This window comes from Aythya marila (genome assembly GCF_965140915.1).
Source record: "Aythya marila genome assembly, chromosome: 9".
NCBI lineage: Eukaryota > Metazoa > Chordata > Aves > Anseriformes > Anatidae > Aythya > Aythya marila.
Genome location: NC_139050.1, coordinates 8,301,882 through 8,584,826, shown reverse-complemented (window position 1 = coordinate 8,584,826; position 282,945 = coordinate 8,301,882). Strand labels below are relative to the sequence as shown.

The 282,945-nt window shown below is 47.0% G+C and overlaps 9 protein-coding genes and 1 long non-coding RNA gene across 24 annotated transcripts; 8 read left to right on the top strand and 2 right to left on the bottom strand.

The window, feature by feature from the left end:
• Positions 1 to 89,210: 89,210 nt before the first annotated feature.
• On the top strand, positions 89,211 to 91,480 carry OTOS (otospiralin; the record flags this gene model as incomplete). Its single annotated transcript, XM_082767165.1, has 3 exons — positions 89,211 to 89,262; positions 89,597 to 89,623; positions 91,296 to 91,480. The coding sequence occupies 3 exons, from the start codon at positions 89,211 to 89,213 to the stop codon at positions 91,478 to 91,480; spliced, it is 264 nt and encodes an 87-aa protein (XP_082623291.1).
• Positions 91,481 to 92,034: 554 nt separating this feature from the next.
• On the top strand, positions 92,035 to 93,383 carry COPS9 (COP9 signalosome subunit 9). The gene is made up of 3 exons (XM_082766928.1): positions 92,035 to 92,154; positions 92,229 to 92,301; positions 93,079 to 93,383. The coding sequence occupies exons 1-3, from the start codon at positions 92,092 to 92,094 to the stop codon at positions 93,114 to 93,116; spliced, it is 174 nt and encodes a 57-aa protein (XP_082623054.1). The 5' UTR covers positions 92,035 to 92,091; the 3' UTR covers positions 93,117 to 93,383.
• A 5,839-nt stretch (positions 93,384 to 99,222) lies between these two features.
• ADIPOQ (adiponectin, C1Q and collagen domain containing) lies at positions 99,223 to 103,953 on the bottom strand. The gene is made up of 3 exons (XM_082766819.1): positions 103,611 to 103,953; positions 101,270 to 101,489; positions 99,223 to 101,142 (listed from the first exon to the last, which is right to left on the bottom strand). Exons 2-3 carry the CDS (start codon positions 101,478 to 101,480, stop codon positions 100,616 to 100,618), a joined length of 738 nt encoding a protein of 245 aa, XP_082622945.1. The 5' UTR covers positions 101,481 to 101,489; positions 103,611 to 103,953; the 3' UTR covers positions 99,223 to 100,615.
• Positions 103,954 to 121,953: 18,000 nt separating this feature from the next.
• Positions 121,954 to 165,135, top strand: ST6GAL1 (ST6 beta-galactoside alpha-2,6-sialyltransferase 1). 8 transcript variants are annotated; one of them, XR_014318147.1, is made up of 9 exons: positions 121,954 to 122,089; positions 134,437 to 134,594; positions 150,578 to 150,706; positions 151,723 to 152,404; positions 155,541 to 155,638; positions 159,036 to 159,137; positions 160,204 to 160,378; positions 162,582 to 164,114; positions 164,679 to 165,135. XR_014318147.1 is itself a non-coding variant. In XM_082767648.1 (9 exons), exons 5-9 carry the CDS (start codon positions 151,774 to 151,776, stop codon positions 162,821 to 162,823), a joined length of 1,248 nt encoding a protein of 415 aa, XP_082623774.1. In that variant the 5' UTR covers positions 121,954 to 122,089; positions 134,437 to 134,594; positions 145,757 to 145,897; positions 150,578 to 150,706; positions 151,677 to 151,773; the 3' UTR covers positions 162,824 to 164,435. The 8 variants fall into 8 exon arrangements, 7 of the variants coding, with proteins under 7 accessions (XP_082623774.1, XP_082623769.1, XP_082623773.1 ...); XM_082767648.1 differs by lacking the exon at positions 164,679 to 165,135 and adding an exon at positions 145,757 to 145,897 and having other exon boundaries at positions 151,677 to 152,404; positions 162,582 to 164,435; XM_082767643.1 differs by lacking the exon at positions 164,679 to 165,135 and adding an exon at positions 145,757 to 145,897 and having other exon boundaries at positions 162,582 to 164,433.
• An 868-nt stretch (positions 165,136 to 166,003) lies between these two features.
• On the top strand, positions 166,004 to 212,473 carry LOC309881454 (G-protein coupled receptor 35-like). 2 transcript variants are annotated; one of them, XM_082767434.1, is made up of 2 exons: positions 166,004 to 166,110; positions 210,639 to 212,473. In XM_082767434.1, the coding sequence occupies exon 2, from the start codon at positions 210,651 to 210,653 to the stop codon at positions 211,593 to 211,595; it is 945 nt and encodes a 314-aa protein (XP_082623560.1). In that variant the 5' UTR covers positions 166,004 to 166,110; positions 210,639 to 210,650; the 3' UTR covers positions 211,596 to 212,473. The 2 variants fall into 2 exon arrangements, with proteins under 2 accessions (XP_082623560.1, XP_082623559.1); XM_082767433.1 differs by lacking the exon at positions 166,004 to 166,110 and adding an exon at positions 208,506 to 208,967.
• Positions 196,830 to 273,970, bottom strand: LOC309881457. 3 transcript variants are annotated; one of them, XR_014318129.1, is made up of 9 exons: positions 273,598 to 273,970; positions 272,640 to 272,675; positions 264,991 to 265,150; positions 238,403 to 238,553; positions 231,616 to 231,698; positions 226,312 to 226,381; positions 202,804 to 202,932; positions 200,973 to 201,177; positions 196,830 to 198,746 (listed from the first exon to the last, which is right to left on the bottom strand). It is a non-coding gene; the product is annotated as an uncharacterized lncRNA (long non-coding RNA). The 3 variants fall into 3 exon arrangements; XR_014318130.1 differs by having other exon boundaries at positions 200,973 to 201,174; XR_014318131.1 differs by lacking the exons at positions 272,640 to 272,675; positions 273,598 to 273,970 and adding an exon at positions 269,755 to 270,651.
• Positions 201,176 to 207,427, top strand: LOC309881455 (G-protein coupled receptor 35-like). 2 transcript variants are annotated; one of them, XM_082767436.1, is made up of 2 exons: positions 201,176 to 202,388; positions 206,075 to 207,427. In XM_082767436.1, exon 2 carries the CDS (start codon positions 206,112 to 206,114, stop codon positions 207,042 to 207,044), a length of 933 nt encoding a protein of 310 aa, XP_082623562.1. In that variant the 5' UTR covers positions 201,176 to 202,388; positions 206,075 to 206,111; the 3' UTR covers positions 207,045 to 207,427. The 2 variants fall into 2 exon arrangements, with proteins under 2 accessions (XP_082623562.1, XP_082623561.1); XM_082767435.1 differs by lacking the exon at positions 201,176 to 202,388 and adding an exon at positions 202,805 to 205,316.
• On the top strand, positions 218,207 to 221,149 carry LOC309881452 (G-protein coupled receptor 35-like). Of its 2 annotated transcripts, none has more exons than XM_082767431.1 (2): positions 218,207 to 218,777; positions 220,713 to 221,149. In XM_082767431.1, exons 1-2 carry the CDS (start codon positions 218,450 to 218,452, stop codon positions 221,063 to 221,065), a joined length of 681 nt encoding a protein of 226 aa, XP_082623557.1. In that variant the 5' UTR covers positions 218,207 to 218,449; the 3' UTR covers positions 221,066 to 221,149. The 2 variants fall into 2 exon arrangements, with proteins under 2 accessions (XP_082623557.1, XP_082623556.1); XM_082767430.1 differs by having other exon boundaries at positions 220,110 to 221,149.
• On the top strand, positions 240,939 to 248,591 carry LOC309881500 (G-protein coupled receptor 55-like). Of its 3 annotated transcripts, XM_082767555.1 has the most exons (4): positions 240,939 to 241,872; positions 242,892 to 243,125; positions 244,941 to 245,062; positions 245,699 to 248,591. In XM_082767555.1, the coding sequence occupies exon 4, from the start codon at positions 245,706 to 245,708 to the stop codon at positions 246,630 to 246,632; it is 927 nt and encodes a 308-aa protein (XP_082623681.1). In that variant the 5' UTR covers positions 240,939 to 241,872; positions 242,892 to 243,125; positions 244,941 to 245,062; positions 245,699 to 245,705; the 3' UTR covers positions 246,633 to 248,591. The 3 variants fall into 3 exon arrangements, with proteins under 3 accessions (XP_082623681.1, XP_082623682.1, XP_082623680.1); XM_082767556.1 differs by lacking the exon at positions 244,941 to 245,062 and having other exon boundaries at positions 242,895 to 243,125; XM_082767554.1 differs by lacking the exon at positions 244,941 to 245,062.
• Positions 271,879 to 275,948, top strand: LOC309881453 (G-protein coupled receptor 55-like). The gene is made up of 2 exons (XM_082767432.1): positions 271,879 to 272,596; positions 274,689 to 275,948. The coding sequence occupies exon 2, from the start codon at positions 274,690 to 274,692 to the stop codon at positions 275,659 to 275,661; it is 972 nt and encodes a 323-aa protein (XP_082623558.1). The 5' UTR covers positions 271,879 to 272,596; position 274,689; the 3' UTR covers positions 275,662 to 275,948.
• The last annotated feature ends 6,997 nt before the right edge of the window (positions 275,949 to 282,945 follow it).

The window sequence follows — 282,945 nt, the reverse complement described above, 5'->3', positions numbered from 1 at the left end:
GGGCTGCAGGGGGACAGCCTGCTGCACCAGGGGCCTCTCCACAGGCTGCAGGGGACTTGTGCTGCGTGCCTGGAGCACCTCTCCTCCTCCTTCTTCACTGACCTTGGCACCTGCAAGGCTGTTTCTCACTCCCTTCACTCTCCTGGCTGCTGTGTAGATCTGTTTGTTTTGGTTGGTTTTTGTTTTTTTCCCCTGTCTTTAATATGCTCTCACAGAGTCGTTGCTTGTTGGCTTGGCTCTGGCCAGCAGCGGGGCCCTTATTTAACATGGGGCAGCTTCTGGATTCTTCTCACAGAAGCCACCCCTATGGCCCCCTGCTCCCAAAACCTTGCCACAGAAACCCACTAGAGATGTGAGGCTGGGACATGAACTAGCAACAAGGTCACGTCCAGGCCCAGTCCTGCCCAGCCTCTTCATGAACGATCCGCAGGGCGGAGCAGGGCGTGCCCTCAGCAAGTCTGCTGCTGATCCAAGCTGGGAGGAGATAGGGATGCACCAGAGGGTGGTGCTGCCCTGCAGAGGGCCCTGGGCAGGCCGGAGAAATGGCCTGGCAGGATCCTCGTGGAGTTGACGGCAGGGAAGCTGGAAGCTGAGGCCCTGGGGAGGAAAGCTGGAGCCCCCAAGGCTTGTTGGAGTTGCCCCAGCTGGAGGACTGGGTCCAGTTGTGGGCTCCCCAGGACAGGAGAGCCATGGGCCTACTGGAGGGAGCGCAGTGAACGGCAGCCAAGCTGGTGGAAGTACTGGAGCACGTGTCCTCTGGGGAGAGCTGGAGAGAGCCGTGACTGCTCGTTGTGGGGATCTGGCTGAAGGATATCGATATGCGAAGAGAAGGTGCAAAGGAGATGGAGCCAGGCTCTTCTCAGTGGTGCCCAGTGTCCACATGGCTGCAGGTGGCCCTGCTTGAGCATGGGGGTTGGAGCAGGTGACCTGCAGAGGTGCCTTCCAACCCCGACCCCACTGTGTGTCCGGTGGTTTTGCAGGGACCTGAACCAAAGCGGGGCCATTCAGCCAGGCCCGAGCACCGGGGCAGCTGTGAAGAGGCTGCCAGGAGGCTGCCGTTCTGGATTTGCAAGGTCTTCTTGCATTGAAGCTTTTCCTCCATTTTTCTTGCTTCCTCTTTTGGTTGAGGGAAGGAGGGAGTGACTGGTTCCTGATAGACCTTTTCTGTCCTCTGCAGACATCTCTGGTTTGATGCTTCCTTAATCGCTCCACTGATCTGTCGTGTTCTTCTCCCTTCTTTGTGGGCATCCTCTGCCTCCCTGTAGCATTCTCAAGGGTTAGTAGTGGTGGGAAGAGCAAGAGCAGCCTTTTGTGCAAGGAGCTGTGCTTGCGATGGGGCTGGGCCTGGCACTTGTAGTCTTGTGAACCTGGTGTGTCTTCATGGGCACCTGGCCCTTTCCTCTGCAGCTGGGAGTGCTTGGGGGTGGTCCTGAGCAAGGAAGGGGCTGTGGCCTCCCTCCTGTGTAGGGAAAGCTCCAGGCTGGCTGGTGACTGCAAGGGAGAGCTGAGGCGAGGCAGGCCTCCAGAGCAAGCCAGGAGGTGTTGATCCGTATGGGAGGTGGGGAGGGTTCTCTTGATGAAGTACCTTCTATCTATCCTTCTATTTGCAGCCAGACCATTGCTGCAACTTGTTTTGCTTGAACTCTCTTTGCTGGAGCCCCTTCACAGGACACCGGATTTCAATCCCTAATGCTGAAACGAGAATCTCGCTGTCTCTGGGTGGTAACTCTGCATAGACCCTTCTTCCAAAGCGGAGGCTGAGCATCAGCTTCTGGTAGGAGAAGGTAGTTCGAGGCCACAACCACTTTTAAGTTATTCTTTAATAAATATATTCACTTAATAATAGTAAAAAAAAAAAAAAAAAGTGTGTGTTGGGCTAAATGTTTGTGCTCCGGTCCTGATTTGGTTGGTCTGTCTCTGCCTTGACTCTTCTCAGAGTTGTTCAAGTGCACACGTGCTGAGGCTCTGCTTCTGCTCAGCACAGCACTGGGGGTCCCCTTCGTGCTTGGTGGTCAGGTCTGTTTTGTTAAATAGCAGTGCCTCCTTTCTTCTTTTTTCTTTTTTGAGGGGTGGGTGTTTTGCGTGGATTTAGGTCTTAGTCGGAGTGTTCAAGAAGTGATACTCATATAGACAAAAAAGCAAAACCACTTTATTTGTACAGGAAAATGCACAGGAAAATGCAAGCGAGCTGCAGCACACTGTGCTGAGTGGCTGAGGGAAAGAGCAGGATGGGAAACAACGGAGTTGTTTTCTGCTTTTGGTCAGCTTTGTGCGCTGTTTTTGTTCTTCCTGGTAAGCATTGTTCTCAGGCTCTGGGTTAGGCTAACTACCTGCCTCTGCGCTGTAGGGACAGTTTCCAAAGCTAGGAGAACACTGGTGGGTCCCTTCCAGCTTGAGGGATCGTCTCCTGCCCAAGCTCTCTCCCTAGCAGCATGACTCTGGAGCCATCCCAATTCCATCTCCGTCCTGGCTCCATCAGCCAGGCCCATTTCTGTCCCGGAGACCCAGCTCCATCTCCCCATCCAGTTCCAGGCTTGGTCTCGCCTCCATCTCTTCTCCTGGCTCCGTCGCTCTTCCTCCTCAGCAAGTCCCAGCTCCTTCGCCGTGTCTCAGCTCCATCCCCTCATCTCGGCAGGAGCTGAGTGCCACCCCTCGCCTGCCTTTGGGTGCGAGCGTTCCCCCACTGAGCACCTCCTTGAGGTCCTCTCCGTGAAGGCCGCCCGCAAGTGCACAGCCCGACCCTGTCTGGCGGCGGGACACCACGATGGATCTTCTGTCCCCAGGCCGGGCTCAGGGCTGTGGCCGGCTGTAGGGGCTGTGGCGCTGGGGCAGCACCCTGCCACGGCCGGCTCTCCTGTGCGGTGGTGAGGGTGAGGAGCTGGGAGCTGCAAGGGGAGGCAGGAAGGTCAGCGGATCTGCCCACCCTGCCTGGCCTGCAGAGGGCACGGAGGGCTCTGCCGCCCCGAGCCTGAGCACGCCGTGCCCCTTACCAGTGGCCGGGCCAGCGCAGCCAGCGCACTCCCACTGCTGCGTGGTGTCCCCAGGGCGGGAGCATCGGCGGTGGGTCCCGCTGGCGGCACAGGAGAAGCAGAGCAAGTGCCCGAAGCGCCTGTCCCTGTGGAAGAGAGACTCCCCGTGTGAGCAGGACGCCGCTCCGGGCGCATGGTGTCCCTGCGGGCTGGCAGAGGGAGGGAAGGGCCTCCTACCTGGATGCAGCCCCGGTGGAACCAGGCGTGCTTGCAGGAGGGGCACACCATGGTGGTGTAGGAGAGGCTGTCCTCCACCACCTCCATGCAGATGATGCACGTGGTGTGCCCCTCCTGCAGCGTCTCCACGGTCTGCTGCGGGCGGTGCTCCCAGCAGAAGGAGCTGGGTGAGGACGGAAGAGTTGAGTGAGGCCAGGGAGCGCCAGAGGCCCTGCACAGCTCTGGCCAGAGCCTGGAGAGGACAGCAGCTCCCCAGGGGCATACGAGCCCCCCCTGTCAGCCCTCTCCTCCCCAAACGAGGCCCCCAGCCACCATTTCCCCACATGTCCTGGCTGGGGCTCTGCCCTTCCCTGCTGGGCCCCAGGGCACTCGTGCTACACTGGGGACTCTGCCTGCAGGGCGGAGGCAGAGGGGGCTGCAGCCCAAGCTAGGGCAGCTCGTACCTGTACTCCCCAAAGAACTGTTTCCTGCTGAAGCTCTATCCCTACCAGCGTGACTCTGTCCCTCCGTCCCAATTGCATCTCTTCTCCTGGCTCCGTCGCTCTTCCTCCTCAGCAAGTCCCAGCTCCTTCGCCCTGTCTCAGCTCCATCCCCTCATCTCGGCAGGAGCTGAGTGCCACCCCTCGCCTGCCTTTAGGTGCAAGAGTTCCCCCACTGCTCACCTCTTGGAGGTCCTCTCCATGAAGGCCGCCCGCAAGTGCACAGCCCGACCCTGTCTGGCGGCGGGACACCACGATGGATCTTCTGTCCCCAGGCCGGGCTCAGGGCTGTGGCCGGCTGTAGGGGCTGTGGCGCTGGGGCAGCACCCTGCCACGGCCGGCTCTCCTGTGCGGTGGTGAGGGTGAGGAGCTGGGAGCTGCAAGGGGAGGCAGGAAGGTCAGCGGATCTGCCCACCCTGCCTGGCCTGCAGAGGGCACGGAGGGCTCTGCCGCCCCGAGCCTGAGCACGCCGTGCCCCTTACCAGTGGCCGGGCCAGCGCAGCCAGCGCACTCCCACTGCTGCGTGGTGTCCCCAAGGCCGGAGCATCGGCGGTGGGTCCCGCTGGCGGCACAGGAGGAGCAGAGCAGCAGCTGCCAGGGCCTGGGGAAGAAGTTGTGCTGGTGAGCACGCAGAGCCCAGCAGGCAGTGGCGCCACAAAGGCCCCCAAGGCTCCAGAAGCATTGCTCGTGGCGCCCCAGCAGAGGGGAAGGTGCCTGGGCAGAGCCCCAGCAGCCACTGCACGGCTTGGTGGAGATCTGGCTCACAGCCCCCAGCAGCCGGGGAGCTGCTGCTGTGGATGCTCACCCTTCCTCTTCCCACTGCTCCCGGCCTCCCCTGTACAGGCACTGCCTGGCATCGCAGCGGCCATGCAGCTGTGGCAGTGCCAGCTCCTCCTCCTCGTCCTGCTCGCAAGCCGGCTTTCTTCAAGAGAAAGTAGGAAAGGTCACGAGCTCATGGGGCACTCAGCAAGTGTCAGTGCTGATGCTGGGACAGGGCTCAGGGGCATCCCTGGCAGCAGGCCAGCATCATCCTGTCCCCCAGGCAGCCCCTTTTGTTGGGGACAGTCTGCCTGGAGGGCTTAGGGCCTGGGGCTGTGCCCTCTCCTGCCTTGAGTGGGTGGGAAGGAAGAAAGGAACGCACATGTGCGGCACGCGGATTCCCATCTGCTCCATCTCAGGGACAAAGCGCTCCTGGTCCCGGCAGTGAGGACACGCAAAGTGCCTGAGGCACGCCCGAAGCGCCTGTCCCTGTGGAAGAGAGACTCCCCGTGTGAGCAGGACGCCGCTCCGGGCGCATGGTGTCCCTGCGGGCTGGCAGAGGGAGGGAAGGGCCTCCTACCTGGATGCAGCCCCGGTGGAACCAGGCGTGCTTGCAGGAGGGGCACACCATGGTGGTGTAGGAGAGGCTGTCCTCCACCACCTCCATGCAGATGATGCACGTGGTGTGCCCCTCCTGCAGCGTCTCCACGGTCTGCTGCGGGCGGTGCTCCCAGCAGAAGGAGCTGGGTGAGGACGGAAGAGTTGAGTGAGGCCAGGGAGCGCCAGAGGCCCTGCACAGCTCTGGCCAGAGCCTGGAGAGGACAGCAGCTCCCCAGGGGCATACGAGCCCCCCCTGTCAGCCCTCTCCTCCCCAAAGGAGCCCCCCAGCCACCATTTCCCTGCTGGGCCCCGGGGCACGCGTGCCACACCGGGGACTCTGCCTGCAGGGCGCAGGCTGAGGGGGCTGCAGCCCAAGCTAGGGCAGCTCGTACCTGTACTCCCCAAAGAACTGCGAGATGCAGCCCCGCTGGGAGCTGCAGGGCAGGTGGAACCGGCGCGAGCACCGCTTCTGCCGGCAGGCGAGGGTGGCCCCCTTCTTGCGGCAGATGCAGCAGCGCTGCAAAGAGCACAGCAGCCCCGTCAGTGACGTGGCCGGGGCCACTGGGACTTGCCCGGAGCTTGTCCAGAGCCTCGAGGATTTCTTTGCCAGGGCTTGGGCTCAGCTGCCACAAGTCTCGTCTGCTCCAAAAAAGCCCTCACCTTGCGAGCTGCCCGAGCCGCTACCCGCCTGATATCCGCGGAGAGGAATCCGAAGATTCCTTCCCCTTCAGCGCCTCGCTGGTACAGGCCCTGGGCTGGATACTGGAAGACAAAAAAGCCCCGCAGCTGCTCAGGGCAAGGAGATAGGGACCATGGTGGGGAGGCTGTGCTGGGAGCGCAGCAGGAGGAGGTGACAGCCAGCGAGCAGCGCGCTGGGGATGACACAGTCCTGTGGGCTCCAGGTGCCAGTCAAGGGGTTGGGGAAAGGCGCGGGCAGCCGCGGGGAGCTCACCAGGCAGTTCACGTGGGCGCAGACCCCGTCCACCTGCTGCATCGGCCCGCAGCCATCCAAGCTGGTGTCCGAGCGGTGGCACAGCACGCACTCTGGGGGAGGCAGGGCGGCAGCCATGGATGAGAGCATCCCCCCACTGAGCACCCGGCAGGTGTCCCCGAGGGACGCCCGCAAGGGCAAGGGCAAGGGCAAGGGCAAGGGCAAGGGCAAGGGCAAGGGCAAGGGCAAGGGCAAGGGCAAGGGCCTGGTCGGGGGCTCCTGGCAGGGCGTCCCCGGGTGTCCACAGCCCAAGCGGCTCTGCACAGCCCCAGGGGGTGCTCAGGGCCCTCCACCTCCAGGGAGCTGCTGGGGCATCTGCTCTCACCGTCCTCCTGTGCCTCAGGGGCCTTCTCCTCCTCTACGGCAGCCATGCTGCGCAGCAACTCCTCGCCTCGCCTGGCCTCGCCTCGCTGCCAGGAGCTGCTGCCTCCACGCCTGGCGCTCACTAGAGACGCAAAGTCCCTCCCAGACTCGCCTGTGTCACTGGTGTCAATGTTGTCCCTCAGCGTCGCTAGGAGACCATGGAATGGTGGATGATGCGGCAGGGCCCAGGAGCTCCCCCAGCCTCACAGACACCCCCTGGGCTTCCAAGCCCACGGTGCAGCCTCTTCATCCCCGTGAATGGCCGTGGTGGCTTGGCCTAGGCTGGCGGCCAGGCGCCCACCCAGCTGCTGTCTCGTTCCCTCCTCAGCGTGACAGGGAGAGAAAAGACGAGGGAGAAACCCTCGTGGGTTGTGACGAGGGCACAGGGAGATGGCTCGCGGGCTGCTGGAGAAGCAGAGAAGTGAGAAACAAAGAAACAAAATGAAACAACAACCACAACACCACCTTTCCCCCAGCCATCCTCTTCCACCTCTTCCCCCCGAGTGGCGTAGGAGAACGGGGGAATGGTGGCTGCGGTCAGTCTCTAGCACTTCGTCTCTGCCGCTCCTTCTCGCTCACTCTTGTCCCCTGCTCCAACGTGGGGTCCCTCCCACAGCTGCCGTCCTTCCCAAACTGATCCGGCGTGGGCTTCCCACAGGCAGCAGCTCCTCGAGAACTGTTCCAGTATGGGTCCGTCCCACAGGGTCCATCCCTCAGGAGCACACTGCTCCAGCCTGGGTCCCCCCCGGGCAGCAGCTCCCCCTACATCCCCTGCTCTTGCATGGGCTCCTCTCCACGGGCTACAGGTCTGGCCCCGAATCTGCTCCGGCAGGGGTCTTCCACAGGCCACAGCCTCTGTCACTGCAGGGCCACCTGCTCCAGCGTGGGCTCCTCCACGGGCTGCAGCGTGGACCCCTGCTCCACTGTGGTACTCCATGGGCTGCAGGGGGACAGCCTGCTGCACCAGGGGCCTCTCCACAGGCTGCAGGGGAACTTCTGCTCTGGCGCCTGGAGCACCTTCTTCTTCACCCCTCCTTCTTCACTGACCTTGGCACCTGCAAGGCTGTTTCTCACTCCCTTCACTCTCCCGGCTGCTGTGTGGCGCAGCGTTTTTTTCCCTGTCTTAAATCTGCTCTCACAGAGGCGCAAAACAACATCGCTTATTGGCTCAGCTCTGGAAAACAATGGGGCCCTTCCCAAACATGAGGCAGCTTCTAGATCTTTCTCACAGAAACCACCCCTATGGCCCCCTGCTCCCAAAAGCTTGCCACGTAAACCCACTACTAGCGATAAGGATTTGTTATGATCACAGTAGTAATTTCAGCGTTTGCAACGGGAGGGAGAGCAAGCCAGCAAACAACACACTTCCGTAGTGTTGCATGTACATCTGGGCAGAGGTCGCATTCATCACAGCAAGCAGTCCTGCGATTTACTCCCAGATGCTGAGCCTATGAAAAAGAGAAGATTCATAGGGAAGGAAAGGGTAATAGCCAAGGGGGAGCTGGGAGTAGGTCTAAAGTAAAAGCTGGTTAGGCAGACTTGGCTGCTTTAATAAAGAGAAATGGAAGAGAAGAATAAAAGCGATAGAAGATAATGGGAGAGTATAATAGACTGGTGGGTGGGAAGCAAGGGCAGAGCGCCCAGTGTTTTTGTGGGCTTACAGAGAGCTTACCACAGTCACCACGGGAAGATCTATAGTAGGGTCACTAAAACTAGAGTAAGAATTATAAAATGACTGGGGAAGGATGAATATTGCTGGTGGTTATTTGAGGACTGTTTTCTTGTTGCTTTTTCTTAAGTAATCAGTAAGAAGAGCAGCAGTACTAGTTGGAAGTGAACAGTAAGTAACAAAAGATAGAGCCTTTGTCTGAGGGAACACGGTCATTATGCCATCAGGTTTGTTTGAGGTGCTTGCGAAGAAACAGTCAAAGGCAGCAGCACGGAAGTACTAGATTTTAGAAAGGTAGATGTGAGGGATTATGTAAAGACTGGGATAAAGTAATTGAAAGAGAACTATTGTCCAAAAATTCTGCTCAGGAGCAGCCAGAGCTAGGGTCTGTGCAGAGGAACCTCTTCCCTTTCAGCATCCTTGCTGTTAATGGTGGTAGAGGAAGCCACCTTTGTTTAGCAAGAAAAGTGGTGTTCAGTCAGGGCTGGGTTAGAAGGGTAGGAACTGAATGAAGAGAAGGTACACATATTTCACCACAGAGTACCATCAGCGACACTGGGGCTTGTCCTTACTCATTCCCACTGGGAAAGCAGGGATTGCAGCCTGTGTGGATTCTCCCGTACGGATGAGAACTCTCCCAGAGCCCAGGATCAGTAACGCTAATGTGCTCCCTGTGCCTCCGCTCCCCTCAGGGCACTGCGGGCTGCGACTGCCACCGCCTGCTCCCATGTCCCCCTGATTGGAAATTTTGTGGTCTTCAGGGCACAGCCTTGGGCTTCACTTTTGAGCAGATTGTCACCCATCTGCAGCCCTCTGCCTGCCTTTACTGCTGTCTCCCAGCACAAACCTCTGGGACTGGCTGTTTTATGCCCACAAGGAGAGCAGGAAGGACAACAACTCCCCCAGCGAGCCTGTGCCCAACGTGCTGCGCCACATCCTGCTTCTCACCGCGGGCCAGGAGGGGAGGAGGACATAGCCAAACATTTCTCAATGTGCAGAGAGGTGGGGAAAAATAGATAATGTCCCTTTTATTGAAATAAGTGGCGGTTAAAAAATCAAAGTGAAAATCAAGTGTACATACTTGAAGAAATATTAAGTTCCTTTTAATACTTATTTGGGAGTAAGCTATACTAACTCATTAGCCAAAATGCCTTGTCTGCAGCTTCCACCTGCAGGGGCTGGCAGCATGCTGGAGAATGGGCTGTGTGCATCTGGGCGCCCTGCAGCCCCTCCGCCACTCCTGCTGCTCACAGTTTGCTGTCAAATAGAAAAAGTGTGCAAAAAGGTGTCCATGGGTAAAGCTTACTTTCTAATCATCTCTCCTCACAGGACTGGCTCCCAAAGGGATAGGAAGAGGGAAAGAGATTGCTTCACTTCCTCGTTCAGTTTAGAATGGCTCTTGTTCCTCCAGTGTGTGTTCTCTGCTGTCCTGAGAGGTGTCTGCATCGGGCCACATGTTCTCTTCACAGCTGCCTTCATATTTTCTCAGGGCCCCAAACGTGTCCCCACCCCCAGGACTTGGGCTGCTTGCGGGAAGGCCAGCCCTGATGGGGTGCAGCTGTAAGCTGCGGGAGGCTGAGATGGGGTGTGCCTCTCTGGGGCTTAGGAGCTGCATTTAAGTTCAGGCTCTCACCTTTGGGTCTTGCCTGTGCTGTGCTCCCCCTACACCCTGTGGGTCCTGGCCTCTTCTTGCTAAGTGGACTTCCTAGCTTGGCCTTGGAGCTGCCCTCTCCCCGCAGACCGATAGCTGCTGGCTGCTCTGCTCCGCTCTGCTCACGTGGGTGCCGTGCAGTGCCTCCTGCACCGAGGGGGTACTGCCCTGTGGCTGCCTCGCTGTCGCCTTGGCTCCTGGCTCCCTCCCCTTGCTGGACAGCCCACCTGTGCTGCCTCTGGGGATGCTACAGGTGGGAAAAATCCATAGATTTCTAGTTCTACTTCTATAACCTTGGCTGTTTTCTTTGGTTTGTGATAAGATGCTGGGGAACGCAGAGGGCCACTCTTGTGTTTTCTTGATCATATTTTGAGCTGCCTTTGTGGTATGGGATGACTTTTCCTCCTGTTCGGATCTTCAGTGATTCTCGTTTTTCAAAAGATTGCCGTCTGCAGACCTGTGCCTTGAATTGTTCTGAATTTTGTTTCCTTCTTTTCCTGAGGAGAACATAGATATTTTTTGACTAGTCTTGTAGAACAAAGAGCCTTGTGTGCCAGCAGGCAGACCCACCATCTGGCCAGCAGTAGCTCCTCTCACTTCAGCAAATCTGCACTGTGCTCTCCAGGAAGGGACACAGGCTCAGCTCTTTGAGGGCACCTGGCTGTGTAACACTGCTCACTGCTTTGCATCCCTGGTCTCCAGCAGGATCCTGCTCTTTACAGGCTGGCGTTCCTCAGCTGCTGATGGAGGCCAGCTCCAGACCCAAGGCAGCACTTTCCAAGCTTGGGTAGCAGGCTCGGTGCAAGAGAAAGTCCCCTGCTTTTCCCTGGGAGTTGCTGTAAGGTTAGCTAAAGCAGAGGAGCCCTGAAGAGATGCTCGGGGCCAGCTGGGGTCACTTAAAATGGTGGTGGGAAGGAAGGGCAGAGACAGACAGCTTCACAGCCTCTTGCCTGTGTCACAGCAGGCTGTATGTACACAAAGAGGAGGGACTACGGGTGGGTGGAGTGGCAATGCCATCTGCCCTTGGCCTTTGCTGGCCCCCCCTCATCTGCCAGTCTCCACAGCTTTCCGCATGGAAAGTTCTGTGGACAAATCTGTGTTTCCTTGTTGGCATTATGTGAAAACAAGTCAAGCACCACTGGTGCTGTTTTGGAAAAGGGACTTAATGGTTAAGCAGATTTTAAGGAAAGAGATCTCTCCAAAACAGCTCATGTGATTTAGAGTCTCATGAGTGATTGTAGGCAGGTAATTAATTAATCTTTGGCCTTGGAAAGCCATGTGGGTTTGTTCGTTTTAAATATATAGCAGGAGCAGTTTTTTTAACATGTGAAATGAAACTGTAGCTTGCCAAAGTAAATCCCTATTTATGTAGCCCTTACGTTGTTTTATTTATTTATTATTGTTGATGATATAGGATGTAAACTTGAATGGCCTCATACTAATAATGGTCTTTTAACCCCTGTAATCTTCCATAGTAAATTTCTTCTTGTCCCAAATATTTCCCTGAGACCAATTCTAAGCTTAATGTGCCAAAGACTTGTAAAATAACAAGAGTTGTTAAGAGCATCTTTAGCAGATTTAGGATAGCAGGGAATACTTGTTTGGAGTCTAGCAGTTTCATAGCACAGCAGTTTGCGACATGACGTTTTAGATGAAGGATGGTATAAGTAGAAAAGCAGTAATGGTTTTCTGAATACAGTAATGGATTGGTTCTCCAAGAGGAGGAAGCTTTACCTGTATACTGCCAACTCTTTCAGTCCTCAGAGAGGAAAGAACAGACAGATTTTCAAGTGGCAGCAGTCACTATGGCTTCATGGAAGTCAGTTTGCACAATCTGGCTCATATATTCCACCTGTTTGGGCAGCAGAGATGGACAATAACGTTTGAAAGTCTCACTTCAAAACTTGTTCTCTATTTCACTGCAGTGTCATCACGGGAAATGAGTCTCTGTGCCAGCATGGGAAGTGAAATCATGACCTGGCTTACAAACAAAAACACTTCCCAAAAGAATCTGGTCAAAATCATGGAGTGTGACTTAATGCAAAAAAGAGAGAGGTATTGAAAGGTCAGCATGATGATGGATTATACTTCACTCTGCTTATACTTCTGCAGTTGTTTGCTGGTGCAGGAAGGCAATGGGAGGAGGGCAAATCCCAGCAGCAGTGTATCAAGAGCCTGTGTTGGTATGTTATGTGGCAGTGCTTGCTTTTGGGGCTTCCAGCCTGGCACCTAGCGATGCTTGCAGGAATCCTTCCACTGGCTCTGCAGCCATGGGACCTGCATGACTTCGTGCTCTCCCAAACTGCACGTACTGCAGCCTGGGTTTACAAAGAGGTGGGGAAGTCGAAAACAAGCTAAAATCAGTCCTCATTCTTTACCATTATGTGCCATAAGGGGTACCAAGCATCCAGTGCTGGCTGGTGGTGTAAGTAAGCCTCTGTCATGCTTTAGGAGAAATTGGTATCGTTCCCTCTAGGTCAGGGAGCCATGCCTACAGCACCCGGGTTATGCCTTGAGGACTAGCTGTGACCCAGCATGGTGCTGAGGGGTTTCAGAGGCCTGGGAATGAAAAACAATTGTTCCTGACAGTGTCTCTATTCCAGTTTTACACATAGATGGCTTGACATCTTTTTTCTTAGCATAGAACAGAAAACTGCATTAGGGTGGCACTGCACAAGTGATTCTTTTTGCAATTATCAGTGTCTGTCTTAGTCAGCAAATGTTGATTATCACCCTCACAGAAACAAATGGCATCCTTTTTGGACAAATTAGTCTCTTGGCATAAGTTAGCAGAAGCTGTGCGATTATGAGGAAATCCAACACGCTTACAAGCTGACATACTGACCACGGGGCAAAAGGAAATCAGACAACGGAATAACTTGGTGTACTGATTGTGAACAGAGATCAGACTGGCTCAAGTAATAGAGGCCTTGAGCTGCTGGTGTGGTCACCTGCCTGCTGCAGGCACCTGCATGTCCTGCGGTCTCGTGTCAGCTGTGTAGGCGCGTAGGGCCGTGGGATGCCCTGGGAAGGGGCCGTGTCCGTTCTCTCTCCTCTATACTGACATTTCATGTTCTTCAGGCTGCGGGAAGGGCTAAGACAGAGATTGCCCCCGTGGTCTAGTGTTCAGACTTGGTATGGAGAAGTTACCTGTGTAATACCTGCTCTGCTCGGTGTGGGAAAGGACAGGCAGAACTGATGTGTTTGTGAGGTGAGGTCAGGTAACACAGCTCCCTGCATGTGAGACTGCAGAAACTGGTCCTCTCCTTCCAGGTGTGTTTTGATGTGCACCTGCTGTCTGCACTGCTGTGGGAGTGAGACCCTCTCCAGCAGGGTCAGTGTCAGAAAAGCATAAGGGAAGAGGTGCCAGCCCCATGTCTGACAGGCCTTAGGGCTGGCGCTGAACTGCTTGGGCTGTCAGGAGTGAACAGGCAACTGGTCAAGACCAAAGCAAAAATCTGTTAGGGTATGGGGAAAGCAAGGATCTTAAACACACCCAGATATAGCCAATGTGAACCAAAGGCTCTCAGAATTGCAATTTTGGACAGCCCTTCCCTGTTTTGTTTGTTTGATTACTTCTTTATTTAGCTTTGTCACTGCTAGGTTGAGGTGCCTGTTTAGAAAGGCACATTCCTTTGTTCTGACACGTGTTCCTCTAAGGAAAGTCTTACATCTGAGTGGAAAAAAATATATATTTGAAATAGCTATATTTGTGCATATAAGAGCACTTAAACTATAGCTCAGAGTGCTAAAACTCATCTTCCCACATGCATCAGTGATCCTAAATAAGTAACGAAGCAAAAGTAGCTAAGATGCAAACGTGAAGTATCTTATCTTCAGCTTGGCTTGCATTAGGCTGTTAATTTCCATTAGCATTAATGAGAAAACACACCCAAAGGTTTTCCCAAGGCAAGAGTTCTGATCTTCCTAACAATAATTTCCCTTTTACAGTGCCTTTCAATCAAGGATATTTGTATTTTGCAAACTTAATTAAGAATTAATTAATTAACAATATTCCTGGAAGGAATAGCAAATGGCATTTTCCTCATTTTATCAGTGTGTGAATGGAGGTTCCTAGTGGGATGTGGGAATCCTGGCTCTGGTGTTGAAATCTGAACCACTGATGCCACCATCCCAGCTTGCAGGGGACTTCAGTTTTACTCAGGTGAGCAGCTGAGCACCACAGCCACTGTCTCACTCCCCCTGCTCAAAGGAAAAGGGGGAGAAAATACAGTGAAAAGGGCTCAGGGGTTGAGATTAGGACGGGGCCGAACAATTATCGAGATGGACAAAACAGTCTCAGAGTAGGGAGATTAGTAAGATTTGTTTCTTATTAGTAACAAGCTAGAGAAGTGAGAAACAAAGGAAAGAAACCAAAAGCACCTTCCCCCCCCCATCTGCCCTCTTCCACCTCCTCCCCCCAAGTGGGGTAAGGGAACAGGGCAATGGAGGCTGTGGTCAGTCTACAGCGCTTCATCTCCACCGCTCCTTCGTGGTCACTCTCATCCCCTGTGCTGTGGGGTCCCTCCCACAGGTGCCGTCCTTCCCGAGCTGATCCTGTGTGGGCTGCCCACAGGCAGCAGCTCTTCAGGAACTGCTCCCACACAGCTCCGTCCCCTCAGGAGCACACTGCTCCAACCTGGGTCCCCCATGGGCAGCAGCTTCCCCTATACCCCCTGTTCCTGGGCTCCTCTCCACGGGCTGCAGCTCCAGCCCAGGGCCTGCTCCTGCGGGGGCTCTCCATGGGCTGCAGCCTCCTCCAGGCCACATCCACCTGCTCCACCAGGGGCTCCTCCACCCATGGGGGGGCTGCAGCGTGGAGATCTGCTCCATGTGGGACCCATGGGCTGCAGGGGGACAGCCTGCTCCACCAGGGGCTTCTCCATGGGCTGCAGGGGAACTTCTGCTCTGGTTCCTGGAGCACCTCTCCCCCTCCTCCTTCACTGAACTTGGTGTCTGCAAGCCCGTTTTTCACTCCTCATCCTCCAGCTGCTGTTGTCCAGCAGTTTTTTTTTTTCCCCCGTTCCTTAAATCTGCTCTCACAGAGGCACAACCAACATCACTTACTGGCTCAGCTCTGGGCAGAGGCAGATTCTTTTGGAGCTGGCTGAGACTGCCCCTTATCTAACATGGGCAGTTGTTGAATTTTTCTCACAGAAAGCAGTCCTGCAGCCCCCTGCTAACAAAACCTTTCCACATAAACCCACTACAGACTTTCACAAGTGTGCCCCCATGTAATCCCTATTTACCATTTAATGTAACACTTCTTTGATACTCATTTAATAAATTGGTGTTTATGAAAGCTGTTCTTCTTACCCAGACCTTACTTGTGATCATAAATAATCTCACTTGCATGCAGCAGTTCTGTTTCTTATTGGTTATGATTGCAGTTTCTGCTAAATACTTGACATATCTGTTACAACTTCCATGTTTTCATTTGCGGAAAAAGCAGACTATTTTATTAGTTATCTGTAGAAACAAATTACGTCTTGGTTGTAAAACATGGCTGACATTATTAAATGGCACACCAAGTTGTCTACCCTATGATTTCCTATCGGATGTTCTCAATCTGTATGAACAGCCTTAGTGTTGTGCTTAGTGGCTAGCTAATTTCTACATATTCATTTTATGTAATATTTATTCCTATCACTCAATCAGATTTGTAAACCAAATTCACAAATGATGAGGAGTACGTTCTTCTTTGCAATTAGGATGATTCACCAGTGGCATAACTAATAGGGGAAACAGGAAACTAAGAAATTACACCCTTCTTGAGATGGGAGTGCAGCTTGTGAACAGAGACAGTAGGAAATGGAATGACAGAATAAGAAAGTAGGAGAGAAGATCAAAATACTGAAAGATGTCCAGGAGATGGGAAGATGAGACAGTACACCGAAACGAGAAGTAATGACAGCGCCCAAGACAGAGTGAGAGAGCTCTTTCTATAAAGGAAGATAAAATAATGAAGAAAAAATAATCCTGGCAAAATCTGATGAATGTGGTATTCCCTTTAAATATGGAGAAGAAAAGATCCCATGCATAGGAATCTGTACCTAGAAGCTATGGGGACTGAGGAAATGGTAGAAGAGTATTTCTCTTTCATAGAGGGCAATAATGAACAAAATGTTTTAGGACAGTTTAATCCTGAATGCTGCAGGAAGTAATAGATGATGGAGAGTGCTAGCAGAGATGGGCACATCTGTGGGGACAAGGTGAGGGGGGTGTCTGTGGAGAAATTTTGCTACCACTTGGGAAGACTGGAAGTCCAATCTGAGCCCTGAGTATGCCAAAACTTCAGAAAATGGATGGACACTACATACTGACGTACTACTGCCGCAGTGTCTTCCTGAGATTCCTCTGGCTTGCTGCAAAGATGGTATAACACAGGGTGACTTTGAGTATCCTGTCAGTAGGTTCTCCACAGGAAAGCCTAAGGTACTGCAAATTCCTAAGGAAACTATTCCCAGATAGTTAATCTGTATTATCTCCACCAAAGGCAATAGGGAGAGCTGGTATGATAGGAAACTTTACTGTAATCAACCTTTCTTGTAATTAAGTCTAAACATAGTAGCTGAGGCTTATTGGGGCAGTTCTTGATGTTAAGAGCTTATCCTTTTAGTCTCACAGAAGGCCAAAAGCTGTGGATGCCTCCTGTTTTGAAATGAAGTCTCTGTGGAGACTAACTTTTTTTTTCAGACTGCTTGTCTACAAAAAAACTACTTGTCACAGAACGGTGTCGCTGTCCCTGTGTGCAGAAGGAGCCGCCTGTTGGAAAACAGATGTTTGGGCCACCTTACTCTTCTGAGGCTCCTTACCTTGTGCATTGACTCCAGGTATGTCTGAACAATGGGCCTTGATGGTACTCCATACTACTGAAAGTTGCTGTTGGATTTTTCTCTTTCTCCCTGGAAAACTAGCAGAGAATTGGTTTATTGAGTGTCCGGAACAACCTCTTTGCTGCTGGTGACTGCCTGTTAACTCAGAGTTGGCTTCAGATAAAGGTGTGCTGAGGACAGAAATCCGAGAAGGAAAATCCTTAGTAGATGAAAGCTGTCCTAGAAACAGAGGGCATGCTGGGGTCCTTGTGCAGATAATCAATTCCTATGGTTTGGTTTGAAAGCGACAATGCAGAGTCCTGTTTTTCCCATTAATAGCAAATTCAAAAGCATTAATCTGCTTTGTTAGTCTCTGATCTCCTTGTAGGCTGCTTCTTCATTGCTCTGCAACCTACACGTTGGGCAATAGCATCACTTCAATCGCATTTTGATCACTTTTTCCTTAGAGTCCCCACTCACAGAATCGTACTGATCACACGAGTCTCAGTTCTTGTTTTTTAAAGTCTGATTGTCTTTGCATAGTTGGGAACTTGAAACATGGACCCTAAAGACTTAAACATGGTGGGAGAAGGAAGAAGTACTTAAATTGTTCAGTGTAAGTAATTAAATAATCCTTTGTTAAGGCAGTCATGTACCTTTTCTGGGATCTTATACTTTCTGTTGCTCTGGATTAACACTCTTAAATTAAATTTTTAATTTGCATCTTAAATCTACATTTTCAAAATAATAGAAGAAATAAGAACACCCCCATTTTCCATCTATATCGCTTAGACTCACTTCAAAATTTTAAAATTTTAGAAAAGAAACAATTCCGAATTGTCATAGACCTATCTCTGTACAATTTGTCCTGGCTTGGAGTCTCTAGTCCTTTTATGTCATCCTTTCTGAGGATGATCCTTGTCTAGTCCTATATATTTATTGAAATCAGGGTGGTGATCAGCGACGCGGAGTGAGGCTGGAGACCTGTGACTAGCGGTGTTCCCCAGGGGTTGGTGCTGGGTCCGGTCCTGTTCAACCTCGATGAGGGAATAGTGTCCGCCCTCAGCAAGTACACCGATGACAAAGCTGGGAGGAGTGGCTGACATGCCAGAAGGCTGTGCTGCCATTCAGCGAGACCTGGACTGGCTGGAGAGATGGGCAGGAAGAAACCAAATGAGGTTTAACAAGAGCAAGTGTCAAGTCCTGCACGTGTCAGTACAGGCTGAGGGCGACCTGCTGGAGAGGAGCTCTGACGAGAAGGACCTGGGGGTCCTGGTGGATGACAGGTTGGCCATGAGCCAGCAGTGTGCCCTGACGGCCAAGAGGGCCAATGGGATCCTGGTGTGCATTAAAAGGAGCGTGGCCAGCAGGTCAAGGGAGGTGATCCTCTCCCTCTACTCTGCCCTGGTCAGTTCTGGGCTCCCCGGTACAAAACAGACAGGGATCTGCTGGAAAGAGTCCAGCGGAGGGCCACAAAGATGATCCGGGGCCTGGAGCATCTCCCCTGTGAGGAGAGGCTGAGAGACCTGGGTCTGTTCAGCCTGGAGAAGAGAAGACTGAGGGGGGATCTTATCAATATTTGTAAATACATGACGTGTGGGAGACAGAGGGACTTGGCCAACCTCTTTTCAGCGGTTTATGGGGAAAGGACAAGGGGCAATGGCCACAAAATGGAGCCCAGGAAGCTCCACACCAACATGCGAAAGAACTTTATGGTGAGGGTGACGGAGCACTGGGACAGGCTGCCCAGGGAGGTTGTGGAGTCTCCTTCTCTGGAGATACTCAAGGCCTGTCTGGATGCCTACCTGGGCAGCCTGCTGTAGGGAACCTGCTTTGGCAGGGGGGTTGGACCTGATGAGCTCTGGAGGTCCCTTCCAACCCCTACAATTCTGTGATTGCTCATGGACCTTCCCAGGCTACCACTTAATTGCAATTACTTTGGGTACAAGGTTAGGCAATAAACTCTCATTTGGTCTTTCAGTCAGTCAGATTTTTCATTAATAATCTCTGGGCAAAGCCCAGCCAGCTGATGTGCTTAAAAACCAATTAGATTGTGCCAGGTCTTACTAAGCCTCTCTTTGGTCTTGAGGGTATGATAGTGAAGTTGGAAGGAATCAGATCTGCAGTCAGTCCTTTGGGGCCTTGGGCTGCTTTTTTTTCCTGCTTCAGAGTGAATGCAGGATTCCCTCTGCCATAGATCTGACTCATGAAGTTCTTCAGTGTGGTTAGTCTAAGCATCTGCTGACAAAATTGATTTCAAAATGGCTTGTTTTTTTGATGTGACAGTGCTTTTTTTTTTTTTTTTAATTTTTCATGTTGTCTTCTTATAAAAACATAGATTTTTCACTGAAAATCCAGACTCTGAAACTTCAGTTCTTTCTCTCCCTTCCTACTTTTTTTTTTTGTAGCAAAAATGGTAAAAGGTTGTATAATTACTAATCTTCTTACTAATTTCTAAACCAAAAACTTTGTAAGTCAATTTTTCCTTCAAAAGTATTGATTTAAAAAAAAAAAAAATTCTCATCTGAGTCCTAGTCTGCCCCTTCCTTTGGCACAAGGAGAGGTGGGAAAGGTCCAGCACTTCCAGGTTAGTAACCACTAATATTCTCTCTTCTCCTCAAAGGACTGTCTATTTGCAGTGTCACTTCTGTTACTGATGTAGCTCTCTAGCTTAATGGATTTTCTTCATGTGAATTTTGCCATCTGAATAGCATTTGTAAAATACGTAAAGCCACCCAATGCTAAAATCATCCTGCTGTATTACCAGGTAGATCAGCCTCCAGCTGGTCAGAATTGCTGCATGTCTGCTTGTGGTAATGGTTAGCTCATATCCCATGACTGCGAGAATCAAGTAATTTTGTAAGGAAACCAAAAGTAAAATGACATTTTGCAATTTTCCAAGTGAACTGACACTTAAAAGTAATTTTAGCATAATAACATAAAGCAAAATGGCAGCTAATTCCCTAAAGCAATGTAGCAACCTCAGATTATGCATGCTGTTCAACTAAAACATGACAATGCTGCTTTTTAAAAAGTAGCTTGTGAGATACTAGATGAGAAGGCACACGATGCGAATTAGGAGCTGGGAAGGGCAGAGAACTGGCACTGCCCTGCCTTGGCTACAGTGTCACCCCAAGAGGAGCATTCATACTGCAGGTCTTCAGTCGAGCTCTGAAAGTGTATTTAACCAGGGAGAGCAAAAGGCTGTTTTCATAGACCAATTGCTAATCTTTAGAGGGACTGCCTGTGAAGTGTAACAGCGAGATCTTGGTCTTCAGCATTTAACTGCATTTCTAAGTGAAAGTAAGTGGAAGGGACGAGCAGCAGGACACAGTTCCTGACAGCACATCCTGAGGCACCTGCGCAGCAAATACTGAGCAGTCTGAAAACAACACTTTTAATCCCCAATATCCCCTAAAAAGGAGTCTCTCCCTGACTGCATTTATTGTCCATCTGTGCTTTAAACACTGCATTTATTTATTTATTTATTCAAGTCCTATGAGGAGCAGCTGAGGGAACTGGGGGTGTTTGGTCTGGAGAAAAGGAGGCTCTGGGCAGACCTCATTGCTCTCTACAGCAACCTGAAAGGAAGCTGTGGGGAGCTGGGGGTCAGCCTCTTCTTACAGGTCACCAGTAATAGGACTAGAGGGAATGGCCTCAAGTTGTGCCGGGGGTTTCAGATTGGGAGTTAGGAGACATTTCTTCTCAGAAAGAGCAGCCAGGCATTGGGACGGGTTACCCAGGGAGGTGGTGGAGTCACCGTCCCTGGGGGTGTTCAAGGAAAGGTTGGACCTGGCGTTTAGGGACATGGTTTAGTGGGTGACATTGGTAGTAAGGGGATGGTTGGACCAGATGATCCCGGAGGTCTCTTCCAACCTTACTGATTCTATGATTCTGTGATTTGTTTCTTTTTCATTCTTGCTTGGGAGTCAGTCAGAGCTCATTTCCTAAAGCCTTGGGTTCTCTTCACCTGGTACTTCCCAGATGAATCTGTCGTTTTGGCTGGCAGACTCGGAGGCAGAACCAACTCCTTTGCTTTTTCTCTGGACGACAGTACTGAAATTATTTTGCTGTCTCTTATGTTATGAAGTTCCTCATGTTTCTTTCAGGTGCTCCCTTGCTGCTGTTACTGCCAGAAGCACGAGTATATTGCCTGTGCCCTGAGGGACCCCCTCACCTCTCCTCTGGGGCTCTCTCTGCATTAACGAGCAGTAGGCACAGGAGGAACAGGTCTGTGCTGTGAAGCAGCTGGAGCTGAGTACCAGCCATCCGCGTTGTGCTCTGGGGGTAGAGGAAGTTCCTGTGGATTTTTGTGGAATTTGAATGGGCCAAGTGCTCACCGGAGGGCAGAGCACATTGAAAGCACGCCTGGAGTACAACTTCCAGGTCAGTGCAACCAAAAGTGCTTCTGTTTGTGCAGCCAGAGGTGTCTGTGTGGTGCAAGCCAAAGCAGAGTGAGCAGGGATGCCTGAAAGGTTTGCTTCAAAAGCTTTCGTCTCATCCAAACCAAAACACTGATGTAGACTTACTCCTCCTGCTCCTCCGCAGAGAGAAGTGCCTGTTTTCCCTTTCTCTCTCCTTGCAGCAGGCAGGTTGCTGCTCTGACACAGCTCACGTTGGTGGCACGGGCAGGCTGCTGTGCCTTAGCAGCGTGTGTGGAGGCTGGGGAGTTTGTGGCAGGTACAGGAAGGCTTGGGAGGAAGCACTGGGAGATTTGACTTTAATTCAATCGCAACGCTTATTAAGTGGTTCTTTTAATGAAGTCAGATGCAGAAATTCCTCAGGTGATTATCAGGAATGACATATTAAAGTTGGGTAGTAGACAGGAAAGCATTTTGGTCTCTTACCAGCTGCAGACTTTAAGAGAAGCCTAAGAGGATTTTTCCATAATTTCTTGCTATGGCAGTCAGCACATGGGAGGAATTCTGGCTCCCTCGAGTCAGAACACAAAACTTGTACATAAAACAAAAATTCTGCCAAAATTCTGTTCACAAATATAGAAAGACTTCATTTAATTTGTCTAAACAAAATATTTATATTTTATTGAAGTAATAGGAGAGAGTCAAACTGCTGTATTTTAACAGTTCCATGGTGCAAATGCATGCAAAACAATTTTATTTCTAAACTATATTTTTTGATAGGAAAAAATAGTAGTTTGATCCACTGCTGTCAGCTCTATCCAGATGTTCTGACAGGACGCGCGGTAGCTTTTGCTCTGGGGTTGATCAGAAGCTCAAGGCAGGGAAGCGAGACCGGGCAGCTCTGTCCCCATGAGCTGTGAGCAAGGCCTACTGCAGCTGGATGTAGTTGGACCTTTTTCTTCTTCTGCAATGCCAGTGCTAAGCAGAGGAGAATACTCGTTAGATACTATAGGTCTTATTCTGTTCTGCAAGGAAAAGTGATTTGTAGAACAAATTTATGAATGGGACTTCCCCAAAGCCTTTAGATTGAGGCTGTCAGGCCTCTGTTGAATGAATGGGAAGATGCGATAGAAAAGGAGCTTCAGTGCAAGTATTTTCCCAAAAGAAAGGCTAGTCACAGTTTTGATCGCTGCCTCTCCTACAGGCTGAGGCTCTTAACTTTATGGCATCTCATGAAAAATGACCCTGAAGGATGCACAAGGAAGTGTTTTTACTTCCTTTTCTGCTCTTACTGGCTGTCTTCCCAAAACTTCATGGTGCTATGACTTTAATCTGCTTCTTATTCTCTTTAACAGCACATTTGTGCTTTTAATATTCTGGATTTACACCATTTGCTGGTGTGAGTTAAAAGCCCATTTACCACTACTGGTGTTTTAAATGGGCTCAGAGCTGCCTTCTGCATGAGTTTCTTTGCTGCAAGCCAGACATCTGTTGTACAATATACATGGGAGACTGCAATTACCCTGTGATTGTATATTCAGCCATTAGGTCAGGTGAAGGCTTGAGGTCTAAAGGCGCAGTTATCTCATGGCATCTGCATTGAAAAATGACAACTTTAATAAGGCTGGAAAGATGGAGAGAAAATGCTGCTGCAGGAGAGTCAGCTGTGAGGAGCTGGGGAGCTGCCAGCCCCCACTGGTGAATGCAGAGGAGCGATTTTTGTACAGGACTGGAGTGTGCTGTGGTTCTGCAAACACGAGTCCTGCACAGACAGACACAAACGCTGTGTGGAAAAGCACTGTGCTGCAAGCATGCTTTATTTCACCATAACTTTTGCTGTTGGTGTTCACTCATTACATTTTGGGCATGTGAGTGCCTCTGGTGCTTTACAGGAACAGCCAGAGAGCAGAGTGTTTGAAACCACAAGTAATTCAGCATGGACAGTGCTGGATCAGGCCACTCTTGATTATCTGTATACGTTTACAGGGTTAATTCAGCAGTACAGTGTGAGGAAATGCAGCTGGGGATGGAGAGCAAGGAAAGCTCTTGGTAGATGCTTTTCTGTGGGTGGTGCTTACACGTCAGGGAGAAAAAAAAGGAGAGAAAAAGAAACAGAGAAGCACTGCCGTGTATTTCAGCAGCTTTTCAGCGTGATTAAGAATATTCAATATTGTGAATTACATCAGTGCATTGTTATGGTTAGGAGAACTTGTGGTAACACACAAAACATGCCTCTTGTCTAAGTGAACAAGGCTGAAGCCCAGACAATGAAAACTTACTGCCCAGGCAGCTGGGAGAAGCTTTTTTGTACTGTGGGCTGAGTCTGGAGCCTGGGAGGCAGGGGAACCCCTGGCTCCAGCCCAGGATTTCAGAAATACCTGAAACACACAACTATGCCTTACTGCACCCTTAGTTTAAAGAAAGCTCATTTGGAAATTAAGTATTGCTCTTAATGCTTATGATTTGGATATGTTGGTTTACAGAAGGGAGGCATATATTAAAAATAATGAAGTAGCACTGGCATTTCAATGTCGTTCAATTACAGCATGCGTCTCTCTTGAGGATGACAGTTATCAGACTGCAGGTGTGTCTATAGCACATTTCTCTGGAGATGACTTTTTTGTTTGTGTCTGAAAAAATGTCATAAACCTTGTTGCCTTTGTCTTCCATTTCTTAGCTTTTATTTTTATGGAAGGGAGGAGGATAAGGGAAAAGCCGGGGGGAGAAGAATGTTGGCTGCTATTGCAAGAAAGTAAAGAACAACGAAGTCCATGCCAGGCAGCATCCCAAAGAGGTGCTGCTTGACACCTCTGAGAGGTGACAGTGGCAGTGGTGCCATTCTCCTGGGTGCGTTGCTTCTCTTCCAAAGCAGCCCCTGAGCCTGCTTTGAGAGCTTGCCTTGGCAAGTTACTTCAAGGATGTTTTTTATCCAAGACCTACTCAGGGCCGCACATCAGACACTATATACATTAACACTCTCATTAGGGCCCATGAACAGCTCCAGTTTGTCTCTTTAGTGTCACCTGAAAACATCCCAATTTAAACATAAATGTAGCCATCCTACTCTGTTGCAGGGATTTCTCCTGCACAAAAGAAAGGGGCAATTGAGAGGCAGCTCTTTTGCAGACCAGACCTGAAAGATAAGGTCTTATTTTCCTTTCAGGTACAATTTGATACTTGTGCACATTTATGGTTTGTGTTGAGTCAGTGAAACTAAACTCAGAAGCAAAGCAGGTGTTGGGGGCCAGTCAGGTAAAACTATTTCTCCGGTTCCAGAGAAGTCCTTTCTCAGCAGTGATTGCAGTGCCTGTTCTGATGCTGTATTACCTCTAAAAGGAAAGACAGGCTTCCAGAAACAGAGCATCTCTGTAAGAACAGACTCAAAATCCTTGTGTCTGATGGCCAGGAAACATGATAAGAAGTTTAATACTGTCAGATTTGGGACATGCCTTCCTGTCTGCTGGCCCACTCAGGTTTGCACACTGCTGTGCTTCCCTCATAGCAGCAGGCAAAGCTTGCCCTGCTGCCTGGCTCGCAACAAGAACCTCTGGTTCCTTGGCACGTGTTTGGCCAGTTACTCCCAAACCAGAGACTTTTTATGTGAATTTTGTAGACGACATGCCCAAACTGTGGCTGGGCAAGCAGGATGGAACTGAGGCAGTTCTGTCAGAAAGTGTGCGGGAGGCTGCACCATGAAAAGGACTCACGTGCAGAAAAGTAGCTGCATGAGGCAATGTGCACTGCACAGAATTCAAACTTCTGTTTTCTGGTTAGTTACTGAGCAGTTGGTGTTGTAAGCTTTGGAAAAAGCAAATCCAGAGCTCTCTTTGAATAAACTAAACCCACGGCATCATTGTGCTGAAGGCACAGCCTGAGCTAAGAATTAGTTGGAGCAGAATTAGCTGTGTTGGTTGTTCAGCTACCAAGCTAGGTAAATTTGACATAAATGCTGTGTTTTGTGTGCTTCTGTGGAGTGGTTCTTTCTGATATAAATTAAAGTAAGTAAAGCTCTTCAACATCCTTTCCAACTTCTTTCTAAGCCTGGGGAACTGAGAAATATTTTGAAACCCATTCTTGTCATGGATACTTGGCTGTTTCTTCCAGGATTTCAGAGTCATGTATAACAGGCAGCCCCTGGGAGTGTTGGGGCTCTTCTTCCCTGTCCTCAGCATCTTTATGACCTTGAGCAACTCATATATATTGCAAGGGCTTGATCCAAAGCCTGTTCATTGCTTTCCAGGGGTTTTAGTTTGTACTCCTCAGTTGGGACTTGAGGATTTCCTTATTCTGTTAGAACATCTACAAAGGGTTGTAAGCCCGCTGACAGTTGTCACAGCTGTTTGGCTGTTCACAGACTGTGGCCCTCCGTGGAGCTAAAAGCCATAGATTATGAACCACTGAACTAAATTTGATTGAAATAATGCCTCAGGCACTAATAGATGCTTTTATTTGCTATACCCTCGTCCACCTCTGATCAAATCCAGCCCTTTCTACCTTTAAAGGCAGAAATCAGTTCAAGCAGTGCTCTGACGAATGTATGACTAGGAAAGCAGGATTGCTTAGAGGGAGTTACCCTTCACGTGAGCTGTTTAAGGAAAAACCAACAATTGTTTCTCATAAACATGTATATACCCCACAGTTTATTGGCTAATCTAGGAAAGAGTAGTAAAACAGTAGAGAGTTGGAAAATTTTAATTAAACTCAAGCCTGTTGACTTAAAGTTTGTTTATGAATTCTAGTGAAGGCTACTTTACAGTAGCAAACCAAACAATTTATTACTGTAGAGCTTGTCATGTAATTTGTATGACTGAGGAAAAGAGAGATTATTACATCCAAACAAATTTATTGTTGTGTAGCTTGGGGATTTTCTTTTGATTCTTTTGGTTGTTGGGTGTTCGCTTTTGTTTCATGAAGTAAGGATAAAGGAGTACTGAAGCTACACTTGGCAGTTCCCCAAAGGAGGATCAGGAGACTTGTGCAGGCTTCAGACCAGCAGCTGTAGCCTGTATTGATCAATGCGGGAGGCTTGGGTTTCCCCAAAGCCATGGTCATCTGTTGCTATAGATGTACAACAGAAGTACATAAATCGTTGGTATCATCTTTATAATAGTCTTTTATACTGGGAGGAGAGGGGGATCTGTGCTCGATAGCATATACAACCTTATGAGGACATGTAACTTTATTGGGCTGGGGGTCTCAAAACCCATGCAAGAGGGTCAGCTACACAACTCCTCGCAGGAAACAGTTATAAGTGTAAGAAAAGAATCCATATTGCTGACTTCATTTTCTCTAACGAGTTAGCTACAACCACCTCATTAAGGCGACTGTTCCTGATCAAACTTTTCTGACAGTTTTTCTTAACGACCAAATTGAATTTAACCTCTCTCAACCTGAGAACAATTATTCTTCACCTTAGTGACAGGATTTGATTTAAACTATTCTTTTTATTCACTGCATTATTACAGTAAGTATTAAAATTTAAAAAAAAAATCTAAAACCTTAGTACATGAAAAAAGGAATCTTAATTTCTCTAAAATTAAATGACTCAAAAACCCTCCAGGGTGTGGTTGTATGAACAACCTCTCACCTCATCTCCAAGCTGTTTACACGTGTCCTGCAGGAACAGAAGGGGCAGCATGAGGTAGGAGTGAGGAGGAGTGGGAGCAGGATGAAGAACCTCTCACCCTGACATCGGCACAGCTGCCTGTGGCCGTGGTGCTGCACGTGCAGAGTGCTCTCCTGGTGCAGTGCCTGAGGTTGTCCCCGATCTGCCACAGCCTTGCTGCAGGATGTGCTGAGTGGCATGCAGTGGTCCGACCAGGTTTTTAGGCTGCAAGCTGAACTAGTAACTAGTTTGTAGTAAATGATGGATAACTTGTTGGGGAATGATTCTACCCTTCTCACAGAGCATCAGGAAAGGCTGAATGAAGTTGGATACCCCTATGGAGAAGTCAGGCTGACGCTAGCTATAGAGTGTTTTAGAATTGTAGCATATTTATTTCACCAGATATAAATATTTTCATCTTCATTTATATTGGTATCTTTCTTCTTTGAAGGGGAGAAATGAAAAAGAAAAAAAGCTGAAGTTAGCCTGAGAGCTTCTTATTTGAAAGGTAATGGCCATCCGTGCCAAACAGAAGCTCTGGGCTGAGTGCTGCTCTTGAAATCTAAAATTATGGACATTCAGAGCTGTCTTCAAAATATTTATGCTACAAGACCCTGCCTTTATTAGGACATGATGCAATACTAGAAAGAGGACTTCATGAGGCAATGAATATAATCTTTTGTGTGCATTGTAGTTTATTGTTTCTTCCTCTCTTTGTTATAAAGCAGAGTAATGCTCAGAGTGTTGAAGGACGCATGCACAATAAACAGCTTGGTGGTTCTCAGACACCTCAGCATTGCTTTGGTGCGTACTCACACAGAGTAATTGTTTATTGCCACACACAGTACTCTGCTGTGAGTGTTATCCTTGTAATTATAAAATGTAGCACTGTACAACACAAACAGCACAGTATACTGAATAAACTTTGGTATCTGTATCTCCGGAAGGAAGAATTCCATGGTGGGATTTTTTCCTTTCCCTTCCCTTTCTTTCCTTTCCCCTTTGTTCTGCTTATCTTGGCTTGACATAATAGGATCTAACCTATTTTCTCTGGCTCCAGTGAGCCTTGGGCTGGCATCCTCTTTTTAAATGTGGGGTCTTCCTGCGGAAGCTAAGCTCATCTCCCTCTTTGGGGTCAAGGCCTGAAAGAATAATTTTGCAAGGGCCAGATATTGCTGCCTTATGCAGTGAAGAAAAGGGAATGTTTGCCAAGCAAGTGACAATAAAAGCCTGACCAAATCAGACTTTGTCACTACTATAGCCAGAAATAACCCATGCTCAAAACCATCCTTTCCTTTGACTTGCTGAGTACTCCTGTCTTGTTGAACTGTTGTCTTTTATGGTGGGGAAAACAAACAAACAAACAGAAATTAAAGAATAAGCTTGACTTAAGAGGCTGTTGCAGTAAGTATTTTATAGATTCTCTGTGTCAGGGGACAATAGCCTGCCGTGTCTTTCCTCCTTCACATGGATTCAGAGCAGCAGCCCAGCAGTGCCACAGAGCCCAGCATCTCCCCTGGCTTCCTGGGAGCCGGAGCCTGACCCATCACTTGCCCCCCTGCAGTAGTTCAGCTGCTTTTTCACAGACTGAGCGCTGAGGAGCATGCTGTGGGAAGGTAATTCAGCACTTCCCTCATACCTCCCTCCTCCAGGGCCTGCTCGGGGTTGAAGGTACATCTGTAGGTGCTGGATGTACATCTTGTACCTACCCGGCCCAACAGACTGCAGTATAACCCCCAGCTGTCCGATCTTTTCACAGTCAAATCTGGAACACAGGTGCTGTTTTCTGTGCAATTACAGGGATCTGACCAAACAAGACACAACTATAGCCCAGAGAGGCTTCTTTAGGTGTCTCTATTTTAAAGCAAAAGTGAACAACTACTGTCATTCTGTCCCTATACAGATCCCAGAGCAGTATACCAAAGCTCTGCATCACATGTTCCTCCCTGCTGTGCTCTGAGTGCACAGAAGCAGGATGCTGTGTATTTTCTTTAACCTGCATGGTCGTTTTACCCTGCTGGGCAGCTAAATTCTGCCACAAGCACTCTTACTCCCCCTCCTCTAAAGAAGAGGAGTACGATGGAAGGAAAAAGATTTGCTGGTTAAGATAAGGATAATTTAATTAAAGGGAGGGAAAAAAAAATAAAGAACGGGGGAAAAAAAAGGCTGCGGAGAAGCAAATAAAAAAAAAGTATTCTGTACTTCCCATCAATGAGAGTTGTTCAGCCATGTCTGGGGAAGCAGGGCCTCTACACATAGCAGTTGTTTGGGAGGACAGATGTCCTGGTAACGAGAGCCCTCCCTCTCCTTCCCATTTCTCACCTTTTGTTGCTGAGCATGACACCGTATGGCATGGAGCATCCAGGCACCAGTACAAGCTGTGGACTGCCCTCTGGAGAGCAGTGAAGGGGAAAGGGACCTGGGGTCCTGGTGGACAGCAGGGTGACCGTGAGCCAGCACTGTGCCCTTGTGGCCAAGAAGGCCGATGGCATCCTGGAGTGTATCAGAGTATCATAAGGGGGTGGTTATGGTTGGTAGGTCGAGAGAGGTTCTCCTCCCCCTCTACTGTGCCCTGGTGAGACTGCATCCGGAATATTGCATCCAGTTCTGGGCCCCTCAGCTCACGGACAGGGAACTGCTTGAGAGAGCCAGCACAGAGCCACAAGGATGATGAAGGGAGTGGGGCATCTCCCTTACGAGGAAAGGCTGAGGGAGCTGGGTCTCTTTAGCTTGGAGAAAAGGAGACTGAGGGGTGGCTTTATAAATGTTTATAAGTACGTGAAGGGTGGGTGTCAGGAGGACGGAGCCAGGCTCTTCTTGGTGACATCCAATGACAGGACAATGGGTGCAAGCTGGAACACAGGAGGTTCTGCTTAAATGTGAGATGAAACTTCTTCACGGTGAGGTGACAGAGCACTGGAACAGGCTGCCCAGGGGGCTGTGGTGTCCTTCTGCGGAGACATTCAAAACCCACATGGATGCGTTCCTGTGTGACCTGATCTGGGTGTTCATGCTCCAGCAGGGGGACTGGACTAGATGATCTGTCACGGTCCCTTCCACTCCCTAACCTCTGCGATTCTGTGATCCCTTTGGTCAGTTTATGTCAGCTGCCCGGGTGATGTCCCCTCCCCACCTCTTGCCCACCCCCAGCCTGACTTTGGGGGATTTGGAGGGAGTCTGGGTGCTGTGCCAGCACTGCTCAGCAGTAGGCAAAGCACTGCTGGGATCCCACTGCTGTTCTAGCTATGGGTGCAGAGCACAGTGCTGTGTGGGCTGCTGTGGGGAAAGCTAGCTCCATCCCAGCCAGACCCAGGCCATCCTGTTCTGTGCCTTCTTGGGCTGCGAGCTCCCCAGCAAGTGGTAGGAAGTCGTGCCTGATGCAAAGTCCTGTTGTTGTTCAGTTCCTTGAGAGCCAGGCCTTCGTGGCTCCCCCGGCAGAGGGCAAGCCCTGGCCATGTGCCATGGTTTGTACACCACGCGGCTCTGCTGTGAGCCCCTGGGGCCCTTGGGCAGGGCAGGTGCTGAGGCAGTGCAGTGACAACCTGGGAGATGCTGGAGTTGTACTGGGCTGCTGCTGCTGCCCCCAGTGCCACACCCAACCGGAGAGAGCTGGAGCTGACAGCTTTCCAAATGGCCCAAGCAGCCTTCAGCTGCCATTTCCTGGATTCCTTCTTCTGTCCCCTCCTCTCCTCTGCGAAGAGGGTTATGGAGCAAACAGGATTTTTCAAGAGCCACGTTTCCTTTAGTGGAAGATCCTCCTGTTCTTTTCTGAAGCTCTGAGCATGACTCAGTGCTGCTACTCCTTGTGCTCATCCTGCACTCCTTTGGCCTAGGGCACTCTCCTCGAAATGAGCAGCTCTCTCCTCAGCTTTGTGTCTCCAGCTCTATTTCATGTAGCCAGTGGAGTAATAGGACCTCAACATCCTTGGAGTCCTCCCTCCTTTCAATTGTCCTAACAGAGGGGAGATTTTTATATAACGTTGTGGATCCTGAAGCAGAAAGGAGCCGTTGGTACAGGGTGAGAAACAATTAATCTATAGGAGTGGAACAGAACTTCAGTGAGCATCCAAAACCATCTTGGATGCTGAATAGGAAAATAGAAATGTTTCAAATTACTATTGTCCTTTAGTGACTGGAGTCAGCTGTACTGCTGTCATTTTGTGATAGCCCTTCTGGAAAGCACCCAGCGTGTGTTACTCAGCACCGTAACTTTGTCTGATGTGCCTCTGTTTTATGTACAGGTAGTAGAACAGCTACAGACAGCTTTTTATATTTAGCAGCAGGTTTATAAGGATGAAGAAAAATGCCTTCATACCTGTATTGTTCCCATGGCACTTGAGCACTTAAATGTCTTTTTCTGTTTGACATCCTTTGTATTTTAATAATGCACAGAGGCATCAACAGAGATTGGAACTCTATTATGTGAGGCACTAAATGAGCATGGAGAAAGGCAGCACCTGCCCCAAGTAGCTGACTGCAATAGACAGAACAGGCACTGGAAGTCCTATTATCTCCAATTATAGGTAGGGCCATGGGATAAATCAAGATTCCTGTGGTTGTACAGAAAGTCTGTAATAGTTCCAGTTGTTGAACCCCTATCTGTGGAGTCACTGACTAGCATTTTTTAAGCAGATTAACTGCTGCTTTCTTGGAAACAATATAACTCCATTAATAATCAAGATGTAGAATGAAGCAATGCAGGTATTGAGACAAAAGTTAATATGGTCGGATATTACTTCATGGGGATATTGACATTTTATTTCTATAGGAACAGGCCATTAAAAGGCAAATTAAGACTTTTTATTTTTAAACAAGTAGGAAAGCGCGACTGTCCTGGTTTCAGTTAGGACAGAGTTAATTTTCTTCCTAGTAGCTGGCAGAATGCTATGTTTTGGCTTAGGATGAGAAGAGTGCTGATAACACCCCGATGTTTTAATTGTTGCAGAGCAGTGCTTACACCAGGCCAAGGACGTCTCAGCTTCTTGCTCTGTCCTGCCAACAGGCAGGCTGGGGGTGCAGCAAGAGCTGGGAGGGGACAGACCCAGGACAGGTGACCCAAACTGGCCAAAGGGGTATTCCATCCCATCTGGGGTCATGCTGAACAATATATAGGGGTGGCTAGCTGGGGGAGGGGCGCTGGACTGCTCGGGGTTAGGCTGGGCATCGGTCAGCGGGTGGTGAGCAATTGCACTGTGCATCACTTGTCTGTACATATTATTAGCAGTAGTACTATTATCATCATCATTGTTATTATTATTGTTATTATTATTTTCCTGTCTTATTAAACTGTCTTTGTCTCAACTCACGGGCTTCACTTTCCCGTTTCTCTCCCCCATCCCAGAGAGGGAGGGAGGAGGGTGAGAGAACGGCTGTGTGGTGTTTAGCTGCCGGCTGGGTTAAACCACGACAGCGACATAAAATTAAAACAGAAAGAGGATCAATTGTCCTTTCCCTGGTTTTATACCTCTGGTGTTCCCTGGCTTGACTGGAGTTATTTCAGTTTTAGACTAAACTAAACTAAGGGAAAGAAGCATCTTGCCCGAATGGTCCATCCCAGAGGCCCGTTCATTTAGGGGTCAGGTCTCGAGGCAGAGTTCAATGATGGATTGCTGGGAGCCCAGCAACAAGACTCCCAGATTTAAAAGAAATTCTCCAGTTCATAAATAAATGTATTGACAATAGACAAAAGAGGAGAAAATAGTTAGCCTCTCTATTTCAGCTTGAAATGCTAAACTTGATAAACCTACTATTTCTTCGGGGAAGGGAGAACGACTTTTGAGATGATCAGATCCTCTGCCCGCTATTTTTAAGTCTGTGTTGCAGTTCTGTAATTTTATTCTCTGCAGTGGATGAGTAACTGAATGTGGCAGATTTATGGAAAAAAAAATCCTCACCTTCAGTGATACTTAAAGAGAGCATTGGTACCATCTGTGCTTATCCCATTACAGCCATCTTATGGACAGCTGGGATGTCTAGGCATCCACTCTCCTCATTAATGCCCCATTCTACTCCGATAAACTTCTGCAGAGATGGCAACACATTGCAGATGGAATTAATCCACCATGGCAGGAGCTAATTAAGAGAACAAATCTGAAGCTGTGCCTTATGGCTCCAATTCCCTTTTTATACCTGCAGGGCAAGGACTGTTAAAAATGAAAAGAAGTTAAGCATAAGCCAATGCTGGCATTAACTGTGTCTGCAATCTGAAATACTACTGCTTGTGCTCATTTCAGCAAAGCCTTGAATCAAAAAAAAAAAAATAATTAAAGAATTGAAAAAACCTATAAAATATTAAGAGAACAGAGGGGAAAACAAACAAGCAGATTTCATTAAGAATGTTAATAAATCAACCTGGCCACTTTCCTAAGCAGGCAGATACAATTAATCTCAGCATCAAAGCAGAGCTCTGTGTGGTGGCACATATTCCTAGGAAACAGATAACAAAGATCTTTTCAGGAACAAGCGGAAGGATAAATTATGTGAGATTGTATCATTTCTAACAAGTAATAATCTCCTACAAGGTGTTGATATGTCAGGGTAAAAACAACCATCTTTGCTTCTGTTTTCCAACGGAGAGCTCTCTATTCACGTGTGTTGGAGCGCATGGTCTTGAACCACATCTAAAAAAACAACTCCTGAGGTCTTTCATTAGCCATCAGCTCAACTCTCTGATGAGGTCCCTGTCTAAAGCTGAAAATAAGGGAAGGTGAAAGTGTCTGCACTGCTGATATTTCAGAGATAGAGATGTTAGTGCAGGAGTTGGCTGCAGCTCAGAAGCATTTTTTAAAGACCAAGGTTTTGGCTTGAGCGTATGCCAATACATGAGGCTTGGTCTCCTAAAGCCTTTTATAGATGTGGGCAGTGGTTCTTGCTGGGGAGGCTTGTGAGAATGAACAGGGTTCTGGAACTAGGAAACAGCATCAATACTTCATTGCAGAAATTAGATTTGTAGTTAGAAAGGCAATTGAGAAACCAAAAGCGGACAGCCTGCAGGGAAGTTGGCAAGATGCTGTACTGGGGAGAAGGGCAATTGCAGCATCATTGAGCAAAGCACTATGCAAATTGACCCCCCCAGAGGCATCTAGATAGGTTTGGGCAGAGATGCGCTTCCCTAATTAGGCTTTGTGGGGTCTGGGGTGCTGAAATCAGTAGGACCTCTGTCTCCTCTCCAAGTTCAGGGTTGTTCTTAAGCACACATTAATGAGTTTGGTAGCAAGACCTTTGCTGAGCTAGAGCCTGGCAGCCCTAATGTTGCACATGCAGAGCATCTCATCAAAAGAACGTCTGACCCAGAAAAATAGCGGTTTGGGAGCAGAATGCAACATTCGGTCTTGGTAGGGTATTTGTCACCTGCTGTGTGTCTGTTACTTGCAATAAATTAGAATGATATATTCCTAAATCTAATTGATAGCTGGTTCTGGTTCTGGACAATTAAGATTGATTTAATGTATGGATCCCTGGAGTCTAATATGTTATACAGAAACAGATTATATAGGCCTCATTATTTTCTAAACTATGCAAATGTCTCAGATTTTGCTGCTAATTTATTAATGTCCAGTTCTTTGCATATGAACAGACAGAGTCTGGATAAATTTTTAAAAATGTGCTTCTGAGCATTGGTGCTACAAAAACATCAGAGTAGCTTCAAAACCTTGAGACAGACAGGGCTCCTAGAGTTTTGGATTGTCTCAAAGCGAGCAATTAAGCTTGAACTGCTAGATTGAATTTTTAGAAGAATTGCTGTGGGGAAGAGGGGGAAAAATAAATAACAAAGACTTTTTGGCCTGTGCTCTTTTGTTGTAGCTCAAGGAGGACTGAGAGGTTTATTGATTTGGGTTTTCAGTTTCAAATTGCAAAAGAAGATTGAAGACTTAATTTTACTTGTGGCAGGAGAACATCAAACTCCTGCTTCTGTATCAGTGCAGTCAGGCAGGCTGCTGTGCCAGGCACAGCTTCATCCACCTCCTTCAGACTCAAGAAATTGCAGAACAATTTATCAAAAGATCAGTGCTGAAAGAGCACCAGGCATTTGAATATGTACCGGAACTTTACAGAGAGGAATGAATGTGTTCACCATGATGGTCTGAATTTCGTGGAAATTTTGTGGAGCCAGGAATTGGACTCAATGATCCTAATGGGCCCCTTCCAACTCAGGATATTCTGTGATTCTGTGATACAGAATTAGTTTCTTTTTCTAGACCAGCAAAGTTCCTTCTTCTCCTCAGACACACCGTATTTTTGCTGGTTTTCCATTTTGAAACTGTGAGCTCCAGAGATGTATGCAGGTGAGCCAGAGGAGGTGAAGGGGGCTATGTGAGCTCGTTCAATTTGAGATTAAGTTTTAATCCTTAGATTAGATGCAGTATGTTCTTGCCTTACCTGCTAATGAGAGTTTGCTCGACAGCTCTGTATGATCATCAAGAAGAGTCTAAATCAATTAGACATAATTTAGGAAAGTTTTAAACAGTTTGCTGTTGTAAACAGTTACTCAGTTTATATAAGCACCTTTGAATAAGAAATGTCAAGGGACATTTTTTTCCTATTTTCCACTTTCTTTGAAACAGACCCCTCTGTCACGGAGTTACCGACTCCCTTTTCACTGACGGGCAGTAAGGGGGCACAGCACTCTGAAGGGAAATTATGTGAAAATCCAAAATTGGCAAGTGTTATAAATGAAGTCTCAACTCACTCTGAATTTAGTAACATAAAAGAATATTTATAAAAGGCAGGGTGTATAATAATTGTACTTTTCCCAATTAGCCCTCCTTCATTAGTAGCTCTTACCTCTATCCACCATTGATAGGGGACCTCTTTCGGCTCATAACCGGTTATCTTATTGCTTTCATTACATCGAGCATACTCTGGTTTCCATAGCATAGGTTTAACAGGCATAGTAGTGTTTGTTCCTGAATTCTTCCCCTCCGGGTGTTAACAATACATTCACTACAATTCTGAGACCAATAGCATGTAACTAGGAGAGGTCCAGTAAAGGCCATGTTACCCGGCGGTTATTACCCTAAGGGGTTGCAGCCCTTGGTAAACCTTCTGGAGCCGCAGTACTGGTCCCTTCTCTGGTCTTGCCCTCTCCCTGATGCTTCTTAGGAAATGGTCCAGACTTACACACCCGATGGTTCTTCTATTTGTCAACTTTTCCACGAGTTAGTGGGGGCTCAATTCAAAGCAGATAATCAATCATCTAGGTAAATTTTCCCACCTATTATTTTAAATTTTCAGGTAATTCAAGATGTTGCGGGTATCTCTACTGGAGGTGGCACTCCCCCTATGGGATTTTGGGGTCCCCAAATCCTTCTATTAGGGCCTTTATATGAGTTTCCAATGATTGCTAATATTCTAATCAAACAAGATTTAATATACATACAATTAGCATCCAAAGGGTAGCTATGCCCTGATATACTTCAAGTTCATTTAAGCTTAACTTTCAGATCTCCAGGAGTAGACTCAACCTTCCAGGTTCCTGTTACGGGTCCCTTTACTCATGATGCATGTGTCCACCCCTATTCCACTGTTCTTATAGCCGTCTCTTTGGTAGTTCAGTAAAGTTCACCTGTATTCTTTCAAACGGTCGATACGCAATCCTTCTTCCTCCAGCAGGTGCTTGCCTAATCACCTTCTTATTTACCTTTTGACACGTTAAGCATCCTTGGACGGTTTGTTTGGCTATCTCATATATTCCTACACACCCATAAAATTTTAGAAACTGATCACTCAGTGCTTTTGTTCCCCAGTGGATTTGTAGGTGTAGCCGTAAAAGTAGACGCCTAGTTTGTTCCTTTGGCAGTATTTCTCTTCCATCAGGCAGAATCCATTTTCCTTCTTTCAGTTCTGCTCCTATGGTCTTTATAATTTTTATTTCTGCTTCTGTATACTTTTTCTCTTGTGTCCCTTTTCCGTTATCCGTTTCTTGTAGGGTAAGGACTACATCATGCTTCCTAAGAGCTGCTTCCCTAGCTTCTCTATCTGCTAGGTTATTCCCTCTTATGTGGAAGCCAGTTCCCTTTTGATGTCCTCTGACATGTACTACATCAATCTCCCTAGGTCTTCTCAATGCCTGCAATATTTGAGTAACTAAAGTTTGGTGAATCAGCCCTTTTCCCTGTGTGCCTATGAGTCCCCTTTCTTCCCAAATTTTCCCAAATGTGTGGACTATTCCATAAGCATATTTAGAGTCTGTATAAATAGTGCCACTTTTTCCTTTCAACAGCTCTAGGGCTCGTAATAATGCATAAAGTTCACACGCTTGAGCGGACCAGGCAGCGCTGAGTGGTCCCGATTCTATTAGGACCCATACCCCATTTACGATGGCATACCCTGATCTTCTTTTTACATCTACTACTTTGGATGATCCATCAATAAATAATTTTCCTCCTGTCTATAATTCTGTCTCCTCGAGATCAGGTTGGATTTTGGTTTGCAATTCAATCACTTCCACGCAGTTATGTTGTAGTTCTGTTAGGGGTTCCCCATATAGAAATTGTGCAGGGCTCTGTGCAGCAGTTACTTTTAGTTCTAAATCAGGGGAGTTGATCAGGATGGCCTCATACTTCAGCATCCTACCATCAGTTAACCATTTTTCATCCTTTTGCTGGAGTACTCCCCTAACATTATGTGGAGTATATATCTTCAGAGGTGCCCTAAAAGTGACTTTTCCAGCTTCCTCAATCAGTAAGGCAGTAGCCACAATTGCCTGTAAGCACACTGGCCACCCCGTACTCACAGGGTCTAATAGTTTGGAACAATATCCCACAGGTTTCTTGATTCCTGCCCATCCTTGAGTTACTACTCCATATGCAGTTTGGTTAGAAACATTTACAAATAAATAAAAGGGTCTTTCTAAATCTGGGAGGCTCAGCACTGGAGCTTCTATGAATGTTTTCTTGATCAACCTCAACTTTTCCTCATCTTCCTCGTTCCACTTCCCTCAATAATTCTTCAAATCCTTTTTCATGCCAATCATCAAAGTTTCTCCAATTTCTTTCGGATGTCTTCCCAGGATTTTGCTACAAACTGGGTTCTGAACAGTGCCCCTCCTGCAGGGGAATTGGGATCTATACCCGAGTACATCTGAAGGCTTTTTCTCAGCCTAACCATTCAGTTGGAGATTTGTCTCTACACTGACACTCGTTAAAAGCTTTATTTATATTTTGTCCCCTTGGAACCGATTCCTTTATCCCTTGTATCATTATGGTCCTAAGATCCCTCATATTTTGCCTTCCCTTAGCAGCCTGATGATCCCAGTTAGGGTTGGTATTTGACCATTTCACATCCCCTGGAGGACCGCCCTGATTTTGTCTTTCCCACAGTCTCATTCCTGCTTGCCTGATCATTCCTCTTTCTTCTGTAGTGAAGAGGGTTCCTGATACAGACTGCATTTCTTCCCAGGTATGTGTGTTTGGACCTAGGAACTGGTCCAATCTTTTGGCAACTCCTAAAGGGTCATCTAAAAGGCTTCCCATTTCCTTCTTAAAATTTCTTACATCTGACATGTTCAAAGGAACCACTACAAACGCTATTTCCCCCTGGTTCCCCCCAAGGGGTACCTCCCTCAAAGGGTAAAGGCCTCCTAAATCGTCAGTCCGGCCTCGTGTTTCACTTTCCTCCCTTTCTGTGGCTCTTATCTTACTTCTAGTCCTTTGTGCAGGAGGAGAGGAGTAGAGAACAGGGGCCGTGGGCAATCGACTTTCAAAACGTGGTGGTTCTGGTTGCCATGAATAGGGAGGGGGTATATTATCCAGAGGTTCCCATTCTTCCTTTCCCCTGTCAGTTCTTGTATTCAAAGCAAATATTTGTGTTGGGGAAAATGAGGCTCCTACCCACGGAACCGCGTAATCTCTTTCTTCTTGGTTAACAGGCTCTTCAGAGTTAACATAGTGGTTTAATGCCTGACATACCCAATCCTCAAAGGATCCAAAAACTGGCCAAAAAACCCGTGGCCTTAAAGGTTCCTTTGGCCATTTTACCATACAAAATTGAGCCATTTTCTCTTTATTTTTTCCTTTCCTCGATTCCCAAACATCCCAACATTTTAACGTTATCCCTAATGGGCTTTCTGGTGGAATGTCTGGGCTCTCTGAGTCTCCCAGGTCAGAGAATCTACTTTCCCCCAGACCCATCCTGGAACCCTTAAACAGGTTCCGAATCCCTGGCTGAATCCCTGGAAGCTTAAAATAAGTTCTGAATCCCTGGAAACCTTAAAGAGGTCCCGAATCCCTGGCTATGTTTGTGTAGAGGTGTCTTACAAGTGGTTAACTCACCCACGAATTTCTAGACCAATCACTTCGGTCCTTCACCGGCCGAGTCCCTCACGGGAGATGGGAGCCGCGGTTAGCAGACCTCCGCACTCTCTTCGGAACTCCATTCCATCTCAGTCACACCCTTACACAGTCACACAGCCCAATCCCACCCAACCGAACACTATACTCACAAATCCTCTTCGTTTGGGTCTTCGCGTGCAAGATTACAGGTCACTGACGGAGAGCTCTTTTTTTTTTTTCTTTTTTCTTTTTTACTTGCCTCTTATGTTCGAAATCTTGTTGAACTCTAGCAAGGGCCACTATGTGGGGCGCCTCCCTTTACCGGTCACAGATCCAAAGTCCAAGAAGATCCTGTCAGGGTCACCAATTTGTTATAAATGAAGTCTCAACTCTGAATTTAGTAACATAAAAGAATATTTATAAAAGGCAAGTAAACAGCGCTGGGTGCGTGGGGAGTCTATGCTCTACCAACATGCACACCCAACCGTCCAACTTTCCAAATATATATAGGACATTGCTGTTACATATTTACAAGAAACCCGAGTACACCTGTACATATGGATATCCTATCCCCGCTTCATATTATAATTCTCGTTGTGGTGGTCTTTGTGGGTGAAAGGTTCATGGTTTCCCCATCACCATGAGCAACCTTTTTTTCCAGACTGCAGGAGCGGCTTCGACTGTCTTCCTCTTCTGCACATGCTCTGCCCACCACAAGGTTCCCGAAAGCAACAAAATGTGATTGCTTTTCCTGCGTTTTGTTAACCCTTGAAACCACACTAATAATATTATTATCATATAACATTAAACTATAAATGTTAACAGTTCTAACCAGCAAACCCCCAGCAACTTCCGTGCCTTAACAGAGGGGAAAACAAGCAACCCCAGAGGGCAGGGCTGCCTCAATCACCCTTCTTTATTTCCTCTGAACTCTTTACATTCCTGATGACCTCATCGTTAAGAGTGATGTTATCACCAACCACAAGGCTTTCCGACCCCCATCGCCACACTCCCACATCTCCCCCTTCTTTATTAATACCAACCATTTTTCTCGACACGAATTACCTCTCCATATATAACAGCAGGCATCTGTCTCAGAGAAGTCATGGCATACTACATCCTCCTAAACCATCTTCTGGGTAATAGCGTAAGTGCAAGACCAGTGCATGTGGAATCAGATGCATGCAGTGTTTCCCACTGAGAAGCAGAGCAGAGGGGCAAATACACCCTCCTAATGCCAAATAAATTGATTGATTCACGTGCAGGAGGAACTGGACTCTCAAATCCGAGCGATCGAGTACTGTGTTGAAGAGAGAGCAGTCTTGGAAGATGTCTTGAGGCAGAAGACTCACTTATTTGTAGATGAAAAACAATATTTCTATGGCATTTTGCAATTCATGCAAAGGCTTTCAACCTTTTTTTTTTTTTTTTTCTCTAAAGCTTTTTTACCCACAAGTTCAGATGGCAGGTTACTCTTCTGTGTTTCCCAAGCAGGTGTGTCTTGAGCTTCAAACACTTATCAGAACTGTTTCAGCTGAATGACCCTAGCCTTCTGCAGAGAGGCATGGTGAGTTTCAGGAGCTGCCTTGTTCTAATCAATTTTGTTTTTCAGAGCCTGATGTTTATAAGTCCCTTGATATGTAAATGTGTTATTTCATTTTTTGCCCTTGGCAGTTAGGAGATCTTGAGATTTTATTTTGTAAATGAAAAGGCATTTTTGTATCTTGAGTAGAGCAAGTATGCACTATTTGTGATGGCGTGGATAAATAACAGGCCTGATTCAGAACAATACACAGCAAAGAGGGGGGAAAAGGATGGGGAGGTGTCCCGTGTGCCCTTTCACCCTCAGGTGAAAGAGGAAAATTGGAGAGGGCTGCATTTATCTTCCTTTTTGCTCTCATATACTCTGCCTGCTCTGTCCCTCCACGTCCCCTCTCAGAAGTGAGCTTCTCATGTAAAACACAAGGCTGTTTGAGCTTCCTTCAGGTGGCAGGAGATGACAGGAACTGGCACAGGGGCCGTGGCAGCCCCCATGGCAGGTTGGTGGTGGCAGGGCTGGGCTGGTAGCTGTTTGCTCTCTCCATGCTCTGGAAGCTTGGTGTCCTCATGGCCTGCAGCAGAGCCATGGGCTCCTGGGGCACAGGCCTTTGTCCCAGACACCAAAATGCCTGGCTGCTGCACAGAGTAAACTTTAGAAAGAGCATAGGCTTTGAACAGACAATTAGGAGTTAAGCTATCTGTCAAAAACCTGTAAAAAGCACCCTGGGGAGTTGCGTTCATACTAGAATCGGGGGTGGAGATGTTCTAGTTGATTCTTTCTTTTGATGTGTCAAGAATGTTTAAGAAGAATTTAAATACTTTCTTAAAATAAAGTCTTCAGTTGTGTGGGTGGAAGTAACAAATCTTTCAGCTCATAAAGCTGATGCTTCATATAATTTCCTGATGTTCACTTACCTTGGCTGTTAATGGAGGCTTGTATTCCAACATCAGCGCTAATCATCCCACTGCAAGCAGCTGGGAAGATTTATCCCTGGTGCCAACCAAGGGCCATTAATGCACTGCACACCGTGGATATGCTCTCCCCTTCTGTTCATGCCCTTTAAAGCTATCGGGAGCAGCACAGTGCTAACTCTTCCGAAATGTCTAGCAGAGCTGGAGCAGTGTGCGCCTTGCCTCAGAGAGGCGACCCCGTCTCCAAGTTAAAACAAATTGCCGTGGAGGCCTTGCCTTCTCCTGCAGTATTTGTGTCAGGACATATCCCAGATCATCCTGAAATGTGCCAGTAGAGTTCAGCACAAAGAGAACACCCTACTTGCTGAGCTCACCAGTGCTGAGGGCTGCCATGCATACAGATTTTCCCAGATTCCATCTTTCTGTTCCAGAAGTATTTCCGGAAACAGTTTTGTGCATTTTATATATTTGCCTAGGATTTAGGGATGTCTGGTAGATCTAACAGGTCACACAGGATCTGGCCCAAACCACTGGCATGAATGCTGAGTTACAGACATGCTCAACAACTTTATGGTTTGGGAGAAGAGTGAATTTATGGAGCACAAGTTTGCAGTGCTGCGAGTCCCTCTCGGAGACGTGGTACCTCTGGGTAGGTGGTCTTGCCTCTGCATGTGCTGTACAGCTGGTCTGCATTGGCACCAGGACTGCTTCGCTCCAAAACCTACTGCACGTGCTTCACTTGATGTCTGGCTAGCAATTCTAGTGCAAAATTTGGTATTCTGAGGCTCGTGTGATGCTGAACAGTTTGCTGGTGGAGGAGTCTCCTAGCGCTGGGGGTTAGCCAGGGCGTTGAGCTGGCTGCAGCCCTCGAGGAGGGCACGAGCAGAGCTGAGCTGGCTGTGCGCTGAGCTGCCAGGTGGCACAGATAGCAGGGACACTGAAAGGCCAGCGAGTGAGCACAGCAGTGTGTCAGGAGAAAAGCTGGGTCCTCATCAGCGGTGGGGAAGGCCGAAGGAATGTGTTAGTTAAAGAATTTGGTAAGCCCTAAATTCAGCTGTCCAGGGCGGGGTGGGGGATGTAGTAGCTGGCTGTTAGGGAGGAACTTGGGATTGCTATTTCAGCTGTAACATAGGGTCAGAGGTTGTACGTATAGATATATAGATATATAGATATGCAAGTGTGTGTGTGTCGGGGGAGCAGGACACATACATGTACCTGCTAAAATCCAAGGCAGGGTTTGTGCACAAAAGGCTGAAATTTTTGGTTGTGATTGTGCTGTAGTGGCCTAAGTCCAGAAATTCTCCCTGTAAACTTCTTCCAGGAGTGAAACATTGCTCTGTTTCCTTTCTCAGAGGCAATAAATTAAAGAGAAGATCAGAGTTACTGAAGCCCTTTAGCCACTTGTTTCCAAGATTTAAAATTTATTTTGCAAACTTTTATCCTGTACAGGTTGATTGTAAGAGGTTGGAAGTGGCACAGACAGTCTCGCTCCCTACCAGAGCAGTACAGTACAGTGGATGGTTGCACCAGGAATTGTTCCGTTATTAAACAGCAGCAAGGAGACTAGAAAGAAGCACACTTACAGCCTTTATATCTCACAAGGCCATATACTTTTTCTAAGATGAGGGAAAATTAATATGGCATCTTTATTGGATGGAAAAGGCTTTTCAATTTAACCTTGAGCCATTTCCCCTTCCAAAGAAATTGCATAAAAGCAACAATGAAAAAATTTAATCTCCTTACAGGAGATAATAGGAGAGAGATCATCTGGAGTTTATAAAGCATCTTAGTTAATGGATTCATTTTAGTAATGACAGGTTTATCCACCCACATTGGCAAATCTTGATTTTTTTTTTCTTTTTTTTTTTTTTTTTTTTTTGAGTGCATGCATCCAGATTACTAATGTTAAAGCCCAGAAAGGAAGTGTCATACTGAGCATAATAAAAGCACTTTCCTGTCTCTTCTTTGGCAGTTAAGATGGAAAGTGCCAGCACTCTCCCTGACACTTGGGTCCCTAATTTGGGCACCATCTCTGCCCATCTTTTCCCTAAATCATAATGTCTAAGCTACAGCTGATGCACGCTCCAGTCTGAAGTGTATCTTCTTTCCACCACATCTCGCATTCTCCTCGGGCTTTCACCAGCTGGACAGCATTGTCATCTCTGACTTTTACAGAGGTTCCTTCTTGCAGCCAGCTGAAGTGCTTCCTTCAGTACTTCCTCCTCTGTCATCTGCAGGCTGCTTCAGCCATGCAAGATTTCTCTGCATCTTTCTGGTGGTTCCTTTTTGTTTGCTAATTTGTTTTCATTTTTTTACCCCCAGTAGCATTAAGTCATTAAGTGCTTGCCTTTACTTTAAAGGCCCTACCTGCTTTCTTCATGGACATAGGTACATGAAGACTGACACTGTCAATGCTCCTCCTTCCATGCAGCCAGGGATGCAGTTTTGTGATCTTACACCCACAGCTTTGCTCTCTAGCTAGGAGGCGCTTCACATGCGGAAGGGCCTTCCTGCAGGCCATGCCGCTCTCCGTTCTGCTATACTCTGCTTAAAGCCTCTTGCTAAAACCTGTGTGAAATCTCTGTAGCGCTGCTTGGGTTTATTGCGCCCCAGGTGCAGGACCCGGCACTTGGCCTTGTTGAACTTCATGCAGTTGACCTCAGCCCATCGGTGCAGCCTATCCAGATCCTCCTGCAGAGCTTTCCTACCCTCAAGCAGATCGACACACGCACCTAACTTGGTGTCATCTGCGAACTTACTGAGGGTGCACCCTTGATCCCCTCACACAGATCATCAATAGAGATATTGAAGATAACTGTTTTTTGTTGTTTTGTTTTGTTTTGTTTTGTTTTTAAGAGAAATTTACTTTCCAGCTTGCCTGAATACCTTTGAATTCTTTATAAATAGGGCCTAACTTCCCCTCAGCAGACAGCTCAAACCTTGTGAAATTCCTGCCCAGCCCAGGTGCACGTGTTTCTCAAGGCTTTGGGACTCTCTCTCATTCTGCTGCTCGCTTTCCCTAATCAAGAGGCATCCTGAGATGCTTGCTGGATTAATTGAGAAGTTGCCAGCTGGGAAGCAAGTCTGTGCTCATTTCTGATCAGTTGGTTGGATCTAATGAGAAAGGGAAAAACTTCTCTTTCTCTTTTGGGAAAACTCCTTGCAAAGGCTTGCTCAGGCTCTGTGAGGATGTCTCCTTCACTCTGCAGGACCTGCACAGGTGTTGGGAGGTTTCTGGAAAGATCCCTAATGCCTCCTTCAGGACTTTAGGAGACTTTAATACCTCAGAACAGGATAAGCCCTGATGCTGCTTCAGCTCTGCCTTTCCCCAGCCCTGCAGGTCTGAAGAAAATAGGAGATAGACTGAAAGAGCAGCTGTCACTAAATAAAATTTCTGATCACGTTCCCAAACCTCATATAATGCAGATTTCTCAGGAGAAAACTCTCACATTGAGAAAACTGCAACCAGTAATTCCAACAGAGTAAAATGAGGATTTTGAAGGTAAATCCTATGCTAAGAATAGTGCTCTGAACTAACAAGAACGGGATGAGAGATCTCAGATGTGCTACCCTTATTTTTGCAATTCTTTTGCCTCAGTTTATTTTTTTTCTCCTTTGCATGGACTGAATTGAGGAGTTCTCCTTAATAGCTTTGTGTTGGTTTTGTTTGTTTGTTTGTTTTTCTCAAAACTACTTAGTAAATGCAGTGCAAAAAAAAAGTGGCAACAACCTTTGCAATACCAAAGGCTTGTTTAATTAATGGTCAGTTTATTAATATTACCTTGATCCATTGCGATAAAGTGGTATCTTCCAAACCAGAATAGTAGAAGGAGAAAATCTTAACCCTGTTGTCTTCCTCCTGGGTAGCAAAAATGTGCTAACTTTGACAGAAGTCTCCTCTTTTTTTTGTGACAAATTAGGAAGGTGTTAGGGTATCGATTGGAGGGCTGTAAGTGGTTTTGTAGCAGTTCCAGATCCCCGTGAATCTGCAGCAGATAGCACAAGAATTGCTTCTATTTAATCCCAGATGGGTATATGGGAGCTTAAAAGAGTCGTCAGGGATCCCATGGTGCTCACTTGTTCAAAGCAGGAGCTGTGTTTTCAGTGGTCTCTGTCACATTAAGTGATTCCCACAGGTTTGACAACTGAATGTCCCTTGTGTGTAAAGGTACGCAGCTTCAAACCCATGTACAAAATGCTGCAAGCCCTAGGTGTGGAGACTGATGTGACTTTATTCTCTCATGATAAATTAGATCCCATTTTAAAAGTAGGAAGTTCAGTTTATTATGGAAGGAACAGCAGGTTCTCCCCTGTCCGTTGCGTATCTGCTCAAATACTTATGTGCCCAAGTGCCAAACCCTGCAGTGCAGACACCTGTGAGCACCCTCACTTCATTTGTTCTCCCCTTCCCTGAAGGCAATGACAGATCTCAAAGAGTCCTGGCTCAGAAACACAAAGCATGACAGGGCTGGGAAGACTCGTTCCTGCATTCCCAATGCAGCTTGTGGCATTCCGTAACTACCTGCAAACACTGACCAAATGGGTTATTTTATATTCATTTTTCAGGGTTACACTATTAAGATGAAGCGTGTAGTAACACCCTGTTAAAGTAGGAGGCTGTTGTACTTCATGTGCTGTTATTAAATACCCACTGGGCTGGAGGCTGCTGCATGCATGCTCTGGATGACAACCCCCGGCTCCATCACAGAAGCATTCTCATTTTCTCTTCTTTTCTCATCCAATAACTGTACAATTACTCAGTAGGAAATTAAATGCCACCAGTAAAGAAACGAGGAACTTGTCCACCATGGATATTCTGTGGCCTGATGATTAAGACTTCATTCTCGATGCTGAATGAGGGGATAAATCTGAAGCCAGATTCTCAGTGTCCCCAGGCAGTTCTGAATGCCAGGCTGCTCGGTAGCAGGCAGGGCTCTGTTTCAGGAGCCCCCTGTATCCATTGCTTTGGTTAAAATCTCCAGCACAGGCAGGTGAGAACTGCTGTTGGATCAGCAGTATTTACCTTTGAGTTTATCTGATGAGTTTTCTTGATTGTAAGCTTTAGGGAGGGGCACATGTTTCTGCCACCAAACGGATCCTTTCTGTATGCAATTCTGTTTTTTCTTACTTTTCTGACAGTTTTAATTTATGTAGAGAAAGAAAAAAAGCCTAATATATGTAAAGTAAATAGATTTCATTTTTTCCCAATCATATTCATTAGTCAAAATTAGTCACTGAATAATTTACATGGATGATTCTTAGTTCACCAGTTGTCTGTGAGCAGTTCATTACCCATACTCAAATTACAGATGTTTTGATTAGGTACATGAGATGCATCACAGCTGTGATCTTTCTTTCCGTGTGGTTCCTCAGATGTCAGCGGAGGCTCACCCTGTTTATACCAGTAGGAGATCTGACTCAGACCCAGTACATATCTCTCTTGAATTGAGAACTTCAGTAGCGCTTCCTGGAACCGATGCGATTGTTGGGTTAATGTCTGTCAGCTTTGGGCTGCGATCGGTTTTCCAGCCATTTTGGTTTGTGAACCCACACTATTTTTCCACATAAAATCCTAATCCTGCACAGCAAATACGAGCCAACAGCCTGTCTTTTCTAAGTAACCTTTCACAGTTTCTTTATGAGTGTCCCATAGAGCCTTGATAGATCACGGGCTGAAGATCTGAGGATTAAACCTTCAACTAGGTGTCTTACAGCCAGCCTCTGAATGGTGAAGCCGAGTGCTCTAAATTTGCTTTGGTCAGGGCTGCTCATATCATTGTGTATACACAGTTTGTAGAACGTGTTTTCAGTTCTTTAGTCTTTCCTCTCTGCAAACAAGCAAATGGAGATTTCCTTGCAGCCTTTGCTTTCCACCGTGTCCCTTGGTTCACTTCGAAAGAAACGGAGCTTCAAAGACAGCTTGGTTGCCGTTCCCTTAAACCCTCATGGGATGCAGCCGTAGTTCACCGCTGCCATGGACAAACAGCATTGTTACTGCATTTATTAAGCCAAGGAAAAGGTGAAATCATTATTGTTAGTCTACAAACAAGGCTTAAATACCTATCATCAAATGTAAAAAGGAGTAAATATGGTATAAATTATTCTAATAGGTTTGCACAAAAAAGAGCAATTAAACTAATGCAGTTTGACTTCTTTTCAATTAATAACATACCCAATCACTTCTGCATTGTTTGGAAAGACTATGTGCAGATAATATTGTCTTATGGCCTATTTTTTTTCATGCAATTAGTTGCATACATTTGCTGACAGGCTAATTTATGGGCAATTGCTTTAAAAGCAGAACTATTTTGCATTTAATTACATTGGGTTGTAATCCATCTGTTGACAAATTTGTGTGTTTTGCTATTTATTTGCTAATGCGTTCCACTACTCCAACGTGATCAGTCATACAAGTTGAATATTTTTTTGATTATATAAATACCATAGGGTAATTAAGGGCCAGATGCATGCCTGGTGGGAACGACTAGTTGCGGTATTCCTACCCCCCCCAAGTTGAACCTTTTATTACTGCTCTGTGGAGAGTGAACAAAACTATGATTAAAACTGTGATGCTGTGGCTGGTTGTCTGCTTCTCAGCAGCTGCAGTAGGGAAGGTGATGAGAAGTTTATCAGACGGGGCCCTCCCGTGCTCTGTGCCCAGGGCCTGTTTGCTTCTTGTACAGGTCATCCCCGACACGCTGTGAGCGGGAGCAAATCGCTGCTGCTGGAGCAGGAGGCACGGGGTGACCGGGGACATGGGGCCAAGCAAGGGCTGTGTTCAGTGCTCACTCCAGGGAGAGGGGAAGGCGCCCCAGACGGCACAGCCTCTCAGCGGCAGGCTGCCTTTGGGCAGCGGGTGCCAGGTGTCCAAAGCTGGGGCACTTCGTTTGGGTTGGGCTTCTCGCTCAGTTGTTTGGCTGGGGGTGACTGAGCTGCATGTGCAGTGTGATGTTCCTCTCGACGGTTACTGCTGGGACACGCTGAAGAGCAGTGTTTGTTGGATGTAAGAAATGTGTTTTTCTAGTACACTTGAAATAAAACAGAAGTATTGAGCCGAGGAGTCCCAAGACAGGTATGAGGCTTGGACTTTGTACCGTCTTTGGGGGAAGAAGCAGGAGGGCTCAGAAGTTTATGGGCTCGGTAAGAGATAGGTGTGTAGTGCCCTGTGGGTGTAGAAGTGTGCTTGCTCCTTTACTAGGGAGCTCCTTGAAGAGCCATTAAGTTTAGGCTGGTCTCACGAAGAGGACAACAGCACTGAAGAAATCTTAGGTGCCAGAGACAAAGTCCTGGAAAAGTGAGTTGCATCTGGGCACTGCATAGCACCTGAGAACACGCAGTGGCACAAGGCCTTTCCTGTTAAAACAGCTGCCCCAAAGCGCAGCATTGTATTCCCTCTGTAGGCCAAGCACAGTCATTCGTTCCTATTTGATTATTCCATCAATTCCTATGTAATCATTTCTGTTTGCACAGTGATTTGAGGTCAGCTCTACTATCCAGGAAAGTGAAGGGCAGCATAATCTGGCTCCTGATACAGCCTCTAAGATTACTTGGTACGTCCCATCAAAACAGCTCTAGAGGGTACCATGTGGAAGGGACGGTACAAGTGGCACTTTCTTGTATACCTGCTATGGTGACAGGGGCTGTATAGATGTGCATTCACATACATATGCTCTGCCTGCTTCATTTGCACTGTTGTGATAGAAGCACAGGCTATTGATTCTTTTACCAAAACAAAGGCCATCACCAGGCTTGTTATGGTACAGATCTGTATACTGGTTTCATCTGTACTTGGGTTCAGATACACATCTGCTTTCTTGGCCACCAAGTGGGATTGAATTGAGTCTGCAATTACCTTATTTTCAGACAAATAGTTTCTGACTTTGGATTAAAGACCAAGGTCAAATTAAAATTCTCTTTGTATGCTTTGTAGGTTGGATTTTTGTTTTCATTTCTTTTTGGTTTTAAATAACTGATTTCCTATTTCTCCTGAGTATTAACAGCTGGCAACTGTACAGGTTCTGAGAGTTCAAACATCTATAAAAATATCAGTTCCTTTTGAAGTGCTTTAAAGCATAAATTATAGTTAGATAATATCCTCAGATGAAAATACCAGTCTGTGAAAAAAGATTTTCTTTCCCCACCTCCTTCTGCTTTAAATCCAGAAATTAAAGACAATAAGGACTGCAATTATCAAAGATGCCGAAGAATATTCCCTCTTGGAGGTTTCGCCTAGGAGTTCCAGTTTCTGCTTGGTGTACATTGGGAAGCACGGTTTGTTGTTAGCACTCTTTTGTAGAGCTGTCTAACAGTCTCCAGAAAGCAAAGTGAAAAGAGAGCTTAAAGGAATGGGTGGACAGTTTGTGAGAGTCAGACAAATAAATTGCACGCTTTTGATTCTCCAAAGCCCAAATGCCTAGAATTGTAACTGACTGAGTAATTTGTAGTGATTAATTTGAAGAGATTTTCCCGGTTTTCAGTTCCCCTTGAAAGTCTGTACATTTAAGTAGAAGTATGATTTATTTAAATATAGCGAGTATGATTGTTTGGTCTTGAGACTGCTAGCAGACAACTGTCATTTGAAGTATTTTGTGTGTGGACAAATCCCTTAAATTCTGTGGTATTTTTGTCTTGCATGATAAGAAGTTACATGGAGGTTTATTGCTCACATGACAGGGCATAACTTTGCTGATAACATTTGCCATTCTTTCCATGTTGGCTAACCATATAGGATGGTCAGGAGGATGGGATGGCATCATACAGTTCATAAAAGTACCAGGCTGAAATGTGAATTTTGGAATTGAATGGATTATTGCTGTTCTGATGGTAGTGGTGTCTAGTTACTGTTCCTGACAGGGTGAGTGGCTCTATGGGTGTTCCAGGCAGCTGACGTCCTAGACTGTCTCCCTACCACTACCTCAAATCACACTTTTCCTACCATTATCATCTTAACTTCTCTTTAGGAGCAATTTGCTCATTGAAATTAATAAATGCTTTGGATATTTTGTCCTTGAAAGCTGAGATGATTAGGGAGGAAAGGGAGACAAAGACTGTAAGAAAACAGCAACCCTAACCTGTGCTTCTGGGTGGGGAAAAAAAAAAAAAAAAAAAAAAAGTAATATATGAGCATAAGCCTTGTGAAGAAACAGCGACCTGCTCGTTTCCCTGTGTTCTCCACGTTTATTTGGGATCAGGAGTTGAACTAATATGTTGTGAAGTGCAGGGGAAGGGAAAAGCAATGCAGAGGGACTGGCTGTGAGACTCAGCACATCAGCCTGTGTCCACACTCCTGCTATTCCAGCTGAGGGGGTAGTACGTCTTAAGTATTTAACAGATAGCAGAAAATACTGTGGTTTTATGTTTCATATTCAGTTTTAGGGCTGCAGATAAGCATTTTCTCCGGAGATCTCTGTGCCGGTTTCCCAGCTGAAGAGATCTAGAGAGAGTTAATGGAAGTGGAAGAAGGGGAATTCTGAAGCATGATGAGGCTCATCTGAAACTTAATCACTGTTGGCCCTGATTTTACATTCAAAATCTGAGTAGCTGCAAATATGAGTGTGGGAAACAGCAGCAATTCTATCCCATGACTTTCATTGTGATATCCTAGTGCCCCCCAGAGTCTGACTAATAAAATCACTGAGACCAAGATCCAACAGCTGGGCTGTCTTCCCTGAGATAGATGGAAATTCTTCATGACATAGAGCTTTGTCCTTGATGTCTCTTGCTAAATTTAATTCTAAATTGGGCCTTGGCCTTCCTCATTGCATCCCTGCACCCTCTGTCAATGTTCTGTGTTCCACCCAAGTGCTCTGTCCATTCGTCCACATCACGTACGCTTTCTTCTTCTGTTAAAGTTTTCCCAAGAGTTCCTTGCCCATCCACGCAGGTCTCCTGTTCAACTTATTTCTCGAAGGCATGCACCAACCCTGAGTTTGGAGGAAGTTGTGCCTGAATATTAGCCAACTCTCCTGGGCTCCGTTTCCCTCTGGAGCCCTGGCCCAGGGGATTCCTCCAATTAGGTCCTTAAAGAGGTGAAATGAGCACTATTGAAATCCCTGTTGTGGTCTTACTTTTTGCCCTGCTTCCTCCTTGCAGGATCTTGAACTCCAACATCTCTTGGTCACTGCAGCCGAGACTGCCCTCAACCTTCACGTTTCCAACTAGACCACCTCTGTGTGTACTGGGTCCAGCAGCACCCCTCTCCTTGTTGGCTCACCTACTACCTGCTTCAAGAAGTTATCCGCAATGTTCTGCAGTAACCTCTTGGACCACGTGTTCTGAGCTGTGCTGTCTCCCCAGCGAATCTTGGGGTGGTTAAAGTCCCCCATAAGAACCAGGGCTTGCAAACGTGAGGCAACCTGCAGCTGCCTGTGGAAGGCATCGTCCAGTTCCTCTTCCTGATCCAGGGGCCTGTAGGAAACACCCACCACAATGTCACCCCTGTTGGCCTGCCCTTTAATCCTCACCCACAGGCTCTCGACTCGCACTGCATCTCCCCCTCTGCAGAGCTGCACAGATTCCAGTTGCTCACTCACATAAAGAGCAACTGCACCACCTCACCTTCCTGGCCTGTCCTTCCTGAAAAGCACAAAGCCGTCCATGGCCACATTCCAGTCATGAGAGCTGTCCCACCGTGTCTCAGTGATTGCAACGAGATCATAACCTTGCAGCCACACGCACACCTCCAGTTCCCCTTGGTTATTCCCCATGCTGCATGTGTTTACATAGAGGCATTTGAGTTGGGCTCCCAGTGCAGCTGCCTTTCTGGATGGGGCAACTATAACTTGTCCATGTGGGCCTATGGTAGCTCTCCTGTTAAGCTCTGTTCCCTCTCTAGGCTCTGGAAACCTTTGTCAGCAGGTGTGAGGGGGATGGCATGTCATCCTGTACCTTATCGCCAGCATCCCTGCTGGGATCCCCTTCCCCATCGAACCTAGTTTAAAGCCCGATCAATGAGCCCTGCCAGCTCATGACCAACGACCCTCTTCCCTCTTTAGGAAAGATGAATCCTGTCCAATGCCAGCAAGCCTGGTGCCAGGTAAGGCTTCCTGTCACCAGAGAACCCAAAATATCGGCAGCGACACCAGCCATGGAGCCACGGGTTAATGTACAGTGTCCTTCTGTTCCTGGCAGTGCTGAGGAGAATGGAGGAGATGACTTGCGCACCTGAGTTCCTAATCATCCGTCCCAGTTCCTTGAAGTCCCTTTTGATTGCTCTCAGGCTACGTGTTGCCACTTCTCCTGCCACATTTCTGCTTGGTGAGGGGCCCCTTGCTGCCCACTTGCTCTGTGTTTGCCTCTGAGTGCTCCTGGCATTGGCGAGCAGCACCACGGGCTGGGACTGCGCCCCCAGGCTTGCTGCACAGGCCAAGGGGCTGCACAGCAAAGGGATTGCTGCTTTGCTTCCCTGAATCCCAAGGCTCTATTCCCATGCACCTGCTTCCCCTCAGTTACTGCGGCTTTACCTGCCCAGCAGCTGTTTAACAAGGAAGGTTGCCTGCTGCTCAGAATGTATTTTATGAACATGAGGACACTTCCCCTGCTACATCCAGCTAACTTTCTCATTACGCTTTATAGCAAACATTATTGTCTAGAAAAAAGAAAAGAAGTCTTTATCTGTTCCCAAGATAGAACATAAAACAAACATCCAAGGCTCTGTAATGCCAAGGCATTTATAGGATGCTTTTCAGAAACTATACTTGACTTCAATCATCTCAAATCTTTTTTGTAATTACAAAGCCGTTTTATGTTACTTTGAAACAGATTCTAAAGCTATTCTGTGGCCATGCTGAAAATGTGTGAAATTTACACAAACACTGATTTCAGTCCTATCTTTTTTTTTTTTTTTTTTTTTTTTTTACTGCATTGATAATCTTTAGGTAGGAAAAGGGGTCTTTCCAGAACCCAAGTTACTCTTGAACATCTCGTCATGACTGCTATAAAAGGCATTAAAAATCCACCAAATGTGAAGTTTTAATACCAGATGGAGCCATTATCATTTAGTTTTGACTTTCCCTGTGGCACAGGCAATACTGTTTCACAGAGGACTCCTTTGTCAAGGTGAGCAGCAGAGATTTACTAGACCATGAAGTTTTTTTTACTGGGTCTGAGCTTTAGGCAGCTGTCTGCAGGGCATGACAGGGTGCTTCTCTTGCTGAATAGGAGAAAGGTCCTTTCTCTTTTGTCAGATAGAGATAATGGTGAAAGAAAAATTGAAAACCACCAAACACACCACACACTTTAAGAATATCTTTGGGGCTTGGATCAGCACGCTTGTCTTTTGCTATGACATTACTTTCTCCATGCTGACGTGTGAGGAACATGATCAGCTTTATAAAAGTATTCACTGCCCAACTTTAATGTAACACTAATAATAAGTAGGTTCTGTTTGACTGCAAAATAAAATTGGCAAAGCGCCAATCCTTTACCTACCAGATACTGCCTATTGCAGGCGAGTCAAAGCTGTGCTTGGAGACAGCCACATTAAGCACAAACCCATCGCAGTGCGTAGGGACAGCAGGGAGCAATGTGCAGGCATTGAAAGAGAGACAGCATCAGTCTGTATGCTGCCAGAGAGGAAAAGCACGTAACAGAGGGGAAAGCAGAGATCTGCTTCTGCATGTGCTGTGGTCACAGTGCAAGGCACAACGTGAAGCTGGCATTTAACAAATTGTCAAATGTTATTACGTAGTGTAGTTGGAAATAAAGCTGACTTCTTATAACCAGTGATATGATGCAGTAATCATTCAAAAGCAGATGAATGGACTGTAAACCACTGCGATCTGGTTCTAATTTGAAGTTGGTGGAATTTACATCCCCCAAGCATCTTTTCTGGCCCACAAGGAAATGAGCAGGCTTTGTGCTCTCTGTGTTCATGGGAATAGCAGCTGCCTAGCTGTTTCCTCACCCCAGTCTCATCAACACTGGCTTTCATGTTATTAGTTCTCAAGATTGCTCTCACAATGATTCAGCCTTTAATATGTAGTTATTGTGCTTTTTATAAGTGAATGGAAAAAAAAATGAGAGAGGTTAGGTATTCTTCTTCTAAATGAATTCCTTAGCAGAAGGAAACATTCAATGATGCCCCTTTCTGTGAATGTGGTCTGACAGATCAATGCATTTTCTGGGTTCTGTTACCCTGCTGAGAATTTTTAACAGATTTTGAGGCCAGACCACATCTCCCTTTATAGCCAAGGATAAGTCAATTAGATAAACACGACCGCAGAACCTCACATTTCTGGATGTCATCTCACTGCACGGAGAGAGGGGTGTGTTGTCCCCTGTCCCATGGGAGAATCAGTCCTGGGGCTGCTAAACATCTATGCTGACCCAAGAGGGGTACAAAATGCCAAGGAGAATATTGATGAATGATAAATGGACTTTTAAAATTATTATTATTATTTTACTACAAGTCTGTTATTCTCATATTTTTAATTTCTTTTATACCAAAAGAAGATATGATTTTGCTGATGGTATCTGCCTACTGACATAACTAATTACTTAATCAAGGGCTTCTGGCTTCTGTTTGTAGATAACTGAGATATTAGGAGATCGGATTAATGCCCTTAGAAACACAGCAAGACCTGAGAAATCCATAAAGATATATTTAGTAGTAAACATTATTCCATAATAACTTGTCAATTACAATGTTCTTTCAGGTATCTAATACTTGAGTTGAAATCGGCTCCAGCTGGGGGAAGGATCCATTTTCTGTGCTTGCATACGTGGCTGGAAAGAAAATGTCTTTTCTAAACAATTTTTCTCATGCTTGCTACGTTTCTTGGGTTTGAATTGTATTTAGTTAGCATCAAGGTGGCTTTGCACAGGGCTAGCAGGTTTTTGATGGATGTTACCAGCATTGCTATAGGCATAAATGGATGTTTTCTGGATTGGTAAGGGATGTCATAGGAAATATTAGTAAGTAAACCTCTGATACTGGTTCAGAGAGTCATGGAGTAATTTAGGCTGGCTGGGACCCATGAAGGTCCTCTGGTCCACCTGCCTCCTGCCCGAAAGCAGGGCTAAATCACATCAAAACTTCATAAATATAGGTGTTATGGTCTGGTCAGCCTTGAGACAAGAAGGCTGAGAGGGGATCTTATCAGTGTTTCCAAGTATCTTAAGTGTGGGAAAAAGAAGGATGTGGCCAACCTCTTTTCAGTGGTTTGTGGGGACCGGACAAGGGGCAATGGCCACAAGATGGAGCCCAGGAAGTTCTGCACCAACATGTGAAAGGACTTCTTCATGGTGAGGGTGAGAGAGCACTGGGACAGGCTGCCCAGGGAGACTGTGAAGTCTCCTCTGGAGATATTCAAGGCCTATCTGGATGCCTACCTGAGCAGCCTGCTGTAGGGAACCTGCTTTGGCAGGGGGATTGGACCCGATGAGCTCTGGAGGTCCCTTCCAACCCCTACAATTCTGTGATTCTGTGATAATAGAAAGTGACTTACAAGCCCCTCACAGTTCTACATAATGTTTAATTTCCGTGTAATTTCTGTGTACTTCAATGCTCTGTTTAATTATGGAAAACTGCACATATGCAGATATTCTAGATTGTTCCTGCCATTGAGATACTGAACCTTCTGTCCTGGTTTCAGTTAGGACAGAGTTAATTTTCTTCCTAGTAGCTGGCAGAATGCTATGTTTTGGCTTAGGATGAGAAGAGTGCTGATAACACCCCGATGTTTTAATTGTTGCAGAGCAGTGCTTACACCAGGCCAAGGACGTCTCAGCTTCTTGCTCTGTCCTGCCAACAGGCAGGCTGGGGGTGCAGTAAGAGCTGGGAGGGGACAGACCCAGGACAGGTGACCCAAACTGGCCAAAGGGGTATTCCATCCCATCTGGGGTCATGCTGAACAATATATAGGGGTGGCTAGCTGGGGGAGGGCGCCGGACTGCTCGGGGTTAGGCTGGGCATTGGTCAGCGGGTGGTGAGCAATTGCACTGTGCATCACTTGTTTGTACACATTAGTAGTAGTACTATTATCATCATCATTGCGATTGTTGTTGTTGTTATTATTATTATTATTATTATTTTCCTGTCTTATTAAACTGTCTTTATCTCAACTCACGGGCTTCACTTTCCATTTCTCTCCCCCGTCGCAGAGAGGGAGGGGGGAAGGTGGGTGAACGGCTGTGTGGTGTTTAGCTGCCGGCCAGGTTAAACCACAACACCTTCCCACCATTGTTGCTGTTTTAAACAGTGTTGATCCTTTAACAGAGGGGTATTTACCCATGTTCACAGCACATTTCGCTCATTTCTGCATCTGAGAACCAGATCCTTGATTTCTTGTATAACGGCATCCCCAGGAGCTAAGGCCCAGCTCCTCCTCCTGTGAGAGACTTAGGCCAGGGTGGCTGCCCCTCCAGGTAGGAATCCATAGTGTTAACCCCACAGAAATGAACTGGGGCCTCGTCCATCTAAGACCTCCACAGAAAGCAGTTGGCAGAATATGCTAGCAGGTCACCATCAGCATCTGTTATAAATGAAGCTCGTTGTCTGCTGTGTCTCATGTGTACATCCAGGGCAGTGTATTGATTTGCTTTATTATCAGTTCTATCATTCTGTTGTATCTTACCAGTCAGCAATACAAAGCCATAGTTTCAGCGACAGAGAACCTCCCGGTCTGCCTTGTCTCTTGTTTCAGTGGGAAGCTTGCTCAAGGAGGACTAATGAAAATTATACCTATTTATCCACCAAAGCTATGAGAGGATACATTATGATTCCCAAAGTGCCGGGTTACTGTACTGTGACAAATAGAATAGTTTCCTAAGTACCCTTGAGTGAGAACAAGTATGCATAAAAGGAAACTAATATTGGAGATTTTTTTTTTTTCAGCCACTTCGTTGCCAATCGAAGGAGTTATAAGTAAAGCTCAAATATCTGTCTGATGGGGGGAGGGGAGGAGGTAAAAGCTGATAAAGCAAGGGGGGCTAGATCCTATTGGGTTTGAAGTGAGCAGAGAAATTAATGAGATTTGAACACAGTGAATGGCTTTTAAGACTTATTTCTACAGCTGCTCTTCTTGGCTTTGTACAGCTGTGGAGCCCTCAGGAGGAATGTGTGCTGCTGCTTGGGCCTATCATGACCACCAGAGCCCTGCCACGGCTCACACTCGCCAGGTCTGGGTTACCTTATGTGCTAGGGGTGGCGGCAGCAGCCTGGTGCCGCAGCACACGGCAGGGCTGCTCCCTGCCATAGGGCAGGGACAGCGCAAGGCCAGCTGTACCACTGGGGTGCCAGAGGTTTCCCAGAAGAAAGGCACTGTAATATTTACACAGCATTCGTAACTATTCCTAGTGTCATTTACCACTAGGCTTAGAGGCAGGAGGCTTGCAAGTACCAATGCATGAGGAGATTTCGGAAAGAAGGCTCTTTGTTCCACCTCTACAAAACCCAGTAGCTGGACATAGAAGTACAGTGAGGGACGTTACTCGCACACTTTCACAGTGAGAGAAATTAGTGATTTATGTAGGGCTGAAGTACTCCAGACACTTCAGATCAAGATGCACTAGATGTTCAGCTAGATCAAGATCACAGAACCACAGAATTGTAGGGGTTGGAAGGGACCTCCAGAGAGCATTGGGTCCAACCCCCCTGCCAAAGCAGGTTGCCTAGAGCTGGCTGCCCAGGGAGGCGTCCAGACGGGCCTTGAATATCTCCAGAGACTCCACAGCCTCCCTGGGCAGCCTGTCCCAGTGCTCCCTCACCCTCACTGTCAAGAAGTTCTTTCCACTGGAATTGTGTCTATTGCTGAGGATTGTGTTTCAAGTAACAAACACACCAAGCAGAAAGCATCCAAAAAATACAGTAAGTCTGATGCTAAGAATGATCCTTCCTAGGATCAGACTTAGAGAAAACGTGGTCCCTAAGGAAAGATGAAACATTGGATTAATGGACTAAATGTCAAGAGAAGGTAGAACCAAAGGTCAGAGGAGTGCCCCTGCTGAAGAAATATCCCTGCTTTTTTACTCCGTGAATCTGCAAAGCATTCACCTATATGAGAAGAGACAAAAAGCCTGGGAACAAGGTCTCTGTTAGGTGAGATCTCCTTTCCCTGCCTTTCACCTGCATGGAACTCGGTTGATGAGTGACTCTGACATGTGGCTTGTTGTTTTTTTCCTTGGTAACAAAGAGAAATTAGGCCTCGGTTCCTTTGGTGATGACTGTACAGTTTTGAAATGAAACCAACAGTTTGTGGCTGAACCTCACTGATAAGAAGTTATTAAAAATAGTAATGATGTCCTCATCACAGCAATGAGAAGATAAATTGTATGTTGAATGGCAAAGCATGGTATTGCATATTTCATGTTCTAATGACTCAAGAGTTCATTGTGATAAATGTTATTAAAATAAGCACCAAAGGAATTAAATGTGATGCTCTGCTACCTGTGTTGAGATCTCTTCAACTCACCTAAACCTTGCTGCACTGCCCTTTTTGCAGAGGCACACTTCAGAACCACTTTTAAAGAAAAAGGCAAAAAAAGTAAATAATTTGTGATGAAAGGCTGCACAATTAGCAAAGGGAAAAGAGAAGTTGCCTTGAAGCTTTCCCAGTGCCTGTAAAAAATGAGCTTTAGGTTTTACAGAGGTGGCATTATTTTTAAATGTCAAACCTGGACTTCATTTCCCCTTTTAATATAAATGTCAGTGGCATTTTGCTGGGAAATCTTTTTTGTTTCACCTTCTGCTTTGATAAATTCAGACTGGCTTTCAATCTTGCCATCTACCTTTGTATATTAATAACTCTGTTGACCAGAGTTCTGCATCAGGCTTTTTCCAGAAGCCATGAATAAAACACAAGGGGCAGCCCAGGCGTATTCTAGATCAGCAGTAAGGCTTACCAGGAAGCAGAGAAGTGGTGCAGTGACAGGGAGGAAACAAAATGCAACGAAAACAGACATCCATAACAAGGGCAGAGATTTTGATTAGCAGTTGGGCCACTGGTTGAATTTATGAAAAGTGAGTGTATTACTTGCTGGGGAGGTAAAACCGAAGGAAGAGCACTTGTGGACTTAGTAGGGAAAGAAGCTATGAGTGACAGAGTACCCCAGGGAAAAGAAATAATCAGAAACTGGTGAATACTCTACGCTGCTCTTAAGTGAGCTAGTTCTTAGAAAGCTACATAAGCTTTGAAAGAAATTCATGATGGTGTAAGAAGGCTATCGCAGATTTTCAGTGTATTCAGACACTTCAAGGTGTTCCACTGTATGCTGTCAGGACCTTTTGGACATATAAAATCTCTATTTTTGTATCTTATAGTCTCCTGGGTATTTGTCTCTCCTGAGAAGTCATCATGAATCCAGCTGCATAAAGACACTGCAGGGTCTGCCTTGCAACATAAGCAGAACAGCCCTGACCTTTATTCTGTCACACAGATGTAAGTGCACGTGGTATTCCTAGGGCTATGGTGTCAATAGCTGTCTGGTGCAGAAATCACTATTGATGATGACAGGGTCTTCAAGACAGACACAATGAAATACCTCCTTTTTTCTATTGTCTGAATTAAAATTACTTTACAAACTGCTAATGCGCTTAGTTGTTCAGTGTCCACTTTCAACCTAAAGGTTCCGTTGGCATGTTCCCTGTCCTCATATTATGTTTATTGCAATTTCACCTCCTTGAAGATGAAGCAAAGGCTTTATGCTCCTTTGGGGAAATAGGAGCCAAAGGCAGACTGCCAATGCTTGCTGAACAAAGTGTGCCTGAGGGGGCAGGCTCAGCTCTAGGGCTACAGCTGAGCTGCCTTTCAGGCAGGCCTAAGTGCATGGGCAAACTGAAATTCATCTTGTGTCCTCACTGAGTAGATGTTTGCATTTGTTCAGACAAGTGAAAAGACAGGCCTGCGACATGTTGGTGTGGGTTAAGGGGAATAACCTCTCTCTTCTATCCCATCTCTTCCTCTGTACATCCTTTCCTGTTTTTGTAGCAGCATCATGTTAGGCCAACAAGTCTACCGTGCATTTTTTTCTGGAAGGTTCCTGTGTATCAAAACAACTAGGATTTATACATAGCAAATCTACCCTGGTGCTCTTGGATTCCCGGAACTGAGTCAAGACATGCACCAGGTTTGGTTTTCAGCCTGCCTTCTGTTTAGTATCCTAAGGAAAGGACATGTATGGCGAGTAGCATTGCCATTGCGATCTGAACCAGGACAGTTAGCAACAAAAAGCATGTGCTGTGTCTTCAGGCAGCCTTTAATTCAGCTCCTGCAGGCCCCTGAATGGACTGTGACACCAGAACACCTCACTGTGTTCAGAGTGCACGTCACATCAGGTGCCAGTGAGTTTAGTGAGCTGTATGCTGAGCTTTACAAACAAGTGTAAAGACTGGATGGAAGGTGACAAGCAAAGACACATCCCACAGAGCAGATTGACACTCATGGTCATTTTGACTTGGCACAAATAGATAAGGAACAAATTAGTATGGCTGTAATACTCCTAATTATGAAAACTCACTTTTTAGTGGAGCAGTTAAGACATGAGAATAACTCAGGTTTTAAAGCACAATTCATTAAAATAAATTAAGACAGTGATGGCTACAATTTGTATGTTGTGATGTGCAGTTGTTTGTTTTAGGACCAGATTCTGATACTTGCATTAAGTAAAATAATTCCTGGAAGATGTCCAGTGTGAGGTTCAGTGGGATACTTTCGTATTAAGCTACCAACAAATGAGAGAGACAAAGTTTGTTCATCAAGGCATGTTCTTGATGGGAAGTACTGGTGTTTGCTGATAAGGGTAGTTAAACTTCAGAACTTTTGTAGCAGTGATAAAAGCTAAAAACAGTACACAAGCAGGGATTTTATTCTCAGATTCATGTGATAGGGCCAGTTGCCAAACTCCTTGCAAGAGTGGTGCTGGCAAGGTGTGCTCTCTTCTGTGACAGAAAGGCCAGGTCTGAGCTGGCAGAAATCCCAATGCACGTGCAGTCTCTGAATGTGTTGAATAAAGAGCAGCTAAAAGAAATTGCTTGCTGTAATCCAAACCCAACTGAAAGGCTGCTCAGATTGAAATGTAACTACTTCCTAGAGCCAGGTTTTGAAAATGTCTGTTGCTGTTAATTCATTGTCTTTAAATATTTATTTAATAACTGTATTCATTGCCTTTGAAAAAAACTTTGATCTCATGAGATGAGAATATAACTGGCAACATAAAAATAGAAAAGCTTATGATGTTTTTATTAATACAAGTTTACTCAATAACTCTGAAGGCTTTTCTTCAGTCCAGGAAGCAAATGCAATGCCAGTGCAGCTGTCTCCCATTTCTCCATTGATACTTTTTCCTCTCTGTATCACTGTATTTTCCACAATTGCTAAAAACTGCAATTACTGTCTGTCCCACGTCCATCTCCTCTCCCTGCATCTCCTTTCAGTGGAGATTGGGACAGTCTGCACTGGGTCCCCTGCAGTGGAGCCCAGCAGAGCCTCTTGCCAGGTCAGAGCTGAGTGTTTTGGGCGTGAGGGAGCAGAGGTTGTGCCAGCCCTGGCCTCATTTCACGATCCCACTGTGCCACCTGGAGCCACCTCCCCGTGCAGGAACAGGGCTCCTGCTGCAGTGGGCCTGACACTGCCACAGGGTGGGATGTAAATTTGTTAGATACGGTGGGTGAGGTTGTCATGTTGCATAGAGTTTGGCAAAGAAACTTCTGGTAAAGGTTAAAAGGGAGAGTGAGGGATATAGAGACAAGAGGAAGGTGTTGAGCAGGTCATTGGTGGACTTGAGCCCCAGATATACGTGGGGAAACACCAACAGCAAGTTGGGGATGAATCTCAGACACTGCCCAGGCCTGTCCCTGCTATAAATACATAAAACTAACAGGAAGAGTCCAGGCAATAGTAATTTGTTCACACCCTTCCAAACACAGCAGCCGCATGGCCATAGCCCCATCCCTGGGAACAGGGACCAAAGGTGTTGATGATGCTGGTGAGGCGTTGCATGCCACGCTGCAAGCTCCCTGTTTGGGCTGCCTGTGGCTGTGTGTCACTGCCTGACATGTTCCAGGGTTAACTGAGCCGTATTTTATTTCCCTTTTGAAAGGAAAGCTCTGCTTCCCTTCCCTTTCTTTGCATCTATCCCCATATCCAGGCCTGGGTCAGGTCCTGAGGTACAAGGAGCCTTCTGCTGCTCCGTGACTTTCATTTTGAAAGGGGGAAGGAGAGGGGCAGAAAAGGAAGAACCTTACCTCAGAGGAGGAAATTTGCCTCCAAGGATCTTCCATGCTAAGGCTGAATACTTTATAAAATTTAACTTTCCAGTCGGTTTTCTGGGAGGCAGTGAGTGAATCACAATTAGCTCTGCCGCAGGCTACGAGGGCTCAGCGGCTGAGTCACAACAGACCAAAGGGAGTGATACATCAGGAAGAAAATCAGTGCTGGTCAGCCCTGAGTGCTACGGCTGAGGAGCTCCATTAAACAGCTGCCAAGGACCATTCCCTCTCCATGACGTTCTTCCATTTTGCTACATTAGTTATGGTTTCTGCCAATGACCTCTCTTGACTCAAGGGATTCTTTTGTGAGAAATTTCTTTAAGTTTCACATTGTGATTCTACTCATATTCTGTCAGAGGTTAGCTCTACATTTGACTGAATTGCTTTAAATAAAAGTCGGTCTGGAAAATTAAGCCCTCGTTTGCTAAGCTTCTGTCAGCGAATAAATTGGTAAGTGATGCTAGGAAAGGGACAAACCTTTTTGTGGGAGCCATGATGCTGGGAGAGAGATGTCAGGGCTCACACATGATTCAAAAAAGTTAATGGCTGTAAATAGAAAGGATAGTCAATCTCTAAAAAAGCTGAGGATATCTTAATGCACACTGTGTTTAAATTCCTTAGAAAAAGAAGCTTCTACACAGCAGTAAGGAGTGGTAGAAAATCTGGGGAGAGGCATTTACTAAAAGTACTGGGACAGCTCAGAAATTCGTTAAAAATGAAGTAACTATTGGTGTTAGTGGATCAACTAGAGATGTGCATTGAATGAACTTGCTTACTCATTTCCCATGTATGCTTCCCTGTTCTGGAGTTAGGGAGAGGTGCAGTGTGTTGGCTTCTGTGGTGTCCAGTTAACGATGCCCATTACCTTCAATAAACTGCAGTTTTAGTTTTACAAGAACAGCCTTGCATGCAGTTCCACTATCCCATGGATATGCGAACAATAGCTCCAGTTCCATGTCACTCCCTACATTTTACTTGGATAGCTTGGCAAGAAGTGATCTTATATTAGTATGTAACAGTTTGGGATTGCTCAAGGACACAAGGAAGAGGCCAAAAATCAGTGACATTCATAATCCATTCCTCTTTCGGCTCAACAAGCAGTTTGGTTTTGTTTGCTCCTACATCTAACAGACTGTGAAACTACTGCCTCATTGTTTATAGGGCAAATACAGAAGTTAATATTATTGGGCTGTGTTGAAATACCTGCACTACAAAAGAAGATTGGGTTTTCAAGTGTTTCCCATGGAAATGTCTCTGAAGCAGTTTATACATCTCTTCACAGAATCATCTAGGTTGGAAGAGCCCTCCAAGATCACCGAGTCCAACCTCTGACCTATGCTTTCCCTTCCTTTGGTTTTACATGTGAACAAGAAACAGGAGCTTGTGTTTCTTGTGTCTCTTCTTCCTGTAAACGCCAGTCATCCTGACTGAAAAAAAAAAAGACGTTGAAGGTGTTGTAATATTAATTTAGTGATGTTTTTAGGAAGGACTGTTGTTTAGAAAGGAAAGGAAAACATAAGTTCATACAGATTTTATTTTTTTTATTTTTTTCAGAAGGCCAAGCATTTCTGCTGCAGTACATACTATGGATGCCACCTGAAGGTTGAAATATGGAAAGCACCAACATTCTCACCATCCTGAGAAAAGGCATCTGAAAGCCTTTACTGTCCATATGTCGTGTTGCAAATAGACACTGTCTATAGGCCCTGAGTATTCCACCAGGCTCTGCAGCATCTTTGTCTCCCTGGGATTTTGCTTGCCCATGTGCAAGATCAGCACTGGTGTGGTGCAGGTGAGTTTGGACGTGCTACATCACTATGGACTTGTCTCATGTCCAGGGAACTGTAGGCTGACACTTTCCATTGTCACCCAACTCACTCTGCCCTTCTTGCTTGGGTACAATGGGACAGCACCAGGTTGGGAAGTCACTGCCCTGCTGTCTTGGTGATGGCCTGGGACTCCCAGCTTGTCTTTGCAGATCAACCCACTGAAACATGGTAAGACTGTAATTATACTAAAATAGACCAGTATTTTCTCAAGAAATTTACTAGTCTTTTCAAATGTTGCTCTGTGCATCAAATCCGTATATAAAAGAAGAGGTAAATCAATTATTTCAACCTAGAAAACTAGAGCAGGAAATAGTCCTTTTAGTTCTACATACAAAGGCTCCTATTAACGTGGCTTCTGAATTGGATCTGAAGTAAAGCTAATCCTCCCCTTGACATTTACAGAGTTGATTACTTCTCTTCTGAGCCATCCATATGGAGCATTGCAGGTTTTCATAAATTCTTTCCTGCATGTTCTTAATATTATGAAGTTTTTCTGATGCCTGTTTTAAGCTCTGCACATTAATAATTCAAAGTTTACAAAGTAAAGCAAAGCAAATGACAGATCAAACCTGGAAGAGCACACTGGGAGAAGAAAATATCACTGAGACAAAAACGTTTTAACTGCAGTGGCCAGAACCCTCTTGACCATAATAAAACCACTTTCTGACATCAGATGAAGGCTGATGTGGCAAGGTGGCAAGCTTGAGGCTAGTGTTGCAGCTGGTATTCGTGCAGGGCTATATCTGACTTAAATGCAATACTTACACGTAGAGGTAGAACTGAAGGAAGCGATCCGCTGTGTATTCTCTGCTCAGGAAAACCTTATGATTTCTCCTAGTACCGACACAATTTATTTGAATTTACTTAACTGTGTTGGAAGTACTCCCCCATGACAGGAGAAAGGGAAAGGGTTATCCGTATATATAGTAGAATGCAAATACAGAAATGTTTTATATTAGAACTGTGGTGGTAGCCAACAGGCCCATCAGATGTCAAAGTCCCACTGTATGCAGACACTCGAGTGAGCAGGAAGTAGTCACTGTATCACAGAGCTGACAACTCTATGGAGACAGGCAAAGGAGTAATTTTTGTCCCTATTTTTAGGAAATTGAAGTAAAGCAAACTTAAGGACTCAAATATATGTATGGGACAGATCTTTATAGGCTTTGAAAAGGTATTGATTTTTGAATCAGTTCTGTCCTTTTGAAAATGCAGGCCTAAGTGCTGTACTGCAGGTGCTAAATTTAAAGGTTTTCTTTAAATTCTGACCCATATCCAAGGACAGCCAAGGAAAGGCTGTCTCTAAGGAAAATAAAACAAGCAGAATTCCATCAAAGAGCTTACCTCTAAAATCTCTCTGGTGGTGCTGCTGTGACTCAGAAACAGGCATCTACAGCTGATCTTCACAGCCATCACATCCAGTCTTCTGCTACTACTATCAATCCCCTCTAATCCTATCTATAAGTTCATCAGGCTTCTTATTAAAACTAAATAGGTTCTTACTTGAAGTGCTGTTACCATTGCCTCCTTATTCTATCATCTCAGAGGAGGTGGTTAAAAAAAAATCTTGTTTCAAGCTTGAATTTATTTTTGACGCATTCATACTTATTTATTCCTTGTCAATGTTATCTTTTTCCATTTACATAACATAGCAATTCTTCTAGCGTAAGTAGCTCTTCTTGTCTTCTTGGTTTAACCTCCTTTTTTTCTCTACGCTCCATGTTGACTTTACTGACAGCAAGTTTAACCTTGGTTTTGCAAGGTTAAATGTGCCCTAATTGATCTCTTAATTGAGCTCTTTAATTGTGCCTCTCTGATCAGCTGACCTCTCCACATCCTGTTATTCTAAAAGCTCTTCTCCACATCTGTTGCAGTTTTGATAAGTTTATCTTTAGATGGGGTGATCAGGCCCAGAATTCTTCTTCCAGGTGACTTCTTGCTCAGGCAATGCCTTCAGAAATGAGAGCACCAAGTTAAGTTCCCTTCTCTGAATGAGTGAGTATGGACTATTTCACACATACTAGAGGCCTATTCAAAAGGTGGTGTGGCCTAGTTATATTTCAGTCACTTGTAGGTACTATTTTTCATTCACTAGAAGAAATTAAATGTTAAAGTCTAGCAACGCTATCCCATAACACTGTTGAGAGCCTTAAGCATCAGGCTAGAAAGCCATTTTCTTTCTTTACCTGTGTCAGTGCTGTTGTAAATGAGGAGAGTTGCCTGGAAGACACAGATCCTGGAATTCTCTGGAGGGCTTCCTGGTAGATGTGTTCTCCCCTGCTTTTGGGCAGGGGCATAAATTAAACCTGGCTCTCCCAAGTCCAAGGATGGCAGATGCTACGTTGAAATAATTTAATGCCTTTTCTAGGTTTAATGCCATCAAGAATAACTGAGAATTTTAAACTTCAGATCAGTCTGGACTGTTTTTTGCTTAACTTGTGTTAGATCTGTTGCGTTGGGGAGAAAAAAAGGGGAAAAGAAGAATGATGAATGACCAGTGTCACTTCTCTAGTAGCTTAAGTAGGAAATTTAGTAGCTTCCCCTAACAGCCAGTGAGGAAAATCGACACTTTGTTTATTTGCAGGCTACTTGATTCCATGAAGGACAAAAAAAACAAGTGTGTGAACAAGGAAGAAACCCAGCTTCAATGTTTGTGCAGTAGAACAGTGCGGCCATTTGTTAGGAGGGCTCATAGCTCATAAACACAAATGGCTGGAGTAACCCCGTGTGCTTCATAGTCTTTTATTATGCAGACACATTGCAGTAAACACAACTTGTTTTCACACTAATTGGTTCCCTGATGATGACCTAGAGACATTGTTCACTTTGATCAGTGAGAAGTCCAGAAGATTTCAGAAGATTTTGAAATGGTATTGTGTTCCTTCTTTTTTTTTATTATTATTATTATTTTTAGGTTTTATAAGCAATACATTCCCCTACAAAGTTAGCAATAGAGGAGTAATAGTACAAGGTTGGTGTTAAACTTATTATATGAAAATTACACTTGGTAATGATCTGAACTTTAAAAAATATCTGCTTCTTATTTCAGAAATGAAAGAGCTCAATTCCTTCCTACGTTTCATTTGTTTTAAGGCAGAGAAGGAAAATGGTATCAATTTTTCTGCCAGCATATTAAAATATGTTTTTATTAACAAGTAATTGCATTGAATCTTGGAAAGAATCAGCAGCAGCGGAAAATACTTCTGGAAAGCTGAAAGATGTATTTCAGATTCCTTTGAACAAAAATGTAAAACTGTTCCAGGAGGGTATTTCCCTTCCTTGAGTATAGGATGGGAGAATTTTATGTAAGTTCTACTGCTGAGAGCTATTTTAAATCTCCTTTGTACTCAAGTAATCTGTGAAGTAAATGCATGTCTGGGTGAAAAGGCACCCTGTGCCTTGTTAGAGACAAAACAAGTACAAAATTTCTGAAAGCTTAACAAATCCAAGTGAGATTCAGAGGGAACCGTGTTTTAGCTGTTTGTAGGTTTTATTTCCAGTTCTGGTCTAGTACGGATCAGAAGAGAAGAGGCATGGTGGATCTATCCTATGGCAATCTTTCCAGGACAGCCTCCCATGTAGATGTAGCTGTAGCAGTGTAAAGGTGCCAGAGGATTAGAAAAAGATCATTGCTGCATGCGACTGAAATCTGCCACTTCATTTAGCTTGTCTTAAAGAAAATTGAGAAGCAACACCACATAACACGGTGGACTTCGGTCTTGCAGAGGAGGGCAAACCAAAAATAATGACTGGAAGGTAAAGTCAATAAAAATCAATTAGATTTTTTTTTCCAAGTGAGAGTGACTGGGGCTATCTGTCAGGGTATGTGGTGGGTGCTGGGGCTGTAATGGAGACTGCACATCTGACTCTTGGTTGCCGTTGTGAAACATGCAAGGTACAGAACTCAGAACAGGGTGAGTGTAAGTGTAATAGCCTGAAAATAAATGGGATGCTGACTGAACAATGTGACAGGCCCACTTGGTCTTAAACACTCAGAGGGAATCTTACTTTAATCAAGCACATAGCTGCTGTTCCTGCAGCTCTGAGTTCAAGACGTAGCTGTGGCAAACGTTACTAAAATGCAGCAGCAGGCCTGTGTCTGTAAGCAGATGGAGAATGGTTCTTTGAAGAAGGTGTTGGAAGTAATGTGTGGGATTTTCAGAAGGCCCATTTGAATCATGTGGCAGGATATCAAACAATGTTCTGAAGACTTTCTTGGGTAGATGGGTCTCTCCAGATTGCCTCTGGGAGTCAAAAATCCTGAGAAGGTTGATTTATTGGCATTAGTGACCATATGACATGCAGTAGCTTGGAGGAGTTGGTTTAATCATGCAAAGGTCAGATGAGGTACATACTGCTGGCAGGCCTGGAGAAGCGTCCTGGAGCTTGTGTTTGAAGGGTGCTCAACACAGCACTGAAAGTTCCCTTCAGGGAAAAGTGAACAAGGGACAGGGATGGAGGAAAGGCTGAGTGTGTGCAAGGGTTGTCAGAGAGGCCTTTACCTTCCAGCTAAGTTCACCAAACCAAGGAACTCAGTGAAGTCAAGTCATTTGGAGGTATCGCTTCCAGCCAGAAGCCACTGCACAATGCCTGTGAAGGGAACCTAAAGAGAATGGTGCTCTGAAGCCTGTCCTCTTTGCTGCTGTTCATACTGCTGTTGAGACAGTAGGCACTGTACAGGCTTCCCATTTCCTTGAGAATGTTTTAAAATGCCTTGGAAGAAAACAAACCACCTGTCCTTTGATTTTCCCTCGTGTAATCAAACTTCATTTAGTGATCTCTTAGAGGAGAAAAGGTCTGGTGACTGGTTGAGCCCGAGCCCTTCTGAATCCTAAGGGTAAGTCACTCACCGAAGATTTACCAAGGACCATTTCATCCTTGCTTTATAAAAGAAAAGGCTGATGTCCCAGTCTAACCAAAACAGGCAACAAGAGTATAAATCCAAGATACCCCATAGAAAGTTTCCTCCTGTATCTTGTCCTTTTCCAAACAAGGGTACAATTGTTTTTTCAAAGCCTCTGAGGGCTTCTGCAGCAATATTGTAATTTGAGGCTAAAAGGAAGATGGAGTTTTTTTCTCAAGGAATAAAGAAGCAGTTTGATTAGAGTATGGCAAACCTCCCAGCAACCCTTCTGTATTTTTGGGGGAGTGCTTGACCTGACAGCACAGCTGAGACCTTGTGGCTCCAGATAACTACTACTTTAGCCCTGGATTTGGTGTTGGTGGAATTTAATGAAATTTCATCCACGGCATGGCTGAATGTTTGTGGGTCACAAGTCGGCGTGTGGGTCCCCATTTGACCACCCAGCTGGAGTGCCTGGATTTGGCAAGTGGACATGTCATCAGGATCACTGCTGAACAGACTGTGTCTTTCGAGGAATGTACTTCATGCACATTCATTGCTGCAGCATGTGTTCCTTGGCCACCAAATGCTGGCAGGAAATTTGTGAAGGATACAAAGTAAGGTGGTTGGAAGGAAAAAAGACGCCACTTGCAGGAAAATGTTCATATATTGGAGAAGGACGTCTGTTTTGTAGTAAACAGGCTGTTAGGTATGTTTGTTATTTTTAGCCAATAATGCAGTTGATGAAAGAGTGCTCTTGATAAGGAACAGCCTCTGATGTGAGGGAGATGTACAGCGGCAGGTTGTTATTAAGGCTACCTTGATTGGCAGCTGTAAAAGTAAATAGTGATGCTGCTCTTGGTTAGCAAGCAGCGAATGGGGGGATTGAACAAATTTTCAGATCATTAAACAAATGGAAAGCTTGCTCAACATCAAAGTGTGGTTTGGTGTTCTATTTATAGCAAAAAAAAAAAAAGTCTGGACTTGGCATTTCTGCAGTCCTTGTGTAGCCTCCATCTGCTCTGCCCTGCCTGGGAGCAGGGCTAATGCCATGGAGAGGAAGGGGGATTTTAACTCCTCGTTTGTATGGGTAGCTTTACAGTGACGTTTGTTTCCTCAGACATCATTTCTCCACCCAGGTTCTGCCTCTTTTGTTAAATCCTGTCCTTCAGGGAGACAGGAACACAAATCTATTGCTGAGACCAAGGGCTGCAGCCATTAGGTGCGTCAGCCAGGCCCCGTGGCCCCATATCCAGCCTCCTTCTGTTCGAAGGCAATGCAAGGACCACTGTCAGTCACATCGCCTAATTAGTGGAACTAAGATAGAGCTAGTGGAAAGTTACTGGAACTAGGCTGATGATAGAAAATAAAGGAAAATTTTAAAAATAAAAGATTGAAACAAATACACCTCACATAGGGCTGTTTTTTGCTTGTAGATGATTCAAATGTCGCCCATCCCTTTAAACCTGGGCTCACGGGGATCCCAGACTGTGTGCTCTTCTCCTCTGCTCGGGGTTGAGTTTGAGCTTATAGTTTTCAAATTTACCCATTCTAACTGTGAGCATAAATTCTGTACCATTTTTTATTGCAACCTAAAATGGAAGATAGCTCATTATTTAAATGCAGCATTAGACTTCCCCTTGATGTTATCCGGTAGTCTTTGTGCTCTTTCAATGCTACTAAAGTCTCTAACTGAGCTACCACCCTCTAATGCAACTCAGAGACTAACAAAGGGGGAAAATGGTAAAAATGTTGTTTATCTTAGAGAAAGGCTGCTGACTGAAAGTTTGGTATAAAGATGCTCTAATACTTCTGGGGAAAAATAAATCATTTTTTTTTTAATAGCTCTTTGTAATGCAAATGTTCTGTAGCAGAGCCTGTGGAACCTTGTGTTATTAATCACCTTGAGTATCCAAACATTATTTCTAGGACTGTGCCTTTTAGCTAGTGGGAAAAACTATAAGCATACATTTAAGATTTTTTTTTAAAAAAAAAAAAAAAAGGAACTCATAAAATACACAACAAAGGAAAAACCCCTACAAATCAAAAAGAAAAAAGAAACATGAAGACATTTGATTTCTCCTCACTTACCACACCTGTACAGGAAGATAGCCATCTGATTACTTATTGCTTTGAGATGACTGCATCAGCCTGGGATGGTTTTTCTATTATTATTGTTATCATCATTTTTGCCTCTCTTCTCCCATGCCTCTTGTCCATAACAGAGATGAGGGAAATCGTTTGAATAGCAATCCTAGCAGTAGTAATAATCAAAGAACTGTTCTGTTCTTATTTCAGATTCAAAGAAAAAAAAAATTATTGTTCTTTTTCCCTGGTCTCTGCTCTTAACGTAATACATTATGGCCGCTTTTTATGTTCTCGTTCATCCTGGGGCAGATCATGATTTAGGTGATTGATTGCAGAGGGGAGTAGGAGCTCCTGCTCAGATGTGCACTGAGGACAGGAGTTTCACAGCCAGTTCAAGCCAGAAGTGATTTTTTTTTTGTCTTCTTCTTCCAGCAGTGGAGAAGGGACATGGGCGTATTGTGAGGGTGTTCTGCTGGACATGGCTGGGGTGTTGTCACTCACCTTACCAAGGCCGCCTGCCATGTGGTTTGTTGTTTCTTCTGTTCCTCAGCCAGCTTTTTTGCCATAATCAGTCCCATTTCTCACACCCAAAATCACATTGCTTAGTGGTTTTTAATTGGAATGTCCCACCTAATTTTTTCTTTTCTAAAATTTTTCTTTGTAAGGTAGTCTAAAATATTTATTGCTTTCTGTGATAAACAGAAGCCAAATAGGAGTTGCATCACATTTTCCACTAACTGAGCAGCAGCTTTTTGGGAGGATTGGGACAGGGACACCAGTATATTCTGGTGGGGGAAAAAAAAAAAAAGCTGTGCCCCAGCTTTTCCTACAGGATAGGCATAAGGAAAATAGTGGCAGCTTCTGTGGTTTTCAAGGAAATAGAAAATATATTTGTGCAAATTCTGGCAGCTAGGTTTATTCTGCTAGATTTGAGGCCATTTCCTCCCAATTGCATTCCCGTCTCTGGTTCAGGGCTGTGTTCTCTGTCTTTCAGCAGCTGCGCAGCAGTGGGCCCTGAGGACTGAAGACTGTGCTTTGATCCTCAGCTCCTTTTCAGAGCTAATAAATAAGTTAGCTGCTGGTTTATATAACAGTTTGGAAGTCCACACCACTCAAAGGTGTATTTCATTGGTGTGGGGAATTAGCAAACAGTACCACAGCACTATCATTGCTGCTAGTTTTCCCTCTAAAGCAAATAGATATAGATTGTCTAGAAGGGCAAACCTGTGCAAGAGAAAAGCATCCAGACACCCAAACACCAGCTTACAGCAATTAGGGATGTATTATTGGCATCAATAGGATTATTGTCATTTTTAAACTGTGCAGCTGCTTGTGATAACAGTGCTCTCCCAGAAAGGCAGTGGATCACCAGTATGTCGGGCCAGCAGTCACTGGGCGGGCTGGGAGCTGCCCACTGCTCTGCTGAGGTTGTTTATCTTGGAGGTCCAAGGCCACGTTTCTCTTTCAGTGCCTCATTATCACTGCTGGTATTCTCAAGGCAGCCTGTATGCCTCAGCCAAACTTGAAGCCTGCCAGCCTGCGTGGTGCAGTGGGAATAGGTGGATGGGAACTGTCTGATCAAACAGCTTTTTAAACAGAAAGCACCTGAAATTTTTTTTTACTCCTTTCTAGGAGACGGCTCAGCTTGTGACAGACCAGTCCCCCCACGCCAGCCTGGCCCCGGGTGCTCCTCAAGTCTGTGGCACCCCTGGCAGCAGAGCAGGACTGCCCTGGCTCCCCTGGTGGAACTTGCCAGGTGGCACTGACTGCTCCCCCCCATGCTGCCCAGCACTGAATAAACATACCTACTGTCAAATGAGTCAAATAAGTGTCAAATAAGTCTCGAGAAGCAATTTCATTTTCAAATATGAAAAAAAAAGAGAAGTGATTTTTAAGTGAAATTTATTTCTGTTTCTCTGCTGTGGAAGACATGGAAACTTATGTTTTCCTCTCAAAGAGAATCATTTCTGTACTTTTAAAGCAGTTTTGGATTTCACACTGAACAGACATGCCTTCTTTCAGCCAGCTGTCTGGTACTCCTTGGAGCTGCCGTGGGGTCACTGCACGTGCTCTGAGGCTGCCCTGAAGTTCTGCTCCTTGGTACAGAGGGGCAGAGCCCCTTTGCTGCTGTGGGTGCTTCTCGCTTCCTTTTGTACTTCACAAAACAAAGGCAGGTCACCTCAAGCTTCTCTGCCTCTGTCTGCTTTGTCGTCAGGAGCCCCACTGTACAGACTTGTATTAAAGAAGCAGGCTCTGACTGCATCTTTTAAAAAAGACACACGAGGGCACCATGGAGGCGTAAGCCTCATCTCCCTCTCCAAATTCATCCTTTCCAGTAAACCTGGGCACTGCAGCAAAACAACATATTCTTCCCCATAAGGAACCCAGGAGCAGCAAGCAGCCTTACCCCCAAAGCTGTGTCTGCTGCCCACTAGCAAGGCAGGCCTTTGGCCTCATTCTTCCCTCAGCTGCCTTCTGTGCTGAGAATTGCCATAAATGGAGTTTCTAAGTGGCTTTCTTAAACCCAAGCACAGGCATGGCCACACAAGGCAGGTACCCTGCTCAGTGAAGTCAACACAGATCTGCACTTCCTGAATTTCAGATCACTCAGCCAGAAGATGACTGCAATGACCAAACCCAAGACACATCCACTCTGATGGTGTCTTTGACAGGCACCAGGGGTTCATCTTCGGCAGCTTTCAGAGGCACCAGCCATCAAGATCCTTGTGCGCACCGCAAGAACGAGGTAGGACCCAATGTTCTCACCCCACCCTGCTCCACTAGAGAAAGCCTCAGACTGGCAGTTACGTGGCTTCCTCTTAACCCACGCAGAAAAGTAAAGTTGCTTTTCCTGCTTCTTTCTGTAGTGTTTGTGGCCGCACCAAAATTCAGTGTTTTGTCCAGAGCTTGTACAGAGTGACTAAGCAGATGTAGTGCAGCAGAGCTACCCACATGAAAGATTGTCACGATTGTTTATGCAGCTGTAGCTGAACTGAGAAAGAGACAATAAAAGAGTCTCCAGTCTCATTTGTAATTACCCGTTGGGAAGGAAATTAAAATGACCGTATTTAAGTTTTCACTATCTCCTGGTGACATTTAGAGATGGGGTCACACTTGGCAAAGGCAAAGTAATCAGCCAAGTACAAAACCTCACACAGCCCCATTTCTTGTTGCAAGTGGGCCATTCAGTCTCTCTTCTCCCTTATGCAGGTATGCCATTCATTTTATTAGTCCCTTGTGAATTACATTGCAGACAATGACATAATTGAATTTAAACAAACTAGACTAGACTCTCCTATGGTCTGCTGAACATTTATGTCACTCAAACATCAGGAGACCTCCGGAGAGCTTTGGGTTTTTGTCCTTTTATCCTTTTCTTAAGTACTTCAGAAAAATCAAATGTCAATGACATTTTCTAGAATAAATAGTTCCAGTGAAGCTGCACAGAGATTTGGGTGGTCATTTGTGTACAACAATGAAACGGGATTAGTTTTACCTTAAAGACAGAGTTGTGAAGCTCCCCACAGGCATCTCAGGAAATGCTAATTCTTCCTGACTCAGGTGGATAAAAGATTATGACTCAAACGGGTATATTTAAGGGAAATATCTTCTCTATGGTGGTTCTTTTTGACTGTGAGCCAGCAGTGTGCCCTGATGGCCAAGAGGGCCAATGGGATCCTGGTGTGCATTAAAAGGAGCGTGGCCAGCAGGTCAAGGGAGGTGATCCTCTCCCTCTACTCTGCCCTGGTCAGTTCTGGGCTCCCCGGTACAAAACAGACAGGGATCTGCTGGAAAGAGTCCAGTGGAGGGCCACAAAGATGATCCGGGGCCTGGAGCATCTCCCCTGTGAGGAGAGGCTGAGAGACCTGGGTCTGTTCAGCCTGGAGAAGAGAAGACTGAGGGGGGATCCTATCAATGTTTGTAAATACATGACGTGTGGGAGACAGAGGGACTTGGCCAACCTCTTTTCAGTGGTTTGTGGGGACAGGACAAGGGGCAATGGCCACAAATTGGAGCCCAGGAAGTTCCACCCCAACATGCGAAAGAACTTCATGGTGAGGGTGACGGAGCACTGGGACAGGCTGCCCAGGGAGGTTTTGGAGTCTCCTTCTCTGGAGATACTCAAGGCCTGTCTGGATGCCTACCTGGGCAGCCTGCTGTAGGGAACCTGCTTTGGCAGAGGGGTTGGACCCAATGAGCTCTGGAGGTCCCTTCCAACCCCTACAATTCTGTGATTCTTATATAGAGTTTAGTACCAACAGATAAAGAATATGAGACTTAGCTGGAGAGATCTGTATGTTTGTCATGTTATATGTTGCTTAGAGGAGCAGGGGATGCTGTGGCTTTTACATGTTGTGTGGAACATTGCCTAGGCTGCTAATGAAGTAGGGTCAGATTCTTGGCTGCATAACTTTGTGTGGTTACAGCTTAGAGTAGAATAAATATGGCTGCATGTAGTTTGCCTTGAATTGAAATTTGTGATCTGAACAATCATTTTATGGAACATAATGTAAATAGTCTGGGATTTGTTTTGCTGGGGCTTCTCTTCTGCATACTGTTCTCATTGCTATCTGCAGTACCCAAAGTGCTTCTTTTTTATCCACAGAAACATGAAGACTCAGATGAGTTTGCTCAAAATGATTTTGACCCTGGGCATGGAGAATCAATTCCAAACTGACTTCAGCCCAGAGCTTAAGTGAGATACTAGCAACCTGCATGCCCTGGGACCTTGACTTCCATGTAACTTCGGGATTCTTCCTAGAGAGCACTTAAGCTTGTACTGAAACCCCATTGTAGGCAGGTGCTAGCTGTAGCAGGCTCCAAAGAGATGTTAATCTTAAATCTAACTAGGTAGAAGAATTAGCACTTAAGAGGGTTTTGTGCTTTTTTCTTTCTTTTTCCTAATTTCATGGCAGTAAACATGATTAAATGGCTAATACCAGGCATGAGAATCACCTCCCTGTGTTCTCATTAGCTGAGTTGTTCTCGCTCTGCATTAAACATTTATGATATTTATAATAAATAGTGCATGCATTGTTGTGTTGAAACAACAAACTTCCTTAGTGAAGTAATTAGGATGTGGGTCAGAGGTTTTTATATAACAAATCAGACATTATTTAACTTTGAAGAAATCCTGTGCTAGGCCTTTTATCAATAAAGTCCATTTGTTTTTAAAAAACCTTAATCAATAAATCCTAATTAAAATCACCTGTCAGATAAGTAGTAGTCCTTAAGATTTTGGTTTTATACCCAGGAGGGTTCTAGCTTACTGATGACATAAGTGACTAGGCTAGCCTACTGACTAGATCAATAACCTGCTCAATAATTGTTTTTTGCTACGGTTAGAGGCATTTGGCTGGAAATAATTAGAACTGTTTGTGATGATGGATTTTTCTGAAACTTGCTGTAATACCTGAAGAAACTCTTGCCTGGATGCCTTGAGGCATGGGCAAACCTGCATTTAGTTCAATGTGCTGCACAATCTTCCTAGCCCTCTCTAAAAAAAGATTCTGTTTAATTTTCTATAATCTGACTTCCAAAACTCGGTGTCCACAGTATGTGCTCTACAGCTGATATGTAGAATCGTACCACATTTACAGCATTTCCAGCTTCAAATGTGGTGATACTTGTCTACAGTTCTCTGTGGGAAGCACTGACATTTGGTAGTGGTCTTTGACCCCGGAGATTTTGGATCTTCAAACTTAAGCGTGACTTGTGTTACATGGCATTGCAAGGACTTTCCTCCTTTCATGTATAATCTGTTAGTTTCCCTGTGTGTGTCTTAGTAAGGGATAGTTACACTATTCCCCTAAGCCAGCGTATAGAAGATGACAAGAGTGATTAAAAAGTAGAGAAGTAGATACTGCTATGAAGCACTACATACTTTTGTCAAGGTAAGTATCAGTTTACATAGTGAGAGTGGCTGGTAGATCCTCGCAGTTCTGTCAGGATAAGGCTAGCTACAGCAGTGGTCTCAACTCTCCAAGAATTTGGAAAAAATTGAAAGTGTAGATAGCAGCCAGTATTTATTTATTTATTTATTTATTTATTTATTTTTATGATAAAGAGGCTCTAATAAGGATTAGAAGCTTCTCTAAAAAAAGCCTCTTTTAACCAGCAAAGGGACTAAGAACATACTTGATTTAACCTTAAGCACATGAGTAGCACATGAGTACTTCTCTTTATTCTTTTGGGGCTAACTAATGCTCTTTATTCTTTTGGGGCTGACTAATGTGCACTGGGTAAGGTTTCTTCGTTGTTAATTCCAAAGTATGTTGTCACTCAGTGCGACTCACATGTAGACCTCCTTCTGTTGCCCTTGCAATGTGTGTTGCAAGGGTCAGCCAGGTGGCCCTTCTCTTCACAGATTGCTGTGCAATGAATCTCCACTAGTCAACATCACAGCCTATGCTAGCACATGCCTTTGTCGTGTTGCACAGCTCAGTAATAAATACATCTGACTTCTGCAACACCTCCTTTTCCCGGGATGTCTGTTTGCCTTTGTGCACAGAAGCTAGCCATACATATTTATTACTGGGACGGAACAATAATTAGGAAATTTTTCACTTGAATTCTGCTTTTTACGCTGTTACTTGGTGTTGTGCAGAAATGTGTTGGGGAGTAAACACAACTTGATTGTAATGACAAGAAAGAGAAGAAATATTTATCTTCAGTAGGAGTATAGTCTCAAAAATGATTATAGGGGTAGCTTTTGTCACACTCTTTCTTCATCCCATTTCCTGTAGGTTAAGACTCAAGTCACTGATGCAATATCCCAGAAATAACATTTCAGTGTATTCCCAGACGCCATCCTCAGCTGGATATTTGTAGCCACTTGCACATAAATTACAGGGAAAGCTTGTAGGACCATAAAATATTTTCAGTAAAACCTAAAACCTTTGACTTCTTAGCTTGCTCATGACAAACATCCCGGCTATCTAAAAACCAGAGCATGTCCTCAGAGAATAGAGACTTTCAGTCTTCATAATCATTTAAAAAGAGAAAGATATCACAGATGGAATGGCTAGAAATGAGAATCCTCCTGAATGTGAATTTATCAAGGTATCCAACCAAGTAGCTGACCTTCACAGACTTAACCCTGCCTTTTACTGAATCGTTAGTTAAATCTGAAGGGTAAAACAGATTTTATACCTACAACGTATAAATACGTATCTGCACATATATACACACATTTGTCTACAGGAATTTACATGAAAATGTGTTTTCCTAGGGAACAAATATTGTGAACAGGAAACGACATCAGGTTCTTGTATTGATAGGATGAATTATCTTTCCTTGACAATAACAAAAAATGAAAGAGCTACTTAGATAATCTAAGTGCCTGCTTTTACAGTACTATATTTAGGTAGGATGATTCACTCTTAATTTAAGAGGCAATTTACATAACAGGGCAATGTCACTTAAGTGTCTAAATGTCTAGATCAGATTTTCCAGCTTCCATGAAGTGCAAAGCTGTAATTGATCTCTGTGTGAAGTGAACTCTAGGAAATCAAACTACAAAGCATATTGCAGGGACATGGCCGTACAGTTCAGTTTAATTCATCAGAACTACCATGTAGCATCAGACTGATATTCTAAGTCTGAAAATGGCCAATCACATATACTTAGGCAAAGAGTGTAAGAAGCAAGGAACATGGTGTGATCCTTCCCATGGCATAACCTCCTAGCTTGCTGCTAGGGATTTTTCATACTCAAGGTTGCACCTAGAGCATTATGTTTAATAGCTACTTAATGAGTCGACCTGCCATGAACTTTTCAGCCCGTTTGTGAACCTCGCTCATTTTGAAACCATTTGCACTTTTGGTTGCTAAATATTCAAACTATGCATCCGCTGCCTGATGCTCCTTGCTTTCAAAGACTCTTGGACATCCTCATGGGAACATGTCAACTTACAGTGACACTTTCTCCAGTTAACCAGAAAATAGAAAACCAAGGACAACCCTTCCAAATCAGCAGCAATTTTGCAGGATGACAACTTATGTATTTGGAAGGCATTGTTTTTTGTGTATCTGTAGGACTGATAAAGTCAAACTAATAAATAATCATAAATGATCTATACAGTTTTTCATCTTTGAAAACCTTTTACGGGTTTTTCATCTTTTCATCCTCTGTAATCCTCTGTAACTGCTGACTCGGTGGCAAACAACTAAGCTTTGATACAGTCATAAGATCCTGTGCTTTTCAGCTTCCCAGGGACTAGCCAGTGTGCAAGCAGTCTTGATTTTCAAACAGCTTATCAGTTGGCCCCCTTTCCCTCTTAAGCCATTGATCTATTTTCAGATGATGTGTTCAAGAATTCATCATTGTGAAGCAAGTGGTCCACAGTCTGAGCAGAACATATCTAAATCAATCCCTCTATTTTAAACAATGCAAGAGCTATACATGAATCCTTGTCTCATTTCCTTTCTCGTTCAGAGGCTTCTAGGAGTTGATCCTAAACCTCTAAGTAGACCAGGACGATTCCTCTCTTCCCCCATCTTTTCCTGTGCAGCTTTGGGTTTGGGTCCAGGTTTCTGTAATAGTAATAAACCCTTTTGTAAAGATGTCTGGTTTGCTCTGTCACAAGATTTTGCGCTCACTTTTAAATCTCAGGCTAGTAATTAGGTTTTCTGTCAGGAGATTAGTTGCTCATTTGTCCACCTGAGATTTGCTCTGGGCAGTAGCCAGCTCTTTGAACAAAAATGTTTTGTTGTGATTATAAGCTTATCAGGAGTTTACAGCCCTCCAGCGCTAGCCTTGTGCAGAGGTGGGGTCTCTTCTGGCACTGCCAGGGATCTCAGGCCAAATGGGTTTCCAGAGAGTCTTGTGGAGATGTGGGGTAGTTTTTGCGCTCAGGGACAGCCAGGACAGGGCAAAGTACTGAACAAAATCCTGTGGCAGATGGAGAAGATTGTGTGTGATTCTGAGAACAATAAATACGTATCATGTGTAATCACTGTTCACACCCTAATTAGCATTCATTCCTTAAAAAAGAGGTAGCAGCAATTTCCTGCGTTAACAGTGCTGAGCATTTTGGTGTCAACTCATATTCCAACACTTAACCATGCACCATTCCATGAAATGGAATGGGAGAGTTCCTGTGAGCACACAACACTGGCAAAGGCTGGGCTAAAGCAGGGAGAGGGGAGGAGGAGGAAGGAAATAGCAAAATTGAGTACACAATGTATAGAAAACAACAAACAAATTCACTCACTACAAAAAGCAAAATGTGAAGACCTTCTGTTGAGCAGGTATAAGAGAGCATTTAGCACCTAGTGCTTTGGAAGAGAGGCTGTGGATGCCCCATCCCTGGAGGTTTTCAAGGCTAGGTTAGATGAGGCCTTAAGCAACCTGATCTAGTGGGTTGCATCCCTGCTTATGGCAGAAGGGTTGGAACTAGATGACTTTAGAGGTCCCTTCCAACCCAGGCCAGTCTATGATTCTGTGATTATTACTGGTTTAGATCATTTCCAAAGAAATATATAGATGATGGCACTAAAACTGTAGGAGTTTGTACCTGGCACAGAATAGGTGTTGTCCCAGTGAATTATCAGTTGTAGACACTGGAAGGATGTGAACAAACCTTAAGGCATCTCTGAAATAACAAAGGTTATGCAGCCTGTGTCCTTTGTAACCTACTGTAGGGAGTTCAGTTACTGCTGCTTAATACTGAATATTCATGAAGTCAGTAAATGAATAATTGGGACACATTTACATTTTATTACTGATATGGGATAGCCTGGGTATCTTACAAAGATGCTGATGATTCATTTTGGCATGACGGTAAGAGGGTGCAGAGGGAATCTGTCAGTATGACTTGCTAATGCAAAAATAATTGTTCCATTTTCTAATTTAAATACCAAGAAAGACACTGATCTTTAAGAGTGAATCTGCCTAGTAGTGCCTTTCACTATGTATTAGAGATCTGTACAGAGCCAGCGTGCTGCAGCTTTATCTTTCTATTTCTGCAGTAGCTGAAGAAGTGAGGAAGAGGAGGCAGAAATAAACCTCCCCAGAAACACAGAAGAGCTCCTGTAAGCTGCAGATCAATCCTGATGCACTTGATAAATGAGGAGGATTAGGTAAGTGATTTGAGTAGAAAGTAATAGCAATGGAAGGAGCTTTCCATTACACTGAGACCCTAACTCTCAAAATATAATGAAGCTTTTATGGGTCAATTTAATTATAGTTGAGCTATACAAATATTTACCATGGCTACATAAGAAAAAGTTGCATTCCTCTATCTAAGCGCGCTCCATAAATACAGCTGCTATAAAGATATGTAAAGAAGGTAGAATTGAAAATTTCAAAGAAAGCTAAATTTACAACTTGCTTCAATTCAGCCCAGTGTGCTTGTGATTTTGAATCATGGTCTTCTCCTACACGGTGCCTTTCCATTGATATCCTCATTGCCGTATTGTATACCAGCCTGTACTGCAGGGGTCACGTTGTGCAGTGTGTTGAAAAACTTGGGCTGGGGCTGACCAGACCTGCTGGTCCTCTGCACAGGGCCACTGTTTGCCCCCATTAGTGTGTGCTGGGTCTGTGTCCTGATTGTGGAGGGGAAGAAAGATGGCACGGGAAGATGGTGGCTTTGGCAGTGCACATGTATGCGAGCAGTTTACCTGAGATCTGCCAGTTGTCGGAAAGAGGTGAACATAGCAGACACAAGAGTAAAGGCAGGTGCAAGCCTTCAGGCAGCTCGTATACAAGAATTTCCAGACCATGTACTCTACATCTGTCAGACAGCTCACATTATATGTCTTTGATAAATAGTTCTTATTAAAGAGATAGAAATTTCTCATTCCCCAGAGAAGTTGTTTCATACATTTTTCAATCTTTAAGCAAAATGAAAAAGTTTAATGAAAAAGCTTCTATTCAGCCGCCCTCACTGAGCCTCCAGTCAAGATTTTCCTGAAGTAAATAAATTCTTAATTTGCTATAGATAATGTCTATCAGATGATAGTACCAGAAGCACAATTGAAAATGAAAGAACAGCAGACTTGGAAAAGACATTATTACCCACTTTTCCATGAACAGAACCGTCAGCATGTTGACTTAAGGCAAGGCTGTCAAGGCAGAAGGAGCCAACGGAGGTCATGCAGAAAGGTTTTAGGTGGCCTCTTTCCAGAGCAGATCAGCCATGCAGACGTGTACGGGATGCAGTACAAATCTCCAGTTCACTCGGTCCAAACTGCCGTAAGGTTGGGGTTGGGGTTTGGAGGGAGAGAAAGTGCAGAGTCCTGTTGTGAGTGGGGTTGTGTAAAGACTCCCAAAGGGAGTTCAGGTCTACCCAAAGGCTTCTGTTCGGAGCACTTCGGAGAATTTGTTGAAATGTCTGGGGCAGGGCCAGCAGCATGGGGCAGGCTCTGGGAGGATGTGCAGCATCCAGTGGCTCGTTCCCTTCCTTTGTGCGGGCTGGCACTGAGAGGGACCGAGAGGTCCCTTTGTCCTGCCACAGTTGTCTGGCAAACCTCTGACAAGTTGCCTGCCTGGAAGAGTACTGTCAAAATGACTTCCATTAGTGGGAACTGAATAGAGGGTCTTCTGAACAGACCCTGTGCAAGGCTCAGATGGGTAATTCTGGTCGCAGCATTGCTAAGCACGGTACTTCCCTTTTCATGTGGGTCACCAAAGCCAGGGACAGGGAATTCCCTGCCACACCTTCTGCTTTTCTGGGGCCTTTTGTTGCACCCGGGGCAGCTGCTCGACAGCGTGGCACCAGCAGTGGCAAGCAGACCCCTTCAGCCAGCGGGCTCATCAGCCTCATACGCCGACGTTGCTGGATACGTCAGTAGACTTTTAATCAGCCTGTTCCCTGACCCATCTCATCCTTCCAGTTCTTCTCTAGGAAAACCTAAGAGTGGGTCCACAGAAGAAACAGGTGGAAGCTACACCGATCGGAACCAAGCTTGGCTGCCCCGTGTTGACACTCGCACAGCTCCTGTTCTCACATGTTTAGGGGACATTGGCTCTTCAGACAGGCTTTTCTGAGGATTAGAGAACTCTTCTTTGTTCTCGAAATTAACTCCTTGCTCATAACACGAAATGGTTTGGCCGAGCGCTTCCTGAATGGCAGCTCTGACGAGCGATCATCTTCCAGACTGTACCAAGAACATGGGAAAAAAAAAAAAAGAGCGGTGGCTGCAAGGCACCTACAATCTGCGCAACCCGTAGCTCCACCCACATCACTGAGCACTTTTAAATAAATAAATAAATAAGGCAAAAAAAAACAACAACCGAACCCAGCCGAACCCAGCCGCTGCGGCGCTGCCCGCCGCGGTTGGCAGGCGCAGTGCAGCCGCCCCCTGCCGGCCGGAGGCGGTACTGCAGCCCCGCCCGCACTGCCGCTGCCCGCGGCCAGGTGGCGCCGCCCCGATCCGGAGTCGCTCCGGAGTGGCTCCGGGCGCGGTGTCGCGATGGGGCCGAGGGTCGGGGCGCGGCGAGCGTTCTTGTTGCCTCTGGTGTGTGCAGAGTCCAGGAGGTGCGGGCTGCCGCCCCGCATGGTGTGCAGCACCTCCTGGGCCAGCAGCTTGGGTTTCTTGTACTGCCCTGCCAGCAAGGGAATGCATGGGAAACTGCGAGGGGACAGAGCCAGGACAGCTGACCCAGACTGACCGGAGGGATGTTCCTCAGCATCCCATGTGGCATCGTGCTGAACAGCTCATACGGGGTGGCTGGGGGGGGACAGGATGGGGAGGACTGCTGCCTGGGGACGGGCTGGGCATTGGTCAGCGGGTGGTGAGCAATTGCACTGCGCATCGCTTGCTTTGGGATATTCCATCAGCAGCAGCGTTATTGTTACTGCCCTGCCTTTTCTGTCCTATTAAGCTGTCTTTATCCTAGCCCACGAGCTTTGACTATTTTTTCTTCCAGAGCCTCCCACAGTGCCGTTTGCTGTAGCCACCCGCCAGGTTAAGCCAGAACAAGAACACAGATGGGAAAGGGTTGGATGCGCACCTCCTCGTTTGGCTTTCAAAAGGACACAGACCAACAAGTTACTCTAGTGAATGGTGTGATCGGGCAAGTTCTCCTGATTAGGGAACTTGTCGAGACAACTGATCTTCTTTTCCTGATGTTATTTTTTCATAATACTCACCGCAAACACTTGCTGAATTTGAAAAAATTACAGAGAGGTCACCTGTGACATTTTGGGTTTCGGGTCTGGGGTTTGGGTCCAGGGCTAGGGGTCCAGGGCTACGGTTTGGGGTTGGGGGTCCAGGGTCAAGGGCCAGGTCTCGGGCTCCAGGATTGAGGGTCCGGGGTCAAGGGTCTGCAGTCGAGGGTCCAGGGCTGGGTCTGGGGTCAAGGGTCCGGGCTTGAGGGTCTGGCGTTGAGGGCTCGGGGCTAGGGTTTGTGTTTTGAACTTGGGGTGAAGGGTCAGGGGTCAAGGGTCCAGGCTCAAGGGTTCGGGGTTGGGGCAGGGGGTTAGCTCCAGGTCTGGGGTCTGTTCCAGGGTTCAGGGGTCAGGGTTAGCTCTGGGGTTGAGGCTTGGAGTGAGCTCTGGTTTGGGGTTCAGGATCAGCCGTGGGGTCAGGGCTCTGGGTCAGCTCTGGGATCTGGGGCTCAGGGTTAGCTCTGGGGTGGGGGCTCCAGGGTTCTGGGTTCAAGGGCCTGGGGTTGAGGGTCTGGGGTTGGGGCTCCGGGTTCAAGGGTTCAGGTTCGGGGCTCAGGGTTGGGGACTCGGGATCAGCTCCAGGTCAGGGGCTAAAGGTCAGCTCTGGGGTCAGGGCTTAGGGTCAGCTCCAGGGAGGGGGCTCCGGGGTTGAGGGTCCAGGATCAAGGGCCTGGAGTTGAGGGTCCGAGGCTCAGGGCTGGGGCTCGGGTTTGGTTCCTGGGGCTGGGGCTTAGGGTTATCTGCAGGTCCTGGGGGAGCTGTGGGGTCGTGGGCTCTGTAGTTAATAGCACATCATGGGTTAACTGTATCAACCCCACTGCCACTCTGTTTTGATCAAGCTATTGCCAGGCTAATGTGATGTTTCTTGATACAGACCAAGATTTCTTTGTCCCTTTGCCAGGCTGGAGAGAGCTGCTCTGCTTCCACTGGTCGTGACCCAGCCCCTTCCCTTACGTCTTTTCTCATACTACAATGTCCCCTGGCATGGTGAAACCTAAAGACACATGCAATATCCAAACTGGGAGCGACCATGGACTTGCATGATGGCATGATGATGCCTCCTAGTTTTGTTTTTTATGGCCTATTTGATTTGTCTTTCTGCGTGTGGCTCAGCAGCAAACAGCAGTTTGCTGTAACTAATCTGGGGGTTGAAATGTTCAGCTGCCCTGGGCCTTTAAAGTGAAGCGGGAGATATTTCCCCGGGTTCCTGATTTTGACCTTACTTTAGTTGGCCGTTTTGTTGTTCACTTGTTTGGTACTGCAAGTTCCTCTCTTGATTCTTCCTCATCTGCCCTTGGCTTTGCCATCTTGGGCAACCTGACACTGTCAGAAAACTTGGATCCTCTGTATTCAGAAAAAGGAAAGAAAATGAATCTAGGAACACCTGAAAGCTGAGTCCAGTTCAGATCTAAGGAAAGCATATTTTGGTCACATGAATCTCCTTTTGACCTGTGCTATTTGGACCAAGTTGCTGGGGGAAATAATCAAGCACTTGTTTTCCAGAGATGTTCTGCAAGTCACAGCTGTTGGTTGTCTCTGATGTGCAGAAGTGTTGCAGCCTTACAGAGAACATTTTGTCTGCTCAAACCAGGGACAAAGCACTTGAGATGCAACTGTAAGTGTCATTTGGTTTTCAAATAAGTTCTTACAGAGCTCTGCACACATGTACTTTTGCCTATTAAGTAAAAAGTATTCAGTTCATTAAAGCAATGTACAACTCCTTTCAGTGCCTGCAGGACTACACAAATTTTTGTGTAACACCCATCTAATATTGCTACGGTGGAAACAGTCACTTTGTCGTATTAATTTTTTTTCCTAGTTAATCTTAACAAGTAGAGCTGACTTGATCCACAGAAACTGTCTCAGTAACGCAGCCCCTTGGAAGTGAGGTGACCAGGAGGCAGGGTTGTGGCACTTGCAGGACTGTTCCCCACCAGGGAGCAAGTCACACAAACAACTGCTCGGCCCATTCTGCATTACCCCGTTCCAAAGGGGATGTCCTCAATGCTCCTATTGATTTCTGCCTCTGACAGAGCTGACCGATGTGTGTGGGATTTTCTGGCTTTGAGAGCCATCTACAGAAAGTCCTTATTGATTGGATCCTCTTAGGGCAGCTTGGTGGGATGTGCTCACTAACGTCAGCCCCCTCTATAATGTAATGAAGCTTGCATGAGTCAGAGGCCTCACCTGAAAACATTATTGAGAACTTGCTCCCTGAAGAAGTCAGGGAGCACAACTGCTCCCTGAGAAGCAGTCCTGTAGAGCAGAAGTCTTGATAGAAAGAATTAACATTTAAAACAACTGTATCTCTTGTCTGTATACCCTGATACGACTGTTTTAAATGCTAATTCTGATCCTCTTTATTATTTCCTAGGCTTCCTTTAGCATGGAAACCCTGAGAATTTATTTCCATCTCCAGTTGGTGCTTTAACAAATGAAAACTTTTAATAAAAGTTAAATTGAAAGCCTGTAATTGCTGGAAGACTGTCACACTACGTCAGGTCTGTGGTTTTCTTAGCTCTGGAAGTGGGTAACTTCAAGCTTCACAAGACAGAATAAGAAACTGTAGAGAAGGTGGAGGTGGGGCACTCTGCATGTCAGTGGGTGCCTGGGTAAGGGAATCCTCTGATCAATGGGTGTTGTTGGAGACCCTGCTGCAAGCCGAGCGATGCTGGACCTGAAAACCTCTGTGACTTTGTCATCCTCCCACAGCACGTCATTAAATCCTCCAGGGGAGAGCTGCAGCATGTCGCTGTGTCACATTGCTGTTTTCCTTTGTCACCCCCCAAAGCTCGTTGTCTCACCTCCCACTTGGAACTACACCTCCCTTATCGTCTGCCAGAATACAAAGGTGCCAATGGACGAGTACAGAAGTAGCTGTATGCTTCTTAATTACAGACAATTAATTTTTTGTGCGCGTATTAGCATATGGAAGTGCTTCTCATTGCAAAGCCAAGTTTATAAATCGTATTCATACTGTGCTGGAGTGTGGACCTGGGCACGCAGCTCCCCAGAGGACTCCACCAAGCAGGGGCCATACCTCCTCTCACCAGCAGTTGCTGCATCCCAGGCAAGTGGGGCAGAGCTGCTGCCTGTCTGTGGGGGATGTAGGGACACATCCTGCAAGCCTCAGAAATACTAAACAGGAGGATTAAAGCTTTTTAAGGATGGAATAGGTTCTGCTTTCATAATATTTTTCTTCTCAGCCTCCGCATGAGTTGGCACAGCTTGGTGTGCTACAAAGCACTCTTTTTTTCCCTTGCTCAGAACATCCTTAATTAATTCTTGGCAGGTCTGTCTAGCTCTGTGCGTAGATAGGAAGAAACTCCAGCAAAGCTGGGGCCTCCTGCAAGGCCACTTGCCTGGGCTGCCCCACTCCACTCCAGGCCTTTGCTTGAGTAGGGAGGCTTCCACTGTGTGAAGCTCGTGTGGCAGACAAGTGGACATGGTAGAGCAAAGGCACCAGCGTCAGATCCCACAGATGCAGTAGGGGAATGCAGCGGTAGGAGTTACCTGGAATTGTGATGGGTACATGATTTTGCAGATTTAAAGTAAAGGCAACTGAAAGTTTCCAGCTGAACGTAAGCAGTGAGCTCTGCAGTGGCATTTCAGCAGCACCTTTCCATAGTGGAGCGTTCTAGAAACAGCTGCCAGGTTTGACAGCACAACCTTGAGCTGGCCACATCTTCTAGAAGTGCAGAAATCTGCACATGGCCATGAGATGACAGAGCTCTTCCTGCTGCATCTTAGTCTCTGCCTACACCTGCTGGCATCAGGAGTTTTGTGCTAAAAGAAAACCAAGATGTGCACATTGATGGAATATTCTCCAAACTGCTTCTCCCTTCCAGACTTTGGAAGTGCTCGATCTGTTCAGCAACCTCAGCGTGATGGAGCCCAAAGCACCTGTTTGGCACCAGGAGAGAAATCTTTACTGCAAATCAACATGATACGAAAATACATGTCAGTGCGCCTTATCGACCCTGTTCGAAGGTTGCAGTACTCTCCTCATCACCATGGCAGATGTCATCAGGGACCTGCTTTTATGTTTTATGCAAGCTAATTGATTCCAGTTGGCACCCGATGCACATCTACATTTTAAGGATCCCAAGTAAAAGCACAAAAAGTCAGGCATTTGAAGTTCTTGCCTCTCAGCTGGAGAGGGAACTCAATATCCTCTCAGCAATTTGCTCAAAGAATGTTTCTAAAAATCTACTTTTCTGGAGAGGGGGAAAGAAAGGAAATAAGGTGGGTAGCAAAAGTAACAATAATCTCTGAATTTGCTTCTGGATTTTCTTCCTCTGTTAGAAGTGTTATTGCTGAAGTTGATTCTGAGGTCTCTTCCGTAGGCAGTGTTGAAATATAATGCAAATATGAGCAGTTAAAATTCCTCTATGTGAAGATGACAAAATCAGATTGGTGTGCTAACTCAGTGACGTTTCTCTCCTTTGTCCTCCACCCTTCTTTGAACAGTGCTGATATTTTATGGCAATAGCAATCCTTTTGGAATTTTGTGGCTGACTTGGAGCTGCAGACCTTTACTATTGCAAGTAGGAGAAAAGGGAAGAGAAAGAGAGGTAATTTCTAAAGTGAAATTAAATTAACCACAAAATAAAACATTTCTGAAGAAAATTTCATGTCAGTTTAGAGAAGCCTTTTGGATTTATGCTACCTTAAAATAAATTATCATTTAAAACTTCAGTACTGTATTTTTTAATACTCTGATACAGTTCTGAAAATGTAAGGAAATATAATTGAATCTTCTCATGCCTAGATTAATAAGTAAATCTATTTGGAACAGAATCTTCTAATACTAGAAGAAATAATATACTTTGCATAATTCTTAATATCTTCTAATAATCCCCAGTTGTACAGAGTAATTTTTCAGAAACAGCAGCTTGCAGGAAAAATGAAATTTATTGGCTTCCTTTTCTTCTGTATGCTGATGAACATGCTAACAGGTAAGATTACTGATATATTTATTCTTCTTTATTTTTCAAGCAGTCTGAAATCTTTCGTTACCAAACAAGTCTCTTCTATTTAGTATCAGCTATTGCTTGTGTATTAATTGTAACTGCTTCCTGGTGTATTTGGCTTGTAGCACTCAGTGACCACACACACGGGCAATTCTTTACTCATCTGTTTGAGAAAGAAAAACATTTGGCTGTACGGAGGGCACTGTGTGTGTCTCTAACAGCTTGTCGGTTTCTGGCTACACAGCAAACCTTTTTTTTTATTAACTGAAAGCCCTTCAGTGCAAGAACTGATATTGATAAGTTTTCTGTTTCTTTACAGATGCCCGGTCAATTCAGGAAGGAGATGGTAATTCTTGTATCTTTTTCTTTCCTATGTATCATTAACAATTCAGAGAGTCAATTGTAACTCCCTGGCCTGATCCCTAGCATCAGTTTTGGCAGGAACACTTAAGTCAACTCAGTGGGTTGGGATTCAGGCTCTCAGAATCGTGTTTGTCTAGTTCTGGTGGAGAAAGAAGGGGGAGTTTTAAGTTTTAATGAAAATTTAAGCTAATGTATTTGCAATCTTAACATGAAAAAAACATCTGTAACAAATATTGCGACTCCTTAAAGGTGAATCCTCCACAGGGTTAAGGTCAATTAATGAATGATCTGTTTTATAAAAACGTAACTGGAAAGCACCGGGCTTATAAATGTATGAGAGACATCTGAGAATTCTGGCAGTCCCAATAAGTAATGCTAGATGTCTGTCTACTTATTGGCAAGAAATACTCAGTTCCACAGCAAAAAGATTAAAATTTACAAATTGCCACAAATCCAATTAAAGAAATATTTTAACAACCCCCTTAGCACAGCCACCCTGTGGTGTGTGACACTTCGGGTGATTAGCCCATTGGATTGGTGTTTGCCTTTGATTTAAAAAAAAAAAAAAAAAAAAATCAGCATCTTAATGATGTTTACACCGGCTTACTGATATAATAAATTCATTTTGAAAAAGGAGGTAGCACAGAAATATCTGTCATAACAAGGTACTGTTATTGCTGGCATAAATCTAACCCACAGGACAGGCAGCAGCATCCAGAGTGCACAGGCACAGATATGCAGAGGGAATGCTGTAACAGATATGGAAAACAGAAACATATATACAGAATAAGAGCTGATGTGATTATTTCTAATTAAAAGTATTTTTCCCCATGCTGCATCTTTCCTTATGGCTCTAGCATCTTTTGAATGTATCATCTGTTTTCACAAGTTTAAGGTTTAAGTGCACCTAAGTTTTATGTGTGTACAGCAAATGTTTCTTTGGCAACCTCTAAATGAACGTGTGCTATCTAAAAGCAAAAACTGTTTGTGCAACATCCTGTTGTTCTCATTATCAAAAATTATGGTTTTCTTTCATTGGCCAAGCAGCAGACGGCAAAGTGAATCTAAGTTCAGCAGATACCATCAGTGTGTTCTCTGCCACAGGCAGCATTTGGCTGATTTGTTTGGTTTGTTATGAGCCATCTGTGCCTGCACGCACCAAAAAATACGAAATTAAGGTCTGATTATAGGGTTGTTGAAGGTTCTTAATTCCCACTGAAGACCCTGGTATGAAGCTGAGTCTAGTGAATGAAATGGCTCTCTTTTACTTAAAAGGGCTTTAAATAGAGCCAAAATTTGGGGTTTAGCTTTGCTGCACAGAAAGCCACTTCTGTCTGTGTGGTTGCAGGAAGTGTTCACATAGTACACGATTCTGTGTTTGCCTGGGGTTAGGCTGAAGGCTGGTCAGCTCCTGGTATTTACAAAACTTTTGTTTCCATTTTATATTTGGCTTTTATATTTTTATGTGGCAGAGGAAATGTACTAGAGGAGCAACGGGGAAATATCTTTTTTTTAGGGAGCTAAAATATCTTTCAGGAGCTAGTGGCTCCCTCTTGCACACTGTGCCCAGCAGCAGGGAACCCCAAACCACACTGGCACAAGCTTTCAACAGAAATGCTTCGTACACTAATTGCCATTTGTCTTTATTATTTGAGATCTTTATCGGGAGCCTGTAGCCATGCCCTACTGGCCCTTCTCCTCCAGCGACTTCTGGTCCTACGTGGAGTATTTCCGGGCGCTGGGCGCCTATGACAGGATCGACGAAATGGCCAGAGCCTTGTTCGCCCAGCTGCCCGCGGGCAGCCACCTGGGCTACCAGCTGCCTGGCCACGAGCACTGAGGCAGCACGTCCCTGCGGGCGGCTGGCGGGAGGCCTGCCCGTTGGGCTCCTTGCAGCAGGTGCGTGCAGTGCTGCCTGCACTGGGAGGACAGCGAGGAACAGCAGCCTTTTCTTTCCATCATTCTCTACTTCTTTACCGAAAGGGTTGTGAGGCATTGGAACAGGCTGCCCAGGGAAGTGGTGGAGTCACCATCCCTGGAGGTCTTTAAAAGACGTTTAGATGTAGAGCTTAGGGATATGGTTTAGTGGGGACTGTTAGTGTTAGGTCAGAGGTTGGACTCGATGATCTTGAGGTCTCTTCCAACCTAGAAATTCTGTGAAATTCTGTGAAATTTCTGCTTTTGTGCTAAGTCAATAAACTCCTCGCTTGTGTCAGGATTTGTGTTTTTGTGTTTTTTTTTGTGTGTGTGTTTTTTTTTTTTTTTTTTAACGTGTCACGCTCGAGGCCTTGCCTCAGGAAGGCCGCAGGCCCCGCCACCAGGCCAGGCCGCGTCGCCATGGCAACAGCGGGGCCGCGCGGGGAGCGCGCGTAGGGCAGGCGCGCGGGGCGGCGGGGCCGGAAGCGGAAGCGGAAGCGGGCGCGGCCGGAAGCGGCGGGGCAGGGCAGCGCCATGAAGCCGGCGGTGGACGAGATGTTCCCTGAGGGCGCCGGGCCCTACGTGGACCTCGACGAGGTGAGCGGGGGGCGGGCGGTGGGGTGTGGGGGCTGTGCCCGGCCGTGCCCGGCGCTCACCGGCTGTCGTTGCAGGCAGGGGGGAGCACGGGGCTGCTGATGGACCTGGCGGCCAACGAGAAGGCGGTGCACGCGGACTTCTTCAACGGTGAGCGCCTGCGGGGCGAGGCGGGGACGGGGGGCTGCGGGGCGCGGGGAGAGGCCGGGTCCGTGTGCGGCAGCTGGGGGGGGGTCGCTGCCGGAGCGGGCTTGTTAAGGGGTGGGCTTTGCCGCGGAGCTCCGCCAGCAGGCTGTGCTGTTGTATCGCCTTGACAGCGCTTATAAACGAGGGCAGTTGTTTATTGCGTGGCGATTGTAGGCTGCTTGCTGAGGGAAATGTTAGAAGCTGCTTCACAGCAATCAGACTTTATTCAGGAAGGGATTTTTAGCAGTAAATCACAGATATGAATGTAAACCTGCTAAATGTATAAAAGCGTGTCTGAATACTGTGACAGCAGCCAGAACTCAGCACGAATTTCTTCATCTTGATGCATGCTTGAAGCTAATACTTGTTCGGCTTTGTACTCTCTGGGTCACTGTTTATCCATTCTGGATGTGATGGCTACTTAACGCATCTTTAAAAGTCCCTTCTTTCAACCTTTACTTTGCTTTCATGAGTCTAATTGCAAAGCTTGTATTGTGCAAGTGAAGCGGTTAAATTCACGCATGGTAGTGAGCATGTTCCTCAGGTCTGCCTTTTTTTCATTTCTGTCTTCTGTGCTGATGTTAGACATCTAGTAACTGGCAGTGCAGTAACTCTCATGTACCTAATTCACCTTTATTATTTCTTTAATTCCGATGACAATGAACTGCTTGTGTGGTGTGTGCATGTGTAACAGTTGAGACTTCAAAGGTTAACTTTACTTTGCCTTGTTTTTCTGACTAGATTTTGAAGATCTCTTTGATGATGATGACATCCAGTGAACTTAGTTGTCCTGCTGTGCAGTGCTGGGATGTGGAGTTTTCTCTAGGATCGCCTGTGGTGTCCGTTATTTATTAAAATAATTCAAACGGGAAAATCCTGCGGATGGGTGGAACCTGTGTAAGCTGCCAGATGGTGAAAGATACCGAAGGAGAGAATTGTGGACTGTTACTTCTAGGAAGCTGTACGTAGGCTTTTCTTAAAATTGCACTTGCTGATGTCTTCATTCAATAAAATACTAACAAAAGCTCTGGGATATACTTTGAAAGTAGATGCTGCCGTGTTCTGAGTGTTGTTTTTTTTCCTTCTTTTAAATGCAATAATTTGCTCTTACTTTGGATATTATATAAAGATACATGGCAAGATGTATTACTGCCTGGAGAAGGTCTGTTCATCTTGTAGTTTAGGATTATCTAGGGCTAAGGTGACTTTTTTCAGAATAGTCTTTGACTCTCACGTGTAGCAGTAGTGCTAGGAAGAGTGGGGGTCTTCTCCAGTTCCAAGACAGATATGTGATTCCTGTCAGTACTTTGTTTTAATCCAAGTAGCGCGGGAACAAAAAGCAGTAATCTGATCATAGCATTTTTTTATTCAGGTTTTTACTTTTATAAAAATGAGTGTATGGTATTGTGCCTTTCAGTGACCACAATGAATCTCAGAATGAGAGGAGCCAGAGTTTTTAATGCATTATTTCAAAGTCAAGAGTTTAATCCTGTCCTCTGATCTTATGTTAATCCTTGAAGATCAAAGTGAAATCTCTATTACAGAACCATAGAATACCCCGAGTTGGAAGGGACCCACGAGGATCATCGAGTCCAACTCTGGGCACTGCACAGGTCTACCCAAAGTTCAGACCGTGTGACTAAGTGCACAGTTCAAAAACTTCTTAAACTCCCACAGGCTTGGTGCAGTGACTACGTCCCTGGGGAGCCTGTTCCTGTGTGCAACCACCCTCTTGGTGAAGAACCTCTTCCTGATGTCCAGCCTGACCCTCCCCTGCCTCAGCTTGACACCATTCCTCGGGTTCTATCACTGGTGATTAAGAAGAATAGATCGGCGGTGATCCCATTATTTATCACAGAAATAATCCTGTGACTGATCTTTCTGAAAGAGACTTAAATTTTCATTGGGAAAGTTGATAGCTGTAAATGCTAAACTGTATGGAAAAACCCAAAGTGAAACACTCCTTCCATACCTCTTGCATAGGTTTTTGCATATTTTTAAATTTAAAAAGGTTCTGCACGAGAACAGTAGAACTAAGTGGTTTTTATTGTGTTCTTGTGGATTTCTCAACATCCTCCGTTTTGTCATCCAGAGTACCTTCAAGCAGCGTTCTGACATGCACTCTGCTCTGTCTGATATTACGATGTGTCCCTCAAGGAACACAAGCTCCCTTGGGCTCACTGAAGCAGTCTGCTTTTCCATTTTAGCTCTTGCTTCGGTTGAAGAGGGAGGGATTTCATGTGTCCTTCATTGATACCAATGTAAACATTGACTGTTGGGTGTTAGAAACAATCCAAACAAAGTTGCCGTCTTCGGTGCTGTGCTTTCTCAGCTAGGTTTTGGGAAGTGAGCTGTTACCAAGCAGAGGGTGCGTTCTGAGCACGTGCACTTAAAAAAGCTTTCAGAAGTAACTGTTCCTTCTGCTGTTTTGGTTGCTTTTGCTGATGCTTGAATTCTTCAAGGTAGTCATCTTGCTTTTGGAACACTTCATTGTCATTGTTTTATATAGGTTTGTCCTTTTGGTTTTCACTTGCGTTCCCTAACCTTTAAGAAACACAAGTCTTAAGTTTGATCACAGCAGCGAGAATGTGTTCTATGAAATAAATTCTTGAATTAGTTGATCTTCATTATGAACACTTCCTCAGTCCCTTCCACCTTTTTTGAGGGGTTTAGCCACCTGCTCAAGGTAGGTATAGCTAACTCCTTTTTGTGAAGCTTTCCAGAGTCTCAGTGTTTCGTGTTAAAAAGTAGTGTAAGCAGACTCTAGACATGTGGAAAGCATGTCCGTAGGGGAGGAGCTGACTAATCCCAACATTTTCTCACGGTATAAAATTTGTTGTGAAGAAAGCTCCTTGATTTGATGCACTGTCTTGGTGTGCAGCTGATACCCATGTGTTCATAGCTCCTGTGAACACTACTCTGATATTACTTCCCAGGCACTGAGCTTGCATTGAGATCTGGCACCTGGCTCGGGTTTTTTCTCTCAGGGCACAGTGAAACGAACAGGTATGTTCTTCAGAAGGGGGTGGCACTGAGGGCGTGTGTTGTGTTGTCAGTTGTCTGGAGCATGAAGCTGCCTCTACACACTCCCCATCCAGTCTCATTGTGTATAACTTCTTTTTTTCTGAGAAGGCTTCAAATAAGAATTTTCATCAGGGACTTTAATTTGTTTGGGTCTCTTTTAGGACAGTGTTAAAATGGAAAGGCTAATTTGAAGAACAAAACACCCTTGAGCTTCAAATTGTTTCTACATTAGCATTTGTCAAGTCTTTCGGTCTAATTAGTCTGCAGGCAATCAGCCTGTCATCAGGAAATAATTACAAGATGTCAAAATTTCTAATACGAATTGGTGTAAAGGGCATTTTCCTGACACTTCATTTACAGAGGTTTGATTCCTGTACCTCTTGTGGATTTTGACACCATTCTTAGCAGGCGTTTCGAAGTTAAAATATGAGCCTCTCGCAGCAGTATTTCACACGCGCTATGGCTGATGACTTTGTAATCAGCTGGGTACTACTTGGTGTCTTAGTGCCCGAATAAATGCTGTGGGCTGAGGAGCTTTATGGAGGTGCTGAGCCCAGTGCCATGAATTGTCCCATTGATCTCAGTGAGGCAGGACGCAGCACGGGAGGCTAGCCATCTGCCTCTGCCCTGGCAGCTCGAGGCCCTAAGTGCCGAAACGCTTTGGAATGGGTGCAGCCCAGATGAAAAGCACGGGCTGCAGAATGCTTAAATGTCAGCCCTTTCCCGCTGGGAGTCTCACAGGGCCGATTCTCTGTTAGCAGGAAATTTCCAGCTGCTACAATACATTAGGAATGTGCAAGCTATTTTCAGCTGAAAAAAGTCATTGTGTGGGAGAGAAAGTTCCAGGGCTGAAGGAGGCTGGCTTTAATCTGTGCGTGGTATTTCTGCTGTGCCATTTCTGAGTTGGGCAGCAGGAGAACCCAGAGCTCTGTTGCTCTTCATGCAGGCAGGAATGAAGCTCAGACCTGGCATAGCAGCGGCTGTGGCTTGATTATTTGGTTTGGTTTGAAGTTAACTCCTAGAGAATGAAAATCGGGTTTTGTTTTACTTCAATAATGGAAGTAGAAGGTATTTTTCTCAATAAAGGAATTGATTTAGATGAATAAATGGAGCTCTTCCCGCTTCCCTGGGGAGTTGGGAAGCTGGCAGGCATCTAGCTCTGAATATGCAGTTGTTGAGCACATGGAAACACGCTCAGCAGATGACAGTGTAGCCCTTTTTCTCAAGCAGCTCAGAACAGAGGGACACAGGAACACTGCCTTTTTAAAGCTTTTAAAGTTGGCAGATAGGACCTTTGAATGTTTTCTCCCTTCTTTATGGAAAATTCAGTTTGCTTGTAGTGAATTTCCAGTCGGCTACCCCTTCAGCTGTGTTCAGCTGTGTTGCCTGCAGTTTTGGTGTGTATGTGTGAGCCTTTACGGTCCTGTTAAATGAACTTGTAACCTCCTCACGGGGCTGGGAAGGACCCTCCTTGTAGTCACCTAAAAGGCACTGCTTTGGGTTGTTTTGGGTTGTTTTTGGTCTTGGCTTCCTTGGGGTAGCACTGAAAGTGCTGAGCTGGGTCTGCATGTGGTTTGCTGCTGATTTGAGGTGGCTTCAGTGTTGCTGGGATATGGGCACTGTGCTGTGGGAATCCCATTTCTGTTCGCACTGCCTCCAAGGTGACAGATACACCTTGGCCTTAAAACATTCACTGGAATGTGTTATAGAAATAAAACGGCTTTTCTAAAAATCCCTGCCAGGACAGTGGAGAAAGCTGTGCCTGACCCTGCTGAGAAGAGCACTCTGCTTCAGAGTCAGCCACGGGATCAGAGGGACCTGGCTGTCAAAAAGTGTCTTGCTTCATACCCCCTGCTCCTCCCTGTCCCAATTCTGTAGGGGATGTGGCTTCAGGTGGGATCGTCTCCTCCCCCTCTGCTGTCCTACAGCTTTATGGGAGGGCTTCCACAGGTTTCTTTGTGGGTTGAAATTGGCTGATAGGGCCGCAGGAGGAAACAGTTGAAGTTTCACGTTCCTGTTTCAGTCGGAGTCAGGGGAGGTTAACACACTGAGCCTGCACACGAGGACAACACATCGCTGTCCTCGAAGAGCGGTGGAGTTAAGCAGTACGGGTGTCCGGGGATGAGTCTGTGGAAGATGAGCTGTGGATGGGGTTTGCTGATTTACTGCCCTGCCTTTGGCACGCTGAGTCTCTTCATCTTGTACAAACAAGTCAAAGGCACCCAACAGCCTTGTTCCTGGTTGGGGTGTGCTCAGGATGGGTTTTGTCCAAAGCATTGAAATGGGAAAACTAAATCTGGGAGCCGTTCTGTGGGAAGGCACTGCGCAGGTTGGCTAGAGGCAGCATTTATCCGGTGCCACCTTCCCTGCCAAAAAGCCTCTGGCAACTTTATACTAGGCAAGTAAATATGATGCAAGTCCTGCAGGAAGAGCATTGCTCTCTTCCTTGTAGCTCTTCATGGTTTAGTGGGACTGCTATTCATAGCCTGGTTAATTACTGACACAAGTGATTACAGGGGGCTGAGGCACAGTTAGGAGCAGCTGATGTTGCCTCAGCTGCTGCCCCTGATGCTACCTGGTGTGTTTGTGGTGTGGGTGTCTCCTCGGGAGCCTGCATGCAGACACCTGTGTGTCAGACACCGCCAGGAGGCCAACGGTGGTGACCCCGGGCCTCTCCTGGGAGGCTGCCCATCAGCCACGAGGCCTGACAGCACCTGGGAGCATCCCGAGTGGGCTGAATGCATGTGAGGGGTGATGTGGGTGGCAGGAAAATGTGGGATTCATTGAGCCCTTCCCAGCAGGGCCAGCGTAGCCCTGGTCTCCAGGTTTCTAACACTTCCCACAGCTGTGGCAGCTTGGGGCAGGAGGTGCTGCGTTGGCAGGGGTGATGCTGCTGCTGGGGCCTCGCGTGGGCTGGGCGAGGAGCCCCGGGCTCTGCCCTGGCTGCAGGCACGTGGCACCAGGTCTGTGTGGCTGGCAGGGTGAAGAGCTGGGCCCAAGCCTCTCAGACCTGGGGCATGGGATATCACTAAGATTATTTGTTCCTGCTGTGTGGCAGCAAGGAAAGGAATAATTTATTTTGGGAGCCAGTCTGTAAATCAGTATCTTCTCCTACTGCCTGTTCCAGATGTCTTGTAGCACTTTGGTAGTTTCCATTTTCCCTGCCTTTAGAAAATCCATTTGAAAATGTTTGAGGGGCCACGAAAAAAAGCCGCAATGCTGCAAAGCTTTGATTTGCTCCTTTTGATTTAAGCTTCTTATATAATTTGATCCAGCAATTGCTTCATTTTTAAATCTCCTTTTGTTTATGGATTAGTTTCGTTCCCTCGCTCCTCCCGTTCCCTTCCCATTAACTCACACAGTAGGAGCAGGCTTTTTTTTCCAGCTGTCTGAACTCAACATTATCGACCTGAGCGCCACTTCAGGACTTGCTGGGTCTGGTGTATTTGAAGTTGCCTGGGCTAGAGGAGCCTCTCCAGCTCCTGGCTGCTCAGGAACCATTCGGCTAGTTCCTGGCGGGTGGATCTGCGGACTTACTCTGGAAAACCGAGCTGATCTTCCCTGAGAAGGAGGGAGTGCAGTGCGAGGTGGTGTGATGCTGAAGCCTTGACGACAGCTAAACAGGAGGTTTTTGAGAAAGCACCAGGTGGGTGACCCTGTGTGTGCTGGCACAGGTGCCCCTGCCTTCCTGGCTCAGAGCGAGCCACACTGGGATCTGCTCAGTGTGTGTAGATAATATTTAAGTATAATCTCCATATACTTTTTTTTTTTTTTTTTCCTGGACTGCCTGGTAGGGCTGCAAGAATGTCCCATTTCTTTAAACCCTTCCCAACAATGCATACAAAAACACGAGAGCATCCTTTACTGAGACAGTATTTTATTGTTGTTATTTGTAGTGTGGTTGTTGACTGTAGTGTAGAAAATGCAGCTGCTGGAAATATTTTCAGCTGAAGCTTTTTGTGCTGTCTCGTGCTGGTAGTGATGCATTAGCTCTGTGTGCTGGCTTGCTCTTGAGCTCAGTGGGAGTCTTCTTTAATGTATCTGAGAAGCTATCAAATGCTCTTCACTGAAAGGCAGGTTCCTCGGAGAGCAGCTTGGCAGGATTGTCACCAAGCTCAGCCCTAACGCCCTTCCCTCCATCGAGCTGATGTTGCTGAGAGCTGGGCCAGGTCTCGGGGGTGTTCGTGCCAGGAGCCTCCCTCAGTGGGGGAGGCTGCACCACCTGAGCTCTGCCTGGCTGGTGCCCGAGCCCTTGCCAGTGGCACTCTCGTAGGGTGGAGAACCAGCAAAATGGCTGTGCTGGCTCTCAGCCTGCGGCTGAGCTTGGGAACTATTCGGAGGGGAGCCGGGACAGGATCCTGCCAGTCTGCAGGTGGAAACCAGGGCACCTTACATGCTGCAGCCTCTGGGCTGAATGAACACTCCTGCCATCGCTTCTAGTGCCAGGTCAGTGAATTTGGGAAGGGCCACCTCCACCTCAGGAGCTGCGAGGACCTTCTGCTCTTCTGTGCCCACCCCAGGACCCATGAAGCCATGCAGGCAATGGGCTGCTGCTGCTGTGTAGCCTCACAGGTGCCCCGAAGTCTTTTCAGGTAAATCGAAAGAGAAGATCCCTGACCTAAATGAGCACGTCGTCTGAATTAGAGGTAATGATAGGGGATAAACATAAAAGGAAAATCATAGGATTGAAGTTAATGAAAGTGAGTAATCTGAATATATTCAAAGGTCTGGGCTAAAATAGGGAGACGACAAACCATGGGTGGACGTTGAAGGCCCTAATGAGACTGGGAGATGTAATGGCAAAACCGCAGCCATCGGTTCCAGCTGCAGGCAAGCACAACAATGGCTTTCAAATTTTAAAATGCTGGCTAAAATATGTACCTTTGGTGTAAATGAATCCAAGTGGTTAAAAAAGGGAAATGTAGAATGTGATATTTAAAAATAACCATTGTTTTGGTCAGCTTTATATTTAAGAAAGGCCAGCTGATCTTTAGAGTTACTGTTTCACAACGTGGTGGCTGCCTTTGGGCCCAGGTCTCTACAAAGAGAGCAAGAGCAGAGGTAGGAGCGAACTCTTGGCCCCACACAAGTCATTTTGTATATAACCTCACTGATCTTACAGGAGGTAGGGTCTACCCTTGGCAGTCGTTGCCCCCACAGAAGGGAATTTTCTGGTGAATATAGTATAGCTATAGTGCCAGAGCTCTGTCTGGGGTTAAGCTGCTGTGCCTTCTCCCGTGCAGCACACCCTGCTCTAATGGAAATCCATGTCTGGGTACAGGAGGAAGCCCATGAAAGTGGAATCGTTGATGTTGTCAGCATAGACACCGTTGTTGTCCCCCTCCCCGTAGATCTGGAGCCAGACCTCATCCCCTGAGCTGAGGTGCAGCAAGACAGAGCCGCTCGCCTGGTCGATGTTGTTGGTCTGGAACTGGTCGTAGGTGAAGATGACAGCCTTGTCCTTCTTATAGAGGCTGACCTTGACGTCTGACATGTACACCGTCAGGTGGTAGGCGAAGTAGTAGGTGCCGGGGATGCTGCAGAGGAACTTGCCGGTGCTGGCGTCATAGTGGTTCTGCTCATTGTAGAAGATCTTGCTGAAGCGGATGGGGACGTTGGGGTGGGGGGCTCGCTCCGTCAGCCCCACGCTGAAGGCGGAGCGGTAAACATAGGCCCCTTCGCCCTTGTCTCCCTTCAGCCCTGGCTGTCCTGGAAAGCCTCTTGGCCCCTCTGGCCCTGCGCTTCCCATGGCGCCTTGGTCGCCTTTGGAGCCTTGCAAACCTGGGGGACAGAGTTGGGGTTGGGAGCTGTTGGTACTGAGCTCAACACCCGTGGTGTGAGGCACCGTGTCCACCCCAACCCCGAGCAGAGCTCCTCTGGTGCCACCGTACCGCACGCTCACACCAACCTTGCTCTCCTTTCTCTCCCTTTAGTCCATCTTTTCCATCTTTCCCGTCCCTGCCGGGGAGCCCGTTGTGACCGGGGTAGCCGGGTGCTCCTCCCATCCAGTTGGCACACGGTGTTTTGGGGTCGGGCTGGGGTTCCTGGGCGGCCACCTCCGTGCAATGGGGGGCCACCAGCAGCAGTGAGCAAAGGAGGAAGCCTGCTGAGTCCCTCATGGTCGGTTCCTGAAGTGGATAAGGGCTTTGTTAACTTCAGAGGTTAAAAGGGAAAAATAAAAATAAAGTGAACAAAAACCCCACTCTTGAATAACAAAGCACAGGTGGTTAAAACTTGAATCAACATATATGAAGGAAAGTGATTCTGCTTGGCCTGATGGCCCCTCTCCATCCCGTGGGGCGCTGGCATCGAGTCCAGCCTGCTGAGCCAGGGGAGGGCCCCCAGCAGAAGCGAGGACCTCAGCCCTGGAGCAAACCCAGCATGGAGAGGGGCAGGCTGCGGGGCTGTGCTTCTGCACTGGGGCAGCTGGAGCTTGGGACTGAGCCCGGCAGATGTTGAGATGAGATGTTAATGAGATGTTGATGATGAGATGTTAATCTCATCAGAGCAATTGGTGTGGCTACCCCGAACCAGGTGTGTGGTAACACACTATGGCCAGCCGGGTACGCGTTCCTGAGGCTCACAGAAATGGGTGGGTCCTTAGCAGGTTTGGATCAGGCTTTTAGGAAACACATTTCTAAATGCCCATTGTATAATGCAGCTCCCCAAGCAGAGATTATACCCTGGAACAAAAGGGTTATCCTGTTACGAGGATTGTAAGTGGCATACAGGACAACAAATGTGGATAACAGGGTGGCCTCTACAGTCCCTTAACTCTGTAATTTCCAAAAATATATATATTTCACAGCAACTTCCTTGCAGGGTTGATTTTTTTTCTTAAGTGAGTTATTAAAATATCATATTTCCAATAGTGTCTTGTTAGCTCTGGCATAACAGCTTCAATGGAAGCTAAATAGCAACGAGGTTACCGTGATTGTGTTTTTTTGTGGGATGTGGAAGGGTTTTAAAGAAAACTTCAGCGCTCTGCACAGTGAGTCCAGCAGGCAGCACCCAACGTGTAGGATTAAGGAACTCTTCAAGCCATTGGGATCCAGCACCCTGTGGTGGGAACATAGCCCCCCCAGCTGTGTTTTGATGGTTTTGCTGGGGTTAGTTCTGCTTTCTCATACACTGCCTACAAGTGAAGTAGCATTAAAACTTCAGTGTCGTGTGCTCAGTGCTGAGAGCTGGAGCCAGACCTGCTGGTGCCACAAAGCAGCCCTCCTGTAAGCTCAGGGTGGGAAGGGCAGCCCCCCGGCCATCATCCTCCTGCCTTGTTCTGTGGGGCCAGGAGAGGTGTGCATCCTGCAGCACCCTGGTTATGTTTTGCAGCCTAATTTTCTCCTTTTTAATGAGAAAAGTGCTGCGATAAGCAAATAGAAAATGATTTCTAGTAGATGTTGCTACATTTTGACTCTGATCACAAGCGATTTGCTTGTTGGAAAAACCGAGCAATTCTCTGGCATTTGCATGTCAGTGGTACCTTTTCGGGTGAGGACCTGAGTACTCCTGGTAGCTTTCAGATAATACAGGAGCTCTTGAGGAGATAGAAGCTCCTGTGCCTTATACAAAGTCTATGCTGATGAATGAATGTGACCCATAAGAACTACGCCATTCAGCATTGCAGTGCCACATAGCTATGCGTGTGTGTATTTGTGTGTGTATATATACATACGCACACAAATTTTGCACAAAACAGAAAAAAATGCTATGTTTTCCAGCTCCCATATTTTCTTCAAAGGCTGTTAGCTGGGGGCCTGGGTTACGCTGATCTCTTTTCTTTTTTTTTTATGCTAACTACAGGCAGTGTACTTCTTGCTGCAGTTCCAGCAGTGACTTGCTGCTGGGGCTCACCCCGTAAATGCGAGTGGCACAAGTTTCCAGTAAGGAGCATGTACAGCTCAGGGAGATTGGAGCCAAAGCAGCCTTCTTGGGGCTCTTTGTGGAAAGAAGGGAATCCAGAGGTACCCTTACAACGCTCCCTGAAAGAGCCATGTGGTTTTTTTACTGTCGTTCCTGACTACTTTTGATTTAGGAGTTTTGGTCTCTAAATAGCGTTTCCAAAAACAGGAGTGTGAATCTAAGGGAGATCGGCTATTTTGGGTTTAAAATAATCACTAGCTAGTCCAAGAGTAAGCCTAATAAAGGAAACTTCTGTGAACAGAGAAGCCTGTCTGTGATTTAGCCCAAAAGAAGAGAAAATCCAGAATTTAGGAAGAGGGGAAAAAAAAAAAAAAAATCAAGCTTACCAGCTCTTTGAGTCCTAGTTGGCTTGCTGCTGTCTCCTTAGAAGTGAAGTCCGGCTAGCATGTCACTGTCCCTAAGGGCACAAGCAGCTGTCAGCAAAGATGCTGTGTTTTCCATTTGCTATTGCGCATGCTGGCTTAAAATTTGGCTTTTCCCATTATTTTTTCCTGGTCATTGCTTGGTTTTGGGGCCACTTATATAATCCAGTTGCAAGTAATAGCTTGTGAAGATATCCGTACCAGGGGAAAGGCTGGTTTGGGAGTTTCAAATGAACCCAAACAGAAATGTTTGGGGGGGGAGTCAGTGCCTGAAAGCTCGCTTGTCAGGGGCTCAGCTCTTGCAAGCCCCCATGAACAGCAGCTGCTCTGGGTCAGCTGGGAGCCCTTGTTAGCAGCTGGTGGAGAAAGTGTGTCTACAGGCTTGTGTTAACACCTTTGAATGTTTTCTTCTTTCTTTTTTTTTTTTTTTTTTTTTTTCCCCCCAGTGTGCTAGTAAATTGTATGAGAAATGTTTGCTTCTCCTTGGAGCTGCGGCTGCCGCACCAAAGAAGGGAATGGCCCAGGACGGGGCAGTGCTGGGGAGAGCAGAGCAGTATTTCCAGCAGAGCTGGGCTGACAGGCCGGCCTCTGAGCAGCTGGCACACGTCAGAGCCGGTGGAAATCCACGGAGCAAGCTCAGCCCTGTGGATTGTTTTCAGTCCATCACAGGTTTCAGCCTTAGGCCAAACCAAAGTTGTCTTTTCCTGCACTTCTCTCCTTCCGAAGTGGGTGCTGCATCTCAGAGGGGAGGCTTTGAGCCCTGGTCACTGCTGGGCAGCTCAGGGTTAACTGGGTGTAACCTCAGCAAACCCTGCCTGCAAAATTGGGCCGGGAAAAACCAAAGCTAGGTGTTGTCCCAAGCAAGCACGGGGAAGCGGTGTTGGGGAGCTGGAGTCCCTGGGGATGGGGAAAGCTCGTCCAAGGGGGTGTCAGCAGAGAGGTGTCCTGAATTTCTGCTGCTCTAAAGAGATGGCTATCTAGGGGGGAATAAGAGGATGTGTAAATGGATTAATTTCTTTTATGTAGAGCTGGGAGTCGGCAAGGGTAAGTTCTGAAGTAGTGAGGAGAAGGCCAAAGAAGGGAGCAGCTGTTGGATTGCTGCTTGCTTGCTTTCTTATTTTGGTCGAGTTGTCGGTCCAGCATTTGAAGAATTTGGATTTTATTTTTTTTTCTTGACAATAATTTTTTTTCCAGGCAGGGTTGAGACTTAAGTCAATCATCCCTCATGCAGTCCCAGTAACACAGGACGGAGAACTGCTTGGAGAACTCAGTGGAGATGAGAGGTGCCAGGAGCCAGGCAGATTGTTGTCTCTGCCAACTCTCGGCTTGACCCCCGAAATGCATGGCTGGAGAAGTTCTGTAGGCTGATGGTGTCTGAGGATCAGACGTGATGTGTTTAATAGGTAGTGCTGTAATTGTGGCGTGGCATTTTGGTTCAGCTGTATGGAAAATGCCGCAGGCATAAATGACCCGTGGTCCATCAGCAGCCTTCCAGACAGTATCTCTGCTTCCCCCAGGAGGGCAGGAAGTCTGCCACTGCCCTGTGCTTGTGCCCAGGTGCTCCTACCCGCCCGCTCTGGGCATTGGGGCCAGCTCCCATTCCCACTGCGGGGTGAGCTGCTCCCGCCTGTGGGATGTGAAACACCCCAAACGCCTTTGCTCTGCCCGGTGTCACACCAAGCCTGCCGCCCAGTGAGGGTTGCTGGCAGGCAGCAGCTCCCCCGGGTGCTCTGGGTGTTTTCGGCTCCCCATGAGCATTGGCCACCGGCCTTGTGTGGAGCCTGACCTTATTTACTCTGCTGGGCCCGATCCCAGCCTGTGAATGTGAGAAATGCAGAACTGACGGATTGCAGACTGCAGGCTGCCCAGAGAATTAAAAATAAGCCCAAAGTTATATTTAGAGTCTATAAAGCATAGCGGGAGGCTGATTATCAGCTGCGCTCCCTCAGGCATGGTCCCTGCTGCTGTGGGATGAGGGCTGAGGGCCGTGCCCCCCAGGGACGCCCGCCCTGCCCCGTCCCCTCGCCTTCCCCTCCGCCCTGGATACTGCACGTAGGAAGGGCAGCACAGTCTCCACTTCACTAAAAACAGCGAGAAGTGTTTATGCCGTTCAGCGGGCAGGCTGCCAGGCTGTGAAATGCTCTTTCCGTGCAGCCCCAGGCTGTGCGCTGTGGATGGCCAGCGCCCCACACCACAGGGGTGTGAGGGGAGCCTGGCGGTGCTTGTGCTGAGGGTGCTGGTCTTGGGGAGCCCTCACCCCCTGCTCTGCCCTCACTGGGTGACTCAGGGCTTCCAATTTCTCGTCCTGTTTCACTCACACAGATGGGCTCTGCTCGTCCCTGCAGCTGGCAGCTCAGGCAGGGTGGCTCCTGCCAGGCTGGAGCACGCTGGTGTCCCTCTGCTCGGTGACCGTGGGTGATCTTCCTGGCCCCAGGGAGCGCTGCTTAGCTCCCAGCAAGGGATCTTGGCACGTCAGTGTTTCTCATGCCGAAGGAACAGGACATCCAGACGTGTTTGTTCGGGCCTTGGGGCTGTGTCAGTCCTGCCAGGTCCTGCCCTCTCTCATGCAGGCTGGCAGCTGAGCCAGGCATTGCTCCTCTTACAGGCCAGTCTGGGCTGGGGCTTGCTCTGGGGTGGGCAGGGTTGGGGCAGGGATCAGAAGAAAAGCATTGGTGACCCGGTGTGCAGCGTGCCCCCTGAGCCATCCCCTGTCCAAGCACCCCACCAGGCCGTGTTCCCAGCAGTGATGGTGTGCTCCCAGTGAGGCACCTGGGCACGTCTCTGCCCAGCTCTCCCCTGCCTTCACCCAGCTGACAGCAGGTAATCCTGCAGCCACCCAAAATCTGTGTGCATCCGTCGAATCACGATGTTATCATCAGGTGAATTGTTTATCCGGAGAGTATTTCTCAATACCTGATCAAAACCTGATCTCCTTCTATGACAAAGTGACGCGCTGGGTGGATGAGGGAAAGGCTGTGGATGTGGTCTACCTTGACTTCAGCAAGGCTTTTGACACCGTCTCCCACAGCATTCTCCTCAAGAAACTGGCTGCTCTTGGCTTGGACTGGCGCACGCTGCGTTGGGTTAGAAACTGGCTGGATAGCCGGGCCCAAAGAGTCGTGGTGAATGGAGCCAAGTCCAGTTGGAGGCCAGTCACTAGTGGCGTCCCCCAGGGCTCGGTGCTGGGGCCAGTCCTCTTTAATATCTTCATCGATGATCTGGATGAGGGCATTGAGTGCACCCTCAGTAAGTTCACAGATGACACCAAGTTAGGTGCGTGTGTCGATCTGCTTGAGGGTAGGAAAGCTCTGCAGGAGGATCTGGATAGGCTGCACCGATGGGCTGAGGTCAACTGCATGAAGTTCAACAAGGCCAAGTGCCGGGTCCTGCACCTGGGGCGCAATAACCCCAAGCAGAGCTACAGACTGGGAGAGGAGTGGTTGGAGAGCTGCCAGGCAGAGAAGGACCTGGGAGTGATGGTGGATAGTCGGCTGAATATGAGCCAGCAGTGTGCTCAGGTGGCCAAGAAGGCCAACGGCATCCTGGCTTGTATCAGGAACAGTGTGGCCAGCAGGGCTAGGGAGGTGATTGTCCCCCTGTACTCAGCTCTGGTGAGGCCGCACCTCGAGTACTGTGTTCAGTTTTGGGCCCCTCGCTACAAGAAGGACATCAAGGTGCTTGAGCGGGTGCAGAGAAGGGCGACGAAGCTGGTGAGGGGCCTGGAGAACAAGTCCTACGAGGAGCGGCTGAGGGAGCTGGGCTTGTTCAGCCTGGAGAAGAGGAGGCTCAGGGGCGACCTTATCGCTCTCTACAGGTACCTCAAGGGAGGCTGTAGCGAGGTGGGGGTTGGCCTGTTCTCCCACGTGCCTGGTGACAGGACAAGGGGAAAAGGGCTTAAGTTGAGCCAGGGGAGTTTTAGGTTGGATGTTAGGAAGAACTTCTTTACCGAAAGGGTTTGTTGGACACTGGAACAGGCTGCCCAGGGAAGTGGTGGAGTCACCATCCCTGGAGGTCTTTAAAAGACGTTTAGATGTAGAGCTTAGGGGTATGGTTTAGTGGGGACTGTTAGTGTTAGGTCAGAGGTTGGACTCGATGATCTTGAGGTCTCTTCCAACCTAGAAATTCTGTGATTCTGTAATAACTTAAACATGGAGAAGAGCAGCTTTCTGTGCAGATGTGGATTTCTGCATCACTCAAGTCAGCTGTGAGGTTTGGACAATAGATGGTGCTAAGAGCCCTGGCAGACCAGCTGCTGTCACGCCGAGCCTCCTGCAGTGGCTGCGGGGCTCTGCCTGGGCACTGTGCAGGGCCGGCAGGGAAGGTGAGCAGGCGCAGGGGCCCCACAGCCCCAAGAGCTTTGGTGGGAAGGCAGCCCTGATAGGGGTGCTGGGTGGCTGCTGGGGTATTGGGATGAGCCTGGTGGCAGCCTAGCACCATCCTCGTGCACATCCCCCTGCGGGATCGTGTCCGCCCATCGCTTTTCTTCCCGTTGTGTAAATGCACGAGGATCACGTTTGGCCACAGCCTGTTTTTCCATTCACTCTGGTATCGACCTGGGGCTGCTGGCTCCGGTGACCCCAGCTGCCTCCCTTCTCTTTGTGGCCTGGGCTCGTGTGGGGACTGTTTCTGTGTTGTGCTTCTGGCACAGCTTTTGGCTCATTTTGCAGCAGTTCCGTGACTTTTCCCACTTAAAAGACAACTCCAGGACTCTCTTGGGTAACACTGAATGTAGAGGATAAATCCTTTTGTCCCCTCTGCTCCCGTTTCTCTGACACTTCTGCCCCTCACTGTGCCACCCCTCGCTTGCTCACCGACATGCTGTGACTGCAGGGCGGTAGAGCAGGCGGGCTGGATGCTGGCTGGTTGGATTTGGGAACTGCTTTCCCAGGGCAGGAACCTCCTGGGCTGGCATCCAGCTGCCTGGCACATGCCCTGGTCCTTTTGCAGAGAAGCTCGTCCCCACACGCCTGGCTGTGCTGTGGGCAGCGGGGGCACCACAGCATGGGGAGCTGTGCGAACAGGTTCCTCATGGGCTAAACCCAATAAGCTTTGCTTCAAAACAGCAGGGAGGTGCTAGGCGACAGCACTTCGTGTGTTTCTCCCATCGTTCATAAAACCTAATGACCTAGACACGAGGACGGGGTTAATTAAAGGCAGTGTAAGTCTTACGTTGTCCATAAAATAAAATATTATTGTGGACTATGAATGATGCATATTTCATTGAGAAGCTGTAAATCTGATCAAAACTGACTGCTGTGTGTTTTGACTTTGGGCATTTCGTGGTGTGAATTAGCACAGAGTGTTCCTGGGGAAGTTGCACAGGCTGCTTCACCCGTGATGCTTTCGATGGGGAATTTCTTTATGCTCGGGAGAAAGCGTTTATGGTTGCTGTAGGGCTAATGCAAGGCTTATGATGTCTTTAATTATTCATTTTTCTGAGTGCTTGTTCTCCTGCCTCGAACAGCCAAAACCACGCTATGACTGGCTTCGGCAGTAAATTGTGTTTTTTTTTTTTCTGGAATCAAATTACTTTGCCTCTGCTGCAGACTTTGCCTCCCTTTGCTTCGGAAGACGACTGAAGCGGCAATGCGTGCGGCGACTTGCTCCCGGCTCTCACGGTGTGGGACATCCTCCTGCCTGTGGTGAGCACCTGGCAGCCTGCGGGCAGCCCTCTGCAGACCACGGGCGCTGTGTTTGGAGCCCCGCGGGCTCTGCTCAGGAACAGAGGTTCATTTCCAGGGCGTTTTCCTCCACAGCATGGCACGGTGCTGGGCCGTGTGGCTGCGGGGAGGTGGGCGCCAACATTGTGGCTGTGGGGCCAGTGCCCAGCACCGAGCCCCCCGATGTAGTGCTGCCCACCCGGGCCTTAAAAAGCCCAGGGTCTGTGCTCACACGGGGACCCTGCAGGGCTGCAGATGCTTCTGTGGTGAGGCACACTGCCTTCCTGCGCCTCTATAGGGTTTTAGCAGGGTTTTCATGTTGGCGCCTGGCCTGCTGCCTGCAGCCAGGCGCTCCTCTTCCTCCCGCTCCCTGCTGTGCTGTCTTCTGCAGATGACATAAATTCTCAGTGGCATAAATTCGTCTCCTTTTATACTTATAGCCCTTCTGAGGGTGGTGTCTAATAGGGACTGTCCTTTCTCAGTGCTTTGGCAAGGCAAGTACCGGCATCCTGCTTTGTCTCTTCTCAAATGACACAGAGGTTCTCTGAATAGCAAGGAGGAAAAAAACAAACAAAAAAAAGATTTGAGTTATTTCTTTTTTTTTCAGACAGCTTCACACATCTGAAAAACACTCTAAATACTTCCTTCTCTGCCGTTCGGTACTCTTGTTTCCTCGGGGCCTTGCCACTGGTGTCGGGGCAGAACCCAGCCAGGTCGGGCCGATGCTCCTTCAAGGCAGAAGCGCCCTGCCCATGGCCGTGTGCGAGCTGTCACTGCAAATATTGTCATTAGGCTGAAACATAAATAATCACTTACAGCTTTGCCACTTCAGTTTGTGATGAGCCTGCAAATGTCAACAGATGTTTGTCAGAGATGATCAGGCCACTTCAGTGTTTAGTGGCTTTGTCATGCCTTGTGTCTGGGGGCTTTGTTTGTCCCCCACCTCCCCCTCAGTGTGTGGTGTTTTTTCCAATACCTCTGAAAATAATTGGCTTCTTGTCCTGGTCATTTTTTTTACGTTTGTTTCCAAAAGGCACGGGAACAGCCCCTCACCACGGTGACGGCCACGTGTGCGGCAGTCACTTTTCAATGCAGCTCCCAGCTCCCTGAGCGGGGCGGCTGGGGCCTGGTCTCCTGGTGCCCATGGCAGCTTGAGCATCTGCAAGGAGATTGCAAAGAGAAGCACTGACCTGGTTGCATCGTGTTTGTTACTCTTCTTGCTCTCCCGTGCTGTTCACCCGATGATTTATTATTTTTTTCCTCACCTCCTTCATATTCATTTGCAGCCGGTCTTGAGCAGAACAGGAACCCAGACACATCTGAGTCGTGTTTTCCACTGATGGTGCCGTGTGCCAGAATAAATGATCTCTTACAGGGCCGTGGTAGGGACCTTGTGTAAGGTGAGAATTTAACAACAGGCGGGTTAGGAAACACAGGGGGGGCAGAGGTAGCCAAGGAACTTGGGTAGAAGTGGTCTCAGCTACAGCTCATCTGTGTCCGTGCACCCTGAGGTAGCTTTTACAAACCTCTTGAGGTTTGGTTACATCCCCCCATGGCTTACCATCACCCCAGGCTGCCTCTCAGAGCAGCTTTTGGGCTCTCAGTGTCCCCTGGGGCTGCCGTAGGGCTGCAGGTGCAGGGAGCGGTACAGCCGCCTGGTGTCTGAGCACCACCTGCCCGAGAGCATGCAGGGCTGAACCCGGGCTGGGATGCTTGCTGTGCCCCTCGAGGAAGCCAGCTGAAGCCTCTGTCCTGGAAACCCCCCCCCGGCATTTGCCCTGTTACCACCAACATGCCATATGCTGAGCGTGGGGAAGTGTTTCTGGTTTGCATAGTGCTTAGCTCTGAACGCAGGAAGAGGTCACCATCCTTCCCCTTTCCATGGGAAAGGAACCTGGCGTGTCGTCTCCCTGATGTTTCTTCGAGCTGTGTGCGTTGACCCTTCCTTCAGGCTCTGTCTAGGCACTGGGGGTGTTTCTCGGGGCTCTGTGTGCCGGGCCTGGGCGTTCAGCATCTCTCTGTCCTGAAGGGGCACCCTGCAGAGCTCCCTGGCTCCGGGCCCCAGCACAGCTGTTGCAGGAGGTGTCAGGAGGACTGGTCTGCCACCTGCCTGGCCCCCAGCTTGGAGAGCGGTGCCCGGTGCCCCCGCTGTCACCTCCTTCCCCTTCCTTCACAGCTAAATGCTTTGTTTATTCTCATACTTCTGCAAACCAGCCTTGCTTCTTGCAGATCCCGCAGCCTGCAGGTAGGACTCTGTTTTGGTCTGTGCCTGTTCTCACCGTCTGCGTGCCTCCTCTCACCGTTCCCTGCTCCTTGACTCAGTTCTGGTTTTGTGAGCATTTCCTCGGAGCTCTGATTCCTGCCCTGTTTCAGCACATTCCTGTGGCCTAGGGCTGCTGTGCCACTGGTGTGGTGCCTCCGTGGTCACCCACCCAGCATCTCACCCACTCCTGTGGCTTCTACCCAAGCCAAGCTGTGTATTTCCGTGCTGAGGAAGGAATATTCTGGCAGTTTCTTCCTCCCTTCTACACTTCTGAACCCATAACAGCATAGTGAGGGGTTCCCTGTCCTCGAGGAGAGCTTGTTCACTTAGTGCAGCCTCCTCACAAGTCCCCTGCTCATCTCATTTCTCCTGTAAATAGGGTATTTTTCAAGGTTTAACTCCATCCACGAATACAACAGCTGTAAAATCTGCAGAAGCACACGACAACTGGCTTACTGTTCCCCAGTTAACGTTTGAGCAGTCCCGCTGCCTTAGAATCAGAGGTATTAAATCAGAAATGTTGCTTTTATTCATCCTTCCTTTCAGGTTCCTTCTGCCTCCTTGAGAAGCTGACTTTCTTGCTGGAGTCTTTTCCAGCTGGCTGAGGCATTTTGGAGAGTCTGAGGAAAAACAGGGACTTTGGAGGCAGCCTTCTGCACTGGGAACCTGCCCGTGAGTTGGGAACAGCGTGGGGCAAGCCTGGGGTGTTTCTCTCAGGTTGCTGCCACTGAAATACCATCGGCTGCGGTCGGTTCCTTGCTGCAGGCAGCAGCACAGCGGCAGCCCCAGTGCTCCCCGTTCCCTGGTGGTGGCCGCGGCTGCTGCCCTGGCACCTTGTGCCAGCGGCTTTTGGCTTCACCACCCTGTGCTGTGAGAGCCGGAGAGGCAGTGGTGTGGGGAAAACAGGAAGCGGTGAGGGGCTGATCTTTTTATACTTCAGTTGGTCGGTGATAAAATGAGAAGTTATCTGCTGCTCTTATCTAATAGTGAGATTTTTACTTCCTGTGTTGCTGCAGTTAATATAGAAACCCTCTTTCCTCATGAACTTCATTTCCTTGAGGTTGTTTTTTTTTCTAAATTTGCAGCGTGCCCTCTGCACGCCCTGATGCGGGCAGCTTTCGGGTCGCATCCTGCCCTGAAGCTACGCCTTGGAAAAGAGGTGGTGCAGGAGCTGCGGGCTGGGAATAACGCCTGCCGTGGTCCTGTGCTTGCAGTTGGCATCTGTCCAGCAGAAGGCAAAATACTTCAAAAAGGAGGAGGGTGGAGAGAAGAGGTGCCGTGAACGGAGGCTCCCATGCAAAGGGGCAGAGCTGGGGCCGGGGCCAGCCTGCTCTGGGGGCATGCAGAGAGCGTGGCTCTGGACCAGTGCTTCCAGCTGGTGGCCCCCCACGCCAGCCCTGGAAGGTCTCATGAGTGTGCACAGGGCTCCTCACAGTCCCATGGGAACCTTGGTCTTGAGAAGAGAGGATTTGGCCAGAAGCACGCCTGTACCTCTGCGTACGGGTACAGGAGGTGGGAGGCGAGGGAGAGCTTGGGCTGTGCTGGCTTCTGCTTGTACCAGCACCCTGCCCATGCTGCTGTGCTGGCAGAATAACTGGGGGGTTTTCCTTCTCCACCCCAACAGTGATTGGAAAGTTGTACTTGAGTGTCTGGAGCATTGTGCACAAAACCCAGTGGGCGTGAGGGGCTCCCAGCTAGGAAGGTGCTGGGTGAATGCGTGGGAGGCATCCAGCGACTCTCGTTTGGACAATTCCAAAGCAAACTGGAGCAAATGGCAGGGGCCTTCAGAAGGAGGGAGAGCTGCATCCCAAATGCTTTGCTTGCAACTGTATTTCTGCACTGGCAAATACACCGGTGTCAGTGTAAATCATTGCCTGGAAATTCCTGTGCATATATTACCAGCTGGTGACATCTTTATTTGCTCCTTGTTTATCTGGGATTGCAATGCCAGATAAAAATCCCCTATATGTTTCCTTCAGCTGCATAAACATTACTTGTCAGTGACCTCAGCTGTTTGCCAGTGGGCTATGTGTCCCCAGAGCTCCTCCAAAGCTTTTAGGGCTGTTGTGCTACCCAGTAAGTGCTTGGTGCTTGGGCTGGTCCTGCAGAGCATGGTTTGCCTTGGACTTGAGCCTGGAGAGCACTCTGTGTCTGGCTGCAGAGCATCCCTCTCCTTGTCCCTTGCTGCCTCCTGGAAGGAACAGGGGCTGGGGATGTGCAAGGGGAGAGCTTTGCAACACTCAAATCACCTGTGCATGCTGCAGGGTTGGACTGGTGTTGAGGCCAAGGCTGGACTTGATGCTGCTGCTAGGGGAGAATGGAAAGCAGCCGCTCTTGGCCTGGGGGAGGCTGTGACCTCGCAGAAATTATCCTCTTGGATTGTTTGAGAAATCAGCTTCCAAACAGCACATATTGATGGTGAATTATAGCCATGGGCCAGCGAGCTGCCCTGACGACCTCCACGCTGTGTTTCTAGTGGATGCTCTCCTAGGGGTTTCATTACTTCGAGAGGCTGTAGGGCTCTGTGTGAGTGTGGTTTCGCTCCCAGTCCCAGCGTGTTGCTCCAGGGCTCACTTGGAGCAACTTCTGGGGGTGTGCTGCACGTGCAGCCCGGGGCCATGTGCTGCCTGAGCGCTCCTTAATCCTGTCTTGAGTGCAGATCAAAAAGCCAGTGTGCCACCTGGCCAGTGCTGCTGGCTGCCTCACCTTCCCCACTGGGCTGTCTGGAAAGAGGGTGCAAAGCACCTGCCGGCTGCTGTGGCACAGGATGTGCTGTAATCACCATTCCAGCACCATTACAACGAGCTCTTCTTGCAGTTCTTTAGGAAATAGGCACTGAGACTGAGCATAAAATAATATGTTGCTTTAAGAGTTCGCTAAATAGCAGGCTCCAGAATTAATATGGAGGACTTAAATTTTGAGTTTCGAATGAACCATCCGGAAAATGAGAGTGTGAAGACCTCTCACCACCCCACCGGCTCTCTGGAAATCCTAAAAAGGCAGAATCTGTTTTACTGTGTTGAGCAACACCTCACTGTGACTGTGGCAGAACTACTCCTACAAATTAGCACTGATCAAACAGAGTGAGAGTTGTAAAATCTGTCCCTGAACTTCCATGTTTGCAACCTGAAAATGCAGGTAATCAGTCTGCAGATCAGTTCAGGATCCTCCCGGTGTAAAGGTGAAAGTACTCACATGATAATTAAATCACACCTAGGAGGAGTAAGGAGGAATTGATAACTCTCAATATAGAGAGCACATGGTGAGAACACCCTGCAGCTACCCTTCTTCAGCACAACACAGCACAACGTCAAGTAGCTGGTTAATACAGAAAGAAACTTTACACTTCCTTAAATTCAAAGCCCGGTTCTTGATTTAAAGGAAAGAAGTGGTTGCAGAGCACTGTGATGTCCTGGTGTGCCACCGGTATTTCTGCTGTACAGCTGTGGTTGCAGCAGAGCTGGTTCAGCTGGAGTAAGGCTGGTCATCAGTGCCTGGGGACTTGGTTCCAAGTGTCTGGTCCCACCAGCTTCAGCTAGCGCCGTAAACAGAAGGAAAAGCTGCAAAGCACACCCAGAAAAATTGTATTTTGTTGAAGCACAGAGGAATGGCATACATTTCAACCCTTTGAAGTCACTAGGCTATTCGTAAATTCACTAAAAAAGCAGGTAAGTAATGACTTGCTTTCTTAAAGCCTGCCTCACACGTCCTCTAATTTCAGCCCTGTTGCAGTGGGTCAGATGGCTTGATGGATCTGCAGAACACCCCGCACGAGGATGCCAGGGGTGCACAGCTCCTCATCAGCACTCTCTGTGCTGTGGACCACAAGCTGGGAGAAGCTGACACCTCCTGGTAAGCAGCACCAAGCATCGCTCCGTGCACTGTGATCAGATGCTGGGTCCCAAACCACCTTAGGGCCCAGGCGGGGCTGGGGGTGCAGTGTCTGCCTTGTCTCCGTTCCCTGTGCGCAGCCTGCTTGGGGTGTTAGGAGACCTGACTGAGCATGGGGGATGCGCTGGGCTTCCCCAGGTGGTAACAATGGGGCAGGGTGGGCAGCTGGCCAAAAACTCTGTGCTTAAAACAGCACCCAGTCCTAATTCCCTGTAGGGCAAATCCAGGCAAGCATAATGCAGGTGCTGACAGCCCCGTGGGGGTGACCACGACAGCCCTTGGGGGCTGGCGGCTGGGCCAACCTCCCTGTTGGCCTGTGCAGCAGCAAGCTTGCCTTTGTCCTGCAGAGCCATCACGTTATGGACCTACTTACGATGTCTTGAAAGGTTTCTCAGGGTTACTGTACACAGTTAGCTCAGATAAGCTCCTACTTCTTCATCGCTGAGCAGATGTGCACAAGGTGGGGTGTGAAGTAATCACACTGGATCCACTGCTCCTTAACTCTGCATTGGGCTGGAACATCTCTGCAGGAGGAGGCTCACAGATCCCCTGCCTCTTGTCCCAGACTCTGGGGAGCAATGAGGAGTAGTATATCTCCATGAGCACTACTTGGAAATGTTTTGTTGAAATTATTTTTCAGTTGAAGTGATGTGTTGTGTTTTTTTTTCTAACAAACTGAAAATTATTTTTTTAATCAAGAAAACATTTCAAACAGAGTACTTTCTATGTTGAAATTTGTGGTTTTCATGAAAATATTACATCACTGCTTTCAATTTGTGCTTACGGGATTTCCTGGTAAGTCGGGCAATGCTGAGAACGCCGCTAATCCTTCTGTGAATTTATGTCGTGGGGCAGTGCGGTGCGAGTAGCTCTGTCCTTTTGCTGTTTTCCCATCAGTGATGTCAGGTGCCAACAGCACCATCCCTTCGTGCCACAGCACAGCCCCTTTTCCTTTCCCGGGGAAGCCGTGTCCCCCCAGAAAGCAGCCCTGCGCAGTCAGGTGGTCTGGCTGCTGAAGGGGCACCTCTTGCACTGCCAGGAAATCTTCAAAGGATGGCCTCCAACTTCGTTGTCCCAAAGGAATGAATACTGGGGTTGCTCTCCTGGCTAGCCTGAAAAAGCACCGATGTGTGTGGAATAAAGCACAGCCCTGCAAGGAACCACTTCTTGCCGCGAGCCTGTACCGGGGAATGCTGCTCTCGTCCAAGGAAATTCCTCCTGCTCATCCTTGACCTCCCAGGCTGCTGGCTGTGACCCAAGGAAGATCTCCTCCTCCAGCAGCGTGGCTGCGGTACGCCTGACGTGCAGGAAGAGACCTTGTGAAGAGTTACAGGTCCACATCAGGAGTTACAGGTCCACCCTGTCCCTGCCTGCTTCTGCCAGCTGTGCCCGGGAGAACCCACGGTGCTGCTCACTGTCACCTCAGCAGCTGGGTGGCTTGGAGCGTAGCCAGGGCTGGGCTTTTCTTCCAGAAATGTGCTGCTGCTATGGATATCCAAGACATGATTTAAAGGTGTTTCAGTTGCACTTAACCACTCTACGAAGTGTTTTTCAGCTAATGGCAGATTCTGTAGCAGTACCTTCGAGTTCCCCCTGTGATGTGGTGCAGCCTGAGGGTCTCCAGGATCCCTTTCCTTCTCAGCAGGAGAAGATTCCTCCTGTGTTGCCATAATCAAGATGATTGGAAGGGGATGGGGGAGAAAAGTTGTTCATACACTCTGGTTCTGTTAGGCTCTAAAATATATGAATTCCTCTCTCCCTAAACAATAGGAAGTGACATTTTATTCCCTAATTTAAACTTCCAAGGAGCCAAGGCACGAGCAGCATCCTGCTGGGACGCTGATTGCAGAAATCGATCTAGGTGTTAATTGTCTGGACTTGAACCCTCTCCTGTGTGAAGACAACAAAGAGAACGAGAGCTGCACTTGGATGTTCGTTATTTTTACATACATGGCACGGGAGGGAGGGCTACGGCTTCCCTCTGCTGTGTGCTGCCACGCAGCATGGTGTGCAGGTAGGGGATGGAAACTGAGCTGATAGCATTGATGCTACACCGTTCTTCAGCCTGGCCTGAAGGGAGATTTTACCTCCTTGTGTTGCAACCCAGTGACATAGGATTTTCCAAGAAAAAAACGACCCACCTTTTTATTATTTTTATTTTGTTTCCAGCTGGGGCTGTGTGTGGACTTGCATTTGTTACCGTGTCTGCAAGTGCAATCTGAGACAATTGAACCTTACTAAATTGTTGCTGAGTCTATATGCTGTGTGCCAGCAACAATTATAAATCCTGTTGCTGTTGTTGCCTGGGGTCTGCCATTTCTCTCCCAGTTAAATGTGTCATATTTTTGTTGAATGCCAACAGCACAACACTGAGAAGAGATAAATACACCATGGGCACAATGAATCACAAGCTCTGGTAGCCTCGCCCCAGTCCCAAGAGACTGTCTGGAGCTGGCCAAAGGAGAAAACACCATGGCCTGTTTTTCTTTTACTTCCCTTTTGCTTGGAGAGTGCACCCGTGGGAATGCAGGAAGCAGGAGGCATCGTGCCCATGCAAGAATCCCGGATGCCAAGAGGAGCAGGAGCGCCCAGCAGGGAGGAGGCTGGCACCGCACTGCATTGTCAGGGGGCGCAGGCTGCTCCTGCTGCCCAGGGCAGGCTGCCCAGCTTCTGACACCAGGGTGATGGAAAGAGCCGTGGCCAGCACAGTGAGTGCCAGGGTGACACCACGAGTCGGTGACAGCAGCCTCCCATGAAGGCAGCTCGTGAGTTGGAGACTATGGGCAGAAGCGTGCCCGTGTGGTGCTGTGCAACCCCTGCACTCTGCTCAGGGCAGGCCGGGCTTCAGAACAGCCGTCTGCGGCCAGGCTGGGGCAATAAAAATTTAACCTCTGGCTGGGGAGGAACTGGAGGTAAGCAGCAAGAAGGACGGCAGAGTTCGGCAACATGACCCGTGGGGACAGGCTGAACGAACTGGCGTTGTTCTACCCAGAACAAGACAAGGGAGATGAGTTAACCTCTAAATATATAACAGCATACCGCAGGGTACGTCAGTAAACTGTTCTCTGTGCCCACTGGGGACAAGGGAAAAATTACAACAGCAGAGATTTTGAAAAGACGGTGAGAGAAAGCTTCCAACTGCAGGATAATTAAACCCTGGCAGAGATACAGCTTGCGACATCTCCATCAGTGGATGTTTTTAAGACCAGGTTAGACAAACCTTTGTCAAGAACCATGCTTTGGGGCAAGGAGGATGGACAGTGTGGATTTGGGGGACCTTCTGAACTCTCATTCCAATTGTTTCCAGCTGTTTCTGTACTGACATCAGACACGTCAGGAGAAGTTTTTTGCTGTAGCTCAGAGTAAGGCCATTCGTGCAGGTTCCTGCGTGCTTCAAGGAAAGCCAGGCTGAGCAACAGAGATAGGGGCAACTTTTTGTCATGAAGCTATTAAAGCTTTAATCAAAGAGCTAAGAAACTGAAGATAGGACTGAATATATTTATTTTTTTCACATAAAAACCACTCAAAGCTACCCTTACATGCCTCTCAATAAAGGAGTCCTGTTCTTCCCAAACTTCTAACATTAGCAGGCACAGATCACAAACGCTCCTCGCTGGAGAGCTGACTGCTTGTCTGCAATGTTTCTAGCAAGAACTGCTACGCTGTGCCCTTCCTCCTCTGACCAGACAGCTGTACCTTGGTGTGTGCACGTAGCCAGGGGGCAAAGCTGTGCCAGCCACCACCCTGAGGCCTGTTCCTTTCCTTGCAGCCACCCAGGGGCCTGGCGGCTGAGCCTGGAGGAGGATCCGTAACGCCAGGACGTGCTTCTTTGTGTGCTGCAGCAGCTACTGGTGCTGGCAGTGGGATGAGAGCCTCTGAACTGGCTGGGACACGTGCTGGGACAAAAGCCTTCTTTTTGTGATGTTCGTCTTTCAGGCTGCACGGCCTTTTAGAGCGGCAGAAAAAGAGGAGAGCCTGTGACTGCAAAGGTCACCCTGCAACCGCTTGTTCTTCTGCAGTGTGGGGAAAAGCATCTCAGACAAAGAAGCTGGAGACAGCGTTGCTCCCTGGAAAGAAGCACGGCCAGAAGGCAGGAGTCAAGAGTGAGATGAGGCAGCATGCTCGGTGTGTCCCTCTGGAATTTGGCTGCTCTCCCTTGCTCCCCCTGTGGTCCCTGCTGCCTGCCCCAGGGCATGGCAAGGCAGGTGGGTGAGGTTCATCCCGCAGGGCCACGGGAAGGATTGCTTTCGTTTATCTTCATGTTTTGTAACTGCTTCCAAAGCCAGGGAAGGTTTCCCTCCTCGATGGGTGGTCCCTTCCCTGGCAGCATCAGGGTTTGAAGCCTCAGTGCAGCAAGAGGGGAGGATGAGTGGTGCCATGAGGAGGAGAGGTGCTTGCTGTACCAGCTGGGGGATTTGAGCAGTTATGCTCCCTCCTGCAAGCTGTGGGGGGATCCGAGGTGCAGCTGAGGAGCCGTGAGAGGGGACTGCACAGTGGGAGACATGGGGGCAAGCAGGTGCGTTACCCACCTGGGCCTCCAGGGGAGGGCAGGGGGCTTCCATCTGGCTGCTGCTGGGGACGGTGGCTATGTTCCTGCGTGGTCTGGCTGCAAAAGGACCAGCGAGATGCTCAGTGAAGGATCTTACCCCCAGGCCAAGACCTTTCAGAGCAACCATCCGCATAAACAAATGTGATTAGTGGTAAGTGTGGGCTGGCCAGCTGCCTTTCGTGCTTGTGATCCTGCTCAAAGGAGCCTCACAAACTCAGCTTAGCTTCAGCGTGTAGGTTTAACCACCTTGTAAGTGCTGGGAAGTGTCCGAAACCATTTTGCCCATGCAGCAAAGCGCCTCTGTCCTGTGATACCTGTTATAAATGAAGTCTCAACTCAATCTGAATTTAGTAATACATGTATTTATACTTATAAAAGGTATAAAAGGCAAGTAAACAGCGCTGGGTGTGTGGGGAGTCTACACTCCACCAACACGCACACACGAACATCAAACATTCTAAATATACAGAACATTGCTTTACATACTAAACAATTAGAAAAGGTAACAAACAATCCTCTAAGTTCCACGAGTTAACAGTCTCCATTTTCCATTCCTTTTGAACAATATGTCTCGCTTTAAGTTGTTAAGCAACTCAGTCTTTGGGCCTTATGTATCCCGTTCTTCCTGCATCAAAGAAAAGCATATTCATCTCCTTTTCAAGATCAATAGGGCCTGGGTCAAAAGGCACGTCCAGGTCAGCAGGGGGCGTAACAGCAAAGGCCTTCGATGGCTGTAGCAGCAGAGGGGCCGATGGCGTAGCAGTCGGATCAGTAAAGGAGCCCGCAGCTCCCTCACTGTCTGGCAAACCACACGTGTTGGACTGTGGTCCCACATGGCTCTTTGAGGCCTCAGAGGCTGCTCGCCAGGTGCTGAGCAATCCCACTGCAACCTTGTCGTCTTTAGTTGCAGAGTCCCACACCTTGACCTCAGTTTGGTCCCATATTTCAGGCTCATAAACTGTCCGATTGTTAATAAGGAGAATAATCTGTAAGGTTACCAGGACAGTCTTTGTTCCTAATGACATATGATTCCCCACAATGCGCAGCTGTTGACCAGCGATGGCCAGCTGTGTGTGCGGCTCCGCTTCTCTCAGCTTGAGCTTCTCTCCAGCTCCGGTGTGCCCATTTCCAGCGACTTTCAGTACGAGCTTCTCTGAGCAGTTCGCTGAGTCTGGCCGAACCGATCTCCATGAGGCGATCAATGTGCCTGTTCCTGTCCTGGTCTCCGTTCTGCCAGCCTGTTCCTCTTCACTCCTTTTTCCTGCTTCTTTATTGATAACATAACTTTATCGTGTTGCCTTCCTTTTTTTTTTTTTTTTTTTTTTTTTAATCCCTGAGGGCAGGCTCCCCTCTTGCACCCTTCTCCCCACAGCAGTTCTTTTCAAAACAACTTTTCATTGGGCAAACAACTTTGAATGGAACAACAACAGCAAACACCCAGAAACATCCACGCCTTAACGGCTGGGGAACAAGAAACCGGAGACTGCATGGAGTCTCCTGAGTCACCCTTCTTTGTTCCCTCTAAACTCTTTTATACTCCTGATGGCCTCATCCTTAAGAGTCTAATGTTATCTCAACCACGGGGCTTTCCAACGCCCATGGCCACACTCCCAAATCTCCCCCTTCTTTATTAATATCAACCATTCTCTCGACAGGCATTACCACTCCATATATAACACCCCAAAGCTCCGGGGCTTGTGCCCCAAAGAGGAGCGTTGTGGGGCGGTGGGGCCATGCAGCCGGGGCCCTGCCTGCATCCCCGTGCGGCCCCAGGAGGGCCACGGAGCCTGCGGAGCATCCCCGGAGCGGGACGGGCACGGAGCGGGGGGGCCCCGGGGGTCCCGGCAGCACCGCCCGGCCCCGGCCGCGGCGGCAACAAAGGCGGGCGGCGGCGGCGCAGGTGGGAAGGGAGAAGGGGAGGAGAGGAGAGGAAGGAGGGGCTCGGCTCGGCTCGGCCCGGGCCGGCCGCCCCCTTCCCCGGGTGCCGCCGAGGAGTGCCGCCCCCGCGGCGGTGCTGCCGGAGCGCCCGGAGGCCGGCGGTGGAGCCCCCGCGGTGTCCCCCGGCGGCGGGGCGCAGCCCGTGAGTACGGCCGGGGGCTGGGGGCTGCGCAGCGTGGCAGGAGAGGGGCTGGGGGCTGGGGGCTGCTGCCCTGGCGGTGTGCGAGCAGCGAGCCCCGCGGGGATGGTGCCGGGAGGGCGGCGGGGCGCGGGCTGTGCGGGTCCCGCTGCCAGCAGGGAGCGCGGCTGGCGGGGCGCTGCCTCGGGCTCTCGCTGGCCTAGCGGGAGCCAAACCCCCCTGCAGGGCTGTCGGGGGGTTACCGCTGCCGAGCTGTGCTGCCTGAAGGCAGGGGAGCACCGCGATGCGCTCCCGGTCTCCGCACAGGGGAGGACAGCGGCCGCCCGGGGTGCTGGTGTGAAGGGTGCAGCCCTGGGGTTTGCTGCAGGAGCTGCTGGCTGTAGCAGCGTGTATCTGTATCTCACAGAGCCAGCCTCCTCACCTGCTGCCCGGGGAAGGGCAGGTTTGGAGTGTGCAGCCCTCCTGCCCGGGTCACGGCATCGGCGAAGGTTTCAGCAAAGCTCGGGGTAATGGTGGGGCTTGTGTAGAGGTGAGCAATGCTGGACGTGCCCTAGGAAGAAGAGTATTCCTGGCAAAACCCTTCCCCAGAAGGCCCCTGGGACTCGGGCCAGGAGTGCTGCATGAGGCCAACTTTCCCCCTTCGTTTCTGCAAGGGCTGCAGGAGCTCATGGGGACCCGGCGCTCCCCTCCTGCAGGCAGCGCGGCTCCTCTCCGCCACGTTGGAGGCACCACGGGCACAGGGTCCGGCAGGATGGAGCGTGTGTCACCGCCTGGCTTGGCTCCTGGGGCTGTTTGCTGCTGCCAGAAGTGGCCGTGGTGCGGGGAGCAGTGAGCAGAGCTGCGTGTGCTCGGGAGAGCCAGGGGGCCTGGGTGCCAGGGACGGGATGGCACCACGGCCTGCAGCTGCCCCACGCTGTGCTCTCGCTCCTTTTCAGTCATTTTGTGGATGCTTCCTCTAGGTGGACAAAGTGCCGTGCCATGGCCTTGTTTGTGGTAAGCAGTGGCAGTGGTTCAGGCTCTGCGGGTGTGCTGTGCTGTGCTGTGCCTGCACCTCTCTGCAAAAGCGGTGGCTGGGCTGAAAAGCCTGCTTCAGAGAGCTGGGCAGTGAACCACCAGCTGGGACCAGCAGCATGCCTGCCTTGCTGACAGCAAGCATAAGGTTATGTGTCATGATTCAGAAAGCGAGAGGAATACATGAGTGTCTCCTCCACCGTATCCTGTGCAAGCAAGCATGTGTTTGCAAGGCTTTGATAACAGGGCTGCTTGCTCGGCTAACTGCTGGTTGTTTGGAAGTAGCTGATACTTGGTTGAAACCAAGCTGTGGACGTGGAGGTGCATCGTCATTGGCCAAGACCTAATTTTTCTGGGACAAAGCAGGCAAGTACTTGAATCGTAATTTGTAACGGTTGCTGACAGAGTTCCCTCTTGCAGGAGCTGGAAATGCATGGGAGGAAATTAAAAGTCCCACAATGAGATGGCCGAGGGTACTTTAATTAATGGCAAAGTGGATGCAGCCAGTGATGTTTCATATCTTTAAGTCTGATCTTGTGGCTGTGGTTCAAGAGGAACTTGATTGCAGAAACGGGATTACTGCGTGCTCAGAGGCTTATTTCCCTGTCTGTGCGAGAGGATAGGTGGCCTGCTGAAGGGCAGAGCTTTCCCAAAGGCAGTGCACAGGTGACAGCGCCCTTGCAGGCAGCGAGCACGCAGCTGGTAGTGAAGCACAAGTCCCTCCTGGCTTCCACGCTGCTCCAGGCTGGAGGGAGTGGAGGATGGTAATTGGTGCTAGCCAAAATCCACCTTGGGTTGTCCTACCTGGGGCTCTGAGGCTGGCCCAGCTGGCTGGCACTGAGGACGATGTTTGAACTCAAGGTCTGTCACCTCCCTCTGCTTCTCCTGACCCACTTGAGCCATTGCACCGGCAGCTTTTGGAGGGGCAGGAATGGTGCAGTAGGGCCGCAGTCCTCTGTCATGTTCATGGGAAGGTCAAAGCAGCCCTTGCAGCCCTAGGGCAAAACATCATTTTCCTGTTCTCAACTCAGCATTTATAAAGATGGCAATAAAAGATCTGACAGTATTATTTTGATGATGTTTTATGAAACATACTGGCCTTTACTGTAGCCCTTGTCTTTGCTGGAGTAATGTAAAACCCAATTCTGTAAAGGATTTAGCAATCAAAGAGCATTATGAATCAGTCTGATACTTCATCCCAACCACAGCCCTTCTTAGGTTGCTGACCTACATACAGCTTTTGGCATAGCTGCTTCAGGGAGGCCGGGCTCCATCTCTGAACGTGAGGTGGCCCGCGTGCTGCCGAGCTGTGAGATGTCTGTGTACTGGGAACGTTTTCACCGAGGTTACGAGCAGGTCTGCTGAAATCCCTTATCGCTTCAGCCGTGCTTGAAGCTGGTGCTGCTTGGCTGGGAACTTGTCTGTGACGTGCGAGCCATGGTAGTTCCTCTGAAAGCTCTTTCAGTTGTAACTGTGCTGATTAAAAAACTTGAATATGAAAGGAGGTGTTTTCGCTGTAAAGAGCTCCTAGATACCTGGCCAGCAAAACTCCTTGTTATCAGATGCTTTAATTACTTGTGTAATTAAAAAACTTGGGAAAACTTCCATACTTTGGGCATCTGCTTATAGATAAAACCCAGGCTTGTTGCCTTTTTTAAAACACACGTGGCAGTTCAACCCCTAGTGACATGTGAACCCAAAGCGTCCTTCCTGAAACCACCCCGGAGGCTCGCTGTGCCCCTGCACATCTCATCGCTGCCGTGATGCGGGCAGTAAGGAGGTGAGCAGGTACGAGGAGGGGCTGGAGGGGGGTCTGTGAAGCAGCAGCTCCACGGGGAGCTCAGTCTGCTCCCTGCTGGCTTGCCCATCAGCCGAAGGACACCGGTGCTGTTCTCGCTGAGGTGGTGGCAGTGAAAACAGACAAAGCTGATGTGAGCTTGCTTTCTGCTACAGCTTGGGAAGGTGAGGAGCAGGATGACACGCTGTAGCTGATGGCACGCAGAGCAAAGAGAGTCTTTGGGGCCAGTGTTCAGCTTTGCAACAGAGCAGGGCTGTTCCCGGCTCCGAGCAGTGTGGGGTCTGGCAGTGTTGGCTCCCTCCCTGGGTAAGGGAAAACACTGGTGTAAACTTTTTCTTCTTTCTTTTTTTTTTTTTTTTGTGTACCCTGTTGTGGACATCTCCGGTTGTGTGGGCACATCTGTTTGTGTTTGTTAAACACCACGTTGAGCAATGGTGCTGCACTGGTTAGTGCTTTAAGGCGGCACTTAAGCCTGTTCGTATCTGTCATGATTTCAGCTCTGCAAGACAGAGCCCGTGGTGTGCAGGACAGCTGGAAGCGAGGAGAGGGGCGTGTGTGCTTCCCACCACGTGCCAGCAGCCCACACACCTGCCTTTTGGTGTCGTCGCGGGTGCCAGCTCTGGTGAAGGACCTTTGAAGCGGGGTGTATATATGCCGGTGTTTTCATCTGCAGGTCTGGGGTATTCAATCTAAGCTGGTCCTGAGAGCTCCTAGGAGCTCATTTGGGGAAGAAACAGGGCAGAGTGACAGCATCTCTGTGAAGTCTGTCCCCGCTGTGGCTGTGTGCTGTCCCCGCTGCGTGCTGTCTGCTAGGTTTTTGTCTCTGCAGGTCCCGAGTAGTGCGTTTGCTTCACTTGGGTTTGTTGGTCCCTTGGCAGCCTCTGGAAGCTGCCTGCTGAGTTTCTGCCTTGTGTTGGGTGTCTTCAGAGACTTGAGAGTTGCAGCTCTGCCAGAAAGATGTCAGATGATCTTAAATATTTGCTCATGATCTGTTCCTCACAAGATACCATAACCTCTGTTCTCAAACAAAGGTTGCAGAGACAGCTGCAGTGCAGCATCTTGCTTATTCCTCTGTCTTCGTAAAAACAAGTCTGCTTGTGATAGCTTAATTTAGAATAGAAACACTGCACAGGATATCACCCCTTGTACCAATGGGGTGCTGCAGGGCAGGGAGGCCTCCACTTTTTCCCTTTTTACCCTTGTGCCCTGGATACCTGGAACAGCACCTCTGTGAATGCAGGAGAAGAGAGCTCTGCCAGGCTGAGCTAAAATGTCTGTGCGCTCTTGATGTGTGTTTCCTCTGGGAACTGGCAGCTTCCGAAAATGAACGGAGCGGAGCTGCCTTCCTTCTGCTGCCTGGTGTGTGCTCCGGTGCTGCTGGAGCAAGCCAGCGACCCCCAGCCAGCTAGCCCAGGCGTGCTGCTGGTTCTGATTATCGCCGTCCCTTTCCCAAGGCACCTGGAAATATTTAGGAACTTCACTCAAATGCACGGCGCAACTTCTAAGTACACGTTGAGTGTTAATACGTCTAGCATCTACGAGGTCCTTTGCTGGTGCCTGCTCCCTCCTGCCTAGGTTGGTAGAGAGGGCTGTCAGCAGGAGCAGGGGAGGGGGTGGGTGTTGTGCTGTACGTGGTCGCTCACTTGGGGCACAGAGATCAGCAGAATTACGAAGCTGTTGGAATGAAGCATGGAGCTGGAGCCAGGCCTGTCACATGCACCGTGCACACAGATCTGCATTTCACAGCCCTTACCATGCTGGTGCTGGAGCCCTGCCTTGTGGCTGAGATCCCTGACTCTGAGAGAAGCTGAGAGCAAGATAGCACTCCTGGTGTAACTGGTGCAACCCTTCCTCCTCTGGGGAGTGAAGCAGTTTGCATTTATAACTGTAAAACTTTGCGGAAAGGTAGAAGTATGCCTTACAGCCTGTCTCTCGTACCACTACAGCATTCGCTGATTAGAAAATCACAGGGATTGAAATCGGTTTGCCACGGTTCCTGCAAGTGCCCTGTGTGCATTAATGGAGGTCACAGTCCGTAGGAAGTGTGCCAGTGGTGTAAGTGAGATGGAGAGACAATAGGACTTGTCATGGCAGTCTTGCAGCAAAGGTAGCTGCTTACTGAAACGGTTCTCCCAGAGGCTAAAAGTGATCCGTGGTCATAGTTGTCCCCTGCAGAGCACAAATCTCAAGGAGCTGTTTTTATCTTGAAATAACATTTAACTTGCAACGCAAGGGTGGAAAGGTTTTGTGTTTTTCTAGATTCATTTGTAGGACTGAGCGTTCAGGAAGTGCTGCTGGCAGAAAGGTCATGCAGACCACCACATGCCTTCTGAACAGAGTAGCTCACGCACTGAGCATCCTAAAAACAACTGTGTAGTAAAAATTAAATAAATAAGAATTTTAAACACAAATCACAAGGATTTTCTGTTTCCTTGACTTTGTTTCCTATCTTCATGACCCAACTGGAATCCTGAAATCCTTTGTGCTTGCTAGGGGTCTTAAGGAAATTGGAGATTTGAATGTACGAGATCATAGATGTTACAATCAAACTATATTTTATTGTTTTCATTTTAATGTAAGCCTATATAATTAACGTTAATACACAACCCAGTGTTTGTTTCCTCAGCAGAGATTCGGTATAAAGAATTGTCAGGGTGCTGGGCGCTTCCTAAGTGAGATTCATCAGCGGAAACCAAAACCTTGTTCTCTGCCAGCTCTGTGCTGATTTGTCTGCGTGAGTTTGGTTGAAATATGATTTATGTTTATGTGGCCCCCGGTAAAATTCCGCAACCTGGGCAGAATCCAGAGGAGAAAGTCAAGGTGCAGAAAAAGAATACAGGTCAAATTAAAACCCTTTTTTGATTCTGCAGGATTTTATGACCCAGCACTGTGTATCATTACTCTTTGGCTCTTTCAAAGGGAGCTTTTCCACTTTTGAGGAGTTCTGCTGGTATGTTCACATAGCAGCACGGAGCATAAAGGCCTCCAGCTACTAACTTCTCAGCATCACTGAGGTGATGTCTGCAGGTGTGTGAGGAGGTGGAGAGGTGGGTCTGGTATTAACCAGTGCAAAGGCAGCAATCTGTTGGAGGTGGGCAGATTTGCTGGGAATAGTGCAACAGTGGAGGAAGAGAGAACTTCTCCTTCTTCCTGGTGCCAGGCTCTTGGCACCCTTTGGGGCGAAAGGTGGCCAGCAGCGCTCTGGGAGGAGTGCTTGTGACAAGGACCAGGAAAGCACGGACTCCTGGAAATAAGCAAAAAAGGAAAGATGCTCCAGAGTGTAATGAAGGAGAAGACATGGCAATGGTGGGTACTAGAAAGGCACTCGGGTCTGGTGGCAGAGAGGAGGAAGGGAAGGCAGGGTGAGGATGGTACCAGAGGGTGTCCTTCCTTGGGGGGGTTCCTGCTGTGTGGAGAGAAGTGTCGGAGAGTGGAGCTGCTTTTGGGGAGAAATAAAACAAAGAAAAACACGCTGTAGGAAGGAGTGGTTAAGTGGATTTAAGATGGAAAGGAAAACAAAAACCAGAAGAGGCCAGGCTTGAGGGTAAGTGGAACAGAGATGGTGTTGGGCTTGTAGGAATGAGGAGCAGAGATATAGGAATAGTCCCAAGGATGTGTTTTGTTGTTGGAGGCAGTGGAATTCCTGCAGGCCAAGCTCCCGTCATTGATATAACTGAATCACTGATATAAATGTAATTGGGAAGGGGTGGTTTGGAGAGATGTGAGAGTGCCAAGCTAGAAAAGCAGAAAGAGCATTACTGGAAGAACGCTTCAATTGAAGGATGGCTTGCATGATGAGTTAGCCAGACTATCTGCTCATAATATAGATTGGGGACTGAGATCACTGGAATTTTCTGGCTCTTCAAATTAAATTTTACATATTTTTAAAGAATAGCTTTCCTGATGTCTGGCCAAATGACTCCTCAGACTCCTCAGTTCACCTGTGGACTGAGGAGTCTGAAAACATGCCCAAGGCTTTGCTTTGAGTAGTGGCCCTGTGTGCGTGGACATCTGTGTCGTGTGCGTGGTCATCTGTGCTGAGCCTGCTGCAAGGTGTGGACTTCAGAAAGTGCCACAAGTCCTCAGGGGAAGAGAGGTGGGAGAGGTGCATGGAAGGAATCTCATTGTCTTTAGATTTATCTGCTACTTTTCACAGCAGTCGCTACTTGCTGTCTTTCATTTCATTCTTCTGTAACCCAGCGTGGGTGTTGGTTGGGAACATTTTAGGCACTGTGGATGCGGCTCATCAATTTGAGTTGTGGTTAGGAGCGTGTTCTTGAAAATCTGTGGGAATTCCTTCACATCTGTACCTGAGGTAAAAATCAAGTTCACTTTCAAGTGTGGCAAAGCCCCTTTCTGCCTTCCCTTTCTCCGTTTTGGAAACCTGTTAGCGTTCTGCGTTTGCTCTGGGCAGGTGAGGGTGGTATGGCAACCCTGCAACTCTGCTCCTGATGCGGTTTTGATCTCTCAGGATAAAACCAGGGAGAAATCCCACAGAAGTGTTCCCCAGGAAACCGTGGGCAAGTTTCTTGTTCAAGGTTCACGTGTGTAACCAGTCTGTCTGTGGTTCAGCAGCCTCTGGTTTTGGCTGAACCCCAGGGAAAGAGTTCTCGACTGGGATTTCGGAGGTGAGTTCAGCTCTGCACTTTGTCGTCATCTCTGGGCAGACGGCTTTGCAAAGCACCAGTCTTCTTCAGACGGACAGCACTGGTGTGTTGCAATGAAATGCGTGCTTTAGGGTTGAGAAGTTCCCCTAGTTATTATGGGAGCGTAATCAGATACATATTTCATTAGATATTTATGGATTGTTTAATTAGATGGATAGATAATCACGTACTTGCCATCTAGGTAGGGAAAAAAAATCAAAACAATTAAGGATTAGCTGTAAAATTTGATGTCAGAAATGGTGTTAAGTTTCTGCTTGGACACTCTTTAATTATATTTTGTTTAGTCCATGCTGGAATTGAATGAAAATGAATGAAACCCACGCTTACCTGAGCTAGAAATGAGAGGTCTCACCAGGGTCATTAATGCATATTAACTCATACTTTTAAAATTCCTGCCTGCCATTAATTTGGCTTAACTCTTCCCATCTGTCTCCATGTAGACAAGACTCCAAAGCCTAACTTGCTTTGAGGTGTTGCGGAAAGGCCAAGGTTTCAGCGCTCTGCGTGCCATGCCCTGCCACACGTGCAGTGCAGCAGGTAGGTGCTGTGGTGGGGTGGTCACATCCCTGTTGCGGCAGTGCCAGCTGGAGAGCCGGGGCTGTAGCACAGCTCTTCCTGCTCACAGCACGGCCTCAGGGCACATACCTGTCCTCAGCAGAGTTTTACACTGGGTCTTAAGCTGCTGATGTGCCAGAGCCATTTTTGGGCAGCGCTCATCCTCTCCAGCACCTTGTCTGATGGGCAGCTGAGCTGATAAAAGTCTCACTTCTTTCTTCATAGCTTCTACCAATTTCTTGTGGCTTTCTGCACCGGTTTTGGGAGGAGGACGAAGGAAGTGGAGTTCAGACAGGCTGGAAGCTGCAATATGCTGCTTGTTTGCAGCGCCTTGTCTGGGGAAAACAGCGAGGGGCTCCTGGAGAGCTGGCAGGCACGGAAAAGGGATGCGGCTGGGGTCGTACCTGGAGGAGACTGCTTCTGGGTGCCAGAACCCCCTCAGCTCTGGTTTGCATGGATTGCCTTTCTTCCTGGCCACGCTGCAGCTCCTGCTTGGGCCACGGTTGCGCTGGAGGATGTGGTGTGGGCTGGCTGCCTTCCTGCTGCTGCCTTGTGTCCTGTCTGAGGGAAGTGTGGAGAGCAGAAAGTGGTGCCCAAGCCTGCCTCGTGGCAGGCAGGTTTCCAGTTCTGTCACTGGGAAGGTGGTGGCAAGAGCGGGAGATTTCTTCTCTCCTCTATCCTAGCAATGCTCCTCCAAAGGCATGTGTTTCCCCTGGCGTATGGCCAAGGCAGTAATCCGTAACTTGATTTTCTGTAGTTTCCCTGCAAGTTGCTGGCTTCTGCTTCTCTGTTTCCAGCAGTGGTCAGTGTGTGAAGTCTTTCCCCTGTAGCGTTCATGAAGCAATTGAAGGTGAACAAGGGCTGCTGCAGCTGAAGGTGTCAAACCCAAGCAAAGGTACCTCCCTTCAGACACTGCGGGCTGTGGCGATGGAGCTCCGGTAGTCAAGCCTATGGCCATGTCTTTGGCTTCATTTTGTATTATAATTTATTTGTAAGAAGGTTCCACTTCATAGCACAGGTAGTACTCTAGTAGCATCAGCCATGTAAAAAAATAAATAAAAACCTGACAGCGTACCTTGTAGTAACAGGGGTTTTGTCAAGCGTAATTTTGTCTTTTTGGAGTTGTTAAGCGGGCAGCCCGGGCTGACAAGAAAAGGGACAAGAAAACAGACAAGGAAAGGGTTGTAAAGCCAAGCTCAGAAGGCAGGATAGTGTTTAAGTTACACAGCCCTAATGCAACTTGCATCTGTGCTGCAGTTTCTGACTGCATGGTTCCAAGGCTGCTGCTCAGCTTGGTGCTTGTCCAGGTCCCTCTGGATGGCATCCCTTCCTAAGGTAGGATCAACGGCACCGCTCGGCTTGGTGTCACCTGCAAACATGCAGGGGGTGCTCTTCTGTCACTGCCAGATGGTTGGTTGACAGCTGTAGCTGTGCGTATTCTGAGCATTACCAAAGAAACGTGTATTTGCTTGGAGTATTCAGACCCTTAGAAAGGGTCCAAAACAAGGCTGCTGGTCTTGGAGTCTGCCCCCGCCGCTTTCTCTGGTTTGGGGCAGGTTGCTTGGTTTCCCCGTACCTCACTGTAACGTTGAGGCAGCTTCTCTGCCCTGCTGGCCCTGCGAGTTGCCGGGGCTCCGCGCCCTGCGGGAGCCACAAGCAGCTCTCAGAGGGCTGTGAGCTTGGAGCTCGCCTGGGGCTCTGTTGGCTGTGGTGCCAGCCTCGTGTCCAGGCAAGAGCACGGCTGGACGGTGCTGAGCTTCACACACGGTGCCTCCATGGCTCAGCCTGCGGGTCGGGGTGTAAGCAGGAGCCAAGGGCACGAGGCCGGGCCGGGTGAGCGTCCACGCCTGCACCGCGTGGCTGCCGGCGGGAGGGAGCCGCTGCTTTCCTGGTAATGGCTTAATGGTTCTCTTTTTAACCGTAATTAACCCAGCAGGCAGGGGTTTGATTATTATGTTTTAGAAGAGTTGTGGTGGCAAGGATTGTAATTTGGGGATGAATCAGCAGTACCAATTAAGCAATAAACAAACATGATTTCTTTTACCAGAACGCAGCAGAGTGCTTTCCTCTGCCAAAGCAGCCAGCGGGCACTTGTTCATGTTGCAGCTGGGGAGGAGAAATAATTTCTCACCTGTGAAAAGAAGGGAAGAAGAATTAATGATAAATTTATTTACTGCTATCACTTCCTTTTTCTTATTTATTTTTTTTTTTACCTTGTTTGGGTTGGGGGCTCCTTTGGCTTTTGTTTTTGTTGTGGTTTGTTTTTGTTTTTTTTTTCCTCTTAAGGATGGGATTTTTTTTCTACACTGTTGTGGGGGGGGGTTAATATTGAAGTTCTTGCTTAACCTTGGCATTTGCAAAGGTGACTTCCCATCAGATAACTGCTGGTATTTCTTGCGGTGCTAATACTTGATCTGTAGATAGGCACGCGCACATTTGGGGGGTAAAACTTGGTAAAACTCTCTTTCCCCCACCCACATGTTCTGGCAGCATTGAAAAACAAAATGCAGGACCAAGGGGTGATGTCCTATCTCCATCCTATTTGCAGGAGCCCCGTGTGCCTGGGTCGGGGGACAGCTGTCTTCTGCTTTCTGCCCAGCAAAATACTGCAGCCTTATTAGAGAATTAACATCTGGCTGGGACACAATTTGCTCTATTTAAAATAAAAATAAAAATGTAGCTGGCCTGTTTTCTTCTGCCTGCGACTCGTGTGATAAGAGTGTGGTCTGCACTGTTTCCTGGTGGTGTGCTGGTGACCCTGCTCTGCAGACAGGTTGGTCCTGGCAGCACGGTGGGAAAGAAGCGTGCTGCTCAGAGGGGGAAAGCACAGCCCTGATGAATTGGGCTGAGGCTTCTCTGCTGTGTGTACCAGGCTCAGGCTGTGAGGCTGACCGCTTCGTTGCTGCACATCAATTTTTACAGCTGGAGTGGAGAGAGGGTAGCCTCCTGACCCAGCTTTATATTGTTCTTCTTGTACTTTGTAATCCAACAAAGCAGCATAGAGAGAGCTGGTATGTGAAGCTGCTCACCTCGCTGGCTGCTGGGGCGGAGGAGCAGGAGGTTTGCTGATGTTGCCTGTTCTGTTAAGCTTAGCCTGGGCGGTTGAGCGAATCTGCAATCTTTTTCATGAGAGGTGTCAAAGAAGGTGGAGAGGGCTCTGACCCCCCTGTATGCTCTCCAGATTAATTACGCCTTTTCGTTTTCCCTGTGGTGGCAGACTGGGCGGACTCCCTGGGCAGCCCCTTCCAATGCACGACCACCCTCTCCATGACAAAATTCTTCCTGATACCCAATCTTAGCCTCCCTGGTGCAACCTGAGGCCATTTCCTTGCAGTCCCTATGTTGCCACGGGGATGGCCATACCAGGCCACGATCAGAAGGCGAGGTGGCCAGATCCCTCTCATGCCTACAGCTTGTGGGACAGAGCCCGGTGTGCTTACTGCATGGTGTGAAGTAGCGCGTGGACCAGCGATCCTAGTGACTGCTGTGGCTGCTGCTGGGGCTTCCTAGCCTGGCATGCACATGCAGCCACCCAAAAGCACTGCCGGTTGCCAGAAGAAGCACAAAACTTTGCTTTCAAGTTTAGCAGCCCATTCTTCCTGCCTTCCCTTCCTGCCTTTCCCTGGCCTGATGTAACCCTCAAAGATCTCTTTGGTTTCGTTATTTCTCATGCAGCCTCAGCCCTCGCCAGCCCTGGGGAGAGCTGGGCGCTGGCGGCCTAGCACCAAACATCGCCCTCAGCCCTCTGGCCTGCTTGCAAGGACGTGCAGCACCACGCTGCCTCTTGCAGCCCCCTCTGCTGAGCTTTCTGCTCCTGGCAGGGCTGGGTGCCGCGGGCCTGGGGTCCTTGGGGTTAGAGGTGGCTGTGGTGCAGGATATCAGCGTGTCGGGATCTCTGTAACCTGTGGGTACTTGGGTTCCCGACAGCAGGGAGCAGAGCTGCAGGACATGTGGGGCAGACCCGTGCCATGCCATGCACACAGGCTGGAAACTTGCCTGGGGCAGGGTAATTATGGGAGGCGGTGCTTTTTGTGCGGGTTGTGTGCACCGACTTGCTAAGCAGTCTTGTGATGAATATCTTATTTAAGAGGATTTTAGGACACGTGTTGTAGTTACTCCTAGTTTCTTGTAGAAATAGGGGAGAGGTTAGAGAAATGAACTCTGAAAAGGCTTTTTTGTATTTCTGGCCAAGGCTCCGCATGGTCGCTTGTTGCTGCAGGTGTGCCTTGTGTGTCCTGGCTGCCCACTGTGGTCCCAGGGCCAGCAGTCTGTATGACCGATACGGCTGTCTCACATTGCATCCTTCATTTCTTTCCTAGGCCAGAAAACTCAACTCGAGGTGAGATGTGGGCATGAAGAACTGCATGCACAGCTTGGATGTGGCAGCAGCTCGCCTGGACCTCACCTGGCCACCCCGCTGTGACTGGAAGGGTTTTGCAAAAGCTGCTGTGGACAGTGAAGGAACCTGGAGATGAAGGTAACAGCCGTGCCTCTCTTCCCTTCCCTGTGCCTCTTTTTGCTTTTGCAGGCCTGGCAGCAAGAGCATGGCTGCTGTCAGCATGGTAAAGGCACGTATATATGAAGGCATTGCTGTCTGTGGAGGGGCTGTCTTGAGTTGCATGCGAAGTTGAGAGGGGTGTGAAGAGAACTGGGAGGGCTCTCTGCTCTTCCTCTTGCACCTCCCCTATACTTTCTGTAAAGCAAAAAATGTTTGTTCTGCTTCTGGGGGGAGCTCTTGTAAATGTTGATACGTACTGGCTAAGCTCCAGAGATAAATGCCTGAGATGCGGTTGCATTCTGACTTGCATAAAACTAAAATGAGATGTGTGCTGGGGCTCGCTTTGGTTTCTTTCCCCAGAAACCCCTTGGGGATATTGCTGGTGGCACTGGGTTAGAGTAATTAGCTGGATGGGTTCACAGACAACCTCTGCTCAACATCCCTGGAGATTTCCATGCTTTCACTGGTGGTGCCCCTACTTTTTTGCCCTCTTCATCGCTCTTCCCTGACATCCTGTCCCTTATCACAGCACTGCAAGCATTCATTAGCTGTCTCCCTGGATGATTAGCTGTGCTGCCTATGGAATGTTCCCAGTGCTTTGTGCTTTAGTGTGGGGCCAGATTAGTCTAATAAGTGTGTGAATGGGCTACTCTTTGGTGCCCAGTTCAGTGTTTCGGTTGGGCACAGCAAGGTTTTGGGTAACCTGACTGGGAAGGTGGTGGTACCAGGAGCCCCAAGGTGAATGCAGACCTCTGCTTTGTCACGTTCCCCGTTTAACACCGCCTTCTGCACATGGGAGACCAGAGGAAAGCAAACTCAGCAGGGGAGATTTTTAGCAGTGATTGCAAGTATGGGTTTTGGACTTAGGCCCATTTTCATGTGTGAAGAGGGTTTGAGAGGATTTCATTGTACAGTTGCTTTTTTTAATCCTTAGCTTCCTGGCATCAGGAATGCCAGGCAGCAGTGGCCTCTGTCCCTTCCCCATTTCCTCCACCGCTGGAAACGTGGTAGTCGTCCCTCCGCTGCTTAAAACCTGAATCTTTAATATGGAAAACGCACCCCCCTCTCTTCCCTTCTGGCCAGGGAACACTTCCCAGTGTTGTATTACCTTTAGCATTGCAAACTGGAGAGCCCCAGCCGTGGCGGAGCGGCTCAGCAACCTCCTGCCTGTGGGCTGAGGGCAGGGAGCGGCTGCTGCTGTAGTGCCTCGAGACCCAGGGGTACTGGACCCTGCCAGCACCAGCAGGAGTGGGAATGCGCTGCTGGAGACAGGTGAGTGGAAGAGAGAAGAGGCACGGCACGTTGCCCTGGACATCCTTGGCAGCTGTTGTTTTCCTGGGGAAAGAAGGAAACTGAGCCACAAACAGCTTCTGGTGAGAGGATTTCAGTATAGAATAGAGGATCAAGCAGGTCAGCCATGGAGTGTTGCCTATGTAAAAACTTTTATTTTTGTGTGTGTGTGTGTGGAAACAAGGGGTTTTGTTTGTTTTTCTCCCATGTTCCTTGATGAGAATCCTCTGCTCATCAGGCAAAGAAGTGACTCACAGTGTGACCTTGGGCTTGCTGCTGAGATAACAGGATCTCGGAGCGCTGTGTATCTTGCAGGAGTGGGACTCGTACTCCCTGGGAAGGTGTGGCAGCACGGAGCAGCTCTGTGAGCCCATGTGAAGTGTAAGTTTGCACCAGCCAGTGTTACTTTAGCCTCGGCTGGATGCCAGTCTTTAAGACAGCAGAAATCTAAGGCCAAGCTGACCTCTCAAGCACAATTTTTGCTTTTAATCCAGAGATATTCATTCTCTTAACCTACCTTGGTAGGACAAAGTCTTTATCTCCTTTTGAAGCGCTGAGAAGTTGGTCTGTTGGACAGTCACACCCAAACCTTTTACTAAATGGGGTTTTGGGAACCGTGTCCCCCTGGTACTTGGGGCCTGGGTGACAGATGGGAGGAGCACGGCCACGCACAAGGACGACGGGAGGCTCATTGTGCTGCCTCTTCAGCAGCAGCAGTTCTGCAGCGTGGGTGTCCAGGCTGGTTGAGCACACTCAGCACTGTCTTGGACCCGGTACTAAAATAGTTTCCTCTAAAGGGGATGCGTGAAGTATTGTGCAAGATAGCAGAGTAATTAAGCATTGTGTAAGATAACGGAGTAATTAATTCTATTAATTATGAACACTTGATTCTGAAGCACAGTGCCAGCCCACCTGGGTGGTTTTCCTTTAGGGTGGCTCCACGGTTGCTATCGGTTTTGGGCAGCTTTCTGGATTGGGAGCTGGTCATTTGTGCTTGTGGCTCTGTGTCTCCTGGTGCCAGCCTTCTTCTGCCTGTTCAGGGCTTCTGCTGGCTTATGTTTATGAGGTCCGTGCTGCAGTCCCCGGCTTATTCACTTCTGTGTATATTATTCTGGAGTAATTGCTGTTGGTTAGCACTATGCAATATCAGGGTTTAAAAGAATGCTTGTACACATACCTACGTGTAAATATACCTGGGGGTGTTTATATTTGATTTTACAGGGGTGTGTGTGTGAATATTTGCGCTCTTAACGACAAGTGGTTGTGAAGCTGTACATATGTAAGCAGGATGGTGCTCTTGGCTTGGGTTAGGGTTGTACTCTGTTCCAGTCAAGGCAAGCAGGTGTCTTGCTCACCTTCTGTTCAGGTTTGCGGGTGCAGTTGCTGGAGCTACTTCTGTTGCCAGCTCCTGGTGCAGAAGATGACCAGCTCAGGCATTGCTTCTGATGTGAAGCTTCCACAGGAGTCGTATGTGGGCTCTGAAACTCACAGCATCTTGGTGAGCAGAGGACAGGAGCCCAGAACAGTCACTGCACACTGGGGGTCTGGGAGAGATGGGAGGAAAGCTGACAAAAACAAACAAAAAGCAGATAAGAGAAGGACTTTCAAGAAGGAAGGTTCATGGAGGGGAGGAGGAGCTCTGGAGACGGACATGAGGGTCCCACTGAGGCAGGAGGTGACTGCACACTGCTTCACCCTGGGGAAAGGCCACAGAAATTTGAGCATCCCCTCATGCAGAGCCAGTGCTGAAAGGAGAGTGAAGGGCCTTAGGAAAGGTTTCCCAGGAAGAAGAGGAGTGCTGGAGATGCAGTTATGGTAGGAAAGCTGCTGGTTCCACACAGGTCACGTATGGCAGAAGCAGCTGTGTGGTGGGAGCTCCTTCAGCAGCACTGCACTGGTTTGGGGAGGGCCTCCCGGCTGCTGTCAGGAGCAGCTCTGGCAGGGGTTGTGCATCCTCGGTCTCTTTAAAAATAGCTCTCTTAAAAACAGCGGCAGTCAGAGAAGTGGTTTCGTTAAGCGTAAACCACCAGCGCCTCTGTGCTTGTTGCTCGAGCAAGTGTTTGGTTAGATTGTGCTGAACGCCGTACTTCCATCTCCTCAAAACAGCAGAGCCCTCGCAGAGTCAAAGGGTTCAGGTGACCCAGCGCCTTGAGGTGAGCGTGTGGGGAACTCCGTCCCGCTTCCTTTCTCTTACCTACATCGTCGCCTCTTTTGGCTGCAAACCTGCAGAGATCTCCATGAGTGCTTGTCTTCTCACCTCTTGCTCAGGTGGTCTGCTGTGAGCGAGCCAGCTGAGGACAGGTATGAGAATCCAGAAGCAGCTGTGGTCTGAGGAAAGCCAGCTTGGTCTGCCGAAGGTTGCTGTGCAGCTCGTGTGTGTGAGTACTGCGTGGTCTCCAAGCAGAACCCCAGGGATGTGAGGTTTTGGAGCAGTGGAGGAAGGAGCACCACAGTGTGTTGGCTTTGCCTGTTGTGCTGGTGTTGGGGTAGTTGGGGAGCTTTTAAAGCCCCCTCAGAAAGGGCATGTGAGGTTAGCCCCGAGTATTCTCATTGCTGCAGCACGGGTGCTCCACTGTTTGATATCTGCTACAGGTAAAGCCTTACAGAGGCGTAGGCTTTTTTAGGGGTGCAGTTTAGGCTTTATATGTGACCCAGGGTGAGAGGAATGTAAAAGCTGAAGCAGGCTTATCATCTTAACAGACTTCAGACAGTATTCTTAAAAGTATTGCTTTTGTTTCACTAGTGATTTCTATGTTTAACACTTAAGGAGGAGGAAGAATTTAGAAAAGATGACTTGCAGAAGTACTTACATGACTTACTTACATAAAACCGTGGCCTCTCTGCATGTTGGACAGCTTTCTGAAAAGCTTTTATTTCAGCTACATCAATTTCTTACTGCGTCCTGAATACATTATTTCCTAATTCAAAAATAGGAGGGGAATATAAGAACAGAAGTATGTGAGTATATATATTTGTGATACATCCTGTTCAGGTGGACAAATGGCTTGAGACAAGCCAGCAGCATGCACTGTGAGCCCAGAAGGGCACCTGTGTCCTGGGCTGCAGCAAAAGTAGCCAGCGGGTGGAGGGAAGGGATTGTCCCCCTCTGCTCTGCCCTGGTGAGGCACCACCTGGAGCACTGCATCCAGGTCTGGGGCCCCCAGCAGAAGGAGGATGTGGGGCTGTTAGAGCGGGTCCAGAGGAGGGCCACAAAGATGATCAAGGGCTGGAGCACCTCTCCTACAAAGATAGGCTGAGAGAGCTGGGGGTGTTCAGCCTCCAGAAGAAAAGACTCTGCGGTGACCTCATTGTGCCCTTTCAGTACTTAGAGGGGACTTACAGAAAGGATGGAGAAGGACTCTTTACCCGGGTAGATAATGATAGGACAAAGGGGAATAGTCTTAAACTAAAAGAAAATAGATTTAGAGATTAGGAGGAAATTCTTCACTGTAAAGGTGGTGAGGCACTGACACAGGCTGCCCAGAGAAGCTGTAGATGCCCCATCCCTGGAGGCGTCCAAGGCCAGTCTGGATGCGGTCTTGGCCAACCTGATCTAGTGGGTGGTGTCCCTGCCTATGGCAGGGGGTTGGAACTGGGCGATCTTTGGGGTCCCTTCCAACTCAGGCCATTCTGTGATTGTATGATATCAGTGGAAGCAGAAGGAAATTAGCTGAATTGACCTTGTTCTTGGAGAGGGGAAAAAAAAGACTACTGAAATGCAAATTAAGAATCCCAAGATAGTTTGAGAGGACATTGCTAGGCTTTTTTCTGGCTCTTCTTTGCTCTCATATTGGAGTGATGCACAGCCTTCTAAATGAGAGGGGATGAACTAACTAGGGTACCTGGTTTTGGGGATTCACAGCCAGTTTTGCTGAGGGTCTGCTGCTGTGATTGCCTGAGGATGGGAAAGGCATCTGTGTGCTCGCAGGGGAGTGGGATGATAAAGAGATGGACTCAAGTAATGGATATGGCACAGGCAGATCTGTGCATCTGTATGTTCAGATTACTGTTGTGCTTGTGCCCAAACTGCAGCAGACTGTGATTAGAGTCAACATTTGGTTCTCCATGTGTTGAAAACCAGTCGTGCACCCAGAGATTTGCCAGGAGACCCCAGAATGGCCACTGTGTACTTCCAGATCCCTTTGCAAGCTTGGACGTGTTGTGGTAGAAGCCTGGATCATGTTCTGAGGAACTGGAGGAGGGAAAATCGTGGGAAGGAGAGGGGGATACACCACTGGGGAGGATTCCCTTACCTGGAGGACTGAGGATAGTGGAGATGAAGGGTCACCTCTAGTTCTGGTCTAGAATTCCTGCTTTTTCCATGCCTGGTGACTGCCTGTCCTCAACAGGTAAATGGGGATACTGGTTGTCCCTTAAAACTGAGTAAAAGCAGGCAGGTTTGTTTAAATAAAATAAATGAGTAACTTTAACCTAAAGCTTGATCTGAGCTAGATCAAAAGTCAGCCTTGTTTAAAGTTTTATGAACTTTAAGCCCAGTGCTTTCCACTTGGGAGGTTAGGTCTGATGTTAAGCAACAAGAAGGACTTGCCATGTCTCAAATGAATCAGGCAGGTGCTGGAGGTGGTGTAAGATCACCCTTCCAGGCTCTAGCCCCGTGTGGGATGTTGTTGTGTGTGAGATGACAGCCGTGTGAAAACAGCAGTTCTTGCTTGAAAGCAGCCAGGCGCGGTGTCAAACGCTGCAGACTTCCTGTGAGTCACCTGCCTGCTGCTGGCTGTAGGAGCCTGTCACATACCACAGCTCAACTGGATTTTGCTTGCGGGTGAAGGAAATCTGAGTTCCTCGTCTGCACATAAGCGGAGAAGTCTGCTTCAGAGATAGAGATCATTTTGGCACGTCTGCTTATCTGTGCAGCCCATCTAGACGTTTTGCTGCAAGAGGTAACTGTATGTAGCGTATGCCGCACGATCTAATCTAAGAGATAAGTTTTGCAGTATTCTGCACATTCTCTGTGGTTTGTGAAAGTTTGGTTCAGCTGAATGTTGAGCATTTGATGCTGACGTTCAGACTCTTTTCTTAAGGATGGTGGAAGCCTCATTGATGCATTTTGGCCTCCTCTGTTTGGGTTATTGACATACTTCTTTAAATAATTGCATGGATTTTGTGATTAGGGTTCCTGAACGAGTGTTGCATCATGGATTGGATTCGCAGTGAGGTCTGGGGCATCTGCTGCAGTGTGCTCCTTTGGATTGTGAATACACCACTGAAGGTCATCTGCTGATCACCTCATACTTGCTGTGCTCCCATTCGTTTTGGGAAACAGTTTTGGATTAGGCAGGGCTCGAGTCAAGTGGAACCCAATGAGAAGAAGATTTCCAGGAACAGTCTAACTCCCTGCAGATACACCGGTTGCTTGGCTTACTGCAGTTCATGGCCGCAGGACTCCAGCAGGACTCACAAGGTACACCCTCTCCTATATGCCTCACAGGTGATGTTGTGAGCTTCCCTTCAGGATTCACTCAGCAAAGATGAAGTCAGTCTTGGCAGTGCTGTGAAATGGCTGACCTGAGGACAGAACTGACTGATGCAGCGAGATGTTAACGCAGTATTGAAACAGAACCAATTCGTGATGTTACAAAAGGAAAAAATGCAGTACAGATAAGTGTGGCTTTCCCTTGGGGCACAAATTGTGAATTAATGCTGTCAGGTGTGTGCTCATCTCAGGGCAAACAACATTCAGAATCCTCCAGCTGCTATGACTAGGAAATTGCTCAATTTTTAGCAGTTACGTTCAGAAAGCATGGTGAGGGTGAGGAGCGAAGTGAGTGTTGTAACTGGAGATGGCAATGCTTGGTGCTTACTTCAGTCCGGGTTCCTTGCGTTCCAGTTGAGGTTGGCCTTTCCTGAAGCCACTTCCTTCGCAGAAGAAGAAATCTGGCTTCTTCATGGCCAGGTGGCAACAAGGGGAAGGGAGGAGAGCTGCGTGCTCGTGGAGCCTGCTTCCAGGAGCTATATGACCTTGTTTAGCTGTGCTGGAGTCACATTTTTGGCTACATCTTCCCTCAGTACCTCATCCTTCCTCCCAATGAAGAAGGTGAGCACCTTCCATTTTTCTTTAGGTCATAGAAGAGCTTACAGCCTGCTGAAATGTGTTGTGCTATAGCCAGTGCCAGAACCAATGCTGCGCAGAGGAGATAAAATGTCTGCGGCCTCCTTTACCGCTTCAGGGAGCAACCCGTGTTTCTGTTGGATTTAGCTGTCTAAAACGCTTCCTCCATGCCTGCAAGCCACCACCTGGCTGTGATGAAAAACACATTTGTGCTGAGATTTGTTGTTGTTTCGCTTTTGTTTCTGTTTGTTCAGCAGCCCCGGTCTCCATTTCGTGCAGCTGGCTCGGCGGCATGCCCTGCGCTCAGCCTGTCTCCGGCCCATGGCTGCCACGCCGCCTGCCCTCAGGGTCTGCTGCCCACTGCCTGAGTGCCTGCATCTGTCCCCTGGGGCCACGTGGACCCTGGGGAGATGGGCCACCACTTGCCAGGGCATGGGGAAGCAGAATGACACCTGGCAGAGCTTGGGAACCACTGCTGCTGGGGCAGTGACCAAGTCGTTCGTGTCCACAGGCCCTATGGCGGCAGCTGTGGGGTGGCATGGGGCCTGGTGGAGGCTGGAGGTTTCTCTGAGTTTTCTGGACTTTGTACCTGTTTTTTCTGCTAGGAAAAAGCAGGCTGATAACAGTTGGAACAGTAGGTGTTATTAAATAGGCTTGAGAGACACTACAACAGTCTTTATTGCCCTTTTGGCCTCAGTAAACTTTAATTAAACACACTTCAGTATCACAAGGGTAGTGTTTTTTTCCCTCCAGCAACTGTGTTAATCCTCTGTAATTAACATACTGCACTTAGATCACTTTATACCCTGCCCATAGGCACAGCAGTCCTTCACTGGGATGCTGTCATGGTATACTGTGAGGAAATAAAAAGGGGAAATCTCCAGCTAGGTGGTATCCATCGAGTGCTCTCTGCTCGCCACGTGGTGCCGGGCCCCACATCCCAAGGAGGAGCAGTAATGGCACATAGGGCCAGGAGGCATCTGTATGCTCCTACAGAGCCTTTGTGGTGCTGGATCCTTCAGCTGGGGGCATGGCCGTTGGTTTTTGGGTGGACGGTACCCTTGTATGTGTCTGTTTGGGGGGGGGTTGAGGAAAGCAAACTGTGAGGAGATTTTAAGTTAAGTGTTCATCAGGGAAGTTTCAGTAATATTTTCTGTTCTTATAAATACATATGTGAAACTTTGAGCAGGAGGAGTGTTTTAAGTTCCTTAAATGCCTTTAAACATACCTAGATGCCCAGATTTATGCTAAATGTTTATATTTCATGAGATTTATAAAATTGAGTCTCAATCAGGCAAGGTCACTTCCCCGGTGACTTTCCTATGGGCTTACTGAAGGTAGATACATTTTAAACAATGTACCAGGAGGTCTATTGACCAGTTACCAGTAACTCAGACTGGATTTTAACAAACAAGTCCTTGAAGTTTGTTCTTTTTCGCACGTGGACCAGCTTTCTCTTCTGCGTGTCTGCTCTGCTTTGTGAAAGCTGCAAGAAATGCTCAAGCGTTTATTAAATCTCACAAACACAGTTTTAAAGCTGGGTCCATCACAACACTATCAGCCTGTAATTTGTTTTTGAAATAGTAGCTGGGGGTCAAAACCAAGGTAGAGCTGTGCTTGCTGCTGTTCACATCTGAAGCCCGGATAGGCCATGAGCTCGCTGCGAGGGGACGTGACTCGTGGATGTGCCTTGGCAAAACACGTTTGCTATCTTCTACTGCAAATATTTTGGCTTCAGAGATCCTGGCTGCTGCTTCAACAGTGAACAATATTCAGGATGTTTTGATATATAGATTCCTACATATCTGTTATGTGGGCTTCTCTCTTACAGCATGACTCTTAACCTGGACATGGGTTTCCCCAGTAGCTTGTGCTTGGTGATAACCACTTGACCAGGGCACTTTCAGCCCTCATGGCCTGCTGATACGTGACTGGAAGAGGTATCAGCTTAGCTTGCTTAACACTGGTTGGGGGGAACAAAAGCAAGCGTTATGGGGTTATGGAAAAACATTTGACTATTGTAATGTGGTTTTCTCCTCTTCTGATTTTGTCAGGGACAGAAGAATTAGTTGTCTGTAATTTTGATCTTCCTCTTTATATTCCATTATTCAGTTTCCTTGCATGGGAAAGAACTACTTTGATTTTGAGAATTAATTGAAACTCTTGTTAAATAATTTCTTTTTACAAATTCTCTGAAAATCGCATGTTCTGATGGGCTGTAATGGGTGTCCATTCTAGTATTGTTTGCTGTGGTCGTGGTGTGCCTTTTGTTCTCAGCGCCTGATACTTCTTGAGGAATGCTCTTGCCACCTTTATGTCTCTATTACATTATAGAATTATGGGTTTTGTAGTGATAAAAAATGATTTATTTTAAACATTGCGAGAAATCTTTTGCTTGCCATGCAGGGACTTTTGATAAGTGCTTTCTGAAACCAGTGGCTTCAGAATTGCCATTTCAGTTCTGTGCTCCGGTGAGGTTGGTGTGATGGAGCGCTGTGGTGGGTGCCAGCTCTGTGTATGAAAAGAAGAACCAAAGCTGAGTATTGCTGCTGGGCCAAACAGCAGGCAGTGGATGTGCAGTTGTGCAAGTTGATTCCAATCTCTTAGTTGGCATTGAACTAGGTTCTTTTCTGAGCAAGTTCTAAAGAGTGATTGCATTGTCCTTGAAGAGATGGAAAGATATCATGCCCACCTGGAAAAGGCTGGCGTCACAGAAGTATTATCCTGAGGGGCTCTGGCTGACACAAAATGTGTTTGTTGTCCTGGGGCCATGGAATACCGGTTAGGTGTCTTGGTGTGCGAAGATATTTGCAGAGGCATTAAGTGTTGACCTGCCACATGCTGCTAATTTAAAATAAAGAATTGCTGCCCTCTCATTTTGAAAGATAAACACCCTGGAGAAACACATTACTGGAGAAGAGAGGAGAAAATGAGGAAGTAATTTGTTTGATCTGAAGTCATAATATAAAGTAAATAGTCCTAAATGAGTGCTCACACCCTAGCTTTTATAGCTCAGGAATTTTTACTGTTGGCTTCAGTGTGGCAATTGTTATGATAAAGCTTAAATAAATAAATAAAATAATTTAATTAGAATAAATTTAATTAATTAAAAATAATTTTAGATGATGAAAACCTCACTAGTAAAGTCATGATACTAGTGGGGCACAGGTATGAGACAAGCACTGCTTTTGGGAATCAGTACTGTACATGCATGGTATAATGTGTTTTCTCTTTTGTTCTTCAGTTTGAACATGAAACAGGCAATTTTAGAAATTGAAAAGCTTGTTACCAGCAATGTTCTCCAGATCTCTTACTACAGAGTGAGGCTTTTCTGCAGGAGAAGTCTTAAAGGGCAGTGCTGCTTGCAATAAACTCTCATGGGAATGTGCCCATCATGAGATGACTTCTGTTTTACACTGACCTCTAAAAACTTCCCCCCCTCCACCCCCCCCGGAGCAAGTATTGCCAGTGCTTCCAGGTCCTTGGAAGTGATTCCCCATCAGGAGAGCAGGGGAGCTCTGGCAGTATGCCCCCCCATCTGAGCAGGACATGCTGCCAGAGCCTCCTGGGCTGATAATAACCCTGTGGCTGAGCCATTTTGAGTATTATTCTCCTATACACAGCAGGCGCTTGTCAGCTGAAGATCCTCCCTCTGCACGTGCTGAGGTCTCAGAAGGGGCAAGGGGTCAGGACTGTCCCTGGTACTGTCACTAGCCATTATGTTGGCGTAGCCGTACTGTACAGCTGTGCTAACTCCTTCCTTCCTCTCTTGGTACTTCAGGACTGAAGATAGCCCCTGTACACACATGCTCTGGAAGCGTGATAGCAGCAGGGCTCCCATCTCTGGAAGCTGCACCCCAGTGCTGCGGGGCACACCGCTCCTGTTATGAGGAAAAAAAAAACAGCAAGGAACTGCTGAGAAGTAAGTCTTCTCTGTTCGTCGAATTGAAATCCATGCAGCTGGATTAACAGGCCAGGCTACACAGAGTGTTAGAGAGTTTCTGAAACCCAGCTCTGCAGGGGCAGACCTTTAGCTTTAACTTTAGCTTTAATAAACGTGTTATCGGCTCTCACCCTGATGTACTGAGTCTGTGAAAAGTACAGTTTCTTCCACTGCAAAATGGCACAGTCATAGTTTGTTTACAGCTATAAAGATTCTTGATAATTCTTCCTTTTTTTTTTTTTTTTTTTTTTTTTAATTCCCCAGGACAGTAATAGGATTTTTTTTTCCCTCTGTTTCCCTGGGAATATCACTTTAATTTGAATGGAGGGATTCGTGCCCTGCAGCTCTGTGTCTTCCCCCTTCAGGTATCCTCTTCTTTTTACACACTTCGATGTGAGCTCATGCTGCTGGGCACTGTTCCTTCACAGGCTCCTTGCAGAGGCTGCTGGTGGAGGGAAGGCACAGCACTGAGAATTTACAGAAAATGAACACAAGCTAAAAGGTGTAGTTGCAGTGTAAAATATTCTTGTGGGGGGCAAGAAAACACTCAAAAATCATCTAGCAAGATCTGGGAAGTAAAGCTTTACTGCCTTGTATTCAGTCATGGTAGAGTTGTGGGTACAGATGGAAATAAGCCACGCATAAGTGAAGGAAATCTGGAAAGAAATTTAAATGTTGTATATCCAAAAAAGACTGAGGAACAACTTGCTAAAGTATAAGGTTTTTGCAGGTACATCAGAGGCAAGAAAACTACTGGCAAATGATACTGGTATATAAATGGAGGTAGCAAAGAGAAGCATGGTAGGGCAGGTGATGTTCCCTGCTTGTCCCATCCCCAGAGGCCACACCTCTGGAGCTGTCTTTTAAATTGAAGGTGTTATTGACATGGCTGCTGAATACTTTGAAACAACTTGTCTGCACCAGCATTTCTAAGGGGCTGAAATGTGGAAATCCTGAGTTGCAGCAGCCTGTTCACTGGGTCCCTGACCCGGAAAAATGGGAGGTAACAAACAGGATGAGACATTTCAAAGGGACTGTGGTGAGATCCATTGTTTCAGACCAGTAAACAAATTAAAAAAAAAAAAATAACGACAGTTGGCAGCTCTAGTATATGTAAGAATATGTAATGGAGAAGTCTCATCCTCGGTTTGCAGAAGAGGACGTTTCAAATCTATTTGCCTCTTTCCTCTTTTTTCATTTTAAGTTTGCAAGCCTGTAGAGAGGGAAGGGAACTTGAGTTTTCAAGTTTCTGATGAGATTGCTCACCAAGAGCCTCAGAAAAAAACCTAAGCTGTCAAGGGATAAGAAAGTTCCTGTCCTGGATTAGTAACTGCTTGGTTGGTAGGAAGCCAAGCGGTCAGATTTCACAGCACCACAGGACTCCTGCAAGGATTCACTCCCAGATCTCTGCAGTTCAGCAGCAATAAATGATCTGAAGAGGAGAGGAACAGCAAGGTTGTAAGCACGGCTTGCTTTGTCCACAGGGGACTGCTAAGACTAGAGGAAAAACCGGGAAGCTGCAGAGCGAGCTGGAGATCCCAGGTGACAGGGCAAGGGATGTTTGTGGTAGCAGAGGTGCAATAGAGCTCCTTGGGTTTATTCTGTTCCTGACCTCTGTGTGATGGGGGCAGCTCTCTGAGTTATGCTTGCAACACACTGTGAACTTCTCGCAGACAGCGCAGAGCTTGGGGCTTAGAGACCAGCCATAAAGGAAATAGAAGCAGAGGAAGTTGTGGAAGGAGAGCAAAGCAGCCTGGCTGTGGGGCCACACGGCCTGAGCTGAGCGTGCCAGTGCCCTGGGCCTGTGCCCAAGGACATTGGTGACATGCAGGGGGTGCTGAGGGAGTCGGCTGGGATGGCCAGAGGTGTGGAGAGGCAGTGCAAGGGGAGAGTGAGTCAAGCAGGGTGCAGCTTGGAAGAACACCAAGCAGAAAAAGGAGGGAGTTGAGAGGCACGCAGCCATGGGTGAAGGCAGGAGGTGTGCTGGGGAGCAGTTGGGTTGGCTGCTCTGAGCCGGAGAGAGGAGGGGATGTCCCTGCACAGAGCAGCACTGCAGGCTGCATCACCCCCAGCTGTTCTGCACGCGGGAGGGGGCTCAAGATCAGGCAAACAAATCTGTGTAGGGTGGGCGTTAGTATGGCCGATGATACAGCTGCAACCCTAAACATTTCTGGAAGCTGGGTGTATATCTGGGAGAGAAGCATATTCACATGTTTGCCCATAGTTGCATGGTTTCCATATATATCTGCTTCTGGTCGCTGTAAAAAACAGGTGAGAGCTTGCCAGGCTTTTTGTCTTAACACAGCGAAGCCACCATCATAAGCACTTCTAGGGCAGATCTGCTGTAGGTCGTGGAAGTGTGGATTGCCAGCTGTTCTTTGCCCGACTAAGGCAGCTGTTCTTTCCTACCACTCGGCAGACAAAACCACCGTGACCTCGGCTGGTGGGCTGCATCAGGACGTGAGCCTCCAGGCTGAGAGAACGCAGGAGGCAGCGTTCTGACACTTCATGTGTTAAGACCTGAGTTCAGTAAGGTACTTGAACATAAAAGTTAAATAAAGGAGTGCAGGTTATGATGTAATTCCCTGCCTGCCTTGACGATGCAGCATTGCTTATTTGCTCTCTGCAGAGGGCTAAAATTTAGCCCTCAAGAGCTGGCTGCGTGGAGCTCGCCTGTCCGCTGATAGCGGAGCTGATGCAGAGCCAGACTGTCACCTCCAACGAAGCACACTTGTGCAAAGCACACTGACACAGAAGTGCTCACAAATGACTTACCTGCAGGTCTTGGAGGAGAGCACCACTCGGGTGCTATCCCAGCCTGCCCAGAAAATAAGTTGTCTTCCCTCTTGGCAAAAAAGACTCTGCCAGCTTACAAATCAAAGCAGAGTAACTGTTTCCATTGCACTTATCGAGGTGGGGTTGCACCCTATGAAGTGCTGAACTGAGTTTTCCACGTTCCTTTGTGTGGCCTGGGAAGAAGAGGTGCTGCGACTTGTTCAGCATCTCCTGCTGCAGGGCATCAGGAGAGGCATCCCAGCAGGAACTTGCACTGAGCTTGGACTTCCCATAAGATCACTCGTCGAGATGAACTTGCTGCTCCTCTGGGTGATCCTAGCCATGGGAAACAAAAGCTGACAGTACTGAAACATGCCTGCTGTGGCTGCGATCTGGAAGCCTGAAGTTTCGTGGAAGTCAGCCCCTCATCATGTGTAAAGACGTAGAACAGAGTCAGGGTGTGGGGCTGTGTGACGTGTGTTCAGAGGGAGGCGTCTTGGAGCTTCGCGCTGAACTGAGACAAGACGGCTCTATTTTGGTGTTTCTGTTTCTCTATATATAGATTTTGAAAGCACTGCTGTCTACATTAGGGCTGCTCGCAGAGCCCGGGGCAGGCTGGAGGCTGACTCAGCGGTGCAGTGCCTCGTGCAGCACCCTGCCTCTGCCGCGCTGCCAGCCCCTGCCCGCACCCGCTCCGAAGCACTGCAGGTCAGTGCAGAGCAGCAAAGAGGGGGCGAAGCATCCTGCAGTGACCACGACAGAAAAGGAGCTGCGAGCAGCATGGGGAACCTTTTATAAGCCGCTTGTAAGAGAGGCTGCAGTGAGGTTTCTTATCTCCTCCCTGCACACACGCTCCTTCCCTATTTGCTGGAGCTCTGCCTCCAAAATGCTGCCGACCAAAAAGACCTCAGCGTGCCTTTCTAGCGCTTGCTTCTCAGGCAAATGAAAAACCAGGTGGTCTGTCAGGGTAGAGGAAATTATGGCAATGAAAACTAGAATTACTTGTGCTTCTTGATTTATTTACCTGTTTGTTTATTTGTTTCATGGTTTACGAAGTGGGGGTAGAAGAATGCCTTTTAATTGTGGGCTGCACTGTGACAAGTCAGGATGATTAATAGACTTAAAAGTAGTCAGCACTGAGATACATGACTAATTTAGGACCTAATCCTATGAACTGGAGCATTTGTAATTTAGCTTACAGGGTATTCTACTGACTCAGTGTTCCTGCAGAAGCAATTTACTTCTTGAAATGCATCACACTGTGTGAAATCTTCTCTTGCTGTGTTTCCTCAGTGGAGTGAAGCTGTGAAGTCTAAAATACATTCTTCTGGACAGTGTTCTGTGAGGACCTGTGGATAAAGTATTATGCAGTAAAGTAATCTTTCACACTACTTGCTCTTACTTGCTTTGAAAAAGCAGGGAGTCTTCTATGCCATTGCTTTTGAGGAGTGCATGAATCACAGCAGGCAGCAAGATATTTCCCCAGGAAAAGTTACCTTTTTCTTTTTTTTTTTTTTTTAATATTATTTCTTTGTCCCTGTGCAATGTTCATTGCGTATCCACACCTGGAAGCAGCATCCGTCGAGAAGGCTGTCAGTCTGGTGGGAGCAGATAGCCTATGAGCAGGCTCCCACTTTGGCTGAGGCTAGATTTCCGACTAATAGGGAAGATGAGTGGTGAGCAAAGTTTGAACCACTCATTCTGAGTGGGTGTTTAAGCTTTTAAAAAGCCAGTGTGTTAGTAATATTTTCTCCGCTGAGCATTCCATGCTTGGCTAACAGTTTTTATGGGACTGCTGTGCTTAGCTGAGGAATTTGTGTTGATCTCCAGAGCCATGAGGTTCTTCCATAATAGTTTTTTTCTTTTTTTTTTTCTTTCTTTCAGGTGTTTCTTGAACTCTTCCATGTGTCACACAACCGTTGTGTTTTGGTATATCCTGCTTTGACTCCTGGCCGAAAATCTGCCAACAGCCAACAATGACCTGAGCTGAAGACCTACTGTTTTGTCCAACAGGTAGTATTCGGTAGTTGGTAGCTTCTAATAAGTCACAGCTTAGCATGGCTTGCTTTCAGCAACTTGTCCAAGGAGGGAGTTGGCACTAGTGCCTTGACTTGAGGCATGGTCTGCATGCATGCCTGCCTCCCTGGGTGTGCCGGGAGGCAGTTTGTGTGAAATGGTTTCACTGGAAAATGTGGCTTTGTAGAAGAGGCATGAAGGCAGAAACACAAGAAGGCAGAAACACCCGAAGGCCATCTGACATGTTTTCTGTTGGCAGTGTTTTTCCATGCCAGAAATTTTCTGTTGGACGTGTGTAACTCTCAAGGTGTTTGTGCCTCAGCACGGTTCCTACACTGGCCCTTTGTGCTACCTGGGCTAAGTTCTCCTGCCACTGACGTGCCCCCTTTTATTACATAGGATGGGAGCTGGAGGTGGCTGCTTAGATGAGGTAACACATAAGAGGACAGGTAGTGCTGTATAACAGGGTTTGGCTTTACTTTCCGTAGGGCTGACATAGATAGAATAATGTCTATCAGAGGACATTTATAAACCCAAACGTGCTGTGGATTAATTGGTTCCCTGCAGCTGTTTAGTGAGGTCTCGCACTGAGAGTACACTCAGCCCACTGCAGATTTGCAGAAGTTTCCTATGTAGTCACCAGATGTGTCAGTGTTGGGCTGGTGAAACTGCTGGTGTTCGTGAACTCGCAGGTTTTTTCCACTGTGATGTGTCTCCTTATATATGTTTTGTTAGTGTTCGGGCCTGTGGTCAAGTGGAAGCTCAGTTTTGGAAATGCTCCTGGTGGGATTTGGATATTGACTGACTGGGATGGGAAGGGAAGCCAATGCAAGTCCGTTCATTTGATTTTTGAGGTGGTGGACTTTGAAATGAGAGCTTTACAGAGACTGAAATGTTAAAATTGCCCCTCTGTTCTCTCTCTCCCCTCTTATTGCCTGCACACTTCTGCTTATAACTTTACACATAGGCATGCGTGTGCACGCCCCCTGACCGAGGTGTGTTCCTCTCTCCAGGACCAGCTTCCTGCCCTGTGGTAGTTGTCCCACTTGGATGCAACGTACACTATGGTTCACATCAATGTGTTGAAAAAAGTTATGTGTGGTCTTGTGGTGATACTGATAGCTCTGACAGTTTGCCTTTGGAAAGAGACAAGACGAAGCTACTATGTTCCTTTCAAGACTGAGAACGATGATTCACAGATTCACAGGACTTCAGAAAAGTGGAACCTACTTAAATCACAGGACCTTGTCCATGAAGCAGCTGGCGGAATGGGTCAGATGCCTAAAGCTTTGCTCAGTAACGAAAATAAAGTAAAAGGCGGCATCTCTGGAATGGTGGAAAAGTCCAAGAAAGCATCAGACTATATGAAGGTATGGGATAAGGACAGCTCATCGCAAAATCTTATACCCAGGCTGCAGAAGGTCAGAAAAAACTACCTGTCCATGAACAAGTACAACGTGACCTACAGTGGGAAGAGGAACGCCGTTAAACTCAGCCCAGAGCAGCTGCTGTGCCAGCTACGGGACAGGGTGAATGTGTCCATGATACATGGATCAGACAGTCCATTTAACACATCCGAATGGCTGCGATACCTGCCGGAGAAAAGCCTCAATGAAACGGTGGGCCGTCTGGGTCGCTGTGCTGTTGTGTCCTCAGCAGGGTCTCTGAAATCATCTCATTTGGGACCAGAGATAGGTTGGTATTTTTCTACAAGGATAAAGTCATCAATACTGTTCTATAACTTGCATTGAACAGACGGGACCTAGTGGCGTGTTCTTACTCTGCTGTAGTCAAAGGGGTATTTAAAATAAATTGAAATATTTTCCTTACAGTTCTGCTATAGTCAGTGAACATTACAGCATAGGAGAAGATGGGAATGATGATGAGAGATGCTTCTCTGAGTGTTTACACTGCACAGTATAGGCTGCATTACGACGCTAGCTGATGGTGCCTGTGAGCATTAGACCTGGGACAAGCCTTGGCCATATCTGCTGGCATGAGCAACCACTGATGGCAGCAGCCACCTCTCAGTGGTAGAAATAGAAACGATTTTAATACAAAACAGATGCAGTCTCAACTCTGGAATCTTGTGAAGATTTGATTATGGTGTAATACTGCTTCTTCAGAAGGAAAGCAGTAAGTAGAAACATTTCCCCAAATGGATAAGCCGCAAGGGGCTGGGTTTTGTTGAGAGGACATGACTTATGTGCAGGCAGTTCCGTTCTGGCTAGGCCTTTTAATTTTCATGATCATGTCAACATCACCAGAGGGCAGAACTACTATGGATACCAGGAAGTCTTGGCACCTCAAGTGTTTGTTTCTTGAGGGAGTGTGGGATGTGTTGAGTAATGCCAGTGTGCTCATTTCACACTCAACAGTCAGGAGCTTTTTTATTCAGAAAGACATCTGCGGAGAAGGAAGTAAAAAAAGAAAAAGAAACAACACAAAAGGGGGAAATAAAGACACAGCCCTGATCAATCTGCTCTAGTTGACCTAGTGTTGGGCAGAGAGGCTGGATATAGGCAGTCTTCAGAGGTCCCTTCCAACCTCAGTGACTGATTGTTGTTCGTGGCTTTTGAGGAGTGATGCTGCCTCACTGAGCCACGAGGCAGTGGCTGCGTTTGGGTGGCCTGCCAGATGATGGTCTGTGCTGTGCTGTCTTCTTGATACGTTAGGAAGTAGGAGGGCATGTTTATCTGAAGTTAATACAATAATTCATAAATGCTGAAGCATCAGTCTTATAGCGTGGATTACAAAGAGGTGTGTTTTGATGCTAAAGCTTACAGAAAGCAGCATGCAGGGAAACCAGCTCTCCAGCCTTCAGCTCTGGGTTTTGTGCTCGACAGAAAATTCGTCTGTGCCTGCAGGTCACTCAGCTTTCTTCACTCCTTATTGTTTGAGGGTCAGTTGAGATTCACACTGTGCTAAACTGACTGCAGGAGTTTTAAAGCCTGTGGTTGTCTCTCCTGTAGAGATTGTTTGCAAGCATCAGTGTGTTCATAGGCTATCAGCTGGATCGGGTCCCCTTGGCCTGTACTAAGCTGGAAGTAGCCTTCATCCTTTGAAAGAAGGAGACGGATAGCCCTTTGATGCATTATTGATGAACAGCATAGGAAAAGCCTTCAGAATTGTGGTCCCAAGCTGCTAGGAAGGGGCCGAACAGTCTGAAGTGTGTTAAAATGTGCTGAAGGAAGCAATGAAAAAGGCATTGTCAGTGTTAACCAAGGTAGCGTTGCCTCCTGATACAAATCGTGGTTGACAGGTGGTTGATGGAATTGTTTCCACCTAATAAAGAACATTTGAGGCCAGGTAGGTCAATGCCTGGGAAGTCAGACATGGCTTTTTCTTTGAGCACCTCCCTGGGCTTGTTTAGGTTCCTCCTGAAGTTCAGTCCCTGAACGTTTCTACAGAAGTGACCTGATCTCTTGTTTAACACTCTCCTCTGACCCAGCTGGCTTGTTTCCAGTGGTGTCCATGTTAGGCTCCTGCATGTCAATACAACAGCTCCTTTCTCCCTAACGAGACCCCTCGGGAGCCGAGGGCATTGCAGCGGCATGTTGTACCTCGGTCGCAGTGCTGCGAGCGTGCTGGATGTGGAAAGCAGTGTCACTGTGCCTGCAGTCAGTCTCCTCCTCTGCCCCTGAACTGCAGCACCAGGCTGTTCCAAGTCACCAGGGATGAATTCTGGAGAGGCCACTGTAATGTGCCATTAGCCCCGCTGGTGCCCCAGGCGAGTGTGCCTCCTGCTTCAGTCCCAGACCTGACCCCTTTCGCTTAGGTGATCATCTCTGCTAATGGTTCTGCACAGTTTTGGGTGCTCGGAGCCTGCTCTCACTGCAGCCCCTTCAGCTGGGCAGTGTGAGTAGTGAAGGATGCAGGAGTGTGTGTGTAGTTTTCCCTGACACGTGTTGGTGTAGGAAAAGCCATGCTTTGATTGGAGGAAGGTGCCAAAAAGAAACTAAATCTGACCTACTTAAAATGAGGCATTTTCCTAGATGTTTGGAGAAGCACAGGAGGCTGATCAGGTATCATTCCTACAGTGACCAGGAAACGCCTGCTCTGTGCAATCACATTAGGACAGCAAATGAGCAGTAGTTGGTGTAGGGAGGTCTGGTGGATGGGAACAGGAGATCCTGGTAGACGGGCAGCTCTTGCCTTACTGGCTTCTTGGTGCAGGCAAAGGTTACGAATTGCCAGGTTGCAGTGGTTGAGTGCCTGCAGCCAGGGCACCGTGCTGCCCCAGGGGGTGATGCCAGCAGAGGAGAATGCAGTGAATCCCAAAGCGTTTAGCAAGCCGGGCCTGTTAAATACACAATGATGGTTTTATTTCTGCAACGTGGGAGGTACCCTGGCCGACTGAAGCCAGCTTCATTTGCCTCTGTGATCATTAGACACATTTTTCAGGCGGGTAAACCTCCAGGCTGCGAGAGAGGACAGTGCCTCACAGTTATTTCCTAAGTCTTTATTTTGCAGCCAGCCACATGGTAAATCAGTTGTGCATCGGTCTGTGTCCCCGTAGTGTTAGAAAGAAAGAAGAGGGGAATGGAGAGACACCCTACACTGTCCTGTGCAGTGCAAATACTGCGGCTGCTCTCTGAACCTGCGAGTGAATTGTGCTTTGAAAAAGGGGATTTCTAAAAGTGCATTGATCATGGAGCTAGGCTAGCACTTCTTTCACAGCATCTGGGCTGGTACTTGCAGTATTACAGGGAAACTCTCCAGCAACTAGCCAAATTGCATGAGAAGTGTGGGTGAACAACCTACTGCGTATCTCCCCTGTAGCTGCAGGAGCAGCTGCTGGCTCACTGGCTTCACTCTGTTTTCCTTTCAGACAGCCATGATGCCGTCTTGCGGTTTAATGGGGCTCCTGTCAAAGGATTTCAAGAAGACGTGGGGCAAAAGACAACGATTCGTCTCGTTAACTCCCAGGTGGGTCTGATGAACGTGCCCAGATGGACCGAGAGTGCCACGACTGTGTGCTTCTCTGCTTGGGAGCTGCATGGCAGGGAGCGGCTTTCCTTCTAACAGGGGACGCTGGCAAGTCCTCTCCGCATTGCTCAGATACCTTCTGAGGTTACTGCAGTTAAATTACCAGGTGCTAGAAAATGCCTGCTTGCATTCTACTGTAAGACCAAGGTAATTTGGTTTTCAGCTTGGCTCTTCCAAAGCCCAGCTGCACCCTTGCTGTTGGGAAGTGGGAATGTGAGGCACAAGTGTCACTGTAGCTAAGAAAAGACCAACCTGCATGAAGCCACAGTTGTGCATGCCCCAGAGACGGGTATGAAGAACAAGGGGAGTCTGTATGGTTTAAAACAAAACAACAACAACAACAAAAAAAAACTTTTCTGCCCAGAGATAATGCAATTAATGCATTAGTGATGTTGTTAAATGGCTGAAGATACGTGGCAAAGGACATACCTTTAAAGCTGTAGCTGCACACAGCCTGGTGTGAGCTGGGGTCCCAGGACTTCATGGTAGAGCACAACAGAAGGTGCCTTGTAATGCAGGGCATCCCTGATGGAGTGCAGTTCTCCGTGATGCTTTGAGAGCTGTTCAATATGAGGCTGTCTCTGCAAATCTTTCTTTGGACTTCAGAAGACTTTGAAGCAGATGCCCAGTGTTTAAGAGCCATGTTTAGTGATGCAGCAGGGTATGTAAGCCCCCTGTTGAGGAGCAGAACGAGACCCATAGCAGAGGCTGTTGTTGCTCTGGGTGCCCTTAGGAGTGTTTGCACTGTGCTTCCATGGAACTGCTGCACCTAATGTTTGTCCACTTCTTTTGGGGAGAAATTTTCAAGAGTAGGCGTGCAGAGAGAAGAGGAAATCACAGTGTGCTGGTGAGAGAAATAAACACACAATTGTGCCCAGGGACCTGGTGCAGCATAGCAGTGTGGTGGGGGCACTGCCTGACCCAGGAGCGGGGACAGAGGTGATGGGGACCTGAGGGGCTGAGCGGGGCAGAGGGGAGAGGCTGGCACTTGGCGCGCCAGGACCAAAGAGGCATCTTGCTGCTCTCGTCCCAGCACTCAGCTCTGCAGCCAGCCAATGGTGCCCTGGTTCATTTTAGGTGTCTTCAAATATATTCTTGCTTCTTGCGCAAATGCTGGGTCACCGTCTGCCCGGGTGGCTGTGCTCTGTCCTGCTGCTTGCTGCCTCTCGGTTCCCCTGTGCTAAAACAGGTCTCAGACGTGGGGCATGTCCTTGCTCAGCCAGTCTTTTTTTTAGCAGACACATCTGGCTGCTGACATCCTTCCTCAACTCTGTGTGACCTCTGGGTGTTTTATCGTTTCCTTTGGGTGTATGTTTTACAATATCAGATAGCGTTATTGGTTAAGAAGACTCTTTCTGGAGAATGTGACCATTGCCTCATGGTGATAAGAAGTCATTAATCAGTGAAAACCTGTGCATGACCTGGGTGATCCCAGGCTTAGCTGCACAGGGAGGAGGGCGGCAGCCTGCCTGTAGAGGTGTGTAATATATAGGTGTAGCCACATCATTACACTCCATGGAGATGTGCCTGCAGCCATGGTTGGCATTTTTCAGCTGCCACCATTCCCTCTAAACGGAGATACCAGCTTAGAAAACTTCAATTACGGGGCAAGCAAAACTGTTGCAATTTCTGGAGGCTGAAGTTACCTCGAAGTGTACTGTGGGTCTAGCTGCTGCCCAGGGCAAAAGATGCAAGTCCCTCCGTGGGAGGCATCTCCCTTCAGGAGTTTCTAAGGTTGTTTAATAACTGTGTTAATATATTTTCTACAGTAACCAAAATCAAATTGATTGGGGAACAGTACCCTCTCGGTAGTTTGCTCACTAGTCTCTAGGACATATCAGGGGCTGGGTGGTTTTAAAAGCAGGGTCGGGTATCTTGTACTGAACATCTGTTAAAAAGGGGAAGATTAATGGATTGATGTCAGTGGTGGGGGAGAAATTTGGGATCTTCAGATCTGGGGATAGGCTTGTAGGTCAACAAGCTTCGTGGATGTTCTAAATAAAGAAGTCCTTTAATATTACCTTGCTTATTTTCTCAGACCTTCGCTGTTTCATCAGTACTGCTTCCTTTAATGGCATGTTTTCCTGCAGTCTTATGCAAAGCATCAATTTGTGCTGGGAAAGGACTTGCATCTTACAAAAATAAGGGCTGAGGACGCTGGGGGGGGGAATGCCAATGTCATTATGTAGGACACGATTCCTTTCTGCAGAGATGGCCAGGGAGCAGAGCACCTCGCTCCTCCCAGCCCTTGTTTACAGCTCGTGGCTGGCTTCTCATTGCAAGGGAGAGCACTGCCTTGGCTGCGTTTGCTGTCATTGGCACTAACGAGTCTGCAGGGAGGAGAAGGAAGGAGATAGCACATCAGTGAAATGAAGTAAGGTGGTGATGGGAAAGAGGGAGCATGCTTAGATTGTGGGGCAGTGGCTGCAATAGCTGGAGGGAAGGAGCTTGTTTTGATATGGTCGATTGTACCAGGAAGACAGGTGCTGTATTAACAAGTTACTTGCTAAACAAGCTGGCTAAATAACAAATCTAGCTAGGAAATAAATAGATAGAACCACTGAAATGAAAATGAACCACCCAGGTGCCTTGCCCTGTTTCTGCCCTGCGTGGGGCTGCATCCCACCCTTGCTAGGAGGAAGGGCAGCAGGCGCCTGCCGCCGCACTCACCCTGCCAACCCTGCTGCTGCCAGGGCGCCCGCAGCCCTGCGCTGCGGTGTCAAGGCGTGCTGCTGCCCAGTGACCCAGATCCTGCTGCTGCTGCAAGGAAAGGAGGCCGTGCAGCACACGTGGTCGAGGACAAAGCCTAATCCACCAGAGCTGAGACCAGATGGAAGGCAGCCCTTGTTGCTTTTCGAGTAACAGACGGGCTGGCTGCAGCATCCACATGTGCTGGTTAATGGGGATGGTCAGGGAAACGCTCTGCTGCTGGAGGCAGCCTGGATGCTTAAGGATAAATTGAGTAGACCTTAACAAGATCCTTGGAGAACATGGAGACAGATAGGAGCTGATTTTTATGACATAGCTTCTCTGGGATGTAAAGATCTGCGGATGTGTGTTATGCTTGCATGTAGGGAGGGCAGCAGGTCAGCCCCTGTCCTCAGACACCGCTTGCTTTTTGCTGCAAACCTGTGCTAGCGCTGGCTGTCGGGGGCTGTGCTGGTCGTGTCTGAGCTCTCAAGGGAGATGTGTCCTCACCTCCGTCCCGTGGGGCTCGCTCAGTAACTGGTGGTGGGGTGGCTGTGGCTCTGCTCGAGGAAGCCTCGCTGCTTAGCCACCTGCAGATGCTGGCAGCGGTCTGTTTGTCACCGTGGTGTGTTTGTTGTTGTCGTTCAAGCTTGTCACCGTCGAGCAGCAGCAGTTCCTGAGGGATGCGCTGTATAACACTGGGATCTTAATTATCTGGGATCCAGCACCATATCATGCAGAAATTCATGAGGTAAGGCTGAGTTTTCTCTAAATAAAATCAGATGCAAATCTGTTGAAGTGCAACTGTTAACTCGCTTCCCCCTAATGTGGGCAACCACTCATTTTAAGGCCATTCTTGTTCCCCCCCCTTCATTGTCATGGCTGTATCCATACCTACAAGAGCATCCCATGCAGCTCTGGTCTGAGGGGAGCATTTGCCTGTTCCTGGTACCTGTGCAGGGCTTCAGGCTGGGTGTAACAGGTCACTACATTGACTTTCTCATGGGCTGGTGCCAGCAGCAGGAGCCCACCAGTGGCTACAGCTGTTGCAGCCCCCCTGTGGAGGGATGATCTCTCTCTGTTGGCTGCTGTAAGGTTTGCTGCTGAGAGATGCTTGGGTATTTAGAGGCACCAGTCAGACATAAGAGGTACTTGATGCAGTATGATTGGATTTGAAAACCCTCTGAAGATCTTAGCAAATGTCACCTCTCTGTGTTTGCTAGATTTTCAGTTCTGGGTGTTGCAATCCCTTTAGCATTCGCTTTGCTTTTTGAGCACAAAAGGGGGCTGTTTGATAAGCGATGAGCTGTGGAGGCTCCAGGTGAAGCAGATAGGAGTGAATAATCCATTTTTTACTTTTGTTTTAAGCCCTGTCTGTAGCTGAGAGTTTTTTTGCCCCTCTTTGCTCTGGACTGCATTTCTTATTTTCTCACCAATGTTTATTTTTTTGCCTAGCCCCACCTCTCGAGGAGATGTAAGGGTGTATGTACAGCCTGGTTATGAGTCAGTGAAAGCAGGATGGGATATTTTTAGCGTAAAAAAATCTATCAAAATGACTGTAAGAAAGCAGAGTATTCCTAAATATTTGTATTGAAAGTGGAAGTATCAAGATGCAAATCGGTTCATACTGTTTGAGACAGCTGTGCTGAGGACACTTGCCTGCAGCATGGGGTGCTTTGTACTCCAGTGTGGAGAGGGGCAGGGGGTCTGTATCGCTTCAGGCAGATTTCTCAACCTCATCAGCTACTGGGGTTTTCCATCCGTTATGTGAAAGAGTGTGCTAGTAATAAATCTGACTTCTTGCTTCTGTTTTCCAGTGGTACAGAAAACCAGACTACAAGTTTTTTGAAACCTACAAGTTGTATCGTGTTAGACATCCAGAGCAGCCCTTCTATATCCTGAATCCAAAAATGCAGTGGCAACTCTGGGATATTATTCAGGAGAATTCTCTGGAGCATATTCAGCCTAACCCCCCATCTTCGGGAACGCTTGGTGAGATAACTGGCTTCTAAACTTCATGTTCAGTTTGCAGAAACTCTTCAGCATACCCTTTTCAAAGACAGTTCTGGATTTATGTTGTTCAAAGGCTTATCAGGCTCAAAGGCCTGATTGTTTTATGCCAGAATTTAAGCATCCTATCTTGAAAGTATCAGCTTGGTTGTGTTAAAATAAGCAGTTTGCAGCACACTTCTGGAACAGCAGCTCTAAGCGTGGCCTGGTTCCATGTGGAAACAGGAGAGTAGATAGCAACATCGAGATGTTCTCTAAGATTTCTAGCTCCTAAAGTCAAAGCAGTGCAACTGCACGGCGGGCTGAGAGGAAGGATGTGGCTCATGCAGGCTCAGATCTTGTCAAAGTAATGTATTTATCTAGATGAAGCCTAAGTGGTTACCTATTTTATTTGTGGAAAAAAAAAAATTATATATATATAGCTAAAGGCTTAATGGGGTCCTGGGGATGGTCAGGCTGAATTGTTGCCCTGAAAAGGTCAGTGATGCTTCCCCCTTATCCAGCATGCTAAGATCTTGTTTGTTAGCATGCTAAATCCAGCCTTCCATTGAAGAGGCTCGCTTTACATTCTGCTGTTGCAAAGCTTTTCCTTCTTATCAGAGAGCAAATCTCACGACCATTTGAATAAAAAGAAGTGAACTTCTCAGGATCCCACAGCTATGTTGAAGTCACAGCACAGAAGCGTGGTCTTGTTCCCCACGTGGACATCAACTTGCTGCACTTCAGCCACTCCTGCCTCTACTCCTGTCTTTGCCGAGGAGCAGGCACGCTTGAAATCCATGTAAACACGAGTCACTCTTATTTCTGCCAGTTAAAGCCTATTTTTCTTCCACAACCTTGCCCTTGTCCTGTACCTATTACATCATTATCGGGATATGCGCAAAACAGTTGCGTAAGAATACAGTCAGTGGCTTCAGGGGCAAAAACATTTTAACGTTAGGTGCTGTCCCACTTCAGACAGCAAATTCCTCTGTGGCTTAGCTGTGGCCAGGTTGTCTGCTTGGTAAAACAAGTAACTTCACCGGGCACAAGGGAGCACAGACATGCTCCAGTTTGCAGTTCCAGGTTTCTTGGAAGGGTCAGAGTAACTGAAAATTGTCATTTGGAAAGGTGGATGAAAATATTTCTAAAATGTAACTTAATAAGTGCTTTCACAGATGGGTTCTCGTAATGTCTTGTAAACTCCTTGTTCCTCTCATCATTGCTCCCAATGTCTCAAGTCTCAGCTACTGCATGGCTTTCATGTGCTAGTACACATGGCTGCTATTTCCCTAGTATACTTGTGCTATTTCTTGCACTTCTTCAGCTCAGAAAAGTAGCCAGTCACAGGATGGCTGAGGTTGGAAGGGACTTCCAGAGATCACCTAGTCCAACCCCCCTGCTCAAGCAGGGTCACCCAGAGCGTGTTACACAGGATGGCATCCAGGCAGGGTTTGAATATCTCCAAAGAGGGAGACTCCACAACCTCTCTGGGCAGCCCGTTCCACTGCTCTGTCCCTGAACCATAAAGAAGTTCTTCCTTATACGGTGATGAGAGCTCCTATGGTTCAGTTTATATCCCTTATCCTATCATTGGTAAATATGGCTTATATGGCCTCGGGTAAATATGGCTTATTTCAGCCAGATCATGTCTGCGCCTAGCACTGGCATCAGTGGGCTCAAGTCATTCGTGTGTCTGTCAGAAGACACAGGAGGGCAGCACTGCTCTGTTCCGAGGAAGCATTGTGAGCCTGTTCCATGCCTGTGCATTTATACCAGGAGCCATCTCCAAGCAGGGTCACTTCTGGATTCTCTGCGTTAAAAAGAGGCAGATGGGAGAAGGTGAAGGAATTCTCTCTGCTTACCCAAGCAGGTTTGAGATGGGCTGTTTGGTTCAGCTGAGCAAAGCACACAGCTGGCAGACACCCACGGTTCCGTGAATATCTTGGTAAATGGCAGCACTCTTAAAAAAATGTCCTTGTGGCATGACTGTCATCCTAATAAGCAGTCTGCTCTAATCAGGTCCATCGGATGGGGCAGAAAACAGCTCTGTCTGGCTAGATTTTTCTCCCTCTCACCTGAACCCCCGAGAAAGGAAACCCTTCCCATTGGAGTGGGATCCTTCATGCCTGGCCATCAGTCTCACCAAAGCGGTTTGTGAGTTTTCTGCTTTGAAACGGGGACGTTTGTTTCTTTCCCTCCGCAGGCATTCTGATCATGATGACGCTGTGTGACGAAGTGGACGTGTATGAATTTCTCCCTTCCAAGCGGCAGACTGACATTTGCCACTACTACCAGAAGTTTCACGACCGTGCCTGTACCATGGGAGCTTACCACCCTCTCTTGTTTGAGAAAAACTTGGTGAAGCATATAAACCGGGGCACAGACGAGGACATTTATACGCATGGGAAAGTTACTTTGCCTGGCTTCCGAAACGTGCATTGCTAGCAAATCAATTTTTAGTGCGTTTAGAACTTTATCCTGACTGTTAAAGCACTTTTTAAATCTGGGTTGTGAGATTTGTTAAGTCTAAGCACTGGTGTGTTTTGACAGCTCTTCCATGTTGCAATACTTGCTCTTGGGACTTCGTTGCATAACTTTTCCAAACCGTAAGGCAGTGCAATACGTTGTGGTACGTCCACACGGTATCTGCATGAGCCACTGCAATAAATTTACTCCTTGTGGAGCAAGGCTCATGCGGCCGGTGGAGATCCCTGTCTTCATCTCAACTGCTGATGGTGTGTGGGAAACAGAGGAGATGCTTTCTAAGCAGAGATTGCACAAGCCTGGATAAATGCTGATAAAGTTCAGGTTGCTTAAAGGGATTATGACAGCTGGAAACCTGGTCCATTGAGAAAGAAGGAACTTACCATAAAACTCATTCCCATCATCCTAGAGCTCCTGGGAGCAGGGCTGATTTATGGAAACACTGTCAAAGCTGGGTATTGATAAGCTAAAATCTTGGTTCAAAATATTTGATTTTACAAACAGTTAAATAACCATGGCAACTTCCTTTCAAACTGTAAGACTTTTGAAATCATTCAGGTGGCATTTTTGGCAAATCAGGAGGGAGGCGACTCACGATTCAGTGATTTGTGCAAGATATATTTAGACTTTTTAGTTGTTGATTTTTTTTAATAATTTTAAACATATTTTTTTAACATTTACTTCTCCAATATAGTTTTGTGCTTGGTACAAAAGAACCCTTATTTGAAAATATTTTGGGGTTGATGTTCAAAGGCACAAATGGGGAAACTCATTGGAAGCTGGTACTTCTTTCCAACTCTGCTGGTCTACCTTTGTAATTATTGGCAAATTATTTTCTGGCATGTTTTCAGTAACAAAAATGCCACATAGCTGCTGGCCAGATGATATCCAGTTCTCTGCAAACTAACCAAGGTAATCTCACAGCGTTTTTGTGCTTTCTGAATACATAGGGAGCAGATGCATTGCCTCCATTCTTCATCAACACTGGGGACGGGGAGAGTGTGCTCTGCTTGTCATGCTAAATCCCAGGCAGAGCTGAGGAGGGCACCTTTTCCCTCCTCTTTATGAGACAACTCTCCTGTGGCGTCATGGTGGAAGTAGCAGCTCCACAATCTCTGTACTTCAGTGAGAACACCTTCTGTGTCCTTTTCCATACCAATGTATTTCATGATGTCTGTAAAGAAAGCCTTTTCTTCTGTTTTGAATAAATCCTGTGAAGTCGCTGGCCCATTCTTACCTTGGTGAAATCAGTGTAAGTATTGTTGTTCCTGGGACTTGGGGACTTGGACCGGTCTTGCAGCAGAGCAGGCAGAGCTGGAATGGGCACTGCTGACATGCTCGTTTCAGGGAGCCCATAGCTCTTGTCCAGCTCTTGGTGAGAGTGCTGCCGTGGAGCCAGTGCTCTGGGGTTGAGAAGAAGCTCTAAGGCTGGCTTTCTGCATGTTGGCCTTTTGGGATGGATTGGATCTGTCACTGCTTGTGCGTTGTATGTCATGAACATATATTTGTCCATTTGTTTGTTTTATATTATAATCCTTACACTGTTGCCCACAGCCACTAAGGACAAGAATGTAGTGAAGCCCCTGTGCAGTTCTCTCTTGTGAAGGATTCATTTTCTTCCTTTATGTTGAACTGCCAGGGAAAGGAGAGAGCCAGCAGGCTTTTCCCAAAGTGGCTGTCTGCTCTTGCCATCTCAACTTGTAGCATGTAACAGTCCTACCTCTGGCCCTTGGTTTAAGGGACTATCTGTCACAGTGGTTTGCCTTCTTAGTTTGTGTTTAGTTGGGATTCAACCTGCTTCTTCCTTTTTTCTTAGGTGGTTTCATTTGTTATTTCACACAACCTCATTTTCCCTCATCTTCCCTGTTGGGATGACCTTGGGCTGCGTGATAGATGGATGTTCCAGTGCTGTGGAGGAGCAGCTGTGCCTGAACATGGCTCTGCGAAGTCCTTCTGGTGTTCTCGTGGGGGTCTCCTGAACCAGCTTCTTCTCCTGCAAGAGAAAAAATGCCACACAGGCTCCCTGGGGTCTTTCAGAGCCCTCAGTTACTTACTGGCAATAGTGTTGCACTCAGCATGAAATTTCAAACATGCTAACAATTTTAGCTAGATCCAACATATAATTCACTTATGCAGTAAACATTTTTTACGGGAATTATGACGGAGCCTAAAATAGGCCAGTGTTAACCCTCTTTTTTTTTTTTTTGGCTGTATAGATACAAATCTGATATAAATTGCAAGTGATGACGAGTCTGGTATTTAGAAGAGCCAAGTTTACATGAGTGGGCAATAAAAGCTAGGCTGTAACAAAAGCCTTATGCCTCCTACGGTGTCTTTCTAAAGGTTTCCAGACTTTGAACAGCTTACTTCCTACCCATGTGCAAAGCAGGAGGAGAGCAACGCTGGTCTGACAAAACTGCACGTTTTTGTTGCTCTTGTCATTTTGCTTTTACTAAAGGAAAAGGGGAGAAAAATCCCAGAAATTCAGATTCTATGTAGCTGAGTCAACACATACATCCTCCTCACCTGCCCCAGATGAGTATAGTGGTTGATTTGCAGCTAGATCTGACAAGGCTTATCTGTTTTATCAAAAAACATGGTTAAAAAAAACACTCCCTGGAAAGAAACACAATCCCCCTCAGCCAAATATTCCTTTTGTTTGCTGTGTGTACACTCAAGTAAAGGTACAGCCACAGCTGAGAAGGGTTATTCTTCTCTCTCGCATAACGTGAAGGTGACTCTTTCCAGCCCTTTTGATGTTTGTTTTCACTTGCAAATTTTACCAATCTAACAGGGAAACATCTTCACTTGTTTCAGGTGATGATACAAGGCACAGCATAGGAAAATCAGATACTGTTTTGGAGCAGATTACATGTACGTGTGCATGGCTATGGAGGTGTTAGATCGTAGCAAACACACCAGAAACAGTATGCCACAGAGATGGAAATGCCCTGGTGCATTTGCAGGGCAGATGAACATAGGAAAGAGCCTGTGGATGGCTGTGTAAATGTTAACTGGTGTCCCGAGAAGGGAACTGCCCCAGCCCCATGGGTAGCATGCTGACACCTGGAGCTAACGAGCTAACTGGGTTGTAGCAGGAGCAAGCTGTGCCTCAGCTGCTCTGGGGCTCACTCCAGGTGAGGAGCAGCCTCTTTTCTCAGGGTCTGCACGTGAGGGCTGCTCTCTGAAGAGGGAGTTTACAAGGAGGAGGACATGCCTGTTTGTAAAATGTAGATGAAGGAAAACTGGTAAGTGGTCCTCTTAGCTCTGTTCTTGTATGCAAATATATTTTTTAAACTCAACAAGCTGCTTAGCAGCGTAAACCTGAAACTTTGTGCGTGAGAAGGGCGAAATTTCATAAGGAACGCTTCGTTTAACAGTCAGGTCAGTCTTGGAGCTTCTCCTACACATAGCACTCTGCTACTAAACTCTGTTCAAGGTGCAGGGAACAACACTAATTTGGGGAGAAAACTTAAGCAGTGTGTATTTGAAAAAAAACTTCTATTCAGAGTACATTCTGGGAGGACTATATCTAATGCATTTTTTTTCCAAATAATTCTCCAAAAGCCAGAGAAGATGCAATCTTTAAGGGCATAATGCTAAATTAACCTCTCACCTCATTTATTTTCTGTATGAAGTTGACCATGTTAGCTAACATAAGGGGACACACAGTTGTGTGTCTTCTTATTGCAGCTGTTCTTAAATTCAGAAGCCCAGAAGGAGAGGGGAGGCTGTGCCATGTGGCTAATGTGACACCGAAAATGGTTTTCGGTGTGATACAAAAATAGATGGTGAGAGAGAAGGGGAGGAGCAGAGGGAGTTGACTGAAAGTGCTTTAGTTTGTTGCAAGTAACTTCTGGCAGGAGCTGGATCTCTTTAAACAGAAACAGAGATTTCCCAAAATGCAGCAAACTTGTTCTGCGGTCTGCATGCCAGTGCTGAGCGTGCTGCCTGTTTTGAAGGTCAGTGTGGACTGAAAGCTGTATTTCTGGGAATAAACTCAGCTCGAAATGACTGTGTGCCCGTTCATGCAGAAATCCTGCGGTGCCCTTTTCCTGCCTGGCCCTGGAGTCCTCTACAACAACAATAGTATGGCACTTCCATGAGCCCACTCGATTTTAAACCCATGACAAAACACTCTCAGTAGATGACAATGGCTGTTCTTCAGGTCAGAGAAAGTTAGACTCTTAGCCTGGGCAGTTGTGGTTTGCAGTTTAAAAGAGCTCTAAGATCTCCAATGGGTTTGTGATGACCCTGGGGTGGAAAGCAGTTTGCTGTAGGGGACCAGCAGGAGCTTACAAAATCCCTGTTGCAGACGGGCACCGTGTAAGCACAGCAGAAACTGTCTGTGGAGGGCTGAGCTTCTGTCCCCTTCAGCATGAAGAAATGGTCTGCGGTGTATTAGTCCTTCTTGTCAGTGCATGGGAGCCTCAGAAGGAGGCCTGTTACACCAGGGGGATTGAACCGAGTTGAGCCCTTGACAGGTTCAGCCTGTAGGCCATCTTTACAACTAATCTGCTTCAGTCTAAAATACTGAATATCTGAGTCCTTCTCTGGTACTGAATGAGTAAAAGGAAACTCAGGGCTGTAGGTGGTGAAAATAATACTAGTGTTTGTAGCATTTGTTTTAATTCACTAAACAGAATAACAGAACTGGTGTGCGTGAGAGTAGGTTGTACTTTGTTAAAAGCCGGTTTCAGCTACATCCAGCAAGATAAAAATAGGAAAACTGAACTGCATGCCCTAACTTGTGGTTTATATATTACCAAATAGGTGTTATTTACAGTGTATGCACCATTACTTAAACATTAATCTTAACGAGAGTATGGAGGGGGAACTTAGCTTTTTCTTGCTCGCCTAAGTATTCCCCGCCTCTTCATACATGCTGAAGACCGGCATTACTGTTTTAAAACACTTCTCAAAAATGTAGCCAGATCTTTAACTGGGATAAATCAAGGAAGTTATAAATCATTTTCACAAGCTGAGAATCCATTTCCCTGAGTTGATTTTTTTTCCTCAGTTATCTTGATGAGTGTTATGCTATTTGATTTTCTCTCAGCTTACCAAGGTACGTGTATATTAAAGGTCAGGCCATGTTTCCTAAGAATACGTGGGTGAGGGGGGCATTTACACTTGAATTTAGGAAAACAGGTGGAGCAAATGGTTAAAGCTGGGCCTTGTGTGGCTAGAACAGCTGCAAAGCAATCTGCTATTAGGGCAGTGGAGTTTTCCAGGTAATTTAGAGGCTGCTGGCTCATCCCAACTACCAACCAGAAAGTGCATTTTAAAACTCAGTTTCATGGCAGAAGAAAAGCCGCTTCCCCTTCAATTATAATTATACAGGCTCTGTGAATGGGGAAGGTCCTAGCTGAAGAATTAAGGGGAAGTGATAAAACTCCTCTTGTTAGAACTGAGATGCTCTAAGCATTTGTAACAGGAAGCAACCTAACCTTGTTCGCTAGCACTGTCACGGCAGATAACTTGAGTCTGACCAGATGTAACCATAACTGGTTGTCTATAGACACTCTTTCCTTCTTTATAATGATTAACAGATCTAACTTGCATGAATAAGGTAAGTATGGTGGTCTCCTATCTGTATTTTTGCTACTTTAAATTCTAGGCATTGTTTGCATCCGTGAGCAACTTGGCAGTGCAATAGTCATTTGGGATTCTTGCTTTTGAGTGGTGTGAGGTAATGGTACGGCTAAGCTGTGTATCCTGGCAGCAGGTGTGAGCTCTGTTTCAGATGGCCTCCAGTTCTGCAGGTCTGCAGTGGGTACAGGGATGCCAGGTGTGTGAGTGCCTCTTCTGTGGCATCACTCTCTAATGTGACACCCATCTATAAGAAGGGTTGTAAGGAGGACCTGGGGATCTACAGGCTTTGGAAGTGCAGAACAGGCTCATAGCAGAACCATGAGAAGATGCAGACTGCACAGAGAGAGTAGGGTGGGTCATTTGCTCATCGGGCTCCTCGCATGCTTATTGAGGGATGCTCTGGACTGCTGTGAAGAAAAGCAATGACAACAGAGCTGTATGCTTATTGCTGTTTTCTCAGTCAGAATATTTTTTTTTTTTTTTTGGGGAATTGAAACAGTATTTTCTGGTTTTGAGATGAAGCAAGTCCCCTTCACTCCTTGTCTTCATCAGTATGTGACATTCTGGTTAAAGCCTATTTCTTGCAGAAAGCTGGCCCTCCTAGTTTCCAAGCTGAGGTCTCAAATGATAGCCGTGGCTGAGTTGGTGTTAGCTGCCTTCAAACAGCACAGATGGGATACCAGACCTGTCCCTCGCAGCACCTCACAGTCATTTCCATGATCGGTTTGTGCACAGGTCTGTGCTGTCCCTGTGGCCTGAGGGGTGGACACAGCACCTCTTGATCTGACCTGGCTTGGTTCTCTCACCAAGTGTGGGTGGCACAGCTGTGACAATGGCAATTCTGGGCTTTTCATCTCTTGCTGAGGCTTGGTATGCCTGTCCTGCAGTCGTGTATCAGTAGGATGGTCAGCAAAACCCGAATGCCAACCATGGCAACTCTGCTTGCCTCGAACTGAACTGTGACAATTTGGGCAGGAATGAGGTGTGAGGGGCTGCTTCGCATCTGACTGCAGATGTTGGTGAGGGAAGCTGATAGAAAGCCTCAACATTGATCTGTATTCATAGGTGAAGTTCACACAGTCCTTGCTGGATTAGCTTCTCGTTGATCCTACCCAAGATCTGCTGGGACGTGAGCATTGCACTGGGTGGGGTGGGCTGCTTACCTGCTGCTCTCTGTCATCTGGTTCACGGCAGTGCCAACCTTGGGTTTCTCTTCCTAGGAGTGTGAAACTCAGAACAGTCCCCCTGTGCCAGAACAATCAAAGAGCGTCTTGCAAGCAGGAGGGGGGGAAGTTCTCTTCAGATTTCTGTTTTCAAGACGTGCAAGGCAAACAAAGGCAGAATGAGTCAATGTGGATGGGGCTGGGGTACACAACACCTCCAGCTGGGGACTGGGCTTTGGTGTGGGTGTGTTGCTCCAGATTTCGCGGTGAAAAGTTCATCCAGCTCTGCAGGTCAGTCGCTCACCCAGACTGTTGCCCTGCGTGTAATACAGTAATGGTATATGTGGTAGAAAATGTATTTTTTTTTTTTTTAACTGCAGTGGAAAAAAATAACAAATACACAGCCTTGGTGATACACATTAATAAGGAAGTGGCATATCAAGAAGTTAGATATTTTTATCACTGTTTTCCATGAAAGGGACAATACAGACAACTTCAAATTCAATCACTTTTTCAGTTCTAGGGCCCTGCTATTGGTATTAAACCTAAGCTTGTGTTATCCCTTGCTCCCTCCTGCCTCCTTGACCAACTCCTGTCACCTGAAGCTTGTTCACATCCACTGTGAGAGGGTAGAAAGGCTTCCTGTGACTCAGTGGGTTGTGGATCAGGCCCTTAAGCTCATGTGATGGCCGAGATTTGGGAGTTTGAGAATAAATTAATTGCTAGCATGTGGAGAGCATCTAGCTGTATTTTTGTTTCCTTCTGTACTAGTTCAGACAGTTCTTATCTAACTTGATTGCAAGAGTCTTTGTTTTCAGGAGACTTCAAGATTTGGCCACATGATACAGTTTTGGGAGAAGATGTGAATGCACAGAGAGAAAATGTGACTCACAGCTGATGGCAAACAGCATCTTCTAGCCTGCCATTGAATTCCCATGTCACAGCCCTCATAGTGGGGTGCTCTTAGACCTCATCTTGTTATGTGACTGGGGCTTATTTTCTGTGCAGTCGAAAATTTGTGTGTCCAAAAGCTGATTAGCTTTTCAAGCTATGTTGCTAACAATGCCTCTAGCCTGGTGCTCTGGAAACAAACATCTCCACTGTGTGTTAGGCGATAATATAGAAATATAAATGATTTTTTTTTTTTCAGCTCAGTGTCTTGAAACCCTGAAGGTTTGTTGCAGTTGGATCTGTGTCGAGAACAAAAGAGCCTTCAGAGACTGGAAGCTGATAGACAGTTTTATTCTTTTATTTTATTTTTTTAAATTTTAACTTGAGAAATCGATGTCCATCAAACTGCATGCTTCTATGCAGTTCCTAAAGTTAATTGTGAGGGCGTAACACCTTGGGAACCTTTTAGAATAGGTCGGTAGGAGATCTCTAGAGATGGGCCATGTCCTACTTCTACGTGCAGAGAAGTAATGCGCAGAGTGCCTGCTGTTCACTCGTAGAATTGGAGGTTTCATTTTGGCAAAGGCCACAGCAGTACCCTGTTCCTGTTAGACTCAAGCAAACAGCTTTGAGCAGGAATGCGTTTGGTGTGTAGACGTGATGCAGGTACTGCTCACTCAGGTGATCCTTTGTCTCCTATCCAAAGCGTGCATGCCGTGAGCTGCAGCTCACCTTTCCCATTGCCCTACGGTCGTTTCCTATTTTCCTGTTTGAGGCAAAACTGGGACTGCAGTTGTGTGAGTGTGGCACAACTCTGGGCAGGCAGCAACCAGTGAGCGCTTTGCATTTCCCAGTCCCTGCAGTCCCCAGGGACTCCTGTAAGGCTAGGGGACATGGTGTATGTTACAGTTCTCTGTGAATCAGCATTTTCCCCAAAGCTAGACACAGTGGCCTAATTCCATCATCACTCGTTATCCTTCCCACGTTGTGAGCAGGTGGTTTCTGTAGGTCTGCGTTTGGCATTTCCCTAGGTTAAGCCATATGAAAATGCTTTGTTCAGTAATCTTCCAGCATAAGCAAAAAAGCATCCTTGGAAAAGATGATACAGAAATTAATAAGAGCTGAGCTGATGCCATCACCTGAGGTCACACTTGCTTTTTGCAAAGTGTGCTTTGCTAGCATACCCCCGCTGTGCCCAGCTGCAGCTGTGTGGTCACAAGAGAGCTGAATAAATAAATAAATACAGGAAAGTTTCAAAACTGGGCCTGCAAAACCATCTGCTGCAGAACCACCACTAACTCAGTCGCTGAATTCAAAAGCAGCTGGGAATGCCTGAGCATCTACTTCTGAGGTTTCTGGTGGCGATGAGGCTGCATTTCAAAGCTCCTCTGTGGATCAGCAAAAATACAAACATTTTGCTTTTTGTTTCCAAGGTGAGCTGAAGCTGCAGGGGCTCTGTTACAACACCGCGTATCGCAGTGCTTCGGTGGGCATCAGCCATGGGTGACTGCAGTGTGACCACTGCACCAGTGCCTCCTCGGGAGTCACTTTGAGCTTGCTCTCTCAAAGCGTGCTCTGCACAGTCCCATGCCACTGCTTGCTTAACTTTGAGTTAAAAATTTGCTCTCTGTTTACCTAATAACGTACCTCTGGCTTGAAGAGTGAAGCCCCTGATGTGGAGGTTTCCAGGAACCAGCAGCTCTTCCTTTGAAGTTGGAAGGTGTGCGCTCCACCAATGGCAGGGTTTGGCTTGTGTTTGCTTGTCAAACAGAAAAAAAAAATAAAAAAAAAAAAACAACAACAAGAATGGGAGAGCTGTAAAATAAGTTTCAGGAAATTATATTCAAACAAGTGAGTAAATAAAGAATCAGTCAGATACCTAATGACCAAAGTGCCTGCTGTGCCAGCTTGGAACTCCAAGTCCTGATTGGTGGTCATGAATGTCCCATGTCAGTGCAATTTTGCTGCAGTATAAATATTTTAAAGCCATTTTATTGAACTGAATACACTTCAGAAATCCTGTAGTGCTACAGAAGTTGTTTCCACTTACAAACCTGAGTAACCCTGTGCCCGATGTGTAAACCTAAGAGGTTCCTCTCTGTGCCAGATGTGAGGATGCAGCACTCCACCAGGAGACTGCAAGAAGCGATTTTGTGCTGCTTTGCCAGTGTGATTCTCACTTATCAGATTTACAACGTTCAGCATGATTTAAGAAGTTTGTTCCTGTTCTGCTGGGACTCCACTGGTTTTTATTGCCATATGCTGTACGCTTGCACAAGGGGAAGAAGCAAAAAGCTGCACAGTGCTGCAGTGATGCTTATAGCTGCTGCCTCTGGGGGTAACTTTACAGGGCTCTGCTGTGTGCTCTTCCCACAGCACACACTTTCCCCTAATAGTGCGGTATGTGAGCAAATTGCATGCTATATTGTGCTGCTGATGTTTGTAAGTCTGATGCATGTATAATTTGAAGTCTGAGAAAGCTCATCATTTTTTATTGGTAATAGATCAGAGTATGTTGTCAATGCATAAGAATTTACTGTTTTGCTGGTTTATGTAGTTTTTCTTTCTTGTCTTTTGGAAGATGATGAAGTCTCTGGATACTTCCCTCATACCTGTGGATTCAGAACTTCTACCAGCACAGCAATCTCCCCTCTGAGGATGGGGCACAGACTGCAGCTTGGACACAGGAAATGTTTGCATGCGCTTAAAAATACAGCGGCCTGTACCCGGGCAGCAGGGGCTCTCGGAGCAAGGGCTTCCCCTTGCAGGAGATGAGATAGGTACAGGGCTAGGAGCCTGCTGTTCCAGTCTGCTTGTCGTAACCTGGGGGAAAAAAGCATTTTTTTATTCATCTCAGCCATTTAAATATGTACATGTGTCTGTCCCCCTTTTGCACGTTATTTTTTTTTTTTCTAATTGTAATTTTCTGGCATGCTTTCTTCCTGGAAGCTGGCGCTATTACCATTTATTCTCTCAGGACTCAATGCCTCTGTTGATCTCTGAGTCACTTTCCAATTACAAGTTAATTTTTCCAGTATTGTTCCTTGCTGCTATGAGCAGTAATGAGAAACACTCCTCTCTCAGACTGAAATTTCCCGAAGGGAAGAAGAGACGTGGCCTTGGTGTGTCTTTGGGCTGTGACTTCCTTTGCAGGGCTGCTAGACCTGGGTATTTATTGAAACATGCTGGTTGTTTCAAAAGGCGTCTGGGGGGAGTGCTGGGGCTCATTTACCACAGGTAACTGCAGTGGGAGGGTGCTAAACCCTCGGGGTTGGGGTGTTTTGGTGTGCATCTTTCTCCCCTTGCCTTCCCCAGACTCCTGGCACACCAGCTTTCACGCTGGCCCTGGTGCTGGCTCTGCAGGCACAAGGTCAGCCTGCTCAGGAGAAGGTCAGAGCTGCCCGATGGGTCCAGAGCTCAACTACAAACCCACAAAAGAAATGGCTTGCTGTCTGGGTAGCCTGAGATCGCTCCTTCTGGTTATTGAAAAATGCAGATAGTTATCTGTTTGTTATTCAGAACAGGAAGTGCTGTTAAAAGTGTTCTTAAAAGGTGTTTTTACCACAGTGAAATCTGCAGCGTGTGGCCCAGCCCTTGCACTGAATACACTGGTGTGGGTCTCTGGTGGGGCAGCTGAGTCTGTTGTCCTTAAAAAGTCTGCAGGGAAATCACACACCTGAAAAATGGGGAAATGGTATTTGCTTCGGGGTTGCTCACCAATGTGGAGAAATGTCGTGAGTCAGTAAGTCAATATCTAAAGGGCATCAGAATGTGACCCAGCTGTGCCGCCGGGTTTTCAGGGAAGAGAGAAAAGCAGCAAGCTCGTCCGAGCTGCTGGAGCTGCAGTGAGGACAGCCCTGGGCAGGAGCAGGGGGATGGCAGGTCACCCCAAAGCAGAGCTGACGTCTGACCCAGGGAGCTGCTGCTTCAAGGCTGGCCGTTAGCAAGTTGTGGTGTCGCTTGCCTGGATCTCATGCCCGTCCCATAAATAAACCTCTGCCTTGATGGATGGCCAGTGGTTGGTTCTGCCTTGGAGCCGAAAGGGTCAGACCCGAGCCCCTTGTTTGGGGGACCAAGTCTCTTCATTGGGGTGCGCCCGTTCAAGAGGCGGCAGCCCCGTGGCCCACGGGGGTTTCTGTACCCAGCTCCCTCCCCGGTGCCTCCCAGCAGGGCTGGCTGGAATTTTGTGCCCCGTGCTGTGATTACCTCACCCTTATCTGGAAGCGAGTTTGGAGAAGTACCGCTAAAATAAACACCACATCTCTCTTCTCAGAAACACAGACGTCTGTCTGGCAGAGATGCCTGCAGCCTTCCAGGTTAATGAGCAGCCCTGGTGTGGCGTGGGGCAGCAGCGCTTCTCAGCCTGGCACTGGGGGGAAGCTCGGTGTGTGGAGACCTCCCCAGCGGGGGAGCCTCCACAGCCTGCACGGCCATGAGCAGCCGTGGTACAGATGCCTGCCTCAGGGAGCATCTTTTCAAAAGATTGAATGAAGCTCCTATTTTTGCTTCTGATTGTTCTTCTGTTGTTCCACAGGATATTTTTATTCCATCGTCTTCTGTGTTTTTTTCTTTTGCAAAGTGAAATTGTTTTGTGATAAAGTACTATGCTGTGTTAAATAATTCTGGTAATCAAGAAATCTTGGATGTTGCGTCCTCCTAGCTGCATGCTCTCAAGGGTTCACATATCTTCCCCAGAGCTTGTATATCTTATGGTACTCCTTTGATACATATCTTACATCTGGTAGAATAGCTAGCTAGTTGTAATTCTTTTTTCTTTTACTGCATTTGTAAATCCAGCCATCAGATGTGAAGAGGGGCTGATGTGGGCAGGCTTGCCCTTTCTCATGCCTTGCAGCAGAAGAATCAGGGCTTTAATTTCATATAGGCAGAGGTGGTAGACTAAAAGTTGTTCATATGGAAAGATTTTTCCACAAAGAATGAACAGGACTGAACGAAAGGCTGGCAAATGCTGTGGATACCAAGAGTTCCTCCTGGAATGAGTGGGCAGGCGTGGGGCAGTCTGTGCAGACCTTCTCCTTCCACCTTCAAAGCCCAAGCCCAACAATACGTTTTAGAATAAGCTTTGATAAATAAATCCTTCCTATCTTCCCCTTCAGGAAGGGTCAATCAAGTGAGCCAACATTTCCCATCAACGTGTTACGTAGTAGATTAACCTTGTGGGTTTTTTCTGGTATTTACACTGCATGTTTGTCGATACCTGGATTAAACAGCCCAGGCAGTGGGCTTTATCTGAGTATGCCACAGTTGATTCTGGCAAGTAGAGTGGATTTGGCTTGTGACTGCTTTAATACAGCAGTCCTACTCCTCGTTTTGTTTGTGCTCTGAAGAGAGTTGTTCCTACCAGGCTGAAGGAAATCAACAATTCTGACACGTTGGTTAATCAAACGATTGTTAACATCCAGGGGACTTTCCTAGTAGCAGTCAAGCACTGTTTATATTTTAATAATCACTATGGTTGTTAGCAAGGGTAAAGAAAATTGAGTCCTTCAGCAAGCGGTGCTCCATTCTCACCATGCTGCAAGTAAGCGTTGATGAAATTTATTATTTCCATGCTTTTCCTGGTGGCCCATAGACAGCCACCATTAATTTTCCTTTAAGCACAGCTAATGTGGAGGTGTTGGAAACACTTAAGACCTTGTTCTCAAAGATGATATGAGAAGAAAAGCATTAAGACTTTTTTCCCTTCCTGCCTTTGAGCCTGGGATGGGTTTCCATGGTGTCTGAAATCCTGCTGTAAGAGTTTGTGCCAGTCTGAAGTATAATGAAACTGCTTCTTAGCTGCCCCCTGGGGTGTTTGGGTGGAGCTTTAACAGCAGCCCCGAAGACTTTAATTGCACTGGGGATGATTTTACCAACTCATGAACAAACATGGGCTTATATAGTAAGTCATAAAAGCCTCTTAAACACGATTGTTCTCTTGTAAGGAAAAACTAAAACCTCAATTTTGAAAGAAAAAAAATCACACCACCCCTCATCTCTATTTATACTAAAAATAAACATAATGTTACAAGACCTTCTCTTCTTTTGGGATTGAAAAGAGAAAATCTTGTCAATTACCATATTTGAGTGAGTTCTCTTGGCTTTTTTCCCATTTTCCTCCACCTTGTTTGTATTTCAGTTGTCAGATGGCCATTTCAAGGTTTAAAAAAAAAATGTATTTTTTTTTTTTCCAATAGAAGCCACGACTAGAAAGTACTTGTTGCTCCTGTATCATGTACAGAGACATCACTTGGGCCCTGGTGCACCGTCCCTGCGCAGAGCTGGCACCCTGCTGCAGCCCACTGGGGGGTTGTGAGGGGTTGCTGGAGGTCTGCCTGACTGTGGAAAAGCCCTGGGGAACCTTCTTCTCAGACATTTGAGACCTCAGTGTTTTTCGTGCTAATTTTAAACTCAGAGATGTTTCTCATGGAATATTTATAGACTCGTTGGCTCTTAAAAGGCCCAGAGGGCCCCTCCGTAGAGCAGGCCAGAGATGTCACCCGGGGACACTGGCCAGGATAGCAAATCTTTATTTTTTTCCTACTCACGTGCAGGATCCAGCCTCCCTAGTTAGCTGCACAAACTTACTGCAGCTTCCTACCTGGGCGCATTTGGATGGAGCGGCTGGCAAGTGTTTGGGAGGAGGTGCGTACGTGTGTGGGATGGGGGCTAGAGATGCTCCAGGCAGTCCTGCCATTGCAGAAGGCCTTACACAGGGATACCCTAATTTTCTGACTGTATTTGAGTTACGTACGTGTGCAAGGTGGGATCTTTCCTCTGTGCAAAAGTCGCTCCAGTCTGATGCAAATAAATGACTGCACCCTGACAGTTTTCCAAAGCAAGGGGCCAACCTGAGGTGTTCTGAAAGAACCACAACAGATGTGCTTAAAAACAACACACAAGCAAAACCAAATGCAGACTGGGGTTGAAGGAAGGGTGAGGACATACCAGGAGGAGGACTACCCTTGGAGGAGAAGGGTTTGTGACAGCAGAGCATTGGTTTCAGGCTGGAGCCCACAGTCACTCAACTGTCACCAGCCTGCTGCATCCCTTCGTTCCCCCATTGCTCCAGTGGTGTGAACAGACCTTAAACTGGCGTAGCAAAGCCATCAGTCTTTGTACCGCCAATGTGGTGTACAGGCATGGCAGAACCAGCCACGGGGTTTAGAAAGTATTAGAAATACTTGTTTGGGACACTTTGTGCTGTTATCTATGACTGCTTGGCTAAATCTGTTTCCTGTGTTTATGATAAAACAGGATTGTTTTCTCTTTGACTTAAGCCTCTTGTACCTTGTGTTTTGTACCTTTCTTTTCATAGCTGCTGAAATTCACGCTTCAGCCACTTCAGGCTGCATAAGTACATTGGCAGGCAATTTGGAATGAGCAAAATCAGGTCTTCTGCATTCATCCCTCCTGTGTTTCCTTTCAAAGTATGTTTTTCTCTTTGGCTCACGGTGCCTGTTGCTAGAGCTGTTTGTGGCTGGTACCAAGTGCATTTTAGTGTATTTGGATCGCTACTGTTTCACTTGAACCCTAATTAGTGAACCTGTTCTCAATTTCTTTGCCTTTAGAAGCACTTCAGGCTTTTAAATCTCATATTTGAGAGGTATTTTGCAGGGGCTCATTAGTTGTGAGTATCAGGCTTTGATTTACTGGATGAAAACATGGTTATAGGGTCTAATGCTGGCTGCTGCGTGGCTGGAAGCACTGGGAAGTCTCTCCTTAGCAGCATCAAACGTGACATGGCAAATGCATTGCCATCAGGATGTAGCAGCAGGCATCCCTTGAGCTCATTAAGATCTTTGGCTTCATTTTCGTCTTTAATTATAGCTGTAGCTTAGGGTGCTGTGGGAATGTAGCTGGGCCAAACTGCCTTGTGCAGAAGCCACCAGCTTCTCGTTGGGGCGCCTCATTAAAGAGGCGGCTGTTTAGGTCCAGGGCAGCTCCACCAGCTGGGGGAGCCAGGCCTGGGGCAGAGGCTCTCTTCACACCTGTGTGCCCCTGTGTCAGCATGTGGGACCATGCCAAAAAGGTGAACTTGGTTTTATCTGACCCATTTTTTGTGATTCTGGGCCCAATTATCAGTTCCTGGATCAGGGCAGAGCTGCTGTCCCACTGGCCTGTCCCAGTGCTGAAGCTGGAGATCAGCTGTCAACCATCTTGGCATGAATTTTTCCTTTTATTTCACTCTCCCATTCCTGAAAGCACTTCTGGTTAATGAGAAGAGCACTTAAGCAGCCTGGGTCAGGAATTCTGCCAGTCCTGCACGCATTTGGGTCAATGCAAGTTTGGAGAGGCTGTGCTAGTGCAGGTTGTTTAATTAGGACACTAAAATCCAGGCTGTGTTTATGCTGCAGATGCTATACAGATGCTGTTAATTTCCTTTTGTACTGGTTTAGCTTAACCATACATCTGATCCTTTGATTTACACCCAAATATTTATGCAGTCTCCCTTGGGACTTTCCAGGGGTTGGTTCTGCATGCAGTGAAACGTCTGCTTTAAAACTAGACAACATTTCCTTGGCACACAAAAATGGGATGCAAAACAGTTCCAGGAGCAAATTTTCAGTCATTTGGCTATTTTTCAGACATGAAAGGTTCTGAAGAGCAGATAAGAGATGGCTGAATGCTTGCCTGCTTGTTGCCCATCCCACAATACCGCTTGTAACACTGATAGGGAATACTAATAGCAATTTGGGATTGTGTTCTCAGTAATTAAACCTGCTTCCAGGAAACCACTGCTGCGTGTTCCTTTAGAGAAGTTACTAATTGCCATCTGTTAAGCTATTCTTTCCCTGAAACAGTGATGGCAAGGGATTTGGGGCTGCCTTTCCAGCCCCTCCTGTGAAAGGGGAGCACAGCGCAGGCACTGAGTGAGCACCCCAGCCCCTAAGCTCCGTGTAACTCTCTGCCTTGGAAGAAAGCTGAGCAGTCCCTGGCACCTCAGCGATGCCATGAGCCCCTCCGGGCCTGACAGTCCACTCTGGTCGCCTCCTTGTGCAGTCTTGGTCGTGGTTTTTTTTGCTTCCAGGATCCTCTGTGGTGTGACCTCCTGGCAGAGCTCAGGTGAGGTTCTTTCCAGCCGTCTTTCTGCTGTTGCCTGGCAGACAGGGAATTTCTCCTTCCAGCGCAAAATGCTCTCCTGTCCCCTAAATTCTGCTTACCCCTTGCCTGGAGGCTCTCATTCAATGCCAGTATTGTTTTGTCCAGCCTGTTCTCTGGATCAGAGGTTTCTGAACATTGACAGAAGGGGACAGCAGGGTGCTAACACAGGCACAGAAATAATTTCAGAAATGCTGTGAAATGGGAGGAAAACGAAAGCTGCATCACTTACTGAGAGATCCCCCCTAGGTCTCCACAGCGCCAGGCACTGATGTGCTGGAACCCTGGTGCTGGACTCTCCAACATGTCCTGTTTGCAGGGCACATCCCTGTTTCTGGCTGTGATGGGGCTTTTTCTCCTTTCCTTGCTCAGCCCCCAGCCCTGCCTCACAAAGCCACCCCCCAGGGATGCTGCAGGAGGAAAACTGCTCAATTTGGGTATAACAACACAGGATTACCTCTGATAGAGGCATTGCCCTGGGCTGTCACTCCAGGGGTGCTGCCAGCAGACGTGTTTTCCTGTAGGAGTTTTCCCTGCTGGGACTTTAGCTGTCCCAGGTTAGCCTGGACGCATCCTGCCATGGCTTGAGCTGTGCTTCTCAGCGTATCTTGCTGCTGTCTCAGGGGCTGCTGGAGTTTTCTGAAAGGGCCAAGAAAACCACAGTCAGATTAAGCACGTACCCAACCCTAGCAATAAAACTTTGTGGTGGGCCTAAGGGCCATGTTTAGCATGGATAAATCCAGTTGAATTTGTCTATCTGCTGCATTGTAATGCTGTATGTGATAAGAAGTGAATTCAACGAGCACCTGCGGAGAAGATAACTCCTCCACGGGGTCTGCGTTGTTTCATGCAGTGATCCTGAACAATAACCTGCAGTTTCTAAGCAGCCCCAGCTGATGTAACTGGGGCCACACATGTTTGAGGTGATGCTTGATCGTCTTTGCAGGATAGAGACTGCAGCCTTCGAAGTTTGCCACGTGTGTGGAGGTCTAGCCAGACATCCTCACGTCTCTGCAGCGTGACTTGGCCTTGGTTTGTGATAGCTTTCTGTAAGCAATGCCAGCTCCCACAGCTAGCCGAGGGCTCCCATCCTTCCCCTGGGTAGCGGGGTCAGTGGGTCGCAGTTATGAGTTTGGAAAGTTTGGATGGGGCTGGTGCCGCCTGGCGTGGGAGCAGCGCTTGTTTTGCTCGGATGCTTTCCCATGCTAGGCAATGGGAACGTCTCTTTGACGTTCCAGGCAGTTCCATGGGAGAACTTGCAATAAAAAATAAATAATGAGGAAATGAAAGTGTTGCTCATACCGCAGTGAAAAAGTCAGGGAATTCTCCCCGAGGCTGAACGCGGGCACAGAAGGGAGCATGTCCTCCTCCAAGATGTGAACAGGGCTGGGGGACAGGCCTGCAGCAACGTTGTACTTGCTGGGGATTTCTTGTGCCCTGGTAAGAACACCCCCAGTTACTGCCAGACCTAAAACCGGACGTTTCTGTGAACGTTTATAAAAGTTAATGCTTCTGTTCTAAACGTTTCCGTAAGTTTAAATCATCAAAGACAACCTAAAAGTGCTACAAGGTTAATTTCAAATAATTCCAGCTCTTCAGGACTTCCAAAATTAAAATTATCAGAGATGAACAGGCGTGGGGACTGCACCAGGAGAAGTAGCAAACGTTGCTCCTCACATGAGCAAAGCAGCACAGTGCTGCAGGTGGTATTGGAGCCCCTAAGTGCCCGCTTTTGATCAGTGTTTTGCCATCTCTGAAATGACTTTTTTTTTTTTTCTCCCAAATTCTGTTCTTTGCAGAATTTTGATGTTTGAACTTTGCTGGTCCAGAGCAGACATTGCAATGTGTGACTTCCCTGCACAAGGGGAGCTCTGGCTTTTGCTGAGCCCTGTTTTTCAAGATGAGCCCAAAGCAGGTAGTCATGCAAGCCTGTCTGCACAGTGCCCCAAGAAGCACCAAAAGTGCTTACGGGAAGCTTTATGGAGAAGCCAGCAGGGGTATTTGTGAGCTGAGTCACCTTGAGACTAATTAAAAACTGTTCAAAAAGCAGCACGTGGCTGTAATTGCCCACCCAGGGAATTCTAATACCAACTACTTCATAAGCATCCTGTGAATGTGCATGTTCAATCTTTTATGACACTTGTCTGTGAGTTGAAAAAGAAAAGTGTTATTTGCCACAAGGCAAATAATGTTGTTAATCTCAATATTTCCATCAGTGGGAGGTGAGTATTTTGCTCATACACCCACAGGCATCAGGAGCTTAGATGTATGCACAGACGTCTCGGAGAGAGAGCTCACGTTTATCTTTTCCTACTGTATTTAGTGCAGGTGATTTTGTATGATATTTTCCTATTGTTCAGATCTTATTTTGTTTTCAATTTGCCACAAATTGGTGTAAAATTTTACAGGATGATCAGGCTGTGTGGTGAAGCAGAAGCAGCTGGATTTGGGCAAAGGGCTGTGGCATGTGTCTGTGAGATTCTAAAGGAGGGAGAAGAGTGGCATTTTGCATTGTAAGCACTTGACTTTGGGGCTCTGGTGGAGAGGCACTGAATTGATTTTGTTTGTTTGTTTTCATTTTACTATTATTTGTATTTAATTATTCAAAGGAAGCCCATACAACCCTTTCCTCTTGTTTCAGGTTAAGGTCAGAGAAGACAGACAAACCTGTATCACCTTAATGCTCTTTTTAAGTATTTACTCCCTTCCTAAAAAATACCTTGCACTTTTCAAACTGATTCTGCCAGAGAATGGCTTCACAGGTAAGAAGGAAAAGTTTTAGTTCATTTGCCAGCAGTAGGAAATGATTATTTTCACCCTACAATTTGGGCAGAAATGCTTCCAACACAGTGTTTATGTGGTGAAGAAGTGGGTGTCACAGGCAGGAGAAGGATATGGAGGAGACACTGATGCAGCAAAAAGCAAGGCCATGTTTTAAATAGAGGTTACTGTGGACACAGCAAATTCCTGGCTGATATTGCTGATACATACTGCACAGAAATAACAGAGTCATCACATTGCTGTGAAAATAGAATGAGTTTTCAGCAATGGCTATGGTAATTGCTTGGTGATGTCCAGAACCAGAGAACTCAAATTCTTCAGACAGATCAAGGTGAACACCGCTTGTGTTAGAAGTTACCCTCAGAAACAGTTTCTGTGGCTTAATGAGCATTTCCTTGAAGCTCTGAAACAATGGGCAGTGGTATAGTGGCAAGTTTAGCAGTAGCTCACTGTCTCTCATATTTAAAAGAAAATTTTCTTGGGGAGGATATACTGACATTCTTCAAGGCAAGTAAGTTGCTGATACTACCATTCAGAAGCAGGATCAGTTCAGAGTTTATTTTTAGGGATGCTTTTGCATCCCATCAGAGTCTTTGCATTATGTATAAAAGCTTACCACTGCCTGTGAAAAACCTGGGAACATGCTACCTGCATTTCTAGCCGAAGTACTTTGACTAAAGTACTTTGATTAAACATGAAGTTGGCATTAATTTTGGGAGCAGAAAGTGCAATTATTCCCCAGGCTGGGAAACCCTGCTTTCTGGAGGAAGCAAGGATGCCTGTGGATTGTGGGTCAGGGGGCTGTACAGGCTCCAGCAATAGCAGCTGCACACAGAAATCCCTGAACACAGAAATCTTTGTGCTAGGTTTCTTGCCTGGGACAAAGCGTGATTTTACGGGTAGTAGAACACCTTACATGCAGGAAGAAATAAAACATCTGTAAGAAATTGCTTTTGCCACAGACTGCTAACTAATTTCAACCAGAACTCCATCTTTTTCAGCAGAGATGTAGCCTGCAGGGAGTTGAGCCCTCATGCTTGGAAATCCACACAAGCTTCCTATCTCTTCGCAGATGCTGGAGATCCACCTGCAGCATCCCCGTATTCACTTCTTGCCCAAGCAGAGGCTTCAGAGTGAATGTTTTTGGGTTTGGCAGGTAAGAAAGGGCACCCTCTCTTCTAAGGGCTTGTGAAGATGCAAGGAAATCATAGGTTGGACAAGACCCTTAAGATCATCAGGTCCACCATCACCTAACACTACCAAGTCCACCTGTAATGGGCCATAGAAGGCTCTGTAGCTGTAAGGAGAGTTTTTTTTTTTTAATAAACAAAAGAGGTTAAGTAACCATCTTAAATATCAGAATATTAAAGTAATTCCCAGCAACTGCTGTTTGCAAAAGTTTGGGTAACCATGGTTGAAAGGTTTCTGGACTCTGCATGCTGCCTTCCCCTCCTTCTGCATCTTTGATACTTTGCTGGGTAATGGCTGACTGTGGCACGTTCTTCTTGAGAGTGTTTTTTTTTTTTTTGGACACCATGTGATTTCTATGTCTAAAGTCCAGTGTTAGCAGAACAGGAGCCCCAAGACATGTGCATCCAAGGCTGTGCAGTGTGCTTGAGCTTGGGGTGTCCGAGCATGAACAGGGGCAGTCCTGGCAGGTGGCAAAGCCCAGGCCTTGCTGCCAGCCAAGGGTCTCCTGGTGCCTCCCTTCCTGGGGCAGCAGGGGCCCTGTGCTGGTCTCCCAGTAGCTGTGCTCCTGGCTGGGCACCTGCTGCTGTGATGGCAAACCCGTGCTTTTGCTGTCATGCTCCACTGCTTCACCTTACCTAATCAAAAAAGCAGCCATTTACCACAAAAAGGCTTTTTTTTTTTTTTTTTTTTTTTTTTTTGCTGTACCCTAGAGCAGGATAATGGTGCTGATGCTGTCACTGCTGTCTTCTAATTTGTCTTTCTTTTTGCCCACAGCCACCCGGGCTTGGGCAGTGTCTGTGAGTCCATCTAGGTGCAGAATTACAGTCAGTGCCTGCGGGGCTGGGCCCAGCCCTGCTGGAAGGGCAAGGCCTTGCTCCTGGATTTGAGTTGTTGGGATATTTTTCATTGTTTGCCAGGCCTGGAAGACCAAGAACTAATGGGCAAGAGGGTGTTCTCTATAAGTGACTGCTGGTGAGAGGCAATTTTACATCTGACCTGCTGATGTGGGGGGATTTAAACCCATGCTTCGAGGACTGCTGCAAGGGGAGCTTCTGGAGGAAAATATAGGTGGAATTTGCTCACATGCTATGCTTCCTTGTTGCTTTTTTTTTTTTTTTTTTTTTTTTTTTTTTCCTTTTTTCCTCCTGCCTCATGCTGAAATGGCTTTGCATTCCCTATGCTGTGGGGCTGGGGAGACGTTCCTTGGTGCCGTCCCAGAGCAGGGCGCATCTGGGCTGGTTGCAGACCCAAGCCCTCTGCTCCACTTTCCCTTCTCCCACAGCAGTACTGCTGCTGTCCCATCCCCACTGCTGTAAGGTGAAGTGGTTTTCACCTAAATCCAGAAGATTTCAGGTAATGTGGCTGCAGGGGGCCCCCATTTGCTAGGTTTGCAGAAGGGGCTTGGGTGAAGCTGCTGTGACTGCCCACTGGCTTCCAGCAGGCATGCTGCTGCTCCTACAGGTGTCCTGAAGTCACACACCTCACCTGGGCCTACGAGGCACTTTTTATGTGATGGATGTGTCAGTGGAAAGCATGTTAAATGTTTTTTTACTCGCACCCTTCTGTGTCCCCACCCGAGAGCAGCCCCAACAGAAGCAGAGGCTCCTGCTTGCCCTGGCCAGGGGCAGAGATGGGGTTAACTCATGTTTTTCTCCTGATTTGATTCTGCCCAAAGCCCCAGAGCAATAGTAAGCTTAAGTTAAATGTTTATGTCTGCAAAAGTGGATCGTAAAGTGATTCTTATCTAATTCCCTTTTATCTTCCGGATGCTCACTGCTGGACCTGAGACAAGATCCAGACCCATGGCACTGCCAGTGCTTGTGCCCAGCACTGCTGTGTTCATCTCTGGGAGCCGTGGCCAAACACAGATGCTATTCACAGCAAAGCAAAATCTTCTGCGTCAACCAGGGGAGCAGATATCGGGCATGTCAGTAGGTGGCTTGTGAGGAGTCAGTGTGACTGCAGCGGTGTCAGTGTCCCTTCCTGATGGCTGGGGTTTCTTGCTTCCCCAGTGGCTTCAGCCCTGCTTGAGAATGACTTCAGTACTGCCTGAAGTTGTCCCACAGACCCACGTTGTTCATTGCAGTGACGGCATCGGAGCACTTCTAACGCTGAGCTCCATGTGGACTCATGCAAGGAAGGGACCTGTTCATCCTATAAGCAGCACAAAAGCACGTGAGTACCAGTGAGCCCAGCAGATAGATTATTTGCTCATTAATACTTTGTGCTTCCTGGCAAAGCCAGCTCTGCATCACAGAATAATTTTTTTCTTTTCTTTCTGTTCTTCTCAGCACCACAGCTGGTGCACATTCTGTAGGGATTTTGTGCAAAGATGCCCAAAAGAGAGCAAGAGAGAGGAACTGTTGCAGAAATGTTGATCCCTTCATACTGCAGAAGACTTCTTGCCCATACTGCTTTGTGCTCTGGCAGTAACACAGAGCATGAAAACCCACCTTTTTGTTAGGTCCCAGGATGCTGAGGATAAAGCTTGGCTGTTGAAGGCACCTTCACATGTGTGTTACCTTGCTGTGTTCCTCCTTTATGGGGTGGTGGCATTCTGGGGCAATACTTGTGGGATCACAGTCCAGAGTGGTGCTCAATGAGATGCTTCTCCTGTGCCTGATGATCCAAACGCATGACTTGGTAACCCCACCTCATTCTCTCTGCACTGGGTGGATTAGTACAACTAAAAGCAAATATCCCTTGGGGATAAATTAATGGCTTGTGGTCACTTACGGATTGGCTTTGGCTTGCTTTCAAGGGCTAAGCTTCATGCTGGGGGACTGCCTTCGGTTTGCTTTTGCTAAAATCCACCCCCTTGCCTTGCCTGGACCCTGCCAGCAGCTGGATCTGGGTCATACGTGACACTGCTTTTTAGCACTTTTTTTTTTTTTTTTTTTTTTCCAGGGTTCACTCTCACACTTTTGGAGAAGTGAATCAGATTTCTGATCTTCAGAAACCAAAGCAGCAAAATCTCAGCTCAGCTGGGAGCTGTTTATGGGGAGGCAGGGGAGGAACCTAGAAACTGAAGTTCACCATCTGTGTTTTCTGTGAGAGAAACTGCAGACAGCAGATCACACCTGGAAGGATCTGAAGGGGGAGAGGTCTCTGCCAACCTCAGGAGCAGCGTTGGCTGTGCAACAGAAGTGATGCATGAAGCCTGAGCACTCCCCTGTAGGCTCTTACGTTGCAGCCCTTGCAGTGAGATGAGCTGCCTTTCTCCCTGCGCCCTGTGCGAGGACTGTCTCTTTGCTTGTTTTTTGTGTTTCTTTGAATTGGTTGCAAATGGTACGGACAGATAACAGCTGAACAGTCCCAATGTGGCAGTGAAGGCGGGATAGGGGGAGAGGGTGACAACAGGACTAGTTTGCTGTGAATAAGCCTTCTGACCTCCCTGCAGCTGGCTTAGAGCTAAAACTAAAACTCCAGCTGGCTGAGACCTGAGTGACTCTGTCAAAGTCCAGCACAACCAGAAAAAGCACAGTGCTCGGTGCCGTTCTTTTGCAAAGCGGGGAGGAAGCGGCTCCTCCCTCACCTGGGTGCATCCCTTCTTTTCCTTTCTTTATCCATTCATTGTATCTTTAGCATCAGCTTGGAACGACGTCCTCTTGGCAGCCCGCGGCTGCTCTGCCAGAACCTGCCGACCTTCTGGAGGGCAGCTACTGCAAAGTGCAGCTGAAAGGCACTTTTTCGCCTTAAATTCTTCCATTTTATGGCTCGGCTCGGCTGCCTGCCTCTGCCCGGCCCCGGTTTGCGGCCGCGGAGCTCCCCCGCGCGGCCGGCCCCGCACCGGGGGGATCGGGGGAGCTCGAGGGGGTCCGGGGCACCTCCGGCACCGAGGGCTCAGCCCCGAGGACCCTGCAGCTTGAAATTGGCTGTGCTAGAGGAGAGAGGGTGATAACATCCTGCAGGCTTGCTTGGGAGGGCTTTCAGCAGCTGTTGCTGATAGCTCTGCTGCTGGGGGGGCCATAGGAAAGTTTGTCTGCTCACAGAAATAAAGGCTGCTGCACATCAGGGTTCGCAGGCCCCGTCGGTGTAGATAAGATGAAGCTGCCTACATGTGGCACTGCCTGTGCAGGCAGGCGAAGGGCTGTGCAAGCAGAAACGGGGGGAATGGGGTTCACTTGGGGCTTGGCTGCTGGGCACTCAGGAACAGGAGAATCTGGGTGGCATGCTCAGAAGCTCTGATGTAGTTACAAATATGTGGTCATACAAGTAGCACTTGGGACCAGCTTGTTTGAAGAGTAATGGAGACAAAAAGAGACTGCTGCCTCCAGTGGCAACAAAGCTGAAAAGATCATTCCCACAGGCTTGAGATGGTTTAGGCCATTCGTTGAAAATATGTAAAATAATCATTTTGATAACGCTCTGAACTGACCGTTTTGTCTTGTGATAAGACTTTCAGTTGAATATTGTGGAGCACTTCTCACTCCCTACTAAAAAGAAACACAGCACTTACCTTAAAGAGAACACACTTGATGTGAAATTGTGTTCTGAAAAGTAAATCTATGAAAAACATCTGTTGCGATTTTGCATTTATTTGTACCCATTTTTCAAAGTTTACCCAGCATCTGTGCAAATTCAGCCAAGTTACCAGATGATCAGATAAACTGATGTGCTGCTGCGCAGCACTTTGGTTGCAGATCAGATGCCAAATCCCTTTGCTGTGTTAAATAATGAGTGAGTGACAGAGCAAGAGAATGAGAGATTTAGGCAGGGCAGAAATAGCAAAGAAGCGGGGTGCTTTGCACAGGTGGCGAGCTCTGTCCCTGCAGCACCTGTGTCTGAGCACCTCGGTCACTCTCCTTTTGGGGATGTGGTCTGCATCTTGGATTTTCTGATGCTCTGGTCACGTCTGGCTGTGACACAGCCCGGGGGACCTATCTTCCTGAAGTCTTTTCTTGTCATTGACTTGGGTACTTAATGGTTTAAAAGTTTAGAAATCTGCTTAGGGGTACCCCTTAAGAGCCTGCAGCTTATTGATTTGCAATTGGATGAAAATATCGAGGTGTTTAAGTTCCTTTGGAGAGCAGGACCTGGGCTTTGAGGGCAGAAGAAAGGAACTGACAGTGGTGGATGTTTTTGTCTCAGTGGCAGCTCTCTGAGGATTTTTCAAAGAAGAATTCTAGTCTTAAAAAAATGCAATTTGTTCACATACAAAACAAACAAACAAACAAAAAACCAGCTTCTGTTTCTGTCTTAACAGCGGAGTTTCATCCATTGAGACAAAGAGGATGGACTAGACATCCCCTGCTGATGATTTTGAAGGCAGGTGATGGCCATGGTACTTGCTTATGGATACACAGGTAGTTTTCACTCTCTCTCTTCTCTCCCTTTCTGCTTGCTTGCATTTACCCCTATTTTACCAGCAGCCACAAGATGGCACAGGGCCTTTCCCAGTAAGATCTGAATGTGATCACAGGACAAATGGGTTTTTCAAGTAACCTGAATTCAGGCTGAGCCATGGTACCCCAAACTAAAGCACAGGCAGACGATGCTCATGGCTGCTGCAGCCAGTGCGCTGCAAGAAAGGAAGTAGTTTCCAGATCAGCATCTTATGGGTTGGGTTTTTTGGTTTATTTATTTTATTTATTTATTTTTTTGTTAAGCCCCATAATTATTATACATATTGATTATACATATTGGTTATACATATGGATGCGTAAATCCTTCATGAGGCTTGGCTCTGTGCTGGCACCATGAATGTGGGTGCTGGGTTGCTGTCACCACAGCTGTGGTGACAACTTTTTTTTTTCCCCAAAGCACATTTCCTATACAAAAATTTTGATAATGTCTGGAAAGGGGCAGGAAAAGGATTCAGCCAATTCCTACTGTGTTTCCTGACTCTATGCTGTATAGCTCCCATTGGTGCCTGTCCTGTAAATGCATTGTTCTGTGGTGGAAATGCAGCGTAACTCCTGGTGTGGGCCCTGGGCTGTTAGTTTTGGTTCATTACGTATTTTGGGGACATAGAAAGGGTTCCCCCTGGAGTGTTATCAGCTGTCAGGGTGCTGTGCTGGTGGGACATGGGTTGCTGTGTGAGAGCTGGGGCTGTTTTTCAGGAGGTGCATGGCATTGAATGGGTTTTGGCAGGAGGACACCATGAGCACACCTCCTACTGGACTAAATATAGCCGATAAAATTATGGTAATGAAAATAACTCCCGTTGACAGTATTTGGAGAGTTAACTTTTACATGGAAAAGAGGCTTTTATGAGTAGCAATTATTATTTTCTACATGTCTCTCTCTATTCTGACCTCAGTAAATCTCAGCATAGGTAATCACTGAGGATTAAATGCTGCAAGGAAAAGAGTGGGAAATGATGTAAAAGCAAAACTCTGGTTGGTTTTGACTTACAATAAACTTGAGTTACCTGTCTCAAAGAACATAACACCTAGCCTGCTTCCTACTGAATAAATCTGCCCTGTTGCATTCATTTCCATAAGAATTGGGCAGACAGGGAAGAGCAGACCAGGGTTGCTCCTCTGGATATTCAAGAGGCAAAAAAAATGCAAGCAGGTGCCTAGGAACTGTCACAGGTCCCTAGGGATGTGCAAACAGACAGGATAGAGTTTGGATGCTCACCTTTACAGGTGAAAAGCAGACTTATGGTAAGAAGCTGTCCAGTCCTTCCCACTGCCATCAGAACGGAATGAAAGTTCCCCAGATGTCTGTTGGTCTGACTGCTTTCTGGGTGTCTCCCTGGCATTGCATGGCTGCTTTTGTGTGGCTTCAGAGACAGCTCCCCAGCTATTTGGGACAAGTGTTGGGAAGAACGGGGGGAGGCTGGGGGACTCTCCTGCCTTGTCTGTCCTTGCCTGCAAAGCACTGGCAAGGGACGAGGAGCCAGATGCGTGTTATGTCAGGGAATCTGCTGCGAGGTCATCACAGTGGTCGGACATCCTAACACTTACCAGGATTTCACTTGCCAGAACTGCAGGTGGTTGGCTGCCAGTGACATGTGTGATAAACTTATCTTACCATTAATTTATCTGGACTCTGGTAAATTAACTTGCCAGGATTGAAATTCTCATTAATTTGTCTGGACTCTGTAGTTACAATTACTGTGACAAAATCTAGCATTTTCTACCCTACATCCTTTGGGTTTGGCCAGAGGCGGCAATGAAGTCATATTTTTCCTGGCTTAAGTTCCCTCCAAAACCACCCATCTAACCACTCATGGTTGAACATTTAGCATACGGGTGAAGCTTTTTCCTCTTGCTTTTGGGAATAAAGATAAGATGGCATCAGGGACTGCAAGCATGTTATCTGATGAGTTTACAAATGATTGTGTAATCCCTGTGTAAGTGCTGTTCTTTGCTATACGGAGGCAGCCTTGGAACAGACTTTTCTATTTGGTACTTAGTCTCATTTGCAATTTGGGGTTTCTATTTTTTTCTTTCTTACAGATTTCCTTAAAAAAAAAAAAAAAAAAAAAAAAAAAAAAGAAGACAGGGCTTTGTGGAAACAGTGAGCACAGAGCTACTGCTCCAGCTGAGCCTGGAGATTGTCCTCCTCCAGGCACGGCCTGGGCAGGGGGGCGTGACTCGGGGAGACTGAAAATTAAAACTGAGCTGTATCAAACTGCAAAGAAGGTGTTAATTTAGCCCTGAGGGCTATTAGACACCAAAAAGACAAAGAAAAGTAAGTTTTTGTGTGTGTATATATGTGTTTGTGTGTATATATATATATGTATTATAATAACAGTAGTAGAAAAGTCAAGGTCCTTTACAAAATTTCTGGTCTACAACCAACCTTTGTGCCAAGAGAGCCCCATGTGCTTTAGGACACAGAGCAGGTCCCTGCTCCAGATCCCAGCCCACCGAGCTAAGCTCGCTCCCACACAGCCCCGCCAGGACAGCAAGCAGTGCAGAAGGTGACAGTCCTCTGAGAAAGTTCATTGCATTAGTTTCCCTGTGATAGGTCACCACACAGAGCATCAAAGTGGGTAGATAATAGGCTGTGAAAATAAAGAAAAAAAGCTAATGGCTTTTTCTTCTCTTTCTCAAAGCCTATTAAGGCTTCTCTAAGTGTGCTAAAAGCCAGAGCGGCCGGTGCACTCGGGGCTGCAGCCATTTACAGAAATGATTCCTCCAGAACTGGGAAGGGATGAGTATGTGGGGAGCTTCTGCCCACCAGCTGCCCAGGGAGTGGGGTACTCCCTAGGCAAGCTCGGTCGAACAGAAGGGGATGCTGTGTGCAGGAACCACAAAAGCAGGTTCCCAAAGAGTGTCCCATCCCCAGAACCTGTGTCTTGTCTTCCAGGATGCTCCACCTCACTGCAGCACCCCGGCAGCTTGTCCTCTGTGCCCAGGGCTGGCTGAGGTCTTTACAGATGGACTTGCCTGGAGCATAGGCACCCCCTGAGCTGGTAGCTGTGGGACAGGGGTGCTTGAAACTTGGAAACCAGCAGGGTGTGGGAGTCAAGTCAGCAGAGCCAAGGCTCTGGACACACACCAACATGACTGCGTGCACCTTTTTTATGGTATTTTCTAAAATTAAGGGGTTGGATACGTAGCCTCTCTTGAGAGTCACCCCCGGGGCTACCAGAAGAGGATGTGGGTGAGGTGCAGTGGTTTCTCCCCCGAGTTGTGAAGCTAGGGGGAGTGTGTTGCAACTGCGAGCCTCTGAGTTTGTATTTTCAGCAGTTCCCAATCACAACCAATATCTCTTTTGCTTGTGTAAACAGCACAGTGTCATACAGTAAACGTGGCATCCCCTTTGGAAAGGCATTTTATGGAAGGCCAGCCCTGAACACAGCTTCCGAAGCTGGAAGGCATTGGGTGTTTAAGCTTTGATTTTTCTATAGTGCCTTCTCAGGAGCATGGAGATCATGTTCTTGCCATATAGCAGCTCCAAGTCACATCCCACCAGCTCCCCCCATGCATCCAGCACTTGGGGGCTGCAGGGTTAGGAAACACCCAAGGACTTACATGGATTCCCATGTAAATCCTGCCCTCAGTTTGAGCAGGAGCTGCTGCTGCAGGGCTCAGGGAAGAGCTGAGGCTGGAGCTGTGCTGTGACCCAGGCACTCGGGGCTCTTGTGACAGGGCTCTCTCTCCCTATCTTCTCCTGGCACCATTTTACACCCACATAGATCTCTGCGCAGATCTGATGTTAAAAGCTCCTGACTATGTGAGCAGGTTCAGCGGGTATCAAGCACTGACACTGAATTGTACTTATTTATTCATTTTTTACAAAGCAAGAGGTTTTCTGTATGTGCTGGTGGCTTGTGGTGTTATCCAGAGCACAAGGGCTGGCTCACTAGTTGTGTACTCCCGGTGTGAGGAGGGTGCAGCAAGGACTCAGCCTTGCATAAATACACACTTTAACAAATGCACATGCTCCAGAGCTTTTGAAATGATGGTTCCTGAGAGTTTTAATTAGTATCTCAAATGAGCTAGTCTTCCCACTTTGCCTGCATTAAAAATAATTTGAACTACTGCTTCCCCAAATGAATTAAACCTTCATGGCAGCAAGGTACTTTAGCTCAAGGTACAAGATATGACCTGGCCTCCTGGATCCAGGGCTCTGAACTCCAGCATTTCAATGACCTAGCCTGAAATACCAAAGCAATCAAGCAGAAGATGTGTTCGGGATGCTGGTGTGTTGGTGGGACTGCGGGCACAGCTAGGGTCAGCTCATCGCTTTCCTTTTCCATAGGCACAGGGACAAAGCCATGTGCTCCTTGTGGTGGGGAGGCTCCGCTGGCCATGCTCTGGGTAGCTCTGCTGGAATGCCACCACGACAATCCCTGCATGTGGCTCAGATGTGTGGTCTCTGACCCAGCTGTGGTGGTTAAGGTGAGAAGCTTCTGAGACATTGCCTCTTCAGTGAGGACCTGGTGCTCTCATTTAGCATGGGAAGCTCAGCAGCAAGTCCATCAGCAGGCTGAGGAACCCAGTTGTTGAGCTGGGGAAAAAGTTCCTCAAATGAGCCATGTTTTTCCTCTTCTGTTACGAAATCCAGCAACCCTAGAGGCAGTATTTTTCTTGTGGTACAAGGTGGCTGTATGTTTGTAATCCTCTGAAAGCCCACGGCTGCAGCAAGGGCTGGTTCTGCTTCTTGTGCCAGGTTTTGCCTGACAGCAGTGATGCCAATGAGTCTGCTTTGAGAACTGGGAGGTTTTGACCCTCAAATTGTTTCAGGCAGGAATGACTTTGTACCTGTAGGTCCCTTAAGTGCCCCCTGACCTGGTTTAAGACTTGCAGTCCTCCTGCATTGGTAGGGTCAATCTTACCCTCCCAAGGATGTGGCTGAACCTTGCCCTGAGCAGGGGCTTGAGGCCAGGGGAGCAGCAAGCATCCAAATGTCAAAAAGAAATGTCACACCTATGAGCATCTGTCCACACACTGTGGAGTTAATCCAAGTTTTGGAGAGGGTGCAGGCCCTCACAGAAAAACTCTAAGCTGCTGGTAATGCTATTTTCCTCTGAATGGAGCTTCCTCATTGTTACAGCATCCAACAGAATGATTAGAAAGATAGTAGTGTTGATTGGGAATTAGCTGGTCCAAACCAGACTAAAAGCAAAGTTAAGAGTCAAGCAGAGACTTCTTGTGACAAAAGGTTTGTGATGAAATGCAGCTGAGTGGAAGGGAAAGGAAAGGAGGAACCATATTTTTTTGAATTAAGCATGCAACTAGGTTGAGCAAATCACTTCCCTGTGTAAGCATGTGATGTTGGTTTTGGTTGGATTTGCTGGCACCAATTACTTCTTCATGAGATGTAAGCCTGTCTGACTGTGACAGTGTCACTGGGGATTTAGATTGGTGCAAGAGGGAACAAACTGCAGCCTGCACTTGGTGCAGCTGCGTGAATTCTGAATGGTGAAAGGAAAAAAGATGCTTGGAGTAGCCCTGGTGAGAAGGGCAGTGAACGCTCAGGACAGCAGTGCCATGCTGCTCAAAGGCAGCTCAGTGCCCTGTATCGGGGCCTTAGCCCACTTGCTAAGCATTTGCATTGAAGCCTTTTGGTGCTTAGGCGTAATTAAGAGCTGACACAAGAAACCTCCCTCACAGCCTCCCTCCGAGCCTGGCCCCTACTGTCCTTTCAGACAATAATTCTCCTTTGGCCTTCCCCAGCTAGTATGTGTTTGGAGACCGGTGCCCTCATGGTACACCCTGCCGTGGTGTCACTGCTGAGAGAGGGCAAGCAATTAAACCGAGCAATTAGGGGCGATGCAAAGCTGAGCAACCTGGCATCCATAGATGCCACAGCACTGATGGGAGCTGCTCTATGGGGCTTCTGCAAAAGGCCTGAAAGAGGGGGCAGGCGCTCCCAGCATGCTGGAAGGCAGCGTGAGGGGAACTGAACTCCGACTCTTGCACTGCTTTCATTAAAGGTGGCCTTGGGGCAGGCCGCGGCGGAGGTGTGGTGGGCAGACAGCCGCCGAGGGCAGGGGAGCAGGCCGCGAGAGACAGTGGCAGCACAGGGGGCTCGCTGCCCCTGAGGAGCAGTGCCCGGCCCTGCAGTCCTGCCCTGGGCTGCCTCTCGGTGCAGGCTGGGCTCTTCCCAGGTGAATCTGGTGCTGGGGCCCTCACTGTCCCCTCAGCTCCTGGTGGCAGCCAGCGAGGTCCTCCCCAGAGCAGGGGGGAAGGCTGTGCCCACAGGGCCACCCTCCTCTGGCTGCTGCCACGTGTCTGTGGGCATCTTCCATCGACACTCTTCTGGTGCATGCTTCTGATGTGTGCGAACAGCAGTTTATTTGCACATGTTGCCCTCCCAGCCACCAAATGCTCTGAGCTAGGGCAATAGGAAGTGCTGAGGTGCTGGGAGGTGAAGGACGGAGGCATGTGGCACCTGGGCTCCTTCTCTCAGCTCAGTTTGCCCCCATACTCCTCGGCACTGCGCTGCCCACGGCCAAGGTTGGTTCAGGCAGGGACACAGCCCCATGGTCACTCCCGTTAGCCCGCTGGCTTCAGCCTCTCACAGGAGATTTCCTTCCCCCAGGCCACCAATACTGCAATGGACACTTTAAAATTATTTTAAACTATTAACACTGAGGTAAAGGAGCAGGGAACCTGAATATCAGGCTGTTGTGGCTATCGTAACCACGAAACTTGGGCTGGTTTAGATGTCACTTGACTAACCCCAAATAAAACCCTGCCCCGACTAGGCAGAAGATAGCACTTCTAGAAGAGATGTCATAGGAAGGTGTTTATTTATCTGTCAGCTTGGGGTCCGTATCACCAGCATCTGGAAAATGTGCTGTGGTCAGATGTTTGCAGAAGGGAGTTGTGGGGAAACTTGCTACTCTCCTGAGTAGGAAGTTGTGGTCAAAGGCTCTCACACAGATGAAATATCACAGAGAGAAGCAGGCAAAGCCCCAGCCACCAAATGAAGTTCCTTGTTCATTGGGACCCAGCTCAGTGTTATGTTTTTTTTGTTCTCCCGCAGCCGCTACAAGCGGGATGGCGTCTTCGGGGTCAAATCTCCTGCCTGAACTTTGTTTCTTCTGTCTAGAATTCACAAAGTTCTTCCTGTGAGAGGCCCGTGGAGGGTATTTTGACAAAACCATCACGTTTTTAGGGCATGCAGGAGCAGGGAGAGCAGACCACCTGTGGCGTGAGGTCAGCAGTTTTTGTAACCACTGACAACTGGTGGGATGGTGCAGAGAAGCCAGTGACTGGGTGAGAGTGAAAACCCCTCGCTGTCGACCTGTGCACACTCTGTGGGAGCTCTGCTAGTGGCTCCGCTCCCTCACCTGGGTTTTAGCAGTGGGGTGCTGGAAGTCAAAACGTCCGAGTTCAACCTAAACTTACATTGGCAGAGCCTGGAGCTGAACTTTCCAAATCACATTTTCCTCACTTCCAGTCCATTCAAGGGAGAAGTGTACCTGTCTCCCAGAGTCTGCTGTTCTGCCAGGTTCATGCTCTTTGCTATTCTGCATTACTCGCTGAGTGCAGTATGTCCACACAGCTCCGGAAGAGGGAACGGTTGATATTTATATACACGCTCATGTGTTTTCCTGTGCTGAAAAGCAGAGAAAACATGAACTTGATCTTTGAATCTAAAAGGCAGTCCTGCAAAGGTTAGCAGGCAATCCAATCTCTGACATACTGCACTTTACACCAATGCATGCACAGATCTTAATCTCATACCACCCAGCAGGCTCGGGGTAGTGCCTGTTTGCTTTCAGGTTGTTCCCATTGCACAGTTTGTTTTTACTGAATGTTAAGTAGCATGCACAGGAAGGAAATAACCATTTGCCATCACTGGCTGGTGTCATTCAGACCTACCTGGTAGCTGTGTAACGTTATTGACGTAGTTGATGTATCTCTGGTAGAAATCAAGTATTTGGCCATGTAATCCTCAATGAAACAGGGATCTTCACCATAGCTGGGACAGGTGCTTGCAGCGCTCGTGTGCTGTGACATTATCTGTGTGTTAATAGAGAAGGGATAACAGCGTGCCAAAGACCCTCAGCACAATCCTGTCACATCCACCCTGCTGCCAGCTCCCTTGTTGTGCTGGGCACAGCTCATGCATATGGTTTAGAAACCCCTGGCATGCTTGAGCCCAGATGGGACTTTAGGTGCTGGGTATTGTAGTGACACCAGCACAGGTCACCCATGGCATTTGGGGAACCAGGTGAGAATCACCTCCTCCATGGTCTACCCTGGTGGCACTTGCCTCATTGTCCCTGGCTGCCTGGGGACACTCACCAAAAGGCACCCTTGCCCTGTCCCCACTGGTGTTTGGTGCAGCCTGTCAAGGGCACCAGCACCAGCTGTGGCTTGGTGTGCAGGCAGCGCTCTGCGTGACAGCAGCTCGGACGTCACCACCCTATTGCTAACATGGGCACCCTCATTACCTTTTTTTTCATGTACTTCCACAATTTTTAGCTTATCTGCTACCTTCCTGTGCGAGGCTCACTTCTCCAGCAGAAATGTTTCTTTTCTGGTTAACAGTAATGGAAAAGAGAGTAAAACATAACTTGGCACTAACAAACTTTGCTCTCCATGGTCACTTAGTTCACTGGGCCTTCTGAAAATATTGAATCAAAGCATGAGTGAGTTATTCCTAAAATTTCCTTTATTAAACTAATATTAAACTATATTCCTTTTTTTTTTTTTTTCATTTCAGGATGGTTGTTGTCAGATGAAATGTTTGTTCACAAATCCTTTTAGGGCTTTGCAATGTAGAGCAGCTTTTTGGTACTGAAGCATCATTACCTTTCATGAATGCTGTGTGATGGATTTGAATCCAGTCTGTCACCTCTCCTTTGCTGTTGTATTGCTAGTTCTTAATTGATGTAGTAACTTGCTTTCTAAAAAACGTGCATGTTTATGAAAAACAGAACAAAGTGACTGAAGTGGAGAAGGTGTCAATTCTTCAGATTATTTTTTTAATTAAAATTTTAAATAAAATTCAGCTGCCATTTCTGGTAGTTGTGTGGTCTTGGGGGCTATGCTGGCACATCTTCCCCCCAGCCTCTGTGAACCTGGCTGCTTTCCTGCAGCTGGCCTCCCATGGCAATGAGTTGTGCAGTTTAACAATGCACTACATGAATAATACGCGCACCTGTACGCAGGGTAGGGTCATTTGTCTGTGAAGACAGGACCACTGTAGGACATGGGGACCCTACGTGGTGACTTTGAGAATGAGAAAGTGGCCCTACATCATTAACTTTAGATATATTTTCCTGCACTGCCTCTCTCTGTTCTGTTCTGCTTGCGGGTGGGCCCGCTGCCTCGGGGCCCGATGCGCGAGCAGAGCCATGTTTGTGATGGCAGGGGAACCTCACAGCTCAGCTGCATGGGTTCACCCGTCAAACCACGGTGTCATGTAGTCTGGAACACAAGTGGAAAAAATGGTCATAGGATGATGAGGGCAATGAATCCAGAGGGCACTGAGCTTTAAGGACACCTTTGTTTTTAAGTCTATCTGTCTTTCAGTGTATTCCATTCCAGTCATGCTCAGAAGACAGCAACCATAAGCAAAGTCCAAAAATATAAGCAGAAGCCTCTAGTCCTCACATGGGCTGTATTGTAGGAGTGATTGCTCCTCCGAGGCTGAGGAGAAATCAGCTTAGGAGGAGCTGATTTTTAGTATTTTATGTATTTATTTATTTATTTTTGTCATGCAATTGAGAGAAAGAGGAAGAAAAATCTGCTGGATCTCTTGAGCTCATCAGCTGTCACCAGCCTGGAACAGGGCACCTGGAAGCAAAATGAGTCAGAAGTGTTTTTAGTGGGTGACACACAGATGTAAGGAGATCCCTGTTTGTAAACCCAGCTATGCTTTGTTCAGGGGGCAGCTGCAGCCATACCCCACCTGTCTAATGCTGTAACAATGCATCACTCAAGTGCCTCCATCCTGAATTACTGTTAGGTGTGACTTCCACGCATATGAGGACAGATCATCAGTGCCCTTCAGGCTGAAGTCCCTCCACAACTAAATGACTACACTGCAAAGTGACCTTTCAGGTTATAAACACATGGTTGAGGAGTGGAGAGGGAAAAATAACAATTAAAAACAAAACAAAACAAAAACACTAAGAGTATGTTAGTTCTTAAATGGTGCCCTCAAAGGTCACCCAATTTGTTACAAGAAGGTTTGCATCATCCCATATAGGCGTTCCTCCCATTTAACACCACAGCTAAAACCACACAGTCTAGTCCCGTTCAGAGCATTGTATTTTAGCAACACACAAACAGATCTAATCTGTTAGTTTAGCAATTTCCTGTGCTGGGATTTGGTAGGAAACTGATGAAAAATGCCAAGAAAATGTACAGATGAACTGAGGAGCTCCCCTCACCCCCCAGAGAAAACAAGAGGTGGATTTTCCTGGTTTTATTTCATGCACTGAAGTTCCCTGTATGCTGGAGCAGGCAAACTGCTCCTGGTGAAGCTTGCCTGAGCCTTGTCCTGTGGCACCATGCCGAGCGCTGGCAGGACTTGCTGAAAGTGCTGCCCTGCTTGGTGTGGGCAGGAGGCGACCCATCCTCCAGACTACCGGGAGAGCTTTCACAGGTAGCTGGCATAGAGCAGAGCAGTCCAGCCACTGCAAAGTCAGTATCAAAGACCCTGCTCTCTGCTCTCCTCCTCAGCCCAAAGCTGTTCTTCCCAACACCCAAAGCTGCCATGTGGCCCAGACAGGTTGCTCACACAGGGGTGCGTCGTCCCCTGGCCCTGAACAGCACCATGTCTCACTAGGGACTGCGTTTCTGCCCCCACCTGCCCCAAACTGCCTTCAGAGCCCCACAGGGGAACTCGTGACTAGGCCAGGCACCCACCATGTGGGCGGCCCCATTACACAGCAGCTTCGAGGCCACCGCCATGCGGTGAGACATGTAGGTGGGTGGCAGCCCTGTGACTCGTGAGTCACCGCTCCCCCCATCCTGCCTCGCACGGCAGGGCCACAAACAAGCACGCATGTCGGAATGAGCATGGGCACCATCGGCATGGGGAGGGCTGAGGCTGACGGCTTCAATTTCCCCACAAACACAGGGAGCAGGAGAAACCAGAGCACTTGTGCCCACCTGTCTGGGGAGGGGACCTCTGTGGGAGTGACAGACGGTGGGCACGGCTGGGGCAAGCTGCTCGCTGCAGCCCGGTTCTGTCAGTCGAGTTGAAGCGACAGGACGTGGTTGAGGATGCGTATGTGGGGCAAGCTGGCTGTTTCTTGGTCCCACTCAGGCTTTTTGGCAGAACAACTTGCTGTGCTGCCGAATGCTGCCCGGGAGGCCCTGTGTCCTCATCCTGGCAGTGCTGAGACAGAGGTGTCCTCACACACATAACTGGCAGGCAGGCCGGGAAGGTGAGCTGAGCAGAACTGAAGAGGAGCTCCAGGGGTGATTTTGGCCCTGTCCACCACAGCAGCGCCCCTTTGTGCCCCCCGAAGTGTCTCCACGACAGGGCTATGGGTGTGACCCCCCCAGGCAGGGGCAGCCTGGCTCCCTGGAGCGGCAGCCGGGATTCTGCAGAGCCAGCACTGATGGGACTCATCTCCACACCATCTTATCACCCTGTGGACACCAACACGCTTATCTGCAAGTTTCCCCTGGAAGGGAAACACCCTGCTGTGATGGTTTCCACTGCAGCCTTTCCATTATGACGTTGAAGGCCACTGTTACCCTGAAGCATCACTTCTCACAAAGCCGTGGGGAGCTGTTACTTGTCCGCTTCCCCACCAGCCTGTGGCTTTTTTCCTCTCAGCAGTTCAGAGCTCACAACCTTATCTACCAGTGTCACCTCCTTTCTGCTTCCCCTCTGTCACCGCAAATACTCCACAGCGTCAAGAGGCTGCAGCACGCAGACACTAAGGTGCAGCATTTCTGTTTGTAGCTGCTCCTGTCCCAGGCACAAAGTACTGCACCATACCCAGATTTTTGGGAACAGCAGCATGTAGAGGTGGAGTTGGCATTTTCCACAGGAAAGCTTACCCTGTTCCTTTCTTCTTCCCTGCCCAAAGGTATTTTATTCTGCTGCTCTTCTCCTCTCCTTTTCCATCCAGGTGTGCATGTGAGCAGGCAGTCCTGGTGTGCTCTTCCCTCTGGCACTGCTGGCTTACTCAAATGCTCTCCCTCTCTCCAGGAAAGGCAGGAAACAGCATCCGGAGAACCACAGTCCATCTCACCCTAATCTCTGCTAAGCAGACAGAGGAAATCATCTTGTAAATAATTTCAAAACCTACTGAGGACAAGAAGGTGATTGGTTTTACAAAACTATGCCTGATAACCACATAGATAGCCACATCTGAGTAGGTGACATGCTATTGGACGTGAGGAGCCAGCAGTGGCAGTGCTTGCTCTGAACTTCAGTGTTGAAAGCCTTTCTGTCTCCTGTGATGGCCTCGTAAGCAGAATGGCAAAGTGTGGTCTAGAGAAATGGGCCGTGAGCTGGACTGAAAACTGCCTGGGCTGCTGAGCTCCAAGCACTGCGGTGAGCAGCACAGAGACCAGCTGGAGGCCAGTCCACAGGGAGGTCCCTTGGAGGTCAAAGCTGGGCCAAGTTATGAAGATGCCAAACCATAGCAGCCTGGCTGCTGGGACAAAGCGCACCCTCAGCAGGTCTGCAGATGGCACAAAACCAAGAGGAGCAGCTGATACACAGGAGGGATGTGCCAGCATTCAGAGGTATCCGGACAGGCTGGAGGAACAGGCCAGCAGGAACCTCATGGGACTCAACATGGGGAAGTGCCAGGTCCTGCACTTGGGGAGGAACAACCCCAGACACCAGGCTGGGGACTGACCACATATAAAGCAGCTTGTAAGGCATTACAGCGGGCAGTGATCAACTCCTTACCAGCTCTACTACACACTGATTATGGGTGAGACAGCTCCCTGCCAGCTCTATTGCACAGTGATTATCCACACCAGCTAAATAGCCTATTAGCGAGCCCTTTGGGGCTTACAGCCCTCTCTCCCTCCTCCAATTCAGTGCACATCCAGCTGCACAAGCGAGCTAGCTATAGCTCGCTGTAGCTTCCTGGTTTTGTCTAGCTAAGGTTTGATCACAGCATTTCAGCTCTGCACTCACCCAGTATCCCCGCTAGCCAGTGAGCACAGCATTTTAGGCAGCGCAGAATGAGCATGGAGCCCACACTGGAAAGCCTTGCAGACCTTTGGTCAGCAGGTTGTCTGATGTTCAGGACCAAGCTGACATAAGATCCTCTCCCACGCAGCAGGAGGAGGTGCTATAGAAGCCTTCAAGTAGTTGTGAGCCCTTGGTGCAGGCACCTGCCCTTGTGCAGCCTGTGCCTGGCCTCCTACGCTGCTCCTCCAGGCAGGGATGCGCACACCCCACATGCCCTGCTGCCAGCGGGACCTGCGGCTGATTTTGTGGCATTAAACCCACAGGTAACATCACTTTTTGCTTCTTTCTCTCTTGCTCTGCATGAACTGCTGCTCAGGAGCCTGCTGTGGCTGGGAGGATGTGGAGGAGGCACCCTTTGGAGGATGCATTTTGCCACCCTAGTGCAGTCCCTCCTGTGGGGACCTGTTCAGGTTGCTGTTGCTGAGACTTCTCTGTTCTTACTCTGGGGTGTTCAGGAAGATCACAGCACGTTACTTTCCAACAGCATCTGGCAGCTGGAAACTAAATTCTTCCCACCATGGGAGATAAGTGATTCCAGAAGTGTTGTTTTTGTTGTTGTTTGTTTGTTTGTTTGTTTGTTTTCCTGTCTAAATGAACCCTTGCATCCCCTTCCAGGGTCTTTTGAAGCAGTTCTGTGTTTAGGATGACCACCTTGCTGTTTTCCTTGGTTTGACTTACCTCCCAGCATCCTTTTCATGGACCAGTTTGGGCACTTCACAACCAGTTGGTGAAGTCACAGAGGATGAGGAGGTGGGGAGGAAAGGACTATTAGTTTCTCCATCTTGGGCAGGAGGCATCAGAACTAGTCTAAATGTCAAAAAAAAAATGACTTCCAGAGTTAAATAACAACTACAGGTGGCCGTCCTCAAGACCATTCTTGCAGAGCAAAGCACAGGTTTTGATGTGCTTTTCTACTGCTGCAGAAGAAGGCAGTCACATGCCCAGCCCTTCAGGTCAAGGGATGTGCTGAGAGATAAGCCTGAAAGAATACGGGTTTCGTAAGAGTTTTGTGCCTCAGCTTATCGTGTTTGAGAGAGCTCTGAACAACAGGGTTAGTTCAGGCAGTGCCCAGGTTTCTTTACGCTATTTGAAACAGAGAGGAAAATCCCTGCACCTCAGTGCTGGGCAGGACCCTCAACTAGGGCTCTTCCATTCCTTCTGGCCACTCTTCCCTCCCTGCAGTGCCCAGGTTACATCAGCACCCTTCTGAAGTGCTGTCCAGGCCAAGTCTAGCCTCCTGCCCATGTAGCATATTTCTTAAATCTTTGCTGACAGCTACTCATCCCATTTATCAGGAGACTTGGTCCTATTCAGGGCAGCTGCTGCAGATGTGGACAGTTCTGCTTTCAGTTGTGTTTATCATCCATTCTCCCACGAAGGCAGAGGTGTAGCAGAGGTTGAGCTGCACCCTACCCTTCCCATCCCATTTTCCTTCTTTCTCTCCTTCTGCCCGGTCCCAGGTCCCTTCCTCACCCACCCCAGCAGACCCCCCCTCAGCCCCTGTGCTGTCTTTACTCATTTCATCCACCACATTTACCCTTTGCTCCTGTGCTACCCACTTACTTCTGAGCACCCCCTGCAAGAAGGAAGGAGGATTTTACATGCAAGGGTGCATGCTCCAGTGCTGCTGCTTCTCTGCAGGCATTCCGCTGGGTGCTGGCCACTCCAGTGTTGCTGTGACACCCACTGGGTCTCCAGCCTCCGACTCACTTCTCTTCCTCCAAGCTCCCTGTTTGAGGTCTGGAAGGAGCTGGAGAAAAATTAGGCCAGCTCTGGCCTTCTTCCCCAGGCAGCCACCAGTTCCCATGGTGGGGGACAGAGGCTGACCAGCTCTTTGCAAACCTTGGAGGACATGCTACACTGTACCGGTGGCTTTGTCCTTCCAGCCCCATCCTGCTCCTGGTCCTCCAGCAGCACTGAGCTGCTGTTTTACAGCTCTCTCTGTCCTTTTCTCACAACTGCAGGTTGCTCTGTTACTGCAGCCATCTCCTCTGGCCTCACTTAAGCATTTGCACCAGCCACAGGATATGCTAGCTTATCAAACAGCATCTCCTTGAAGACACAAAATGTTCAACCATATCCTATCTGTGCTGCCTGACCTGCTTTAAAACCCTCTGCTTGTTTCCTCCCTCTTCCCCGCCAGCCTTCGAGTTCCTCCTGGCAGGGAGCACTTGCAAGCCCTGAGCTGCAGGGCAGATAGCAGATGCTGGGAACTGCAATTGGGCCACACCTTGAGCACCAAAGCCGATGTCTGCCAGAGCCCTTTCACACTGCAGAGCACACCAGCAGTTTGCCTACATCATACTTCAGCTGCTGCTAGTGGTGTGGCAGCACCAGGGTCAGTGCAAAGCAACCTGGGCATCAGCCACACCAGCAAAGCCACTTACTGCTCGTGCAGGTAGTGAGCTTAGGGGCGTGGCAGCTTTATCCCTGGATGAAGGTGTTTCCCTGCTGCTACTTGATGTGGTTCAGAGAGGTTTTCCTTGGGTGACACCTAGCAGTTTGCTCCCAGGGCGCAGGCTGCAAGCAGCGAGGTGTGTTGGGACACCCAGACCTCAGCATGCAGCAATTAGCTGAGAGCTCTCTGCAGGAGTCACATTAATGTCTGCTGGTGTCCATCACACTTGTCTGACCCCCCAGCATCTGTGTTATTTGTGAGTCAATCAGATACAGCAGAGCTGAAGCCTGACCTTGGAGGCAGTGTCCTTACCATCTGACCACAAGGTCTGCATGGCTTGCACAGGCAACTAACTGCTTAACCAGGTGTCTTCATCGTGGTGTCCCCCTGCTTCTCTGAGAGCTGCAGGATTCCACCAGATTCCTCACCCCTCCACTCTCCCATTAGAGTGGGAAATACTTGAAATCAAAAAGTTGCATTCTTTCCAGTGTACATCAAGATGCAAGCAGAAATTCAGTGACATGCCCAGAATCACCAATTCAGAGAATAGGTGCACATTGCACAGAGCTACTCTGAACAGGATGGAGCGTGATAAAAACTGATTTTTATCAGCCCCTGATACTCTTCACACAACCAATGCTCTTGTGAAGCATCTAGTAGCTGGTGTGACAGAGGCTCAGGACCTACTGCTTACAAGTTTCACAAGGCAGCCTGGATGCTTACCTTGAGAAGGAACCATCTATAAAGCCCTTATTTGCAGCTCCTTGTTCTGCACCAGTGCTTCCTCTTTTGGGTAAGTCTTTCTGCTTTATATCTGTAGACTCGTACTCTCTCCTGGAATGAATGGGCCTAAAATTATGTTAATCTTTCCCTCCTTGCCAAGGAGGTGGAGAGCAGCGTGTCTCACTCATGCCTGTAGGGTTTTGAGCATGCCTCTGGGATGAAGGACTCAGATTCAGCTCTGTTTTCCTCAGCTTGGAGCAGGAGCACCAGGTTTGCAAGGCAACCCAAAGGCACAGAAACCTGCCCAATAAGGGCCAGAACATGATGGTGCCCACCAAGTCTACCCCTTGCCTCCGAAGCCAGCAGACCTGTTAGAAGAGGTGTTGCTCATGGATTATGCTAGACTTTAGCACTGGTTGCTGCAGTCCCTGCCTAGCTCAAAACCAAGTTGAGTCTTTTTGCCTCATCTGCACAGACTGGCTTAAAGAATTAGTGCTCACATTGTCACAGCATGCCCCCGCTATCCATGGGTTCTAGTCTGAGTGCTATTCCCCTCTCCTACTTGAGAGTCCACTATTTAATAGGGGCTGCCTGCCATGTCCTATTGGAAGTGCATCCTGAGATATTTACTCATAAACTGAGTAAGCATAAACAGAGCCTGACGCAAGGATGCATCCCAGTTACAGGCTGTCTGAGACAGCTGTGTATGTAGACTCAAATTCACATTCATAACAGTGTAAATATTTAAATAAATACCTTTTGTTTATAGAAGCCATGCATCTGTTAAGAGGTAGGAGAAAAGTCTTAACCATTTTTTCCCCATTTCAGGTCTCATAACATCACATGCCATCCACACACCAGGACAATGAATGAGTCCAACAACTGCAGTGTAACAGATATAGAAGTGAATCGCCACGTCCGTCTCACTGAATTTGCTCTGTATATCATCATTTTCTCTTTTGGATCAATATTTAATGCCCTTGCTCTGTGGGTGTTCTTCTGCAAAATAAAGAAGTGGACGGAAACCAGGGTGTACACAATCAATTTAATTTTTGCTGACTGCTTCATCATCTGCATCTTGCCTTTCATGGCTTATTTGATCTGGAATAAGTCAGTCCGAGATGAACTCTGCCAGTTTATAGAGGCAATGTATTTTATCAACATGGTAGTGAGCATCTATGTCGTTTCATTTATCTCCATTGATCGATACATTGCCATAAAGTACCCCCTGAAAGCTAGGACCTGCAGGTCTCCATCAAAAGCTGCCCTTCTCTGTGGGCTTCTGTGGGTCTCTGTTATCATCGGTGCAACCTTAAGATTTCAAAAGAGACATGCTACTTTCTGTTTTCAGAAAGATGCCACCATACCCATTGCTCAGACCCTGCTGTCCACTTTCTTCGTTTTCTCTCTTCCATTAGCAACCTTGACCTTTTGTTCCATAGAAATCATCAGGAAGCTTAAGAGACAGCTGAAGACAAATTCAATGGAAGAGAAATTAATCCAGAAAGCTCTTTACATTATTTATACAAATCTGATTGTGTTTCTAATATGTTTTCTGCCAGCCTACCTTGGGGTACTTTTCAGGTTCATAATGGAGTATGTTGGAACTAGCTGTTTCCTGAGGCAGGTCATGATGGACTTCTTTGCCCTGACGAGGTGCATTGCCACGTCCAACTGCTGCCTGGACAGCGTCTGCTACTACTTCGTGACCAAGGAATTCCAAGAAGCCATTCTGCTGCCTAAATCCAGCACTGACAAAACAAATCAAACCCAATCCTTGCAGATAAATACTTGCTAAAGGAAAGGAAGAAGAATACAAACCAAACCACCACCACCACCAAAAAAAATGCAATGCCAAGAGAACGTACAGCTTCAGTGTTACTGGGATAAGCATTGCCCTTTCGTTCCAGGGACAGCTTTGTTATGTCTATCATTACCAAGTTATTTGTAATTTTTAATTCTACGTGGCTATTAAACAAATAAGTTGTTTCATACAGAGGTGTAAAAGCAAGTATGTGACAGCTGTTCGGTAACACGGCTTCCTTCTAGCACCTATCTGTTACTCTTACAGGGAGACAGGTGACCAAGTGTGTCACCCTATTTTATTTCATTTTGCAGCTAAAGACAACTTAACCTTATTGCCGGCACAATATAATGCATAGTGCTTTACCCCACTGTGCATTTCAGATTGTTTACCTTATTAGAATAGGCCAATTTATTTTTACCACATTGGGGTGAGGGCATTCAGGTGGTACCACTGTATGCCTAAGTGCATGCACCTACAAAACAGCCCAGACTCCGCTGATTGCTCACCCCCTCCAAGCTGGCCGGTCAGACAGATGTGCAGCAGCACTTTAAGGATGAAAACAAGCCATGGCCACTGCCATAAAGGCACAGAGCACAGATCTCAGACTGGGGTTCTCCTGCTGGCTCCCCTCCTGAGCCCCAGCCTTACAGTAGCTGTCCCTGGGGGGATGCTGCTCCCCACCTCTGGGGAGAAAGGGGCCCTTTGAGCCCTGCCTGGACCCTCACCACCCAGGCACCGCTTTTCCCTGGGTCTGTGTTGTGGTACCAGGCTGGTCCCCAGGTCCCTGGCAGCAGCAGAGGGGTCCCAGCTGTGTCCAGGTTTCTGCAGCCTACCCACGCTGCCACCTCTGAAGTTCCTGTGGGTGAAATGTGGTTGTCCTATGAGTCGGCAGCATAGAAAAGTCAGTGGGGAGGACAGGGAGGGGGATGATCCCCAGCATGTTGCTTAAATGCTGCTTAGGACTGGGCTTTTTTCTCTCTAAATACTTAAATCCCTAACCCTGCTGCCACGGGCTGCCCAGGCAGTGCCTTATGAGAGCTAGGCACACGCGGCGGTGTAGGTGACTGGATTTGAGAGTCAGACCTCCCCTGCAGGACTGACGGATGCTAAAGGCCCATGAAGTCATCACAAAGACTGTAAAAATACCCCGAGGATGTTGTTAAACAAGCTTCCAAAGGTCGTGACACGTTCCTCACACCTACAGTTCACTTTCCTCTCTCTTGTCCGAGTCTTGGTGGAGACTGTCACTACTGGCAGGGGCTTTCCCATGACACCAATAAGCAGCATTTAGAGGGCAGAGGCCTGTCACACCTGCCCCCCATCATGCAAAGAAACCAAAGAGAAGCACGCTTGGACCCTCACCCTCGGCCCACCACCACGGGGGTGCAGGAACCAACGTGCCTCCCCCCCCCGAAAAGCTGCTGCCCCCCGTGCCACCTGCCCAGGGCTCGCTCCATGGCCGCACTAGAGGCTGCACGGGATGCTGGGCTCCCGGGGGGTCCTTTTGCTGCCAGAAGGGCAATTTGCAACCATTACGGGTTTGATTTTAGAAAGGATTTGTTTTCCCACAACTGAAAATATTAAATTTTAATTGCTTGTTTGGGTGGGGTGGGAGGGTGGGACGGAGGGCACGTAGGCTGGGTGCAGAAACCAATGGTGAAGCATTGAGCAGATGCAAGAGGAACAACAGAGGGCACCAGAGATTTGACTGTCCCAAAGAGGAGGTAATAAATTAAGCACTTTTGGAGAACAAGAGTTCATTGCTGTGCTTCAGCTCTTCTGAGCTGTTGTCAGCAGCCTCCTGGGTGGCCGTGCCCTGCACAGAGCATCATCCTGCACCCACAGCCTCGGCAGATCTCTGCCACTGCGACCTTCCCAAGGACCAAACCCAGCAGGCAGCCCCACAAGAAGCAGGTAACTTTTCATTCTTCCTGCACAGGTGTGTGGCAGTGTGCTCTGTTTCCTCAGCTCGGGAATGAAGCGCTACCCAGCGCTGTCCTTGATATCATACATTGGCACGCAGTTGCCTTGGCTTCCTCCTGCCTTCACAGATGTTGTGCTTTGCTGTTTGGCACCCACATGTGCTATTCAGGGAGGTTTCCATCCCTTGCTGTGGGCTTGTACCAGTGCCTCTCACTGTGCACCTGCTGCAAGCATAGGGACACTGCTCCAGGCATGCCAAAGCAGGAGACCTGGGAGATCATTGCAGGCTCAGCAGGCTCGTGAGGGATTTGAGGGGTTCAGCTGCTACTTGGGGCAGCTCTGTGCATGCAGAGAGTGGCTTTGCCACTGCAGGGTGGTCGCAGTAGGCTGGCAGGGAACAGCTGGAGGGGATGTGGTAGGACCTGGGAAGCTGGCAGCTCAGGAAAAACAGGACACTGGTTGCATGGTAGTCCTTTCATTAATTCCACCCTGAAAATTGCAATGTCCTGGTATTTCTGTAATGCTACACCAGCTCTGGTGCTCAGGCAGGTGCTGAACTTTCTTCTGACATTGCTGGATCCGGCTCCCAGTCACAGGTACTAAAAACATTTCACTTAGTTCATGCAGTCATACGCTTGCTCTGCAGTTTAGATATTAAGACTCAGAAAGCGCTGACTTATAAGGCAATGTATTTACAAGAGATGACAGGAATCTGTGTGTTTTCTTTCTCTGCCTCACTGTATACTCTTTCTTGCAAGCTGCATACTGAGTCTGATTCATCCTCCACGGTATCTTTGCTGCTAGCAGCTGCCCTGCACTATTTAAAGGAATACCAGGAGATAGGCTAAAGTCTTGGATTTGTGTCTTTTGCTCTGGTAGCATTTTGGCTTCCTGTTTCGAAGGTTGAGATCAGACAGGTGTGCTCATTTTCCCTTCTGTCTTTTGAGACCAGCTGGCAGTGCCCGTGAGGGGCCATTCCTCCCTGCTGCCCCCAGGAGGAGCAGGTGGGTGCTGGGGGCCACCCCCAGGAGCAAAGCCACCAGGGCTACACCACAGCCAGAGGGGCTTGAGTCCTGTGTGGGTCCATGGGCCTGACAAGACCCACCGAGGCCATGGGGTGGCTTTGACAGCAAGGCAAGGGTCTTGGAAAGCGAAAGGGGAATGCTGCCCAGCTCTGCTGTGAGCTGCCTTAATGCAAGAGAGACAGTATCTCTCCAATAGGGACTATGAAATTGTCAGCCTGTTTTGGAGACTCTCTGCTGTTGCCAAAACCCTGAAAGAAGGCTGGAGGGAGGGCAAGCCAGGCCTGAGGTCAGAGGGAGGCTGCCACCCCGCAGCAGCTGCAGGAGGGGTTTGACTCTGCAGTTTCGGGTCAGCTGGCAGAGAACAGTGCTGCTTTGGTGGCCGAGGGACATGGCGTGCCGGCGAGCCACTGAGCTCGTCAGCCCTGCGGGTCTGCCCGTGCGCCCTCCCCAGACACCCCTGTGCTGTATGTGCAGAGCTCTGGGGAGTGCTGTGTGGCACCTCGTCCTGCCAACAGCCCCCGCGCGTGGTGCAGGGGGGCGAGGAGCCGCAGGGCCATGAGCGAGGGCACTGCAGCAGGACCCGTCCCAGGGGACCCGTCCCTGAGCTCGGTCTCTCACCTGCACCATTCTCTTGCAGGGACAGCCTGCCATGGAGAACTGCACTGATATCAACAGCGTGCTGCAGAACGGTATTTTGCTCTTTCAGCTGATCGTCTACATCCCAGTCCTCTCCTTTGGGTTTGTGCTGAACACAGTCGCCTTCTGGGTCTTCTGCTGCAAACTCAAGAGCTGGACTGAGACCAGGGTGTACATGCTCAACCTCATGGTCACAGATTGTTTCCTGCTCTTTGCCCTGCCTTTCATGATATATTTTACCAACAACAAACATCCCAAAGACGAGTTGTGTTTTGCTGTACAGATGATATATTTTACAAACAGGCCTATGAGCATCTACATCATCATGCTGATTGCAATCGATCGATACATTGCAATCATATTCCCTCTAAAAGCAAAAACTCTTCGATCCCCACGGAAATCAGCTTCTGTCTGTGGGTGTCTTTGGATAATACAGATGATTTATTCCTACTACCAGCAAAAATTTCAAAGTAAAGAAAATTATTGCATTCAGAGACTTTCTACTGAACCTAAGTATTTAACATTAGTCTCCATTTCCTTTGGATTTTTTATTCCTCTAACGATTATAATTTTTTGTTCAGTAAAAGTCATCAAATGTCTCAAAAAGAAGATGGCCAGCAGCTTTCATGAGACAAAGTTAATCCAGAAAGCACTCCACATTGTTTCTGTGAATCTGTGTGTGTTCACCATATGTTTTTCACCTATCTACATCACACTGCTCCTGCGGTTCATAGCAGAGGTTGCTAAAGCTTGTTCTCCGCTCTCAAAAATTAGAATCTCTATTCAGATTTTTTCATGCTTAGCTAATATCAACTGCTGCTTGGATGCATTTTGCTATTACTTTGCAGCCAAGGAATTTCAGGAATTTTCCTCTCTGCTCCCCACTTTTATATTGAAGAGGTCTAAGGTGAATCAAAGCCAAGAGTTACAGCAACCCACTGAGGAAGTGATGTTATAAAAAAAGGTTTAGTGCACTATAGATGTCAAGAGCCACAGTGCTGCTGAAGTTTTGAGGGAATGGGGCTACCTACAGTATTTGCAATCCTAGGTATAGGCATACCTGCAAAAAGGGGTCTCCTAGTCAAGAGGGAGCTCCACATGGTATGGAGAACAGCTGATAAGGCCATTGTTTTGGCCACGTGCTTATTTGTACATATCATGCAGCTAAACATAAGAAACTTAGCACCTTTACAGCAATGAAAGAAACCACTTCTACTACTGTAACTTTTGGTCATTGAGGAAAAAGAAAAAAAAAAAAAAAAAAAAGGTAAAACCACTGTAATACAATGTCAAGCCTAGTATGCCTGTGTCACTCACATCAAAGAAGTAACCTGTGCAGTGGTAGTTTCCCACCTAGCTATAAAGTGTCAATGCCTACAGCTATGACCAGGATGCAACTATCACTGTGCATGGGGTAAACCACAGGAGTCAGGTAGTGGCATGACACCATTCTCCTATTCCCGCCATGTAACACGTTTATTAGCTTACAGCAACACCTCGACATTTGTAAGACAAAAATCATTGTGGATGTAAATAAAGCTATTACTGCAAAGTATTGTGGGCCACATAACAGACCCTTAGGAGCACAACATAGCATGTGTGTATCAAGTATAAAGCTGTGAAGACCTCACATCACTTAAATTACTTCCATAAGCCCTGGTGAAGGCTTTCTGCTATATTTCAACAGGGTCAAATCTTTAATGAGTGTCCTGTCTGGTTAGAGGGGAGCATAGAATCATAGGATAATTTACACAGTGAACAGGGAAAAGACCATTAGGACCATCAAGTCCAACCATTGTGTTACACTACCAAGTCCACCATTAAACCATATCGGTAAGTGCCACATCCAAGTGTCTCTTATATACCTCCAGGGACAGCATCTCCCTGGACAGCCCGTTCCAATGCTTAACCACCATTTCCATGAAGAAATCTTCCTTACACCCAATCTAAACCTCTCCTGGTACAACTTGAGGCCGTTTTCCTCACATACCATCACCTGTCACCTGAGAAAGAGCCTGGTGGCCTGAAAGAGCACACCTCGCTGCAACTTCCTTTGAGGTAGTTACAGAATGTGATGAAGTCTCCCTTCAGCCTCCTCTTCACCAGCCTAAACAACCCAAGTTCCCCCAGTCACTCCTTCTATGTCTTGTCTTCTAGTCCCTTCAACAGCTTCACTGCTCCTCTCTGAACATGTTCCGGGAGCTCCTTCTTGTCATGAGGGGCCCAGAACTGAACATAGTTCTCGAGGTCCAAGCTCACCAGTGCCAAGTGCTTTTCTGAACTTTTTGTAAAATCTAAAGTGCTCCAAGGCTTAGAAACAGTAAATATTCTTTCGCTAGAAGAAAAACAAAATAGAAGTAGTGGAAAAAGTGTGCAAACTGCTCTTACTGTGTAAGTGATGTCTGTTAAAGTCAGCAAGAGCCCTTTGCCTCACAGGGAAAGGTCTCCTGGCTTCAGTTGTGGATTTTCTACTTGTTATCATAGTTTCACATGTTGCTTTTGTAAGTGAGTTGGACCCAGCAAGACCACACAGCCTTTAAACAAATTTTAAAATCTCTTTGAAAAACACAGGGGTCCACATGCATTCCTGCATTACTGTCTCATTCCTAAAAAGTTACCACACTAGCACTGCCTAGGAAAGGGGCCAAAGCTGGAAGTGAAGGGCCTGGTGGATCCAGCTGGAGGCAGTGCTGAGGGAAGAATAGGTGCATGCAGCTGGGAAATCTGGGCTGGCTCTGATCCTGCTGTGTACAGGTCCATCCAGGACTGTCCTCACCTCCTGTCTGCACAACTGATGGCTCTCAATTCACCCAGACCCTCCTATTCGTAGCCACTAACTCTGACACCTGTGCACTGCACCTGAGTCCCGCTCACTCAGGATCCTGAGGTTTTACAGGTTACAGTACCTGCAAGGCTTTTTTTTTTTTTTTTTTTTTCCATAATCAACCCTCCTTAAACATCCATGGGACAAGGTATTTGAAGGTAAAGGGGCCCTGGATAGTTGGTTAGTATTCAAGGACTGCTTTTTCCAAGCTCAAGATTAGAGCATCCCAACACATAGGAAGTGAAGAAAGAGAACCAGAAGACCTGCACGATTAAACAGGAATCTGCTGGGCAAACTCAAGTCGAAGAGGAGAGTCTACAGATCATGCTGGCCACTTGGGAGGAATGTAACACCATTGTCAGAGGATGTAGGGAGGAAACTAGGAAAGCTAAGGCCTCCCTAGAATTAAACCTTGCGAGAGGGGTCAAGGACAACAGAAAGGGCTTCTTTAAATACACTGCCGATAAAACTAACACTAGAGGCAATGTAGGCCCACTGATGAACAAGGTGGGTGCCCTGGTGACAGAAGAGAAGGCGGAGTTACTGAATGCCTTCTTTCATAGAATCATAGAATCATAGAATATCCTGAGTTGGAAGGGACCCTTAAGGATCATCAAGTCCAACTCTTGACACCGCACAGGTCTACCCAAAAGTTCAGACCATGTGCCTAAGTGCACAGTCCAATCTCTTCTTAAATTCAGACAGGCTCGGTGCAGTGACCACTTCCCTGGGGAGCCTGTTCCAGTGTGCAACCACCCTCTCTGTGAAGAACCCCCTCCTGACGTCCAGCCTAAATTTCCCCTGCCTCAGCTTAACCCCGTTCCTGCGGGTCCTGTCACTAGTGTTAATGGAGAAAAGGTCTCCTGCCTCTCGACACCCCCTTACGAGGAAGTTGTAGACTGTGATGAGGTCTCCCCTCAGCCTCCTCTTCTCCAGGCTGAACAGGCCCAGTGACCTCAGCCGTTCCTCGTACGTCTTCCCCTCAAGGCCTTTCACCATCTTCGTAGCCCTCCTCTGGACACTTTCCAACAGTTTCATGTCCTTTTTATACTGTGGTGCCCAGAACTGCACACAGTACTCGAGGTGAGGCCGCACCACTGCAGAAACAGCGCAGAAACAGCGCTTTGTTTCTGTGTATACTGCTGGAGGCTCTCCTGAGGAGCCCCGTACCCTTGAGGCCCTGGAGGAACTTGGAATAAAGGAGGAATTTACCTCAGTGGATGAGGACTGGGTTAAGGACTGGTTAAGCAAGCAGGACATCCATAAATCCATGAGTTCTGATGGGACACACCTGTGGGTGCTGAGGGAGCTGGTGGAAGTAATTGCTAGGCTGCTCTCCATCATCTTTGGTAAGCTGTGGGGAATGGGAGAGGTGTCTGAGGACTGGAGGAAAGCAAATGTCACTCCAGTCTCCAAAAAGGGCAAGAAGGAGGACCCAGGTAACTACAGACCAGTCAGCCTCACCTTCGTCCCTGGTAAGGTGATGGAACAACTTATCCTTGGTGCTGTCTCTAGGTGTATCAAGGATAAAAAGGTCATTAGGGGCAGTCAACATGGCTTCACTAAGGGGAAGTCGTGCTTGACCAGCCTGATAACCTTTTATGAAGACAGAACCAGGTGGATAGATGATGGAAAAGCAGTGGACGTGGCCTATCCTGATTTCAGTAAAGCCTTTGACACCGTCTCCCACAGCATCCTCGCAGCTAAACTGAGGAAGTGTGGTCTGGTCGATCAGGTAGTGAGGCAGACTGTAAACTGGCTGAAGGGAAGGAGCCAGAGGGTTGTGGTCAGTGGGACAGAGTCAAGTTGGAGGCCTGTATCTAGTGGAGACCCTCAAGGGTCAGTACTGGGACCAGTATTGTTCAATATATTATATTCATCAATGAATTGGAGGAGGGAACAGAGTGTGCTGTCAGCAAGTTTGCTGATGACACGAAACTGGGAGGAGTGGGTGACAGGCCAGAAGGTTGTGCTGCCATCCAGCAGGATCTCGACAGGTTGGAGAGTTGGGCAGGGAGACATGTAATGATATATAACAAGGACAAATGTAGAGTCCTGCATCTGGGCAAGAACAACCCCAGACACCAGTACAAGCTGGGGACTGCCTGGCCGGAGAGCAGCGAAGGGGAAAGGGACCTGGTGGACAGCAGGGTGACCGTGAGCCAGCACTGTGCCCTTGTGGCCAAGAAAGCCGATGGCATCCTGGGGTGTATCATAAGGGGGTGGTTATGGTTGGTAGGTCGAGAGGGTTCTCCTCCCCCTCTACTGTGCCCTGGTGAGACTGCATCCGGAATATTGCATCCAGTTCTGGGCCCCTCAGCTCACGGACAGGGAACTGCTTGAGAGAGCCAGCACAGAGCCACAAGGATGATGAAGGGAGTGGGGCATTTCCCTTACGAGGAAAGGCTGAGGGAGCTGGGTCTCTTTAGCTTGGAGAAGAGGAGACTGAGGGGTGGCTTTATAAATGTTTATAAATATGTGAAGGGTGGGTGTCAGGAGGACGGAACCAGGCTCTTCTTGGTGACATCCAATGACAGGACAATGGGTGCAAGCTGGAACACAGGAGGTTCTGCTTAAATGTGAGATGAAACTTCTTCACGGTGAGGTGACAGAGCACTGGAACAGGCTGCCCAGGGGGCTGTGGTGTCCTTCTGCGGAGACATTCAAAACCCACATGGATGCGTTCCTGTGTGACCTGATCTGGGTGTTCCTGCTCCAGCAGGGGGACTGGACTAGATGATCTGTCACGGTCCCTTCCAATCCCTAACATTCTGCGATTCTGCAAATTCTTGTATCCTCTGCAGGTGCATGAACCAAGATACACAGACTTTGCTATTTCAGGCCAAAAGCTACTGCCTTCTGCTTACATTTAAACCTTCAAAAAATGCAAGCAGCCTCCAAGGGACCCCTGCAAGCACCAAGTCAGCCAGGAAGCACCAGATCTGCTGTGCCCTCCCCGTAGCATCTGCACAGAGATGCACAGGCTGAGCCCTTGGGTGCTGATGCTGCAGGAGGGGCCACAGCACAGAGCCCCCCGAGCACACTATCTGCCATGGCTCAGTTCCTGTGTGGCTCTAAGAAAGAGGAAAGGGGAAACAGGCTCAACAGCCAGGGTCAGTCACACCGTGGGGCCGATGCTGTTAACCTAATGCTGCTATTTCACAGGCTTTCCATGCTAAAAATAGGACCCATGTGCTCTGCTCCCAGACCCATAGTTTCATCGTGGTCAAGATCTGCTGTTGCAACACTGCATCTTCCTGTGAGAAAACGAGGGAAGAAAACACACCAGATGAGGCTCTGCGGGACAGGGTGAGGCAGTGCCCTGTGTCTCTCTGCCCATGAGGAGGGCACACCAGTACCTCCCTCACCTCTCCTGAGGCCCTGTCCCGTCACCACGTGCCAGCAGTGGGAGGCAGAGGACACCAAGACCCTGGTAGGCTGGTGTCAGTAAACATCCCTGGGGAGCACCGTGTGTGCTGCAATGCATTTCATCCTGGCACTGCTACTCAGCGATGCCGTAAGCACCCAGACCTCACTGCTGGAGAGCTGCCAGAGAGGAAGTGAGAAAACAGCACGAGCGTCATCGGTGCCGTGCCATGTAGTAGCAGCTCGCGGGGCTGATGCAGGCTGAGAGCTGCGGAGGCAGGAGAAAATGCCAGGCGAGCACATTGGGTTGTGGTAGAAGTGGTAACACCTGCAGGGGGACGCAGGAAGGGTTCTGGGAGCGGCCACGTGTGCCATGGAGCAGCTGATGGGCAGCCAGAAAACTGCAGGGATCCTGACCCGGTGGTGTTCAGGAACCTCCAGGAGCCATGCGAGGTCTCTGCAGATTGCACTTTGTCGTAGCTTTGCCTACCTGTAGCTGATGCTGAGTTGCTCTGCCATATCCTGGTGAACCAGCACGTCACAGCCACCTGCTTTGTGCCTGCTGACAGTCCCTGCCTTGAAGCCTCTCAGGGCTGACGACAGAAGTAGCTGCCATCGCCTGGTGTAGGGTGACTGCAGCACTGAGCTGTGAATGGGAAGCGTGGTGCTGGAGGGATGCTACCAACTGAGTGGCCTCCAGGGTTGATTTTGACTGCCTGTGGTTAATACTGGTAGTGATTGCCTTGCCATGGACCAGAGGAGTGTGCATCATCCTCAAACGCTGTCCAAAAAAAATAAGTGGTTTCTGTAGATTGCTGAAACTATCAAAACTCAGGAACTGGATCACTTTGAAAATGACAGCACTAACAAGGGTCATGACATGGAGATGATGGTGGTTAGGGATCAAAGAGCTGGGTGTACTAATAGGTCAGCAACTACCTATAAGCATTCTCCAAAGGGCAGCCACAAGAAAGGCAAGAGAAGCCTTAGGAGAGGTATTTAGCCAAGTCCTATGCTGCCTGTACATCGGCAAGGAGTTAATCTCAAAGGTTGGGTTGTAACGTGCAGACTGACAGTGCGCAAATACCCCCAGAAGCTGCTCTTAGACCTGGAAGCAGATCCTAAGATCTTAGAACCAGAAAGCTGGAAGCGTTTGCCCAAGACAGCTGGTAGCAAGAGCAGGGCCTTTGAACTTGCTGAACAAGAGCTCAGATGAGCTTTCCTTGCAGGTGGGGTTGCAATAGGATGGCCACCAAGGAGCCCCTGGCCAGCAGGCATCTGCACCCCAGAGCAGACACAAATTCGGCAGGTCACAAGGTCACGGTGCCACGTTCTCTCAGAATTGCTGGCTGAGGAGGACTATGGGAGATGAGACTTACCGTGATTCAGACTGAAACTGAGTTATGAAAAACTGTCTGCAAACCACAGCACTCACCTCTCCAACAGCTCTGAGAATGGGACCAGGGGCCAGCCGAGGCTGCTCTGTCCCGGGGCTCAGCACAGTGATGGCGTGTGGCAGTCCCGATGGCAGAGAGAGGACCTCAGGGATCCTCCAGGATATTTCCCCTCCAAGTGGGTGAGGAAGGCCGACGGGCATCGCCCAGTGAGGCGTTGGGTGCTGAATGAACCCAAGAAGAACCCAAAGCCACTCCATCACCAGAAGAACTGCTGTGGTGCCACATGGCAGGCAGGCTCCTCAATCAACAGGGGGTGGTACAAGCCATGGCAGTGGCAACAGAGGAAGCTCAGCCCTGGGGAAATGCGTTGAAGACGGGCGGGGGTGCTTCCTCCACCAGCCTTGCTGCTGCCACAGCCACCAGCGAGTGGTCATCGCAGAGCACCTTGCTAGTCCCATGCCAGGAGCAGCGCTGCAAGGGATCATCGCACCTGCAGGCCACCCTGCAATGGGTCGAGGAGCAGCCAACCTCTCCGAGGACAGCGAGCAAGCAGGTAATTCCTCCTGGCTATTTGCTGACATGGTTATTCGAGCGTTGCAAAAGGCATTGCCTACCCCTATCCATGGTGGGACACCTAAATGGTGGCAGAGAAACGGAAAGAGGGCTGGAGACTGTATTTTCAAAGGCTCCTTTTGATATTGGCCACAGTAGACGTGCATTGGATGCTTAAGGGCAGTCTTAGCCTTTGCTCAAAACTCATTCCTTGCATCCAGAACACAGGGCTGCTGCAGGTATCAGCTACAGCCCATTCCCTCCCCTCTGAAGAGGAGGTCTCACAGCAATATCACTCGGCAGCATTGATTTTGAAAGCTGGTGAAGAGATGCAGCTCTTGTAGATGCTGCGGCACTGCCCTGGAGATTTTTAACCCAGAATATTTTTGAGCCCCAAGAATCCGCACACATGGATCCAGGTTTCCTTTGCAGGAAACTCCACAGACATCACAGAACTCCCATATTTTTTCTGACCGTGAAGGGTCACACCTAGATTATACTCTTGCATTAACTCCTCCGCAGCAGGCGGGTCAACAGCCCTTACACGCTGGGTGAAGAAAACACCCAGCAGACCAGATATGTACAGCTCACTACTTTATTTCGCATGGCTGCTGATCACAACTCTTGCTGTGTCTTTTTTTTTCCCCCCCTTAGAATTTGGCAGATTGCTCTAACATGAGATTAAGACCGATTTGCAGAGTCCTTAGAAGGCAGCATGCAGCCCATGGTACTCTGCTTCTTCCTGCAGACTACTAAATGTTACCGCTGAATAAAGGATGCAGTGGCAGCCGAAGTAATAAGAGATGTACTAATAATTGCTCTTACCACTAATAAGAAGTGATGACAGCTCAGGACTGAAGGAGAGGACAGTTGTCCCTTTGCAGCATCTCTCCCACAGCATTTTGAGTGGTGAGGAAGCCAGCTGGCTTCTCATGAGCACCACGATAAAGGGAGAGATGAGACCTGGGTTTAAGCATACCCTTCTCATTAAAAACAGGCTGTAACAGCCCACAGAACTCCCAGCTGCAGGATCCCCCTTTTCTGGCTGTTCTGAGCCTGGCAAAAACAGAGGCAGAAGCATTTTCCAGCGTTGCCCTCTGCAACCAGTTTGTCCTGCACAGGATGCAGTGAGTCTGCTTTTCTCTCCTCCGTGGCCGAGGTCCCTCTCCTTCTTTATCCCACTGGGTACCTGCAGACAATTGTGCTCCGCAGCAGCATCTCCACAGTCTAGTTTTCACTGCGGTAAAGTTCTGAGGCTCATGAAATGCTCCCCAAATTAATCACCAAGTTAGTCAAGAGTCTAGCATCTAAGAGGTTTAATCCACTTTTCCAGGAACTGTGCCTCTGAATATCACCACAATGAACCAGAACAGCTGCAGTATCACAGTCTATGAAAACTTCCCGCTTGTCCAGCTGGGTGTTTACATTCCAGTTTTGATTTTGGGCATTTTTCTGAACGTGTTGGCACTCTGGGTGTTCTGCTGCAAGCTCAAAAAATGGACAGAAACCAAAGTATACATGGTCAACTTGGCTGTGGCCGACTGCTTGCTGCTCTTCACTTTGCCTTTTAAAACATTATCCAATTTCCAACACATGAAGGCAGGTAGATGGTGTATGATTCTGGAAAGTGGCTATTTCATAAACCGCTTAATGAGCACCAGTATCATCACTGTCGTGGCAGCCGACCGGTACCTTGCCATCAAGTATCCTTTGAAAGCCAAAGTGCTGAGGTCACCAGTGCAGGCATCTTTTGCATGTGGATTTCTTTGGATAGTCATCATCTCTGTGATGTCCCTTATTAAAATGATAGAGAATCGAGAGCAAGATGAACTTTGTTTCGAAAAATCCTCTGTTAAGCCCTCAGTAACTGGTCTGTGTGTTATCATTGGAGGGTTTTTCATACCACTGATCATTGTGATTTATTGCTCCGTACAAGTCATTGCAGAACTCTTGAAAAAGAAGAATGAAAACTGTCACGAGAAAAAGCTCATCAGGAAGGCTGCCTACATTGTGACTGCAAACATGGCAGTGTTCACCATATGCTTTTTGCCTCTTTACCTTGGACATCTCCTTCGCTTTATAATGGACTCCATCAGCTCCAGCTGCCCTGCCATACAGAGGGTTAACAACTTTGTTCACCTTGCCTCGGTCCTTGCAAATACAAACTGCTGCCTCGATGCTATTTGTTACTACTTTGTAAACAAGGAATTTAAGGAAGCATCTCCCAAGCTAGTGAAGTCCAAATCTGAATCCACTGAAGATGCTGAAATTCATCTTCCCACGTATTAGAATAAAATGCATGCGGCACACATTTTTGGTGTCTCCATATGCAACTGGTACTCAATAAAAGGCTCAATATTAACACTGAAAGTGTTGAAACTTTTTTTTTTTTTTTTTTTTTTTTTTTTTTTTTTTTATGTGAGTGTGATGGAGGAACTTCCTGCTAATGGGAAAGATTCAGATAAATGAAAGTCAGCCCTGATTCAGACAACCACAGCAGCCCATATCATGATGCAACAATCCAGATTACCACTACAATTCTCTGTCATATGCAAATTTGAGTAAAATGGTAGAATTCTACTGCAAAAACTCAAATTTTTCCCCAAACCCCCGAACAAGTACAGACAATGGTAAAAGTTTCTTCTGTCCATCCCCCTGTCTAGGGCCAGCTTTTATGCAGTTGTGACAAAGAAACAGATTTTTTCAAGTATCAAAAAACAAAACAAACTCAAAGTGAAACAACTGCAGAAAAAGGTGGATGTGTTTATGTAACAGGTGTCTTTTCTTAGTCGTAAAAGCAAAATCACAGTAGCAGAGGCACATGTAGCCTGCTTTTGTCAAGTTTACAGCATAATTCAGACCATACAACAGCTACAAAATGGTCATCAATTACAAGAAGAGGTCAGAAGAAACTGCAATTACTTGTACTGGGGGAAAAGCTTCACACTGAGTGCATTTGAGTCAAATGACATTAAAACTACTATCCAAAGAGCTGGGGTGGCTGGGTGGGAACGAGGACACTGTAAACGGAGTCTATTCAACATTATAATGCAATTAATTGTCTAGAGAAAGTAGCAGCATGTTTTTCCAAAGTATCCAATGTAAATAAAATTGTGTTACCGGCACAGAGCACCATCTCTTCATGAGTTAAATGGAAACAGTGGGGATCTAGTGGTTATAGGATCTGGGTGGTCCCCAGGGAGGGAGCTCATTGCCTCTGCTGTCCAAGCAAAGGGCAAGGAGTATGAGCTGCTACGGAGACTGGGATCTTCAGAGGCAGGCCACCCCATAACCTGGAAAGAGCTGAGTAGGTAAAATGGCTAAGCAGCCCCCCATAATGATGCTCAGGCAGCACACAGATGTCCCAAGATAGGATGTAGAAACCAGGTGCACACCTCCACCCACATCTCCTGAGCATGGGCTGGGCTCCCAGCTGCCTGTGGGCAGTGGGCTGAGCCCTGCTGCCACCGCAGCAGCTTCACAGCCCCACACCCTGCGCAGCTTCCACATCTCCTACTCGAGGCACATGCCAAAAGGAGGAAACTGCTCAAGGAGAGGCCCTTTTGCAGACAACCACTGAGCAGAGCCATCCATTCACCTGGGCGGTGGCTGCATTGCTGCCCAGCAAAGCCCATACAGGATGAGATCAAAGCCTTGGCAGCTTCTTGGAGGGGGGGATGCAGGCTTCTCATTCAGGCAGAAATGGGGAAATCTGCTCTGTCACCACGAAAATCTGTGAGCAAGGTCCAGCCTTTGCTCACAGCACAGAAGGGTGGGGGTTTATATGAGGTTCTGATCACAAAATAGACCTTTTAAGGAGGCTGCTTTCTCACCCCTTCTACCCCCAGCTTTTCTTTACAAAGATCAAAGCAGCAACAAACAGCACTGTGCACGCACAGATGGGTATCTTCTGCACCAGCCCAAGGTGCAGCACGGCCCTGGCACTGATTCCACACTGCTGAGACTGGTGCAGCGGGGCTCAGTCTTTGCCTCGGCTGGACCTGTGTGCTGATGGGCAACACATGCACAGAATACCTCTTTAATTTGATGGACTGTTTCCAAGCAAAACTAAACACATCTTTAAGATTTCCACACACCCTGTGTGGGATTTGTGTGCAGAGGGATCAGTGATTTGAAAGATTACCTGATTGCCAGCGTGTCTTTTTCTGCACCTTCCATCCCACCAACATGAGGTGAAAGCACTGTACAAACCAAACAGCTATTTTAGATGCAGCAAGAAAAAAAAAAAAATACTTCTCCTCCAGTAACCACTAATTACATGGGTGGAGGAGACACAAAGCTGCCTACAAAAAAAAAAAAACATTTCCGAGCAGATTCTGCTAACCCATCTTGCTCCAAATAACACCCCTTATCTAGCAGCCACTCGCACAGAAAGGCATACCGTCAACGTTTGGTCAAAGATGGCCAAACTTCCTAACCACAGAAACCCCACATCAAAGCCCCTGTGTGGCAGCAAGCCCTCAGGTGCTCTCTGGGGGCTGGAGAGGGAGGAAGTCTCGGAGGGCAGTGGAAGAGACGGGTGGGTTGTGCTGGTGCAGGATGATGCTGAGCAAGGAGCACAGGAATGGTCTTCACCACCACAGCAGATCTGGTTAGGACCCCTGCCACTTCTAATGACTGCCCGGGAGCAGCTGGTTAGTGAGGGCAAACAGGAGGGAAAGCAGGTCTCAGTATCAAAAAAGATACTGTCCTTCCAAAATAGGAACCAAACCTCCGTTCACTATTTGAGCAGGGGCTATACAAGGGCAGTAATTGGTTGTGCTGGGGCTGCGATACCTGGCACAGACACCACATGCAAGATGGAGAAACCCACTCCAGGTCCCCAGACAGAATGCTGGATTGTGCTGTTCTGTTTGCTCACCTTCTTGTGGTTGCGTCGTTGTGGTTTTGTCTGCTTGTTTGTTTTTACTCCTCCCTACCTGGAGCTTTTTGGCTGCCTTAGTAGAACTGTCCTCTGCATCCATAAGCACCTGGCCGAGCTCTCCAACACAGAAGGACTAAGGGATGTATTAAGCAGTGAGGAAGCAGCAGCAATCTGCTATCTCCTGATGTTTCTGATGAACTCAGCAACCTTCAGGAGATGAGGGGGATGTGAGCACTTGCTGACAAGACACTGTTTCCTCCACCACCACCTGGAAAGCAGCCAGCCCCACCCCACCCAAAGGTAGACCATAACCATAACAGTGGGGCAGGCCTTGCTTGGCTTGCCTTGACCTCTCTGTACAAACCTGGCGATTTCACCACCCCCACCAAGCTTTCGAATATGCACAACTTTACCTCCTCAGCACAAGATGTGCTCTGCCCTACGGACTTGACAGATTTCTGTGGTGCCAAGTCTGGACACCACCACCCCTGTGCTTTCCAAGCAGTGGGAGCACTGGTGCGAGGCCAGCAGCCTGTGCCACGCACGACCACATCCTGCCCTCGGGAGGCCGCCCGTGGCGTCCCTCCAGTCACAGGCAGACACCACCGTCTTGCACTGGCATCTCCTACGTGACATTAATTCCGATTCTACAAACCCATGACAGAGCTGGACATAGCCAGTTTCATCCCCTTCAGAAGCACTGAAGGGATTGGTTACCAAAAAAAAAAAAAGAGTCACCTGAAAGCATGCACGGAGCTGCTGCAGGGCACAGGCTGGGACACAGACACAGCGTGGGAGCACGTCCAAAAATCCCTCCAGCATTCGTGCTGTTGCTCACAGAGCTTCAGTAATGTCTCACAGCAGTTTTCTTGCCGGGGGCTTTCCGTTACTGTTACACTTAAACTGAACCCCGCTGCCAAGCACAGCGTCGGGACAGCTGACTGAAAAATGAGAGTTCAGTTGAATGTCAGGTGTGGGGGGGGAAAGTGTGAAAGCTGTCGCCGAAAAGCTGTGACATGCTTCAAAGACGCTTTTGTCTAAGAAAGAAAGAGGTCACTTCTGGGGAAGTGAAAATCAGGGTGGCTCACAATTGTTAGCCTGAGATGGGAGCATTCCTACAAGTCCTGAATGAGGGCCCAGAAACAGCTCTGGGTTACTCTGAAGGGATGAGCTGTCCGGGGCAGTGAGCGCACGCAGGGGCTGGAGACAGCGTCTGAGCCCAGGTACTCCTTGCCTTCGGTGAAGGTGCTAAGAGGCTGCAGCAGCTGCAGCCCTGTATCTCAGAAATGCTGGCAGTGATTTGTTGGTAGCTTTACCGATGTCAAAACTCTCATGCAGCTTCTGTCTGGTGACGTTTTCCTACCAGGATGGAGGAAAACCTTCATGCTGTTGCCTCTCTGGCCCTCAGCTTTCAATCCAGGCCCCCTGCTTCATGTTGGGTGGAAGTTTGGCACAGATATTTCATGCATAACTTTTATCAAACTCAAAAATTGCAACAGCAAGTTTTTAGGTCTTTTGCCCTTGTGGGTAACAGGCCCCAAAGTCACATGGTTTAACCCTTGCCGTGTATTAATGCATAAAAATGAGCTCAGAAACACCACATTTCCACCAAAGTCATGTCGCACCAACCAAGAACTGAAGGACCAGCCTTTCCCATCAGAGAGGCTCTGTATCACAGCTCCACCATGGAGACAGCACGTTTCAGGAGGGCTGGGCACCAGCACGCACACTCCACGTTGGTTGCACAGCTCCTCCACCTTGCCAAAGCTATTTCAGGACTTGCTTAAGTTAACATGTTTACACTTCTGCCTGTTACAAATATTATTTAACAATTTCTTCTGAGAATAGCCCTAGGGGGCGGAAGGAAGGGGACTGTACAACCTTATCTGGTTTCACAGCACAGAGGCACCAACGGGTGACTGCTCAGCAGCCATCACAGGCAGGGCAGCCTGGCCAGGAGAGCTGCTGAAGATCAGGAGTGATCTTGGGGCAGGAAGGAAGAGATTCTTCTTTCACCTACAATTTTATGGTAAATCAGATCACTATTACTTCCCCATGACTGTCCTGCCACAACAAGAAGCTGCCTATATGCCTTATATCACTGTCACAGAGGAAAGAATTGGGGGTCCAGGACCCACGGGAATATCTAACCTCAGAAACTTCTGCATTAGCAATTACCCTTTCCAGAGAGCTTACCGTGCACAGCTTTGCTTTCTGTATGCCCGGCATTTACTTCTCAGAAGCTTTCTATCCTCAGGTGGCTCTGTCCCCAGCAAAACCAGCTCTCAGCAGGGTCACCCAGGCTGTCTGTCTGTCCAACATTACCACCATACACCACAGGCTGGGCTGGCCTGCCTGTGGATGGCCACGCAGGATCCAGCCTCTTGCCAAAACCACACGTGCTCCTCTGCCGAGTGAGGGGGATCCCCTCCCCTGAACACAACCAGGGTGAGGAGGCGACGCAGGCTGCCAGAGCTGGAGGAAGCAGGGAAGGTGCCGTGCCCGTGGGGCAGCCTTTCCCAGCCTGCCATCGCCTGCCCCAGGGTGCCCAGCGAGGAAAGTCACACACAGCAAGAATTTCCACGAACATGAGGAAAACAGAGAGAGAGAAAGAAAGAAAATAATAATAAAACCAAGAAAACTAACCAACCTTCTGCCCGCGGGAAAGGTGATCCACATGCATGGCAAGTTCTTGGGCATGCAGGGATGTGGCCACCAAACTGGAAGAAAAGTAATATGCTTTAGAAGATGCACCAACATTTCTACCAGGCTTTTGGGCCCATCCTTTCTACATCCTGGCAAGTCTCCTCCCCATCCCCTCACCCTCCATTTATTTTTTTTCTGTAAATGACCCCAGAAACAGCTCAACCTTTCAGTACTCATTTCAGGGCACGTTCTGGTGGCCAGACCTGGTCACTGCTACTCGGAGTTATCCTGAGCAGTGTCAAGCATCCAGTCCCTGTGGGGGCCACACTTTCTTGCCCAGGACATTTTTTGACATGTTAAAGCTGCAGCAGAAAATGAGCTGATAGAAAGCAAAACACACACACAGCAAACGCAGAAATGAGAAGTACCCAACCGTTATCTGCCTTTGGCACTGACTCTCACATGCATTTCTTTCCTAATCTAAATCCTAGATATAAAGGTCAGATTAGGCTTATTAAGAAAAGGAACACCACAGTCAGGGAGCTTTTCATGAAGCCTGACTGCTCTGTGAAACTGCTACCACAGTTGTTAAATAAATACGGGTGGTGTGAGCATGCTGACAAACAGAATCATCACTGTGAAGTTATGCCAAAACAGAAGTTAAAACACGTGGTCATTTGTTTTAAGCCGCAAACTTGCAAAGGGCTGAGCTGTGCAAGCCTTTTTTTTTTTTTTTTTTTTTTTTTTTTTAATTTTTTATTTTTACCAAGGTGTGTTCAAGGATCAGAGCAACAGATGCCAGAGCTTTTCCTCAGGACTGTATTTACCCCTCTTGTTAAACATGTTTATAAACCATACTGACACAAGCATTAGGGAGCCTTGGTTTCATGAAAATCCAGTGCTGGTCTCTAAAAGCAGCAATTAGTGCTGTTTCTGGTGCAATTTCACCCATCCCTCCCATGTCAACACAGGTTCTTCACCGAGAGGGTGGTCACGCACTGGAACAGGCTCCCCAGGGATGTAATCACAGCACCGAGGCTGTCAGAGCTTAAGAAGTGTTTGGACTGTGCTCTTATTCACATGGTCTGAGTTTTTGGGTAGACCTGTGTAGTGCCAGGAGTTGGATTCAATGATCCTTACGGGTCCCTTCCAACTCGGGATATTCTATGGTTCAATGCTATGTTAAAATACTGACTGGGGAATAAATATTATGAATGCAACCCTCAGTCTCCAAGTAAAAAGTAAAATAACATATCAGTCACCAAAGAGAGAAAATACTGCCTTTTTCAGCTTTCTTCCCTGTGCTGTAGCAGACAAAAAGTAGCAGTGTGACATGAGGATGTAAGGGGAACAGAAAGCAAGTAAGTATCTATGAGAGAGACAGTGATGGAGAAACAACAAAGGCTGTGGCACGGAAAAAGGGAAGGACAAAAAACCTCTACATAAACTCAGTTCCTGATGCATAAGATTTGCAAAACTAGAGAAATTAGGAGTTCCCCATGACTAATGTTTCTGAACAGAGTGTATAGGTAGTTTAATATACACCTTATTTCATATAAATTGCTTAATTTTCTGGAGCTCCTGATTCAAAAATGTTCTGCACGAGCCTGAAGGTCTAGTAAACATTCTCCAGCTGGAACTTCTGGACTTAAAGTAGGCTTTTTTTTTTTTTTTTTTTAAACTTTGTTTTTGTTTGGCTGGTTTATTTTGTTTTCAATGCAGAGATTAATCACTGCATAGGTGATAAAGCTACCTTAACAAGTGCTTGTATGACCTGTGCTCCTAGACTTCTCATTGTTTGGGTCTTTCACGAACATCTGCTTCAGCCCCTGGTAACCAGAGCTTTTTCCTTTGGCTCAGATTTAACTCTGACGCACAATATCAGTGATCTCTGTGAGTACAGAGGTCTTGTTTGTGGGCACCCAGAGAAAAAGTGTAAGTGCATGAACCCCCTGCCTCTCCTGCTGACTGTGAGGAAGAGAGTCTCAGGGGAATCAGGCTCTCACAGTACAGGTCACCTCCCCAGAGACTTTTCCAGTTTCTGAACACTGGTGTAAGAACAGTTTCTGAGCTCAGGAAAAGTCAGATTTGCAGGGTACAGGAACTGTACTGCAAGGCTGGAAGAGAAAGCCATCCTTGCTGTGAAGGGCTGCAAGCCCACCAGATACTTTTTCCAGCTTACTGGGGTCTGTGGTTGGTTGGTTTTCCTTCGATGAGCAAATGGAATCACTTTGTAGATAAAATTATTTTAAAAATTAAGAATCCAAACACACTATTGACATCCAGCTTTTGCAGCACAGTCAGCACGTATTCTCCCTTATCTGCCAGAGCTTGGTGCAGCATCACACCAAGAGGTCAGCCGCAGCCAGCGCTCACCAGGTAGATCCTGCTGAGCAGGACACTGCTCTGAGTGGGAAACATTTGCACCCACCTGCAGCTGGCAAAAGCTAAAAATGGATCTGAAACCTGAAAGGCCCAAGTTACAGTTATGCTACGGGGCTGCAAAGAGGGCGTCAAACCACTAGAGGGAAACCTGACCTCTCTCTGCAGCGGTCTCCGGCACACCGGACACAGGAGAGGCAGAGGTTGGCTTCGGAAAGCAGGAAAAGGCATTTGGGGACAAACTTCAACTCAGCCCAAAAGAGAGTCCCTGGGAATTTGCACTTTTACTCAGATGAGAGATGAGATTTGCACTTTTACTCAGAGATTTACTCTGAAATGCCATTTAGAGGCACTCATGCAGCTAACCCCATGATCTTTACTGAATGGATATATCTAACATCTCTGGAAGAGAAAAATAACTTTAAAACTTGCTCATTTCCTAAATGGTGTTTTTAGACAGTTTCTTCCCTCCCACAGGTGTTCGCGTGGGTGACTTGGAAGACCTTGGCTCACCACAAAGCAACTGGATTTGGGGAAAGAAAGAAACCGAATTTGGGGTTAAATGAAAGGAAGGGGTAAGGGAAATGTGTGTGAGAGACAAATTATCCATAAGCTTCAGTTTTGATGCATGAAACATTCAGTTCCTCTGAAATGCTTTGTGCTCTTACTCTGCTCACTTCCATGAGGGACAGGGTGGGCAGCAGGGAGTACCCTTAAACAAGAAATACCATTTCTCAGAAGAATTCCCATCCTTCTCCAGAATGCTGCTCTAAACCGAAAATTCTCACAGGCATGTTTCTACCTGCAGTGATAAGGATGTGTTTGCTGGCTTCTGGAAAAGCTTTGTCTGCAATAGCAAACATTCTGCATGCAGGAAAACAAAACAAAACAAAAACAAACAAACAAAAAAAAAAACAACACTGAAATGGTATTGGGAAAGCCTGGTGTGTCACTGATGCGATGCACCTGGCCCTCAGCTAGTGCCCATGCCAGCAGCAGCACGGCCAGCTGCTGAGGGCTGGGGCCACCAGGCCCCGTGTCCTGCCAGACCCAGGTACCTTCAGCCACTTCGAGTGCATCGAACCACAAAAGCATACAGCCACCCAGGCACTTTGTGACAAGTGACTTCACGAGGATAAACCACCCGTTGTTTGAGTGCCATTTCCATGGAGCTGCTGTGTTTCCACGCAGCAGCTCTCACGTTTGCAAGCCAGCTCTGTCCAGCCTCACCTGCTGCACCTTTCTCCTCACAAACACCTGCCCAGCCCTAGGTCTTACCCTGGCATTCCCACCCTGTAACGAATGTCACTCAGTTATCAACACCTAGATTAATAAATAAATAAATAAATAAAATAAATAAAATGCATAATGTGCAGGCAAAGCCTGTGTGCCTGCGTGTGAAAATAAGCAAATGAGACTCGGACTCCACTGCTGTCTCCTTCCCAAAGATGTCTGCAGTGACAGGAACCAGCGTGTGCACCACTGCTGTAGCAGTGCAGCCGCTGTGGATCTGGGTGGAGCAGTTGCCCTCGCCACAGGGCCGGAGGCTTAGCTTCAGCACGAGGCTAAAAATAATAACTTCTGCTTCGCCTGTCTAAAGTGGGTCACTTTCACATCGTGCCAGCAAAGAGGCGTCGAAAAGAAAACGGTGTGGTTAATAGAGCTCTGGCAAGGCTGGACGAGCTTGTCCTAGCTGCTACTGCACATTTTTAAATGGGTGATGGGAGATATGAAGAAATGTCTTTTTCTCTTTAAGTTTCTGTGCTATTTTCCTTGTCTTTCTTTTTATGTTTCTTCCCTTGTGTTGCTAAAGTTGTTGTTTTTATTTTTTTTTTACAGTCACATGTCCACACACACAAACCTTCCTTCCATCAACTGTCTCTCCCCCCTGTACATGACAGACTGCTGTGCTGCTGCCTCTGCTTCCCCTTGCTTGCAGGCAGTAACACTGGCTTTGCCTGACTCTTTCTAGGCAAGCTATAGCCACAAAAACTGCCCTCTCCCACAGCAGACAGTTCAATCGCACAGAGGAATTACAGACAGCGAAACCACAGCAGGTGTCTGACTGCGCCTGGGTTTCACAGAGGTGTCCCGGCCACGAAGGGGAATTTCGAAGTACCCGTCTGCCTTAGAGCTCATGCCTACCACACATCCTCATTTGGTCTAGATCAGGGGGTTGATGCGATGATGATGTTCAAATACTAAGAAAATGCTAGATGAAGTGATAACAGTTAAAACCAACACTTTGACCATCATTAGTTTGCTCACAGTGCAGGCAGCAGAACAGGGCAAACTGTTAAAATTCATTCAAATTCAGTACGACAGAGGAGAATCACAGTGTTTATCCTAAGTGGTTCTCCTAAATTTCACTGTTTAAATTTATGTGTTTCTTTTCCTGTTAAGCAGGTACCTTTGTTTGCAGCTATTGACTAGATTATTATCCATGCTAGACGAAATATGGACAAACCAGGGAGGAGTGACTCAGTCAATGATAAGGAGCAAACCTCAGATTTGCCATCTATACCTACAGTAGCTGCATGGTATTTCTACTCTTACCTTCTACAGCAGTCGTGCTTTTCACAGTAAAATAATGTACTTATAGGTGTTTAAACAGTAATTAAATAATACAAAATGATATCAAAGGACTGTTCATTCAATTCACTGTTGGGATTATATGATCTTTAAGGTCCCTTCCAACCCAACCCATTCTATGATTATCTTTTTTTTAAAACAAACAAAACAAAACAAACAAAACCAAAACAAAACAAACAAAACAACAACAACAAAAAAACACAGAAAAAGCTCCATGCACTGGATATTACCTTTTCTTTTTAACCAGGCAGAATTATCAGTGAAAGTTAGAGCTAATACCCTGAAACCAGCTCATTAAAATTAATACATAAAAATAAGATACAGGCTCCTTTACCTCAATTTCCAGTCAGTAGCTCAGAAAGGACTGCTTCAGTGGAGTACACCTTCCTCCACAGACGACACATGGCAAAGATGTATCTGAAGAAAACTGACGTTAATTCATTGCCACAGCCTTCTTCCCCCCCTCCCTCCCCTTTATTTTTTCTTTTTTTGTAGACCTCTGATACTGTGTTTCTTTTTATAAAGTATATTGTGGGGAGGAACTGACTGCTGACTTCCAGTCAGCTGTAGCCAAGGCTCAGATGAGGGAGCAAATCAGTGCTAAATTATGAATTATTGCAGTATAAGGTAAACCAGCAATGACATCATCTGGTACAAGCCCATTGCCAACTTGCAGAAAATAAGGAGGACTCATACCAAGGTAAGAGTTGATGCTGCTCTGGGATTACATTGATTTCCATTCAGTGTCTAATAGTTAGGGTCTTCTCTGCACCCCTCAGTGTACAGCTGTCACATTACACAGGAAATATCTCTAATTCAACCCAGTCTTTTGTCTCATTCTCATGTTATAATGAACAGAAGTTTGTCTAACCTACTCTCACTAACACCTCACAGAAGATGTAGAAGTGGTGTTTCCACTGATCAGCTATCTTCAGCTGAAAGGGTTTATTTTAATTTCTAAGCAGACTATTTCCAGCTGCAGTATAAAGCCAATATTTCTTTTCCCATCTGCAGTGGATGTAGCAAACTGTTTATTCCCTTCATCTTAATAGCTGCCATTTATGTATTTGAAGACCTATTTATGCCCTCCACACTTCAACATTTGTACTGTAAGTACCCCCAGCTACATCTGCATTTCAGGGCTAACTCACTGTATTTGCTCCTGTTTTTCAGACTTACTCCTGAATCGGGCTGCTTTTTATTTTTTCTCTCTTTTTTTTTTTTTTTGGTGTGAGAGTGACCCAAGACTGAATACAGTTCTCTAAAACCTTCAAAAACTGTATATTCCATAATCATGTGGATTTTTTTCTACATAACCTTCCATTTCATTTCCAGTCATACTCAATTTCCAAGATACTCGAAGTCCCAGATCATATGTGTAAAACTATGCATACATCTTTATGCTCCATTATGTTCTGGCTTTCCCAACTATTTATCAAACTTGTCAACACCATTTGAAATATTTATATTAGGAAGCTGCAAACAGAGAAAGTAATTTTTGTAACACATAACAACATAAGGAAACATTGCTATAATACAGGATGCTCATACGTTCATTAACTACATCCATTTGTTTTGCAGTATTATGAATTACTCTAGCCCCAATTAGTAGACAGACTACATAAAAATCTGAACATACTACCGCTTTTTCACATATTTGTTACATTTGTTCTTTTATGCACTGATTTCTTGACCGCAAGCTCTCAGAGATGCGTGAGAGGCAGGGGAAGGGTAAAGCCCCTTCCCACAGGTGGCAAAAGCTCAGCATTTCTACCTGCCACTGCATGGGATCAGAGAGACACAGCAGATGCTGTACCACGATTTGTGCAAACACAAGCAATACCGCTGCCCTTTTCATAACAAAGCTGTGAGGCAACAGAGTTTGGTGTTAAATTAACTTCAGTTTAAAATGTGTGTGTTGAACAATGGGGAATGACAAGCCTCACAGAGGTACAGTGTATTGGCACAACTGGGCACCCCAGGGCCTCTCAGGTGGCTCCCATTTCACCAGGAAAACTCTGTCAAGGCTAAAGTGATAACCAAATTGTGTTCTTGTCTTTAATCAGTTAAATTAGTTAAAAACTAATTAACTAATTTTAACTGATTAACAAGTCCCCTGTGCCAAAACTGCCCTCTACAGCTTTGTTCCATAGGAGCAGAGGGTCCAGCCCTGAGCTGTGTCCGGACTCCAGCTGTCTGCAAGCCCCCCGTCTCACTTGCTGCAGGCATCTCAAGGAAGCCCTGCTCCTTCAAGCCAGGAGATGACCCTCAGGTTGTTTTCTGGGGTGCAAAGGCTTGTTGTGCTTGGCATTAGTGTCGAGGAGTACTGCAGATTTAAGGTGGAGTTGGAGAAATATCTGCATATCTGCCCAGTTGCCACTGCATATCTGGGTGCTGCAAAACAAATCTAGTTGTAGGTTTAGACTCAGTGAAACGGTTTGCAAAGGAACATCTTCCTCTCACCTAGAAAAGTGAATTCCAGCATCACATCAGCAACGCTGGAGATTGCGTTTTCCAGCGGTCTGACTTGCCTTGACTACACTGATGGCTGATGAGTACTGGTCCATCAAGCACCACCCTAAGAATCTGAAGACTCGTTTATCCAAAACCACAATATGTCACTCATGGTGCATTTATGTAAACCCCTGGGGTCAGCAAGGAATCCAAAAGCACAAGACTTCAAGGCAGCAATACTATTACATTCTTGGCCTATCTTCACAAGTTTCTTGATCACCTCAGAACAACCACCCTGGTCTTAGCAATCCTCCTACGGGAAAGACCAGCAGGCAAGCTGGATCACCGTGGGCTTCAGATAGTTGCTGGGTCTTTCAGAGACCGCCCATCAGACCTGCAGCTGATTGTGTTCACAGAAATTCAAAAGTTGTCATCTCAGGTGAATATTTTAGTCACCTGGTGCAATTACTTGTGAATTTTTTTTTTCTTAGCTTTGCACTCTTTTCAAAAAAAAAAAAAAAAAGTCTGATTGTGTGATAGTTTCTGCCATTCTATCACTGGATAATTTGAGAAGCTCTCTTCATTTGTTTGAGGTTTTTCACTTTCCTGCAAATTACCTTCTCGGTCCCCTTCATGTTATGAGGCTTTTCTACACAGGCTATTTATAGGAATGCAACTGTGCTAAAGGGAACAGACATTTTCAGAATTTCAAATAAATCTCTAGCACTCGGTTTGCAGCAGAAAGCTGGAAGGTGATCATGGTAAGTGGCATGATTATACTCAAATGAAGTGCAGTTTTACTTCTGAAGCCATTTGTTCGCACTAACTTGTGTGTAAAACACTTGTCAGTGGCAGGCAGCCAGAACAAAGACAGCATATCAACTCAGCTACACTAACGTTACCAATCAGAAGGAGATAAGTATCTAGCTCCCCTGAGACCAAGGCCCATCAGTTATATTTTACATACTACTCATGTGTCTGATAGCAAGGACAGATAGCTAGTTGCATATGGAAAAGAAGAAATGAGCTACAGCTTACTGAAGTTACCTCCATTGCTGTCCTCTTCAGATCCTAGATTCAAGGAGAGTCAGATCTTTTCAGGGTGAAACCGCTTCAGTGCTGGAATAAATGAGGAAATGTGCTCTGTTGCCCTTTTCATGGGAGAACAGATACATGTTTTCCCAAAGAGCCATTTTTTTTTGCAGAACTTCCTCTATCAAAGACTAGCAAGCTTATTAAAGAATGGTGAAGTAGGGCAGATGAGGCGATGAGATCAATATAAGGTCCATAAAGTAAATGTGCATGCAACTTGCGTGCACAATACAGTTACTACCACTAGTAAGTAATTACAGCATTGATACACACACACGCACGCATATATAATGCTGTGTGTGTAAATATACATCTGTGAAGAAAAGGAGAACCACACAAAGAAAAAGTCAAGTCCCACCGTGATGACTCTTGTCTGGCTTATAGACATAAACAACCCCAAGATGGCACTGTTGGTTCCTGTTTCTGCTACCAACACAGGCAACCACCCAAAACTACCTGTCTTTCAAGTAAATGCAGGAAACCCTGTAAGCATTTTCTTAAACTTTCTTCTTTTTTTCATGTCTGACTAGCTCTTAATGGACACTTTCTGTTTCTCAGCAGCACTCCCTGCATCTCCACGTTAAGTAACTCAGTGATTAAAGCCAGGACTCTGCTGGAGAGATCGCAGAGTGACAATGCAGCTCTCAGATCGACTATGGCAACAGCAAGGTTGACATTTTCTTTCTCATACCCGTAAATCTCAGTAACAAATGAAGACGACACAGACTGGAGAGTCTGCACTGACAAATGCAGCCTGACAGTGCACTCTGGTTGCAACAAAGCAATTTGTGCAGAAACTTCAAGAAAAGAACCAAGCTAAGCCAACATATTAGCCATGGGCACACTGATTGCCATAATATTTTAAATGTAATGGAGGCAACATATTCTGCAATGATCTAAATGCATTTTGATGCAGATAGTTTGAGTGATGATCTTCAAAGTATAATAATATCTATTTAATCTAGTGCTCTTTTGCTGAAATCAGCCAGCTAGTTCCTTTCAGTGGCATTGCCTCAGAAGGAAAGAGATAACCATCCATTTTCTAGCTATAAAGTATTTTAGACTTTCATGTCACACAGGTACAAGGCAGATGAAAGAACTCCTATTAAATAGTTCTGCATTACTTTAGTGACAGGTTTCCTGGATTACTGTTAGAAGAATGGTATTTTTGGCTTCTGTTTCCTCTACTTGCTGTTCAGGTTGAAGCCATAAGGCTTCTTCAACCAAGTGATAACAAAGAACAAGGCTAATTTTCATGTTCATGCTCTTGAATGCCTGAGATGGGTCCCAATCTGCTGTGTCATCACTGCTAAGAGATCAGTATCAGTTCTATTAGTCACAAACTTGATCTCTCATGCTCTCATACATCCCTTTCAGTCTGGACAAGGGAGGTGGTAAACAGTGCAAATGGCACACACACGCAAACACACACATTTTGCAGTGCTGCTGAGATAACAGCAATTAATCATTGCCTTGGCCCAGGACTTTCATTAGGTCCCACTCTTCTACAGCATTGAGTGATTCTGGTGGTTGGTGCTTTTGAAAACATGAGAACAATATCCGAGGCACTAAAAGAAGCACTTGACTCTCTGCCCCCTCCAGACTTGAGGTGAACCCAGTGAGAGGAGAGGGGGATCTGAGCCAACTTCAAGCAGCAATGCTCCTGCCCCTTTCCATTGAATACTGCAAAACCTGATACCACAACTTTAACCCTGTCCTTGAGCTGTAGCTTGCTGGCAATAAACATTTTGATACTTCTAGGATGGTGAAGCACAAAATGCCCAAGTGGAGCCCTTGCAAAAAAAAATCAGAAATGTAAAGATAGCAACCTTCACTACACCTGCAATCACCCAGGGCACATCTCCATTCTGAGAAATGTCGCTTTTCAGCCAACCTGTAATTTTCATTTGACTCTAATCCATTGCAGTTACAGACTTGGGTGTCTAGGGCTTCAGGTCTTGAAATGCTACTCTGTGTGCTGAGGAGATATGGATAAGGTAAAATTACAGAAAACAGAAAAAATGCAGTTTCCATACAAGTCAGCATTTTTTCAGTCCAAGCCATTCAACAGAAATAGGTATTTCAGGAAGTCATAACACTGAGAGTGCATAAACCCTGCAGACAAGGTAGCTCCTACCCTTTCATATGAGGCCCTCTGCTTGAAGGTACAGGAATGACTGTGCAAGGCAGGGGCGTGTAGCATAGCTGCTGCTGCTTTCCTTCACTGGCAACCCTCTGTGCCTGACTGTAGCAATGGTTGTTGACGTCCACGAGGAGATGTTCCAGTCAACAGTGGAAATAACAACAACAGAAATGCAATGTTTTGTTATGTGTTTCATTACTAAATGCAATGCAAGGGATGAAAAGAAAATGGTTCCTTAGGTTCTTTAAGGAAAAAAATCTATACCCCATTTATCAGAATATTGTGTTATATGATGTAGACTAGTGAACATAGCATGACTCTCTGACCTGATCAATCTCTGAGTGAGAAATAAGAATAATGTCTAATAACCACATACTGCCAGTCAGGAGAAGTATCCTATTTCACTGTAGTATGACATTATAGCCCATGGGAGCCTGAATGCTGAGGTTTGTTAAGGAGCTGTGTGGTCTACCTTCTAACTATTAGCTGCCTTTTTTTTTTTTTTTCCTTTTTCTACTGGATGATTGTGAAATTAGCCATCCGCTTCCTTTGAAACCCCAGTTTTGCATGCACCTACCATTTCCTCTGGTAGTGCCACTGTTCACTGCTGGTGAATCTCGCTGGAGCAGACTGCAAAGCACATTTGTACAGGAAGCTCTGTGTTTATTTTTACACAATTTCACTAAAGCTAAGCTCGCAGCTTGGCTGGCTACCCCTGGCTATGAACACCCAAGAAAAGTTATAGCTTACTGGTATGTCCACAACCAGGAGTGTTTTAGACAGGTGCAAGTTGCTCTGTCCCTCAGCTGTGGACTGCGGGCCTTTAAAGTTATAAGGAAGATGCTATCCTGTGTGCTTGGTGTCCTGTTGGTGAATTTCTGTATCAGATACAGCTGAAGATATTATTTTTACCTCAAAAATATTACTCCTGTAGTTCTGTTCAGCCAACCATTCTAGTATGCGTCTGACAGCTCACCAGGTTGACCAGTTCCTTTCAAGATGCAATACTTCCGTTGTAAGGTTTCTTAAATGAAGTCAGGAACGAATCTATACTGGTAGCTGGCCAGCTCTGAGAACAACCACATTTGTTGCTGTCAAAAGTCCCTGTCTCATCTTGCAGAGGTTGGAAGTGGCTGCTCCCCATAAAAGAACAGTTGCCAGGCTTCCTGATTTCCAGTTTTTCAGTTTCCTGCACTTGCTGCAGAAAAGTGGCCACATGAGGCCACATAGCCTCCATTTAAAGTTCCCAACAGTGCAATTAAGATAACTTACTGTGAGACAGACTTTGAATGATTATCAAGCTCAGAGAAAGAGTGATGAGCACTAGTGTGAAGCAAAAGGCCTCCAGATAAAGAAAACACTGTGTTCCAATCCAAATACAAAGAACAGTTTCTAGGTCGCTATGGAAAATTGATTTTGTTCCTTAATTTACCTGTTCTTTAGAGAGAAGAAACATCAAGGTATATCTTCTGGGTAGGAGACAGCATCACTGGCTCTTTGGGTAGTCCTCCTTTCCGTGAGTGTGCTGATTAGCTGGAGTTAGAACATCTCAGCATTTTGTGGTAACAAGAAGCTGTGGTAGCCTGTCCAGAACAAGACAACTTGTTAGCTTAGCTCAGTTTGTCCATCCAGTTTTTGAAACCTTTAAAAACACACCAAAATATCAGACACCAGTCACAGCACAATACTGAAGGTGACTTTGGGGTAGACTTAGACTCAGGTCTGGGCTGATGAGCCTTCTATTTCTTCACAAGGATGAAGGAAGTTTTCCACTCACCTCCTAGCTCTTCACTGGGCAATGTCTCTTCCAGAGTCTTTTTGCTCTAGATGATGAAGTCTATGTTTTATAGAATCTATATGTAACTCTATGTTTTATAGCTGCCTGGGAGAACAGAAAGTCACACTTGCCTTTGGAGTGGCACAGAAACACATCAGACCCCACCTTTGAAATTTCATTAATTTACACTTGAGCTTACTAATTCTAGATCTGAAACCCAGCTCAATCCATTCTGGCCATTAAATACAAGCAAACATGTATTTTAGACATTTATGAAAGCTGAACTGCAAAGCTGTTTTGATATATTTTCCATTAAAAAAGAACAGCAGAATTCAAGCTGCTGTAATGCAAATGTATGTGGTTTTGCACTGTATGAACAAGTTTCCTCTGAAACAGTCTTTGATTCCTTGAAAATGACAGGTACTGCCTGGCTTAGCAAGAGCAACACTTGCACCTAGAGAAACATGGAGAAAACTCATCAGTCTCAAAAAAAACAAACAAACAAAAAAAAAAAAAACAAAGAAAGAAACAACAACAAAACAAAACAAAAAAACAAAAACAAACAAACAAAATTATTTTTACCATATAAGTTGTTTGCTCATATACTTCCCTTTTAGTTATGCAGACTTTTCTTTAGGTTCTTCTTTTTCCCACCAACCACTATTTGTTTGCTAGCTGAAAGGCAACAATGGCAAAAGAAGCTTGACAAGACCGTTGTCTCTAGGCAGGACGAGCAATGTACCTCTACCACATTTATGCGGTTAATGAAAAAAAAAAAAAAAAAAAGAAAGAAAAAAAAGAATTGAAACAAACAATACCCTCCCATCTCCTTTCCATCAAAAACCTCAGAGCCCTGTAGATGCCTGGGTCTCTGGAATTCAGCATTTAGCAAGCAGGAGGGCTGTGTGATAAAGGCACTTGGAACACAAAGGGCTCACAGAAATATTCCCTGCTGAGCATGTTCATCTACCACACCTGTTGGGAAAAGTTACAAAAGCAGCCACCAAAGAGAAGGGGAAATGGGCTCTAATTTCTTAGCTGATAATCTGTCCGCAGGTGTGGGAGTGAGTCATTCACAACTTGCCCTCATTAAACATGCTCTAGATTAAAGCTGTCCTAATTCAAAACAGTGAAGAGCCAGTCTGCAAAAGCATAATTTATCTGCCTACCACCAAATTAAATGCTTACATACAAGCAATGAAGCCACACATATCACAAGCAAACTGCCAGCTTAGCAAATGTGTGGTTGATGTGTGCAGAAATGCTGATTTTTTAGCTCTGCTTCTTTAAGTGACACCAAATGGGAAGTTCACAGAGCCATGAGGAATGAACCCAGTCCTGGGAGTGAAGGCAGCACTGAGTATCAAAGTGTATTTTTAATATCGAGTTGTACTCAGATTTCTTTTCATGCTTTCAGACTCATTACAAGCTGTTGCTGAGACTCACAGCTACCCCACAGCTCTGAGAAGACAGAAGTAGTAAAGCCCTTCAGACCTTCCAGTTCTATAACCCATTTCCCAAATGATATGAATCATGCTGGCTTCGTTTCCTCTGCCACGTGATTTTGTTACAAGGTTAACCCAAGCTTTGTTGCTTTGTTTGAGTTCTACTTTTTTTTGGCTTCAAATCTCATTTTCAAATGAGACGGGTAGAAAATGGTAGAAAAAGAGTGTTAAGAAATTCCTTTTTTTTTTTTTTTTTTTTTCCTCTCCAAGTCTTGTGGTACAAATGCTTGTGCTACTATTCCTGTGGGAAGAACAGAGCTTTCCTATAAAGATTAAATTACCTCCAAAGCTAGGTGGCAATTTGAAAAATGTCACCTAGAGCTACTTAGAGCTATTTTTTTTTTCCTGTATTTGCTGACTCAACAAAGGATTGCAATGTGTAAGGTAAATGAGCAGCCAGTTTTTATCACAACTCAGAAGAGTGGCTCTCAGCAATACCAGGTGAGTTTCACACTCCAACCACAGGAGGTCCAGAAGGAGACTACCCACACTCATACATTTGAAACGTCCATATGACATATATATATATAATTCCATACTCAGTGGGTCAGTTTTATTGAGTGAAGATAGAATTATTATGTCAGAGAATGTCACTTTGTCATTGAACAACAGTAATTTTTTATTTTGAATAAGTTATTTCACTTTATGTAACCATGAACATCCATTTGACACCAGTCGCCCCCAAAGCACATTTGGCCAGGAGTTGAGGAGACCAGCAGCTTTGTGTCCTTTGCAGTGCTCCACCCTTGTGCATCATCTCCTGAAAGCAGCAATGGATTAACACTCCCATATTGCTGCTGTTCACTCTTTGCAAACACAGTCACCTCTCCCCACAGCAGAGGAAGATCTTCAGGCTCCATTAGGAAAGTGCTGCTGGTGGAAAAGCCTGGGAAGCTCCATGTGTCTTGTGGGCTCAAGAGGCAGCACATTTCAGGAAAAATGTGTCCTGTCCACTGTATGGCTCACATATAAGTCACTAGTTTAGTACTCTGTATACCTCACTCCTCTTGCCAATAAGCATATATTTGTCAACTCCCAACTATGAATGAAACACCAGAATTGGCTAAAACTAGCACAGGCCCTTTAAATAGTTTAACAGCTGCACGTGTGTAAGTAGCTGAATCTTTCACAATCATCTGAGTACAGAACTACTGATCTCCACTATGCAAATTGAAACTGGGGGAAGAAGCCCTATTTCTATGACAGTCTTCCCTGCAACTTTTCACTCCATGTCTCCTTCAGCACAAGAAATAATCTTCAGTTCAGAGGTTGCCACCACAAACCCATAAAAGCTCTCAGCTGCTTCACACCAGATAAAGGCTAGTCCGAAACCAAATCTGGCTTCAGAGACACACTGCCCACACACACACACATATGGACCAGTGACTGGAAACAGTTGAGGAGTAAAACCTCTACATCCTCTCACCTTTGCTTGTCTGTATGAAGAAACACAGGGCAGTGTGTTTTGAAATAGGAAAAAAAAAAAAAAAAGAGAAGAAAAGAAGGATGTGGTTATGCCATCTACGGAGCCTCTGGGTATGGTCTATAAACAGATGCTGTCATGCTCTGTACAACAACCTGGACTGAAGCAATGCTGCTGATCTCCTTGCCAGGGTTCAGGTAAAATAATTCATATTTTAATTTATAGCAGTAATCAAATAGTAGCAGAGACTGTAGAGCACTATTTTTAAGCTAGTCTGATAAGTATTTATTATAAAGATCAAAAGTTAAGATCAAATGTAGTGTTATTTGTCTTAGAGCAGAAAGAAAGAATTTTAGTTTTACTGATAAGCATTAGTATGTTCTGTTGCAATCAAAATCTTAGTATAAAATGGTAAGAAATTACCCAGCTACAGATGAAATATATAGCAGATGTGGGACCGACTACTTTTTATCGTACCCAGCCATCTTAGTCTTCTCCTGAGCAACCATAAAAGAATAATTTATACCTAACGTGAATAATAATGTAGAAGACAGAAACAAAGTGTGCATCATAGCAGTGACATTACTTGGTTTGAATTGATTAGAAGGGTAATTATGGTAAATGCTGTAAAAGTCCCTGCTTGAAGCTGTGACCTGATTTTTCCTCATTCCTCTTTTGTATTGTAGCCAGATTAAAAATGATTGGTTTGCTGTGTTCTGTCATACGATTAACATTTCCTTATTATTAAAGCTACACCTACACTTAGAGTAAGTTATAGATTTTATGATGAGGATATTCCTGCCAGTGAAGCTCTCCAGGATAACCATATACTTAATCTATCATTCCCAACCTGTATTAACATCGAGATTTGTGGGAATCACAGGCTAGAGCGAGATGAACTCAGATCTGAGCTGCAAAAAGAAAACAACTCATGCAGCCCGCTGCATGGCTCAAAATTCAGCAAAGCTGATACTATAAAATCTTGGTATTCCATTTCCTAGGTCAGTACATCTGCTGCTAGCTTAACCACTAGCTTCTGCTCATTGGTAAACCATTAATTTTTAACTAGTCTGTAAGAAGTGCAAAATCCTCACTCGATAGGAAGAATCGAGAACAAACGGCGCAGTGACGGCAGTGGGTCTGCACCAGCTAACACTGCCTTCCTTTAGCAGTGCTAAGCACAGGCTCTACTCTAACATTATCTTTTGACTTCTAGAAGCTGTCTGAAACAATCCTAGAGCTGTAGGCAATTTCTTCAGGAAGCTCTTGGAGGACAGAGGAGTTTTCTTCAGAAGACTGGGAAAGAGCAAACACACTGCCTGTCTCTTAAGAAGGTGGAAAAGGAGAAGTTGGGAAATGGTAGATCACTGAGGGTGCCTTCAGTATTTGGAAAAATATTTGAATCACCCACTGAAGAATCTGTTGCAAGCACCCAGAAGACAACTCAGCAGTAAGTATCGATTCACACAGATTTGTCTGAGAATAACTGAAACCGAAGTACTTTGACTTTCTTCTATCACAGACAGACAGCACTGGGGAACAGTGTGGGAGGGGGAAGCATGCTTCAAACACTATCTCTAAAGAAATTCTCACAAGCAGATGAAGTGAACATGATCTGTATGAAACTTCTACAAAATGAGTAAGCAACATGGTGGTATCCACTAAGGACTACTAATCAGTCTGTTGTACTGGAAAGATGTGTGAAGTACAGTCCAGTATCTTTCAGCTTCAGTATTTTTGTTAATAATTTGGCCAATATGATAAAGATGATGTTCATTAAATGACTGCAAGCTGTTGAAAATGATTATTCATAACCTTGGGCAGATGTATTACTTCACAGGGATAGTTTTCAAACGATTCTCTTGGCTTACTCATAACATGAAATTTGAGTACAAGGTGGGTGAAAGGATTAAAAATATCAAGCTTTTGAGAATCAGGAACTCAAGGTAGATACTTGAAATTACCACTTTAAAGGCTGGATAACATCTTCCTGAAACTAACCATTTTCAAGAGCAATGCTATCTATAATTTTGTACTAATGAATTCTACAGAAAAAGCATTTGGTGAGACAGAAACTTGGTGGCAGCAGAATCAAAACTCATACTTTTAAGAGACACCACGAACAATTTTCTGGTATATTTATGTAGCACATGAAGTGTTGGATCAACAGGTGTTGTCACTCCCCCAAAATGTTTCATGTCATCAGACTTTTCCCCAGCTAAATGGGTTCTCCAGCTCACAGGACACACATGCTCACAAAACAGCGTGACACCCCTATCTCCTCTTACCTGTTACTCTTACCTATCTCCTCTTACTCCTATCTTACCTGTTCTGGCCCCAGGTGACAGCAGCCTCTCTCTGACATTCCCTTGTATATATGGCATCGATACATCTCCACCTTTAGCGGAGTTGTCTCACTTCTCATGTACCATGATCACAGGATTTTCTGAGTAGCTGCCTCAAAGGGATTGACTCAATCTCAGACTAACAAATCGAGGTTTTCTTTTTGTTTTCATTTCATTCATAAATCCACTGCTAATGATCATATTTCCTTTTGCCATTTCCTAAGGTCAGAGGAAAGCTGCTATTTCCTCAAGTCTCTGGAGGTGCCAGCTGGATCTGGCCCCATAACCAACATCATCTCCCTGCTTCATGCAGCCCACAGGTCACGCTCGCAGTGGGTTCACCAGGGGAGACACTGCCAAATATTAACATGCCTGAATTTGTGCATCTCCCTACTAACCCTCACTTGCCATAGTCCTCACCAGCCTTCTAGCAACCATTTCATCACAAAGTTAGCTGCCCTTGTTCAAGCATCCCCAGTTTTTCTATTGCTATAGTTATTTCTAGTGCACTTCTCTAAAGTGTGAGTACCCTCAACTTTTAGCCTTGTCCATGTCTGAAAAAGCAGACACTTCATCAAAGAAGTTAATTGTCTGGCAAGATCTGTCTAAGCCTTACTTACTTTACCATGTTTTCAGTTATTTATTTATTTATAAATCTGTAAAAAGCTTTGACCTAGCAGTTATAGAACGGCTTTAATCAGGTTTGCCCCGATTTCCTTCAAACAGATAGGCTAGACTGATCTTTTTCCAGATACAACAATAATATACTCCGTAACTCCTGGGTTGGAAGTTCAGCTTTGTGTGCCAGTTCTTTCAGTAGTTTGAGCTGGAAATAATCTTATTTCCACAACATAAACATGTTAAACTCTGCATACATTCTCTGTTCACATACAGAGATATTTCCAGATTATCCATTTCAGATATTTCCATTATGCCCCACTGACTGCTGTAAACCACCCCACCTCTGAACTCCAGCACAATATCAACATCTGCATGAAAAGCAGAGGTATAAGATTTGGCAAAGCCCACGGACATTTCCTCGGTCAGTATTTAGCTGATTTTCTTGCTCTCTATTCCACTGTCTTTGTATTTCAGACATGTAAACAAAAATTCTCTCAACAACTGTTTTTTGCTTTCTTTAGAAAAATCCAGCATAATTTGGAAGTGCTTGTCAGCTACCCATCACTTTCTGCCCTTTAAAGAGAGAATCCTCTCTTGATCAAGTTCATCTTAAAAACTTCTTACTTCTAAAATTTCTTTTAAGCTACTTGGTTAGCTGAGCTGGACTGGAAACCTTAACTTCCAATTTTTTGTCCTTCATTTAGAATTATTTGTGATTCTATTAAAGAGATTATGAAAAACATATTTAGAGCATAGTTTGTTAAAGCATATGTATATTTTTTAAGAATGATAATACTTACTCCACACAAATTATACTTTTTAAAGAAGTATTACTAAGATGCAATGCCTTTCATTTGCTAATTTTGCCAGATTATCTGAGATCATCGACTACAAATTAAAATACTTGTAAACCCCCAAACTGACCAATGCTGAAAGTTAAACACAAGCTAGAACATGTGCTTACTCAATTCGTACCCAGACAAAAGATGCAGCGAGATATATTGAGGCATTAACTGTGAAACTCACACATTTCCAACCCGTTTTCTGTGTGGTTTAGGGGAGAAATGACCAACGACAGCATGGAATGCGACTTTGAAGTCATCGACAAGTTAGCAATCACCATCCAGTCTGGTATCTCCATCCCCACCTTCATTCTTGGCTTGCCTCTCAACGTCCTGGCCCTCTCCATATTCTGCCGCTTTTGGAGCAGACAGACCAAAACCTCAGTCTACATGATCAATCTCGCACTTGCAGATATCCTGCTGCTTCTCTCACTCCCGCTTAAGCTGTACTACTCTACCAAAGAAGCACCTGGACTACTGTGTGCCTTTATCCAGTCTCTGTACTTTGTCAATACCTACGGCAGTATCTTCATCATTGTCTGCATTACTATTGACCGATATATCTGCATAAGGTACCCATTTGAAGGTTGGGCTAACCAGTCCCCCAAGTGGGCAATCTTGGTTTGCTGCTTCATCTGGGCAGTAACTTGGTTTTGCAGCAGCCCGATGTACATGTTTCAAGAGAAAGATGAATTACTTTGTTTTCACAACATGTCAAAACAGGCCTGGAGCATTCCCTATATTGTTTCTGTGGAGGTCTTTGGATTTCTGATCCCACTCTCAGTGATAGTTTTCTGCTCTGCCCAAAACATCTGGATTCTTCTGAATCACAAAAACGGTGCTAAAAAGAAAGCAGAAGACAGAGGCTCCTTACTAGTAATTATCATCAACCTTGTGGTGTTTTTGGTGTGTTTCACACCTGTCCACCTCGCAATCTGCCTACAGTGCCTGGTGAGACAGCACGTAATAGTGGACTGCAATCTGAAACAAAAAATCAGCCTCTTCATTCAGGTGTCAATGATGGTTGCCAACCTGAACTGCTGTCTCGATACCATCTTCTATTACTTCGCTGTAAGAGAATTTCGCGAGAAAGCACGCCTGAAAAAAATTATTGAACTGTGTCCTGTCTTTAAGCCTTGTACCACATGATGGGACTTCCTGCTGTGGAAGAATGCCTCTTCCCCAGCTGCCACTTGCCTTGCAAGGGGGACACTGACAGCATTATCCTAGACATAGCAGTAAGGTCGCCTTGGCCATTGCAGGGAGGCTGCAGGACTGAGAAGGACATCTTTTTTTTTTTTTCTTTTTCCTCATGAATGTGAATATTTTTCTTCCCTTAAGATGAAAGGAAGAACTCTGGAAAAAAGAAACTGCATTAGGAAAGTGACAGTGATGCCCAAAGAAGCATTTGTATTGATGCTACCTACTGAACGTGAAAGGTTTGCCACAGGAAAACTATGCAGATCACTGGAATGCCCATTAAAATCAACCTTTGTCACAGCTGTAACAGTTTTCCTTTTGCCAATGTGATCAGAAACTTTTTTTTGCTAGGGACCAGACAAACACAGAAATAACTATTTAAAACCTTCTTGCTAACTTAGAAGGTAACTACGTGTTTAAAGGAAAGTATCTGGCCAAAGTCCAGCTCTGCTCTTTCCTTCGGTAAACCCTACAGAAGGTCTCTGTCAGAACTCATTTGCTTTGGACAGCTTGGCTGGCCTGCAGTAACACAGAGCCACCCCTCTTGTAAGCATTATACACCAGCTGGGGCTGTTACACAGGACAGCAGCCCCTGCTTTTCCACAAAGGACACCTTACCTGGTATACAACAGTAACGAGCAACAAACATCCCCGATTCTCTTTGCTGAGGAATCACAGAACAAATAATAATAATAATTCTGGAAAAAATCAGAATGGTTCCTGCAATTTTAAATTTAAAATTTCTCCTACCATTTTAAAACTGGTTTTGCACATGAAAAACAAAAGAATCCCTTCACATAGTGCATTTAGTGAAAGGTTGTACATGAACTGTAGGTGACCATCACTGTGTTTCTGCCAAAGATATAACAAGATACATGTATGAAATTCTTCTGTCTTCTTTCTTGGAAAAGAGGAATTAGGGAAGCAAGCACAGCATTGTGGAAATATAGTTTGGAAGCACTTGTCTGATGTACTCCTGGCTCACAGATGAAAGACTGGATCAGCTTTATGCCACTCATTCCTCGAGGAAGCCCTCCTAGCCTGTGCTTTGTATTTCACAAATTGTCTCTGGATGTGCCTTGATCATCCTCAGTCAGCCCTTCAGGTATATCACCACCCTTGGACCATTTGTAAGTTTGGCTCTAAGCTGAAACTAAAGGCTTCCTTCTTGCAATTTAAGCCTGCCATTTCTTGTGCCATTATATTGCCATGGCTCCTGCCCTTACCCAGATGCACTTTCACATCAAGAAACCCATTTTTGTCTCTTTATAAAACAGCTGTAAAAATGTTTAAAATTGCTTGAAACAAAGTCTTCATTCCAGGGCAGATGTTCACTTTATTCAAAATGTGAAAAGAAAGCAGCTTCTGTCTCATGCAAGTTAAAAAGGCATGGGTTTAGTTTTGAAAATACAGTTTTCAGTCAATTGATTTATTGAATAAATGACTGATGATGCAAGTGGACAGCTGTACACACCTAATACTGGACGTAATGTGGGAGTGTTTTAAAACCTGTTAATACTAAACATATTAACACAGCTGAGGCATGAAATTTGCTGAGAAACATGGGGTTTTGCCATCAATTTTGCCATTATCTGCAGATGTGCAGGAGGAAGAGGTTTACAAAACAGTAGGTGTTCAAAACATTATTTGCTTCTGCCTCGGTCATTCAGGAACTTGCAACCTTTTCAATATGAGTTAGCCTGTTTTGTAGCTTTCACATTACTTTGCATATGAAATGTGTGTATTGGAAAGAACATGTTCTACTAAATAAACTGTATACGTGCAGTGTATGCTATAAAAATACATTTTAATTCCCCAGTCTGACAGCAGTGTGATTCTTATCCCTGATTCCATCTTTTTTTTTTTTTTTTTTTTTTTTTACTATTTGCTCCTTAAAACAGCTCCAAGACTTAGCTCAGAAAGCACTTCATAACTATGGTAACAAAGAACAACTAAATTACCAGAAATAATTGGGAAAGAAAAAAAAAAGTAAAAGAAGTAAAGGCAATCGCATCCTGACGTTTAGATTATTAAAAAAAAAAAAAAAAAATCTGAGGAAACCCTCTACATAAATTCTTGGTAATCCCCCTGCCAACTCTCCTACAGTAATTCCTCCGAAATGCACAGAGTTCTCTCTTTGTTGTTCAGTGTGGACAACAGTAAATGCATGGTATGTGTGTCTAAGATGGCAAGAGGTAGAGCCTCACTCCAGTGTGACCCTATAAGCTCCAACAAGCCTCTAAACTCCAGGACAGGGGAATAGAAATGTCCTGAAGTGCAGCAGGGAGAAATCCAAAGTACAGCACCTGGGGTAGGACAATCCCATGGCTCAGCATAGGCTGGGAAAGTAGGGCTGGTGTAGGTGTCCTCCCAGAAGGGTGACAGTGGGCACCAGGCTCAATACAAGCCAGAGGTGCCCTCTCGGTAAATATGATAAAAGAGATACCAGGACTCACTAAAAGTGTGGTTAGTGCAAAACCAATAAAGTTATCATCATCCTCTAATGAGACTGATGAGACTACACTGGAATAGGATGTCCAGGTCTGGGCTTTCTGTTTCAAGAGAGATGGGAAGAAACTGGAGATGTTCAAGCAGGTGTCTTGCAGGATGGTTGGGTGTGTGGGGCACAGGTCAAAGGCTGGTTTCATGCAGAATGCTGGCAGGTAGTGGTAGAGGTGATGGAGCCAAGCCCTGCCCATTGTTCACATCAATACAGAAAGGAGCAAAGGCCCTTGGTTCAGGTTCAATATTTCAAAAAACTTCTTCACTAAGAGGGCAATGCTTCTCTACTGAGAAGCTGTATGATATCCACCCACAGACATTTCCAAGATGCAGTCAAAGTTCATAACTGAGCTGATTTAATCTAGTGCTGGAGAAACACCTGCTTTGAGAAAGAAGCTGACTCCAGAGGTCCCTTTCCACCACTCCGACTTTCAGCAAACACAAGTTTTTTCCCCATCCAAGACAAAAAGCTGCCTCTCAGTGCTGCTAATGCTATGGCACTGGTTGCCAATAGCTCTACAACTATAGCTATGTGTGAAAAGCACAGCATAAGACTGAGGAAATGCACTAACTTCCTAAAAACAACCATGCAGCAGCAACTGTGACGTATCACACAAAGTTAGGATAACTGACACGAGGACAATGAAGCAGTATGCTCTTCTTCTGCCTATTTTTCACTAAGTACTTGTAAAAGATAATTTTATTATCTTAAAAGGATTAAGTCTGCAGATCCACAGAGGAAAGGTATGCGGGGACTCCTGATTTGCCAGGGCTAGAGACAGCGCTCGCTCATGCCAGTGCCCAGTCAAGGGTAGAGACCCAGCACATGCAGGCAAGGAGAGACTTCCATTTACAGAAAGAAATCAATTTAATTTTCTCCGTGAATGAAACAGAGGTCTGTTTATGAAAATTATCTGTAAGAACAGGGAGTGATGGGACCCATCATGTACCACTACACTGCTCAACAAACTCAGTCTGCTTAACGCCATGCACTGCAGAAAACTCAAAGAACAGAACATGGAAATTAGATTGGGCTACTGCCCTTTTTACCACCACCAGTGCCACTTCGTTGGCCAGAAGTGATTTTATATATAACTCCATTTGTATAAATTTTGCTTGTTATATTTGTAAATGAGAGCAGCCTGTCAAAGCATACTTTAAATTTCTGAAGGAAGAGAAAGAAGGAAGAGCACCCAGCTGTGCTGGTTTTACAGGGCTACTACAATTGTCAAATATTCTAGCACAAGAAGAACAGATCTTTTCAGTAAGAAGGTGTCACTTTCATTTCACTGTGTTTCAAGATGAATTTATGTTTCAATAATATATTTAAATTATTTCCTTGACCTCTAGCTAATATTACGCTTCTTTTGAAATCAGAATTTTGCATATAGGCTCCTCTAAGAAATTTACTGTTAGTTCAGGAGAATCTCCAGTTAGTTGTATTTTTATACCAGGGACAACAGCAATCAAGAACACAAAAATCACAACTTGAGACAGCACGGAACACTTTTGATGATGAATAAAACTGAAAAACTTTTGACAGTTTAAAAACAACAACAAAAGCCTTCCTGACTAAACACACAAGTTCACAATTTCTATCTTCAGACTGCACAACAGAAGAGATTTCTTCTCTCTCACCATTATTTCTAATAAACAGAAAACTGATAAGAACCTGAATATGATCCATATATCCATATGATCCACATACCCAGTTCTTCTCCCAGGGACTCAGTTTTACTGTAAGGTTACAGAAGCATTGTCCTAGTGGAAGAGAAAAAAAAAGTGCTAATCAAAAACACCCATTAAAAATGCCTTTAAAAATGACATTTTAAGTTCTGCTCTCTTTTGTGAATTGAGCAGAAGCTGACGCAATTAATCTTAAAAAGCTTCTTTCAGAACACCCAGGTGAGAATATTCACAAAAAACAAGTTTATTTTCATCCAGTCAAGTGCCCGATGGATGCACTCACAAATAGTAGGCAGAAGTAACCAAGGTATTAACTATGGTAATTTCTCATACAATGCAGGTTAAAAATGAAAAATAGACCTTACAACCCCCAATACCCAGTAATTTGAAATGAATTTTGAAAGGTATCATATTTAAATTACCAAACTCATCATAGGACAGGTTATTGGAATTTACTCCTGATATAAAGCTCACTAGTGAAGAGAACATACTCCCTGGCAAACTAACCAAGCTATCCAAATGGGAAATTGTATCAGCCAAAATAAATTCATAAACCAATAAAACAAAACAAACAAAACCCTCCAAATTCATTTAACCCAATAAATTTGTGGTTTCACCTGCCATCCACTGGATCCCATTACACTGTCTTCTACACCCTATCCAATTTGCTACATACTCTCATAAAACTCAAGTATCATACCCACTTGGACTTCACAAGGCCTTCTCAACCACCCACGGTTGACATTTACCCTCTGAACTGCAGTGTTGTGTGACAGACACGTGGGCAGGGTGGTATTTACCTCCTACATGGTACCTCTGCTACCTATCGTGATTCTGGAATCCCAAGAAAGGTTTGATTTGGTGAGGCTAATGCCAGGATTGTCTCCCTCAACAAGCAAACTGGTCAAGCAGACAAAGGCATCCCATTTAGATTTGTTCAGCAATTCTCTAGTAAACTATTTTTAAATTTATTTCATATGGATTAGCATACTTACTTGGAAGCAGAATATCATAAAAGAATAAAACACCTACTGTAACGAAGCCTCTGCATGTCCAGTTAACGCACATACTTCCCACTGGCTAAACACATGACCCTTTTTTTCACTCTTTTTTTCAAAAATAATTATTATTTCCCTCCCATCTCCCAGTGACAGCAGCTCATCCAGTACAACTACCCTAAATGTTTTTCTACCAAGCCTCTTAATACCATAAAATAAAAGAGTTCACTGTACCAATGCTTTGCTTTCACCCCCTTTCATGCATGTGACTCTCAGACTGCTCTTACCCATCAGCTCTTACCTGTAGTTCAGGGGGACAGGAAAGAAAGTTCTCTTCTTTCTGTGTTTGCCAGCATCTCCTGCAGAGCCCATCCAAGATGTCTCCTCCAGCAGCCCCTAGGCTCAGCACCCACCCTTTTGCAGCAGTGCTCCTCTTGGGCCTGGGAACCCCTCCAGCAGCATCTCCAGCTGGGCCAAACCCCACAGGTGGTCATAACACAGGGTAGGACTCGCTGCCCTTTAGGGTATCTTCATCAATGTCAGGTTACTCCACCAACTTCCTATAATTACCATTTGCTCAATGGTGAATGTGACTTCCAAGCTGTGTTTGGTCGACTCATACAGCAATTGAAAAACCATAAAGCATCAAAGTAGAAGGAAAAGGGGAAGAGGGGGAAGAGGGAGAGGAGGGGACACCTGGTTTTCCCCAGACTTTTCCTGTTCCTTTGCCTGGTGGATTATGTTATCTTAAATTTCCCAGGCCTACTTGAGAGCCAAACTTTAGATCAGTGCCACTTCACTAACTTCTAATGTTATAAAAGTATATATAATATTGGACATTTTTTAAAAAAAGTATTATTGCCCTGAAAGTTCCTTTGAAATTACACGCGTAAACAATTTTTAACAACAACAAATTTTGCTGTGAATTCTGCTGGTTTAATAGAAAGTGTAAGACCTATCAGGAAAAAAATATATTTTTACAGCCTTCAAAAAGCTGCCTGCACGATACCATAATTTGCAAGCTGGAAGGCACCTGAGGGAGGATCCCAGCCTACAGCAAAGCACGGACAGTCTCCTGCCTCCTAGCGAGAGGCGGCGGTGGGCACGCACCCTACAGGGGTAGTCCAGCAACGTTTCATTCAGATAAGATATGTTTAAAAAACAAAACCAAAAAAAAAAACAACACCATAAACCAGGAGAGTTTTTTCTATGTGAGAACAGTCAGCCACCATTCTTCTCACAAATAAAATCTAATATTCTTAAATGATGTCACTCTAGCAGTCCATCCCACCAAGTAACTTGAAGCATTCAGAAGTCTGCAAAGCGAGACGCCATCCCCCTGCCTAAAGCAGCCTGCAGATCACAAAATGATGTTGAAACTGGTTTGAAGACTGAAACTGATCTTCAGACAGATAGCATTCCTCAACCTCATTTTTTTGTATGCTGCTCTTCTAAGTGATACTTCATTTGGGCTCCTGCACCACAACTTAACCTGCCCCAAACACATGCAACACCACAACTTGGCCTGTCCAAAATGCACGCAGAGGAGAAAAGAGAAACAGAAGCTACAGTGTTCTCAAAGGTACCTGGACTTTTGCCTCTCCCAACAAGATTGTTTTGAATGTTCCCCCCTCCCCCCTGCCCCTTGCCTCACTTTCAGAACATTTTCCACTTTAGACAAATTCCTTCCTACGAGGCTTGGGCACGCTCTCCATCCTCCCACCCAAATGTGAGGAGAGGAGCTGCAGAGATGTGCCTTTGAGGAGCCCGTGAGTCCGCAGGAGGAGACGTAGAGCAGAGAGCCCACCAGCTCTGAGTACAAACCTCTCGCCTCCCGAGGTGACTCTGGCAGTGCTGAAATGCCACAAGAGCCTGCAGGGCACCAGAGCCACAAATAGCTTGGGCACGATGGGACCTTGGCTGCTGAGCACCAAAAGGAACATCAATTTTCCAAGGGGAACTACCATTAAATACAAAGAGGCGCAGAAACATGCTTGTCCTGAACAAATCAAAGAGAAATGTGCCTGCCTGTGTTATTCACACAATACTAAGGATGGGAAAGCTGGCTTGATTAAATATCAAATTAGTGTGCTTGCTAAGCATGCAGACAAACACCGGGACAGGCCACATGCACGAGCTTTGCTCTGGCTGCACTCCCAGCACCACCAAAATGCAGAGCATGGGGACAGCAGCTCAAAGGCTCCGCAACTCGAAGGTGAAGCAGCTTCTTCTCAAACCCTCCAAGAAAGTGTCTCTGTCAGGGGAAGGAAAGCCTGGAGGAAGACGAAAAGAGGACGCTGCAACATGCAGTGGAAAGTGGCTATCGCAGTGGGCGAGCTGTGACTGCTGCCGTTTGCCAGGGGAGGGGCCTGCCTGCAGCCACCAGCACGGCGGGGACACCAAGAGGGGTGTGCAGGGGCCAGGGCTTCCTTCGGCTGCAGTGACTGCTTCTGAAAGCAGCTGGAGCTCGTTCTGCCGTGAAGATGTGTGAGAGGGCATTTCCTAAAGCTGGGAAATGTGACAGGCTGTGGAGAATATCAGGTAGGTAATCCTGTGCTGCTTCTAAACGTGCAACTGAAACGAGTTTCTGCCTGCAAGAGAGACAGCTGCAGCTAAAACCACTCCTAGGCACCGCATGCCACAAAATACCGCTGTGTGAGGAGCTTTTGCAGTTCTGTTACTTCAGTGTTAGCTGGAAAGCTCCAGAGGGATAAAACTTGTCCCCTCGGCAGGGACATTGCAAGTTTACACAATCTTCTATCTATCTTTTTAACATCTGGCCAACGTGTAGACTAGCAAGTGTCTATGGGGAAGCACACATCATCAGGCAAAAAATAGTTCCCCCGCTACAGCATCTTTCATCTGAGGAAGTCAGAATGTCTGAAGCCAAGTGACATTACCCTCAGCTGCACAGACTGCTCTCCGTTTTGCACCAGCACCATGGGAAGCTATGTGGTGGAGCAGACAGGCAGCAGCCGAGCAGCCCAGGCCCTGCGAGGTAACTCCATGCCCTGGAGGAGCACAACTCCATTGCCTTTGGCCCCAGCCGAAATTTTGCTTTCATGCATTTTGCTTTCAAATATCTATAAAATAAAATGAAATGCTGACAGTACTCACTGCATGACAGAGGAATTACCAGAGCCAAATTCATGCAGGATTTTAATTTATCATTATTTTTAAATCACTGCCATCTCCTGCCTTGCCAGCAGGCCAGAGGTGCCACTGCTTTCCCCAACACCCATTCTTCCAGGGTTAGGACTTGCCTGCCCAGCAGTGAGTCCAGCTTCTGCAGTACCGTGCAGGCTGCACACAGCCAGGCTGGCAGTAAACCAGCACTGCAGTAAATTTGCTCCTGGACACCAGGATGCCATCTGTGTTGCCTGAGCTATGATGTCTGACACTCTTCAAAGGAAAAAAAAAAAAGTCTTGGCACCTTCACCACCATGACCAGTTACCTTTATACACACTGCCTATATGGAAGGCTGTGGTGCTTACTCATTTATAACTTCAGTGGCTGCACCATGGGGAGGCAGGGCCCGTCCGCAGACCTTGCGGCAAGTCTCAAAGCTTGCCTGAGAAGCAGGTGTTTGGAAGCAACCACGTCCTGCTGTTCACTTCCTCCTCGCCCCAGCTCACCACTTCTGTAAGCCCTCTGCGAGCCCACGTTTCGGGCCCCAGCCCTGGACCCACCCGCAGCAGCTGGCTGAGAGCTCCCATCTGGGCTGCCCGATGCTGCCCCCGGGGCATCTTCCTGCTCCTGCCCCTGGCACCAACCTCGTGCCTGGAGGCACCGCCACAGGCAGGCTGCTGCTGCTGCTGGTCAGCCAGTAGGTCTGGGGGAGGTGTGGAAAATCAGCTGGGTTTTGCCTCCACTCAGTGAAGTACAACAGCCTCAAGGACACGCAGATTTCCATGCTAAAAAAAAAATAAATAAAAATAAATAAAAAGGAAAAATGGTCCTGCTCCTTTCTGCTCAGTTTCGAGGCCCTAGACTACTGCTTTTTTGTCATATTTTCTGAAACCTGGCAAACTGTGTGTGTGTGCAAGTGAGGGACATTGCTCCACAACTAAACTTCATTCAGACCAAGGCTGCACTTACATTGTTCAGCGCATGGGTAAAACCCTGCTGCTGCTCTAGAAACTGCAAACAACCACACTGATGTACGTGATTGCCACATCAAGATCACAGACATGAAATTTTAAAAAAATGTGGCTTTGAAAAAAACACAAGATATTCCAGTTGAAGCTAGAAGAGAGAACAGAGAAAGGTTGTAGGTTGTCCACTCATATGAGTCATATATAAAAAAATATCATATATTTTATCTTCCATATATGCTGAAATGAAACTAAGGTGTAATCTTGGCTTCCTGCAGCACTTCCAGGGTTCAGCATCACTTTTCAATTTCCTAGGGGTCCTCTGAGACTGTTCTGATCTGCATTTTACCACACTGTAAATACGCCCACGTCCCCAGAGCAAAGCAGCTGCTCCCACCCCAAGCAAAGCACCTGGCTGAAGTGCCAAGGAGCTCCTGAAGCTCCCCCAGCAGTCAATGAAGTGCTTCTGGCAGCTCCAGTGAGCAATTCACATTTTTAACATCTGGATTGACCTCAACAAGCAGCAGCCTCTCCTCCCCGAGGACAGAGGGCTGCTAGGACATCTGGGCTCTCGAACCACATAACGGAGCTACTCTGTTAGACACTTGCATAGCTGTATCCTGCCAATGGAACCATACAGCTGCTTATTAAGCAGCTCTGCTGCCCCAATCAGCTCATTACTGAAAAAGGTGCAGCCAATAATTATGGCAGAAGCCATCAGAGCCCTGGTAAGGAGACCGCGAGCAACTGCCCTGATAAGGGTCAGCCTACACGTGGCCATTAGCATCGTCAGTCAAACACACTGTTGTCAGTATCTGCATTAAATCTACTAATTGCCTGCTGTTACTGGAGGAAGTGAAGGTTCTGTTGTTTTTCCTCAAACCTTTGGCTTGTTTATGGACAAATAACAGAACTTTACGCCACTGATAGTTTCCCCCTTGCTCACGTTTATGTTGCCTGAGGAATTTTGCTCAGCACTTCCTAGAATTGTGCAAATGCATGTGGAACACGTTATTTCTTTTGCGAGACCCTAACACCTCAGGTTATGCCTGCACCTCAAACCTCTTACAGAATACGGGCTTCTCTCTGCTCCTACAAAGGCAAATAGCTCCAGTCCCACAAAAGCAAGAGTCACTCCCTGTTCCTATGACAGTTGAGAAGAAATGCTGAAGCAGTGCAATGCTCTGAAAATAACTGCTCTGATTTCTTCCAAATCTGTTTTCCATTTGCCACTGCACCTCATCTTCGTGAGCGTGCCCAGCATGTTGCAGTTCCCATAAAATCAGAGAAGTGCGCCTATCGCCGGCCCTCTGCTTCTGACTTTCTGAGCTAGATTGCACGGCAAAGCCAGGCACCTGCAACGTGACTGCCTTGAAACTGTAGGAGGTTAAGTATAGGCTAAAATGCCAAAAAAAAAAAAAAAAAAATAACTATGGCAAGTGTGGTTTGTTGTGTTGCTGTTTTTTTTTTGCAACATAAAGCACTAAGCTCAGCAAACACAGAAAGGTTATTACATAAAGCAATTACATCTCCAAAACCTGTTTCTCTTCAGGGTTTTGTAGTAGAAACACAGACATCCTGAGAACTAAATCTTTTTTTTCTGAAAAGTAGACAGCATGGTTCATTTTGAGTCACAGACCTCACCAAATGAATCTCAATTGCATTTACCTGATTTACATAGCAAAACTTTCTGTTCTTTCTTCTTTTTTTTTTTGACTTCCAGTGCTGGAAATTCAGCTTGGGGAATTCTGCTGGATCATTTCTTATTTTTACAGCCCCGTCCAAAAAAATCTGTGCTGGCTGAAGTGTGCAAAAGCGCATTTGATGTCTGCTTTCTGGGAAGACACGAGCATAGGCAGGGACCGCAGGCAGTGCCGCAGCCAGACGTCCCTGGCACGGATGCCGACGGCGTGAGAGAAGCAGCACACACTCCCTTTCAACGCACATGCTGAGAAGTGCCTGTCTGCGGCACCTTACACCACTACTCATTTAGAGCACAGCCAAAGGCTTCGCGTGTCACCACTCGCAGATTTCAGTCTAACTCAGTGGGAATTGCCCTTGTGTCTGCTTAATGCTGCAGGCGGGAGAAAAAGAAAAATGAAAAGCTCTGCTACTAAATAAAAATATTCCCATATCTCCTAATTGCCCACGTACTGGGTCTATCGTGTGAAATGTTCAGATTAATCTTCAGTTTAGGATTAGCCTATCACCACCCCTGGCCAGACTTCAGCAAACAAATAGGAGGAGATTTCTCCCCTGTGAGAAGCTGACACAATTTAACATACAATATTTTTGAGAGAGAACATACATCACACTCTGTCTCCAAGCACCCAGCAGGTAGGAAACAGCAAGGAGCCATTTCCTTACTTCCAGCCCTCTGTCAGATCTTCCCTCCAGCTTTTTGCCCCTGAAACACCCCCTGCTCATGCAGCCATGTTTAATTTTGTCTCCTGCTTTTAAGCTGTTGTCTCTGGACTTTCTGCTGCATTCTGCCTCCTATTTGATCCCTGTATTAATCAAGAGCTGTAACCAGGTAAATCCTTCATCCTGTTTGCATCCAATCCACCCACAGATGGAGACCCTTCTCAATCCCAACACCAGAAGTATTTTAAGAGGGATTAGAGTTCAGTGTGGCTGATACCATCCCAATCTCAGCCGATGCCAGAGTTCACACCCACAACAGGGACTCATCATCACTAGTCCAGCCTGCAGGTCCCTGTTTTTCCAGTCATCACTAAAAAAGGAACAAAGTGCTCCCCCCATTCGTTCGGCTGGAAGATGGAGAGCATGCCCATGAACTTCAGTGAGGTCTGCAACTTCCCAAAGATCTGAGATACACTGGCAGCAGGCACTTGGGATTCAAAATAATTTCTGACTACTATCATTTCTAAAGTATTTTAAATATATATATTTTTAAAGAGTGTGTGTCTACAAGGTTGGGATTTTTTTCTTTATTACTTTAGCTAGAACTCAGAAACCCGGAGACTAGCCCAAGGATATAAGTACAGAATTCACCTACCAATATGAAAGCTTTCAATTTTTTCACCTTGCTGGACACAAATTTGCAGCTAAACTGTAGGCATCGGCTGCAGATAGGCAGGTCATTTCCTTTCTTGCAGGCTGTCAAGAGCAGTGGGGTGCACCCTGCTGCACCTGCACCACAGGAGCTGAGCCAACAGCCACAGGGAGCCAGGCTCAGCCCCGTTTGCGGAAGAGGTTTGGAGAAAAAGAGGAGGTTGCAGAGCCACTTGGTGCACTCTGGGCCATGATGCCTACATGAGCTGAGGTCCTTTTAAACATGTCTGCTTGCACATCAGTACAGATGATGTTGTCTGTGACTCAGTTCTGGGGCCAGAAGCGTCTTTAACAGCACACTACCAGGAATCAAGAGGCACTGAAAATTTTCAAAATGATTAAAATAAGTGACTCCTGCCATTTTCTGCCATGTGGTTGCAGACATGTTTAGCACAAGCACAGCCCGGAGAGCAGCACTGAGGCTGGGGCACTCGGCAGCTGGTCCCTAAAGGCCCAAGTGCACAACACGCCCTGCATCGGAAAGAGCTGATACCCGCCTTCAAACCTAGCTCTCTGCTAAGATGAGTAACTCAAAAAAACAAACCAACCCAAACCAACAACAACAAAACCACCATATTATAAAATGATCTAAATAAAACATTGTTGGTTGCCCATCACCACAGGCAGGTGCGCTACCAATACACACAGGCAGAGCGATCCCAGCAGTCTCTCAACAAACACAGTTTCCTATGAGACAAATGCTGGCCTAGTTAGGCATTTAAACCAAAATTGATTGGATTTTCTTAAGTGGCTGTTCCATCTAGAGTACCAAATACATCACAGTCCTCCTCCAGTTTCTGAGGTAATGCCAATTACTACGTGTTTTAGTATTCTGCACAACATGTTTCTGTCCCAGTCCCAGCTAAAACACGGGCTCTGCTCCATTGTTCAGCCTTGCAGCTAAGATGTTGCTCCCTAACCTTACGTTTCAGTTCTCAAAACTGGCTTGTGACTCATTTGCTTAAACTGCATAATTCTTGTTAACAAACTATCCCACCTCGCCTGTCTCCTAGCTTCCACCTGAGGTAGGAAGCCAACCTGAGGCCAAGGTAAGGACTGCTGTCCCTCCAGCACCACCCTGAGCAGCCGTTCACCTCATCCCAGCACACGGGGTGCCCCGCAGCTGTCCTCTGCCATTTTCCATCTGGCACTGCCCATTCGGGGACTCGCCTGTCCATGGGGCTCTTTCCTCAGATTTTATGTTTGCTTGAAAGCCACAGCTGGGACTCTACAAAGAATCTGACCCAGATTTTCCTCAGTGTTCAGAAAAGGCTGATTTTTCCTGTATATTGGAAAGTCTGGGACAGAGTCACCTTTCTTCTTGTTTCTGTGAATCAGGAGACTTGAAAGTCCGTGTGTGTCTGGGGGTGGAGAATGTGGTGATCAGTAAAAAGTAGAGAACTGGGGGTAGCGAAATGAGTGGCACGCAACATGAAAACAATGTGAAAAATCTGTCTGGGCTTCCTTCTTGCCGGGAGGTTGTGTGCAGTACCCAGACCCCTCTCAATCGCTCTCAAGCACCTTCAGCAGCATGCCACAGCCCAGATGCCCCGTGCACCTTGGGGCAGCATGAGCTGGAGAACAGACAGACAATGGAAAACAGACGGACATGGCAATATTTGCCATGAAAGCACCTTAAAACACAGCCCTTCATCACAGACAGATTTCTGAAGAGGAGCTCGCTCGTTCCCAAGTTTGCTCCACCAGGAGGAAGGTGCAAAGTGGCAATATTCGGGTTCACGCAGGGGGACTGCCTGCTCTCCCTGCCCTTTCCTGGGGCAGTGCTGGGTGTCAGGAGCCTCTACAAGCTGGAGCGGGGCTGGGGAGGCACTGCCTGCGTGCCTGCAGGCTGCTGCAGCCAGAAAGGGCTTGTCCACACAAGGCAGCTGCGAAAACTCAGCTGAATGCAAGACGCAAGCCAGCTCTCAGCACTTTGCAGTTCCAGTATGTACAGAAAGAAGACTCATGGTATAGCTAGCACCAAATTAACAAATTCAAAGAGGTTTACAACAGCATCGTGTACCTGTGTTTATTTTTTCCTTGCTTCTTGCTTATTTGCTGTTAGGAGCAGGCTGTAAATTTCTGTTCTCCTGAGCAGCAGCTCCCTTTGCCAGCAGTCCCCTTGGACCCTGGCCTGGAAAGTGCTCTCGAGGAGAAAGAACAGTGGTAACCCAGTGTTATATAGTGTATCCATGTGTTTCTAGGGGAATTACACTTAAACTAACATGTACTGGTTCTCCTCCAAATGTGCATCTCCTCCTCAATTCAGAATCATAAGCAGGAGTTTTCCTACATAGAAGTGGTCAATATTTCTTAGTTTGATAAACAGGTTAAAAGAAGAAGAAAGCAAGCACAAATAATTGATTTAGGATCATTATTCTTTTTCCTACAGTAGAGAAACAAATTTTTATCTTGACCAAACGTCACCAGACTTCAGTTTTAGAAGCTTGGACTCATCTTGATCTCAAGTTTGATCTAATGTACTTTTCACAAGTTTGTGAGAACAGAATGGAAGAAACAATATTTTGGATGCTGGAACAATTTACTCAGAACAACCAGAAGCCAACACTGCAGAAGCTGTATGAGGGTAAGAGGATTAAAATAATTTTTAAAAATCCTGTAGTTAATTAAATTATATTAATATATATATGTATTCTAACACTTCCCCCCCTCCCTTAATTCAGATCACAAGCCTGACTGCTAACTAAGCATCAAAGCTACAGCCCTAGTTACTTTTGCATCAGTGGTTGTGGCTTTTTACAAAGAAATGTTCAATACCAGAGAAATTTTATGCTAAAATGTTTAAATACTTGTCTTAAAACTGCTTACCAGGAAAACAACAGGAAAAGGATGTGGCCTGATAAATGTTAGTAACAGCTTCATCAGGGTTGTATTTATTCATATGAATTTGATTTCACTAAGAATTAATGAGTATGAAAAGTCTTAATGGTACCATACAAAGGTACAACATCAGCAGTTAAATGAATATTTTAATTCAGGAGGACTAGAAATTAGTATAGTTAGGTTGGAAGGGACCTACAAAGATCATCAAGTTGGATTTGGTGATCTCAGAGGTCTTTTCCAACCTACATGATTTCCTGAATCTATGAGTCCAACTGCCTCGTCAGACCTTTTTAAACTCATGGCAAGTGCTCTTTGTTGAAAGCCCTTTAAACCTTTCTCTGAAGGCACAGGAAAAACAAAACAGAAAAAAGGCACGGAGAGGTGCAGGCTCCCTCCAACACCCCAGCCCTCTGAGGCAAGCAGGAGATGACCCGAGGAAAGAAGAAAAGGGAGATGCCACGAGGGAGAGGTTCAATCATTTCCTTTGATTGAAACTCGAGCTGTGGTGCTGTGCAGATCCCCTTCCATAGGGGCTACATATCTAACTGTGCACACACACAACAACATACAACTACACAGAGGTATACAGGCTACCTCAAAGTCCAGGTGACGTGAACTTCGTGCCACCTGTAGCGAGGAGAGATAGAAACACATAGAGAAGGGACATAAGGTCAGAAAATCACCCACAATTTCAGCTGACTCCTGTGAAGTTGTTATAATGAAAATTCATACAGTCAGCTTTCTTTTTTTTTTTTTTCCCCCAATCTTTGGATACCTACTGACACGAGTAAATGAATCATGAACAATGGAAAGGTAGATCCAAGGCAAAGCTGAACCAAAGGGGCAACATTTGGGTGATGAAATGCCCACTCAGCTTGCCTAGGGCTAATGAGACCCAGGGCAACAGAAGGGATGCTCAGCTGTGCCGGTGTGCTCTGTCCTTACAATCTGGTGTATGTGCCACACTATGAACATGAAGAGGTGAAAGGCCATCAGACCCCTTACTTCCCTCCTTCCTCTCCTTCCCAATGTGTCCTGTCATTTCCTATAAGCACACACAGATAGACAGACAACAAGAAGATCCATCACTCCTGTCTGCTTCAGTCTCCAGCAGTCCTAAGAAGTCTGTCTTACAGAGAACAAATAAATCAAAAAGCCCCAAATTTTGCTCTTCTGAATAATTAGGAGTACCAAAAAGCATAACAAATATCCGCCTAAGCAATAACATGGGAAGTCTTTACTTAGAAATGTGACAGAAATCAACCATTTCAATAGTATAAAAATGAAACATCTATTAAATTGCATTGTTCATGTCTCAAAGCCAAGAGCTTAGTGGGATTCAATGGCATAATACAACATGGTGAAGCAATGGGTACTGGGAAGAACTGCTTCCCTTAAAAGTGGTTGTTGCTTGAGACTTTTCACTCTCCTGCAGTACAGGGGGCTTAGATGGTTAAACACACCACTTGCTGAATGCTTTTCTGGACAGATTGTTAAGCCTGCCAGTTTCTTGCAGTTCAAGAAATGCTTTTCTAAGGATAACGTGATACAAAACCGTTCTGTCTCTATTGCCTCACCAACATTAAACCTCACAAGTTTCTCATTTTATAGGTAAACCAACATCAAGCAACATTCACGCTGCCAAACCATGGGGCCACTGTTTGGCCAGCTGCTTTTTCAGGCATTTTTGTCTCCTGCTTTGCTTTACCACACAGCTCCACAAGTACTTGTGCCAGCCAGCAAGTCAGGAACAAGCCAGCGACCGCTGCTCAAAATGCCTCACCAAGTCCTGGCCAACACATGCCATCGGGGTCTCAGCTCCTATCCCCAGTGTCCTGCAGAACAGACCCTCTCTGCCCTGTCCCTCCCCATCAGTCTCTGCAAGCTAGGGGAAGATGCCCATGAGATCATTAATCAATGGCTTTTAAAGGCTTTTGTGTTCAAAGTAGGGCTGGAACTTCAGAGTTCCCTTTCTGAGCCCAAATGTAGTTACCGCTCTGCAGCTGTTTTGAGAAGAGACAGCAGCTCAGAAGCCAGCCCTTGAAAAGGTACCTGAATCCTAACACAAAATGGCACCGATGACAAGAGACACAAAACCAACGACAAGAAGGGACTCAAAGCTATCAGAAGTCTTCCAGTCTTCCTCTTCCTTTGCTTTTCATCTGAACATGACTGGGATGAGGGAATGGACTTCCCTCCACATAACCTTCTTACTGTTAGCAACCAGAGCTTTAAAAAAAAAAAAAAAAAAATACCGTGCAGCACATAAAAAAAAACCCCACCACTTAAAAAATATCACATCAAAGGTAAGAAAATTAGAAATGTGTGAAAAGGAAACAAAAATGCGTGGACTATTTCAGACAATTTTCTGTGATTCAGAAACATGTGGGATGCCACATGCATTTTCACATAGGGGAAAGCAAGTGTTTAACACCACTGCTTAACCGTAGTCTAAAAACCATCAGCAGCACTGCAGTAGGCTTTAGCGTAACCAGACAGGTGTTTTGGTGCTTGTGTGTGTCGTGAGAAACTTTGCTGGTTAGGCACAGCACAAAAAGAAAAAAAAATAGAAAAGAAAAGAAATAAAACCTTCTACTAAATGCACAAGAGATTCTTAGTCAAAGAAAGCAAATATTTCAAATTACAAATTCTCCAAGCTAGAGCGTTTTAAAGGGAGTAATAATGGAAAAAGGAATGATGAATTATGATTGTTCAGAAAATTTCCATATCAGGTAACTAAACAGTAAGTGTTTCTGCACAAACACCAAGCCATCAACACCCCTACAATAGTGCAGGACCTGCTTGAAGGACACCAGTTCCTGAGTTCAGCTAGGGAAAAAAAGAGGGAAAGAAAGAAATTCTTCTCTTAATCCTTGCTGAAATCTGCATGCAGTGTAACTGCAAATGGATCTTCTTTATGCTTTTAACACCTATACACAGTCACTCTCTAAATAAAATGTTCTTGAAGTTAAATAAACAGATTGAAAAAATCGAATGAAGAGAACACTGAATATGGAAGATGACATGAAATATATGTTGCCTTTTTCTTCATTATTTCATTTTGCATGTTGATACACAGCTTAAACACAGTTAAGAAATGCACTTACCAGCTGAGAACAGTTAATTCTCCATATGAAAGGGCAGGTGCACCAATCATTTCTGAAGACTGCAGGACTTCCCGAAGGAGTGTGAACATCCAGGCATGATTGAGGCAGTGCTGTCTCTGCTGGGCTGCAGACATGGAGACAGTCCCTGGGTAGGAACTACCTAAAAACAGAGTTGGCCTCTGTGAGAATCTATTTGGATTTGGGAAACTGCACTCCACTGCAGATGTTTTATATCACCTTTGGAAAGTCCTTTTGTCTCTCTCTTTGCTTCAATTTCCTATGTGTAAAACCGAAAAGATAACAGACCCTACCACTGTCACCAAGATGAATAACACCAGAACAGTTATATTTAGGAGAGGATGGAAACCCCCAGACTTGAGGGCCTGACCATGCAAGTCCACCACGGTGCACTGCAATGTGCTGTGCAGACACCCTAAAATTGGCCTGGTTCGGCACAATGAACACCACAACAGCACAGCGCTTGGCAGAGGCAACGTTTGATCAACAAGTTATAAGGTTAGCAAAGCACCAAACTGACAGGTCCAGACTAGAAGACAGTGAATTTTATTAACGGCCAAATCCTCTGTGCACTGTAACTCTGGTGATAGCAAAGAAGCTAAATCCAAGGAGTACTTCAAGATAGTATAAACGTGTGCCTTGCTGCTGGCCTGTTAAGTTCGTAGTATGCCACAACCTGACATTTAGCACAATAGCAGCACACACAGCTTGGATAATGAAATAATACAGCTTTTTTAAAAAAAAGAATGAAACCTTTTTTTTTTTTTTTTTTTTTTTTTTGAAACTGTATCATCTTGTTGTAAAAATATTTTCCTTGAGGATTGTTTTCAACGGAAAATTCAGGGAAAAGTGGTGTTGCCAAATTCTGACTGCTGTGACTGCATCTCTAATTCATCTTTTCATGTTAGTTATTCAACAAAATTCACTTGGACACTTGCTGTCCTGCAGTTTCTGCCACCTTAGGAAGACCAGAAACCACAGTTCAGCTGGCAACCTACCTACTTTTAGCGTCAGTTCTAACATACAAACTACCTCTACTAAATGCTGGAAAAATTAAGTGGTAGTATCATAGGCTGAGGCTGCTTTTTGTTTGTTTTTAAGAATCGTTCATGTTGTTAGGTAACACAATTCATAGTTATCTAACTGCTTTCCTAAAATACTAAAGAAATTATTATATATACATGTATATATATATTTTCAACGTTAAAATGCTAGCTCTGTCTGCTAAATAGACACAGATTAAATGCACAGCATGGATCTAAAAGACCTCAGCAGAAAAACACTGTGGGAACTGGGAAGAAGAAAGTCACCAGTGGAACCTAACTGAGGGAGCCTTTATGACCACCCTTTCCTTATTTTTTAAGCTGCTTACTGCTGGAAGTACTGTCAGCAGTAGGATCCCAGTTTCTTACATTCTTCCTCTAAATATCCAGGGCTGCTGGCTTCAGCCAAAGACAGGATGCCCTCTAAGAAGTATTTTTTCTCTTGCCTAAAGGCCTTCTCTTGCCTTTTTCTCTTTAGCCAGGGGAGTTTTAGGTTAGATGTTAGGAAGAACTTCTTTACTGAAAGGGTTGTGAGGCATTGGAACAGGCTGCCCAGGGAAGTGGTGGAGTCACCATCCCTGGAAGTCTTCAAAAGACGTTTAGATGTAGAGCTTAGGGATATGGTTTAGTGGGGACTGCTAGCGTTAGGTCAGAGGTTGGACTCGATGATCTTGAGGTCTCTTCCAACCTAGAAATTCTGTGATTCTGTGATTCTGTAAAATGACTCTTAGGTTCTGTCTCAGTTAACTATTTTCTCACAATGACTTTCAATGACCTTCAGGCTGCAGTAACAATTTCTCACACACCACACACACACATTGTGCTATTTCACAGGCCCCAGAAATGAGGCGTGGAAAAGTGACCTTTCCCATTGAGAACAAATGACACGTGGGGGCTGACCAAGACTCTCCCAGTCAACACAGGCTGGGCACCGGGAGGACACAGTCCCTTGCTAATACGAGCAGCTCAGCTGGCTCAAAATGTGTGCAGGCACCTTTTGGAAAGGATGCTCATTACGCAGCTACCTTCCTACAGTGGTATGTGAACTTTGGATCTGTGAAAAAAACAAAGTGAAATCATCTTGATCATCTTCAGTAACAGAGTTTTTCCTACCTTGCAAAATTACGGCTGAAACCTGGCCTTTGTCAGGCCAGGGGCAGGAGTTTTATGAGTTGGAGGTTTGTATGATGTGCTGGGAAATAGTTGAGCTATGAAAAAAAGTGCTGTTTCAGGACTTTCAAAGGTACATATGACTTGAAGACAAATGTAGCTAATGGTTTGAGCAGAAAAAAAATAATAGCAAATTACCTTTGAAGTGTCAAAATGACTCAGTCATTAGGCTGGGAAGAGGCGCAGTCCATGCTGTGGTGTGCAGGGCCCTCAGCTGGGGTGTGCCAGCACTGCTTGGGTGCCCGCTCTGCCGAGCAGGAGAGCACCCAAAGGTGCAAAAGCAGCATCAGGACAGGCAGACCTCCGCCACGCTGGCACCAGCTGGTGCTGCAGCTGCAGAGCTGGCAGAACAAGCACATAGCGGAACTCCTGAGCTGCCTAGGTGTTTCATCAGAACAAAGAAGACCGAGGAAAAACGTTTATTTTCCTTTCAGTTCATTCAGATTCCACTGGTCTCAAGTCTCACCAGTCTCAGAGCACTGAGGCAGAAAAAAACCCTCCTAGTGTCACGTCCCTGGGAGTCCCACGGGCGTGTTCCCAGCTGGTATCTCTGCTGAAATCGAGCCACCCATCCCAACAAACACTAGATCACCTCACAACTAAACATGCCAGAGCTCAGAGAGATCGGCTCAGCTGCTCTCCCAGGCAGCAGGTTCAGCTCCTCCACCATCAAAGGACCCTCCTCATGGAGACACTCGTGGTCCTGCTGTACAGCTGGTTTGCAGGGTCCCCCGTAGGCTGGCAAGGAGGCCAGCAGGTCAGACCTCTGTAAGCACAGCAGCTTTCTGCCCTCACCAGCCACCGGTGGGCAACACTTAGGGTCACCTCTTGCACAGGAAAGCTCCATTTCCTCTGTTTCTATGCTCCTGCCCTCTCTGCTCACCACCAAGGGCCGAGCATTTGGCTCTCCCCGTACTCTCGGGCCATGCACAGTGTGGGCAGTGGAGCAAACACTGAGGTTGGTGAATGCGGAGAGCCCAGTGCTTGGCTGGTGGGGGCAGTTGTGAGATGCTGAGCCATGGGATGAACTGTTCCTCCTTGTGGTCAAACACAGGTGGAGGCCGAGACAATACAGGAGTGAAGCCACGTTTCTAATTCCCCCTGAAACCACGAGAGGGAGCAGCTCAATAACAAATGGCTCTGCACAGATCGCTTGCAGGGAACGGTGCATTTCCTCCCAGCCCTGGCTCGCCCGGAGGTTTCAGGCACTCCCGGAGGGATGCAGTGGCCCGAGGTCGGGATGTGGCCCGTGTGTCAGGACGGGCAGGAACAAATTCCCAAAGCCTCCTGGTCCCAGGTGGGATGGAGGGAGAGGTTGTTGTTCCTGGGTGCCACCCACCAAGGGCTCATGGCAGGACCAAGGCATGCTGTCAGCCCCTCATGGCAATCCTAGCCACACACTCTCTTTGCAATAGAAGCTTCCCCAGGACCATCCCAAGGCTCTGCACATCGCTCTGTTGTGGCCTCTGTCCACCAGCCTGCTGCTGTTCCCTCCTGGCTGGCTCCTGAAGCTGCCTCCCCAGCAGAGCCCTTCCAATGAACAAAAAATCCAGGGGCCTGGGGATGTGGAGGTGAACGAAACTGAAAATTGGAAAAGATGTTGGAGAGCGTCTGAGGGAAATCAAGGAGGAAAGCATGGGGACCACAGCAGTGGATCCTCTCTTCTCTCAAGCAGCACAATGATTTTTCTCACTGGTTAGACTCTGCTTTGAGTCAACAGAAAAACGCCACGTTTCCACTGCACAACCCTGTGCTGTGCAACTGGTACTGATTTGGCTCCCAGACTGGAAGCATCTCAGCAGCCCCAGCGCCACCCTGACATCCTCCCTGACAGCCAGGACCACCGGCTGAAGACTCAAGACCACGGCCATGCTGCCTGCGGTGCCGTCCGGTGCCTGAGGCCAGCAGCACCTCGGGATGGCTGGCACAGCTCCACACTGCAAGGGGCAAGCTGGCCCCAAGGGCGAGCACTGGGAACCAGCAGGGCTTCACCAGAGCCACCTGCACGGGCTGAAGGGGAGAGGTGTGAGTGGAATCCGTGGAAATAGGGCAAAGTCCTCACAAGGCAAGTCAAAAACGCATGTGAAATGACTCCTTCTTCAGGAGAAAGGCACAAGGTGGCACATTCAGCATCAGGTGGTGCTTTGCTCACCAGTGGTGTCATCAGTGACATGCAAAGAGGCGCCAAGAACAGCGTTTGCAGGGTGCAGCCCTCGTCTCCCCACCATGCAGCAAACCAGGCTGCAAGAAGGGAGTTGGCGCACTCGATCTTGAGGTCCTACCGAAGAGTCACAGCCCACGAGCACAGAGGAGGGCCCATGCTGAGAAAGGAAGGTACCTTGCCTGCCCACAGCTTCCTCAGCCCCGCATCACAAGTTAAGTTTTTCATCAACAGCCTGAGAGTCCTTCGTGGACTATCCCAACCTTTCTGTACATTACTCACACTATTTCGTTTCCCCCTTAACACCAACCCTCAGCGTCACTTTTTTCTACTCTCAGTTTTGAAGGGAGAAAGGGAGAGGAGCCTTCATACCTCGTCCATGTGCATCAGTACCACTCGCATGCTGTCCTGGCCACTCTGTCTCAGAATCCTCCCTTGAAAGCTTCCCAGGATGTTCGCTGGAGAGAAGAGAGGAGGGAAAAAAGAAAAAAGAAGAAAAAAAAAAAAAAAAAAAAGCATCCTGGCCCTTGATACTGGCTGGATTGTGGTGTGCCAAGAACAACTGTGGCATTGCTGCTTCCTCATCCTCCCCTTTCCAAAGCAGCTTTCTCCAAACATGCAGCCACACAAGGCTTTTGGCCAAGCATACGTGCTTCTGGGCAGCCTCTGGTCAGGCAAGCAGCACTTAGGTAGCATGAGAATATATGTGTCAAAGGGAATATGAGAGAGAACAGAAAACCTCAAGTACGTGAGGGGAAATCCATGCGACGGGGGCGAAGAGAACACACTCTACAAGCACTGGTGGCCATAAGGACTGGCATCTGCACACACAGGACAAGGACAGGAGCACGACCTGGTCTGTGACGGCCAGGCTCCCGTCCCATGCTCCCGGCAAGGCTGCCTCAGGCCATTGATGCCTCCTCAGGGTCGTGGTGTCTGCCTGTGGGTTCTTTTTAAATATCCAAAATGCAGCGTTACAAGACCACAGTAGGATTAATAGAAGTGAAACCCAGTTGAGGACAAGATAAGTTACTTTTCACCACCGCCCCCCTCCCCTCCCTCCTCCTCTTTTTTTTCTTTTTTTTTTTAAACCTTGAGTCATATCAACTAAAATACCACGCAGAAACCCCAAGGTACTATTTTTTTTCCCCTCTTCCCCAGAAGATGCACAGTTTTTTTCAGCCAAGACAATCCTTAGTTTTGATATTTAAGGGATAGGCAGAAGACCAAGCAAAATTACCCCTTTAGCCCTTCTTTCCATCTTTGGTAAGATTGCAAAAATACATACAATAGGCAAAAAAAAAAAAAAAAACTTTTTCCTGTTGCCTCTGAACAAAAGCAGCACCTGACACTCTCCGTATAGAATCATAGAATCATAGAATCATAGAATATCCTGAGTTGGAAGGGACCCTTAAGGATCATCAAGTCCAACTCTCGACACCGCACGGGTCTACCCAAAAGTTCAGACCATGTGCCTAAGTTCACAGTCCAATCTCTTCTTAAATTCAGACAGGCTCGGTGCAGTGACCACTTCCCTGGGGAGCCTGTTCCAGTGTGCAACCACCCTCTCTGTGAAGAACCCCCTCCTGACGTCCAGCCTAAATTTCCCCTGCCTCAGCTTAACCCCGTTCCCGCGGGTCCTGTCACTAGTGTTAATGGAGAAAAGGTCTCCTGCCTCTTGACAACCCCTTACGAGGAAGTTGTAGACTGCGATGAGGTCTCCCCTCAGCCTCCTCTTCTCCAGGCTGAACAGGCCCAGTGACCTCAGCCGTTCCTCGTACGTCTTCCCCTCAAGGCCTTTCACCATCTTCGTAGCCCTCCTCTGGACACTTTCCAACAGTTTCATGTCCTTTTTATACTGTGGTGCCCAGAACTGCACACAGTACTCGAGGTGAGGCCGCACCAGCGCAGAGTAGAGCGGGACAATCACCTCCCTTGACCTACTAGTGATGCCGTGCTTGATGCACCCCAGGACACGGTTGGCCCTCCTGGCTGCCGGGGCACACTGCTGGCTCATATTCAACTTGCTGTCTACCACGACCCCCAGATCCCTCTCTTCTAGGCTGCTCTCCAGCGTCTCATCGCCCAGTCTGTACATGCAGCCAGGGTTTCCCCGTCCCAGGTGCAGGACCCGGCACTTGCTCTTATTGAACTTCATGCGGTTGGTGATCGCCCAGCTCTCCAACCTGTCCAGATCCCTCTGCAAGGCCTTTACGCCCTCATTTGAGTCCACAACTCCTCCAAGTTTGGTGTCATCAGCAAACTTGCTCAAAATACCCTCTATTCCTACATCCAGATCATTTATAAAAATATTGAAAAGTACCGGTCCTAAAATGGAGCCTTGAGGGACCCCACTGGTGACCGCCCGCCAGCCTGACGCAGCCCCATTTACCATAACCCTTTGGGCCCTGCCCGTTAGCCAATTGCTCACCCATCGTATGATGTTTTTATTTAGCTGTATGGTGGACATTTTGTCCAGTAGGATCCTATGGGAAACCGTGTCAAAAGCCTTGCTGAAGTCCAAAAAAATCACATCAGCTGGTTTCCCTTGGTCCACCATACGGGTGATCTTATCATAAAAGGAAATCAGGTTAGTAGGTACATTCCCTGCTATCAGTATAAATAGATTTAAGAGTAAATGTTTGGGGTTTTTTCTTCTTCTTCTTCTTAAACACCAATTGAAAATGAACATATCAAATCACCACTGAAATCGACAATCTCTTTTTCCATTCCGGTATTGTGAAAAGTAAGAGAAATTGACAGCGATAGCTCAGGGCTCAGCTTAAAGCACAAACATTTTAACAGCTAACACTACTCACAGATGTTACACATAACACATAAAATCCTGTTTGTAAAAAAAGAATCACAAAGGTCTGCAGGGCCAGAATTCCTTTCTCTGTTACCAGAAACTGTTCTGAATGGGTGACTCACGGAGACGCGAGCCCCGCAAAGCATTCTGTTTACATCCTTAAATGAGCTGTGTGTGACACACTGCGTACACAGCACATCCGTGCAGTCAGCGTGGGGAAACCATTGCTGTAACGGAAGCGTGATGACATGAAAAGCAGCAGCTCGTCACGCTTTCTAACATCAGCACTGAATGTCATTTTGCATGCAGCTCACTCCACAGCCTTCAAAGAACACATGAGACTCAAGCACACTACAAGCCAAGAAGGAGAAAAAGTCCCGGAACTGTGCTACAGTAAGCCCAAAGGTAAGATGACCAGAGATAATATTTCACTGTAGGGAAACCTTACCTCATAAGCTTTCTTTTCTTCTTCTTGCTACAAGATCTGGAAATTAAATATTTTACATAATTTGGTTTCCTTATAGCGTATTGACTTTTTTTTTTTTTTTTTTTTTTTAAGAATGTACAGAGCTATCCATTTTCTTCTTTCGTTTAGAAACCAACATGACAGACTATGAAATGTCTTTTTATCATAACTAAATTTTTCTTAAGTAAAAACCTTGGTAGGAAGCTGAAATAAAAGGAATGAAGGAAAAAAAGGACTAATGAAATCTCCTACAGGGGCAATGAAGGGACCCCACCTGAATCTGAAGGCTCAGTGACCCAGCACAGCTCCCAATGAAACCCCAAGCCTCATGGCTGCAGGAGGGCTGAACATCTCTGGGGATGCTTCTCCCTTCCAGCCACTCAGATGCCCCCAGGTGCAGGTTTTCCTGTACTTTTTTATTTGGCCAAGGGATTTTCTTCATTTCCCCTCAAACTTACCTCAGTCCCTTACAGACGGCGGCAGAGCAGGCGCAACTGATGGGGCTGCTGCCCCTCTGAGCCATGTCCCCCCATGCTTTATGGGCAGTGGTGCCCTGCCATGAAGGAGGCCATGGAGAGCTTTACACAGCCAGCAGCACTGCCAGCTGGGGCTGGACACCTGGGCAGGCAGCCTGAATAAACCCTGTGCCTGCTGCAGCAACACACAGCCTGCGGACCCCTGTGTCTGACCCCAGCAGAGGTGTGCTTTCCTGCAGCCCTACCAGCAGCCTGTTCTCCTCATCAGGGTGGGTTTCTGGCACTGGTTTTCTCATTTCTGTAGCATAAACTAGCAAGCTTAAAGAATCATATACTTGGCATCGGTGTGTCTTCAAGGAGCAAACTGCCAACCTCCTCTTGCTTTCTAATTGCTAGTTTTTATCCAAGAACTACATTTTCCCTATGCTGATCTTTCTCCCAAAGCAGAGCACAGGAGAGCTTACCTCTGAAATATCAAGGAAGTGACTTGATCTGCAGAACAGGAGCTTTTACTGCACAGCTGATGACAGGTTTCCTAATCTGAAATTAAAAAAAATAAAAAATAAAAAAAAAATCAGTAACTCCTGTAGGAAAGGCACCAGGTCAAAGTAATAACAGCTATGGAGCACCAGATGAAGGTGATTTCTGAGCACTAGCAGAAAGATCTTTAAAAGGATTTATTTACAGGTTACACTTGCTGTGAGAGAAATGGCTAACAAAGAACTGGGTATTCCCTTGTATTTGCATTTGTAAGTGACTCTAGCTGAGACCAGGACTGCAGAAACCAATGAGAGCCTTCGTGGTCCTTATCAGCAGAATCTGAGGGCAGGATCAAACCAGCACCCTTCCTCTAAAAGAGAAAATTATTTTGTGACCCCTGCTCAGCTGTGTCTACCTCAACATTTTTAGTCCCCTCTTTGTGGAGGAGGGAAAATCTCTGCACTTTTGCTGCCACCTCTATTTCAGCAGACAGCAGTTTATCAGCTGTGGTAAGTCTGGCTGACTTAAGCAAATGCTTGGGTTCTTAAGGCTCATTTTTCTTCTGAAGATTTAACCTCTGCAGGTTAGCTATAACTGTTCGAGTTCTTCACATGAATAAATACAAGGAACCCTTGTGCTCTCGGCTCCCCAGGGTCTCTTGTGATAGCTTGATCCCAGAAACCTGATGTGGCTAATTGCCTCCATTTCTTTAGTCCATGTAATCCTGAAAGGAGGGGCTGGTGCCCTGTGTTTGCACAGGGATCTCACCGTTCCGTGGGGATGGGGCAGACACTTCCATACTCTGCCTACCCTGGTTCAGGGTAGTGGGTGGTAGTGCAAGCAGGGCTTGGACCCCAAGAAGCCTTGCTTCTCCTTGAGCTACAACCTTGCTCTAAGATCCCTTGGGCACAGTAACTCCACGTTATTGGGAGCTGCAATTCAGCACGCACCAGCCCGAGATGAAAAAAGCATCTCCAGGTCTGTGGACACCTACAGACCTCACTGGCCTTTGTACCAGGTCTTAAATGTGATCTTCATTCTTCCTCGTGGTGAAGGTGACTTTCTTCTCTTGCAGTATGCCTGGAGATATGGATTACAACAGCACCAACAACATCAGCCCCGAAGTAGAACTGTTCCAGCTGATCATGTACACTCCCACGTTTACCCTGGGATTGCTGTTCAACGTGATGGCATTGTCGTTCCTGTTTTTTAAGGCTAAGAAGCTGTCAGAAGCTACAGTCTACATGATAGCCCTCATCTTCCTGGATACTTTGCTGCTGTTCACTCTTCCATTTAAAATCATTTCCTATCACAATCCAAACACGTGGAAACTGGGGTCTGTGTTTTGCTCCATCTTGGAGAGTCTTTACTTTGTAAACATGTATGGCAGCATCCTCATCTCCCTCTGCATCTGCATAGATCGTTACATTGCTATCGGGCACCCTTTCATAGCTCCCACCCTGCGATCCACCAAGAAAGCTGCTGTGGTCTGTGCTGTCATCTGCCTGGGGGTCTCAGTTGGAACTGTCTCTACTTTCCAACTGCATGAAGAGGGCCACAACATCTCATCCTGCTTCCACAACTTCTCCAAAAGCACATGGGAAAACACAGCCCTGTTCAGCGCCCTGCAGACCACCTTCTTTGGCAGCATGACAGCCATGGCCTTCTGCACCGTTCAGATCGTCAGGTGTCTGAGAAAGCGCAGGAAACCAGACAACCCCCACACGTATGCCACCAGAGCAGAGAAGATAGTAGTGGCAAACTGCATCACGTTTTTGGTCTGTTTCACACCATACCATGTGACATTCTTCCTGTACTTTTTGGTGAAGAATGGCATCATGCACATCGCTTCTCAGCCAAAGCTACGAGACATCCTTCAAATCAGCCTTTGCTGGGCAAACCTGAACTGCTGTCTGGATGGGGTCTGTTATTATTTTGTTTTAAAGGAGTCCTTGGAAAGCCCGTTACAAAAGAGTGAAAGAACAGCCAGAAAAAACCTTGATCCACATGCTACATTTGGAGATGCTTTCATGAAAACAGGATCCTGAACTACTTATCTAAATTATTTAAATATCCAAATTTGAAAATATTTCACCAAAAAAAAAAAAAAAAAAAGAAAGAAAGAAAAAAAGAATGAACTCCGTTCCCATGAGGCTGATCCTAACTTATTTCCTTCCCATCCATAATGTTTTATGTTGGCATTTCTGGAAAACAGAAACGGATTTTTTCCCATAAATGGTTATGCATATCTCTTTGGATTTTATTCCTCTTTATTTGGGGTGGGGGGAAGAGTTGTCTTGTACATGGTAGCATTTTTCACCCTCCCTGTCCACACCACACCTGTAACCCCCACAAGCCTTCAGTAACTACAGACTTGGGTTGCAAAGAAACAGATTTGGAATTATGGCAAAAGGCTGCCGACTAAATTTTGTTGCCTCTCCTGCCCTGATCACATTGCTTACATTCACACACACACATGCATGCCAGTTTTAGATTTGCGTGTTATTTTAAAAATGTGATTGTAACTCTAATCCAAAGGCAGTTTTAGGTTAACATGGGCACAGCAAGACCTCTGTGCCGTTCTTCCAATGGCTGACTTGCTGCACAAAGTGGAATCCTTTTTGTACAAACCCTGCCTCCACCACTTTGCACTTCTAATATTGCAATGACCCCAAGTACCAGGAAGCCCAGATTTACAGACTATCCCAGTTCCAGATTTCCTCACCAGCTCCTCTCCTTGCAGACTTTTCACGTATTTGTTCCTTCCTGCTTGACTACAAAACTAGTTTCATGAACAGAGCCAAATCAAACAAGAGTATGCAATAAAAAGCCTGAGCCCAGCGTAGCAGCAAACACATGAATCTGAAGAAACAACCCCCACTTTGCTGGGGAGTAAGATAAGAGTAGCTCTGACCCCCAGAGCAGCAGCCTGCACCGTTGCACCCCAGGGAAAGCAACCTTTCAGACCTCAGAGGAAGCTAAGCACTACCACTTCCCAATCAAACAAGGCAATAAAAAATAATCCACTGGCAGTTGCCTCACACATCAGTCAGTTACTTCTTATCAGTGCTCACAGGTACCCAGATAAACCTAATGACAACGTGCTCCCAGCCTGAGAGAGGCAGCTGCTACCGCTGCCCCTGGTGCTATTCCAGGAGCCAACGGCCCCCTTCCCAAGGGATGAGGATGATGACAACCAAAGCAATTAGTTTTCATACTCACATTGTGCTGGATCCTTGCAATATATCTTCTAGGCAGGGCTATTAATCCCAGCCTTAGAGCTGTCTTTTCTCTGTACGCTTGTGAGAAGGATTATGCACAAAGCGTGTGTTGATTTCTTCCCCGAGCTGGCAGCTTGGTATTGGGAGACCCCAGAGTATAGAAGTGGAATATTCTGAAGCTGATACATCTATGTGTGAGATTGCACCAAAGAAATCCAGTTGTTGAACAGAGAAACAAGAACCTGACATAAACATAAGCGCAAGCATCTTTTTGATGTTCGGCATGTAAGTCATGCTTCTGAGGGTGCATGTCCTCGTTATGTCCAAGTGCATGAAAATAAAACCAACCAGGATACTGCAGCAAGAAGTCTCTCTCCATAATATTTTCCACTTCCCTTGACTACCCCAGTAAATTCAGAAAATCTGGCTAGATTCTCTGCTAGCAGATACTGAATCCTTATCACCTTCTTGTTCATAACTTACCCCTTAACAAACTGCACTTCAATGGACACAAAGGTTTTACTATTGAAATTTCAGAGTCCTTTTAGAAGAAGAGTAAGTGCATAATAGAAGAAAATAGTGCTCAGAAATAGAAGAAAATCAGTGGGCTATGCCAAGAGGTCCTCCACTTTAACTGATAATGACTGAACACAAGAACAGAGATATTTTCAGCACCTCACAATGTAGAAAATGCCAAAGTATATGAGGAAACCAATTTCAATTGCATCTCTATAGCCTGAGGCATCTCTATTAGTTTTACTGACATTACTTTGGGCTTACACTGCTGTAACTGAGACTAAAATCTGACCTGTAGTTTTGTTTCCTCCTTTGATCAGCTTCCCCCCCCCCCCCCCATTTCCTGCTATGCCTGCTCCTATTCATTTGTTGTTCTTGGTCCCACAGATCACAAAGTAACTTTAACAGTAATTTCACTTAAAGTGCTGTGGACAACACAGATTAATATTGAATGCAGAAGTTTTTGGCTTCTTGGCTATCACCCTCGGCAATAACACGCTGCACAGAAGAGATTTTGACCAAATTAAGAATAGTTAAAACTGTATGGACAAGTTAAAAGTGCCTGTGGCATTTCTTCTTCTCCCAAGCCCCATCTTTTTCTTCTTCTCCCAAGCCCCATCCTATAAGTTTCTGTATTGATTTCTTCCCCCCTAAAATAAAGAGGAATGCAAGAGCTGTTGTCTCCCCACAGCCAGTACAGAGCCAGCCACTGCCTGTCTGAGTTCCCTGCCTCTGCACATGACTCACAGTGCCCCTGCCAGCTCTGTGGAAGCACTGACTACCAGGGTAAGGTGACAACTTCCATTCAAGATTTCTGGGGGGGAATTACAGTTCTGCAAAGGCAACATTTTCCATTCTAGAGGTCTCAACTGGATCTTCCAGGCCTCTGAACAACCTCTTTCCATCTCAAATCAGGTATGCTCTGATCCTTTCCCTTTGCTATGGTGGGTAGCTGTAACAGCTTATTCATCTGTAGAGCTTTATATCCAAATCATGACACTGGGTATCTGGTAAGAAATCTGCAGAGACTTCCATTTGCACCAGCAGGATATTGAAGACACACACTGCTAAGAAATAAAAGGAAAAAAATCTGAAAACCTGCAATCTAAAGCCATCACAGGCTTTCCAGAATACTGCTAATGATTTATCTGAGGGAAAAAGAGCGCAAAATCCAGGATTTGTTTGGAATTAATTCAACCCTAAGAACTGAGGATTTATTCCTAACATGTACAGTTCTTCGCCAAAAATCGTTAGTTTATTTAGCAAGAATGAGAGTGGGGAAGGGAGACCTGTTGCACAGCGTTTTTTATCCCCACTTGCACTTCACTCTGCGTTTGGATAGTGAAAGGGGAAGGGCTTAAAGCAGCACTGAAAGCATAGTGGGTCGCAGGATGGGCAGGTGAAGCTGCTCTGTTGAGGGACTTTGCCCAAATCCCTGGAATTCAAGCTAGAAGGAAGCACCTGGTAAGCTGGGATGAATCCTGCTGTGGATTGCCCAACCTTTTGGGCCCACCTCGCCCAGCACCTCACGCCTCTTCCACCCGGACATGGGGGTGACAGCTCCCACCCATCTCCTCTTATTTCAGTATTTGTCTTAATTGAAATAATTGCTTTCCTTTCCTAATACTACCACCCAGATGTATCTACAGAGGTCAGTACAACTCCTGCTTACATACAGTTTTGCAGACCAGTTATTATATTTGAGAGGCCTTTCACAAAACACAGTTTGAGGCTTCCAGATTTCTTGCTGAGACACCTGTCTTGCAGACATTCATATGGTTTATACTCACGGTAACTTTCTTACTCACTCATTTGCATGTCTCACTAAGAGGCTGGACACTGTGTTTCAGCAGATTTGATATTTCGTACTTAAGTGAGCAAAATGTCCTATCTCCTGCAGCCTTACTCACCTGGGAAAGAAGTCAGGCTTTAATTTAGGTGTCTACCAGCTCTGGGCATCTGTCCTCTGCCTTCTAAACTTTCCTTGTAATACAGCTATTAGCTTGTGCTTCAGGCTCAGGAAGTATCTGTTTTGGTAAGGAAAGAAAAATATTTATTAGAAAAACACCAATATTTGCACGTAAGCGAGAAAATCCCAGCCAAAGATTTTATCTCCCCAAAAGAAAGGATCAGCCCAGCTTCCAGACAGGCAGTATGCCCTACAGATTTCACTACTGCTTTTTGTGATTTATCCACATACGGTGAAAGGAACAAAATATTTGCCATGAGCAATGACACATCTGTGGTCAGAAAGTTTTGCATGCATACACTCCTCTCAAAGTGATTTTAACACTTCTGTTGACAGTGAAGTGGGTTAAAATTGTCCTGTTTTCTCTGCAGAAAGAAATCACCATGAGACAAAGATGTACATATAGCACACTAGATGCTAGGGAGAAGGCATCTGAGAAACCCCTCTCTCAGAGAAGTGTGAAATAGCTCACTTTGCTTTGAAAGCAAAATTGTACGAAAGAGCACAGGCAGAAATCACGCCCCACCTCACTCCACAGTTACATCCCTACACAGCAAAGCTGTGTGTGTGCTGTCTACATCAACTGCATTCACTGGGGATAGAAGTCCCCTGAGGATACAGTAATGTCCTGAGTGCCATGACACAGTGACAAGAGCACTCCCATTGCTGACTGCCATGATGGAGACAGACACACAGAAGCCTGGTCGAGCCTGGTTTCAGTGGGAGGATGCTCTGCCTTTCAGATGTGATCCCTGCAGCTTGCTCCTGGATTTGCAGCTGGCCAGTGTGCAAACTACAATGCAGCTGAGTGCAGCAGCCTGCCTTACTCAGCCCTGTCTCATCACAGAATTAAAGAATTGCCTAAGTTGGAAGGGACCCCAAAGATCGCCCAGTTCCAACCCCCTGCCATAGGCAGGGACGCCACCCACTAGACCAGGTTGCTCAGGGCCTCATCTAACCTGGCCTTGAACACCTCCAGGGATGGGGCATCCACAGCCTCTCTGGGCAACCTGTTCTAGGGCCTCACCACCCTCTGACTGAAGATTTTCCTCCTAACATCTCATCTAAATCTCCCCTCTTTTAGTTTAAATCTATCCCCCCTTCTCCTGTCATTATCTGCCCAAGCAAAAAGTTGCTCTCCACCTTTTTTATAAGCCCCCTTTAAGTATTCAAAAGCTGCAATGAGGTCACCCCAAGGCCTTCTCTTCTCCAGGCCGAACAGCCCCAGCTCTCTGGGGGAAGCTCTCTCAGTCCTCATGACTGAGATTGCCCCAGCCCAGGTGCAGCACCCTGCGTTTTGACTTGCTGAACCTCATTAGGTTCACGTGGGCCCACTTCTCAAGCTTGTCCAGGTCCCTTTGGTTGGCATCCCTTCCTTCTGCTGTACCAACCACATCACTTCGCTTGGTGTCTTCTCAGTGTCTTAATACTTCCTTCCCTTTTACATTTCTGTCTTTAACTACAGAATTTAGAGGCACTGAATTCTCTAGAACAACAAAGACTTTTCCCTCCACTGAGTTTGCTGGCTGAGAAACCTCTGGCAACAAACTCCAGTGAATAGGTGCCTCTTAGCTACTACAGAAGGTAAAGCACACCTACTATGTCTCTGTCTGTCCTTCCTTGCATCTCAATCATTCCTCTTATTCCAAATTTTATACTCTGTCACTCCACAAGAATGACATTTAACACATTTTCTAACATGACAAAACAATTGCTCTGGGATATCAATACAGCCAAAATTCTACGAAGAATCACATATGTTTCCCAGGAGGAAAAGCTGAATCAGTGCCATTAACAGACACTGAAGGACATAAAACATCTCATCTGCTTTATGCTGCAAATTCCTTTTAATCCTTCTCTCTATTCCAACACCAAAAATAATAATAATAAAAAAAAAAAATCCCAGGCATTAAACTGGGATTATACCTGAGAGCAAATATTAGCATTTTAGAGCTATAAACATGGCAGTTGATTGTTAATCCAAAACTAAGCACTGCAAACCCAGGAAATCCAGTTTAGAATGCACTTCAGAGTGCATCAATGCAAACCTGACCGTTCCCTGTCAGTGTTAACTTTGTGACTATGTCGTGGTTTAACCCAGCCGGCAGCTAAACACCACGCAGCCGTTCCCTCACCCTCCCCCCTCCCTCTCTGGGACGGGGGAGAGAAACAGAAAGTGAAGCCCGTGAGTTGAGATAAAGACAGTTTAATAAGACAGGAAAATAATAATAACAACAACAACAATAATAATAATAATAACAACAATAATAATACAATGATGATAATAGTACTACGACTAATAATATGTACAAACAAGTGATGCACAGTGCAATTGCTCACCACCCGCTGACCGATGCCCAGCTTAACCCCGAGCAGTCCAGCGCCCCTCCCCCAGCTAGCCACCCCTATATATTGTTTAGCATGACACCAGATGGGATGGAATACCCCTTTGGCTAGTTTGGGTCACCTGTCCTGGGTCTGTCCCCTCCCAGCTCTTACTACACCCCTATCCTGCCTGTTGGTAGGACAGAGCAAGAAGCTGAGACGTCCTTGGCTTGGTGTAAGCACTGCTCTGCAACAATTAAAACATCGGGGTGTTATCAGCACTCTTCTCATCCTAAGCCAAAACATAGCATTCTGCCAGCTACTAGGAAGAAAATTAACTGTTCTAACTGAAACCAGGACAGACTACAAGTAGAGCCACCTCCCAGAGAGCAGCATCTAACCTGGCCCACTCGGCCAGCCACAGTAACTGAGACAATGAAGGACACTACTTGAAATAGCTTTATGTAGTTTAAAGAGGAGCTTAGAAAAGCATGAGAAATTGAAGACGGCAGAGACCAGTCCAACTTTATTCATGACAATAGGAAGTGCAGTGGCTCAAAAACATCACAGCTGGAAGAGGGGCAAAAATAATTGACCAGGACTTTCAACAGACCAAGGTTAGAGAGGCTATAAACCTGTGCAGATAGGTTTCCATCATCAAGAGCAAAATAACTTGGTATTAATAATAAATATGTTTATGCGGGCCATTTTATGTGAGTAGTGAGAAGACAAAAGAAAGGCTGATCTCTGAAATACATTTCTCACTCTGAGCTCAGGCTCTTGCAGCCACTCCTGCCTGCAGCTGCCCAGGAGGCACAGACCTACTGAGGATTCTAAACAGTTCCCCTTGAGCAACAGCCAGAGTGCATGGTGCATGCACATCCAACAACATCCGTCCCAGCTGCTCTGTTCCCTTGCCCCCACCACTGCCACTTAGAAAGGGTTGGGTCTGCCCCAGCCAGGACTTCAGGGAAGAGACAGGCAGTCTCTTATTTCACCAGTGAGAGCATCCAGATCAGTGACAGAAAATAATGCAAAAATCATAAGAAAGGAGCTAGGTCGTACAATTTAAATCTGACGCATTTTGCCTTGTGATTCTTCAGAGGAAAAACAAACAAGCAAAACGTGTTAAGAGGAGTAGGCTGAAGTAACATAATGGGCTGGAATGCCATTTGTGTTCATAAAGCACTCCATGCAATAACTGCAAGACAAAATTTAGCTCTATACTCCACAACAACAGAGAGATGTTTAATACCCCCCACTTTTGCAACAAAAAATAGAGAGACAGAAATAATATGTTA

Bases quoted from the DNA above. Each gene is read 5' to 3' on its own strand.
- ADIPOQ (XM_082766819.1), bottom strand. From the start codon at position 101,480: ATGAGGGACTCAGCAGGCTTCCTCCTTTGCTCACTGCTGCTGGTGGCC. The intron at 101,143-101,269 runs GTTGGTGTGAGC...TCTGTCCCCCAG, and splicing joins GGGAGAGAAAGGAGAGCAAG to GTTTGCAAGGCTCCAAAGGC.
- LOC309881453 (XM_082767432.1), top strand. From the start codon at position 274,690: ATGCCTGGAGATATGGATTACAACAGCACCAACAACATCAGCCCCGAA.
- LOC309881500 (XM_082767556.1), top strand. From the start codon at position 245,706: ATGACCAACGACAGCATGGAATGCGACTTTGAAGTCATCGACAAGTTA.
- LOC309881452 (XM_082767430.1), top strand. From the start codon at position 218,450: ATGAACCCAAGAAGAACCCAAAGCCACTCCATCACCAGAAGAACTGCT. The intron at 218,778-220,109 runs GTAATTCCTCCT...CCACTTTTCCAG, and splicing joins CGAGGACAGCGAGCAAGCAG to GAACTGTGCCTCTGAATATC.
- LOC309881455 (XM_082767436.1), top strand. From the start codon at position 206,112: ATGAATGAGTCCAACAACTGCAGTGTAACAGATATAGAAGTGAATCGC.
- LOC309881454 (XM_082767434.1), top strand. From the start codon at position 210,651: ATGGAGAACTGCACTGATATCAACAGCGTGCTGCAGAACGGTATTTTG.
- ST6GAL1 (XM_082767645.1), top strand. From the start codon at position 151,774: ATGGTTCACATCAATGTGTTGAAAAAAGTTATGTGTGGTCTTGTGGTG. The intron at 152,405-155,540 runs GTTGGTATTTTT...TTTTCCTTTCAG, and splicing joins TCATTTGGGACCAGAGATAG to ACAGCCATGATGCCGTCTTG. The intron at 155,639-159,035 runs GTGGGTCTGATG...TTGTCGTTCAAG, and splicing joins TTCGTCTCGTTAACTCCCAG to CTTGTCACCGTCGAGCAGCA.
- COPS9 (XM_082766928.1), top strand. From the start codon at position 92,092: ATGAAGCCGGCGGTGGACGAGATGTTCCCTGAGGGCGCCGGGCCCTAC. The intron at 92,155-92,228 runs GTGAGCGGGGGG...CTGTCGTTGCAG, and splicing joins CCTACGTGGACCTCGACGAG to GCAGGGGGGAGCACGGGGCT. The intron at 92,302-93,078 runs GTGAGCGCCTGC...TTTTCTGACTAG, and splicing joins GCACGCGGACTTCTTCAACG to ATTTTGAAGATCTCTTTGAT.